The 288,358-nt window shown below is 42.9% G+C and overlaps 11 protein-coding genes across 14 annotated transcripts; 3 read left to right on the top strand and 8 right to left on the bottom strand.

Annotated features, from left to right (window-relative positions):
• Nucleotides 1-11,869: 11,869 nt before the first annotated feature.
• opn8b (opsin 8, group member b) lies at nt 11,870-29,413 on the top strand. The gene is made up of 4 exons (XM_076273194.1): nt 11,870-11,939; nt 20,932-21,225; nt 24,102-24,433; nt 29,027-29,413. Exons 1-4 carry the CDS (start codon nt 11,870-11,872, stop codon nt 29,411-29,413), a joined length of 1,083 nt encoding a protein of 360 aa, XP_076129309.1.
• Nucleotides 29,414-36,044: 6,631 nt separating this feature from the next.
• On the bottom strand, nt 36,045-96,209 carry mmut (methylmalonyl CoA mutase). The gene is made up of 13 exons (XM_076272117.1): nt 96,151-96,209; nt 95,103-95,526; nt 94,539-94,906; nt 94,081-94,238; nt 92,335-92,506; nt 87,074-87,322; nt 85,733-85,844; nt 79,162-79,277; nt 64,823-64,938; nt 62,803-62,934; nt 58,276-58,423; nt 44,380-44,547; nt 36,045-40,304 (listed from the first exon to the last, which is right to left on the bottom strand). Exons 2-13 carry the CDS (start codon nt 95,506-95,508, stop codon nt 40,176-40,178), a joined length of 2,274 nt encoding a protein of 757 aa, XP_076128232.1. The 5' UTR covers nt 95,509-95,526; nt 96,151-96,209; the 3' UTR covers nt 36,045-40,175.
• A 568-nt stretch (nt 96,210-96,777) lies between these two features.
• Nucleotides 96,778-99,168, bottom strand: LOC143109063 (heat shock protein HSP 90-alpha 1-like). The gene is made up of 3 exons (XM_076271640.1): nt 98,652-99,168; nt 97,319-98,526; nt 96,778-97,221 (listed from the first exon to the last, which is right to left on the bottom strand). Exons 1-3 carry the CDS (start codon nt 99,166-99,168, stop codon nt 96,778-96,780), a joined length of 2,169 nt encoding a protein of 722 aa, XP_076127755.1.
• Nucleotides 99,169-101,121: 1,953 nt separating this feature from the next.
• LOC143109059 (heat shock protein HSP 90-alpha 1-like) lies at nt 101,122-103,509 on the top strand. The gene is made up of 3 exons (XM_076271629.1): nt 101,122-101,629; nt 101,755-102,962; nt 103,066-103,509. The coding sequence occupies exons 1-3, from the start codon at nt 101,122-101,124 to the stop codon at nt 103,507-103,509; spliced, it is 2,160 nt and encodes a 719-aa protein (XP_076127744.1).
• A 1,701-nt stretch (nt 103,510-105,210) lies between these two features.
• fkbp1b (FKBP prolyl isomerase 1B) lies at nt 105,211-122,637 on the bottom strand. Its single transcript, XM_076272828.1, has 4 exons — nt 122,491-122,637; nt 120,679-120,726; nt 106,865-106,977; nt 105,211-106,093 (listed from the first exon to the last, which is right to left on the bottom strand). The coding sequence occupies exons 1-4, from the start codon at nt 122,525-122,527 to the stop codon at nt 105,965-105,967; spliced, it is 327 nt and encodes a 108-aa protein (XP_076128943.1). The 5' UTR covers nt 122,528-122,637; the 3' UTR covers nt 105,211-105,964.
• Nucleotides 122,638-123,503: 866 nt separating this feature from the next.
• Nucleotides 123,504-131,950, top strand: wdcp (WD repeat and coiled coil containing). Its single transcript, XM_076272669.1, has 4 exons — nt 123,504-123,756; nt 124,383-126,343; nt 127,569-127,689; nt 131,171-131,950. Exons 2-4 carry the CDS (start codon nt 124,427-124,429, stop codon nt 131,341-131,343), a joined length of 2,211 nt encoding a protein of 736 aa, XP_076128784.1. The 5' UTR covers nt 123,504-123,756; nt 124,383-124,426; the 3' UTR covers nt 131,344-131,950.
• A 1,119-nt stretch (nt 131,951-133,069) lies between these two features.
• Nucleotides 133,070-156,155, bottom strand: mfsd2b (MFSD2 lysolipid transporter B, sphingolipid). The gene is made up of 14 exons (XM_076271802.1): nt 156,080-156,155; nt 155,230-155,495; nt 148,463-148,588; nt 148,098-148,222; nt 144,167-144,290; nt 142,250-142,328; nt 141,762-141,943; nt 139,249-139,339; nt 138,613-138,734; nt 137,871-137,954; nt 135,685-135,768; nt 134,983-135,092; nt 134,223-134,366; nt 133,070-133,945 (listed from the first exon to the last, which is right to left on the bottom strand). Exons 2-14 carry the CDS (start codon nt 155,467-155,469, stop codon nt 133,753-133,755), a joined length of 1,704 nt encoding a protein of 567 aa, XP_076127917.1. The 5' UTR covers nt 155,470-155,495; nt 156,080-156,155; the 3' UTR covers nt 133,070-133,752.
• A 1,135-nt stretch (nt 156,156-157,290) lies between these two features.
• Nucleotides 157,291-165,302, bottom strand: ubxn2a (UBX domain protein 2A). The gene is made up of 7 exons (XM_076272703.1): nt 165,213-165,302; nt 164,464-164,526; nt 163,892-164,009; nt 163,259-163,368; nt 161,384-161,521; nt 159,389-159,550; nt 157,291-158,309 (listed from the first exon to the last, which is right to left on the bottom strand). The coding sequence occupies exons 2-7, from the start codon at nt 164,505-164,507 to the stop codon at nt 158,126-158,128; spliced, it is 756 nt and encodes a 251-aa protein (XP_076128818.1). The 5' UTR covers nt 164,508-164,526; nt 165,213-165,302; the 3' UTR covers nt 157,291-158,125.
• Nucleotides 165,303-179,128: 13,826 nt separating this feature from the next.
• Nucleotides 179,129-183,598, bottom strand: gpr132b (G protein-coupled receptor 132b). The gene is made up of 2 exons (XM_076272077.1): nt 183,433-183,598; nt 179,129-181,172 (listed from the first exon to the last, which is right to left on the bottom strand). Exon 2 carries the CDS (start codon nt 181,165-181,167, stop codon nt 180,022-180,024), a length of 1,146 nt encoding a protein of 381 aa, XP_076128192.1. The 5' UTR covers nt 181,168-181,172; nt 183,433-183,598; the 3' UTR covers nt 179,129-180,021.
• A 703-nt stretch (nt 183,599-184,301) lies between these two features.
• On the bottom strand, nt 184,302-196,054 carry vipas39 (VPS33B interacting protein, apical-basolateral polarity regulator, spe-39 homolog). Its single transcript, XM_076272548.1, has 19 exons — nt 195,973-196,054; nt 195,457-195,549; nt 195,140-195,245; nt 194,722-194,862; nt 191,334-191,372; nt 191,130-191,194; nt 190,686-190,742; nt 190,116-190,208; nt 189,761-189,794; nt 189,546-189,648; nt 189,220-189,247; nt 188,943-189,016; nt 188,374-188,449; nt 188,039-188,161; nt 187,740-187,781; nt 187,318-187,494; nt 186,657-186,746; nt 185,915-186,016; nt 184,302-184,708 (listed from the first exon to the last, which is right to left on the bottom strand). Exons 2-19 carry the CDS (start codon nt 195,547-195,549, stop codon nt 184,688-184,690), a joined length of 1,464 nt encoding a protein of 487 aa, XP_076128663.1. The 5' UTR covers nt 195,973-196,054; the 3' UTR covers nt 184,302-184,687.
• A 2,189-nt stretch (nt 196,055-198,243) lies between these two features.
• cdc42bpb (CDC42 binding protein kinase beta (DMPK-like)) lies at nt 198,244-284,594 on the bottom strand. Of its 4 annotated transcripts, none has more exons than XR_012984067.1 (37): nt 283,830-284,594; nt 256,913-257,004; nt 249,795-249,878; nt 248,360-248,455; nt 246,983-247,131; nt 244,429-244,522; nt 240,581-240,781; nt 238,459-238,707; nt 237,535-237,772; nt 236,431-236,538; nt 235,656-235,789; nt 233,422-233,664; nt 231,452-231,562; nt 230,143-230,390; nt 228,425-228,530; nt 227,117-227,241; nt 225,983-226,088; nt 222,839-222,987; nt 221,119-221,225; nt 220,853-220,932; nt 217,919-218,002; nt 217,368-217,445; nt 216,986-217,091; nt 216,372-216,508; nt 215,116-215,255; nt 214,677-214,758; nt 212,375-212,597; nt 212,034-212,096; nt 211,189-211,785; nt 210,152-210,249; nt 209,808-209,892; nt 207,434-207,554; nt 206,466-206,583; nt 203,641-203,749; nt 202,897-202,967; nt 200,021-200,479; nt 198,244-199,797 (listed from the first exon to the last, which is right to left on the bottom strand). XR_012984067.1 is itself a non-coding variant. In XM_076272960.1 (37 exons), the coding sequence occupies exons 1-37, from the start codon at nt 284,002-284,004 to the stop codon at nt 200,351-200,353; spliced, it is 5,319 nt and encodes a 1,772-aa protein (XP_076129075.1). In that variant the 5' UTR covers nt 284,005-284,594; the 3' UTR covers nt 198,244-200,350. The 4 variants fall into 4 exon arrangements, 3 of the variants coding, with proteins under 3 accessions (XP_076129075.1, XP_076129073.1, XP_076129074.1); XM_076272960.1 differs by adding an exon at nt 205,476-205,667 and having other exon boundaries at nt 198,244-200,479; nt 221,128-221,225; XM_076272958.1 differs by having other exon boundaries at nt 198,244-200,479.
• Between the last annotated feature and the right edge of the window lie 3,764 nt (nt 284,595-288,358).

Genomic DNA, 288,358 nt, shown 5'->3' with positions numbered 1-288,358 from the left:
GCCACCGCAGTAATGATTATTATTGAGTTCTATTTTGTCGGCACCGCTCAATAAAATCCATTGTTTATCCTCTGCTTGCCAGTTAAAAATTTCGCCACTGAAATGTGTGGCAAGTGACACTGCACTCATGTCGGCTCCTGATTGCGGAGTACTTTACTGTTACAGACCGCTAGGTCTTCGGCTTGTCTTCTGTCTGTTTGTCTGCATGTGTGTCAGGGAGGCTGGCTTCAGGTGCTAATTGCTCATGAGCTGCACCTGTGTGCATTATTACTGTCATCATTACATTCTAATTTCTTTACATTTTACTTTTTTGTAAATGGGAAACGTTATCCAATAGGATATTTGGAGCCAGAGAGTGCATTCTTCTTATCTTTAAGTTTATCACCAAATGTCAGCACTTTGTCAATAGTGTTTTGGTATGTTATCTCTGTCTATACACGTCTTGTGTTGATCAATCAATCAATCAAATATTTCTATTTTTATTACACGTAACCTTTCAGAAGATGCACCTGGAAATGTCACCCTCAGTGGCAACATGTTCAGAGGGAGCCAGAACTGAACGGTCTGTCTTGATTATTTTGACTTTTACCCCTCTCCTGGAGCCACACATCCGTCAAGCCGAAGATCTCCCTGTGTGTTTATACACTTGCAGCCAAGGTTGTGACCCCAAATACATACAAAGGCTCCTCTGTGGCTATGGTAATGTCTTCATACAGTATTTAATCTGAAGTGAAATCTGAAGCTGGTTAAATCACTATAGAGTCAAGCCTTCTGGTGGTGATGATCCCCTCACACTATGTGTTTATGGTGCTGATTGCAATCGGTTCAAGTTAATGATTCCCAGCAGAGGGCTTTGACACACAGCTGATTTTATGGGGTCTCAACTGAGAGAGAGAAAATAAAGAGACAACAAAAAAAAACAAGAGCTGGTTTTACTTTCAACTTTTTAAAGCTATTACATTAATTACTATAAATTAGTAATTACTAGCACTTACTAATTAATATAAATTCTAATATTGCTAAAGAGTTTGGTTGATGCACAAGTATAGTTAATTTTCCTTTACTTAAAGAGATCTCTATAGCGAGGATATCCAGCAGATATCCTCGAGATATCTTCAAAGTTTGTTTTCCTGTCCCACCTCAACTAATGTAACACTGCTGCTCTTTGTTTGATCTTAGATTAGCAGCGTTACCTCACTGTATGTGCACGTTAGGCTATTAAGAAGTCAGGTTAAATGGCTGCAGATGTTTTTAGATAATTGGATAAGATCATTTCAAAATGTTGGCACATAGAAGACGTGAGGTTCTCCTGTCAAAGGGATTAAGTCAGATTCTAATAAATACTTCATGTCCCACAGGTTTGTGATGGCTGACTGAATCTTGTTCAGCTACATTTGGAGCCCAAAGCACAGCACCTTTGTTGTCCTCTAAATCTGCACCCTAAAGCTCTGTGGACATCGGCGCCGACGTGAGTGTGGCGCACTCCGCATTCGACATTCGATTACTTTACCCCATTATTTTCAATACAACCCCGCACACCATCGGATGTGGCAGCAGAGTTCAACACTGGTGTGTCGGGCTGTATTGAGAATAATGGGGTCTAAGTAATCGAATGTCGAAAGCAGACTCATGTCGGCACCGGTGTCCGCAACCCTTCAGACTGATTTTCAATACACACTTAACTTCCCCATCAACATTTACATCAAATGAGTATGGTTCTCTTGGACTACTTTAGTATCAGACTGCTTTAGTGTGTGAGCCAGATCATGTGAGCGCCTGTGTGTGCTTTTTTAGATTAATGCTTAAACTTAAAGGAACCGTATGTAAGAAATGTAATTTAATTAATCATAAAATGGCCCTGATTTGTCACTAGACATTAGGAAATCATGCTAATTTAAAATACTTATATCACTGACAACAGTAGTCCGGCCAGGATATCGTCATTTAAAAAAGTTAAGTTGCAGCCCTCAACTGATGTTGATGTTTACATATTTGTGTTTTAGCCTGATCCGCCACCTTCCACCTATCTAGTAATTACAAAGTCAGTAATGTTTCGGCATCTGGGTTGCCAGCTCTGCTCTAGTTACCACATCTGCGGTGTACACCGCTCTACAGTATTTTGAAAGTGATTGTAGTACCAGTTTTGGCCAAAATCCTACATACGGTTCCTTTAAACCATCAGGAGACCACCGGTACACGTGTGGCTTGTTTTTAAAGGCCACACCTTCAGACACTCTCCACGCTGCCTGCTGTTGAAGGATTTACAAAAAATAACTGGACTACTTCAAGTGTGAAAAATGCAGTTTTCTGAGTATCAAAATTGCAGTTTTGGATAAATTATTTGCAGTTCATGTGCAGGAAAGGCAATATTTTGGACATGAAAATATTATTGTAATGGCATTTGTCCCATAACTGCAGCAAGGGACGGTTGCTTAGAGACATTGTTTTGTGTCCCTGAGGAGGACCATAGCAGGGCAACCGCATTCTAATCCGCGATCCAATGACACTTAAACATAGACAAGTTCCTAGTTCCATGAAGTGCATTTTAGTGAAGAATGTGCCACTTGAGTCTGGGAGCAGGTGTCATCAATTTCTTTTTTGAGCACATCACTTTCATGCCACTCTTATCCCCAGCGCGTCTCCGAAGAGGTCAGAAAACAACAGAGAGAGTTGAAACAACATGAAAATGTCACAGCTCAAAGTCAGCAGCGGAAGGCAAGCATCAATGGGTTTGGCAAAAGGCAGCAGGCAGAAATAAGCAAACAGAAAAAGTCTAGAACATTGGAAGAATAGGGGTCATGAATAGGGAATTCAGCCACCTAGCTCATCTTCAACATAAAAACGCCTCACCGGGTTCATGGTGTCTATTGCATTTGTCTCCTAAAGCAAACTTACACCAACGAGGGGACAGGTGAGTATGTACACTTCCTAGAAATCGAACCCCATGACTTTTTTTATCATTACCGCCTACGGCAACCAGTTGAGGTTCATGCACAGGACTGGACAAATGAAATAATCTGATTGGCAGATTGCGAGGGCCTCACAGATTCCACTTGTGTTTATTGCCTTGTGTTTCACAAGCGGACCTCTATGAGGGCCAGACGCAGACAGACACTTTCCATTTCCCACAGCTTTTTAATCCATGTGCAAAATGCAAATAATTCCTAGGGCTATAGCATAATGTGATCTATATCAGAGTTGCCAAATGGCTTTGTAGTGGTAATTAATTATATAATTAAGGCCTGTATACTGTAGTCTAATTTATGATGAGCTTAGCTCAGAAAAGCAATTGGTATAAAAGCGTGCAATTTTAATTGACTGGAACATACAAGGGCCTGTTGTTATGTGGAGGTTATCAGTCAAGGTCACAGAGAAATACATGTTTGTTTATAAATATTCTTTTTTTTTGTAGAAAATGTTGTTATGGATTACAAATCCAAATGCTGTCGCAGATTCATGGCTTGGCATGAAACTTGAATTTACACACTTGCCACTCCAGCAATAACATGACCGTGCAGTTCAACTACCAAATCATGCACCAAGGGCGGGTATTGCTTTGGCCGAAGTTGATAGCCATCTCACTCATCTGAGTGACAGTAGTGTGAACTACTTCAAGACCCCCCACTGTAGCAGAGAGACCTCCCAAAAGCCCTGCTTCTCCCCTACTGTCAAATTATCCATATTAGGAAGGCGAAGGACATCAATCAAACCAACTTTTCCTATCTTGTTTGGTCTGGGCTCTCATTCAAGTCTCTGACTCATTAAACACAAATTACCCCACTCATATACTGCAGTAGAATCAGGGCGCTGGTAGTGTAGTGTTTAAGGAGCTGGGCTAGCGTGCAGTAGCCTGAAAAGTGTCCCCCTGAGCAAGGCACTCAACCCCAAGTTGCTCCGGGAACAATGTAATCCCTTATAATATAGTTGGCATACGTATAAGTAATTTTGGACAACAGTGTCTGCTAAATGGGATAATAATAAATGTAGAGGGGAAAACTATGCAATGATCCACCAAAGCCCAATGCTTTTTAAATTCACAATATTTTGTACTCTAGGCACTCTTCTTAATCGTGTTGTATTTATAAATATTTAAATCATTTTGATGATTAATTACATTTGAAAGGAGAATTCATATGTTTAGAATGATAAGCAAAAAGCCACTTTTAAGATGGATCTAACACATACATTCTTTATCATCATCATCATCATCATCAGTTATTTATTGTCCTATCAAGCATTCCACAGGCCATCTGATGAAAAAGCCTGTAACTACTGTCTTTAAACAAAACCACTGACTTGACATTGATTTACAATTCTTCAACTGTTTCTTTGAAATAGCAGGCAATGACTGGGAATAAGAATATTTTTTTCTGAAGGGTTGGGCAAAATCCATATTCATCTGAATTCATGGAACTCATAACTCCATGTGGTCATTAGTGAACTAAGATTAAGGGAGTAGAACATGTCTAATCATTACTGATGGTCTCTCAGGGCTTAGTGTTACAAGGAGAACAGGCGTAAGGCATGGTGTAACAAAAGTGAACCGTGTTTTTCATTCTCTGAATTGTTCCAAGGCCTGTGTGGTTGATCAATACACCGACCAATGGTTTCATTTGACATGGGAGGCTTGAAAAAGATTTAAGACCAATAGTGGCAAAAAATTGGGCAATTTGTCTGCAACCCACCAGTGGACCGCCAGAGAGCAAAATGCCAGTGGACCGCCAGCTATGCCCCCAATGGACCGACAGTGGTCCGCCAGCCTCTTACAATCTGGTTGGCTTGTGGCATGTTGTACCCAAGATCTGTAAAGGCACTCCTTCACAGTATAACATAGGCTACCGCAGAGGCTAACCCAAATTACCCAAATTTAGTGTAATATCCAAACTAATTAGGCTACTGACTATTGATTGATTAATAACAACCAAAACAGTAGTAAACAAGTACATTATTATATCACTAATGTTACCCATTAAATAGAACATGATTGCCCTAACACGCACTTCCAACTCGCCTCTCCTTCTACCATTTTCTCCTCCTACTACACTTTGAGTAGTACTTACAATGTCTGCAATCTTATCCTCTAGCAATATTAATGACTGATGCAGTAGTAATTCAGGTCTCCTCTGCACTTAAATTCTTCTCTCTCTATAAGTCACTTTGGATAAAAGCGTCTGCCAAATGAATAGATGTAATTACCTAGGCAGATAATACAAAAATCATGCAAATAGTAATACAATCATCAAATTTGGCAGTTGTTTTCTAGGGCATACTTTAAAAAATTGCCCGTTAGGCCACTCAAAAATTCAAGATGGCGGCCATATTTCAAGATGGTCCCCAAAACTTGACCTGACTAAATGTTTTATCTCATAGAAATGGATGTACTGTACTGGCTAATTTCATCGACGGTAACAGACAGAGGAGGATCCAAGGACTACAACAGTACCTCATGTTTGAAAACTGGGCATACGAATCAAAAGTAAGCTACAGTATGCATTAACACAACATCCAACCAAAAGGGATGTTTGGTGAATGCAGTGCCTCCTAGAGGTCAAAGGGATCAAAATTGTGTGTGGATCCTCACAATAAATTCACCAGGCCACCTTTGGCTTTGATACATGAAAGTGTTGCTAAGATATGACCCCACTTCCTGTTTGGCTGCATTGCAGCCACCTTCTGACTCCAGCTTTTCACAGTTTTCTTTCACTCACACATACAGTTGTGTGGAATCACAGACGTGCACACACCTTCAAACAGACAAACTCACATGTACATACACATACACAAAACACATAGGCATACATACACACGTATGCGTACAACACGTACACATGTTGCGTTTTGTGGAAGTTCTTTGTTCAATAAATCTTTTGTGTTTGTTTAGAAGAAATACAATAGGCCTATGGAAATACATTTGTTCATCTTCCACTACATCACCGCCTCTCCCTCAGGCTGTTGAAAACATATGCTATACAGTGTAGTTAAAGCTGCAGTTGGCAAGTCTGTCAGATTGAGGGACTTAGCCAAAATGTTGAATGTTTTCAACTCTCATGACCCTCCCCCACTACCACTGAGCACCCTCTCATCGAGTTCATGCTCATCAGTGTGCACCAGACTGCACCAGACTGAGATCTCCCACAGCCCTTGGTTCACACCAAGAACGATAACTATAACTACAACGATAAAAGCATCCACACTGGCCAACGATAAGCAAAGTCTCTCCAAAATTTGATGGATTCTGATTGGCTGTTAGCTTTTTATCATTCTAAAATTCGATTTGAAAGTGATCCCCAGCGTAATTGTTCTTGATGTCTTTACCGTTATAGTTTATGTGTGAACGCCGTCATTCATATTGACTACCGTTATATATATATATATATATATATATGTTTATAGTTGTAATCATTATACTTATCGTTCTTGGTGCGAACGGCCCTTTAAGGGTGCTTTCCTACCTATTTTGTTTAGAATCACAAGCTGAATTCATTCTCCATTGTGCCTGAATTCATTCTCCATTGTGCCTGAATTTGTTCACATGGCAAAATTTTAATTGAAACAAATGATATAATAAACCAACTGAGATTAAATTTTTGTCTACAAACAACCCCACGCACAATTTAATTGTTGACCTGCTTGTTCACATTTCACTATTAAAGACACTGTACCGAAATCGCCTAACACTTCACCCACACATTTAACTTATTATAAGAGCTCCATGTATGTGTGGGTGTTTGTGTGTGTGTTGTGACATGCTGGCTCGATGCATGAAACATGAATGGGGAGGCCACATGCTGATTACATAATCAAGATAATTTATTAATTAAAGGTAAATTTAACAGAGACTAAATGATAACGTGGTGTAGTGCAAGTCAGTATAATGGAAGGAAACCAAAAGTGTCATGCAAAATCAGTCTACGGGTTTAACAACCGAAGGACAACGAAAGCCAAATGCCAGGAGGAGGAAGCCGGGCTGACTGTTATGGATGCAGGAGATTTATAGTCCTGCCAATCAGGCACACCAGAACACCAACACCTGCTCAACAGGAATAGAGAGAGAGAGCGGTAGAGAGCACAGGCACACCAAACAGGGCGGGGTCTAAGACCTGCCAATATCCGTCACAGTGTAACCTGCGTTGTGTTGAACCTGCACGGTTCAGCCCTGCACACGCCCGGACTCGAACCCGCAAAACAGCAGCATCTCGGATTGGGAGTCGAGCGTGCTGACAATCGAGCTAAAAGCCCAGGCTTTCATGCCAGCAGCACTGTTGAGGCGTCGGGGAGTGAAGTTTACCAACATTCCACACACACAGCTAAGCTAGCTGGCATCCGTTACACTCACCCCCCTAAACCTCACTCCCGATCCGGGTCACGGCACCAATGTAACCTGTGTTGTGTTGAACCTGCGCGATTCAGCCCTGCACACGCCCGGAATCGAACCCACAAAACAGCACCACCTGGATCGGGAGTCGAGCGTGCTGACAATCGAGCTAAATGCCCCAGGCTACTAGCTTTCCTGCCAGCAGGGGAGTGAGGTTTACCAACGTTCCACACACACAGCTAACCTAGCTGGCATCCATTACATGTTCATGTGTGTCCACAGTCTCTAGGCTAATCCCACCCTCTCCTCGCGCGTAACACCGGTAAAGTTAGCCTAAAAGACATTCGCTTAAAAGCAAGATCTCTACTCTGTGAAAAGTTGAATAAACTTGTAGCTTAATATGTAGGCCTACAAAAATGTAAGTACGAGCGAGTTGTTCCATTACACTGGGCCGATTGCTTTCTCACTGCAAACAAACCACTCTAGAGTTCGATTGGAAACGAGCCAAGACCACCTCCTCCAATTGAACCGATATTTGGGGGAAACACTCCACGTTCTGATTCAAAGAGCCAGGTGTGAAAGTGCGCTAAAATAGAGATTTTACTACGACAAACACATTTGTGATTTGTGTGTGTGTATGGGAGTGTGCGTCTGTGTGTGTGTATATGTCCGCTTATGTGTTTGTGTATCTGTATGTATGTATGCGTGTGTGTGAAGGTATGTGCATATATGTGTGTGTGTGTGTGTGGGGGGGGGGGTAGTATAAACTTTTCACGTGGACTGGTGGATTCATTGCGAAGAGGCACATACAATGTGGTGCCCTTTGACTTGTATATGCCCAATTTTCATAAATGAGGTACTCTTAGAATCCTTGGATCCTCCCCTGTCTGTTGAAATTGAGCCAATACATGCATTTCTATGAGAAAAAAAACATTTAGTCAGGTCAATTTTTGGTGGCCATCTTGAAATATGGCTGCCATCTTGGATTTTCCAGTGGTCAAGTAAGGTTGTCAACAGTCCCGAATTGTCCAGGACATCCCGTATTTTGGGTGATTTTGATTTGTCCCATCAGGGACTAGCCTGGCTAACTTCAGACCTCATCTCATTGAGATGGGGTCTGGGAACTACACGTTCATTTTCTCGTGTTTGAAACGTGGTTTACGAATGCCCAGAGCCGTTTATCGGGCGCTTACGAATGTCAATCAAATGCGTCTGTACATAGCTCAAAATGGCTTTGGTGTGTCGTCATCGTCTTGCTTTCCCCCCTCCGTTCTGTGATTGGTTCCTTCGTTGAGGTGAAAACGAAGTCCATGGAATCCAGGCCATAGATATTAGAAAGCTAGATACCGCATTGACTGTTGAGTTCTCTTAGGTGGCATCGTAAACGCGGCCGCCATGTTGGTGGGGGCAGCACCTTTATTGTCTATGGGCAACATTTGCAGGCAATCACAGACACCTTTCTGATTTCCAGTCAGAGGCACATGCTCCTCCATTGGCCTCCATTGATTGCTGCCCCCACCAAGATGGCGTCGCTATTTACGTACGTTCTGAGTCCAATGCGGTATCTAGCTTTCTAATATTTATAAATGATCCAGGCTGCCTAGCAGCGTTAATAAAATTGTGCGCAAGGCAGCATGCTAATCAGGGACAGCTCCAATCCCGAATTTTAATCACAGCCTCATCGGCCTTGTGAAGTTGTCAATGTAGGCTACTGTAAACGCACGTGGAACAAAGTGTCCAGTGCCACCGCTACCACCAAGCGCATCTCACACTGTGCGTAGGGCACCAAAGGACAGAGGGGGCACCACAATTTAGCCAGAGTAGCTTTACTGCAAACTTTTTAGAGAATGTTCACAATGTCAAAATGCACCAACAGCATCTTACATAAGGATGATACTTTTTGGGTCCTCTCTGTCTCCATTGTGCAGCAGATCTAACGTTATGCTACTCGTTTTAATTGGGACCGCGTCTGAACACGCACGAGAGGGAGATACTTGTCGACTTGTCATTGTTGATAATTGATTTATCCTTTTTAATATAAGAAAGTTAAGGGAATCAAGAGGACAACATTAAGAGTGGTCTTTGCCTTTGTGTAATGGAATTGGATAGTCTTAAAATCTTTCGTTTCCCTTTAAACTAAGCATTTACATGAAGCACATAATATGCCATTTGAAACACATTCCACTCAGATAGTTAGGTGGCTACCAGGTTCATAATTCACTTTTAATTGCAAACAGAAAATATCTAGCTAGAGTAGCATCATGTCATTACATGCTTCATATTCCAAAGGAATGAAGGTTGTTTATACCAACTTAATAGTATGCTTATCATTGTTAATATTGTGCTATAACGGGGCAGCCGTGGCCTACTGGTTAGCGCTTCGGACTTGTAACCGGAGGATTGCCGGTTCAAACCCCGACCAGTAGGAACGGCTGAAGTGCCCTTGAGCAAGGCACCTAACCCCTCACTGCTCCCCGAGCGCCGCTGTTGTTGCAGGCAACACATCACTGCGCCGGGATTAGTGTGTGCTTCACCTCACTGTGTGTTTACTGTGTGCTGAGTGTGTTTCACTAATTCATGGATTGGGATAAATGCAGAGACCAAATTTCCCTCACGGGATCAAAAGAGTGTATAAACTATACTATACTATACTATACTATAAATGTGGCAGATGTAATGGTAGAGTTTGTGGACTATAAAATAAGGCAAAATTTTATGAATATAATATTATTATATTAATATTCAAAATTCAATGCATAATATTCAAATATTATGAATACCGTGTAGACAATGCTCTTAAAACCACATAGTGTTCAGTGTCCCGCCGGCGGGACTGTTACCCCCCCCCCTCCCCCCAACATTCTAAATCAATTGTATGTACCATATTGCTATGTAGCATAGTAATGTTATACACCATTTGAAAGCTTTACTCTTGGGAATCCAAAAATGACATTTTTTATGTACAATCTGTATAGTGCTTTACATTATCAGATTAATCTTATTATGTCTCAATTAAATTTGATCCAAAATGCCCCCCTCCCCCTCCTCCGCTTTTGGTGCTACCCTGACCTCTGGCTGCGGTGTAGCTGCAGCACAATAAGTAGATGCAACATATTGGGTACTGAAATATTCACAAGAATCCATAGAAATTGAATCTTCATGTTGTATTATCCAATATTAGTTGTACAGATGTATAGTCTATCTTATACACACTCATTGAACCAACAAAGTAAATGCAAAAATAGAGACTTTTTTGTAATTATTCCATATTTTGTGTATATTCAGTCTATATCAGAACACCTGACATACAATCTAAATAGTCCACAAGAAACCTCAAAGTGTTACCTTTCATTTGAGACCAGGATTATGCTTCTACACAAAGGGGTTCATGTGCAGTAAGCAGTTGATTGTCAATTGGATAACCAAAAGTCCTATGGGGAGTTTCCATAGGCATTTTACAAAACGCATGAGCATACCTTGGCAAATAATGGTCTAAAGCACTCATATTTCCATTCTATATTGATCTACTTCTGCACACAGCTTCACAAGACCTGGTGCTAGGGCTCAGTTGTGTTTCTAAGGGATATCAAGAGGGCTGAAATGTGGTCAGTTCAGAAATGTTTGTAATCCGGCAGAAAGAAAAAAATATATTCTAGCCTCTGTAACTCTGTGTGAGTACATACATCACTGTTTGCTACCAAAACTACAGGTTCTCAGCTTTCTATAGAGGTCCAACATTTGATGGTAGGCCCCAAAAGAGATGGGAACAATGCCCTTGTAAATAGGCACAGTGCAATTTCAGGCAAAAACTTAACATTTGTATTGAGATTAAAGTTAAACAGCATCAAATCGGTAGTATTTCTATTTTAGAAATGCATTATTTTAAACCATTATACAAAAAATACGTTGTCATTATTATCATTTGTAGCCTATAGCCTAATATAAAACAGTGTTGTTGTTTTTTGGAGGGGGTGGGGGGGGGGGGCACTGAAAGTGCCCTCATTTGGGGTTGAGGAAATTTGACAACGCTACCAATCAGATACATTGTTTATGAGAGGATAGCTGTGCCCAATTTGGTGCTTGTATCACTATTTGGACGATTCCACTGAAAAAACTGCTATTAGCCGCCCTACTAAATGTAATGTATGATTGATGGTCTCCATTCCAAATTTACGCACTCATTGGGGAGGTTCTCCACTACACCAATAGGCTGGGCAGACCAGCATAGGCTACGTCAGTTTATGGTTAGTGGAGGGCGTTAAGTAGACCTAAAGATAAGCACGCGATGTGATCATCTGATGGCTTAGGGGAACTCTCTCACACGCACTCCAGCTGATCCTTCCTGCCGGCGCACTTGGTCAAGTCAGATGTTTCTGACAAAAGCTGTACGAGAGGTGCGCCTCGGAGCTTCTGTGCGCTTTGGTGTTTTGTATGTTTCTTCTCTCCGCTTCTGCTAATGTGACAAAGTCGACAGCCATTGGGAAACGACTTTTGCGAACTTCATCGTTGCGTTTGGATATTGTAGGAACTGTCCAATATAAGTTTTTTTTTCAAATGGATGTCTACTCGTCAAAACTGTCACATGCTGTGGATGTCGGAGTTGGGGCGTATCTACTTGTCATTGGTAAGTGCGATGCGAATTCAGTTAGTTATTAAAATATTGAGGCATAAAACAAAGTTGTAGCCTATAATTAGTGATTATATAGCGAGGTTACTTTTGAACACTGATGAGGCAAATTCCATGGTCAATTTGGCTGAGCTGAGATAGATGTAGGCTCATGCAGTGTTTCTTAATATGCTTGGTCTTTTATTTTGCGCTCTGATCTTTGCATCGGCTGAAATTGATAACATGTTATTAATTTGTGTTCATAGTTACATATTTAAGGTATTTGTCATGACCTGATTTTAGTTCAGTAGCCTACTCTGATTAGAGTTTACTGTAGGCCTATAGAATACAAATTAAGTAACAAATGTAGACAAACTACAAAGGGAGGGTGTGCTAAACCTTCATATGAGGGTGGTTAAACCTTCACACCTTCATATATCAGCAAAAAAAGTTCACCTTTCGTGGCAAGGTGACAGGCAAATTGTGTAAAATAGCTTTGACACGGTGGTGGCAGTCGTCCCACCAAAATGCAGCCTGCCTTTGCAATTATGTTATCAGGCTTTGACAAATATCGTCAGGCTATCGATGCGGCATTAGTTGTGGACAGAAAATGTGAATCATTAAGCTGAGAACTGTGTCCATTTAGTCGCAAATGACTCTAGGGTACCATGCCATATCGTCAAAGGCCAGTCCATGGAGCAGTGCGTAAAGTAATAACCAAAGGTGTCGTGTTTAGAGAACGATGGGACAGATGACATTTCCCTGAACGCAGAAGAGTGCAGTTACACATTTTTATGCGACTCAAACTGTCAAACATGACATTTTCAGGCTGTTTTGTGACCGTTTTTATTAATTTCACATCGTGCACCCTGTTACCTTGGATGTAAACTCTAACCTCTGCATCAACCTTAAAATAAATATAACTGACAGCGTGAGAGGAAACGCGCACAAACGTGTGTGTGTGTATGTGTGAGAGAGAGAGAGAGAGCGTGCCTAACTGTAATGACCTACGCACCTGTTTTCACCTTTACTACCAGTCAAACGAACACAGACAATGCTTTGCTACGGTATTATCATGCTATTCACAGTTACCTGCGTGTTCGTCCACATAGGCTATAGCCTACCTTATACAAGCCGCAGCGGCAAACCTCAGATTTAGCTAATTTTACCGGCATTGTTAATTCATCTAATAGTGGTTCTTAACTGGTCTGGTTTTGTGACCCACCATTTCCCATGTTCATAAAGTCGCGACCCATACATTATTAGTGTTCAAGCCAACGGATAGTGAGCTAGCCTACATAAGACACACAGAGCCTGAAGACCTAGCCTACGTGTTTGGAACATGCGGATGTTTGACATTACATTTTTTAAGTCTTCAACTCCTGATGTCAGGTTTGACTTTGACGAGAGTGCCAAATTGTTTCCACGTGGCATTTTAGTTTTGATGGTTTCATGCTCTCATGTGCCAGCAATTCACTGCACACCACACACAGGGGTTTCTGTCATATTTTTTCCTCAATTTAAGTGATATCCTACTTCAAATATTCAGGGTCGCAGCCGTGTTTAGCCTACCGCTAAAATTATGTCTAACATGACCTTTCACATAAACATTGTCTGTCTGACTGACATTGGCTATGATTAAAGTCTGTTAAAATACAGGTCCAATAGATCCCGACCCACCAGTTTATGTAAGGAGAGCTCTCAACCTCAAGAAGAACAACCCCATGTGTGTGTGCTTACCAAAAGGTGTGACAAGAAGACTGCTGTTTGTTTTGTTTGTCCCTTTAATTTGTACAAAAATTTTAGTCAAAGCTTCTTTTTTCTCTGGACCACAGTGATAGAGAGAAAAAAATCCAAACAATCGATCATGCCTCTTGTGATCGGCTCATGATGTCACTCTCTCAGTGATGTCATTTGTGTTGGCAGTTCTGCTAAATGCCCCACCTGTCAGTAAGAGCCATCATGAACAAGCGCTGGGCGCTGCGTTGAGTCGTGTGGACAGCCCAGGGCATCAGAGGATGTGGGCTCCCCTCCATTCATAGATGCATCAGTAAAGGCCGGAGAAGAATTACGTATTACCCCCATCACTCCAGCCACAGAGCATTTCAGCTGCTGCTGTCTGGCAAGCTGTATCAGTCTCAAGGCTACAGACTCAGTAACAGCTCTCATGCAGGGACTATGAAAGCCTGTTGTTTGATCACACACATGTGAACTCTTTCTCTCTCTCACACACACAAACACACACACACACACAACCCCCCCCCCCCCCCCCCCATGTGCAATGATAAAAATGCCCTCTGTGTTCTGTTCATCTGCTTGTTTGTAACTAAACAAGTCTTTGGCCTCCTATAATGTGTGTACAATAGAAAGGGACCGCCCAGAGGATATCGATCGATCGCAGGGCTCTCAAGTCTCACACATTTACCGTGAGACACACACAATTGACAGATGTCACGCTACCTTACATGCCTTTTCTCACGCTGACTTTTTGACTTTCTCTGATGTAACGTTATAATTTGATCTGTGGTTTGCAGGTTATGTATGCATGTAGCCAAACCTACAGTTTGCGTATCAATATTGCATTCAAGACGCAACAATGGGTCAAGAAAAGTAGAGAGTTTGGGGTCTTCTCAACTAAGAGACGGTGAAGTTGTGAGCCAGAAAGCAGAATCTGATAAAAGCTCTGCACCTTCATTTATAAATGTCTTAATGTCTTAATGATGATTTCACCACCACAGATGCATGATATCAATTACTCAAATCACATGTGTTTTTCACAACACTTTTCATACAAGCATATGTTTAGTAGTACTTTATATGAGTTTGTTATTGTTCATTTGTTTAATATTGATAAAACATATGATGTGACAACACATTCAGAAATGTTTATAATAAATCCAGGGCCTGAAATTCTCTGCTGCATCCAGGTTTTTCCATTATGTCATATCACACTATGTGGTAGCCACAAGGACTGGAACTACCACGTTTTAAAAGACTGAATTTCCCTTTTAGGAATGTCTGACGTGTGTTGATTACATGAAAAATGTCGACATTAAAAGCCAATTCAGACTAACATGACATAAGAGTAATTTATAAGTCATGCTGGGCGTTAACCAAATTGTGAAAGATCAGTGACTGACATTTGCCTGCATCAAGTACTCTTCAGTCTGTGTTTAAAACACATTCTGTGGGCATTGATGTAGGTTAAATGAAAATGTCACCACCAAGCTCTACAGTATATACAGTAAGGTATTAAGCGCTGGTTTTAGAAGGATCCATGTGAGGCATTCACCTGAGCCTCCTACTCACATACATATATACATATATACATACATACATACATACATACATATATACAGACATACATACATACATACATACATACATACATACATACATACATACATACATATATACATACATACATACATACATACATACATACATACATACATACATACATGTGACAGATTGTTCAGACAGCAGAGCAGCTTTTCCATGGGAGATTTTTAACTGTGTAGCAAGCTATACATTTAATATCTCTCTCTCTCTGAATCATGGTGTTATGCCTTTCAGTGGTGGCAAAATAGCAATGTGTGATCAAGGTGCCTGGCTACTCCTTGTCTTGACCACCCTGGTTGCACAAGTTGATTTGCTATTTAAACAATATGCGTACGTAGTGCATACCAGACGGGAAGATGAGCTTTGGACACAAACTACATGTTGCCTGGCGCCACAATGTGCCGGGGCATAAGATAAGATCCTCCGTGTCTGTCTGTATCTTTCTCTGATGGTGTCTTTCTCTGTCAAATTCAAATTCAACTTGCTTTATCACTGTGAATGTATACAGTATTACCAAAGGTTAAGATCATCACAGTAATAAAGTTAACAATAGTAATAAGAATAGGAGGAAGAAGATGTGTTCTGTCTCTCTCTCTCTCTCTCTTCTTGCATGAAACATCCCATACACCATAAAAAGATGGAAAGATGGTTTCGCAAAGTGTTTCACAATCAGACCCTTTGTTTGTACCCAAGTCAGCTGCATATACCTTTCTGACATTTGACCCACATCGAGGGAAAGCACTACCATATGACCCCAAAGTCTGGTAGTGTGTGTGGACTCGAAGGCTGGATATCTGTAGCTTAGCTGTGTCTGACAGTTTGATAATGGACAAAAGGCAAGAAGAGGCAGAGAGAAAAAGAGCAAACGGCTTATCTTATCAGAACACAAAATCTCTCTCCCTATATCATCACGGGACAGCCATACCTAGATGTTTCCTTTTTTCTCTTTCTGTCGTCAGCTTCTTATTTTTAGTGCTGCTTTTAGAAATGTTGGGCTCTGTAAAAGGATATTCAGGCTACTGGCTCTGCTATAGAACCTGCATCAACACAAGTGCTAAAAAAGCCTTGTTATTGCTCACAAAGGCTGCTTCATCACCTTCACCAGGAGGTCAAGCTTTCACTGTGGTTTGTCCGTCCGTCTCAGATTCATATCAAACTGATTAGGTGAAGTGCATCTTATGATTATTATTGGATGGTGTTTATGTCGACGTACAGTATAAAAGTCAATTACACACTGAGATCTCATGTTTGAATGGCAAAGTCCAGAGCTATAGTATATGACCTGGGCAGACGTCTGTCCACACTGTGTGCCCTTGATGTCTTTGCAGCTTTGGTTGGGTATTCAGGCTACTGGCTGCACGTGTTGAACTGTGAAGGAGAGCCTACCTATAGCACAAGGAATTTAACACCTTTCCTCTCTACATCTGAAAATACAGAAACCAATTGCATATTGGAATGTAGGATTTAAGTAAATTGGACCTGCATTTGATTAGAAATGAAGTGGAGAGGATTCCATTTCTTCATTTCACGTGGGGCTTAGACAGGAACCGTTATTTTTTTTCACCAGGAAAGCAGGCTGATGAACCATGGACAATGAGGGCCTGTCATCTGTCTGTCTGTGATCAAACACACAAGCTTAATCACACACACACTCTCTCATTCTCATGCACACACACTCTCTCTCTCTCTCACACACACTCACTCACACACACACACACACATACATACACATACAGTACATACACACAGATGTTACAACATCCACACAACATAAACAGCATTTACAATTATTATACCATGATTTTTAACTTTTCTTACACAAGTATAATAAAATGACTCTTGAAACTTGAAACGACTGTTCCGGAATACAAGTCTTGTCGGGTGGGTCTCAATGGGTCATCTGGTCAGATGTGCTAAAGACTCATTTTTTAAAAAGGCATCTTGGGTGATCCCATCACACATTGTCAGTTCTAAATATATGTGTAAACAATCACTAAGACGCTTATCGTTTGTAGTATAAATGCTAAATCATTTTGATGCGTCCCAGACAATGGGAGTTCAGCTATGTCTCTAGCTAAGCACCTTGAATACATTTTGTAAACCGTGATGTGTCTCGGCTGACCACTTGTGATAGGATCACCTACTGGCCACCTTACACCAAACAACTTTGACAAGATTTGGGAAAGATTCTTGAAAGATTGTAGTCTTGTAACTAATGCCCCCCATTCAAACTTTACTCGAAAGACTCCAATCTTTTAAGAATCCTTCCCAAATCTTGTCAAAGTTGTTTGGTGTAAGGAGGCCATTAGACACATTCTAAAAACAAATGTTAACAGGCCCAAAAACTGGTGACTGCCTAATGTGGTCACTTCATGGTCATGTGGTGTAAGTGAGCATCTCACATGCTCAAACAAAGTTGATTGAAAAAAAGTTGTGAAGAATGTAATATTACAAAATGTGATTAATTTGTTCTGTATTTGATCCTCACACTCGCAAAATTCTTCCCCTCTGCCAGTTCTGCCAATTGAATTTCATGTCCGGAAATTAAATTTCAGTTTACTGACTCACACTTCCAGTCCTACAGGAAAAGCAATAGACCTTTTTCACAGCAGACATTTTGACATAAAATATATAGCAGGCCCAGGTGTTGCTGATGACATTACTGTAATTAAGGTTCTGATTCTGTCACACTTCAATTGAATAGACTTCATTAATGTAATAACTAACATATTATGTGCTTGTCCTACTATTTCATGTCAAAATGGCTGCTGTGAAAAAGATCTGTTGAGTGCTGACCGGTTATAAAGCTCTCGGAACCAAGAGGCTACACCAGAGGTGTGGTCAAATTTGGCAAACAGTGCCGACTGTTCATGGTGAACATGTTTTCTCTGAACAGTTACATTTGAACAATTTGGTGTAAACATTCCATTGTAACTTTGTCCAGCTGACGTCCAGCTCCACTGTATGTTCGTGGAGAACTACCTTCTCAGACTGTTTGCGAGTGTTCACAAACATTCGCCAAAAACTCAAGGCAAACAGAAACCAGGTCTCCAACAGGTAGCCTAGCTTGTCACATTCAGCGAAAATCTCCTCATAATCTCCACAATCCACTCCATGATTACACTGTAAAAGAAAACCCGGTCTCTGTAGGCAGCCCAGGCTCCAAAAACTAGAAACAAAGTGAGGCCAAACAAAAACAAAACCGTGTGTGGAGTTTCTCTGGGAATACTGAGGTGAGCTACCTCTCTCGTGTGTTTTTTTTGTTTCTTTGTTGAAATATAATGTAGACTAAATTGTTTTGGACAAAATCGTCTGCTAAGAAGTTTTAATATAAACATAAACAAATGCAACATCATGCACAATTGCTTACCCCACCTTTAATGTGCTGTGTTGTTCTCTGTGTTATGGCAACACTGTACTCCCAGTGATTATCGGAAACCCAGAGGTCTCGCGAGAGCACAATTTGAATTTGCTCAGCGAGTCACTCTGGCAATCAGTAATGATGCTCATTACCTTCCTCAGAGGAGTAGAGAAGCACTCTGTATAAATCCATTGTAATTTCACTTTGCTCTGCTTGCTGTTCAGCCTGAGAGGGTTTTAAGATAGATGGTGTGACTTCAGAGCACCCATTTCAATCAGGCATTATTCATCCTGGGTACTTATCAGTGCTCCCCATCGTGTTCGGTTCGGTGTTTCCAAACCATGTGAGGGCTGTTTTCCCACCAGTCTGCCTGTCTGCTTCCGTCGCCCTCTTAAGTCCTTGTGCTCGTCTCAAGACTCCTGTGGAGTGGCCCCTCGTTTTTTTTGTGTGTGTGTTGTTTGTTTTTGCAGTCTGCCTTTGTTACCATTCAAAATGAATGTCCAGAGTTATATGAATGAAGGTCTTTCCTTAAAATGCTTATTCATCCATGGGATGAGCCCTTTCCACTTTTAATGTCAGACTGTAGACATGAGTGCCCCTAACTACATCTTTATATTCACATAACTTTCCATAATTAGAACAAGATGACTTGACTGGGTTATATTGCGCGCATTCTTCTTTTTTTGGTGCATTCGGTGGGTCATGTACCTCACATGCAACTCTGTGTGGCTATTGGCTAATTGTCATCATGTCACAGCTTTGGTCGTTACACTGCATACCCTGTAAAGTTCACCCAGTCACCTTGTTGATTTGACAGAGTTATGTGTAGCATAGTCAAGTTTATTACAAGTTAATTACACATAAACGCACATTGATTCTTCAGATCAGTGCTTTATTGAGAATGTAGCTGCACTCTGCCCCTTAGACCCCACAGAGGCTCACAACCAAGGCTATTTTGCATGATCTTTTAACTAATGACCACATCTTTGTGTGTCAGAAATTAGGTTCAGTGCATGACTGTCTGTTTCTTGCATGTCCACATTTGTTTGGATCAGATATTAAGCTCAGTAGCGTTCTGTAACGGGTTGTTGAGTTTGTCATCATGCACTTGCATAACAAGGACAATGGTAAACACACAAAAGGCATCTTTTAGGTTATTCCTGTAAGAAGTTTACTTAAGAAAAAGGGCTGTAGAAGTAGAGATGATATTTTTTAAGTAGTCAACCAGCAGTCCCTCTACACTTTTGTTTGTGTTTCATTCTTTTTATGAAGCTGTTCAGTAACAGCGACTAAACAAGTGAAAAAATGAAGGGAGGAGGAGTAGCTTACATAAACAAACATAAACACAGTTTATGCTCAAGTCATAAAAACGTCACCACTGAGAACCATGAGGACATAAAGAAATACATCGGATGTGAACACAGGAGGAAAAAAAGAATATCTTCAGCCGTGGAGGTCACCTCGGTTCTTTCCTCTCTTATTGTGGGCTTTTCTCAGCCCAGCTGTGGTTGGAATGTACAGTACAAGTCCAACATGGCTACAGACGTGTATGAACTGGCTTTTATTTGTATGTTGCCTGTAGAAAACTGAGGGTGCAGCGTTTTGTGCTGGTTAAAAATCTTCCCATCATTCAGCTAGACGCAAGGCTAAGTAGAGGTCAAACCTAACCAACAGTCTCCCTTCAAGTGAAATATTTACTTCTGAGATTTATTGTTCAAGGATGACAACATGATGACGAGAAGGCGTAAATATCTGCAAGCTCTGTTTTCATGATTATTCAAACTGTAAACAAGGGACAAACATTAACAGACAGCGTATTAATAATCGTCTCTTAGAGCTATAAAGTGTTGTATGTATGTTTCGCAGCCATTGGGTTTACTGTCATGTCTCTGTCCCATGCTCTCATTCAACATAACTGTGTTGTCCATCATAGGGAACCAGCTGGCTTGGCAAACTGAGAGTTTATGCTGATTAAGATTAAATGTTTTTGCATCACTAAACACAAACAAGGTGTTAGAGTATAACCTTACAGATGGCAGGGTTAAAGTCAAACCTAACAATCTGGCTTGCAGTAAAAGGAATGTTTACAACTAAAATTTGTGTTCAGGAGTCGTTCTAATGAAAGAAGACTTAAATTTGCAATTAGCTTTTCGTGACATGTTTAGCAACATGGGATGATATGGATAGGGCATAAATAAACAGTTCTTACCATGTGGAAAGGTGACTATTGAAAAACACAAACTGTGCCAGTAAGCTCTCCATCTCTCTTGTGTCCTTGTCTCCCTGTCCATCTGTTTTTGGCATTAGCTGTTCTGTCCATCATAGGGAACCTCCTGGTGCTCGTCATGGCCAGCAAGCGCTCCAAGCACATGAAGCCGGCAGAGCTGCTGAGCGTGAGCCTGGCTGTGACGGACCTTGGTGCGGCCGTGACGATGTATCCGCTGGCTGCAGCGTCGGCCTGGAACCATCACTGGATCGGCGGTGACGTCACATGCCGCTACTACGGCTTCATGGGGTTCTTCTTCGGAATAGCCAGCATGGCGACGCTGACAGTGATGGCCGTCGTCCGATTCATCGTGTCCACCAACCTGCAGTCACCCAGTGAGTAGGAAATCACAAGTGTACAAAATTTGAAGTGTTGAATTCCCCCAAAAAAACTCTTTCAGAGTTAATTTTAACACTGTAAGTGTTAAATTACCCCATTTTGATTTTAAGAGAATAACGAGGTATATATACTACACTCCTGTCCGAGTAGTCTTACCACTCGAGTTACACTCATACTAGGTGCGGTTCACTTGTACCATGCCAGAGCAAGATCCCATCGCTCTTCCTGTTGGCCTACACTCACACTACATTTATCGATCCATACCAGAGCACGGTTGAGATGAAGTGCTCTAGAATCTTTGCGTGAGAGCGTCTTTTATTCCAAGGTTATATGTACAACCTTGCACATCTTAATTGATTGAAGAACAATCAAATGAAAGACGGTGTGAAATGGAACAGTCATGTCTATCACGTCATAGTTCACGTTCTGTATTCAGGCACGTTTGCGATCATACTACTGTAGATACATCCAACTGCCCCGAGTCCACCTCTTCAAACAGGCCCAGGCATGGATCGGCGTACTCAAAACTACTTGGATTAATGTCATTTTGGTCTCCAACAAAATTGACATTCATTATCAACTAAAAATAGACCCAGGTGTTTTTTAGACCAGAGTTTTCCTTTAAGGACCTATTTGAGAACGCCCCTTTATTTAAAGACCTTTTTGAAAGGTCATGGTTATGCTATTTGACGTTCAAACTCTCTGTGTTATGCTATTTAACTACTGTATCATGATGTTTGGCAAGGTCTCTAGCCAGGGTCATGAACTGCTTTGCAGGGATTGTGCACAAGGCTACTATGCAAAAATTCATGCATACACCCCATGCTCATTTTTGCCAGTGGCCAGTGGCCTTTTAAATAATTTATAATGATTTAAATGAGGGGTTCTTTTAACCCCTGCAGATTTGGCTTATTGGTGTTTTTACATTTATGCATTTATGTTTTAGATGTTATTATGTATTTATTGTCCATCTTGGTGTGAAGTGCGATTTGACTTGTGTAAGCTCATGGGGCAAGGTTAAGCCTTTTGCATTACCACAAAAATTGCTGATGCTGATTTTTCATATGATATGTAGGGCAGTACTTTTGATTTTTCAGAGGAGAAATGCATGTTTCTCATATCACAGTGTTTCCCCTAGATTTTTTTCCAGCGGTGCTGTTGATCGTAGGAAGCCCCCCCCCCCCCCAAGAAAAGAGAACATTTTGAAAAAATGACTCCTTAAATTGTGACTTCTGGTGGATTTTGTGAAAGAAATGGACAGATTGAGTCACAAATTATGACATAACCATCAACACAAGCATTTACAAAGCATGATTATTGCAGTACTTGAACAGGATTATTCATGTTTTTCTTTCACCTTTTTCATTTACATTATTAGTATTAGCCACTTTACAACTGTACATTGTAGGCCACTGTAGGCTACAAACTATTACTATTTAGAATATACAGTAAGACATTTATATATAATAACATTTTTTAATTAAGGCATTAAGACAAAAGGCAAACATTTTTTTTTGTTCCTCCCTTTAGTCAATTTCAGCATGGGTGTCTTAACTTTTGCACAGCACTGTATAAACTATATAAACTTCTCTTTCATGTCATTACACTGTATTGGTGCTGTGCAAGTCGAATTGAGTGCCTGTCACTTTAATGCCGTGACGGCCCGTGACGCTTGCTTGATTCTCACGGTTTTAAGCTAACTTAGTAGGTTATTGTGCATGGTGCATAAGAATATGTGGATGAAATGAATTATGTTTCCCATGTCATTTGGTAAAATAAATGGTCAAAAACTCGAAGAAAATCTATCTTGGATTATAGCAGATAAGTGTCTAGTATCTAATCTATAATTATGGTGAGCTCTACAGGAATTACAAACTATCTCAGATGTAAATGGTTGCGTATCCTATTACTCAAATTCAATTAAACCCACCAATAGGCTAGCTAGACCTTAGTTTCACAGCCTAGGTATGTTAGCAACACAGGGCTTGAAAGCATTGCCTGTATCACAAACAAAAACGAAACAATGCATGGAATTTATCTGGGAATAGGCTACTGAAGGTAGGGGCGAGCTATCTCGCTGGCGTGTTTAATTTGGTTCCTTGGTTAACATACTGTAGCCTACGTTTTTTTGGCACAAAATTGCGTCTGCTAATAAACTTAAACATAAACACAAACAAGCGTGATCTCCTGTGGAATCCCCGACTGCGCCTTCAACGTTAGCATACTATTATTTGTTGACATGAAACCTGAACGAACGGCAGCTGTTCCTGAAGTTCACTTGCGTCTATTTTTTTTATTTTTTATTAGGCAACTTTTTTTGCAGTGGCGCTGGAATTCCAGGAGCGGCGCTGCGCCGCTGATGAATACATTGTAGGGGAAACACTGTATCAACTCATATTAATTTGCCTCGGCTTGCATAGTTATTATTATTTATGTGTTTTTCAAACATTTTGTGTCCCAGCTGCACAGCGGACTCTTCTGCCAATTTCTTGCCATTTGTCAAGAGATGCTTCCGTTGGGAATATCTATTTCCATCAACATCAGTACACTTCTGATTTTAATTGACTTGACAGAGGGGGTATAGATAAACATCTTAGATCTGTAAAGAAAAGTGACATTGTGTTTACTGTTGGTCTGTGTCCCAGCTCCTTCTCATTCAACATTACTGTTCTGTCCATCGTAGAGAACCAGCTGCTTGGTTTAGATTTAGATTTGAATTTAATTGAATTGTTCTCCCCAGAGGAGTGGGTGAGCTTGCAGCAATACTGCTTGGAAAAGAGTCCAATCTGACTTGCCAATCTAAATTGAATTGAGTTGAGTTGAATTGAGTTGAACTGAACTGAACTGAACTGAACTGAACTGTTCCCCCCAGAGGAGCGGGTGAGCATGCGGAATGCCAAGCTGCTGGTGGTGGGGGCATGGCTGTACGCGCTGCTCTGGGCCGTTTTCCCCTTCGCCGGCTGGGGCCAGTACGGTCCTGAGCCCTTTGGCCTGTCTTGCACACTGTCCTGGGCCAACATGCGCCACATCGACCACGGCTTCTCCTTCGTCATCAGCATGTTCTCCATGAACCTGGCCACACCCGCTGTGGTCATCATCACCTGCTACGCCGGCATCGCCTTGCGCCTGCGGGTCACCTTCAAGTCCATCAACAGCTTCAACCACCTGCCCAACGCCGTCAAGATGCAGAAAAGACTCGTACTGGTGAGAAACATCATCTTCCTTTATATATATCTACAACCCCAATTCCAAAAAAAGTTGGGATGTACATAAAAACAAAATGTGATCTAAAAATCTCGTAAATCCACATTTAGCTGCTAAAAGGACATAGACAACATATCAAATGTTGATAAATTTGACTATGCCAGCAACACGTCTCAAAAAAGTTGGGACGGGGGCAACAAAAGGCCTTAATTAAATGCCAATCAGTTCATATAGTGTTCATGTAAACAGTTCGGTTGAAATCTTTAGTCAGATTCATTTCAATCTGATTGAAAGAAAAAAGGTCCATGTAAACGCGGCTACTGAAAGTAATGTACCATGAACCAAAGTATGTTTCAGTTCAGACTGAAGTGCTAGATAGACACATGCACACACAGAAAGCTGTCTTCAATCTGCCTCCAGTTCCCTTGAAGGTACCACAGTTAAAACCAATGCATTGTTGCATCTTTCACCATAAAGCTCTCTCCTGGAAATGAATAGGGAGAGGTTAATTGACACAATGACACATGACGTAAACGTGAAGAGCGGAGTACTTGTTGCCTCCTGAGGCGGCCACCTCTCCAGACACATAGCCTACCCCAGTCCTACTGTTAGACATCCCACACCCTGCCTTTGTGCCCTGCCCCAGAAACAAAGGCAAAAGCAACTAGATGTACCGCAGACAGGGGTGTAGCCAGGATTATTTTATAGGGGGGGCCAGCTGGGTCCAGACTTTTTATTGGGGTGGCACTTGGGAATCAAAACTATTTGAAAACTACTCAAACTCAGGGATTCTCTGGGGCTGAGCAAATGTGAAAAATATGTGGTGTGTGCCTTACGGAAATAAATGCCATTTTTTTTTATTTAGCCCTATGAGCCCTACTCTATTTTTGGCCATTCTCACTACCTTTAGTTATAAGCATTTATCCTGGTCATTGTAAGTGCCATTTACACATGCTATATTTTTTCAGAACAGTCTAGACAACCCAGATCTGCCACCAATTCATATTAATACTTGCATTGATTTGGTTTTTATTTCTAAATAATACAAAGACAAAAAGCGTATTATACCATTCTTATCTCTGTAGCTGGACATGACTTTCATGTATGTGTTGGGCAGACTGTCCTGAAACTGGCAATATAAGTTATTATTTTGATGTCATTTCGTCTGTTTTTTAACCCAGAATTATGTACTTGGTATCAAATGATAGCTCTGTGTCTCCTCTTTCATCTGACATGCGTGGCATAGGCCTATCTATCCGATCGGATCACGGGTTCGTGAGTAGGGCCTTATTCAAACGAGAGTAATGTGTGCAGCGTTGGTTTTTGTACATGATGTTATTTTGCAGTCACGTTGTCTGTTTTTATAGCCAGGAAGCATCGATACTTGGTACCAATAGATAGCCCTGTGTCTCCTCTTTCTTCTGATATGCGATCATGGGTTCGCGAGTAATTCAAACGCGAGTAATGGGTGCGCAGGTGAACTGTAAATATGAATCAATTTGATTTAATTATTTATTTATTTTTCATACTTGATCGCACAGGCAAGTGTTTAGTCTCGTTGGAAAGCCCCACTTCTGCTCTGTCACGCAATTAAGGTTTCATCTCGCTGCGATGAACAGTTCTGGAGCAATGTAACAAAGAACTCAGGCAAAGCAGCAGCCTGCCTCTGCCTGACCAACTATGGCAAGAACCACGCAGTCAGCAAATTATGTTTTTTTAAAAAGTAGCCTAGCCTAGGCCCTATTAGCCTACTGTTATTGGAGCCATCCGGAGATATGTGCCTAATATGCTTGCATTTCACCCACATTTTATTGAAATATTTTTGTAACAGCGTTACCGCGGGCATCCGATTATTTCTGATCAGCCCCACAAGTCAATGTCAGAGCCTACCTAACAAGGACAGCCCAACGCAGCTCACTTGGCTATGATTCGTGACACATTCTAACATCTTATTAGCATTAATGTTCCAACTCATCATCAACTCACCTGTTGTTACTGAGGTTAAGTAGTAGTCTACTGTCAAGTGTTTTTTAACAGATGACTTGAATTGTCCCGCTACTGCTGCTGCTGCACTAGGCTACTCACGATTTGATCACAACCGTGGGCTACACTTCCTGACTGGGCCAATGGTCGTAGATAGAGTGCAGTAATTGGTTCAGTCCCCCCCCCTGGCCACCACGTAGCTCCGCCCCTGACCGCAGAGCGGTACAAAATATGACCGCCGCCCAGTCCAGCACATTTTTTCCACAAAAATAAATCACGCTGAAAGGCCTATATGATTCTAACTGTCTCACTAAATTGCATTAGCCACACTCAATTCCCACTGGTATCTGCTAGACAACAAGTACCAAAACATAATTAGTTCATAGATTCCACATGTAAAATTAATTTTATACAACCCCACCCCCATCTTGCCTGTTCATAATTCTAAGAAATTCTTGAATTGTGTGCATGTACACGTTTATGTTTATGTGTGTGGGTGTGTGTGTGTGTGTGTGTGTGCGTGCGTGCTTGTGTGTTTGTGCATGTGCATGCATGCATACATATGTCTACTGTGTGAGTATGTGTCATACGTATGATTACTGTGAATGTATGTGTGTGCGTGTGTATCTGTTTATGCACATGTGTGCACATGAAATGGGTTAACATGACCCCTGGAGGCAAACATACGGAAAAAATTGGTCATCCTAGGCCCTACGGTTCTCAAGATATTCACAGAAAACTGTGTCTGCCCTACCCTCCTTTCGGGGGGTCCAGTACTGCGGGGGGGCTACAGATCAAAACGAAAAATGATGGTTCCATGCTATCCATGTGGAGTTACATGCCCACCAAGTTTCGTGTACCCCGGTCTTTCAGTGTCCCGGGAATCCTTGGTGTACGGTCACTAAATGTACACATAAATTATTTTATTGTAAGGCCCCCCATGAACGAAAGTTCACAAAACTTGGCATGCATTCGGAGGGTGTCATAATGATCCTACACTTTCAATTTCGTGCAGTTTTGACCATGTCAGCCAGAGATATTGTGATGAAAACACCTAATTTTTTGCTTTTTAATTTTTAACTAGGTGGCACTATACTATATGCAGTTTTAACTATGTTAGGTCACAGATACCTGCGATTACAACACCTCATTTTTACTTTTTTGTGTTTAACTAGGTGGCGCTATACATGAAATGAGTGGTTATGGAATGGGTTGACATGGCCCCTTGAGATCAACATACAAAAAAAAAATGGTCCTCCTAAACCATAGGGCTACAGATCAAAACGAAAAACAATGGTTCCATGCTATCCATATGGGGTTACATGCCCACCAAGTTTCGTCTACCCCGGTCTTTCAGTGTCCCGGGAATCATTGACGGAAATTTGGACATGCGAAAAAGAAAAGAAAAAAAAGAAAGAAAAAAAAAGCTTCACTGCGCGGCGGTCATAATGATGTTCAGTGCTTTTAAATGTCATGGCATAAAGCAATAACACACACACGCACACCTGTCAGAATGCCTTTTATAAACCCAATGGCTTTGAACGCGATTCTGCCAATCATTATCAAAGACCGGAACAATCCGTTTTAGAAATTTCTCTTAATAATAGTAAGTCCTTTGTCACTGTTGGAATTGCATTTGTCTTGGTACAAAGAGCAGGATATTAATATTCATACAGCATGCTGACTTGAGCACTGCAATACAATTCTTGATGGAATTCATCACACTCATCTTTTTCTTATGTTGTCTCTGAGCAGAAATCTATGTATAACCCCCCCCCCCCCCCCCTTTCCATCAGACTATCAGAGACCATTAACAGACATGCTGTACCTGCATACTCTGCAGAAATAAGCTATGCTATTTCATCACAGCATTTGCATGGGGAAACTGTTACCTGCTTCAGACCAGGACATATTTTTGAACTGACATATACCGTACGGGTGACAAGGTATATACAGTGTGTACGTACGTACGTGTGTGTGTGTGCTCTGGTGCTTCATCCCTTTGGTATTTTGACCAAGGAATGACACAGATGTTTTATTAAGACCTTAAACTAATTGTGGAAACTTATTGTGGAAAAGAGGCCAAACATCCCCTCTTTAATTGTGTGTGTGTGTGTTTCTCCCCTACAAACCTTTAAATCCCCAGCACTTCAGTAGGCAAACCGCTGGACCATGTAATTTCTAAAAGTTAATTTCCTCTGTTTGACACCCAGTAAACAAAATAAAGTCCTGAGTTAATTTACTCTAAACGATTTCACGGTTGCAGACAAAATTTCCATGCACAAAAACTATGATTTTTGACAGACTTTGCACGTTGCCCATCATTTAAATTAGGGTCCCGATTGTCTTATATTTATATTTGACTACATCAAACAGATGCTCCAAAGCTACACACAGTATGACACAGCCATGGTTGCCAACATGGTGCCCCTGAGCAAGGCATTTAACCCTGAGATGCTCCACAGAGACGGCTCCTGTAGTAACTGCAGGTCACTGTAAGTCGCTCTTAGTAAGAACGCCTTGGTACAAGTCCCTGTAGTTCGTTCATTGCCAATCAGTGTGATGCAACGTGATGTAAGGTGATGTCTAATGGTGTTCCTTCTTTCACAGATCGCCATCTTCATCAGCATGGGTTTCCTGGGTAGCTGGACGCCCTACGGCATGGTGAGTCTGTGGTCAGTGTACAGTGACAGCACCTCCATCCCGCCGCTGGTGAGCATGTTGCCCTGCCTGTTCGCCAAGACCTCCACTGTCTACAACCCCCTCATCTATTACATCTTCAGCAAGACCTTCAAGACCCAAGTCAAACAGCTGTGTTGTCCGTACAGATGGCCCAATGTCTGCAACCCAGACATGGACAGCAACAAGGCCATCGAGAACACCGTCTACCTGGTGTGCAATGACGCCAAAACTCCACAGCCAAGGCCCCGCATGGACGACAAGGACCTCGGGACGACGGAGCAGATGGAGACGCGGCTGACTCTGGAATACCAATAGCGTTTATTTATTGAGGTGGGAGGGGGGGGGGGGGGGGCAGTATTACAGCTGGTGTCCCAGACGATAGATCATGACTAAAGCCCAGGGTTGGGGAGGCAGAGGTGGAGAATAGAGGAGAGGGTGACAAAAAAAAGTACTGCTATGGAAAGTTTTTTCCAAATGATCTTTTCCACAAGGGGAGTTTGTATTCTTTCTCTCAGTCCAGGTAAACATCTGAAAAGCTATAAAAAAAAAAAAGAGGTGCACAAACTCTTGAGCTCTTCAGCTTTCAAAGGCAACCATCCTTGCCACTTGTCACATCCTGACAGAGGCCTCGTTTGAATTCAAGGGGAAAAAATGAATGTCATGCCAATTCATCTCTCTGAAACTCGCAACCGTGACTATAATTTAGGGTGAGGTTGCTGTTGTGTGTCTGAGACTGAGTGCAATGAAAGACACTCACAAAGTTAGTGTAAGAATGTGGTTCCTGTCTGAGAGAGGATTAAAAAAAATGCTTAAAATGTTGACTGGAACAGATGTCCTGGATAATGTGGGTTCTTTATTTTTCAGGATATCTGTGAAAATAGTTTTTCACAGCTTTCAACAACAGACCAGGGGCTTAAGAGAGAGAGAAAGAGCAAGAGAGAGAGAGAGAGAAAGAGACAACAGTCAACACACAAAAGGAAAAGAAGAGAGACTTTTTGAGTAATGCTTGGCAGAATAAGCAAACATCATCATAGAAAATTATAGCTACTTTTTGTTTCGCTTCAGATCTTTGGTGACCTCTCTAAAAGAATCACAAAACGACTACATTTCTACTCTTATTTATCAGGTGGATGATATAATGTTTTTGATTATCCAATATGTAAAAAGTCAACAAAAAAAGTTGTAAAGTTTTTAAAATGCTCTACACTCGGTAACTCTAAACTACCTATTCAGATTAGCGCCAATTGAGGACTAGTGGCATCTCAAAGTAGAGACACTACTAATCACAAGGTTGTTGGGGCAAAAAGAAAAAAAAACAAAGCTAATCATTGAATATCACTGTGCTGCAATCTCAAATAAACAGGATATCATATTGATGCATGAAACTATTCTAACATGAATCAATAATACCACAGCAACAACAATGAATGACGACAAGCTTAGCTTTCAACAAGCAAATAATACTTTTTGTACTGTTCTTGTGTATTGTTGTTTGCAAGCATTCACTATATTCTGCTGAGTATCACCTTGAGTAGCTGCCTGACTCATATTGACAAAACTGGGTAAGACTTTCCTTGAACCCTGCTTCATGAAACTGACACAGCCATTATTGTGAATAGCGTTGCTCTTCCCGTCATTAGCAATCATGGTAGTTGATGTCCAGTGACAGTGTTGGGCTAACCTCATAGATAATTGTCACAGCCGTTACAAAGCAGTCATAGCACATAGTACCATATTGTCATCAAAATTACATGAATGTGACAGCAGACACATAATACTATGGTTAGGAGGAGCAGTGGGAGCTGCTACCTGATAAGTGGTTTGATTTAAAAAATAAATGTCAAAGCGGTGCACACATCACACAGCTGGACCCAAGGCAGTGCAATATGAAAAAGTTTATGGAAGTCTGCATATTCTGCTCATTTTACTTAATCATAACTTATAACCATTTATTGCAGTAACTGTAGAAGATACTGCATGTCTTAAAAGCTTTGTATTAGATTTTTATATTCCTATTCCCTTGGCAAGTCAATGCCAAGGGAATATTTCATCTTCAGTCATTGTCATCTGTCCTTGTTGGTAGTGCAAAATTAGTTATATATTTTTTTTTGGTTCCTTACTTTACAAAATCAGGTGAACTGCATGCTTAACAATTAAGCTACCTCCTAGTAAGATAAAAGAAAGGACAATAAACTTTCTGATCCATTCAAATCAAAAACCTCGACCACTATATTTATGACAAAGTACCACGTTGGGAACAGCAGGACTTCCAGCTGTTGTATGGTCGCCACATTTTACTTTAGGGATATCACTATGTGCATCCGTGCGGGTGTGTGTCTGTGTCGGTGCAGCTGGCGTTGAAGTTACTGTAGTGTCTTCAAATTTCTAAAAATGTAATTCTCTTAAACAGCGAAGGCATGAACATGAAGGATTTTTATTCCATCAGTATTATTTTATATCTGCACAATTCAGTGTCTACCACCAAAAACTCTACACCTTTTGCGTTCAACATACAGTATGAGTAAATATTTAGTAGTAGTAATAGTAGATATTTATTTTTTGTTCTTACTGATCTTTTTTTATACTGTTCTGCTCTTGAATAATAATTTACCTTATGTCTGTTTAACTGGGTTAGGCTATGAGCTAGGCTATATGAAAGGCTCTAAGGCATTCTCAGATAATGGTAAAAAGGGGATTTAAATTCAAAAGTGATGTTCGCAACTGTAATGCAATACACACAAGTGAAATGCAGCAGCATTTTTTATTCATAGTCCATTAGCTCTCTGAGACATGCCACGTGCACTAATCAACATGGTGCTTGGGCCACAGAATGTAGAGATGTAATTTGACTGGCTGGTCAGCCAAACTAACAATTGTTAATTGTACCTTTAATGGTGTTATGTGTAAAAGTATGGCTCACTCACTATTGACTTGAGCTGCATTGCATTGAGGTTATAGTGGTATTACAACAGAGTGTGGTCTGAACAGGGTCCAAAGCTAGCTGGGTTATATGCTAACATTGGTGAATATCTGGGCAACACAAAGCATAGGTGATTCTGGCATAATGTTATAATGGATATTTCTTCACATTTGGTTGCTATTTCAAGATAATGAGTGGATAAGTGAGTAATCTGTGATAAGTTGAAGTTCGATCCAAAACAGGCGTCAGAATGTAACATCCCTGTTAAAGAGAAAATCAGTTCATTTATTCGGAGCCCTCCTATGTGCCAAAACTCCCAAATTGATGATCTTTAGTCTAGATTGCTATTAGGGGTGAACGATTTTGGAAAAAAATCTAATTGCGATTTTTCTCACCAATATTGCGATTGCGATGCGATATGCGATTATTTTTAAGCTCTTTATCTTCGGTCTTATTCAACAAAGACAAGCAATATATTATTCTATAGTATGACCAACACAAAATTAGATAAGTTAAACATAAACTGTTCTTTCCTGGAGCCCAGGCCTATGTTATGATGGCATTAGGTCATTGAATAAGATTGATGAATTAAATAATTTTTATTTAACTATTTTAATCACATTAGTAGACCTATATTTGTTGAACTTCCAGCCTTGTAAACATTTAATGATTCTGATACGTTATTATTTTGTTTCTATTTCATGTAGATATGATCTTCTTTCGTTAGTTAAAAAATAGGTCTACATGTAGTGGCACTGACACGGCTTCTCCTTGTCCTGTGCTCTCCATACACGCGCGCGCGCGCGCGCACGCACGCACGCACGCACACACACACACACACACACACACACACACACACAGACCTGCTCCTCTCCTCTGTAGGCTACTTGCACGTGAATCGGAACAAACTACTGTAGATTGTTGTAGCGCAAATAAATGCGGCCGAAAGACCGTTCGGCTAGGTGTTAACTAAAGGTTAGCATCATCAACACCGCAGCGCAATACGCATGCATGCAAATTAACTAGTTTGTTCATATCACAACAAAGCCAATTGCGGAGACAAAACTCTTTAAACAGGCAAAGTTATCAGCAGTTAGCAGCATGTATGTAGCCTAGAGCCTTAGCTGGTAAGCTAATGTTAGAACAGCTGGGTTTTTGGTGGTTAGCTGTGTCAACTACTTGAACCTGTGAGATGAAATGTTTGTGCCGCAAATGCAAGTGCCCCCACTGTCACTGTACTCCAGTAAAAAAAAGTCCCCAGTGCACAGATGAGTGCAGTTTAAACAGTCGTGGAGTTTTAATCGTCAGCTGGACAAGTGAATGAAGTTACCAGCCAGAGTAGCAGCACAGGGTATTTATGAACTAGAACCAGGGGCATGGCAGGTTCGAGCAAAAGGTAATGAAGAGGTTTATTTTTTAACCAAAGTAGCTCTAGTGATCAGACCTTTCTTGACACTGTTAGCTGGTCCTCTTGTTTACATTTTTTGCTTCTTCAGTGGTCGGTGTTAACAGTCGGTGGCGCGTCGTCAAGCGTTTTGTTGACGTCACATATTATGAATCGCAGCCTTTGCGGTTTGAAAATCCCGTTTCATCATATCGCGATATTATCGCAAATGCAATAAATCGTTCAGCCCTAATTGCTATGAATAAACGGATCTAGCATCTGCACATTCCAATCACTGTATGTGTATGCCATGGTAATATTATTTATAAGTATTCAAGTTGTCCAAAGAATCACACAGAATGTGGATTGGGTATCACATGGTTGTTTAAGGAATAGAAAATACGCAGGTATATCCATAGCCCTGTCTCCTTTGAGAGTTTAACATGTTGTAAATTTAAGGTAAAACACCTAAAATGTGTGTGTATGTGATTCCCCATTTGTAATTGACTAAGATGGCATCAGACAAGTATAATCAGGGTTGTTGGCCTTTTACTAGGTAGGGCGTGGTATGAAGGCATATTCATGTGCTTTGAGAAAATGGTGTCGCATAAGAAACTGTCTTGGCTTCTTTGTTTTCCTTAGTAGGGGAGAACTGAGTTGAAAGGAACATGGGTAACACTTTACTTGACGGGTGAGTTCATAACACATTCATAGCAGCTTTCATAAACTGCACATAAAGCATTCATGACTGTTTCATGAGACATGACTCAACATTCATACCAAACCTTTCATGAATGTGGAAGACAGATTGACGACAACTGTGATGTGATCAGGTAAGAGGTTTGGAACAAAAACGGCAGTGCTGCTTTGCGATTGTTGTACTTTTATTTTGACAAGTTGTCGTCGTTCTGTCTTCCACATTCATGAAAGGTTTGGTATGAATGTTGAGTCATGTCTCATGAAACAGTCATGAATGCTTTATATGCAGTTTATGACAGCTGCTATGAATGTGTTATGAACTCACCCATCAAGTAAAGTGTTGCCAAAATAATATTCAGATAAGTGTCATTTTCATGGAGAACACAACTCATGTGTGTTCTCTGCTCTAACAGGTCCTAGCCTACAATGTTGAAATATTGAATGACTAAATGTCACCTAACTATAATCTATTCTAACTTGCACATTGTTTAATATGTTGCCTGCTGTCAGACACATCGGACTTGTATGGGTATGTTCTTTTGAACCCTATTCTTCCCTTCTGAATGTGTTCTTCTCAGAGCAGTGTGTCCGAAGAATTTGTAACACACTACGCTTTGAACCTTTCATTTTCTTTTTGAAAGAAAGCTCCAGTGCTTATTACATGGTGTGTCAAACAAATATGCGTTTGCAAAATGTCTCCAGTGTGATGTCTGCTGATCGACAAAGAAGTGAATGTATCATTTGCCGTGAACAAATAAAGAACGGTGGATAAACCACTTGGTTTCCCTGGTGACGTTTGTTTGGAATTATGTGGTCAAAGAAGTCATTTTAAAGGTGAGCACTTCAGAGCATCACCTTGTCTCCTGGTTCTCAGTAGCATGACAAACAAGGAGGTATACTGATATACTGATATACGACATTATCCAGAATTAAGTAAGTATAAGTATACTCTTTTGATCCCGTGAAGGAAATTTGGTGTCTGCATTTATCCCAATCCGTGAATTAGTTAAACACACTCAGCACACAGTGAACAGTGAGGTGAAGCACACACTAATCCCAGCGCAGTGAGCTGCCTGCAACAACAGCGGCGCTCGGGAGCAGTGAGGGGTTAGGTGCCTTGCTCAAGGGCACTTCGGCCGTGCCTCCTGGTCGGGGTTCGAACCGGCAATCCTCCGGTTACAAGTCCGAAGCGCTAACCAGTAGGCCACGGCTGCCCCCCAGGTTGCCGCCGAGCCAGCCAGGAGTAATTAACGTAATCTAGGAGTGTATTCCAAGACCATGGTTTAGTGCCTCTGGTTAAATTATCTCAGAGTAAACTTGCTAAGGAAGGAGCCCTCAAAACTGTCTTTTCTTTGTGTCACAAGAAAAAATAAATCAGCTCTTATTGAGATCTCACTTAATCACACATGGACTGAGACAACAGGAAGGCCGTTTCACAGCTGCAAAATAGCTCTACTTCTCAGCCCAAGTTCAATTTAAGATCTCAAAAGTCTTTTATTCTAATCTCGCCTTATTTCTCCTCTGGGAGATCACATATCAAACTGCTTTCCTATGGGTTGGACTGAGGAGACTTTTATGACTTTTATTACCTCAGATGCAGACATCAGTTGAAGACCAACTAGATTTGTCCAGACTGGAGGTCTTCTTTACCTAATGAGAGGTAATGCAGCAGACTTGCCGATCTGAGAGTCATGTTCGAGGAAATATTCAAAAAAAATATTCACATTCAAATACAGCCATCATTCGATCCCACAGTGATACATTTCAAATAACCAATAGGGTCCTGTTTTTTTTTCCTTATTTAAATATTTATTCAGTTAAGTTTTTTCTCACAATAAAAACAAGACACCTTTGAGATGTGTTCTTTGTACAATCTGCCCCAGTTTTTCTCACACCATTGGGATTGATATAATATTTCATATTATCAGTGAAATTGAAAGAAATCAGTTATGGAAATCTGTATTAATTTCTTCTGACAAAGTACAAAGCTTCAAACAATCAACAATCCAGTCATGTGGAGACATGAGGATGCATGTCAGATGATATTTCCCTCCAGCAAAGACATGAATTACCGATTAAAACCTACCAAATCAGTCTTTTTCCACATGCAATGCCTTAACATTGATTAACAGGCCTGACCAAATCTAATTATGTACACGCACGCAGGCACACACACACACCCCTCTCTCTCCCCGCTTCCAAAAAAAGACTGGCTGCACCCTCACTGTCCTCCACATCCATCACACACCAAACCAAAACAGAATCCTGGGGTCTTTGCTAAGAGCCAGGTCAAGGGCTGCCACCCGGCACTGTTCACAGACTCATCAATTTACACAAAATAGAGAGAGGACGGACACTCTGTAATTGGGACATTTAAGAAAATGAAGGTAATTAAAGAGGTTGTCATTCTCAAGACGGCATTGTTCTTCCACCATTAGAACAGTGTTTCCTCTATGTTGATTTGGTAGTGGCGGCCCGTCACGAATTAATTTTCTTCCCCCACGGTATCAGAAATGGGGCAGACGCACAATAGTCGCAGTTGCCTTTTAAATGATCCTGCCGACATTATGCACCCCCGTTGGCGGCCGCTAACATTGCAATTTAACAACAAGCAGAACTATTCAGAGGTTTGGGGCTGTCCAGTTTAACTCCACATAGTGTGTTGATGTGCTTATTGTCCAAACGTTTGCTTTCTTCTGAGTCACTATTACACAACAACTCCACCAAAAACGTCACCGCGGTGGGTCCGTTTTAATAAGACAACGTTCAACTTGTCAGTTCTGACAGCTCACGTCCTGATAAGCATCTGGAAACATTAAAACGATAAGTGAGTCACTAATATAATACAAATTGGAAATAGTCTATAGATGTAGTAATAGATGTAATGATGTTAAAGTAAATAGTGTTGTATGACACGGAAAAGTTTATTTTTTAATGATTTGGGCTACACAGACGCACAAAGGCCGCACGACCTAAACGTTTGTTAGCCTTGTTGCTAAATGTGAAAATAAATTAGCAAAAAGAAGTGCAACCATTTTTTTAATTTTCTAACGAATTAGGTTACAGAATGCTTTGCCTAGGCCAGGGGTCGGCAAACTGCGGCCCGCCGAGCATTTTCATCCGGCCCGCCGAGCATTTCATTTGGTTATCAGGCTGCTCGCTATTTTTTTCCTGCGATAGAGACGATGTTGGTTAGCCTTACTGCAAACTGCTTTTCATTCTCCTTAGAGAACGTTTGCAATGTCAATGTCAAAACATCATGTTAAATAGAGATAACATCATGTTAAACTAAGTTAACTCTTAGTTATCTCCTTTGCAGCAGATCTAACGTGAACATTATGCGATCCATTTAATTGGGAACGCGTCTGCACTCACGAGAGGGAGAGAGAGCCGCAGGTTCCAGCTGGCTTGCCATTGTTGATAACTGATATCTCCTTCTTATAAGAAACTTTTAAAAGGAAATCATGAAGGCAACCGTAGTTCCCACTACTGACCATTTAAAAACTGTGAGAGGGCCCAGCCATAGGCACAGCACTAGCCATAGCGGTGCAGGCAGAAGATCATTGAGAAATAAACGTGAATTAAAGCGACTGTCTTAAAGCGACAGTGCACAATTTATACATTTGTTAAACTGCATAAAATTAGCAGTATTTCAATTCAGCAATTCATATTTTAAAAGAAATACTTTTCATACTAAATTATAGGCTATAAAAACAATAGTTTTTTTATGTATGTGTCGTGGGGGGGGGGTTGTTGTGGGCAATTTTCAAAACCCAATGTGGCCCTTGAGCCAAAAAGTTTGCCCACCCCTGATCTAACAGCATGTATGCTACTCAGCATCAATGGACCACCTCTTTCTGAATTCCCCTATAACCGAGCCTTGGAGTTATTTTTCCAAAAGAAAAATTAAATGTGCACAGCAAGGCTTCTTTGAATTTTCTTCTTTCCCCACGAAGAATTTCTTGTAAAATTCATTTTGCAGACCTGTTGTAGATTCTCCAAAAATACAGTTCAATCACAACTGAAAATAATGCCTCATTGAATAGAGTGCGTGAATAGAGGTTAATAAATATAATTGTTTGTGTTGCAGCGAAGTGTCAGTTGTCAGTTCCGTGGTGCTGGGATGGGGGGGGGGGGGGGGGGGGGGGAGTGTTCGGACGGGCCTGCCCCCACTGCTTAAAAAAATCCTAGAGGAAACACTGTTAGAATATCAATGTTTTCTTTCTCTACTAGCTTGTCAATGTTTCATGCTCTTACAACAAGCAGTGGGAATCTTCCAGAAAACCTTGTCTGCACTGACACCTGTGGTTTTGTCATTCAATGACAAATCAATGCAATACAGTTTGCATGGGTAAGCCATGTCAATGGAGGTGGCTCTAAAAGCTTTTCAAAGACCGCACAGATTATTAGTGATATTGATGTTTTCAGAGGTTATTTGATTGATCTTTAAATCCCTAAGATTCCTTATTTTTTCCCCAACAATGCTAAACTGTCCATAGAGATCCACTAAATATGTGTCTCGATTAGATCAATGTGTCTGTGGAAGAGGAGGTGGCAGCTTGGGCAAAAGGCACAGGCAAACAGACAGTCCTGACAGCTTACTATTGCAAAGGCAGAATTAGTGCTCTCAGTTGCCAAAGTGACAACACAATGGAGAGTAGGGCTAATAAGTGGCCTTGACACATTACAGCCCCAGTCTTTAGCTGACCGATCATGGTCCTCTGCCAAAAAGCAGACGGAATGAGTCTGACTTGGATCCGGCCTGATGTGGATTACAACCCAACCCTTTATGGTTATAATCATAGTGGTCATGAGTTTTTTATTATTATTTTGAAGAAGAGATGAAAATAGATTGAAAAAAGAAAGAAGAATTGAAGAAAGCAAAAGCAAGAAATAGAAGAGGAAAAAAAGAACAGGGAGGGAAACATAGAGGGAAAGCATAACAACAACAACAACAACAACAACAACAACATCATCAACAACAACAACAACAGGGGAGTAATACTAAGTCAATTAATGTGTGTGACTGGGCCTGATATAAACACACACAAGAACATTTGCAGTGGACTCCACTGTGGTTTAGGATGCAAAAGGTTCCCAACTTCCCATCAATGGGGCGGGACACAGATAATAAAGTCTATGTGTGTGTGTATGTGTGTTTGAGAGAGAGAGAGAGAGAGAGAGAGAGAGAGAGAGAGCGATGGAGTGTGGTGAGATAGGAAGGGAAACAGTCAAACAGAAGGAAAGCAAGTGAGGGAGGGCGAGAGGGAGGGAGGAAGAGAGGAGTGAGGGAAGGACGAAATGGGAACAGGAAGAGCGAGAGAAGAATGGAGACAGACGGAGAGAGAAAATTGCCTCGCGCCATTACACTTTCATACGCCGAATGGACCTTAACCAGGGCAGGATCAGAGAACAGAAGGCTTTGATCCTGCCCTGGGGGTGGTGGTGTGTGTGTGTGTGTGTGTGTGTGTGTGGGGGGGGGGGGGGCAATCTCTGATCTGACGTTACACACAGATCATCATCATTTGTAACAATAAGTAGCCTACTTTTGAGTGTAATATTGAATAAGGATGGCCAAAATTAAATGTCAATGAGAAGTTGAAAATGAACCAACATTTTTGTATTTCAGAATGATGCCAAGATTCGGTTCAGTGGAAAGACAACAGGGCTACAGCAGCTTCATTGACATCACACATAGAAATTAGTCAAATGTCACAAAAATCATGTTCAACCCAAAAACTAAAATAAAGTCCTCATGTGTAAGTATTGAAAATATGTTTTACAAAAATGGCTGCCGAGTCAGAAATCGCTTCGATAGACAGAAGTACACATTAGCCTATGAATAAAATATCTTCCCCTGCTACTTCAAACAAACAGTCATTAAAGTGTTCAGAGTGATGGCAATGATGAGTATGAATTCAGAGCAGTTCAGACCAGTGGAAAGAGGCAAGTCTATTCTGGCTTCTGTATTAAATCTCAACCCCTGCTGCTACAAACATAAAAAAAAAATCTCTCTAAACACTTGTGTCAGAAGGCCACAGCAAATTCCAGCATTCTAAATATAGCTTGTGTGTTTACATGGCCTGCCGATTCTTCTCCAGACTTTTCTCAATGTTGTCGACGACCTCCACAGCTGCCTGTGGGATTCTGGTCCCTGGCCCGAAGATACAACACACCCCACTCTCGTACAGGAACTCATAGTCCTAATGAGAGAGAGAGAGATAGAGAGAGAGAGAGAATGATAGAGAGGGGGTAACGTTAGAACATGACCGCTACTAAAGCGCAGAGAAAGGGATTTGGAGATTTTAAAAGGTCTTACATCCCACAAATCTAAGCACTCTACTATTATTTTGACAATTCTACCTACATCAAGATGGGACTATGGGACTAGAAATTTGGTTGTGATACTGCTGCTTGCAACATGCCTTCCTCCAATGATATATTCCATGTCCAGGATGAAATTTATCATTTTAAAAGTCCATTTTAGGCCAAATGAAAGGAATTTGTGCTAGAAAAATTATTTTTGCCACTACTGCAGCACGATTCTATATAAACCGAGAATCACACTTTTCTTGCTTAGAATTGAGATCACGATCCTCTCACGATTTTATGCTATGTAGAATCCCATTAACTCCACTAAGCTGTAAGAAGGCAACCAGTAGCGGGGCGATGAGATTACTTTCCCTCCCTATTGTAACTATGTGTAGCTTATGCAACCCTGCAATCTGCCTTGCTTACCACTCTGCCTACCAGTCCGGTGGTAAACAAATAGTGATCTGATATTGTGACGTAGGTTCAAAACCTCAATAGGTGTGAATGAAGATAGTGACTTTACTATGAGCCATGCACGGTGCTAACATCTTCTGAAGCCTAATTGGCCTAATTTGTTTCGCCTGTAGCCATGGAAATTTGTGCATTCACATCACATGACTAAACAATGCCTACTACTGAATGACCTCTTCAATTCCACAGCAAGACTACACACACAGACACACACAACCTCAATAGGTGTGAAAGATTGTGACTTTACTATGAGCCGTGCACGGTGCTAACATCAGTGCCTCCACACATTCTGTCTTTCCAGCAAACACTCAATAATGACGACAAAGGCACGTACTCCAAGGGTCACAGGCTCAGCAGCTACTGTAGATCAGTAGCAGAGAGTCAAGGAAATGTGCAACCACGCACAAAGCATTTATACCCTGAACAGATAATGAGCAAATTACCACTCACAGGGCTGGCTCATAGATCAAAGGCATAGCCCTTTCAACTGGAAGCAGAATTGCAACTATGTGCATCTGTGTTGTCAGTGTGGGGCTTTTGTAGAAGGGTCATTGCGTGTCAAAGCAGATGAGGTTGTTGCTGCACTGTCTCCACTTTTAATCAAAGAAAAAGTGTAAGATCCGCACACTGGAGAGCTCCCATTCAAATAGTTTTAATAGTAACGTTTCAAGCCCTTACGGCCCTTCCTCAGACTTCCTACTTTCTCTGAACCGTATCTTCGATCCTGCACCTGTAGGATTTGGATGTGCGTGATTAAACCGTGCTTTTTCCACTTTTAATCAAACCTTGTGTACATCATGAATGGAACCCAAAACCAAGGCCTGTGAAATATTTCTGTTCAAATCCTATGTCTTTGTTGTCTATGTTTCTTGTGTATGTTTTCAGCCCTTGGCATTACTTAGTCTTTTTTGATGCCAGATAACACATCTGGAAAACTATGTTTGTAAAGTATTTTTGTTTACTTGAATGTTATGTTTGTCTGTGGACTTAATTGGTAAAATATGTCTCGTCTTCACCGTGGGATAGTGAGAAACGTAATTTCGATCTCTTTGTATGTCTGGGCATGTGAAGAAATTGACAATAAAGCAGACTTTGACTTTGACTTTGATTATTCATAGCCAGTCCAAACTTTGTAGGATGGAAGGAAAACATGCTCTCAGTATGAATAAACCATTACATGTTTGTTTGCTACTTGATTTTCCATAAGGTCCTAGATTTGCAAAAAGAGGGACAGAGAGTATTATAAACATGTTTTTGTACCCATTTGGTATCAATCATTATTCTTCACTTAAAATACACTATGTTGACAATATTCATGAGCAGGAATGTATTAAGGATAAAACAAGAGAAGGTTACGATTTTCAGTAAAAGTTTCACTAATAGGCTAATAGGCAAAAAGCGGCAACAGAAAAATAGATAATTGTTTAGAAGAAAATCATTGTTTTACCTCAACAATGGTAAAGAACACTGGTATACAGTGCAACTAAGTAAGTGTATTTTATCTATGAATGAAATATGGTACACTAAATAACTGCTATTCCCACATAGATTTTCGTGTTCCTCCTAGCTAACCCACATACCATTCTAGTCCTATGAAAATGCAAGCACACTTTGTTTTATCCTAAATATCTTCATGTGCTCCATTTGTTGCGGAGACCTCAAATATTAGCACAACAATAATAAAGTACTGCATTCGCAGACAAAATACTGATTGGGAAGTATATATATATATATATATATATATATATATATATATATATATATATATACTCTTTTGATCCCGTGAGGGAAATTTGGTCTCTGCATTTATCCCAATCCGTGAATTAGTGAAACACACACAGCACACAGTGTACACAGTGAGGTGAAGCACACACTAATCCCGGCGCAGTGAGCTGCCTGCATCAACAGCGGCACTCGGGGGGGAGCAGTGAGGGGTTAGGTGCCTTGCTCAAGGGCACTTCAGCCGTGCCTGGTCGGGGTTCGAATCACCAACCCTCCGGTTACAGGTCCGAAGTGCTAACCAGTAGGCCACGGCTGCCCCTAAGTAAGGGCCTTATGTAAAACCAATGGGCATACAGTACAAACTTGTAATGGTCCAGTCATACTGAGAACATGTTTTCCATCTTAAAATGTTTGGGCAGGCTAGGAATAATACATTTTAAGTAGGGCTGTGAAAATAACGTGTTAATTTCGATTAATTAATTACATAACAAATGATGCGTTAAACAGTAACGCTGATTAATCGCATTTTGTAGTGACATTTGACTCAGTGCAGTCTGGCTATAGTGCATACCTGTCAACATTTAGCTTTCCAAAAACGGGAAAAATTTTTCCGGGCGGGTGGGGGGGCTGGGATGCAGTGTTTATACCGGATCTGTGTTTACATATTTAATACGTTTCATACACGTGTTTCAAAACTGCATTTCGGTCGTTGCTTTTACCTTACCATTACCTTACGCATGCCAGTTATGTATCCAGCTGCCTGCCTGCAGCCTACTTCTAAAACTCCAAAGCTGCTTGCTGTCAGATTTGGTTCCGAGGGAACAAGTTCAGTGTATTAACAACACTCAATAACAGTTTATGTGATGTGTCAATCAATTAAATTCCCAACAATTTCACAACAGCTAGTTCTGGAGTAGGCCATTCAACTAGCCCGCTTGCTTACGACGAGACTCAGGCTGCGTAGTTGGCACCTGCTTCCTTATTTGGGTTTTGGGTTGCCAGGTTTTAGCCTATGACAAAACAGTTGAAATTGAAACTAAGTGATCGTGTATGTGTAGGGTGTATTTCATACACAACCTGGCAACCTGCATGGATCAATGATTTTAAAATGAAGTTTGATGGCCATGCAAATTACGGGAGTTTTCCGGGAGAAATAACAAAACGGGAGGGTGCTGGGAGATGACCTTGAAATACGGGAGAAACCCGGGAAAAACGGGAGTGTTGACAGGTATGCTATAGTGACTGAAGGAGGCAGACGAGACAGCACTGCTTGGGCTAGTGAATGGAACATTTAGCCTACGTTTAAAAAAACGCCCAGACCACTCCTGTTGACAGGAGCATCAAGTCTGAAGTATCACCTCTATGCAAAGGACTTTTTGATTATAATAATGCTAGCCGCCAGCCTTGTCAAAGTTAACTTTGCAAACGTATTGTTTACTTAGCCTACTCTATAACTCCACAACACGCACGGGGGTGGGGGGTGGGGACTGGTACAAATATGTGCATGTGCGATTGAAGTAAACTTAACTAGGAAGACTTGTGAGTGTGAGTGTCTGTGAGTGAATGTGTGTAATCAGATGCACTCTGTATCATTAATATCTTTTAATTATTCTATAGTCTATTATTTTTAAAGCTATTGTTCAACTCTTGCCCTTTTCTGCTTTTATTTACTATTACTGGTATTCTTTGCTTTTGTTGAATTACCCGTGTATGAAATGCAATATATAAATAAACTTGTGTGTGTGTTTGTGTCTTTGGGTGAGGGAGGGGCACCTGGGGTGGGATGACTCCGCCGCAGATGACCATGATGTCAGGACGGCCCATGTTCCTCAGCTCCTTGATGAGCTCGGGGACCAGCGTCTTGTGGCCGGCCGCCAGCGTGCTTACCCCGACGCAATGCACGTCCGCGTCTACCGCCTGCTGAGCCACCTCCAGGGGCGTCTGTTGCCATGGTAACGGTGCACGCACGCAGGCAGGCCAAGGCCAGCATCCATCCAGATGCCAGCGGTCAAGAGCACAGAACAGAACAACAGGCAGGAGGAGTACAAATGAGGTGAGCAGGAGAGGACGAGGAGAAAAGATGAGAGAGGGGTGGAGAGAGGGGGGTGATGGTGGTGGAGGAGAGGGGGGTGGAGAAAGATGTAGGGGGCAGAAGAGAAAGGTTGGAGGGGGAGGGAGAGGGCGTTATAGGAAGGGGGGTGGAGAGGGAGAAAGGGGGCAAGATGGTGGGAGAGAATTAGATAGAAGGAAGGAGGGAGGGAGATGGAGGGCAGGGATGAGAGAAATGTAGGAGAGAGATACAAGGAAAAACATAATGAGAGACAAAGAGAAAGAAATTGGATAGGAAAGAGACAGAGAGAGAGACGAAGAGAAGGATAAATATGGAGAAATAGAGGACAGAGAGGGGGAGAGAGAGAAGGGAGGAAGGAGGACATTGGTGAGATTGGCGGTCACATGTGATGTCAAGCTGCAAACAAACTGAAATGACTGTTTGATGTTGCTTATGGCTTGTTTCTTCCTGTTTATGACCAGTGTTGGTCAAGTTACTTGGAAAAAGTAATTAGTTACTGATTACTGATTACTTATCCAAGAAAGTAATCTAGTTACTTTACTGATTACTTATTTTCAAAAGTAATTAGTTACTTTACTATTTACTTTACTTAGTTACTTAACAAAAACACACTAGCTATACACAACCTGAATACGCTTTTTTAAAACGTGGTTTTATTAGTTTCAATCTTAACTTTTTGGTGTGTATACTCCTTCATTCGAATAGATGTAAATAAAATACAGCAATAAAATATTAAAACCAAAGTCTCTATTAACATTTACATCTTTTAACAGTTGCAGTGCAGAGAGGAGTAATGCATTTACCAAAACAGAAAATGATGTTGCATGCCACATTTAGGCTGTTCTAATGTCAAGAAGAGTATGTGTTTGAACTGTGTGTGTGGAGTGCCGCTGCTGGCTTTTTTGGTGCCCAAAGCAGAACTGTTAGTTTAAAATATTTCTTAAGAAATACTACTAATTTGATGCAGTTTAACTCATTTATAAATGGTGCACTGTCACTTTAAGAGCATCTATACAACTCTCATAATGATCAGCTCCATTCAAATATAAGCCTATGGCTAGTCCACAAACTCCACATTTGGCACTATATTAGCAATAATCATGATATTAAGTTGGTATAAACAGCTAGCTAGACATTTTCTGTTTGCAATTAAAAGTGATAGCCTATATGAGCCTGGTAGCACCTATCTGAGTGGAATGTTTTTCAATCGGCATAGGCTACTGTGCTTCATGTAAATGCTTAGTTTAAGGCAGTGGTTCTCAAACTTTTTCTTTCATTCCCCTCTTTGATCAAGGGGGCCTTTTCGAGCCCCACCTGTCCCTCATTGCTCTAAGAAAGTGGTAGGTCAAGCTTAAAATTGTCAAATGTATTGAAATAATGACAAGTTCTAAATATATCCTCTTCAGCAGAGTTAAAAGCAGCTGGTGCTGCAGATATAATAATAAATAAATACATAATGTGCCATTGTAAATTAAACACACATATTTCTGTTTTCCAGCAACATATTAGGAAGCATAAGCCAATATTTTACAGCATTGTACAATATATTCAATGAAATACCAACATGCTGCATTAAATGGATCCATAATCCAGTCATACTGAGCACTGCTGGTTGGGAAATATTTTTGAAATAAAATTTGCAGGGATGTGATGTAGGCCTACTGTTTAATACATGGGATCACAAGAGTGGCTCCCGAAGCAGACGTTTCAGCGATTTCACTCAGATTCTCAAAGGCATACTGTTGCGATCGAGGCGCCTGTCCCATACCTCAAGTTTTTTGGTGAATGCAGTAATCTTATCTGCTAGGTGAGGTAGGTGCTTGTCTTTGCCTTGTAACTGGATATTTAACTCATTGAGCTTTCCAAATATATCGCAAAGATAGGCCAGCTTCAAGAAATGTTCATTAGTGAACGTGCTTGCAGATTCAAACATGCGCTCACGCTGCCTTGACACGAGCGCTTCCCTATGAATAACACACGCGTCCATTGCGCATCGGTTGCTACCTGGGCCTAGGCTACAGATAAAAAAATAAAAAAATAAAAAAACTCCTGTTTTTCGCGCCCCACCTGGCATGTCTCCGCGAACCAGTAGAGAAACGCTGGTTTAAGGGAAACGAATTGAAGACTTCAACACTCACCAGCCCCATTACAAAAAGGCAAAGACCACATTATATTTTTGCCCATTTTCCAAACCACAGTGAATGCAACCAGAATATTATAATGCCCTGGCTCCTGTTATAACGGGCCAGTATAGGCTACAGGGAACCCGCGACGTCCTCTATTTTCACCTGTTGCTGCAGCCTTCATGTCGGGATCTGGGGGTGTCTCAATGAGTTTCACATTTCTGTGCCGGCTTGATAGGTGCTTGCTCAGATTTGAGGTGGAATTTTTCGCTGTAGACAACATGTTTCTTCCCATGAAGAGTGTACAGCGTTAATGTTTTTTTCGTAATGTCTGAACTGCAATGAATTAAATGCTCCATGTTCGCGCTCTCTCCCGCACTCCATGTCTTGCACACGTGTGTCTGTTGTTTACATCTATATCACGCAGCTATAGCCTACATCATTGTCACGAGTTAGTCTCACAAAATCCATATGGCAAAATCCCAAATTCTTTTACTGTCTATGGCAAAATCACGGTTTAGTAACGCAGTAACGCAGGCTTCTTGCAGGAAAGTAAAGTAATCTAATTACTGTTTTTGCAATTGTAATCCCTTACTTTACTCATTACTTGAAAAAAGTAATTGGATTACAGTACCGCGTTACTGCCCATCACTGTTTATGACTTATTTGATCCAGCTTATTTTAGATACTAGAATTCCCACACAGTGGGGATTCATCTGCATTCCCTTAGGGAAAATTATTCAAATGAAATGTGCCTACAAACAACCCACTATTCAACATATACTACACTGGTATAAATTGAATGGTATAGTATACTACAATTAAACATGGTATACTACCCTTTATTATAACACTTTACTTGACGGGTGAGTTCATAACACATTCATAGCAGCTGTCATAAACTGCACATAAAGCATTCATGACTGTTTGCTCTGACTGACTGTCATGACAAATTATTTGCTTGACCATGTTCTGTCTTTTTGGCACTGGAGTAGCCCATTGACTCAGATGTGACGTGATCAGGTAAGAGGTTTGGAACAAAAACGGCAATGCTGCTTTGCGATTGTTGGACTTTTATTTTGACAAGTTGTCGTCGTTCTGTCTTCCACATTCATGAAAGGTTTAGTATGAATGTTGAGTCATGTCTCATGAAACAGTCATGAATGCTTTATGTGCAGAGACCCCTTCGCTGGCGCGTCGGGGTCCGGTTCGCCCTGTCGGGACTTATTTTCCCAATAATGACCGGCGTTCTATACATTATCCCTTACGTAATGGTATACTACAATGGTATAATTATAATTAATTATTTCAGTTACAGTTCAAAACTTAAAGTGTTTAAAAAAAAAAAAAAAAAAAATCTTCATTGACTGAAGTTAGTGGTCCTGGACATGTAGGCTGATTCTCAGAGTTAAACTGAAATTTAAATGTTTGCTCATCCAATTCAGGCTGGGCCTCAGAAAAAAAGGGGGGGAAATCTGGCACACTGCTCCTCCCTGCAAAGGCTTTATTAATCTTCTCACCTGACAGACGAGAAGTTTAATAAAGTGCTTCAAGGGAGGATCAGCATACTAGATTCTCAGAGTTAGAAAAACACATTAAACACAGGGGCTTTGGGTCAGAGTCAGCAGCACTGATCAGCCTAAATCCAACCCTGTCCTGGTGAAGCTAAACCTGGCCATTTACATTTCAATCATCTGCATGTTTTTCTGCCAAAACACAGAGACAGTGAGCCCTAATTCGAATCGCGGGCAAAAGAATAAAGTCAAACACTGTTCGGGGATTATGCAAACTTTGTGTGAAAGAAATGGTCTGTGGTTGACCATCTCATACGATACTTCCATTCATCCCTACATAAACCTATTCCCTTTCCCGGCAGGTCATCAATCTTATCCCAACACATATTTGTGCGAAAATGTTCTAGCATGAACAATTGTTATGTAACCAGTATGGATATCCGTCATTGTCTTCTATGTTCCAAATAGACTCACACTTAATACTGGATTTGAACAGAGTTCTCAGCGTCAGTGCGACAGCACAAACGTGTACTCTTTATAATAAATGGCTTCTGCTAAACAGCACCCAGCAGCTCCATTCTCCTCTGCCCCCAGCCTGTCAACTCTGTCACATTCACATACTGCTTTTCATTTACAACCGATGTTCTTCTTCCATTATAAATGTGTGCTAACCCATACCAAGACAGGAAACACCTCTGCCATGGCCAGGTGACAAGTGTTTTTTCTTCTGCTTACAGTACAGACAGACAAAAAGATAAAACTGCAACACAAATATAATCTCCTTGGCGGGAGTAATAATCGGTCATCGGGTATAAAGTTGTTTTGGCATCCACCTCTTCTTCACTCCTACTATTTGAAATAGATCCCACATCTATGATGTGTTTGGGTGGTACTAACTACCCTAAGTGTATAGGAATGTATGAGTCTCAAGTATATCGTCATGTCCTACCAACAAAATCATGCATTTCCATTATCGATCAATCTGATTATTATTATGTATTTTGACATAGAGTAGTATGTCAGAAAATTACAGAGTTTAAGAATCTGGAATCAGAGAAATTTAAGAAATTACTCCAACACATTAATCTATCAACAAAATAGTTTTGTTTCGATTAATGTAATAATTGACAACTAATTGAATACCGGTAATTGATTAATTGTTGCATACCTAAAAACACTAGCCTGGTTAACACCACACTGCTTCTCAAATCTCATTTCATATTGAAAATGAGTCTGGGGACTGTTTATCCGCTTCCGATTCCCAAGGGAACAATTGGCAGTGAAATTAAATTGGTACATTTCACTCTAACCACATCTTTTTGGAAGCACAGCAAACACATCCTTCTTATAAACGAAGGTTTTAAATGCAGTTGTTTACTCAATTCCAAAGAAAATGCACATCCATGTTGTTTAACATGGCTGCCATCAGCACAGCCATTGGTTGAACAGCGCTAAATATGCTCCTCAGTCTGTCATGATATAAAGCCCACCCCATGCCTTACAGTATAAGTGTCTGTGATTAGTTCCTGTGTTTTTGGTGATTTGGAAATCTGCTTCAATGGGAATGTCACCAGACGGATCTGCAGAGCACATTCGTTAACAGGTTCGTCTGGGCTCACGCATGCTTTAAACCCCTTAACAACAAGAACTGAAAACAAGACCTCCCGTCAACTAAAACCATACTTAGGAATGCCTTACTGTTAAATCCTCAAGAAATAAACCACTGCACCTCCATGACCATTACCTGACGCTATCAACTCACAGTGGACTGCAAACAAGACCTCAACTACCGTAATAAATTCAGTCAGGAAATCATTAAAATGTAATCAATCAATCAATCAATCAATCAATCAATCAATCAATCTATCTATCTATCTATCTGTCAATCTATCAATCTATCTCCATCCAGCCACTCTATTACCACCTGAACCTTCTCCCTTTCTCTTGAGAATTGAGAATAATCACAATGTCATTTTTGCACTGCACTACCACAACCCTTCATGCCCTAGCCTATTTTTGACAAGGTGAATATTAGGGGTGTGAATCTCTCATGTAAAAGACGATACGATTCACATCTAGATCCATGGGCACGATTCGATACAAGAAAAGATACATGTTCATAAAAAACGATTCAGTAGGATTCGATGCGATGCGATTCGATGCAGTTCGATGCAGTTGAAGAATGAAAAGCATTCTGAAAGATTTTTTATCATTTGCTTAAGGTGCACATTAATTTTATATTATCAATTATCATGGTCATGTCAATTAGGCAAATACAAATGTGTGAATATGATTATCTAAACTGAGGTTTGTATCATATACTATATTGAAATGAAAAAAAAGAATAGTCATTTCAGCCAAACAAAGCAGCCAAATACAACATAAAAATACATTTTTATAGACTTTATAGATTTATATCTGATTGTTTTCAAGGAGCTGTAGCCTATTGTTGAGGTAAGACAATACCAAAATAAAATCAAGTCTGAGTGAATATGAGCAAAATAATAATAATTTGTAGCCTACATCGTTTTAGCAGCAAGGGTCAAATTATTCTTTAACTTTAAGGAAATCCCTTCATCAAACGTAAGGCTACTCTACAGACTATCGTTGCCGTTTAGGAATGCTATAGTAAGTGTTTAATTTCGCGCTAGATTTTGACAAACAAAAGAGTAAAAACTGTCAAACACCGACAGAGTGCGAGTTGTCACGTGCTTAAGTTGCAGTAGATGTATGGGTAATGAAGTTCTTTGACTACTTTGGGCAATGAGTGTAGCCCAAAACGAACTTCATTACCCACAAATCCGTGCCACGTGTAGTTTCAAAACAGGAAGTGGGATGAACGCGCTGCTTGCAACGTAAATCAGAGTCTAACGGCTCCCACACACAGCTGCGTGCATCGCGTTGCTGGAGACGCATCCCATTCACTTTAAATGGGCTCACGTGATCCGTTGCCGAACTGAATTGTGGGTCCGTCGCGTCGCGTTTCTCCCGCCGCTCGCGTTGAGGAGTTCAGCTGTTGCTGCACCGACAGACGGCACCGGCCAATCAAGCCAATCTACGGACGGCACCAACCAATCACATTACGGTTTTACTTCAAGTCATTTGCATAGCTACCGTCGGGAACACCCACTGGCATGCATTGACGGAACGCAGCTGTGTGTGGGAGCCGTAAGCGAGCAGAAAAGGTTATGAACCGATTTGTAACAAGTAAATCGATATAACGACCGGTTCATTTCAGTTTTATTCCGATACGGGGCTTCACATATCGATGTAGCCGTATCTTACACGTTAAAAACGGATACCGATACGTATCGGTTAACCTTTACACCCCTAGTGAATATATATGTTCTTTGGATTACACAGATCACACAGCAGCCAAATCACATGTTCGGGCCATTTGTCTGTGGTCAGTGCTCTGCTCGGTAGCATGAAGGAGAAATCATTAGAGGGCGAGCCGTATTTTGTAAACATCGGAGGGGGAAGTGAAGCTTAGCCCATCCAGATACATTTTAATCTGCACAACTATGGGAGGAATTTTTGGATTCATCTGGTCTCATGGTGTGCTGACAGCGAACAGCTACCAGCTTTATCTCCCTGGTTGTGTGTGTGTGTGTGTGTGTGTGAATGTGCCTGTAGATGGTAGATGTGTGTGTGTGGGTGGTGGGGGGGGAGGGGGGGGGGGTTGCAGGCTTGACCTCAGAAGATGAGCCTTGTGACAGACAAAGCACAAAAGAAAGGTTTAGAAAAGAAAATCATTCTTTTAGTGACAGAAAAATTAGGACATCTCTTAAAAAGAACTGGATGACTCATTTGGTCCACTGAAGCAAATAATGAGCTGAGAGGAAAAGATGACCTGAACAGGAAAGATGTTTTTTTTAATGTCACCCCATTAAACCATGTCTGAATTCCTGGAATCAGTCAGACCTCCAGGAATATGTGTTTAAAGTTAATGTATGGACACCCAATGTAAATGAAAATGTTAATGGAAACGGTAATGCTCAGCATAATTGAATCTTTAGCAGGTACTGTCAAGCTGGTGTTATGTGTGATGTATGGAATGTTGTAGAATCAACATTCTAAAGAATACTTGGAGAGTAACAGAGAGGATACAGAAGGACCATCTGTCCGTACTCTGCATTGATCCTGCCTGTACTTTTGTCAACTTCAATATATATTAAATGGATCAATGTATGAACATCCATTTAGGTATGAAAAGGAAGCATAAACTAGGCTTCACACTCCAAATCCCTACAGTGGTGCTCACAAAGAAAAAAAAAAACATCCACAGAAACATCGATGACACATTTTGTGAGACACTTACAGTGATGGCCAAAAGTGTTGACACCCATGCTAAAGTTGACTGAAAAGAGGAATATAAAATCATCTTTTGGAAATTTATCTTAATGCCTTAAGTGAAAAATGAGGAAATATCTAACCTTTAAGGACACCAATTTTCTTAGTGAATGAATAATGTTTATCATAAATAAATGTTCTTCCTTAAAATAGAGGGGTCATAAGTATTGACACCCCTATGTTAAATTTCCATAGAGACAGGCAGATTTTTTTTTTTAAAGGCCCGTTATTTCATGGATCCAGAATACTGTGCATAATAGTCCGGTGGACAGCCAGGCCCGGAGTGGGTAATCGGGAGAATCGGGAGAATTCCCGGTGGGCCGCTTCACTTTTGGGCCGGTCGAGGGATTGGAGAAAAATATTGGCATTTGTCACGTTAATCTATCTTCTCTTAAAGTTGGCTACACAGGTTTGCATTCTATGCCTAACACCGCAGCCTCTGCATGGGTTGTTCTCCCCTCCCAAGAAGAGTTAATTGGTTGGGTCCATATAGCCCGTCTTTCCTAAAAAGTTTTCTCAGATACCAGCCGGGCCGGCCCCCGTAGTGATAAGCGTCAAGGAGGATGGATGGTAGAAAGATGCCATGAAGGACTGAAAAGGCCAGGTAAAAAAGACGAAAAGTATTGGAGGGAAATGCTGCCAAATGTTAGCCAAATGTGCCATGCTTCCAATTTTTTTTGAAGAGGACAGACATAAGTGGCAACTGGTAAAGAGAGATAGCCATGATTATAACGGCGTCATTGGGCTAATAACCTACTGGACGTTGTAGCGTTGTCAACCTATTCGCAAGTAACATATTAAATTAATTAAAATATTAGCATTTTGATATCATCCAATATGGCTATTCATAGACTTTGCAAATATTATGCAAATATTGATAACAAAACTCAAGCTTGATCTGTGTATGCAGTAGCCTAGGCCTAAAAACAAAAGTAGCCTGAGCAGCAGATCAGCCAGTCCCCCGCTGAAAATGATGAGCCCGAAATTAACTATTACTATAGGGACAAGTAGAAAGGATAATAGAGTTAACCATATGAATTAAAGTTATTTTATGGAAGAAAGAACAGTAGGCTATGACAGCAGTAGACTACATGATCAACCTATATGGCTTGTTTGCTCAGAAGTGGGTGTAGTAAAGGAGCAAATCACCAAACAACAACATGATAGCTGACCCATGCAGAAAAAAAACATGTAAACAATACAGTAGTTCAATATGCCTCTTAGTGGAATTGTGGGATACATTTCAAATGCTTTATTTCTTCCTTCCTGTTTTTATGAACTTATCAACCTATCCTTGTGGAATAGTGGAATATTAGCCTATAATAAAAACTACAGGATAGTAAGAGCTGAAATGTTGCCTTATTTATCCAATTTCCACCACCACTAAAAAAATGGGCCGGTCTTGGGCCTGAAACTCCCGGGCTGAAAAGTGGCCCCACTCCGGCCCTGTGGACAGCCCATAGAGCCCCATTGTGGACCCGGAAATGTTTTGAACCACGGTTTGATACAAACCTCTTTTTTTGGAAGGGGGGGGGGGGTGGCTAGACTACAATTTAATATATCTGTATTATTTTATATCCTGATATAAAAAGAGAGAATACTGAATGTCTGATATTTATGACAGCACACTTTATGCAGATTAGCCTATAGCTTAGGCCTACTATTTCTATTATAACTCTACCACATTCAGCTGTCTGGTTGAAGCCTGGAAATATTGTAAACAAAGTAGCATAGTTGGCTAGCTTATCATAGTCTACTGATTGGACTGTTCAGTTTCCTCATGTGTGTTTAAGATAATATTGTTCTCCTTGTGACATGCCCTTTTGGGAAACATTGGTATTGAGATGATCATTCAACTTGAATGCAAGAGCTTTAACAAATATGTGCAGCATGCTAATGATGCTAAGCAGATTTAATAGTGTAACGATTGATGAGACAGCGTTGTCTAATCAAAAGCTTTATTAAAGGTCGGGAGCAGGGACATAGGCACAGAACATAGCACACGCTAGGGAAGTCAAGAACACTCGCACCTTACACACATAGGGTTGGACGCCACACCATAAAGGCACAAGAACACATATTAACAACCCCAAAGTTCTCCCAGAATCCCCAGCGCAAAACATTGTGGGAATTTCAAGCACAGTCCAGCACGCTACACAGTTCCCCCAACAAGCAATTGCCGTCCTCGGCACGGGCGTTCCCACATTCAGTCCAGGAAAGTCTCTGGCACTGCCACACAGCAGGTGGGGTGCACACACCACAAGAGCCCTACTCACCCCGAGGAACCACAACCACCAGCAGCCCAATGCGGGCGTGCTGGCAGTCACCTGGCCGTCGCCGCTCGTCCCCAGCGAACCCCCTCAGGTCGCACTTTCGCAGTGTGCACCACAGAAATGTTCCTCCAACACCTGGCAGGGCCTAGCCTCCACTGCCACAGACCCCCCCGGCACTGAGCACCGTAACCGGCACCACACCTCCGACGCTCCGCTCCTTCGTCTTGCCAGTCGGGGCAGCAAACTCCAGCTCCATCACAGCCGGACCACACTGCGCAATCAGGCTACAGCTACCGACGTTGGCGTCCCTCCTCTGCTGCCTTGTCGCAGAGCTGTCCTCCGCTGCTCCCGGCCGCTCCACTCCGCCACGATCGCGCCAAGGCCTAGACCTTCTCTCTGGCTCGTGCCATCGGATTTCACACAACAAACTTTTTTTTCCCCTTATTTTTCTAAAGAGCGCCAGCGAACAGGCCAACTCGAACAGGCGCCCGCACAGCATGGTGCCTCCCACACGCACCCAAAGGCTTACAGTTTAGTTTTTCAGAGGGCCCTTCCACCGACGCTGCCCAACCGTCGTGCCTCAAGCGGCTCCACCTCCTTGCCGCTCCACTTCTGCTCTGCTCCGCAGCCAGGGCCACCGCCAACTCCAGCCTAAAGCCGCCCGGCGGGGGCAGGGGCTCCAGGTCTTCTGGCTGTGAAGTCAGTTCCCAGGCCGGCGTCACCACCTCATCTTCCAAGGCTGCTTCCTCAGGCCGCTCTCCCGGTCGCGTTAAGTCTTTCTCCGCCGTGGCCACTGCATCGAGACCCTCTTCAGGCAAGCACTCCTCCCGTAGCCAGGCCCAGGTGACGGCTGGTCTCTACTGAAGGCCTCTGTAAGCTTTTTAGTACCCCTTGCAAGGGCTCTTTTTGGATCCTTTTGCTTGGGCCTCTACCTAGCGGTGAGCATGGACGGATTATGAACTTTCGGGCCCCTGGGCCCAGATGTATTAAGGGCCCCCCACTAATTGTCACATATGTGGAAGGGGGGTTTGGGGGTCCTCCCTCAGAAATGTTTTAATTTGTTTGATGTGATTTTCTGTATTCTGGTGCATTTTGGGGATGGCCAATACTAAATTCAATCAGATTCATAGCCTACATCCTGATAATGTGTTGATATTGAGGCAATGATTTCATGCAAAGGCTTGGGCTTCAGGGCCCCCTGACCCCTTGGGCCCCTTGGCCCGTGCAGTGATCCATCCCTGGCGGAGAGGTCTCCCACTCCCGGCTCCTCCAGCACTGAAGACACTGTCTCCTACAGAATGCAACTTGCTCCTCTATGGAAAACGTGCCCATCTACAGGTGCTGCTTTGGAAAGCACCAGACCGTTCTGATCCACCGGCTGTGGATATTACCACATTTGGATGGAGTAAGAAGACAGGTATGAAAAAAGGAGAAGAACTCGCCCACCCTCGATTCAAGTCCTGTTGCTCCTCCTGATTTTGTTAGATGTTATCAGCTGTAACTGCACAGCTGGGTTAAAACTGTGTATACATGTATCTGGAAAGTGCAACTGCAGGCCTGGCCTGTACTAATTATTGTTTCTGCAAAGGCAGTGATGTTACATGTTGCAATATATTAACACAGCAAAAAGAGCAGAAGGACAGGGATGAAGAATCTGGAGAAGATGACGACAGGACAACGGATGAGGACAGAGAGGAGTAGTAGAGGCTACTGTAGTTCTTCACTTTGTTTCTCAATTGTGAGTCACAGCAGAGGGCCAGTGAATAGCTATTTTCAAAATTATTGTGGAATTCAGAAAATACTTGAGGATCCAAATTATTCCTGAACACTGAACATTTTTATCCTCCAAAAATCTGTTTAAATCGGCCCCAAAAACTCAGCATGTGACCAAACCATGTTTAAATAGTGATTTTCAATCTTAAAAATGTCAGGTATGGACTCAGCATCTCCAGTAACCCCTAAAAACATACTAACATTGTCCAGTTTGCCCAAGCAGCTCCTATAATATGATCAATATAGGCGATTATGCTCATTTATGCTAATTAGCTGAATTACACAAATTGCCCAACATATGCAAATTAGCATCCGGCAGTTTCTGCATGCTGGGGACCCATACTATATATTTCTATCATAAAACTTTGGTGTACTCAACATTTCTGGGTTCACCTTTCTGTCCACCGAACTATAAAGTTACCTTGGCCTTTGGAATTAAAATAGCCCCACATCATCACATAGCTGGTTTGATGCTCATTGAGCTCAATGCAAATCAAACCAGCTAATAGGCTAACTGAAATAACACCCAACTGCCAATCTCTAGGTATGGTGAAGGGTATGTGATGATGTGGGGCTATTTTAATTCCAAAGGCGCAACATTGACCCTCCCGCTGGATGCTGCGTAGCGCAACATTGACCCTCCCGCTGGATGCTGCGTAGCGCAGCATGCTTTTTATTTCATGTTTCTAGGTGCTACAGAGGCTTAGATATTACATTTTGGTAGACGTTGAATTTTTAGTATGTTTTCAGAAAACCCTCAGGAAATAAGGTTATTTAGTCTAGAATGCAATAGGTGTTTTTAGCAGGCATTTTAGGAGTAAATGGGTTAAAAATAAAAATCTGCCTGTCTCTATGGGAATTTAACATAGGGGTGTCAATACTTATGATCCCTGTATTTTAAAGAAGAACATTTATTTATTTATGATACATTATTCATTCACTAAGAAAGTTGGTGTCCTTAAAGGTTAGATATTTCCTCATTTTTCACTTAAGGCATTAAGATCAATTTCCAAAAGATGATTTTATATTCCTCTTTTCAGTCAACTTTAGCATGGGTGCCAACACTTTTGGCCATCACTGTACGTCACCCACAACCTTTACAGAAATTCTAAGATGCCCTTGTGAAATGACAAGAGAATTGAATGTGTCCATAACAACAACAATCGACAGGTTTTCAAAAACAGTCGTAGGCAGGGATGTAGTGGAGGCTAAACGCTACTAAATGCAGTTTATCCACCTCTGACATTTCAGAAATAGAGTTTATCCACCTCTTTTTAGAGTTTATCCACCTCCCAAAAGAGTTTATTCACCAATTGCAACTTTTAGCAGTCAAAAATCACACTGCAATACACACAATAACCTCCACCATCATCAAAAATGTTCTGTATGCCTTTTTAAAAACTCCGATACCACATGGCATGGCACAGTCCACCTTACCGTGATCACAGAATTCATAGTTTATTCACCTCTTATTTTAACACTTCACCCCTGGTCGTAGGTTATATTAGATAAACTTGGTAGGTTGATATTCAAATGCTTTCATTCTTTGCTCAACTGTTCACCTGAAAGAGTGGTCCAATGTCAACGTCGAAGCCCAGATCAGCGAATCCTGTGGCGATGACCTTTGCCCCCCGGTCATGGCCGTCTTGCCCCATCTTGGCCACCAGGAGACGCGGGTTTCTTCCCTCATGACTTTTGAACTGCACCACCCTGAGGAGCAGGCACCACAATAGCATAAGAACAAACGAAACCCATAGAAAACAAACAAACAAACAAACAAAATCACTCATGACCACTCAATGCACAGATTGATGTAAAAATGCAGTAGTATTCAGTACTAGTTAAAATAAATGATAAAAACTTCAGTTACTAGTAGTCTTCAGTTCAAATCTCTACACATATGAAAAGCACTGTCACCAACTCACCATTGAAGTGACAATTTACATTTACATAAATTAATTTACCTAATTTAATTCATTCATTCATTCATTCGTTTGTCACCTTCACCCAAAGAGACTTTCAATTAAGTACAGATATACTGTGCCTTTTCTTAGTAAACAGATAATCTGCAATCAAACACCTGTGTATCTCACTCCATGAGTATCACTACACCAAACTCCGCTTCATGCCTGCCTAACAATGCCCCCTAGCAGTTCACTGTAGACCACGGCCTCTTGAGACCTTTTTTGCTAAATCAGCATGTCATCTACCTTGGCTTTGAACATCTAACCTTGGCGCCATTAGTACGTTCCTCTACCCGTTGAGTTACTGGAGGGTAGAAAACAAGGAGCTACATGACTGGCCCTGACTGACAGGCAGCTAAGACAGATAATTCACCACACTATAAAAGGACAATCCAGGCATACCTTACAGTAAATCTTTACACCCAAGAAAAGAAGCCTGTCGTGATGAGCAATCATCCCTTGAACATGGCCCATATGGCTAATATGAGCTAATATGACTGGCGTTTCATATAATTAATACTTAATTACAGGAAGAGGGGTGGAAAGGACTGGATTCGGCGTTAACTTAAGATCTCCCATCCCCATCGCTGTTCTTTAGCTGTTGACCCTATCATCACATATAGTCATGTTCAGGGGCAGGCACAAGGTTTTATGTTTTAAGAGCACATGTTCACCGGAGTAGGCAGGAGTGTCTGTGTCCTGTGTCGGCCTCTACCTACGGGCTTTTGGTGGGCAGGAACATGGCGATACATAATTCTGCATTAATTCTTTTTCATCTAGCTGTCCCCATCTCTGCTCTTGAGCTGTCAGCAGCACACGTGCACTCATGCCACCTTTCACGACAAATCCTGCAAACAGTCCTTGGCTCAAGGCTCAAGGTTTTTAGAATTTAATGCAGCGCACAAGAACAGGCAGGTGTAATACTGAAAAATAATGTGCAGATTTAATGATGCAAATCTAATGCTAAATACTAAATATTATGTTTACATCACATTATCTGTCATTTCACAGATGCCCTTATCCACAGGGAGTTGAGCTAATTACCGGGACAGTCCCCATGGAGGAATTTGGGATTAACTGTCTTACTAAGTCTGTAAACAATGCTAATTCTGGGTATGTGAGCACACAATTCGAGGAGATTCCTCAACATATTTACCTCACTGTTAGGCCCATCTGGTTTTCATTGGCCTTCATTAGCCAACGTTTTATCAACTTTTGATTTCCGTCACACCCTGCTGACTCTTAGTTGCTTTGGCTGTTTTGTTTTAGTTATGTTTTAGTTTTTTGGCGAGCAGGACAAAAGTACAGGTGAGGGTGGAACAAAATTGTACACAGTTTTGCAGGGACAGGGGACAGGGACAGCAGAGACATCTAGTGCCAATCTCTCGCAGTCATCTAGTTCCAATCTCTGTTCTTTAGTGTCCATCATCACCATCGCATACTCTTTCTCAGCGCATGTATTCTTCAATCTCGTTCCACAGCCGACCTTCAGTCTTGCATAAGCGCAAACCTCTCTGGACTTTACTTTCAATCCACCTCTGCCTTGGTAATCAAAACAGGCTCTTTGTGGCATGGATAGGATACAAAACGAGTCTTTCTCAGAAGCATGCCCTGGTTGGCTTAAAAGTGTTGCTACACAATAAGCATGAAGACACTTAAATTCTCATGCCAAAATAAATGGAAAAATTTGATCATACATTAGTTACTATGGAAACATCAGATCTATGTGTATTGCGTACTGTATGTGTCCACTCCAGATGCCCAAAATAAAGACTCAGACTCAATCTAGACTCAGTCACCTCTTGCCTAGACTCAGGCAAACTGCTTGATTCATTGCCAAACGGTATGTTTTTGTAGTTTTACTGAGCTGTGCTGCAAATGTTCAGCAGGCTATGTACATAATCTCTACATTAAACACTAAAGTGTTTTTCTTAACAGCCAAAGTCTAAAATTAACATTCCTGGAACCTGACTCGAATAGAGTAGATAATTAAATATCCTATGAACAAGCTGTTCAACAAATGTTTGTGAAATTCATTGTGTAATTTCCTAGTAAAGTAATAGTATGAGTAATTCCATTCATGCATTCATCTGTATATTTTGAACTCTCAGAAGTACCACACAGTACATGAATTTACTATTGCCATTTGTCATTTTTATGTAACCTCCCTCTACTATTGCCATTGGTCAGATTTATGTAACCTCCCAACGTTGAGAAGGCTTACTGATGCTAATGGAGCTTTCTGCAGCATACTGAAGAGCCGTATAATATTTAATTACCAAGCCACAGAAAAACATCTACAAAAAAGGACCACACTTGCATAAGCACCTTGCTTTCTTTGTTTTCTTTGTTGACTTGGCAACAAGCCACTCATGATGACACAATGGTTTCCGCTCGTAGGGTCGCTGCTCTCTTCCACTCACCTGTTTTTGTCATGTTTCCTTTCACTGTCCTTGAACCTCTCACTCTCTCTCACTCACTCTCTCTCACTCTCTCTCTCTCTCTCTCTCACTCTCTCACTCTCACTCTCACATTATTATGCAAACTGGATTTAAGTGTCATAAACATTTATTTTTTTGTTTTTCAATTAAACTCATGGGTGGTATTGTGTCTCAGGCAGGGCTTTGAAACGGTTCAAGGAACGAAAACGAAAACCGGGAACTTTTTGTAATTTACAGGGAACAGAAACGAAACCGGAAACGTTATTATTTTTTATGTTCTGGAACAGGAACACTTATTTAAAAATAATGGTAACCGGTTATTACCGGTTTTATTTCGTTCCTCAAAGTTTTCGTTGCCTAATTAACTAAAAAAAAAAAGTAATTATTTTCCTGCGCACGTTACCATGACGGCTGAGGTTCACTTCCTGTGTGACATCACATCAGACATTCGCTGACTGAGAAGCGGTGGATTACAAAGTCTCCACTCCACATCTTAAATAAGAGGTAAATTACGATCCATCGTTAATTAAAACGCTCATTCCAAACACAATAACAATAGCTATATTTGTCGACTCCACGTTAATGATGGACTAGCGAACATTTGGCTAAATGGCGCCAACACCTCTGTTTGCCTAATGCACAGATGGCTTGTTACGGTATGAGTAGGCCTACTGGATGGCCTTTCCCCCCGACAGTTGGAATTTGTTGTTGCCCGAGTGGCATAACCACGTGTCTTAATAATGTCGTTACGTTTGTGGAAATTTTCTCTTTTAACAATAAACTACACATTTGAAATAATTGTAGGCCTATTTAATTATTATTATTAATAATAATATAATTATTATGATTTAATAATGGTTGTAATATTATTACATTTGGTTTAAGCTGGATGAGAAAGATGTGACATAATTCTATAGCATTAAACAGCTGACAGGAACGAAATTAACCGTTCTGGGAACAGTATTTTTTTGTTCTAACCGGTTCGGGAACGTCAATTTATTGGTGGAACTCATAACCGGAAACGTTATAATTCCGTTTCTGTTCGGAACGAACCGATTGGGGGAAAAAATCGGTTCAAAGCCCTGGTCTCAGGGCTCTTTGGATCATTGAAATCAATCTCAGACACGTGATAATTAGTTTGCCAGGTGAGCCCAATCAAAGGAAAACTAATTATTAAGCATGCCACAGGTTTCAAGCAATATGGGAAAGAAAAAGGATCTCTCTGCTGCTGAAAAGCGTGAAAGGTATGAAAACACTGGATATTTCTCGAAAACAAGAAAAAAATCCTTGCTGATCCTTCTGATTAGCCTTCTGAATGCCATTTCACCTGTATTTATCCCTTTATCCTCTTACCATTTAAGGGCCAGGGCTCAGTATGGCATTCCATCAATAGCACTCACATGCATGCTTACCACAGTTTTACGAATAAAGGATGTCACATTATACTAGTGTTGTTAAAATGCTGGCCTATGCAATTGTGACTGTGAATGTGGAGACAACTATGAATGTGGAGAATGTGATGGATGTTTGAGGTGGTGAAGCAGTCAAATGTAAACTAAAGAATGTTTTACAACAGGAGATTCATCCAAGCCATGACATAAATAATAAATAAAAAATATCACGGTGCTGAACTCAATGTTTGCCAGTTTTCTTTACCAAGGTCAGCAACAAAGTGTTCTCTTACCGTTTGTGGACCAGGGAAATTTCCTCCAACTCGCCGAACTCACTGCGGTAAGCGCCGCTCACCATGCGCGTGCTTGCCTTGTGCTCTCCGAACACGGTCTTCATGGCATCAGTGATCTCACCCACAGAGCATCTATGGAATACACAGCAACCTTGCAGTTAATATATATACAGTACAATGCAACTGGAAAGTTTTTAGACCCTTTCAAGTTTTCCACATTTTGTTATTTTTCAGACTCATCTTAAAGTAACACCAAAGAGTTTTTTGTACCTTAAAATAATGTTTCCAAAATCGTTTCAGTGGTTCATCAACTTGTAACAGGGTGAACAGCACTTCTGCAGTCGCTTTGCGGCCCTCTATCGGCTATAACCGCACTATGTAAGTTTGCCAGATCGGGTAGCGGATCTGTAGTTCGATGGAATGAGACATAAGAAACTACAAATTTGACTTGCATCTGATGTCGCAATACATCGTACTTTCATAAATCATGCAACATATTCTACCTTGTCTGTGGACAAAGCCGGTGCTGGATAAACAAATAGCGTGCGTGCGACAGAGGGAAAGTTCTTTGGTGTTGCTTTAAAAGGGATTCCATTCTTTTTTTTTTCTCATCAATCTGCACACAATACTCCAACACTCCACCAAAAAGCAGGTGTTTGTTTTTTGTCCTTCTTTACGCTTCTCTCATCCTCTCAAAGGAACTCTGGATGTCATTCATAGTGACCATTGGGACCTGTCTGACCAAGGCCATCTGTTTCGGATTACTCAGTTTGGCTGAGCGGCCAGATCTAGGAAGACTGTTGGTTTTTCCAAACTTTTCCATTTGAGAATGATGGAGGCTACCGTGCTTTTGGGCACTTATAATGCTGCAGAAATGTTCTTGTATCCTTCACCAGATCTGTGTCTTCACACAACCCTGTCTCGCAGGTCTACAGACTACGGGCAATTCTCTCGACCCTTCACTCTCACATACACCATCAACTGTGAGCCATATATAAAGGGATGTTTGCCTCTCCTAATAAATTCCAGTGAATTCATTTAGGCACAGGTGGACTCCAATCAAGTTGTAGAAGCATCTCAAGGACCATTGATAGAAGTAGGAGGCACCAGAGCTCAATAGCAAGCGTCATAACAAAGGGTCTGAATACTTATGTAAATGAAACATTCAGTCTTTTATTTTTTATAAATTTACAAAACACTCCAAAAACCTGCTTTTTTGTGGAGTGTTGGAGTATTGTGTGTAGATTAACCCATTCACACTGGATGCTGCATGACGCAACATTCTTTCTCCCGCCTGATGCTGCGTAGCGCAGCATGCTTTTTATTTCATGTTTCTAGGTGCTACAGAGGCTTAGATATTACATTTTGGTAGACGTTGACAATTTTTAGTATGTTTTCAGAAAACCCTCAGGAAATAAGGTTATAGTGTCTAGAATGCCATAGGATTCTAGGCGTTTTTAGCAGGCATTTTAGGAGTAAATGGGTTAATGAGAAAAAAATGTTTTAATCCATTTTAACATGAGTCTGAAAACATAACAAAATGTGGAAAACTTGAAAGGGTCTGAAAACGTTCCGGTTGGTATATATATATAACAAATGAAATGGTCTCAGGACACTTCACCTAAATTATCTAAACAAATGTTTTGTTTATTTTATACTACAGCAAATTATAGCTCATTGGATTACCAGCAACTATTAAAAGGTAGGCAGCTATTTAGACAGATGACTAAACGGTTATGAAAGGGCAGAGAAGACTAGATTTAAACAAACCACCAGTCCTTGCTGTAGATGTACAGTATAGACATAGTGTACAGTATAAACACTGTGACTGAATTGAACCTATAATGCTGAGAGATGTATCCGTGGCAGTTAACTGAGTACAGTATGTGGCCATCAATTCCCATGACCTAGTCCTTGTAAAACCTTATGACCTCTGCTTCCTGCACCTCTCATTAATAACCTACCCTAAGACCTTGAGGTCCTCCAGCTTATTCTGTGACACTGGTGAACTCATACCAACCTTGCCCGCGATGCCTCCACGGCCAATGCCAAGAGGTTGCCTTCCCTGGTGCGAGAGCACTCTTCAATGGCCGTCAAGCATCTCTTCACAGCCTCAGGATCACGAGTCTCTCTTACCTGCATGCACACAAGGACACAAGCCATCAGTTGCATACTAATGCACCTAGAGCTTAGCTTTGGCTATTTTTCCTGGAATGAAGATGGACATACATTCCAACAGGAGGGTTAATGTCTTTCTGAAATAGATTAGGAAATTAATTTCAATTACGACCCAGACTAAATTCAATCCCTGTTGACGAAATCAGCTTGGTTGGGGCTCACAGCCTCAACCCATTGAGGGAACATCAGTAGACAGCAAAACACATAAGAAACTAGATGGTATACGGGTATGTGTGTGTGTGTGTGTGTGTGTGTGTGTGTGTGTGTGTGTGTGTGAATCAACACACTACACCTTGCCATCTGTTTCGATTAGAGGCTACTTAAACAGCAAGAAACAGCTGCAGTGTAATGGCCTCACACAGGATGGCCTGTGGGCATGGTGGGTCATTAGAAGGCAACGTGACGGCGCTCAAGGACTCGAGTGAGTCACTAAGGCTCTGTCAGTCACACAGAAGTCCAGTGCCTACAGAGACCGGTTTTTTTTTACATTGCACTCACGGAATGGGCAGCTAGCGGTCGTGAGATGATCGTTGAATGGGACAAAAATGTTATAAACTTGAAACCGCGTAAAATCCCTGACTGCACCTTTAAGTTAACGATCGCAAAAAACATACTAATCTACTGGTCTGTGGCATAGGCCTAATAGAGATTCATGAGTCATTTAACCCATGAATTTACACAATCTACTCAGTTAATTCATTCATTCATTCATTCATTCATTGGGAATACCATTTAATCAAAACCTTAAGTATTTGATCACAACTCCCCTCCCTTGATTATGAGAATTTTATGTTATTTCATGGATCTACTTCAACCTTCATGAATCTACTTAAAATATGTGAATGAGTTGAAAGGTAACCCAGCTTTTGCTGGGATCAGTGGGCCAGACAGACATGGCTCACACAAAATGAGTTTCATCACACTGTGAACCTTGCCACCTCATCACAGAATTAGCAGCCACCAAAACCACAGGTTTTCCTCATGTTTTCTCATGTTTTTCTTAAACAGAGCCAGACAGCTACCCCGTCTGTGACCTCAACTTAACTGCTTCAGTAAACCTATTGTCCACTCATTCACACTGGTGTGAATCACCCAATGGGCCAAAATAAGCCCAAATTCCACAAGGTATCTAGATATTTTGTTGCGAAAGAAGAGAAAAATGGGCGGGGGGGGGGGGTGCTTCCTTGTCACCAGCCACACTCAATATTTTTGGAAGACATTTTGACCATTGACCACAGCGACAACTATTTTATCAAGTACTATCACCAAGAGCTCACAAGTACACACATAAACACACACATACTTTGCAAATGTAATGCCAATACAAAACACATAGTATTAAACCCCGGAGTGAAATCTGAAGCATTCATTAATTAAAATGTACCTTCCATATTAACTACTATAATGTTTACACATGCCCTGGAAAAAAACCCACCAATCTCCCTTTCAATCCCTGCACTAGACTACACAGAGTTCCACGCATGCTTGTCCTCCCAAACACTCTGTCCCTTCTCTCTGTGCTACTGCTTCAAGCAACCTGAAAATACACCAAAAGTGTGTGTGTGTGTGTGTGTATGTGTGTGCACTTGTGAACTACTTGGTAATATCACTTGATAAAATACGGAGTATCTGGTTTGAAAAGAGCAGGGCAGTCAGGTTTTAGATTTACTGAACAAAGCCGCCAGCACAGCATAAAGCAATCTCAGTTTGGACTGACCTACAGTTCACTGGAGGAACTTAGGCAACGTAATAAGTAAAATATTCCACGTGACTGGTGCTTGCAGGGGAACTACATTTGTAGCATGGAAGTCAGGGAGAAGCCTACGGACTTTAAGCATTGCGTATGTATGCACATCATGGCAGCAACACATATCCGGTGTTCATTTGGTGTGCCAGTTGTGTACTCACACGTGTCCGTGAGATGCAACATTTACATGAACGCTAGGGGCGGTAGCGCAGTATGGGACCATATATTTAGAGACCCTTTCAACAAGGTAAACAAAAACAATGCTTGAACGTTCTATTTGGGCCCCAAACTACTTCCTCTGCATTAAGATAACATATGGAATGTTAAAAAGGAAGTCTTGTGGGGCCAACTATGATGCTGATAATGGAACTCTCTTGAAAGGGTCCATATTTATACACACCATCACAGGTCTTCCATGCACTTAACCCTCCTTAGTTTTGCTCATTAGCAGAAAGTGTGTGTGGCTGGATGCCATCCTTTACTTGCTGGATGCCATCTTTTTCTCTCTCTCTCTCTCTCTCTCTCTCTCTCTCTCTCTCTGACGGCCCAATGGGAGCTCATCCTCATAGATGAGCCATTATCCTCTGACCTTTTTTCTACCTGTACCCACTTTAAAGAGGCACCACTCACATGTAATGATGTCTGTCTCTCTCTCTCTCTCTCTCACTCACTCTAGAGAGAGAGAAAATAAAGAGTGATGGAGAGAGTAATGGGTAAATGAAAGAGCAAGATGGATGCATTAGAACTCACATGCATGAGCGACAGGGCTCAACATTAACAGTTGCCCTTGGCAACCAAATTGTGACAAGTGGCAACCTGCTCATCACCCCTGGCTGCCCCTGTGGCAACCACATATTGTAGCCCACTTTTTTCTTGTACTTTCAATATGATTTTATTACAATGAATAAATTGACGGTATTTGAGCATATATTATGCATTGCTGATGTTTAAATTTGCATTCTGATTTGTTTACTACGTTCCCACTCTCAGACATAATTGTTGTATTTCCCACATGCGCAGGGTTGTGATACAGAAATGCATTTTTCACTTCACTTTCACATGTCAAATTATTTGGATTTGGCATTAAAACTAATCAGACTTCATCTGTAAGCAACACTAACGTTAAAGTGCAAAATTAAATGAAAGTGACAAGCACTCGCTTTTTCTGCTCCCAAGAAAAAGCTTTGTGCAGGCATGGGAGCCTAAATAGCCTACTCCGGAATCTTCGATAGAGACAGAAAACTAAACTGACAACCGTGCACAACGTACCCAGCAATAAATGACAGAACAAGTTCTCTTGTCTTGGGAAATACTTCGTTCAGGATGTAAGGACTGGATAAACACTGGTGATTGAAGCAGCATAAAAGAGCTTCAAAGAGCTTTGCTAAGGTCGCGAGACAGTGCCATCTGGAAAATGAATGACGTCAAACATGCAATTCTTTGCAGCCTCACATACTGTACAACTTAGAAATTTCCATTCCACTTTATTATAGACAGAATACCAGCTGAGATCATTTGCATTGTTTTTATAATCAGGGCAGCAGTTTTCAGATTACATTACTATATGTGCTTATGTGCTGGAATTCTCTATAACAGAGTGGAATGGAAATATCTAATGTCTCCAAACTTTTGACTGGTAGTGTACATTGTATGAATCTTATGAAAAAGAACTATAGGAGTCTTCTAGTATTTTGAGACAAAATATTATAGGAATTGTATAGGAATACTATTCCTATAGTATACTTCTACAGTAGCATTTTGGGACATAGGCTACTGTAGAAGTATTAGCCTAGTATGCTGGGACACTAGATAGATAGATAGATAGATAGATAGAAGCTTTATTTGTCATTGCATAAAATACAGAGTATCGACAACGAAATTCAAGTTGCCACTCTTGGTCAGGGGGGGGTGCTTCCTTGTCACCAGCCACACTCAATATTTTTGGAAGACATTTTGACCATTGACCACAGCGACAACTATTTTATCAAGTACTATCACCAAGAGCTCACAAGTACACACATAAACACACACATACTTTGCAAATGTAATGCCAATACAAAACACATAGTATTAAACCCCGGAGTGAAATCTGAAGCATTCATTAATTAAAATGTACCTTCCATATTAACTACTATAATGTTTACACATGCCCTGGAAAAAAACCCACCAATCTCCCTTTCAATCCCTGCACTAGACTACACAGAGTTCCACGCATGCTTGTCCTCCCAAACACTCTGTCCCTTCTCTCTGTGCTACTGCTTCAAGCAACCTGAAAATACACCAAAAGTGTGTGTGTGTGTGTGTGTATGTGTGTGCACTTGTGAACTACTTGGTAATATCACTTGATAAAATACGGAGTATCTGGTTTGAAAAGAGCAGGGCAGTCAGGTTTTAGATTTACTGAACAAAGCCGCCAGCACAGCATAAAGCAATCTCAGTTTGGACTGACCTACAGTTCACTGGAGGAACTTAGGCAACGTAATAAGTAAAATATTCCACGTGACTGGTGCTTGCAGGGGAACTACATTTGTAGCATGGAAGTCAGGGAGAAGCCTACGGACTTTAAGCATTGCGTATGTATGCACATCATGGCAGCAACACATATCCGGTGTTCATTTGGTGTGCCAGTTGTGTACTCACACGTGTCCGTGAGATGCAACATTTACATGAACGCTAGGGGCGGTAGCGCAGTATGGGACCATATATTTAGAGACCCTTTCAACAAGGTAAACAAAAACAATGCTTGAACGTTCTATTTGGGCCCCAAACTACTTCCTCTGCATTAAGATAACATATGGAATGTTAAAAAGGAAGTCTTGTGGGGCCAACTATGATGCTGATAATGGAACTCTCTTGAAAGGGTCCATATTTATACACACCATCACAGGTCTTCCATGCACTTAACCCTCCTTAGTTTTGCTCATTAGCAGAAAGTGTGTGTGGCTGGATGCCATCCTTTACTTGCTGGATGCCATCTTTTTCTCTCTCTCTCTCTCTCTCTCTCTCTCTCTCTGACGGCCCAATGGGAGCTCATCCTCATAGATGAGCCATTATCCTCTGACCTTTTTTCTACCTGTACCCACTTTAAAGAGGCACCACTCACATGTAATGATGTCTGTCTCTCTCTCTCTCTCTCTCACTCACTCTAGAGAGAGAGAAAATAAAGAGTGATGGAGAGAGTAATGGGTAAATGAAAGAGCAAGATGGATGCATTAGAACTCACATGCATGAGCGACAGGGCTCAACATTAACAGTTGCCCTTGGCAACCAAATTGTGACAAGTGGCAACCTGCTCATCACCCCTGGCTGCCCCTGTGGCAACCACATATTGTAGCCCACTTTTTTCTTGTACTTTCAATATGATTTTATTACAATGAATAAATTGACGGTATTTGAGCATATATTATGCATTGCTGATGTTTAAATTTGCATTCTGATTTGTTTACTACGTTCCCACTCTCAGACATAATTGTTGTATTTCCCACATGCGCAGGGTTGTGATACAGAAATGCATTTTTCACTTCACTTTCACATGTCAAATTATTTGGATTTGGCATTAAAACTAATCAGACTTCATCTGTAAGCAACACTAACGTTAAAGTGCAAAATTAAATGAAAGTGACAAGCACTCGCTTTTTCTGCTCCCAAGAAAAAGCTTTGTGCAGGCATGGGAGCCTAAATAGCCTACTCCGGAATCTTCGATAGAGACAGAAAACTAAACTGACAACCGTGCACAACGTACCCAGCAATAAATGACAGAACAAGTTCTCTTGTCTTGGGAAATACTTCGTTCAGGATGTAAGGACTGGATAAACACTGGTGATTGAAGCAGCATAAAAGAGCTTCAAAGAGCTTTGCTAAGGTCGCGAGACAGTGCCATCTGGAAAATGAATGACGTCAAACATGCAATTCTTTGCAGCCTCACATACTGTACAACTTAGAAATTTCCATTCCACTTTATTATAGACAGAATACCAGCTGAGATCATTTGCATTGTTTTTATAATCAGGGCAGCAGTTTTCAGATTACATTACTATATGTGCTTATGTGCTGGAATTCTCTATAACAGAGTGGAATGGAAATATCTAATGTCTCCAAACTTTTGACTGGTAGTGTACATTGTATGAATCTTATGAAAAAGAACTATAGGAGTCTTCTAGTATTTTGAGACAAAATATTATAGGAATTGTATAGGAATACTATTCCTATAGTATACTTCTACAGTAGCATTTTGGGACATAGGCTACTGTAGAAGTATTAGCCTAGTATGCTGGGACACTAGATAGATAGATAGATAGATAGATAGAAGCTTTATTTGTCATTGCATAAAATACAGAGTATCGACAACGAAATTCAAGTTGCCACTCTTGGTCAGGGGGGGGTGCTTCCTTGTCACCAGCCACACTCAATATTTTTGGAAGACATTTTGACCATTGACCACAGCGACAACTATTTTATCAAGTACTATCACCAAGAGCTCACAAGTACACACATAAACACACACATACTTTGCAAATGTAATGCCAATACAAAACACATAGTATTAAACCCCGGAGTGAAATCTGAAGCATTCATTAATTAAAATGTACCTTCCATATTAACTACTATAATGTTTACACATGCCCTGGAAAAAAACCCACCAATCTCCCTTTCAATCCCTGCACTAGACTACACAGAGTTCCACGCATGCTTGTCCTCCCAAACACTCTGTCCCTTCTCTCTGTGCTACTGCTTCAAGCAACCTGAAAATACACCAAAAGTGTGTGTGTGTGTGTGTGTATGTGTGTGCACTTGTGAACTACTTGGTAATATCACTTGATAAAATACGGAGTATCTGGTTTGAAAAGAGCAGGGCAGTCAGGTTTTAGATTTACTGAACAAAGCCGCCAGCACAGCATAAAGCAATCTCAGTTTGGACTGACCTACAGTTCACTGGAGGAACTTAGGCAACGTAATAAGTAAAATATTCCACGTGACTGGTGCTTGCAGGGGAACTACATTTGTAGCATGGAAGTCAGGGAGAAGCCTACGGACTTTAAGCATTGCGTATGTATGCACATCATGGCAGCAACACATATCCGGTGTTCATTTGGTGTGCCAGTTGTGTACTCACACGTGTCCGTGAGATGCAACATTTACATGAACGCTAGGGGCGGTAGCGCAGTATGGGACCATATATTTAGAGACCCTTTCAACAAGGTAAACAAAAACAATGCTTGAACGTTCTATTTGGGCCCCAAACTACTTCCTCTGCATTAAGATAACATATGGAATGTTAAAAAGGAAGTCTTGTGGGGCCAACTATGATGCTGATAATGGAACTCTCTTGAAAGGGTCCATATTTATACACACCATCACAGGTCTTCCATGCACTTAACCCTCCTTAGTTTTGCTCATTAGCAGAAAGTGTGTGTGGCTGGATGCCATCCTTTACTTGCTGGATGCCATCTTTTTCTCTCTCTCTCTCTCTCTCTCTCTCTCTCTCTCTCTCTGACGGCCCAATGGGAGCTCATCCTCATAGATGAGCCATTATCCTCTGACCTTTTTTCTACCTGTACCCACTTTAAAGAGGCACCACTCACATGTAATGATGTCTGTCTCTCTCTCTCTCTCTCTCACTCACTCTAGAGAGAGAGAAAATAAAGAGTGATGGAGAGAGTAATGGGTAAATGAAAGAGCAAGATGGATGCATTAGAACTCACATGCATGAGCGACAGGGCTCAACATTAACAGTTGCCCTTGGCAACCAAATTGTGACAAGTGGCAACCTGCTCATCACCCCTGGCTGCCCCTGTGGCAACCACATATTGTAGCCCACTTTTTTCTTGTACTTTCAATATGATTTTATTACAATGAATAAATTGACGGTATTTGAGCATATATTATGCATTGCTGATGTTTAAATTTGCATTCTGATTTGTTTACTACGTTCCCACTCTCAGACATAATTGTTGTATTTCCCACATGCGCAGGGTTGTGATACAGAAATGCATTTTTCACTTCACTTTCACATGTCAAATTATTTGGATTTGGCATTAAAACTAATCAGACTTCATCTGTAAGCAACACTAACGTTAAAGTGCAAAATTAAATGAAAGTGACAAGCACTCGCTTTTTCTGCTCCCAAGAAAAAGCTTTGTGCAGGCATGGGAGCCTAAATAGCCTACTCCGGAATCTTCGATAGAGACAGAAAACTAAACTGACAACCGTGCACAACGTACCCAGCAATAAATGACAGAACAAGTTCTCTTGTCTTGGGAAATACTTCGTTCAGGATGTAAGGACTGGATAAACACTGGTGATTGAAGCAGCATAAAAGAGCTTCAAAGAGCTTTGCTAAGGTCGCGAGACAGTGCCATCTGGAAAATGAATGACGTCAAACATGCAATTCTTTGCAGCCTCACATACTGTACAACTTAGAAATTTCCATTCCACTTTATTATAGACAGAATACCAGCTGAGATCATTTGCATTGTTTTTATAATCAGGGCAGCAGTTTTCAGATTACATTACTATATGTGCTTATGTGCTGGAATTCTCTATAACAGAGTGGAATGGAAATATCTAATGTCTCCAAACTTTTGACTGGTAGTGTACATTGTATGAATCTTATGAAAAAGAACTATAGGAGTCTTCTAGTATTTTGAGACAAAATATTATAGGAATTGTATAGGAATACTATTCCTATAGTATACTTCTACAGTAGCATTTTGGGACATAGGCTACTGTAGAAGTATTAGCCTAGTATGCTGGGACACTAGATAGATAGATAGATAGATAGATAGAAGCTTTATTTGTCATTGCATAAAATACAGAGTATCGACAACGAAATTCAAGTTGCCACTCTTGGTCAGTGTTTTTGGTAAACACAGCAACTATCATAAACTGCACATAAAGCATTCATAACTGTTTCATTGCAATTGTTGGACTTTTATTTTAACAAGTTGTCGTTGTTCTGTCTTCCACATTCATGAAAGGTTTGGTATGAATGTTGAGTCATGTCTCATGAAACAGTCATGAATGCTTTATGTGCAGTTTATGACAGCTGCTATGAATGTGTTATGAACTCACCCGTCAAGTAAAGTGTTACCGTGTTTTTTTTAAAAGAGCAATATATAGTTCATAAATAAATAGGTAAATATACAGAAAAACATCCCCTATATGCTCCGCCCTCTCTCTTACTCTCACACACACTCTCATCCACCCAGCCCCAAATGCAGCACAACATTTACACACAAAAATACTCTCCAAACCCTCCCAGACAGAACACCCTCCAGCACACGAGTAAAATAGCCGCAGCCTAATAGCAAGAAAAGTGCTTAGTGCATAGGTGCACAGAATGCAATATTGTCCAGAGGAGTTAGAGGTTGATCATGGCAGGAGAGGGGAAGATTGGGGGGGTTGAGGGGTGGCCACAGTTTGCAGAGGGTTCTTTTTTTGGTTTAGTGAACGTATGGCCCAGGGGAAGAAACTGTTGGTTAGTCTGGCGGTGCGTGCATTTTTAGACCCGAAACGCCTGCCGGAGGAAAGCAGGTTGAACAGGTGGTGGGCAGGGTGGGCAGAGTCCTTGAAAATGGATCTGGACCTGTTGAGGCAGCGGGAGTCGGCGAGCTCTTCCAGGGAGGGCAGAGGGCAGCCTATGATCTTTTGGGCTGTGCCTATGATCCTCTGCTCTGCAGAGCCTTCCTGTCTGCTGCCGAGCAACCCGCATACCAAGCTGTGATGCAAAAGGTGAGTATGCTTTCAATGATAGACCGGTAGAAGGACACCAGCAGCTTCTGTTCGAGGTGGTTTTTCCTGAGAATTCTCAGGAAGTGTAGTCGCTGTTGGGCCTTCTTAGATATTGCTTTAGGGTAAGGATATGATGTTACAGAACCTCACAGAATACCTCACAGCATTAGGCTATACACTACCATAGAACTACTATAAAAATCTCATTATAATAGTTGCAAATTACTATAGTTAGTACTATAGTACTATACTATTGTGAGGGACATATTATATGTATTATCTCTTTTCCCTCTATTTCTGTCATGAAATAGGCCTAGGCTATGTGAAATACAAGTCAAATAAATTCAAATATGTGTCTAAAGACTAATTAGTGTCATCATTATTTCAGTATGCAAACAAATAGCAGGCTATTAATGATGGCAAATATTTGGTGGCTTTGCCAACCAATACCTCATGCCTGGTTACCAAGCTGGCAACCACTTTTAAAAGTTAATGTTGAGCCCTGATGAGCGAGGGTGCTCACTGACCCTACCTACTATAAAAAGGTGTCTTGTGGGGTTCAAGTGGAGGATTGTGGGTAAAAAGGAGGACTCGCCCAACTGGCTACTGGCGTAGAAAATACAGACGCTCATCAGAAAGTCAGTGGAATAGGGTGCACAACAGAAGTAGGTGTGCTTTTCCTCACTGTACATCAAAAGCAAAACAGGCAGAACTGAATAATATCCTAAAATAGCCATTTGACCAGATGAGGCTTTTTAAATGGATTACTGCATTCAATCTTATATGATCCAGCAGATCAAACATTTAGTCAAGGACTGAAACCTTCATATTTTTTACTGTCTTCAGTATTGAAATGGACTGGGGGAGGGCATCTCATAAAATAGGGTGACCATCATACCTTCATGCTTTAACAGGTCTTTCGGATCACACCACACATTCAAACTAATAACGTTGCGAAAACTTCAGCAAATCCCTGACTCAGGTTCGGGGCAGAAGTTCAGGCAAGAGCAGGATTTTGCAAAAACGACAAGGGCAGAGGCAATAAATGGCCTCGCAGGCAGCAACCCACAAGCTTTCATCGAACAGGAAATGAGGGTTGTTGCCATAGCATTGCTCAAAGCTTGGCAGCCAAAGGCAACACTCGAAGGAACCCCTTCTCTGGATGCATATGATGCAGATGTCTTATTCTTCACCAAGGTATTCACATTTATTCAATTTAATTCAATGGACTTTATGACAATTGAAAAGGAAATAGAACATTTAATTAACTCATTCTTTCATCATATTATTCATCTCAACAGATGCTTTTACCAAAAGACACTAATCCAAAAGACACTACGTTACTTACATTGCAGTGATGCCTTTTGTCCACTCAATGAATTGAGGCATTGACTTTAGTGCTATTACCACACTACCTTATTAGCTGAACTACAATGTTAAGCTTGTTGTCTAAAACACTGTATTATGTTTATTTTCTTTTAGCAGCTGCCTTTAACCTAGAGTGACCGTGCAATGCAATAATGTGTTGTGTCCTAGGTAGCAAACCCACGGCTAAATCTGTTCAGCCTTCTTGTACTAAAATGCTGGATGGATCTTCCTGGTGATAGGCTTCTAGTTCATAAACATTTTCTTTTTTACCATGCACCATCACCATTGAACATAAACACATTGGCTAAACCTAGGGTGAATGGAAAAAGTAAAGTTTTCAAAATAATAGTTCAGTGCATCTCAACACACACACACACACACACACACACACACACACACACACACACACACACACACACGCACACATGCACACACGCACGCACGCACACACACACACAGGGGGGGGGGGGGGTCAGACTAAAATCATTGTCTTCCTGTCACAAGAAACAAATGCATCAAGTTAGGGGCCACACTGACGTCAAACCATCTCAATGGCAAACATACTACATTGCTTTCCCACCGAGGCGGCGGGGAAGGAAGAAAATACACCTCGCTTGGTCTCAGTGGTGCCCTGCGGTCAGTAAGCGAGGTCCACCTCATGACACCAATGTCTGAATCAGCTCACACAAGAGTAAAGACCTTTTGCGTTCTGCTGTTGTGAGAGAAATCCAAACATCCTTGTAAAGGAAACAATGCCTTGCAAAGTTACCCAGCCTATTTCCAAGCTCAACCTCTGTGTTTCAAGCCCAGAGCGCAGTCTCTAACCCAGTGGTCTCCAACACGGTGCCCGCGGGCACCAGGTAGCCCGTGGGACGGCTATGAGGCGCCCCCAGCGCAGCTTCTAAAAATAGCCAACAGGTCGCCTGCAGATCACGCTCTAAAAACACGCTCTATTAGGACGTTTTCAATCGATATTTAAGTCTAGACCAGAACCATTTTAAGAATGTATGTAGCAATACATCTGTAACATTACATTGATATTGGTGATATCTTACAAATTGTAGCTGCGTTAAATTTTAGCCTTTGGCTCCAAATCCGTTTCCTATTCAGTCTTTAAACAACAACAGAAGCGGAGCGCATACACGCTGCTCGCACGCATACTGTAGACAGTAAAGGGGGAAAAACTAGCTCATCTGGTGTAGCCAATGGAAGCATATCTTTGCAAAAGTTCTGTGGCCATTCCATGTTCGTCAAATACGGTTCTTGCATGATTGTTCAAGAACTGAAAAACAATTGCTTTAGCTCACAGGCCTTTTCTCCTCCGTAGGCTACTGCCGTATAATAGCGCTGAAAATGTTGTGGCATGCATGACTGAGCAGGACTGTGCATTACCTTTTTTGTCAGATCATGGAGAGATTTCAGGTGTGCAATAACTTTAAAAGGAGTTTTCATATGTTAGGGTGGTGTGGGTGATTACTATTGAAATGTTAAAACTGAATTGTCCACTGAAATCAGAACTCAAACAAACCCTAAATTCATAATGGTGGGTGGGTATAAATTGGGTACAAATTTTAACCCAAATTATTAATTGCACAAAACGATTGTTTTTTTTTGTTAAAAAAAAAATAGATTAGATTCCCCATGCAAACTTTGAAATGAACAAACTGAACAAAAATGTTGGTAGTGTTGCATAGGCCTACACAATATTGATAATTTAAAAGTACAAATCTCATAGGCCTATTATTTAGGAGGACTACCCTCGCAAAAAAGGGGTGACGGTATGTTTGTTTCAAATGAGTAGCCCTCCATATGATTTCGGGTCTTCAGGTAGCCCTCATTCCCAAAAAAGGTTGGAGACCCCTGCTCTAACCTGTGTTGAACCTGGTCAGAGCCTGCTTGGGATAAAGCAAGCACTGTGTGCTGGGTAGCCCTGGGAACAAGAGGTGCGTCTGTCTGTGTGGGTTTGCGGTGGTGGGGGAGAGGAGCGGATCTCGATCATGTTTCATGTGGGGGCACTGAGCAGACTCGACAATATTTGGGTATAAAGGTCTTACTCACCATGTTAAATTAACAAACTGACTTTGCTTAGTTCTTAAATTGATTTTAGTTAGACTCAAGACTTTGTACTTAGCCCACCATTCAAATTAGGCCCCTAGATCACACACAGACGCACAGATAAATAACAACATCAAGTCTACTGAAGATGCTGACCAAATTCAACTATATCAAACCTGCCATGCTGAAAATGTTACATAGCCTGCAAAAAAGGAGATACATGTCTCTTTCTGTAGATTAAAGCCATCTCCTAGGCTACGTGGGTTGGCAAATCCAGTCCAGATAATATCAGGGTAGGGTGTGTGTGTGTGTGTGTGTGTGTGTGTGTGTGTGGTGGTAGTTGTATGATATCCAATCATGACTGCATAGATTGCTTAGGGGGGTGGGGAATGTTGTATAGAACATGTTTTTTTATTATTTTAAGTAACATAAGTTAATGCCCAGATAACACACAGAGCCTTGAGAAACCAGACACAGACAACACAGACTGAAAGAAGTTCCCCTCAGTGAGGGCATTGCACTATCAAAATATAAAGCACTAAAGGGTAGGCACACACGGTCAAGTTAAAGTAGATTGCTTGAATGGTCTTACAGTAAATAAATTGCTCAAAGAAGCCTAGGTCATTTCTGGAAGGAAGGGGGGGGGGGGCATTGCACACTTTGTGGGGTGTTGGATGATTTTGATATTTAGAGCTGTGAAATTGAACTCTCCTGTGATTGATCGCAATTCATTTCTTTAAAAATGGATATTAAAATGTAACATCATGGAATTAATATACTGTAAAATCATCAAGGAATTCATACTAACTTTAAACATAGATTCTACACAGAACAAGCTGACAGAGTTTCAATAAATCCATTAAGGAAATTGACTGTGAGCTTGAAAGGCAGATTTCAAATGCACTATAACAAACCCCAGATCAGTATATAGTATTAGTGAAAAAAAGTCAACAATAGTCCATGTGAAATTAAAATGAAGAGAGGAAGAGAGAGAGAAGCAAATAAACTCTCACATTGAAAAGAGAGAGAATTTCAAACAACTTTTCTAAAATTGCCATCCTAGTTTTTTCCTTCGCTGATGCTGACTAGATTAGGAGCACCAATTAGCCCATGACAAGCATATTTAGCATGTCCTATGGTTGTGTTAAGCCGTCTAGTTTAATTAAAAAATTAATGAAAAGCCTACACCTGTACCTTCTGGAAAGACACCCCCCCCCCCCCCAAACACACACACACACACACACACACATCTTTCGCACTGAGCCAGCGAAGCAACTGACCTTTTTAAGTTTGTCAATCTGCTTGTTGCGCACAATGGTGTTATCGATTGCCAACACCTCCACCGTCTCCTCTTTCTCCAGACGGTACTTGTTTACTCCAACAATGACCTCTGACCCTGAAAGGGATTATGAAACACAAGAGGAGACACTGTGACATCATCAATACTCAAAGAACAGCTGTTGATTTAGCTACAATTGAATCACCCTTGTTTAACATGTCTTTTCATCAATGCTAATCCCCAATAACAGCACCAAATTCAGCAACAATTTTCATCAAATTCAGCAAAATTCTTATGCCGATCATAGAGCTGTAAGTCCAGTGTGCACGTTTTAAAATAATAATAATAATAATAATAATAATAATAATACATTGTTTGTGCACAGTCTTGTGAAACAAAGCAACTCAGCCCAAGCAATGCACTATTACAAACAATCAGTGATAAGGGGCACATGCTCCAGTATTATTTCAGAAAGAAAGCAAGTTGAAAAAGTCACTTTTGTCACAGTTGAAGTGAAAAAGTCACTTTTGAGCTACAACACTAAAACAGAAAAAGATGAGACGTTGTGTAAAATGTGAATAAAAACAGAATGTGATAATCTGCAAATCTCTTAAACTCATATTTAATTGCAAAAAGGACATAGACAACATATCAAATGTTGAAAATTACAACTTTGACTATTTCATGGAAAATAGATGTTAATTTTGAATTTGATACCAGCAAAATGTTTTAAAAAAAAGTTGGGACGGGGGTAATAAAATGCTGGAAAAGTTGTGCAATGATAAGAAAACAAAAGGAGGAATGTTTCACAACTAATTAGGGTAACTGGTAACACGATTAGGTATGAAAAAGAGCATCCCAGAGAGGCAGGGTGTCTTAGAAGTAAAGATGTAAGGGTATTCATCACTCTGTGTAATCCTGTGTGCACAAATGATGAAACAATGTCCTTTTAATGGTTCTTAAAGGAGAATTCCGGTGTGATATTGACCTAAAGTGTGCGATGCTACCAACAGTTTTTCGATGGGGGTGCCTCGGGCATCATAAACAGCCATAATACCATATTAACTGTCCCTGTGTATTAACCTCATAGCTGAAGACATTTTGCAAAATCACATGAAACACAAAATACAATGGTAAAAGCTCCTGTGGTTAGACCAATTAAAATTTGCCATTCTTTTTGGAAATCATGGACTCATCTGGGCTAAAGAGGAGAAGGCCTATCTAATTATCCAACTTGTTTTAGTGCTCAGTTCAAAACCCAACATCTATGATGGATGGTGTGGAGGAGCATTAGAGCCTACAGCATAGGCATCTTGCACATTTGGCAAAGCATAATCAATTCTGAATGATGTATACAGGTTTTGAGTTTTGAGCAAACATATACTGCCATCCAGGCAATGTCTTTTCCAGGGAAGACATTGAATATTTCAGGAAAACAATGCCAAAATGAATTCTGCACATATTTAAACACTATTTTTCCATAGATGAAGAGTCCAGGTGCTAAAATGGCGAGCAACTGAAATCCTGTATCATGGAGTAATGGGACAACATTTAAATCTCAAAACTCTAAAACTTTAAACATGTTGCTGGCATCAAATTCAAAATTAACATATATTTTCCATGAAATAGTCAAAATTTTCAATTTAATTTAATTTTCATTGATATGTTGTCTGCCCTTTTTGCTGCTAAATATGGGATTACGAGATTTGTATATTATTACAATCTGTTTTTAATCTGCATTTTACACAACGTCCCAACTTTTTCTGTTCTGGGGTTGTAAAAACAATGTTTTGCCAGGATCAAGGATGCTCCTATTCCTGACACTTCCAACTTCCAAACAGTGCCACAGGATTTTAACTATTGTAAATTGGCAAGAAGAACCACTATGATCAGTTGTGCCTTTGTCCTTGAGTAAGCCTTGCTATCCAATTTGACATCATAAAAAAGTGTTATGCCTACTCCTTCCCAACTCTTTGAAACTACTTTATAGCCTGAGGTAACAGATGTACTGTATGGTATCCACTTCCTCTTTTTGGGGGTTTGATTCAACTACTGGAGGGGACAAGAAGATGAATGGTTTCTTCTTCTGTCAGTGGATTCACTCTTCCTGAGGAAAAAAAAAATCCTTTCCTTCTCATGAACTGTTCCCATTTTCCAAGAGCACCCAATACGAGGATAAAGTCTACGCTTTACAACCAAGAGCTACCAGCCTCTTTTGCTGAAGTAATTGAAAAGTGTTTGATTCAACATAAACAGTGCTGCGTTGAATGCTCTGTTGTTCACGCAAGCGCAGCTGAGAAAGCTTTTTTTTTTTCAATCTTTTTAAAAAAATCCTTGTTTGGTTCCGTTTTTTGTTTTTGTACTTTTGTACTGAACTATTTCTAATCCCTGCTTACTAGTGAAGCCTACTTACTGCGCACAGAGGCTGCTTTGATAGTGATTTTTGTGTTGGCTGCTTTGGTTCGTTGTCAGGATTTGTTGGTAAAGAACCCATCATGAGTGAGGAGGTGTCTGGGATGCCAGATACCACTAAGCCTAATTCAATGAAACACAAATGAAGGAAGGTGCCTGCTTAATAACTCCAGTAAAAGGCTCTTGAATGCTGTTCTGTTGGTGATGTTTTTTTTGCCCACAAAGGCTGATTGGTTAGTGATTTAGTTTTTGATGGTAAGTACGGTTGTTGATTGAATACTGTGTGAAATCCATTATCTATAGCACTAGGAATTTAACATCTGTCCTGTATATTTGCAATAGGTCATACAGTAGATTTGAATTTTTCTTAGTGACTTTTCATTCCTATCTTTTATCTGTAAATGACTTTAGGTGGATACATTGTGGACTACAGGATTTGCATACATGTTGATGATGATAGGATAGCGCCTCTGCACGCACCAAAACAGAAGGAAACCATCTCTCAAAGTCTGATGAAAATCGCTGCACACCGTTGCGACCAAACATGTTGTTCAAACCGGAATCCGTTGAAACGAGCTGAACATTTTGAGATTGAACTTGCTGTTTTGCCATTAACCTGTTCCCTCATTCCTTTCCTTATCGCAACAAAGTCCATGATATTTTCTTCCACCCAACAGTCAAACTTCCAACCAACCGGAAACACACCGTTGAAACCTTTGGTGCTGTTTACACGACGCCGGTTTTTGTGAAACCGGTGAGGTTTTGTTAACGGTTACGCCTTGCATGTACACGACGCCGGCAGTTTAGGAGACTGAAACCGATAGTTTTTGAAACCGGCTTCCGGAGTGGGAATTTTTGAAACCGCCGGCTAACTTTCGCCGTGTAGACGCCTGTAGGTGCAAAGCCTACATAGCCTACTGCATGTTAGTGTTTTCTCCAGTGGTGCTCAGACCTAATGCAATGCGTAGGCTAAGCATTTGAAATTCCACATAGCAGTCACATAAAATGAACTTTATTGAAAATGAACTTTATTAGTTTAACAGTTGAATTGAAAACCAAATTGTCTGTAGTCTTCTTATTTCATGCGACTGCTTAACAAACTGTTTCAACAATGTTTTCTTCTATGCAATTCACGCGAATTAAACATGAAGCTTCTGCACAGCGGCTACATCGACTGGTCTGGCATATGCACTACAGCACATTTAGCCGGTTACACCTCTGTGTGTGCACGCAAGTTTTTTCTTTACCGGTGTCGGTACAGGGACAGACACACTCTTCCTGAATACCAGGGCCATTGCTGTGCCTCAGATGTATGATAAGGGAGCATATCTGCAGGACCCAGAGGGAAATCAAATTCCCATCCTGGGTGAAATGTGTGTGTGTGCGTGCGTGTGTCTGTTTGTGTGTGTCTAATTGTGTTTCTGTGTTTGCCAAGCAGGATGACCAGTGTGTGTCTGTGTCCGAGTCTGTGCTCTTGTGTGTCTACAGACTAGGCATGTTGACTGATGCATTTGTGTGTGTGTGTGTGTGTGTGTGTGTGTGTGTGTGTGTGTGTGTGTGTGTGTGTGTGTGTGTGTGTGTGTGTGTGTGTGTGTGTGTGTGTGTGTGTGTGTGGTCTGTGTAGGAAGGGGGAAACAGACAAAATAATAACAAAAGAATAACGAGGTTAGGTGGTATGTGTGTGTATATGTGTGTGAGTGTGTGTGTGTGTGTGCAGAACATACAGACAATTAAATAAGGTGTGTGTGTGTGAGTAAGAGAGAGAGATGGAGTGTGAGAGATGTGAGGAGTGAGAAAGTGTGCAAGTCTGCGGTGTCTGTGCACTGAAGTATAAACTGACATCAAAGGCCGATACGCCTCAGTAAGTCTAACGCTCTAGCAGTTGTCCCTCTTTCCCTTTTTTATCAACATGATGGAGTCCTTTGTGGTCAACAGCCAGAGTGCATATGTGTGCCTTGTGTGTGTGTGTGTGTGTGTGTGTGTGTGTGTGTGTGACGTATTGTTAGGATTTGGGTGCTATGAGGCAGGAGGGTGACCCCATTTCGAAAGCAGTCCTTACATCACAAGTGCAGATTACCCTTCAATCTCATCATGTGCAGAATTTTATCCCATTATGCCTTTGGGTCTAGGTACATCTGATGTTCCTAACTCAGACTCAGCAATTCTCATTAATTGGGGGGGGGGGTCTACACAACGACACAGTCAATGTAACCGCAGTGTCACGCTGCTGTATACAGTTATATGTATGGAGGGAGCATGTTGGGACTGAGGAATAACTGTAGCAGACCCCCACACATGTATATATGCCCACCCACACATACAGTAAGCGACTGCATGAGTGCGGGGCATTCAACAGATAATGGTGAGGGACACTGAAGGACAAGTGACTTCACGGTGGACTGGTTCGTCTGTATGGAACTCAGACAGCTATTCATCTGTAAAACTGTGTGTAGGAACGCCCCCTCGATCTCTACTGCAAAAGCTGTCAGGAGTCTGGGTCCTGTGCACAACGCCTTTGTGACTCTTTGTCTGAGTAGAAGTGATTTTTGCCAGGCTGACAAAACTATAATGATCAAACAGACCTTTCTATGAGATTATGTGTTGAACAGCATCAAATGTCAACACATCAGATTATTCATTCACACATTCACACACAATTGAGACATTTTAGTTAGGGACAGACTAAAGGAATATTTCACAATTCAAATGTAAATGCCAGCCATCTTTCAAAATAAAAATATCAAAAAAATATCATCTTTCATAATGAATATGTCCACCAACTCTGCTAGAATTTCAGAATTAAAGGCTCTTGGTTCATTCGACAAATTGTGTCATTTCGTACTCCCCAAGTAGAGCATCCTGTGGCATTACCAATTCTACCTGACAGGAAAGGAATCTAAGGACTAAAATCTTAACTCAATTCAATTTTATTTACCGGTATATGGTGCCATAACTTGAATATGTCTCAAGAATATGCCTCAAGGTGCATTCTACAGGCTAACTTGAACTCAGGCACATTGGAGCACACAGCGGGACTAAATAAGCACTTAAATGACTGAGTGAATGTCCCGCTGGACCTAACTTTCAGATGCTTCGCTTCAATGCTTTCTACCGTACAGGCATAATCTAGCAAAGGGGAGTTTAGACTCCCAAACTATTTATCACCAGAAGAGCATTTCCAGGCAAGGTCAAATATAAGTATAAGTATATATACTCTTTTGATCCAGTGAGGGAAATTTGGTCTCTGCATTTATCCCAATCTGTGAATTAGTGAAACACACACAGCACACAGTGAGGTGAAGCACACGCTAATCCCGGCGCAGTGAGCTGCCTGCATCAACAGCGGCGCTCGGGGAGCAGTGAGGGGTTAGTTGCCTTGCTCGAGGGCACTTCAGCCGCGCCTACTGGTCGGGGTTCGAACCGGCAACCCTCCGGTTACAGGTCCGAGGTGCTAACCAGTAGGCCACGGCTGCCCCAAATGATGCATTACTGAAAGAAAAAAACTTCATCATCAAAATCAGGCTAATCGCTTTTACGCAATCAAACAGTTAAACCACATTGAAAATATTACCTCCTAGCCCTAGATGTTGAGAGTAAATAGCACAAGCAGGTCAATATGTTCTCTAACGTCTACATAATCTACTACACTCTTTCATGATATGTCTCTCGCTTGACTATGTGTGTGTGTGTGTGTGTGTGTGTGTGTGTGTGTGTGTGTGTGTCTATGTGTGTCTACGTATGTATGTGTGGATGGCACTGTAAATGTAAAGCATACCTTATATCCTATATTTCCTCTATATATTTATTTTCTCTCTATATATATTTTCTTATCTATGACTGTCATACAATGTTCTCTTCTTGCCTCCCTCACATACATTTTACATTATCACGTAACCAGACATCTATGCAGTCTGCAAAATCTCACAGCAATACTGCAGTACTGTCCATTAATGGCACATTAATAATCACATCTATACAATACCACTTATGGTGCCGAATGTTCTACCTTAGCTATATAAATTGAATGTGTGCGTGTGTGTGTGTGTGAGAGAGAGAAAAAGAGAGAGAGAGAGTGAGATCGAGAGAGAAATTGAGAGAGTGAGGTGTGTGAGTGTGTGTCTGTGTCTGTGGGAGTGAATGAGTGAACCCAGCCTCAGTACCTGAGTCGATGCGCGCCTGTCTTCGGGCAGCACACTCCTCAATGCGCAGTTTGGGGATACCCTCAGCCACTGCCCGCGCCATTCCCCCCATCTCCTCGATCTCATTGATGAACTGTCAGAAAAACCCAATAGAACCCACAGAGAGAATGTTGGTTAAAAAAGCATTTCTTCTAGAACTGCTAGAAACTGCACCGAAGTACATGCTTTTTCCCGTAACTGCTGTATCTGGCATAATCCAGTTAAGTGCATGTATGTTATTTCCTTTCATGTCCTGATATCTGAATGGAACTGATAACTACTCCTAAAATACCAGGGCCTTAGAGGCAATGGTTGAAACGCAAAACACATTATTGAATATTCCTGGTACAGCATCGATCGTCTTTTCAGAATTTTCTGCAGGTGTCAGAGGCAGCCACATGGAAAAGTGCAGGCTGACATGTTGGTAGTGTCGATAGGATACTGGCGATCTCTAAAGGTCTGGCTGGACATCTCTTCAATTCCTCTTCAACAGGATTACTCTTAAAATTTGATCTATCTTAAGACAACTTTTAGATTATTGCTGAAAGCAAATATAGACACTACGTACTGACGAGCCCAATTAGCCGTTGGTTATGTAAAGGATAACGCCACACATGGACTCATTTCTCAACTTACAGGACAAACTGCTGTTTGTTTAGTTCTAAATGAATGGTTACATTAGTTCCATCTCTCTCGTTACCAGCTAGCATATCCCAAAATATTGATATTAATTAATACAGTCAGGTTTTAATTGGATTCTATGTTAAATGATGAAGAGCACATACATATAGATTAGATTTCCACACTAAAAACAATTAAATAGTAAATGAATAAATCATGCTTGTCAATTTCTCTCAATCTCACACTTCATCCCTTTAGAACTGTACAAAGTAAACGTAATGATCTTAGCATTAATGAGCACAGAGCAAAATGGAACAATGAATCAAATTTTGAAACATTTTTTTTTTTCAGCATGATCTTTAGATGATGTGCACCACAGTTCATATCAAAGATTCTTTGGTTCATATGCTTCAGAGCCTTATAGATATCTATAAGGCTCTGATGTGCTTGAGATGTCAGCAGCTTCTCTGCTTGGACCCCTAATTATCATAACTTTATCATCCACTTGGCAAACCAGAGACATTGCCATGCCATAAATGTTGATGGTATAGTTTTAAAGTACGGTATTTAGCAGGTCATAATGCCCAGCAATAGCTACAGCTACATAGTCATCTTTGTTCACATGCCCCATGTAGCTGGTGCTGGCTAGATCTACAGAACATCTGTTTGTTGAGGTTTTAAACAGAGAGAGGTCCCGCTCACCTTCAGCGCAGCATCATAGACATCGTTAGTGAGCGCCTCCATCATGTGCGAGCCACCCCACGGGTCTGCCACCTTGGGGATGCCCGACTCCTCCTGGATGATGATCTGGGTGTTGCGGGCGATGCGGGCACTCTTGACGGTGGGTAGGCCTAGCGCCTCATCAAACGAGTTGGTGTGGAGGGACTGGGTGCCGCCGAACACAGCCGCCATGGCCTCGATGACCGTGCGGATCACGTTGTTGTATGGGTCCTGCGGAGGGACAAGGGGAGTTGTATTAAGGCAAGTTGTTTACAAGAGGTTTTTCTTTGCAGCTGTCACACTGTGCCTGGCCTCAGTGCCCTGGCTATTCAATGTTTAGGCTACAGTTTCTACAAATCAATAGTGCTATTTGAAAAATGAAAATCACATAGAATATGTGGAGGTGGTTAAGGAGCTGGGTTAGAATGCATTTGCCTGAAGGTTGTGGGTTCAATGCAATTCAATTTGGTGGCTGCCACCACTGTGCCCTTGAGCAAGGCACTTAACCTCAAGTTGCTCCGGGGACAATGAAGTACCTTGTAATAGAACTGACAAGTCACTTTAGATGAAAAGTGTTTGCTAAATTAATAAATGCAATTGTAAATGTCAGTTATCCTAAGGTTGCTGAATTATATGCAAGGGTGAGAGAGTGCTCATGTACAAGACATATGAGGAGTGTGTGTGTGTGTGTGTGTGTGTGTGTGTGTGTGTGTGTGTGTGTGTGTGTGTGTGTGTGTTTAAGTGGGTGTGTGCATACGTGTGAGTGTGTGCGTGCGTTTATGCATTTGTGCGTGTGCAAACGTATTTATGTGTGTGTGTGTGTGTGTGTGTGTGTGTGTGTGTGTGTGTGTGTGTGTGTGTGGATGTGTGTGCGTGTGTGTGTGAGTGTGCATTTGTGTGTGCGTGATTTTATTATTTTTTCGGCCAATCAGTTGCATGTTACAAGCGATACACATGGTTACTTAATATACAGCAGAGGAGCAGAGCATGAGATATCAGACGCTATGGACCAAGCAAGATGTATTGCAGAAGAGCTCAACCGTGGTTCTTACAGCACAACAAAATGTCTAAATGCAATATGTTTTAATCTGTTTACGTTAAGGTACCCAATTTATTTGAACTGTATTTAACCTGTAAGAGGCTTATGTTTGAAGGAATTTTGATTATTTCTGATATTTGACAAATATCTGACAAGATTATGATTTTTTTTAATGATTTAAAATTGTTAGAAAAATACTTAGGGTTTTAAAATCATCAGTTAACCCCTGTAAATATGTATTTGATAGAAAATGACAGTTTTTTGCTAAAATGACAGTTTTTACTGGAAATGTCCCCATAGCATAGGAAAAAGTGTGTAAAAATGTGCCATTTTGGAATATGGAGGCCATATTGGATTTTTGGACAAAATTCAACATGCCCCAAGTTTTAATCTGTTCCAATAGGGGTTCTGACCAGGAATCCATGGAGAAAACTTTGACCAAAAACTAGGCCTAATGTTTCCAGCAGATGACCTGTCTATATCCCACAGCTTGTTGGAACGGCAGATGGCAGAGTGTTAGTCAAGAACTTCGACTGGCAGAAGCATCCGAGTCCCTACATCAAAAGGCTTCCAAAGATCAAGAGTTATCAGCACTTCAGGTATTTATATTGAAACTTTCACATTGTGTTCATATTAAAAATAATTGTTTAATGATGGTGTTTTATGAGAAATAGTTAGCCATTTTTAAAATGTCCTGTTATTTGCTTACAGCTTTGATGCCAAGAGACCAGGTGTGGCGCTTGCAAAAAGTCACTGTGATGCAGAACCTGTGGAATTTCAGCTACTGCGCAACTCAGCGGTTCTGCCCCTTGTTGACAGTCTTCCTGTCCTGGTCCCACCTGGACTGAACATTGACAGGCAAAATCAGGCCTTTCTGTGCTGATGAGGCAAAAGACATCACATGCCCAGCACCAAGGGTCACAGCGCAGAAGAGTGCACAGAAGAATATGCAGTAGAGGATGCGGATGTGATCTCACCAAATAATTGGACTTCACAGCCTCTTGCTTGCTATGTTAGCCTTTATGCACAGTCTCTCCCTCCCTCTAACAGCCTGGACTAAATTCACTTAACTCTAGTTCTGACTTATAGTGTTGCCTTCAAAGTCTACTGACTTAAAACTGCACTGTCTTGCCTTACTTTTTTACACTTTACCAAATAATACCTGAACTCTCCTGTACAACAGGGTTAGTCCCTGCCCTGTCACCCTTATCACACTTATCACACAGCCTCAGCACATTCATGTGGACCTTGTTTGTTATTTAGTATCTTTTTCATAGTATCTATATTCTTATTGTCTAGTGTATAGGATCTTTATTCTTATTTTTCTATTGGATTCATATTGACATGTTATTGGGCCTTCTATTAGGAACTTCTAGATGTGGTTTATACCTTGGATTATGGGATTGTAACATCTTATCCTGTGTATTAATGCATGCTATTCAGGGCCTTTTGTAATAAAAGCATTTCCATTTCAATAAAGTACATTCTAATTCTGATTATTCTCCTCAAGTCCAGTGAAGTGTCTAATGAAAAAAACACTACATTAATATTAACAACACTACAATTCTTTCTGCCCTGCTGGCTAACAGATCCAGGTGTCACAGTGACACCTGTAGGGGGAAGGGCTACAGATACCAGATGTCACAGTGTGACATCTGTAGAGGAGGGCTTATCTCAATGAGATGCAAATGAGCACAATTGTCTTTCCTATGACTCAGGTGAGGTGACAATTTCCAAATCTATTAGGCCAGTTTTCTCAGTAAAAGGTTTTCAGAGGGGTATACATTCAAATGACCACAACTTATTCAAATATTATCAGATCTCCATGAGTGAGACATCATTGGATAGCTTTGAAACTACACAGAACAGAATCTGTTAATAACTCAAAATGTCTCTGGGAAGACATGTGGCTGGTTTTCATACGGCTGGTCACATATGTCTTTATGTGTGTGCATGGCTGCCTGTTTCTGTGTGTGGGCATGCGTGCATGTGTGTGTTTATGTATGTGTTTGTGTGTGTGTGCTTGTGGGGACCAAATTAAATTTTTCTGTGAAAGTATAGTGGGGCTACATGCCCACCAAGTTTCATGGGCCGTGGTCCTTTATGAGCGCTATGATATGATACGCTATGATAGCTGCGGTCAAAATTATCAGATGCACTTGTCTCACTTGATACCCCTGTGACCATTAGAGGTCACTAAAGGCACATATTCTAATGCCTCAATCAAACAGACTGAAAAGGACCTACTAAGACCTGATATCTCAGCATAAATCTGAAACCAACCTATTTTTCTCTGTCTTCTTCACAACACATATCCTAATGAGATAACTGAATTGAATGTCTGACGTATTATTTTTTTCTGATGTCTGACGTCTTTTCTTTACTACATACAACTGAATGAGATAACTGAAGGAAATGCTTGACATACTTATTTTTCTCTGTCCTTCCGTCACTACATATAATTCAATGAGATTACTGAATTAAATGTTTGACATAATATCGATGATTTACTTCCATTACACTGGTCTGATTCAGTATAGTTTTTATTCAAATAACTGAATGAACAATCCCCATCTATTCAACGTAATAGACTGAAATTAGACATTAATTAGAGCGTCCAACAAAAGTTCAGATCAAAAACAGAATGCTGTGTGACTCTGGGCCAGTTAGGATATTTCAACAGAAAACAATGCAATCAAATGGATTTTGTCACTGTTGCTCACTTTTGTCACAACTGGTTAAGACATTGTTTTACAGGGGAGAATATGGAGGCCCAGAATAAACCAATGCATCATGTGTGGTGGACCCAGTATGCTGTCTTTAGTCTACTCCCTGATAATGGCATGGCAGAGCATGTGTAGCAAGCCAAATTTAAGTCAGATCCACTCAAACCCAGAGTTATGTGGCTTATTTAGCTTCTTCTGATCATTTTGCTTTTAAAATGAGCTTATGTCTTTTACTGATGTGGTGTCAGGGGTATAAAAGTCTGATTTCAGAAAGTAAAAGTCCTACCACATATTAACCATTCACTAAACCAGTTGATTCTAACCAGAACCAGCTAATTTGTGAAATCACCTGTGTTAAGTTCACAGACCAATACTTCTGTCAACCCAATGTCTACCGACCCGTTGCTGAGCGGTCATGCTAGCTACCTAAACCAGCCCCTGACCAGTGCGGATGGAAATGTGATGGTTTTCACACTAGCGATAGAGGATCTGTTGCTTTTGGGGATTCACCGAGCTGCTGATCTACTGAATGGCTTCAATATTTACTCTGCCCGGAGCTCAGGCCTGGTGGTTGGATGTGCAAGAGCACCTGACCACATGTTGCAGCCGAATTTGCGATGGACAGTTCAAGAGCCCAATGTTGTAACTTAAGTTGTTCAATTGCCAGAAGAGTCACCAATGCCCATAATATAGCCTACTTTATTTAATTCTGTTTGTGTGTGTGTGTATTTAGTCTGTTTTGCTTTATTTATTTTTTATTATTATATTATATATTTATTAACATTCTACTATTATAGCTTAATTATTTCCAATAAGTGTGCTGGGTTACAGGTATCCTGGCAGATCATGCCACTTCGTCCAGCACCAGGATTTTTATTTTATTTTTACTGTTTATTAGGCCTATTTGTTCATTTGTTTGTGCATGTCTGTCTGTGCTATGTTTGGGTACACTGGCGAGTCACGCCTCTCCGTCCAGCACATAATTGTTTTTGTTTGATTCCCGTTGTTTGTAAACTCAGGGCATTGCCATAAAGAGCTTAATGTTAAGTCAATTTTCCCCTGAATAAACAATGGTTGATGATGATGAATACATGGTAGGACTAACGGCTCCTACACACAGTTGCGTGCGTTGCAGTGCTGGAGACGCATCCCATTCACTTTACATGGGCTCACGTCATCCGTTGCCAAACTGAATTGTGGGTCCGTTGCGTCACGTTTCTCCCGTCGCTCGCATTGAGAAGTTTAGCTGTTGCTGCACCGACAGACGGCACCGGCCAATCAAGCCAATCGACGGACGGCACCAACCAATCAAATTACGGTTATACTTCAAGTAATTTGCATAGCTACCGTCGGGAACACCCACTGGCATGCGTCGACGGAACGCAACTGTGTGTAGAAGCCGTTAAACTTTCTGCAGCTGGACCTTTACATCTCTCACTGGCGTTTAATGTAGACCAGGTGCTTGTGCTCATAGGTACCTGTTCAGTGAGGGACCACCCCGAGGTCTGGCAGTGGGTCCGTAGCAACAGGGACTTGGAGTTCTTGGGCTGGAAGTTCTCCTTGATCAGCGTGGCCCACAGGCGCCTGGCAGCCCGCAGCTTGGCAATCTCCATGTAGAAGTTCATGCCAATGCCCCAGAAAAAGGATAACCTGTATGGAAAAAAACAGAGGTAGACGTGTTATTCTTTTATGTTACTGTCACTGATCAGAAAACATTTCTTTAACGGTCAGTAGACCTTTTCACACAGAGATCACGCAAAATGTTCGTGAAGAGGAGCTGACAAATTACGCAGAAACATTTTCAACCGGAGCAAAACAATGCATGAATGTAGCTTCGGCACGTCATATTAAACACGATTGAGACAATAGATTGACCATATTGGACAACTGCAAAGCCTTATTATAGGCATGTTTCGTTTATGGCATGAACAGTGGAACTTATTGAACGAATTTAATCATAGGTGACAAATTATGCCGTCGCTAAACATTTTAAACTTGCACAAAACAGCATGAACATTGGCACGTCACATAAAACACAAATTGAAGCAATAGATTGACCATTGGACAATCCTACTGCAAAGCCTTTTCATAGGCATGCTACTGAGTGCTTTACTGAGTGCTGACTTGTGCGTCTTTTTTGGAGGGTGAACATAAACGTAAGCATGATTTTCTGAACTGGGGATTATCACTAATTTTACCCCCATAACTTTTGACAACTGAAAATAAAATGTGATACAGTGAACAGAAAACATTTTCAGTGTGCTTGATCGCCATGTAGCTAGTCAAATCAATTTAATGAAATTAATGTATAAAAATAAAGTTGTGCGTCATGTTATTGAAGGAGAGCAACGTTGCTATTCCCTGAAGATGAGTCAGCTATGTTGACCATTCATCTACAAATGCTTTTCTTATGGATGCCAGAAACTGCATACACTATGACAGTTTGTAAGGGTAAAGCCTGTTGTCGCAAGTTTTGCACATGGTCCATGGGCTACAACAAAGTCAGACTTGTGTGATAGAAGAATATGGCAAGGCTATATATCTATCTCTAACTAGCTCATATCGAGAAGATTGCATGACGGAAATAACAGTGGACTAACCATGGGTAACTGAGGATAACTTACCATAAAGGTAAGAGTTCATTGTCGTTCATTACGTGCCATCTCTGCTATTGCTGCTTTTGATCGGTCAGATTTTACATCTCCTATGGTGGGTTGGACATATGTAGTGTCAACAAAACGCCCGCCCACGTCCCCCCTTAACGTTTTCACACTGGTGCCGGAACTTATCGATTCGGCTAAATGTCTAGGGTGCTTGGTAGTCAATTTGGCGAGACACTTCGTCCCATAGTTCCGCCTCGGTCTATGTGAAAAGGACAGGTGTTCCGCGAATCTGGTAAATAATTTTGCGGGGATTTTGGCAGTGTGAACGGGCCTACTGTTTTACTCAAAATGTTTTTGGAGATGAGTATGCCAAGACACTCTTATGACAGTGTGTGACATAATTAAACACAATGAAAACAGATTAAACTGCCTTCCCTAGTTGTTTGAATTAAATATAATTATTTATCCTTTTTAATTATGATTACAATCATAATCAATCATAATTATGTTTTTTGTTCTTTTGTTAGCCTGTCTGTGCAGCAATTTAAGTGTTGATTTCACCATCTGACTTTTCTGCATTTCAATATTTGGGAGAATCTCTCTCTAACACATAACACTGACCTGGGTGCAAACTCATCAATGGTCAGGCCAGCTTTGAGCCCAGTTCTGCAGTACTCCAGTCCGTTGGCAATGGTGTAGGCCAGCTCCAGGATGGCGTCGGCTCCAGCCTCTTGCAAGTGGTAGCCACTGATCGAGATGGAGTTGAACTTGGGCATGTTCTATAGCCAGAGTTTTATACAAATTAATCACTATCTATGCCATGCAATATGATGCTACCAACACCAACAAATAGCTACTGTAACCTAAATGATCTATGATCATTTATTTAATTAAGTCAAGTTCTAAACAGTATTTGACAACAAAATACAGAACAACCCTTACTCCTATGATGGGGGAAAGTGAACAAAAGTTACTGAAACAGTACATCTACATGTGTCATTCATATCTAGTCATAGATCTACAGTAATAATATAATAATATATATGTCTAAAAGGGTATGGAACAAACAGTATGCGTACCTTAGAGGTGTAGGCAAATATGTCAGCGATGGCGTGCATGGAGGGTTCCGGAGGAAAGATATAGGTGTTGCGCACCATGAACTCCTTGAGGATGTCGTTCTGAATGGTGCCAGTCAACTTCTCCTTGCCCACACCCTGCTCCTCACCCGTCACAATGAACATAGCTAACACCGGGATGACTGCACCATTCATTGTCATGGAGACAGACATCTTCTCTAGGGGAATGCCGTCAAAGAGCAGTTTCATGTCCTCCACTGTATCAATGGCCACACCGGCCATGCCCACATCACCATGAACACGGGGGTTGTCAGAGTCGTATCCACGGTGAGTGGGCAGGTCAAAGGCCACGGAAAGACCCTGCTGGCCAGCTTAAGACAAGGAGAGGCAGAAGGAAAATTAAGTATTTAAGTGGAGACTTGAAATAAGGTGCATACAATTATCAAGGACATGGGTCTGATCAGGCGGTAAAGTGAAGAGAAAAATATCTGCATACTTATCATACATCAGTTCACCTAAAGATGGGCGCACCATCCTTTACAAATGAGCGTAAATGTGTGTGTATACCTTTAATGTTATCTCTGTAAAACTTGTTACTCTCTTCCACTGTGCTGAAGCCGGCATACTGTCTAATCGTCCAGGGCCTGAACGTGTACATAGTGGGGTAAGGACCCCGAGTGAAGGGGAACACGCCTGGAAGTTCATCAGCACCAGCTGCTGAGTCGACTTTAGTGTACACTGGCTTGATGGAGATGCCCTCCGGCGTGCGCCAGATCAGGTCCTCTGGGTTCTTCCCTTTCAGCTGTTTCTTGGCCAGGTTAGCCCAGCTTTCGTGCAGCTTGATCTCATCGCGCCGCGCTGTCGCGGTCCAGAAACGTCTGCCCTGATAAGTGTCTAGACAGGGAGCGGTGCGGGCAGCGACTAGTAACCGCTGGGCAGCCAAGGACGCACACGCTTTCTGTGCTGTCAACATGGCGCTGCGTTATCACACCTGTAAAAGCAAGACGCACAAGTCCAAGATTAGCTGCATTATTTATGTATGTGTAACCAGTAAAATATGCTAGGTACAACACGCAACCAGCAGAGATCATTTTTCAACTAGTGGGCACTATAATTTGAATTCAAGTTAAAAGTAGTCAACGTCACAGTAGTCCGTCCTGGCTGTTTTCGGTCACTACACTGATGGATAGTTTTGATCATTATTTAGGCCTATTTGAGTTACGACAGTTGACCTACAACACAATTAGGTTAGCCTATGAAGATAAGTTAGTTTCCACCCCTGATGACACGAAAGAAATTGTAAGCAGGTTCCCTTCTATGCTATTATATGACGGGAACAAAATTGCCCAGACACATACTTGGTGGGAAGCTTTACTAACAAACACTACTGCCCAAAATTACTTTTGTGAAGTGTTTTCTTAAATATGAATGCATGCGTTATCTAAGTTAGCCAACTAAGCAATGTTAGCTTTGCTATCTTGCAGTGTGCACATTAGCCAACCTCGACAGCGCTTTGGACATAGGAAGATACAACACGAATGGTGAAATCCTGCTAATTGTATGATTCACTATCTATGCAAAGCCATTTGGTTGATATAAAAGCAACAATTCTGACCTTGCGTTTGTTATGCTCCTGGTATGTGTTCTGAACAGGCGTGGAAAGATTTAACCAATCACAATTCATAACATAGGATACAGCCAATCATATTCGTCAATTTCTTCATCGTGAATTTCAGTGGTGTGGTGTGTGCGCAAGACTGACCTCGTCTGTAGTGGAGTTGTAAGTAGTGAAGAATTATGTCAGAGATCTCAATGCATTCGTCCTCTGACCTCTGTTAATCACAATAATGTCATGAAGCAATATTGAGACACTGAAAACGTGAGAAATGAAGACAACGAACTATCTTTCAAATTGTTTTATTTAGTTTCTTATAATTTACATATAAAATAAATAAAATAAAACAATAAAAAACACTTTTACGGAAATCAACCTTCAACTTAATAGTTTAAAACAACTACAAATTGTTTGCTCAATAAAATAGTGAAACATTTTAAGTCTCTATATCTCTGCCAGTAGCATATGTACACTAAAATGCTGTTTTTCGCATAATCATTTCTCAATGCTGACAAAACTAAAATTCAGTTTGAACAGATATAACATTTGTTATCTAAAACAAATTAGGGTGATAGATTACAGGTGAATAAAAATTTGAGTTCACTGTCAGCTTTACAAAAACAGATTTTAGTCAACTTCTTCCATTCTTGAAGTGTCGTCATCATCACCCTCAAGAACAGGCATGTCTTCCTCAGGCAGAGAGATGTCATCCTCAGGGGAGCCGTCATCATCAATGCCAAGGCCCAGCTTGATCATTCTGTAGATGCGGTTTGCGTGTGTCTGAGGGTCCTCCAGTGTGAAGCCAGACGAGAGCAGAGACGTCTCAAACAGCAGGATCACCAGGTCCTTCACTGCTTTGTCGTTCTTGTCAGCCTCTGCCTTTTCTCGGAGGGTTTCGATGATGGGGTGTACAGGGTTGATCTCCAGGTGCTTCTTTGCTGTCATGTAGCCCATGGTGGAGTGGTCCCTCAGGGCCTGGGACTTCATGATCCTCTCCATGTTGGCCGTCCACCCATATGTACTGGTAACAATGCAGCAGGGGGAGGCAACCAGGCGGTTGGATACAGCAACCTGTTAATGAGTGAAAAAGATATTAGTTACATCTGTACTTTCTATATATCACAATATCTTCAGCATCTGTACAGTTTTTTTTTCCTGCACTATTTACCTTCTCCACTTTTTTGTCCAGGATGTCTTTCATGATCTTGCACAGGTTTTCAAATTTTGTGTTGAGCTCCTCTTGTTTCTTCTTCTCTTCCTCATCCTCCGGAAGCTCCAAGCCTTCCTTGGTTACCGACACAAGATTCTTCCCATCATACTCCTTTAGCTGCTGGACACAGTACTCATCAATTGGCTCAATCATGTAGATGACCTCCAGGCCAGCCTTACGAAGACGCTCCACAAAGGCACAATTGGCCACCTGCTCCTTGGTCTCACCGGTGATGTAGTAAATGTGCTTCTGGTTTTCCTTCATGCGTGACACATAGTCCTTCAGAGACACCATCTCGTCTGCGGAGTTGGAGGTGTAGTAGCGCAGCAGCTCTGAGAGCTTCTTGCGGTTCTGGGCATCCTCGTGGATGCCCAACTTGATGTTCTTGGAGAACTGCTCATAGAACTTTTTGTAGTTCTCCTTGTCCTCAGAGATTTCGGTAAAGAGATCCAGGCACTTTTTGACCAGGTTTTTGCGGATGACCTTCAGGATCTTGCTCTGCTGCAACATCTCCCTAGAGATGTTCAGGGGAAGGTCCTCAGAGTCCACCACACCACGGATGAAGGTCAGGTACTCTGGAATCAGATCCTCACAGTTGTCCATGATAAAGACCCTGCGCACGTACAGTTTGATGTTGTTTCGCCTCTTCTTGCTCTCAAACAGGTCAAAGGCGGCTCTCCTAGGGGCGAAAAGCAGGGCTCTGAACTCCAGCTGACCCTCAACTGAGAAGTGTTTGACAGCCAGATGGTCCTCCCAATCGTTAGTGAGGCTTTTGTAGAACTCTCCGTACTCCTCGTCGGTGATATCGTCAGGGTTACGTGTCCAGATGGGTTTGGTCTTGTTCAGCTCCTGGACGTCGGTGTACTTCTCCTTCACCTTCTTCTTCCTCTTATTTTTACTTTCTTTGGTGTCCTCGTCTTCATCTGCTCCAATGTCCTCAATCTGAGGCTTGTCTTTGTCCTCTGCTGTGTCCACCTCCTCAATGTTCTCCCCCTCCTCAAGGTCGACCTCCTTCTCCCTTTGTTTCTGAACATAGAGTGTGATGGGATAGCCAATGAACTGGGAGTGCTTCTTCACAACCTCCTTGATTCTCTTCTCCTCTGTGTATTCTGACTGGTCCTCCTTCAGGTGGAGAATGACTTTGGTACCACGCCCAATGGATTCACCTAAGTTCACAAAACAATATGAAGCACTTAGTTGTAGGAACAATGTCGGACCGCAAAAAGATAATAAATTATTTTTAATAGTTTCAGATGTATTTTGAATCTATTTTCATAAGGCAATGACATACCCAAATCAGGTTTCACTGTAAAAGAGCCTCCAGCAGCAGACTCCCATATGTACTGCTCGTCATCGTTGTGTTTGGTGATCACGGTCACTTTCTCAGACACCAGGTAAGCGGAGTAGAAACCCACACCAAACTGCCCGATCATGGAGATGTCGGCTCCAGCCTGCAGAGCCTCCATGAAGGCCTTGGTACCAGACTTGGCGATGGTGCCCAGGTTGTTGATGAGGTCAGCTTTGGTCATGCCGATACCAGTGTCAGTGATGGTCAAAGTGCGAGCATGCTGGTCTGGAGTGATGTCAATTTTCAGATCTTTGCAGGATTCGAGTCGGCTGGGGTCTGTCAAACTCTCGTATCTGATCTTGTCCAAGGCATCAGATGAATTGGAGACCAGCTCTCTGAGGAAGATCTCTTTGTTGGAGTAGAAAGTGTTGATGATCAGGGACATCAACTGCGCAATTTCTGCCTGGAAAGCAAATGTCTCCACATCCTCCGTAGTGTTTGCTGTGTTTCTCTCAGGCATTTTGTATGTTAAATTTGTGCAATAAAATCACTTCAAAGAGTTTCCCTAATGTGATTTGCCTGTGTGGCCTATTGTGATATGTCCTTCCTATGGACTCTGCTGAACGTTTCACTTGGCTCAGTGTTTCTGCAGAGCTGCCAGCCTGCTGCAGCCTTATTAATACTTGGTTTAAGTTTCTAGAAGTTTCTCCCTCTGCACAGACACATCCAGACTGTGCTGTGCGCTTCGCTTCCTTCTCTATGGGAGGGGCAGCTACACACTGCCAGGGTGTGGGTTGGGGTGTGTGTGTGTGTGTGTGAGGGGGGTGGGGGGGTTCGCAGGGGTGTCTGATTTCTTATGTGCTTCCTCTGAGATAGCAGGGGGTGCATGTCACTCATGGGAAGTATCTCGAAAAGATTACAGGCACATGCAATGCAACAGATAGACGTACAAAGAACATAACAACAGATTTTGTGAATGAACAAAATTCATCGTGACTTGATCATTTATATTCCTGGATTTTAAAAAAAAATAATTGTTATAAAAAGTAATTGGTTATAAATAGCTCACCAATATCAATTATAAAATTTGATGTCTAAATAGCTCATACTGAACAATGGGGAGACTTAAAAAAAGGTTAAGCCTCCCATATATTAGAGATATAGCAAGCAGCACTGAACATGCCTTGGTGAGCTTTCTGTTTCCTAGTCTTTGTACTTTGTACAGAATAATAATGATTAATCAGAACCATATTACTATCTGATTGCTGTAGTAACACTGATTTAGAATCAAGACTAAAACAGGATTTTTCCATGAATATGAGTAATGAGTCTGCAAATGCTTTTGAGTCATGCGATTAAATGTGATTATGATGAAAAATGGCAGCGTTTGTTAATTGTGGTTAATGTCATTGTTGCACCTTTGAGTGTTTTGTCATTTGAAGTGATTTTATGACTAAAATATTAAATGCCTGCCCTTAAAGCATGTTTACTGCTCCGCCACTGTCATCCACAGATAGTGGACACATAGTAGTAGTTGCTATTATGTCTGAAGAGAAGCTTAACACAATGCAAGTAAATTCTATATTCTTTGCCTTAAGTGCTGATACAGGATTACATCTTTTTTTCTTTGCTCATCCCACAGTCAGCTCTTAAACCCGGTTTCTGTTTTTCAAATTAAATAACTAGCCCAAATGCATAGGTGTGCAGGCATTATTACATACATACCAGTTTCATTGGAGTTTACAAGCATACCACAGAGCAATATGGAGAGGCTTTTGCATGTTCTTTAGATAATTTCACTGGCAATCTCTAGGTATCTCTTTAATGCCTCCAATATATTGATGCTTACTCGTTCATTCATGTGTTATTTTTGAAGTGAAGAACATGTACTATATCTGACATTTCAAATTATGCTATCACCAAGTAGGCTAATATTTTGTTTAAACCACTCATTTTGAAATAAACTAGGATACACTAGGATATTTCACTTGTATTAACACAGCTATTGTTAAGTGTATCATTAAATTATGAATGGTACAAATAAATGGTTTAAAGAATGATCCCAAGCCTAATAGTCTGAAATGTGCTTAGGTATTGGAGCATATTGGGCATTTGGTGTAGGTCATCTGTGACATAGATATAGGCCCAGAGTACTCTCGTAGTATCTGGAAGGTTCTTAAGCAACTCTTGCCTGTGTGGTCTCACAGCCATAGAAGGAAGATGGTAATAGGACACCCGCACAACCCAGCTCTGTGAGATCTTTTCAAGGCACTGCATGTGCGAGTAAGAGCACTCCTTCTGAATGGGAGCTTCCAGAAAAGTCCACCAAGTATAAAAAGACAGTGTGTCTGCAGCATGTGGTGTGAGAAGATACCAAATCATAGAGAAGCTCACTGATTGGGAACAGCAGAGAAGTAGTAATATATTAAACAGTCTTTTTTTATTGTTTAGCATTTTATTCAGAATTTTCAAAATGCCAGCACAGAATGCAATGGAGGATGTGGAGACTTTTGCCTTTCAGGCAGAAATTGCACAGTTGATGTCCCTGATCATCAACACTTTCTACTCCAACAAAGAGATCTTCCTCAGAGAGCTGGTCTCAAATTCATCTGATGCCTTGGACAAGATCAGATACGAGAGTTTGACAGACCCCAGCCGACTCGAATCCTGCAAGGATCTGAAGATTGACATCACTCCAGACCAGCATGCTCGCACTTTGACCATCACTGACACTGGTATCGGTATGACCAAGGCTGACCTCATCAACAACCTGGGCACCATCGCCAAGTCTGGCACAAAGGCCTTTATGGAGGCTCTGCAGGCTGGAGCCGACATCTCCATGATCGGGCAGTTTGGTGTGGGTTTCTACTCCGCTTACCTGGTGTCTGAGAAAGTGACGGTCATCACCAAACACAACGATGACGAGCAGTACATATGGGAGTCTGCTGCTGGAGGCTCTTTTACAGTGAAACCTGATTTGGGTATGTCATCGCCTTGTGAAAATAGATTCAAAATACATTTGAAACGATTAAAAATCATTTAAAAGCTTTTTGCGGTAAGACATTGTTCCTACAACTAAGTGCTTCATATTGTTTTGTGAACTTAGGTGAATCCATTGGGCGTGGTACCAAAGTCATTCTCCACCTGAAGGAGGACCAGTCAGAATACACAGAGGAGAAGAGAATCAAGGAGGTTGTGAAGAAGCACTCCCAGTTCATTGGCTATCCCATCACACTCTATGTTCAGAAACAAAGGGAGAAGGAGGTCGACCTTGAGGAGGGGGAGAACATTGAGGAGGTGGACACAGCAGAGGACAAAGACAAGCCTCAGATTGAGGACATTGGAGCAGATGAAGACGAGGACACCAAAGAAAGTAAAAATAAGAGGAAGAAGAAGGTGAAGGAGAAGTACACCGACGTCCAGGAGCTGAACAAGACCAAACCCATCTGGACACGTAACCCTGACGATATCACCAACGAGGAGTACGGAGAGTTCTACAAAAGCCTCACTAACGATTGGGAGGACCATCTGGCTGTCAAACACTTCTCAGTTGAAGGTCAGCTGGAGTTCAGAGCCCTGCTTTTCGCCCCTAGGAGAGCCGCCTTTGACCTGTTTGAGAGCAAGAAGAGGCGAAGCAACATCAAACTGTATGTGCGCAGGGTATTCATCATGGACAACTGTGAGGATCTGATTCCAGAGTACCTGACCTTCATCCGTGGTGTGGTGGACTCTGAGGACCTGCCCCTGAACATCTCTAGGGAGATGCTGCAGCAGAGCAAGATCCTGAAGGTCATCCGCAAAAACCTGGTCAAAAAGTGCCTGGAGCTCTTCACCGAAATCTCTGAGGACAAGGAAAACTTCAAGAAGTTCTACGAGCAGTTCTCCAAGAACATCAAGTTGGGCATCCACGAGGATGCCCAGAACCGCAAGAAGCTCTCAGAACTGCTGCGCTACTACACCTCCAACTCCGCAGACGAGATGGTGTCTCTGAAGGACTATGTGTCACGCATGAAGGAAAACCAGAAGCACATTTACTACATCACTGGTGAGACCAAGGAGCAGGTGGCCAATTCAGCCTTTGTGGAGCGTCTTCGTAAGGCTGGCCTGGAGGTCATCTACATGATTGAGCCAATTGATGAGTACTGTGTCCAGCAGCTAAAGGAGTATGATGGGAAGAATCTTGTGTCGGTAACCAAGGAAGGCTTGGAGCTTCCGGAGGATGAGGACGAGAAGAAGAAACAAGAGGAGCTCAACACGAAATTTGAAAACCTGTGCAAGATCATGAAAGACATCCTGGACAAAAAAGTGGAGAAGGTAAATAGTGCAGAAAAAAAAAAACTGTACAGATGCTGAAGGTATTTTGATATATAGACATTATAGGAAGTACAATAATTCATATCTATTTTCATTCTAACAGGTTGCTGTATCCAACCGCCTGGTTGCCTCCCCCTGCTGCATTGTTACCAGTACATATGGGTGGACGGCCAACATGGAGAGGATCATGAAGTCCCAGGCCCTGAGGGACCACTCCACCATGGGCTACATGACAGCAAAGAAGCACCTGGAGATCAACCCCGTACACCCCATCATCGAAACCCTCCGAGAAAAGGCAGAGGCTGACAAGAACGACAAAGCAGTGAAGGACCTGGTGATCCTGCTGTTTGAGACGTCCCTGCTCTCGTCTGGCTTCACACTGGAGGACCCTCAGACACACGCAAACCGCATCTACAGAATGATCAAGCTGGGCCTTGGCATTGATGATGACGGCTCCCCTGAGGATGACATCCCTCTGCCTGAGGAAGACATGCCTGTTCTTGAGGGTGATGATGACGACACTTCAAGAATGGAGGAAGTAGATTAAGAGACTGCACCATTTAACGTTTAACAGTTTTATACTTGTCTCTTAAATTTGAGTACTGGTACACATAGCTTGTCTTTAGGTTTTAATGTTGGCTTCAATAAGTACTCACAATATTTTCTATCTCTTTTTTATTTGGTTAAATGAAGAATTTCATTTCTACTGAAAATATTTATTTATTGTATACCATTTTTTGCCATCCAGTGCTATTTTTGTATTATAATTTTGAATAAAATTAATCAAAATAAAGTCCATGTGTATTATTTGTATAGAATGCAAACCACCACTGAACCACAAAATGCACAGAGCAAACTGGTATGATTTCTTAACCCAACATTTCCACTGTCAGATCCATATTAAATGTCACATTTATGACATCTGACAATATGACCTTTTCTAGATCCAAAGTCAGCTTTTTTGTCACATATAAAATCTATTTAAACAGTTTTGGAAGGGTTTGTGATTGTTGACAAAAAAATCTGCCTAAAATAATAAAAATAATTCTAACCTTTAATAAATAAGTTCTGCCTTTCAGCCAAAATACTATTTGAATAGACTACAGAAGCGTTCTGAATTCATATTCTCAACAGTAGTACCAGCTGTGAAGAATGTAAATGGTTTCCTAGGATTCTGTAATCAGAGGCTAAAAGTTTTAGCCTGACATTGTCATACTACTCAAAATTCTAGTCAGAATATGAAACTTCCAGAACAGAACTTCCCGACCTCAAATGGTGTGGGCGGGGCTAAGTTTGGCTGGCATTCAGGCTATAAAAGTTTAACAACACAGATATGTAAGGCAACATCGGAAGAGACAGACATCCCTGTCTGTCATACATTTTGTACCATACTGTACATGATGTCTGTATGTGTTTTTGCTCCATATTGTACATTTTACACCATACCGTTCGAACATGTCCGACTTAATAAGATTAAGACTTGCCCATCACAAAGCTCAATGATTTCTTCCCCAAGTGATAATTCAATGAAACTGAATTTTATTTCAGTTATTTAATGTCACCACATTTACAGTATCAGCTATTACATCATTTTGCCATTGGTGCTGTATGACTCACTAACCACTAGATGGTGGTAAATTATTTCATTCCAGATGGGTCAAGCCAATCCCTCTTCAGTTTGAGTTGCTATTCACAGCTACCCCTAGGGAAAATTCTAGAAACATCTCATGCACCCCATATCTGGTGCGTCTGAATGAATGCAAAAATGAATTTATGCAATACAACATGCCCTTTGGTACTGATATTAGTACATTCTATCATGTCTCTATCATCCGTCCGGGTTTTACAGCACTTTGAAGCATTAGTATCATTATATTGTTATCATTATTATTGTATCCTATCAGGTCTAGATATACAAGAATCAACCCTTTGGAATAACCTACCACTCCACATAGTGCCCCCTCGCTGGATAGGTTCAAAAATCACCTAAGATATTATTATTATCATCATCATCATCATCATCATCATTATTATTATTATTATTATTATTATTATTATTATTATTATTATACCCATACCCCATATGGTGCAGCCAACATATTATGTATCCAACCACATATATGTATCCAACCACATTTAAATGTATTTAATAGTAAATTCTACCATACTCTGTTTATTCTATCAAGTTCAAGAATTAAAAAAAAATTAAAAATCAGAATTCATCAAAAAATGAACAGCAAGGCACACGTTTCAAAGTTCCAAGTATCTTTATTAAGAGTAGATCAATAAAACATAATTTAGCCAAAGCTTTCCATGTTGCAGTAAAGGACCTGTTCCTGGCATTAACTCATTATGCAATCCTATGTGCATTTGCAGTGAGAGTATGAGGGATGTATGTATATATATATATATATATAGAGAGAGAGATAGATATATAAAATATATAATAGGTCACATAGCAATATTATCATACTCTTTCAGCAGGACGTAGTGTTTTGCTTTTTTTTATATCAAAAGTGGCAATGCAAAGAGTGGTTGTTAATGCCCCCTACAAGACAGCATATTGGTTTATATTGTCATACCCTACGTTCACTTCAAATATGGTATGGAGATTTCTTTAAATAGATTATGGTGTTGATTATTTTCCTTATTAGGATAATTTGCATATTTTTAAAAAATACATAAAACTAAAATAAAACATTGATGTTGGCCAAACATATCATAAAAAAGAAGCTGAACTAGAATATTTGTGTGTACAAAGTTTAGGCAGCACCTACAGTATATGATGATGTTGGCAATAAAGCAGAATATCCTAATTTTAAAATGCTAGAGACCAACGTGTGTAATTCCTTGGTGGTTTTTGGTTGGGGGTAGATTGAGGATGAGAGGGAGGCTAGGGAGCCCTGGGCCCCCCCCCCGCCACAACCTTGACCTTGCAACGGCAGAAACAAACAAATAGGGGGGGGGGGGGGGGGGGGGGACGACGAAAAGACGAATGAACCTCACTCGAGCTTGAGGAGCTCCACGTCAAAGATGAGGGTGGCGTTGGGCGGGATGACACCTGGGTGACCTGTGGCGCCGTATGCCATGTCTGGGGTACAGGTGATCTTCGCTCTCTGACCCAAGCTCATCTGGAGCGAGACGGAGATCAGCGTGAAAAAAAACAACAACAAAACAAATTGTCAATCAAATAGTATAATAAATCCTACATATAGAATACAGTATAGTCTTGGCATAATCTCTACTAGTCTCTAGTCTAATCTACTACTGAGTTTAGCAACCTAATCATGACTTTTCTACAAATTATTCATAGCTCATAACTTGTACAATTAAAAGGTTTAATAGCCTTATCATTAATCTAATTTCAGATGACTAATCAGTTAAATGCCCAGTGATTCTTAGGTTCTCTCAAATGAAAATTCTGACTTTTTCCAATTCCGATTTTCTAGAACATGAGGTTGACAACATTCGTTGCATAATCCATTAACAGTGAGGTCCATAATTCTAATTCTAATTCTGTGAATGACTCAACATGCGTCTCTGGCTGTCCATTCAGGGCCTGTGTTTAAAAACTTCAGGTGTTTACACACAGTCTCGAGTCTGTAAATAGGAAATAAACATCGGCTTGGACCCATAAACAATCACAGCCCATCAATGTACTTCAAGAGCACAGAGGGGAGGGATGTAATTTGGTTGACCCTTGTACTCAAATATAAACAACCTTTAAACAAGCCAGAACTAAATTGTGGACCCCTAATCTGGAAGCTTGGTAAAAAAGAAAGGTATCCGATGACAAAATGACATTTCACACAAACAAGGAAAACATAACAACAGTGTCTGTTTGTGGTTTGAGTGGCAAGAGACTACAGATAGGGGCAGAAACAATGGAAAAACAGATAAACCTGCGCGACTCCTTCCTCCCAGCCTTTGATAACCTCCTGCCGGCCGATCTTGAACTTGAAGGGCTTGTTTCTGTCTCGGGAAGAGTCAAACTTCTTCCCATTCTGCAGCATACCTACCAAAAAAACAGAAAAATTCCACTGGTGTGAATGTTAAGAATACTACACATTGTCCTTCTCCTTAAGGCCATACATTTAGAGTCAGTTACAGTTTTTTGGATGTTTTTATCCAGTGATATGATGTAAAAAAATTGTTTAGAAAAACACAATTATAGCCATTAAATAATAAACACAAAACATAACATTGAAAAAAATAAACATATTTTGAATTGATGTAAGCTGTTTTTTTATTGCTACGATCTGGCTTGTTAATCAAGCTATTGTATAGTGGGTATAGCACTGTAATGGACTTTTATATCTTTACCTGCAACATTGTTCATTCATATCTTTACCTGCAACATGTTTTTTTCTTTAGTAAAAACTATAAGTAATTTCCTCTGTACCAAAGGAGCCTTTACAGTACATTGGTATTCAAATAGAAAACAGCAGACCACTGTTGGTACACTAGCAACAGCACAAACAAAGTTGTTCAGTCATAGGTTGTAGTAAGCTATGTTTAAGTAAGTTAAGCTAACGGTATGCTTCTAACTAAGACACAAAAGGCTGATACCGCATGCACAGAAATAATGACGGGGAAAAGTAAAACATTTTAATATGACAAACAAATGGTTTGGTTTGTTCTGACAAGCAGAATGTCAGGTTGAGTGTGGCATCATAATGAGTTAGAGGTCGTTATTGTAAGGTAAAATAACTGCATTGTGTTGCTTTGAACATAGAGACGTGTCTGACGTGTGTATGTGTAATTGTAAATTGTAAAATGCTCCTCATACTTTGCTTCTGATACATGTATGTGCATGTAGAACTTATGAAGGGGACTCAAGACACATACACACATTCAGCCTCTCGCTGGTGAGTACCCGACATGAGCACAATCGAGCATGTATGCTCTGAGCTACTCTCTCCATCTCTCCTCCAACATGGTGGCTATCCTGAGGAAAGTATTAGCATTTATGGACGACAGCATCCACACTTAGCCTATTGGTTGCCTATCCACAGACTATCTGTGGGAGGAGGATACCATGGTAGCTACATTATTTTGGTCCTCACATTATGTACCCACACACCAGTTTAAATGTGTTAAAACATGTTGCACAAAAATCCTTTTTAGTTTCTTTTTTAAATAGTTTTTTAGAGGTACAGGAAAACTGCTAAGTGCTTGCATCCTTTCACATGATTGACGAAGTAAGAGATTGCTAAAAATTCACACACACACACACACACATACACACACACACACACACACACACACATCGGATGACGTAACTTTACATGCCCTTTGGCTACACTGATCAGACTATTGTTCCCCTTTTCCCATTTCCCTCTCAAACTAGTCCAGGAAATTTACTTTCAAGTCTGACAGACCTTCAAACACCAGGAAGCAGACAGGACAGTACTAACAAGAGATCCAACTCCAGGCGGGCCTGGCTGAGGGGAGAACAACGGTCCGGGCCTGTTTTCTTTTTTTTTCAGAATCAGAATCGGTGGTTGCTTCTGAGCCTCCGTGACCCAAATGAACAAAAGGAATGTGAAACATGAAACATTGGCCTAATTCGCCGGATTATTCTGGAGGTTTTAACTAGGTCGCCTCTCGCCTCCATCAACACTACAGGGAGAAGGAGAGAAAAAGAGAGTGGGAGAGAAAGAGAAGGAGAAAGAGAGAGAGAGAGAGAGAGAGAGAGAGAGAGAGAGAGAGAGAGAGAGAGAGAGAGAGAGAGAGAGAGAGAGAGAGAGAGAGAGAGAGCGAGCGAGCATGGGGGGCAGTTTGGGACATCAACGAATGCCCACTTACAAAGTCTACTTAAGGATGCTGGGCTCACAAGCTTTGAATAAACAGGGCCGGCACTTGTACCTCCTGAGGTTGCCTAGAGGCTGGTCCCCTTTAGCTACCACTCTCACATCTTCAATCTGAGTCAGAGCATAAAAACTGCTCAAGGATTACCAGGCTTGAGCCAAATTCAGATTTTTAGAATTGGCCTCCATTCAATTCATGAATTGGAATTTGAATTAAGGAAGTTGAATTGGAATGGAATGACAGGAAGTGGAATTAAATTCATGGCAATTCAAAGAAATTCCAGTCACACAACAGAAAGAATGTGTATTGCTGGGGGAAAACACCTCCTGTTAATGTAATGTAATATGCACAAGTAGTTCAAATTAATTTTATTTATAGAATATGTAATGCAATCATATCTGACATACTGTAAAGCTTCATTGTTAACCACACTTAAATTATGCATATGAATTTCAATTCTACTTCCTTTAATTTAAATTCGACATTCTGTTTTTAACCTCAAATCAAATTAAATTCAAAAGCAAGAATTTAATTGGAATTTAGGAGTCATTCTCAATTCAATTCTGAATTCTGCACAACCCAGAAGGATACTAACATTTTGGTGCCCACTTCATAAGATACAATAATGGTTTCTTTAAGTAAGTTAGGCTACATGCAATAATGTCCAGTCAGTAACAAAACTGTAAACTACAGGCAGCTCAATCCCAGAATAGCATCATGTTATTCATCTGAATCATTATCACTTACAGTAGGGCTGAAACAATTACTCGAGTACATTGATTACAAAAAATTATTGAGGAAAATTCTCTGCTTGTTCTACTCTGCTCTGTCCGTAAAAGGCAGAGAATATCCAAAGTTTCAGGATCACTTCAAACTTAAAAAAGAAGACAAGCTGCAAAGCAGAAAAATGTCTTTGCAGTAGCATAGTAGCCTACTGTACTTTACTGTAAGGGTGGTTATTTGGTAAATGCTGCAGATGCACAAATATACATAAAACAGACATTAATTTACTTTGAAGTGACAAAGGCTAGTTTACAGAATGACATTTGTTGTGCATATTAATAAATTGCACTTCATAACGCAAAATATTTTTTTATCCGATTAATCAATTAATCGATGAAATAATTGCTAGGATACTCGATTCCAAAAAGATTCAATAGCTGGAGCCCTGTTAGCAGATTATTTGTAATTAATTTGATGTTCTTATCCAGAGTGACTAACCGTGCAGTATGCACAAACTACAGGGACATCTCTGCAAAGGTTAATCGCCACAGACGTTCAGTTGGGCGAATCAAAGGACTTTTTAAACTTCATCTTCAGGAAAAGCCTAAGCATTTTGTGATGCCATTTCTAATGCATAGCTCTCATCATCTGTTCTGACTGAAGTGTCCTTCTGAGCATTATACCACATGCAGGCATCAAAGACTGTTCAGCTTGTGTAAGAGATTTGAGGCGAGATGCAACATGGCCTCTGGGAGTCTATCAAAGAAACAGCAGAGGGGGTGGTTTTCGTTTTTACCATCAAGGCAGAATATTCAAGCCTCTTCTCTCAGGATTTTATAGCTATTATTCTGAATACCACATTTAATCCTATTTTGCACAGGGTTCACTAGTGCATGCTGTTTTTGGCATATTGCATATTGGGCTTTGTGGCGTCAACTAAGAACAGCTGGTAAACATGTTCTCTCAATTTGTCGAATCCACAATCCAAATTCCCTAGCAGAGTCCCTAAATTATCACATTTTCACAGGCCAAGTGTTACAATGCAGACATTGTAAAAAAAAATTGGTAAGGCCTTTAAAAAAAATGTTATATCCACACCGAGGAAATTGTCATCATGCTGACATTTAAACTACAAATCATTAGGCCTTTGTTTGAGAAGAGAGAGAACTAGCTTGCTAAAATGACTATATAACGGTTTTATGATCACAGGTTGTGTGTTTGTGTGGCCCTATCTTACACCCAGCGCAAAGTGCAACTCAAGGCTTGTTCTTATCTTACACCCAAAATTCAGTGATGAATTTTTCGCCATGCGCTCCTCTTTAATAAAACATTGCACCCAGGGGTGTGTCAATTAACGAAGCAGGTGTGGTCTGGCGCATGATTAAAAAATCGCTATCTTACGCCTCTAAAAATCCTTACATCACTGACCAAGGAGTCTGGAGGATAAATATCCTTAGGAATTTTTTTTAGTCGTTCAAACATTATTGGGGTATCAAAAGCCAGACGCATTGTTCAAAAGGATTGTTCTTGTCTGGTCTGGTTGTGGTCGCCGGCAACCTGGGTTCGATTCCCGCCCTATGGTCCTTTCCGAAACCCACCCCGACTCTCTCTCTGACTCGCTCCACTGTCTTGTCTCATTAAAGGTAAAAATATACTTAAAAAAAAAAAAAAACTTCTCTGACTAGGCGTTTTTATAACACCACTTTGCTCGCTTGCTCGAACATGGCCACTAGCTGAGAGAGCATCAGGGAAAAGAGTGATGATTCAAGAACTGTACTCCGATTCTCCCCTCTCTATACTTAGAAGGCCACAGGCTTCCAAGAAAGCACCCTCGCACTCATATGAGCCCAGTGGGATGCAGGCCAGTTAAACGAGCAGTTTGGTCATCCAGAGCAGAGATAACTGTCTGCTCTCTCTCTCTCTATTTCTTCTTTCCATCTCTCTCTGACCTCACAAGTCAAAGGGATGATTATGGTTTATGCGTATTAAGTAATTATATAAATGTGCTTATCAACTATTAATATTTCTCACAGGTGTACCTACATGAAAGGGGACTAGCACGGGGGAGAGGGACATGTTTTGGGGGTAGGGGGCAGAGGGGGCATCCTCACCCTAAAGGTGAAAAAGCCTGGGATTAGTAACTGAGAGGAGCATCAGCAAGTGATAAGCTATTGCGTGGCATACTACAGCCGACCCAGGGAGGATTACTAAAGAGACATTCCCAGACGGGGGGCATTATAGTGGCTCTGGGCCGCAGTTGTTGCATGCTGCACTCCAGATGACTGCACTGCCAACCGGTGCTAAACTCAGAACCACCCCCTCCCCCCGGCCACTCCACCAAAGTCACTGTGGACTTCTGAAAGGGCATAGTAGTGAGACTTTGATTACATGAAAACATAACGGTAAACTCATTAGCAACTCACAACACCAGTGCATTGTCAGCTGCACTGTTGCCCTGAAGTTAAGCAGGGAGTTAGTGATTCCAACTCAATATGCTTTTTTTCGTTCAGCTAATATATCCTCACAGTCCGCTGGCTATCCATCCAAATCCATAAATTCTGCTACATTTTTTTTTTTTTCAGTGCGAAACGAACGTACGTATCGTTTGTTACCCCTGCTGCTATGTGAAAATAAATAAGCAAAAAAGAAACAATTTTGGAGTGAGACCAATCCTTGATTTTTTTGTTTTTCAGAACAAGGCTTGAGGACAATGATCTGGCATGGTGTGCTGGTATGGTAGGGAGTAGTGTACGTTACAGGAGTCATCATTCATTTCGGGTGTTAGTCAGGAGCTGTGTTCTCACTTCCTCTCTTTTCACTGTGATTCTGTTTTGCAGAGCCATCGTGTGAGTCACCTATCCCTCCCTTGTGTTCTCTCTCTCCCCTTACTCTCTTTCTCTTTTTTTACTTTTCTTTCTGTCACTCTCTCATTCCATACTTCCCTCTTTTCACACACTCTCTTGCACGCTCTTGTTCCATAACTCAATTCTCTCACTCTCTCTTCTCCATACCTCTCTACCTCCTTTCACTGTCTCACACTCTCTTTCCAAACCTCCCTCCCTCTCTCGTTACCGCTCTCCCTCCTTTCAGTGTTTCTCTCTCACTGTCTCCTTGCTCATCTCTTTCTCGGCCCTCTTTATTCTCTCCCTTACACACTCGCTCGGGTCTAAATTAGTTCGACGTAAATAATTGAAGTCCAGTGCCTTCCTCCCGGCCATGGACCCCTATCTCTCTCTCTCTCTCTCTCTCTCTCTCTACCCCACTGCCCTCCCAGTTGAGCTCAAAGACGGGGCCGTCCACACCGTCACATCTGCGTCGGGAGCGTGAGTCGAGCCGAGGGCAGGCGGGACGCTATTTTTAACTTCTCGTTTACTGTATCTGTCTCGCAGGCCTGCCAATCCCGCCGGCCTGCCTTCACTGCCTGGACTTCCCTACCACCCAATGTAATCAGATAGCGCACGAACGCGATCTCTGCCCATGGCAGCCTCCCATAGACATGTTAGCACATTACAGTGCTTTTAATACGCGCTATGTGTGTGTGTGTGTGTTCCTGCCTGTCTTTCGAGTGTCTGAAAAAAAGAAGAAACGACTAAGGGCAGTCAGAGAGCATTGGCAAACAAACCATTACACAGACTAACCGACAAATAGTAACAAAAACATGAACTCCTTGGTGGAGTTAAAGATGAGGAAGTGGCCATCCGAGGCTTCAACAATTCAATAAGCCTTCAGTAAGTCCAGTCAAGTTGTTTAAATGTGGGGAAGAGAAAGCGCGTGGTGATCACGGCACAAGCACAAACAACTGACTTGGCCGCGGTGCTTTCCAAGTGCGGGTGCTGATTGCTGAGGCTGCAGCAGGATAATAGGATGACTGTTTGAGTAAGGACAAGGCTGATGTCAAAGGCTGCATACAGCGCAAAACACGCCAGATGGTTAATGATCATACTTGCATGTCTGGCCTCTAAAAATACATACTCTGACGGCCACTTAATTCCATTCATGCAATTAGTCCCTCTTCGCTAAATTTAACCTCGCTCAACTGCAGTCTGCTGCTGCAGTCCCCGAGCAGGGTCCCTGTGCAGGGCTGCACACACTTTTGAGCAAGTGGCTATCTCAACCCAAGTGCTAAAAGCTTTCAGAGAAGGCTGCACAGCCCTATCCCTTTCTTTCTTTTCTTCTCTATCTCTTCCCTCACTCCACTCGACCTTGTTCACTCATTGAGAGCATCTACTCGACGCAAGGAGGTTTTGACACACTTGTATAGCAAAATGTGTTGAGACTTTTTTTTTAGTGGCATACCATGTGCTTCAAGTAGAAGCACACAGTCCACGTAGCTTGCTTAGACTGAACCCTGTGATCGTTGCATTTACCACTGTTTCAACATAATTTCAAAATCTTTCCTTGACTTTTCAATGACTTTCCTTGGCCTGTAAGTACAAAATTGCTTATGTTACGCCTCAGGTTGGGGCCAAACATGAAATGTGACTTAAACAACAAGATTGTTTTCTCCCGCTTCATTCGATGTCTATTTGAAACAGCCCCAAGGGTCCCCTCACTACACTTCAATCTGTACTTACACCCCACAGTGATGCAAAGCCCCTCATCCAACTGCATGACAAATATGGCTACACTTCTACACAGCTGTCAGTCGGACACACACCAAGCATGTCTGGCAAGAAACACCCCATTTGGGAACCAAATGCCACAGAGAGTCAGTGGAACACATGATGTCAGCGTGATTAGATTTCGTCACTTATTTTAAATGAACAAGGGCAGAAGAATGGGGTGGTGGGTGGCTGACATCACCGGCATGACGCCAAATCCCCAGTTGTTGGGTGTCTGGAAACGTGAAGCCAAGCCGAGATGAGATGTGTCCTGGCACCCATAATGCCTTAGGAGCACTCTGCTGCGGTCAGTACCATCAATCACAAAGGGGTCTGGCTGTGCAAGAGAGGCTCTCACTTATTATTAGAGTTTACCATTGTTATTTATAGAGCTGACAGAAACAGAGGAGCACCAGAGGCTTCCTCCTAACACCACAAATAGGACTGGCGGGAAAGCGTGAGCTATCTGTCCATTGAGGGTTTAGGCTAGGTTGTGACTGTTGGGCACGTCGGTGCCGTTACTATTTAAAGGGCCCTATTATGCTTTTCCATTTCCCCCCTTTTTCCTATAGTGTTTTATATAGCTTTTTGTGTATGTGAATGATCCAGAGTGCCACTCTCTCAAAGAAGCCAATTTTACAAACATCGTCCAACATAAATTCTGCTCAAAACATTGCGCCGCATCACGCTGCACAACACTGTTTCACTCACATTCAGGAAATGTAAAGCACCATGGAGGTATACCACAGCAGTAGCGACTCAGAAAAGAGCTCAGCTCAGCTCATCTAGCTCGGTGGTGTTTTATTCCCCCAACGTCATCTTCCAGGCACCGCTGCCACCGCTGACTTAAAGGCACCTAATCCTAAACCTAACCCCAACCCTAACCATAACCCAGGCCTAACCCAGCCTTCCAGGCAGCGCTGCCTTGAAGACAATGTTGGGGGCATAAAACACCAAGAAACGCTCAGCTACTTGCTGTCTTGACACCTTGCCCTCAAGCTTCTTTATAAGCATCTTTGATTGTGTGGCATTTCAGCTTCTAAAGATTGTGAATGGCTCTCTTATTTCAGGCATTTTCCAAGCCTCTCTTAAGACTGCAGTTATCAAACCCCTCATAAAAAAAGACTACAACTAACAAGACTAACAACTACAGACCCATCTCAAACCTCCCCTTTATAGGCAAACTTATAGACCCTTTCAACAATAAAAACAAAAACAAAAACAATGCTTGAGCGTTCTATTTGGTTCCCAATCTACTTCCTCTGCATTAAGATAACATATGGAATGTTAAAACGGAAGCCTTGTGGGGCCAACTATGATGCTGATAATGGAACTCTCTTGAAAGGGTCTATTGAGAAGTTATTGATTGAAGTCAATAACTATTTAAATACAAATATTTGGTAAGAAAAATAAATTATTAAAAATAAATACCAACACCACAGTACCGAAACTGCACTGGTAAAGGTATTGGTAAATGATATCCGCCTGAATACAGACTCAGGTTAAACAACTGTCCTGGTAATGTTAGACCTTAGTGCAGCTTTCGATACGGTTGATCATGTATTACTTCTCAACCAACTAGAACGCTGTGTAGCGCTTTCTGATACTGTCCTTGGTCCGATGGTTTAAGTCTTATTTAGATCACAGAGAGTATTTTGTTTCTATTGGTACCTATGTATCTGAGAAACATACTATGCCATATGGGGTGCCACAGGGATCCATTCTTGGGCCACTCTTATTTAACTTGTACATGCTCCCCCTTGGTGAAATATTTCAAGAGTACAAGAGTGCATATCTAGCTATGCAGAGGACACACAGGTCTACCTTGCATTGTCCTTTTGACTTCTTATGTCTTTGTCTTGAAAAAGTAAATACCTGGACGCAGCAGAATTTTTTACAACTTAATCAGAGCAAGACTGAGATTATTTTATTTGGTAACAAAGATGCTAGAACACAAATAGGTGCTTACTTAGAATCTAAAGCACTTACAACTAGGACTCAAGTAAAAAACATGGGAGTCATCTTAGATGGGGACTTGACTATGAATGATCACATCAAAAGCATGACTAAATCAGCATTCTGGCATCTCAGAAACATAGCTAAAATCAAAGATTTTGTTTCTAGACAGGACTTAGAAAAGCTTATTTATGCTTTCATCCTGTAGGGTACATTATTGTAATAGTCTCCTAACTGGCCTCCCAAAGAAGTCCATTTGACAGATTCAATTAATTCAAAACGCTGCTGCTAGACTATTAACCAAGACTAAAAAGAGAGATCACATTACACCCATTCTTAAATCTTTACATTGGCTCCCAGTTAATTTCAGAATTGATTTCAAGGTTCTACTCCATATATGGACTTGGTCCCAAATATTTTTCTGAAATGCTTTCCCAATATACACCTGGTAGAGAGCTTTGATCTACTGAAACTTGCCACTTAATAGTCCCCAGAGCTAAAACCAAGCTAGGAGAAATAGCATTTAGCTATTATGCCACACAGCGCTGGAATCAGTCAAGTAAAGATAAAAGCATCCACACAATTATGGCATACCCATAATTGTGAGTCAGTTTCACATTACAAGAGATGATGAAGAGGTCTCAATCAGGATGTGAGGCGCCTCACTTCTTCATAATTTCCCGGTAATGCATCCACACACACCACTTGTCAGACAAAAGAGACAAAGAGGTCTCCTCCAGGAAAAGGATGCTTTTACAGTAATTCATACACATTTTGGCAAATACTTGGCAATCAGAATTCAATACATAAAACAGTGCAGCATTGCCAAATGAAATGCAACACAGAGCATCAAGCCAGCATCATGGAGAGCTGGTGAATGATAATCTACTCACCAGACTGCATGTGCTTTTCATTTAACCTCCACCCAGAGAGCTTTGCATTGCTTGGGATTATGGCTAATGCTAACCATAAGTTCACACAGAGGCCTCATTTTCTTATAAAATGCTTATAGACAACAGCTGTGTGGACAGAACTGCATGCTTCCTGGTGAGAGGTTGAACGCTAGCGCTAGCAGCATCTCAGCTAATAGGGTCAGCTCTGCCGCAGATCTCCACAGTCCAGCTCTGCAAAGCTCAATATAGTGCTGCGGAATTTTAACTTTGACTGGGGAGAAGCACAGTTGCAACACTCAGTAGTTAGAAGTTGGAATCAATCTGTACCTTACCTGAAGAAAGCCATGTTTTTTTTTTTTTTTTTTAAGATGTTGCAAGAGTGATATAAGGGGATTCACACTGTTCCAAAGACAACTAAGTCGAACTAATTTAGTCTAATGGCCATCTTAATTTATATTTTGACACATAGTGACACAAAGACAACTGGTGACAAAGCACAGCACCAGGAAGATTTCATCCATTCAGAGAGGGGACACCCTCACATCTGAGACCATCCTAATTATCTTCCACTAGAACAAAAACAGGAAGACCTGGTGCACATTTGCAGGCTCACTGTGCATTCAGTTGCTAATGCATCTTATCGGTTGGGTAGGTCACGCCCGCAAAAATAGGCAGCACGATCATGTTCAAACTACATAGATTTCAAACTATGTGCTTACAATCACAGACCTGCGTTCTAAAATGAAAAGACTATAGAACCAGGAGGGCACTGGGAGAGCGCAGGCATCCGCCAAGGCCAAATTCCCGATCTTGGAATGTGAATGACAGTGAAAAATAATTTGTGGATATGGCACGTGATTCTTACACTATGGGCCCTATCATGACATTCTAAAGTGCATCGTCACTCGTCAAAAGTCTATTCAAATTTAGTAGGATGTTCAGTTCACATTGGGAGGGGTTTCGTTCTCAAAAGTGGAGCGCATGGCGTAACAAGGTGTTCCTAGGTCTTTTAATCAGTCATATGGGTGTGTTTGGGGCGTAACATCATTTTAAACCAATGAGAATGACATCTGTCATTCCCTTTAACGGCGCAACGCGCGATATGTCAAATAAATGCATCGGTATTTTGGCATTCAATGGCGCATTTGAAGGAGGCTGCTTGCAAGACCGTATGGAATAGTCATTCTTAAACCATGCTTTACTAAAGCCTAGCATAGCCTTCACGCATTTGCACTCGTCTATTATTTGAACTCATTGGCAAAGTGAAACTAACTTCACCAAGGAGTCAGTCAACGACAAGACAGTTATATGCAGTTACTTTCACTATTGACTGACAATGGGTTACCATCGAAAACATAGGCTGGAAAAAGCAACACTTACCCTAATGTTGCTCAAATGACTGAATAAAACAACATTTATCCTGCAGAGGAGTTGCTTATATCTCGTGACAGTGGTCTTCAGCTGTGCTCCATACGTGTCTCTCGCCTCTCCCCTAATCACTTTTAACCGTCATTACCAATTTGCAAATGATGGTGAATAACTACTCATCATGAGATGTACAGTATTTCGTAATATCTTTATTCTAATTATGTTTACCATTGTAATCGTGCAATTTGTAATGCTTTGCATGGACGTGCGCTGGTGTGCATTCATGAATGATAGAGGAATGGTGCGTGCACCTGCCAATATGACTGTTGACATGCGCTCTTAAAATAGCATATGAACAACTCGCCATTGACTTCTGACCAGGTTTAGGTGGTGTATGATAGCGATTTTTAGACAATGCGCCAGGTCCCTCCCTAGGTTGTTAATTGCCACACCCCTGGGCGCAATGCTTAAAAAATAAAGGTGCAAAATAACGAATTCAACTTCGCGCTGGTGAATAACGAACTTTACGCCATGCGCTGGTGACCCAAAATACAGCCCTACGTCCCAACAGGATCTGAGCGATCTGATGTTATCTGACACTGAATCCATTAAATATGCCCTTCTATTGCATCACATTTCTCATTCCAATTAGTAGAGCAAAGCGAGCGACAGAAAGAAAATAGAAACCGGGCGTCCGACAAAAGTTCTCTTAAAACGTCACGTTGCATCGCACTGCTCGCGTCGCTTGCAGTCAAGACAGTCCAACTGAAAACAATGTAATTAAACTGATTTTTTCGCTAATGTTCGCTCGCATCACGTCCGGTTAGGACATGGTGTTTTAATGGAATGGATTCATGGAATGGATTCGTTATTGGCTCATGCTACACTCTTCCACAAAAGATGTATGTAAATTGTGAGAGAAATCATTGCTTAACCCTTCTGACAAAAGATCATGTGCACCCAAAAACATAACCTCCATGGTGGATGTAATGCAATGCTATCTCATGAGATTAATTATTGGTTTCAGAATGGAGTAAAGCAAGGGAACTTTTTGGTTCGAAAAGACCCCTAGTAAGGGAGAACATTTCCAAGTTGTGGCCCGGTTCACAATCCTGTATTTTCTGCCAGGTGTCAAGTTAATGGTAGTTAATGGTATTTCAATGCTGCACTGCAGATTATTCTTCCTGTTATACTTATGTTATACTATGTTATTTTGTATTATTTATTCATTTTGGTACATTTTTAAGATTATCTCTTGTATTTTATGCGACGTATATTCTTGTCTTTTTTGTTTTCTTTTTTGTCGATGGCAATGTCATTGACTGAGATTAGTCAAAACTAATCTAATCAAATCTATTAGGTCATATAAATCTCTGCACATTTGTTTCCATTAGATTATCCCTACGGAATATCTTTTGATAATTTCATCATAAGGTCCCACTGTGTTCACACCTTGCTTCCTTACAATAACAATACATTAAAGACATAGGGGGTACTTCAAACAGATCAGATCTAGGCATGGCAACAACAAACCATCAAAACACTCTGTTGGACTTCATGACAGTCAACTTGTCAGGTGTCCATCTGTTTTGGGATACACTGCCTGGATGTCTCTCATACCACGCTTGGCTGCAGGGACATTACATTTAGGGAGAAGACTGACTTACATTTAACAAGCTCTTGCACCTGTGAATTTCTATCCCTCACCTTCTCCGCCGAGGCCGTAAATAATGGCCATGCCAATTATAAATGCCTACTGGAACATTTATGTTCTGGAACATCTAGATTTATTTATCAAAACAAACTTAAAGCACGGAACCCACACTACATACATCTGTACTATACTTTACCTTATTTCCGTAGATTTGACTAATGCAATTTGCAGCAGCAAAAGCCTACTGCACATGTATGCACTATATATTCTATCCCTGAGCCTTGAACTTATGACCTCTTCTTGTTTTCAACTGAACCACAGATGTTGTGCAGTAAGCATCACAGAGAAACAAGTTACAGGACTGGTAATGTTATCATGGTGCAAAGGTGCAGCTCTATCGTAAGTCTGAACTATTTTGTGAGTACTTGTGTCCAATACGACTTTTGGAGAGAAAAAAACTAGGCACAACCCTCAAACACACTGGCAGTGCAAAGGGAGAGTGGGTGGGGTGGAGAGAGTATTAAACTGAGACGGAATGCTGGTATCCACATCCTGTTTCCTGTCTCCCTGCTCGGCTCTCTGGGAGACATAGAGGCTCCATGATAATGTCCATATGAGCAAGGGTGGGGAAAGCTCTCTCATCTCATCTAGCTTTTGCAAAAGAATCAGACTTTTTTATCGGAATCAGAACCACTCTGGTGTTAGCGTACCTATGTAATGGACGACACATGTCTGCCCCTTCTTTGGAAAGGTTCTTCCTGTAAAACAAAGGCAGAGGAGAAAGCAATGAGTCACAAAACATGGAAATATTAGAGGTCTGGTATAAGATGTTACTTCTGGTATGAAGTAACACCACAAGCAAATTCAGAGCTGGTCAGAAATGTGAACCTACAGTATCAAGGTATTGGTGTAGCTAGCATGTCCCTAATCATTCATAGGTTCACCATGGCAACATGGCTGATGCAACTGTTGTTGCAGGTCTAACTCCAGTACTGGGTCACAGAAATTGCAGCAAGGCTTTTAAACACTTGCTCAGACAGCAAAGCTCTCTGAAATGGTTGTCTGAAGGCTGGTATTTTAAACTGTTGAAGTTGCAAGGCAGCTTACACAGCTATGATAAGGACTGCCGTCTGAGTACATCACTTTAAATATAAAATCTCCCCCCTCTCTCTCTATCTCTGCTCACTGGAGTGAGAGTGCCCTGCTGCTCTTTCAATCATCTGCTCTGCTCACATCTTAAGGAATGTATGCTACACTATACAGTGGAGGGGGTGGGATAGAGTAACACTCAAGAAGCTGCAAGTTCATTAAGGAGACAGAGACATAACATGTTAACTATCTACTTTGACTTAAGCAATGCACATTGCATGATTTGAGGCTTGTAAAAATCTGACGCAATTTGGACAAGGTGCATAACACGTAAAAAAAAAAGGCTGTTACTGTGATTTTAACTGATGAATGCACTTGCAATTATACGGCCCTTACGCTGTTAATTCAGTGCCGTTAATTAGCTGACCTTAGAATGCAGTTTCTACTGCTTCGCTGAATTCTTGTAAAATGAATGCTAACGTTACATCATCATATCAAGTGTTCTGGGTCGCAGATTTGTTGTCTGGACCATGGCCTAGATGACCAAATAGCCCTTCCAATATACAGCAGGTTCCTTGTTATTCTGCATTATAATTTACCGGTAGTAGCCTACCAGATACTAACAAATTCAGCTTCTCATTGGTTTAACTACGCTAGCGTTAATTAATTAATAAACACAATGTTGCCACCTATGTTAGCCAGCTGTGCCAGGTCTGATGTTTTATCTATTTTAACTGTATATAGAAGAATAGTAAGACCATTAGTAACTCGTTAATAACTGTTGTATAACTGTTGATTGTAGTTCATGTGTTATCGCTAACGTTAAGTTATAGTAGCTAGCTACCAAACACAAATGAATGAAACAATCCTTGGTTGTGAGCTTACGTTACTAGCAGTTATCTAATGTTAACGTTACAGAAAGATACACATAATTGATATCCTTTCAACAGTGTGACATTTGGGGACTTTGTCGTAACAATGTAGTGCTGCGGTTACAGATGTGTGTTAATTAAATAACGGCGTTAGCTCTTGTTTGTAGACATAACGTTACATAGTGAGAGCCGTAACTTAACGGTTAAATTAACGTTAGTTACCGATAACTAGGAGCAATGTTAATGTTAACGACACCCCTTTTAGGAATATTAGGTTTATTTGGCTAGTTAGGTCAATGGAGTGGCAGACATTAATACAAATCTGTGAAGTACTTCAACCCAACCCAATTAGCCTAAAGTGGCTTGAAGCTCGCCGGTTTGCTAGCATGTTGGCTGGGCTCCGACTAGCCAAAAACTATGCAGCCAGGCAGCTATCGATTCTGGTCATAGACAATTTGGCTAGCTTGCAGTAAAATTGTACCCAACAGCGGTCTCCTCAGATTAAATGAATCACGTCTCCGGAAATTGCAGCGACAAACGCAGCTTCGCGCAGTTACTTACCATCTCCTGGAGATATTGTTTCAACTTCCACACCCATTATGGTAAAGCGTCGGTTCCTTGACCATAAAACAGTAGTAGGCTAGCTCCCACGCTAGTGATTTGGCCGGAGACCCCAGCTACAGTGGTACCGAACACTCCGCCCACACAGCTTTGTCTAATCACCCACTGGCCCAACAGAAGGGGGGGGGGGGGGGGGCACTTTACAGCTGACATTAGGAAACAAACCCTCCCTCCATTAACTGTCCAGCCAAGTAGCCAGGGGCTTCTCTCCTCAGCTAGGGTCTATCATTCTTTGTTTCTCATGGTCTATGGCTATTTCTTTTCAGAAGAAGGGTGGTCTTCAAACTGGGCAGATGATCAGAAAACTCTGATTTAAAAACACGCTCCGTTACGTTGATAATCCCAATTTATTACCACAGGTGCAGAGCATGTGCAGAGCCTACTGTCAGCATATGAATGCCGAAATGTTTATATCACAAATCACAATTTAATGCCTACGAACACAAAGAACAGGTTTTTTCGAGCAAAACAGGTTTTCTAGGAGAACACAAGGTATCCTCTAATATGCCTTCCTACATTAAAATTTTAAAATGTTTACTGATTTCTGAGCATGTTTGTGTCTCAATCTGTAGTATGTTTATATATATATATTGGTAGGCCTAATCTACTGGATCATCATGCAAGTAAAACATGGACAGTGCCCAAGTTAAGTGTTCTCTTTTATACCTGCCTTTGGGATAGACATACGTTTAACAATAATTCGAAAGCTAAATAATTGGAAAGCTAAAAGCTAAAAAATGTGTCTTACAGTAATGTTTAATATATCGCTCGTTTGACTAATTAGGTAATTCACTAGGTCTGTAGGAGATACACAAAACTGTCCACCACGCGGCACGCGCCACCACATGGTCGTTCTTTTTCCATCATGAGCAGTCGCATGGCAAGAGATGAACAACAATTCCCACAATGCACTTCAATGTTTACGTGTGTATTTCCTGTCCGTCGCTGGGAAATGTGAATGTGAATGCTCCCACGTTTTACTGATACCCCAGCGGGTTCAATGTTAGATAGGAAATTAAGTTAGACACGCTTAATGATTTAGACATTGCATCACGCTTTCACTTCATTTAAATTACTACGGTATAATCTCTGAAGCTTTTTTGTCTACTTATTAACGAGAACTGTCGTTAGCAAACTCCGGTCTCTCACAGCTCTGGTTGGTTGGGCTGGGCTGTGCTTGCTGCTAAGCATCCAACAAGCCACAGTGTGAGTTAAAATTATGTCACTTTCCGTCTAACGTGTTACCGTTAGATAATTTAAATCAAGGAGTTTCACGGACGCAAACAAACATGATGGTAGCCCATTTCCGTTAACTGACTAACTGAGGCTGTAGCTAACGTTATAATGTTTAAGGTTAATAGATTATGACCATGTTGTTACCATCCTCTGTGATTCGGTGACCGATAAAGTACGTGAATTTACTAGTTCATTATGTATTTGTCCGTTTGTGAAGCATTGTTGTTACGGTGTTCATACCAATGTTGTTCTTACCGTAACATTACCCTATTTTTGGGGTAATGTTATCCAGTCAATCTTGGAAGTGTGCCTGTAGTTTTTCAATTCAAGCAGTGTTTAAGGACAAACTTCCACATATAGCCAATCAGGGGAGGTGTCTGTAGGGTCATGTTATCCTAATCTGCTCAGAACGGAGTGCAGCCTCGTTTACAGCGATAGGATTAGGCATCCCGTGTCTCCAATGACAAGGAATAGGCTTTGCCTATTCTTAGAATGTGGTGGAAGTCATTTGGCTGTGCAGGTAGCAGCAGAGCGGTAGGTTAAGAGAAAAGTCACTTGTAGGCCACTTTTAAGCATTATTATAAATGTTACTGAAGTTTTTTCCAGACTCTCTTCATTCGAACAAGTTGGTTGAGTGAGTATGGAGCTTGGGAAAGCGAAACTCTTGAGGACTGGTTTAAACTCCCTGCATCAAGCCCTCCACCCTGTACATGGGATAGCGTGGACTGATGGGAAGCAGGTCTGTCTCACCTCTTTCTACTTTGTCAACGGGGAGCCGAAGTTTGGCGACACCAACGTCATCGGGCAGTTCGAGCACGTCTTCGGGCTCTTCTGGGGCCCGCTGTGCTGCTCAGACTCTCCGGCGCTGCTTGCCGTGCAGCACAAGAAGCATGTCACCGTGTGGCAGCTCCAGCTGAGCGCCCTGGAGCAGAATAAGCTCCTGTGTACACAGACCTGTGAGATGAGCGAGCCGTTCCCCTTGCTCTCTCAGGGCTGTGTGTGGCACCCCAAGCAGGACATTTTGGCCGTCTTGACCAAGCGGGACACTTCGGTTCTGTTCTCTGTGCGGGTGGACAACCGCAGGGTGAAGGCAGACATTAAGGGCAGTGGGCTCATTCATTGCGCCTGCTGGACCAAGGATGGGACAAGGTTAGTAGTAGCCATTGGCACTGGCCTGCATTCGTACATCTGGAATGATATTCAGAAGAGCTTGGTGGCATGCTCTTTCTGCCCCATCTTTGACGTTGGGGGTTACATTTGTGCTATTGAGTCTACAGATGATGCTCAGGTGGCTGTTGCCACTGAGCTGCCTCTGGACAAGATATGTGGCTTGAATGCAGGTATGGCTTTCGAAATGCCTTCAGACCCAGACCAGTTGCCTTCCCCTTCCCCCGTGGTGATGTTTGAGGACGATAACCTGGACTCTCGGAGGAGGTCTTTTGACTCTGACAGATCCTTGTCTTATGGCTACAACTCGCCTACCTCTGGTGGGCCCATGGATCTGACCCACCTATTGTCCAAGCACAGGAAATCAGACCCCAGCCCGCTTATTCATTTGAGACGACGGGACACTCTAACGGGGACCGGGCAGGACTCCTCGCATTTGATTCTGGTGACGTACGAGCGCAAGGTCACCACCACCCGCAAAGTCAGCATCCCTGGCATCCTGGTGCCTGACATCATAGCCTTTGACCCGCGGGGCGGCACAGTAGCCGTGGCGTCCAACACCTGCAACATGATCCTGGTGTACTGCGTGACGGCCTCCGGTATGCCCAACGTCCAGCAGATCCAGATGGAGAAGAACGAGCGGCCAAAGGGCGTGTGTTTCCTCAGCAACAAGCTCCTCATGCTCATGGTGGGCCGGCAGAAGTCCAACGACCCGGCCTTCCTCCCCTCCGCCAACACGGACAAGTTCATCCTCCGGCTGACGACCAAGGAGCTGCTGTTCGACGGGGAGACGATCCCTCCCTCGCCACAGGCGCCGGCCTCCCCCGTGAACTTCCCGGGGATTAGACGGCACTCGGAGCACTTCCCCAAAGACGACAGGCTGGGCGGCGGCGTGCGGGAGCTCATGCTGCCAGGTGGTGGCGTAATCCCCTCCCCAGGGAGCAGCAGGCGGAAGCTGGTGGAGGAGGTGGTGAACGCACAGAGCCCGGCAGGCGGCAGCCCAGGCGCCAGCTCCACGGACTTCTCCGACCGTGCCACCTCTAGCGCCTCGTCCGTCACCATTGAGCCCTTCGACATGGACCATATGAGTCGCATGGCCACTCTGGCCGTGGGCGGGCAGACGAGTCGGGAGTCCAGCCGGCCGAGCTCGCCGCGTTTTGATCTCTCCATGGAGAAGCTCCTATCGGAGCCGCCGCCGGCGAAGAACAACAACCTCCCCAGAGACAAAGCGGTGGATCAGCTGTCACAGGGCATGGAGAAGATTTTTGCCCGATTTTCTGAAGTGCAGCAGTCTCTGACAGAGATTCGGGACTATGCCCAAAATGGAAGGAAAGCAATAGTGAACTATCCGTGTTGTGCAGAACCTCCTTATATCAACCTTACATTTCAGGTTTGTTAAAACCCTATAATTGTTTTGTCAGTTATTACTTTTTTTGGTTGGATGAAATCATGATATATTTCTTAATTAATATTTTTTCTCTCTTTCTTTTTTATGTAAAAACATTGATTATGTAATGATAAATATTTTTTTGTTGGGATGTATAATTAGTTAATGACATGGATCATATTCATCAGATGTCAAGATTATTCCTAAAGAGGATTAGTGAAATCTGGTGTTGGTGGCAGCAACTTTTGCCTCCAGACTTGTTTATTGTTCTAAAACCACCCCTCATCGTTGTTTACTTACTTACTGGGCGTCAGCTGTGGGTGGACTCACTGTAAGGGGAAATCTCCTTTGTGAACGCACGCAGCCCTTGACGTACTTAAAGAACAGTGTCAGCATATGTCAGATTGGGGCGACATCACTGCCCTTGGCCGGGGCTTCGCCTGTAGGTGAAGGTGAGAGTGATGCGTAGGGCTAATCCCCCCTCCTGTGTCTCTGCGGTATGCTATGCAGCCTAATGCTGCTTTCCAGACAACTCGGACATCGGAGGTCAGACTTCAGTTCTGACTTCAAAGTTGAGGTAGATTAACTATCCCAAGTTTCCCAAGTAGTAAGTCCGACTTCAAGTGGCATTCCATTGTAAGGACACTCTCGAAAGGAGACTCTCTTCAGACGATAAGGAACAATAGTTGACAAACTACTGAGAGTGATTATGAGTTCAATATGATGTTTTTGCCCATTTTTTAGTTTTCAAAGATGAACACAATCGCTCACGTTTATGGTCTTCTGCCATTTTTGGAAATGCATTCCAAAAACTGTCCAAAAGTCCAAATTTCTAGCATATGGAAAACTTTCTGCTAGGAATTATTTTTAGAATGTGAATTCATGTAATTCAAGTCAGTCAACTTTTTTGATTTGTTTAGAGTCATGCAGCTGATGGGTAAAACCAACAGCCTGAATCATATAGAGGGAGGACTACCTTTAAACAGAGAAACCTTGAGCAGAACCCAATTCAAAAGAACAGGGCCTAATCGGCCTGTGGTAGATGCAAAAAAGGGATGAGAGAGAGAAGGGTGAGGGAACATCAGAACAGTGGAGAGAATGTTCATAATGTAGAAGTGAAGAAGTGTAGTATTTGTGTAGTAACACCGCCGTTTTGTTTATTGAGCAGATTAATTTAGACTGTGTTCCCATTTATCCTCCTCCTCCTCCTCCTCTTGGTCCTGTGCAGAAGCAGCTGTCGGAGAACGTGTTCATAGACGAGAGGAGGCCCGTGCTGCTGTGTGAGGGGAAACTGAGTCTGAAGATGATCCAGGAGCTTTTCAGCCTCACCGTGGTGGAGATGCTGCATGGTGAGTTTAAGCTGTGCATTGGGGGCAGCCGTGGCCTACTGGTTAGCACTTGTAACTGGAGGGTTGCCGGTCTGAACCCCGACCAGTAGGAAGCGGCTGAAGTGCCCTTGAAGACACCTAACCCCTCACTGCTCCCTGAGCGCCGCTGTTGTAGCAGGCAGCTCACTGCGTCGGGATTAGTGTGTGCTTCACTTCACTGTGTGTTCACTGTGTGTTCACTGTGTGCTGAGTGTGTTTCACTAATATATATATATGGTGAAGGTGAAGTAACCGTGGACCGACATAAGATGAAGGCTGTAGGGCTGGGACAACGCGTCGACGTAATCGATGACGTCGACGCAAAATATGAGCGTCGATTCGTCAAGCATAACGTGTGCTGCTAAATATTTTTAATTTTACACCTTCAGTGTTTTTCATACGTTGACTAATCTGTGGCTGGGCACCACGAAATCAAAACCGGCCACCACACATTGATGTTCTATGTTGTAGGCCTGCTATTTAAATTAAAAATAAGATAAAATAATTTCATTGAGCTGCACTTGCCACTTACTCACACAGCCTTTCCTCGCCCCGCCCGCTCTCTCTCGTAACGAGCCCGCTGCTCCTCCTCTGCATGTGCATTTAACAAAATATTCACAATTGTTGAAGGATTGTTGTTGCCACATAGAAGCACTGCATAGAACACAGTGGGCTACATTGCTATTAAATCCGCTTAGCATCTTATCACAACATAGTACATTGAGGAGACTAAACGAAGTTAAGTTACAGTATGCAATCAAGCAGTAACCTTATCTCAAAGCTAACGTTAGAATACTGTTTGGATGTCAAGTTTAGCATGCTTACTTGCAGCTGCTTGTATTACTCATGCAGGGCTCATTTTATTGACTCTGTTTGCAAAATCCAGATGGAAATGGAAAAGTGTTTTTCAAAAGTGCTTGTCCAAAGGAGAAGTACAAACTGTTATTTGAACTACGTTATGAATTGCATCCACACATGATTCCCACAAGAACGTCTTAAAATGACTAACTGAAACTTTATTGAATGCTACCTCTGACTAAGAATACATTACTTTGCACTTGTAGTTACTTGCACTTCAGTCTTTTATTTTGGAATCTTAAGAGCAATAAACATATATTGCAATGTTAAATAATTCATGTTTTTTCATTCAGATATGTAAATAAACATGTATAAGTTGCTATTAGTGAATTAATGGGGAGATAATCGATAATCGAATCGAATCGAAATCGAATCGGACTGAAAAAATGAAATGTTAGATTAATCGATGCATCGAAAAAATAATCGCTAGATTAATCGTTTAAAAAATAATCGTTTATCCCAGCCCTAGAAGGCTGACTTTTGAGGTGACCAGAGAATCTGGTCTATCTGACTGTGCATGTGGCTTCAGTACAGGCCAGGGGAGGTAGAGCAGACCCATTTCAGCACAGTAGGAAAAGCTGTGACTACTCACATTATTGTTTTACGGTACTTTCTTTGGTGGATCACCTGAATATATAGAAGGATGCATTTTGTGTTTTATTGTGTTGATTTTCTGTGTTGTATTTATAACACGGAATGTCTCTAGTCAGAGACTGAGACAGAGAGAGAGTCTGTTTCTTATGTCTCTCTCTCTCTCTCTCTCTCTCTCTGTGTGTGTGTGTGTGTGTGTGTGTGTGTGTGTGTGTGTGTGTGTGTGTGTGTGTGACGATTTTGTAAACAACAAAAGAGAATACACATAGCACGCACAGAAATCCATCTAGGAAAGCCTTGTCAGGTTATTTTGTGGTAACCAACTGCATGAGCAAACTATTACTTAGAATGAAAAATCAGTAGCTTGACTAATAAGAAATTAACCTTTTCCTTCATTCACTGAAGCCTGCCACACATTTTCAAAAGCCTTTCATGGGCTATTGCACTAGATCCTCATTTAGGTATTCAGCTTTTCATTAGCCTAATGCTAATAGCACACGCTGAATCATAGTGGCTTTAATAGAGCCACTTAAAGTCTGAGGAAGGCTACAGTTCTGATGGATGGATTCTCAGAAAGCCAATGGTTTCAATGTACCACAGACTTAGTTATTAGTATATTAATTGATAAATTAATTTGATTAATTGATCAGTGTCCACAGTGTGTTTAGTGGCTTGAATTTCCCCTTGGGGATCAATAAAGTATCTATCTATCTATCTATCTATCTATCTGAGGTCTGTGACTAAAAATGTCACCTTCACCTCTGTTTCACCTTCATGTTTCTTATGGAAAGTGAATTAATGGGTAAATTGACCCCTGGTTGGTTGACCTTTGCCCTAACATAAGTGTACACATTGTGTGTAAAGTGTTGTGTGCTTCAGTTAACAGTTTAGGGCAAAAATAGGAGGTGCGTAAAGATGTTGATTGGATTTGAGGATTTAAACAAAAGCAGCTTACTGCTTCATTCTCATGCTTTGCTATGGCACATGCAAGAAGAACAAAGGCCAGGTGAACACAATAGGTCTCGTTAATCTGAAAACAAATTATGAACATGCCTAAATTATCATCAGATTGAAGAAATATGAACTGAACTAAATGTGCATTTTCCACCTCAGCAAACGCCTTCTGCCTGACCATAGCAGATGATGCCATTTTGCAAGTATTTGTTTGGATGGTAACACTTTATGTGGCAAAATGTTCAAGAAAGTCAAGCAAAAAAATTGATTTGAGTTGGAATGACCCTTTTACAACATAAAAAATAATACACTAGTTGCTCCCACTGCCCTCTGGAACTTTTCCATATGGTTGTCCTCAGATGCATATAGTCATACTGTTCTCTGCCATTGATGGACTCTCCTCTCCAACTGGTCCTACCTAACTTTAGACCACAATCTCAATATGTACATTTATGTACTTTAGTTTTAAATTAGCTGGATCCTAACTAGGGATTGGGATCACCACATATCTTTCTACAATTTAAATTTTTTTTATGATTATTGGCTCCTGATTCTTCAATTAATCGTGATTCTGGAATACATTGCCATTTATTTTATTGTTTTAACTAGGGTGGACAGCCATACAATTATTAAAGTTATCTAAATCTATGATATCCAAGAAACTAAAATGGTATAACCCATATTTAGTGACTCACCATGTACACAGAAAGATCAGTTCATTTCTTCTGGAGATATTTTTAAATACTAGATAACAAGATAACAACTGTTAAAAAACAGGACTCACTGATGCACTTATTCTTACTGTACTCTACCGTTTTTAAATTGTCCTAAAATTGTTGAGAGAATTGTCGCTTTGGTTAAAAATGCGTCAACCAAATGTAATGTAATGTATAAGGGCAATTCCATGGAAAATTACGTTTTTTGTAACATCCATAACGCCAATAAAATGTGATGGTATGGTATGATGTGAATGATTACATGAAATTTGAGCATTTGCTATTTTTGGCTATAATACATTTAGACAGCCAATCCTGACCCCTTCTGTGTGTTTTTCTTTCAGGTCCTCTGTGGATAGTCCTTGTTGCCGACGCAGAGGGCTTCGTCCCCCTGACGTTCAAGCCTGGCGAGCATCTCACCATCAGGAATGGAAAAAGGAATTTCCCTCTGAAGGGACATGGAGGCCTGGATGCCTCAAGTACAGAGAGACAGTTTTCCAGCTGCGGAGATAACTGAGAACCAACATACAGAACCCTGCTCTCCTTAGAACTTCAGTCTATAGACCTCAGAAGTTCGCCTACAAAAAGAACCCAAACGCTGCCATCTTCGCTCATTAAGGAGATCCGGGTTCCATCTTTGCACATATAAGGAGATCTGGATCTTCTTATATGAGCAAAGATTGCAGCTTTGGGTCCTTTTTGTAGATAAATTTCAGAGGTTTATGGTGAAATGTTCCCACTTGTAATGTCTGATCAGAATGGGCATGTGGGAAGCACTTGGAAATTGAACTGTTCCTGCTGTCAGATGAAGTTTATTTTCTTATGCTCAAAGAAAAAAAAAGATATTTTTTGAAGGTCATGTGATTGAAAGTTTACATTAGATTGTTTTGCCTACAAAACTGTGATCGGTGTTTGGCTGAACATTTAATTCAACAAACAAGTTGTTTATTTGTTTGACTGTCTGTTTGCTTGTTTGTTTGTAATTGATGAATGAACAAACTGCAGTGCCTGCTGATAGGTTGTTGGCCAGTAGTGTACAGCGTAGGTTTTATCTGCAGGATGAACCTGTTATGTTACATGATTCCTCACTGAAATAATAAATTATATTTGTAATGACCACAAATCATTTTCGAACCCAACTGTATGTTCACATTGCTGGAAAAAAAACCATCCAATTCCTAATGAAAGTTAAGGCCCCTAGACCACAAAAAAGGATTATGTAAAAAGAAATTATTTATTAATGATGGCAGATTGTAATGTGTTAAAACTTACAAGCAAGCCTATGTTTTCATAGAAATGGTAGAAAATTCCAGATGATCCCACTTACCGTCTTGTCAACGGTGCGTTCAGGAATTAAGCATCAGACACTGGTATAAACAGGAGCAGTTCTTGATATTTTTCATTACAGGGTTTATGTGGGGTCTTAAAAACTCTAAAAAGGTATACAATTTAATAATATGAATTTTAGGCCTTGAAAAGTCTCAAATACATTAAAATATGCCCTACGATATGGCTAGGTTATCCACTAGGTCTTAAATGTGCTTAGGTAGGTCTTAATTCATGTTCATTCAACGTTACTTCAATAGTGGTCATTTCATTTTTTAGAAGCATAGATTGAAGTTGTTTAACATTGAAGTTCTTTCTCTCAACAGTACAGATACAGTATATTACAATGTAATACAATTATAGCAAGATTTATGTGGAACTGATCAAAACTTTGTAGCTTGTATAAAAGTTCAGAGAAGACAGATTTTCCTTTATATTTTTTTGCCAGTAAGGGTGTGAAATCAGTTTTAAGTTTTATTCATAATACTCTTGAAATGGTTTTAAAAAGTCTTAAATTGCCTACATTACTTAACTATGTAAAGTTACACTCATATTCATCGCCAATGGTTACTTCGCCTGTGATCACTGGATTCCATTAACAGTCCATGATCTCTTATTGCTGGTCTCTTCCTGTCTGAGTGGGGCTTTGGGTAAAGACAAGTTACCCATTCTCACCATCACAACCAGACAATCCCTCTCTCTCAGTGTTCTCCTGAGATCACATGAGACAGTTTTTTGATTGGTTGGCTGCCTTTTCCTCCTGACTAGCATTTCCTCCTGATGCTCCTTGATAGATGCTCCTAGATTTTCAAAGCTTTGACTGCTTCAAACAGATTTTTTCCCTCTCAGGCCATTGACCAGATCTGATCACTGGGTGAATGTGGGGTAGGTGTAAACTGGATGAATCATCATTGTTATTGGTTATATCTTTAATCCAAGATCACAATACAATCCTTATGTAATAATAACAATCAACCTTACAAGTTCTTGTGAAAATACAGAAACAAACTTAAATGTTTACATGAAAACATGATATATTTGTAGTATTTCTGTTCCACAGTGTAATATACACTAACACAACTCATCCCAGTGTAATACTGGAATGCAAAAATCCTGTGGCCTTTGTTCAGTTCTGTAGCTAATGCACACAGGTACTCTCCAAGGGACCTGAGAGATATGCTACGAAGTGAGGTTACTGGTTTACCCCGGTAACTTCAGGAGTAACTGTTGATCTCCAAAAGAATGCTTAACTGTATGTATTGCTTCTGTTATGAGATCAGCGTTAGCTCCCGAGGTTACCTGGATAACCTAGTAACCTCGCTTCGTAGTATACTCCTCTGGGATGGATGCCCTATTACTGTCTTAGAGAGCTTGCTTTTCCGAGAAACGGAACTTCAGAATAGAAGCACCTCTAGCAAAGGTCAACAGAAGGTCACTAACTTGGCTCGCTGACCAATGTCCCCCAAGGATTGTTCTCAAGCTTTGCTGACATTTACAGCAAGAGTTTTAAAAGTAATTTAAAAGTTGCAGTATGATGTTACATGGTTATACATAGGGGATTACACAAGTCCACAGTCCTGAGCCTTACAGCGGCCCCTTACTACACAGACTGCAACCTGAGGTCTTCTAGGGCTAGCTTATTCCGCAGTCGCACGTCCTCACTGATTGGGTACAGGAGAAGAATCATCAGCCCTGTCACAATGAAAGCCACAGGTGCTGCACCAATCAGAAGCTTCAGTGTGTACGCCACTGGAGGGGGTTGCCGACATGCTCCTGTGTCATAGCCTGCAAACCTGTTATCGTGGTGACAAAGCCTTTGGTCAAATGTAATCAAAATAGTCCAAATTATCTTTGTGAAAAAAAAAGACTAGGCAACACATGCACGGAGATGTGCAATGTATTAAGGCAATCAATTTTGCATGTCTATACAAAATACCGTGTAATGAATATGTGATAGTATAGAATCATTTGATATGGATGAATTTTCAGTATCACCACAGGGCACAATTCATTGTACTATTTGATTTTTTTAAGCCGTATGAGCTTAGAAGGCGAAAATGACTGACTCACTCCAAACAAAGTGTTGAGACTCCCAGTGATATCCCGGCAGCAAACTTGGTGAAGAACACATAGAAGGAGTAGAAGATGGCCTCATGTCCCTTGGAGAAAGGGTTGGCCAGCCGAAAGTCGTCTACCACATCAGGGAGCATGGACCTGGACCACCACAAAGAGCACAGACCACAAAACAAGACACACTTTCATCATCTCATCACTCACAACGTTAGCCATGGCAACAGTCAACACAGTCCAGAACGCTCTCTTAAACACTGGTTGCGCCCATAACATGAATCAAATCATACCTAAGTCATTTGCCTAATGTATATAATAGTCAGCCCCCCCAGTCCAACAGGGGAACCCCCCCCTTCCATCCCAAAATAAATACCCCACATCCTTTTCCCCCTGTCATTTGTAAAGCAGGGGAGTGATTAGTGTTGTGGTTGGGGAGTAAAGACAGCGGTGTGTTAGGCCAGATAAAACACAGAGAGACGGAGGTCCCTGCAGAGCCCTGCGCAGTGATTCCCCTTCATCTGCATGACATCATTGGCACGAGCAATGCTAATGACAATGTTACTACAGCCGTTACACGCATGGCTGGCAGCATGGACGGTAGCTAACCAGCAGGAGGCTACCTACACGCTTGATGCAAATTACAGTTTCCTCTCACTTGGCCTTTGACTTCTGCCATTAAACTATAAAGTTTTGAGTGGGTGGGGGTGTTGAAGAGGAATGGGGGGGGGGGTTGTATTTTGGGCAGGTGTTTGGCGGTTACCATGGCAGCAGCAGCGAGGCAGCGACGCTGAGGCCGGACGAGACGGCCACCACATACGCCACAACCAGGTTTGGGATGAAGACCAGCATGACGGTGAAGGGCATGATCCACTGTGAAAAAGAGACCACTGCACGTTAGGAGAGGGTTGGCAATTGCAGGCTATGGCTGTCTCAATGATTTAGGGCCTTCAAGGAAGACAAATCTCTCCAAGAGGAATGTCATTCAGAGAGTGTAATAACAGAGATGTCCACTGCAGGGCGCCACAGCCCAAGCAATGTTGTTTTCCTGCAATGTTGCAGCGTTGCTTTGGGACCTAACAGGAGTCTGCAGCTCTGGAGATGACAAGCTCACTCATAACCAAGAATAGAAATATAACTTAATATATGAGCCTAATTGGAATTGAGTTACATAATACAAAATATGATATCACATTCAGTAACATTCTTTTTACATCCTGGTGGTAAATATGGTAAATATTCCAAATTTAATCTACTATTTCTACCAGGCCCTAAATTGTTATGCCAGTTGTGCAAACTCTGTATCTGCCTGTAGATGTTACTAGTGTCTCTTTCCCAAACTGATATGTGATGCAGTCCTATTAAACGTTGCATGTTTATGCTGTGATAAGCCTTAGGCTAATGCAGGGCAGGGCTGAGACCAGCCTGTGGGTCTCCCACAGTCAACACCAGGTGTGGAACTTACCGTGATACCACAGAACGCTGCCGTCTTCTTGCCAAACCTCTCAAGGAACCACTGCCAAAATGGGATGCTCACCACGGCTGAGATCTGAGGAAGGCAAAGACAGATAGCTCTTTTTTTAGCGGCAAAAAATAAATACCAGAGATTTTGTGAGGTTCCTGTTTGTTTTGTTCGGTTCTATCCCTCAGCATCTTGAAAGCAGTGTTCTGTAGTGTAACATAAGACGGGTCGACCAGCACCACTCTCTCCCATCAACCCAGGGCCTCAGCAGGTCAACGTCCCGTAATAGCGGATCAATACACTTGTTAAGGCCACAACGATAAGTAGAAGGCTAGCTGGGCACATTTGTATAGAATTGTTTCTTAAGATAGAGTACACACTATGAACTGCTATATCTTGAGTGTTTTGAGGATTAATTCTGTACAAATGCTTTTGTGCATATATGCACTGCTGCCCCTTTTATCTTTATGAATTGAACAGTTATATTGACCTCTAGTTGAGTAACCGTATTAAAATTCATTAACCTTTCATCATTCATTAATCATTCACTCACTGATATTTTTAATTATGGTTAGGCCTATGGTATTTAGCAGATGCTTTTGTCCAAAGTGACATAAATAACAGCAATGCAATAGTTACATTTAATAGTAAACATTTTAAAACGCTGGTAAGACTACACCAAGGAGTTACCCCGCTGCTCATCCAGCTACACTGGCTACCTATGGCGGCCCGCATCAAATTCAAGGCTCTAACGCTTGCCTACAAAGTAGTCTCCGGTTCTGCTCCCACCTACTTGAATGCCTTCATACAGACTTACACTACCTCCAGACCGCTGCGCTCCTCTGACGAACGACGTCTAGCTCTACCACCGGTACGCTCAAGCCAATCCAAACTTTTCTCATCTGTTGTCCCTCGTTGGTGGAACACACTGCCAGTTCCTACAAGGGCAGGGACATCCTTCTCCATTTTCAAAAAACTCCTGAAGACCCAGCTCTTTAGAGAACATCTCCTCTCATAGCAACACTTACAACAAGTCTTACTGATCCTAGCACTCACCAGCTGTCTTAAACTGACAAGTAACTGTTAAAAACAGCACTCACTGATGCACTTATTCTTACTGTACTCTAATGTTTTTAAATTGTCCTAAAATTGTTGAGAATTGCTCTAAAACTTAAACTGTTTACCATGTTGTTAGTCGCTTTGGCTAAAAAAGCGTCAGCCAAATGTAATGTAATGTAATGTAAAAGGAGAACAGCAATAATAAACCATGTCAATTCAATCAATAGCCTAATGAAAATAAATAAATACTATTATAAACAAACCATAACGCGTAAAAAACGCCTAATAAACTAAGTGCATATTGAACAGATATGCCTTTAGACCCCTCTTAAAAGACCCAAAACTATCACAGGAACGGCGAGCACTGGGCAACTCATTCCACCAACATGGAACCACTGAGGAAAAGAGTCCTCAGTCTATGACCTAACGTTTATGACTGGTCAACACAACAGCCCCTCATCAAAAGACCGCGGTGGGAGGTTGGGGATAAAATCTTGATCATTGAATTAAGATAGCAGGGAGCACAGATCCAGTCAGTCAATTATAAAAAGCATACTTTGTGCAGTCAGAGATGTGGCCTACTATAGGCCTACCTATGTATGGATTTGATACATTTGCATTTGGTGATATTGTTACAGTTACAGTACTTAAGACACTTTTGTTCAAAGCAACTTTAGATAAAAAAACAAAAATTAAGTATAAGTTAAGTATAAGTATAAGTAAGTATATATACTCTTTTGATCCCGTGAGGGAAATTTGGTCTCTGCATTTATCCCAATCCGTGAATTAGTGAAACACACACAGCACACAGTGTACACACAGTGAGGTGAAGCACACACTAATCCCGGCGCAGTGAGCTTCCTGCATCAACAGCGGCGCTCGGGGAGCAGTGAGGGGTTAGGTGCCTTGCTCAAGGGCACTTCAGCCGTGCCTACTGATCGGGGTTCAAACAGGCAACCCTCCGGTTATAGGTCCGAAGTAACCAGTAGGCCACGGCTGCCCCGAAGCTTAAAGCTTAAATCCCTGAGAAATCTAGCAAACGTTACAAATCTATTGAGCAAAAACTATGTATATATAGTATACTGTGCATACAGTATGGCTAGGTATACTGTATAGGGTGTAGTTCTCACCAGAATGGTCAAAACGATGTTCTGGAAGTGATCTCGCAGGTCCACGGCGTAAGTGCAGAAGAGGACAAAATTACTCTGCACCAGCTGCAAATGAGACAAATGATCAGAAACACAGACACTAATGAACACGTGTTATGGTCGTCCTGCCACAGTGAGAACTTCATGGGAATAATAATCCCTTTGAGGTGTCAGGATAGATGTCAGCTGGAAAAGTGAGGCAGGGAGATTTTTTTTTTTTTTTTTTTTTGTTTTGCTCTGAAATGTAGATGTCTTTGTGGGTTGGAAAAAAGGTTTGGGGTTTTGAGAAAAGCTACTTTCAAGCATGTTCAAAAATAGAAATGTTTCTCCCACTGATCAAATATCACAGTTACTCTGGTGTTCAGCAGAGAGGGAGAAGGAGAGAGAGAGAGAGAAAGAGAGGTGTGACAGATGACAGAGATGAGGAAAGAATGACATGACAGAGACACCAAGAGAAAGGAGCAGATTAACACAAACAGGCAAAAGGATTTAAAGAAAGACAGAATATGACAAACATTAAACACCGAAAGACGTGCAGACAGACAGACAGACGTGCAGACAGACAGACAGACAGACAGACAGACGTGCAGACAGACAGACAGACAGACAGACAGACAGACAGAGAGAGAGAGAGAGAGAGAGAAAGCGAGATATGGGGGGGGGGTGAGAGAGAGACAAACAGAGAGAGAGGGACAGAGATATGCTGACAGATGTTCTATCTCACCTGGATGGCCACCGATATGAAGAGGAAGGCTGCTGTGAGCGTGATGTAGGGCCCATGCCGCATCACCAGCACAAAACCCTGATGGAAAGAAATCTGCTTCTCCGCCTTTGGTACGTAGGGATCTACAGGAACAGTGCAGAGAGGATGCTGCTCAGTGGTTGAACAATTTACTTTGGAAATTAATCCATTGGACACATTCAATGGACTGAGAATATGCCTACGACACCCCTTAGACCAGATTACTTGTCCTAATACAGAGTGATGTTAATTCAATTTGGAATTAATCTGTAGAGTAAATGGAAAGTTAAATGATATACTCAAAGTTATGAATAATGCTATGTGTGTGTGTGTGTGTGTGTGTGTGTGTGTGTGTGTGTGTGTGTGTGTGTGTGTGTGTGTGTGTGTGTGTGTGTGTGTGTGTGTGCTTGTGTGTGTATGGACCTTGCAGAAGACGTGAGTGTCCTTGGAAGCTACTGTTTCTTGTGTAATGGGATTATTCTGAAACATGAGTATGCAGTTAAGCTAAACACACACACACACTCACACACACACACACACACACACACACACACACACACACAGACACATACACATAGACACACACACACACACACACACACACACACACAGACTCACCGTCTTTCTCTTTAACTCCCAAGAACATCACCACAGTGCAGATCAGAAATATCCCACCGATCACCCCTGCTGCGATCATGTAGACCTCTCTCTATAAAAGAGGAAAATGACCAACGCTCAGCTGCCAATCATTTAGACAGAGAGGGCCCAAAGGAAGCTCATTTCTTTATTTATACCAGAATATGATCCATTACTCAATCTTATTTTCCCTCTAATTTCCCCTCACTCCACACAGCAGTATTCAGATTGCTCTGTTTGGCTTGGGACTACCCGTCTGCACAGTGCATTCTTGTAAACATCCTGATGCCATGTCTTTTGATGGGGAGGAGGGGGTGCCAAAATTGGAACTGTCCCTACAGAAAGAGGAACCTTTCACTTGATTTAACATTACACCAAATATGCACACACACACACACACACACACACACACACATACACACACAAACACACACACACACACACACACCCTGCACCCCCCTGGAGTCCCCATAACAGGAACTGCACTGCCCTAAACAACCTCAGACTTGTTTGCTGTTATTTCCACGGGCCTGTAGCTAAAGACTCCTGGTTATTTATCCAGATCAAACGTTCACCCGACCAACGTTTCCGACAGGGGTTCCGTCGCCTACAGGGCGCACCCAAACAGTCCCCCCCCACCACACACACAGACACACACACACACACACACACACCCTCTAGCTCCGGCGGTCGGGCCGCAGCGGAATGTGGCAGTGCCCGGGCGCAGTGCTCGCGGGCGGGCGGCGGAGTGACCGTGGCCTGCAGCGGCAGTCAGGGGTGGAGGTGGAGGTGGACGCTGGCTCCAAATAGCTGTGGCTGGTGGCACGGCTCCCACGGCCGCGTTTCATCTGTTGCAACTTCCTCTCGACTGCTTTCACATACAGTACACATCACACAGACGCGCAAACACACACACACACACACACACACACACACACACACACACACACACACACACACACACACACACACACACACACACACACAACTCACATGCATACGTACAAACAAATGCACTCACACACAGATGCACACACACAAGCAGACAAACTCGCAAATATCCGCACACACTCTTGCTTGCTTGCACGCACGTACAAGCACACACACACACACACACACACACACACACTGTGGGATCAGGGCTGAGGCTTTTAGCTTCCCATGCAACAGGAACAGGGAGTTCTTTTGGGGCCTTTTTTGGGAGCCGAAACATCAACCCCCAAAACCCCAGCAGTCTCTGATGTGTTCGGGCACGCTGGTGTAAGGTGCACATGTGGATCCAACCCTCCCTGCTCTGCCTCGTACCGGAACTTCCACATGAATTATGTGTGGCCTCTAGTTTATATGGCTAGACTGTGTGTAAACAAGCAGTGGACTTTCCCACAGTCTTTTAACGCTAACAAGCCATGAAAATAGGCACACAGGTGTCAGTACACAGTGTCAAAAGGACAGAGAAACTATTAACTATACAGCAAGCAGCCAAGGATGTTTAAAATACTTTCACATAACATCATATTAATCGCATTCATTAAAGGTACAGTCTGCAACTCTGGTGAAAAGTTGTTGACATTGAGCTCAACAGCCATTTAAATTGCACCACCTCTCTTTCATGCTACTGAAATACTTGAACTTGATTTGCTGGAATTGTGTATGTCTTAGTCCGAGCCGCAATGTTTGTTTCTGATGTACAGAGCCAGCACTGTGTACACTGAAGATTTGACCATACATAAACAACGGACAGCTAGGGAACAATAAGGAGTTTGACACAAAAAAAATATTGAATTAGAATCTCAGACTGGACCTTCAACAAGATAAGGCAGCGTATTCTGATGCTAAAATGTTTTTTTTTTTTTTTTCAATTCTGAAAACCTAAACTGAAAGCTGAAAGCAAAAAAAAAAGGTTGAGCATAGGGTCATTAACAGGATTCCCATGGAACCACTTTTCTAAGGGGACTCAAACAGAGGAACAATTTTCTCTGAGCACTTAAAGCCTTTCACAGGCTCAAAGTGACCTTGTCACTCAGTATACCCCAGAGAATAGAGGTTTCTGAATGTAAAAGGATGAGCAGATAATGGCTGACTTCCAGCCTGAATGTGGGCCACATCTGGCTTGGCTCTGCACCAGATCAGTATCAGCACTGCTGTAACTGTGAATTTACCCAGAGCCGTTTTCGAAGCGTTTTTCAGTCGCCTGTCTGACGTCCGTCTATTGTTAGCAATAGAATTCCATTAGAATTAGTCTATTAAATTACACCACTTGCACTTTACGCATGTATTACAGCCATTAAAAGTAAAGGAAAGAGTATTTTTACGCTTGACATCTATTTCAAGAGGGTATGTGAAGCGGACACCTAGAAAAAAACACATGGATAAACACATTGTTGTGTCCCCTTTGAGATGGAGGCAGTGTAAATTGATTAGTTTACTTCTCACTCTTGCTCGTGTCTGGCTTGTGGTGTACATTCCCAGCAAGTGGTAGTGACAGTGACACGTACCGCATGAGATAGGAAGTCCTGCGATAGCGCCAGACTCTTGACGACCTCGGAGCCGCTACTGTTGCCCAGGTGACTGGTGGACAGGTTGTGATGTAGGCAGTGCTTCATTGTGTGGGCACTCGCCACGATCTGACCCTGGATGGCAGCACCAACGAGCGTGCCCAGAACCTCTGCCGTCATACCTGGAGTCAAACACAAACATAAAATTATCAGTCATATCTACTGATAACGAGTGCACTTACAACATCCAGTGCAGTGGAATTACTAATAAAGATACTATATTCTGTTTTAGGTTGTGTCCATTACAATGATCTAAAACAAAACAATAAATCAGCAACAATTAATTTCAGTAAACAAAAAGTAGTCGACTGTTCTCGACTGTTTACGCTTTGTGCAAATGACACCAAACCCACTCATTGCTCTGACGCAGTAAATCTGCATCTCATGTGTGTGTGGTATTAACGATGCTGTGTGGGTGGAAGACGTACGGTAGGCCGTGGCAGAGTCCCTCTCCCTCTGGTCCGTACTGAGGAACATGGTGAGGGCTGAGTAAGGCACGTGGAAGCACTGTGTGCGAGAACAGGAGAAAGTAGAAAATCACCTCTACTGCATTAGAACATAACTGTATTAATGTCTAAAAAGTCTAAAAACAATAACACTGAAACATAATGGTGAATAGGGAAATAAGTAAATGACGAGATGGTCTTTAGACTAAGATGGACCATAGATAATTACTTTGGTTTGATTACTAAGTTAACCATATCAACTTTATGGGTTGACAGTAATTTGTTGACGATCTTAGCACCAACAGCGTTGAGCCATGTGGGACCTGGGATCATATCTTTCAAGCTATAGATTTAAAAGGCTGTAAGATGTTAGTGGAAAAAGCAGAGGCAGTTGGGGCAGGAAAAAAAGGGAACCAAGAAGACCAAATAAACGTGGCAATAAATAAGCAGACATGGTTTACAACTTATGGGCGTTGTTCTCTCATATGCCTGCCCAGCATGTAGGCCTACATTTTTTCCCCCTTCTCTCTCCTTCTTCATAAACATTTTATTTTTGTACCACTTCTGAAGCGTCATCAATATTAATCACCTCGGGTTCTGTTCCGGCCAATGAGCAATCGCCTCATTTGGCCTCCGAGCGCCACCTTGCCCTGCGCGCTAGCACGTCGATCTCCTTCTTTCGCCACTTTGTTATTTATACAACGGCCGACTCAGCTTTGCGGCCGGCCCGTCATGCCAGAGAACTACAAAAATAAATGGCCGCGGGGAAAGCCGTGCCCAGTCTTTCCTTTGTGCCATAATGCGAAGGCATGTCATTTGCAAGGGCCTCGTCGGGACGCTATTTCTGTTGGTGTGTTCATGAGTTTCGCGAGTGGGTGATGTTGCTATACGTCAAAGGAAACAGTCTTTCCTGAGACGTGACGAGTGGGCATCGTTATCCCGCCGTTTATTCCCTCCTCTTGTGTTTTTATTGACTGAAGTCTACAGCATTAAAATGGGCTGACGGCTGTTTGTTTCCCAACCCTCGCTGTTAAAAGACAATGGCTTGGGCTAAAACAGGCAACTAGCATTTAGCCAATCTGCTGGCGAGGCGCACCATATACTTATCAAGCAGTTGCAGTGACTTATCATTACAGTGAAGCACATTGTGGCCTGCATTGGGGCTCTTTTCTGCCTCTCACATGCGAGAAGGGTGGTGAGAGCTCTGGTAGTCAGGGAGAAACTCCAGCCAGACCTAAGTGACGGCGCAAAAACAAAGATAAATCTCAGCCCCAACCGCATCAAAAGAGGACCATATTTAAGGTATTTTGATTCGCTGACGTAACTTTATGTACACTGTAGAGTTTGCTGTAGCCCAAAAAACTGTCCTATCCTATCCCCCTGGGGATCTGACTGTGGCTGCTGCATGTAGGCTCGATGGGATCCCTTACTAAAGGAGCCTTTATCTACTAAGAGCAAAGTGCTGCTCCTGAGGGGCTGTTGGTAACTTGTTTTTATTGGTTGTTTGAGAGAATTGAGGAAGAGTCAGGAAACACAGCAGACAAGTGGCAAGGATAGCCAGGTTAGAAGGGGATCCAGAGCAGACTTGCTCAGATCTCCAGGGGAATCAGACGGGACAGATAAAGTCCTCTATCTCAGAGAAAACAAAGAGAAACTCTGTTATTTTACCAGTTAGAAAAAGCTTTGCTGTAACAGAAGGTGATATTGCAGTGAACCCAGCCTCAATAATAGATAATAAATTGCTATCTGATTGACTTAAAGGCTGAACTAGATGCATTACTTCAAAACCTCTGAAATATAAGCTGTGAAGTGCGGAAATCGAAAGGGGGAGGAAAACATCTGGTAATACAACAGAGAGAGAAAAGGTGGTCATTAACCCCTGACAGAGGGTCATCTTACCGTGATGAGGGTCTGGTATAGGCAATAGAAGCCCAGATACCACATGAACTTGCCGTTTGCGAAGGGCGGGACGAACCAGAGATAAAAGTAGGCCACCACCACAAAGGGAGTGCACCCCACCATCCTAAAACAGGAGAGGGAACACCATGTTACAGCCCACAGACATGTTCCACCTTCTCACATCTGCATCACATTTAAAGTAAGATGTGATTATGTTGTTTTGTTGTCATTTGTTGTTATTGTTATTTTTCTGTTTCTGCTTCCCTTTTTTCCTTCTTAATTTATTTACATGACCGTATGTGTGTTTACATGTTTTGATTTATTTTGTTTCTCATCATCATATATTTTTTCTTGTTGTGCCGGCTTCTGTGTTTAAGCTCTTTGGTTAAATTGTCATAATGGGCAAAATAGGCCAAATAAACAACATGAATTGAACCGAAGTGACTGGTCAATTCTCCCAAATATTTTTCTCCATGGTAGCATTCCCAAACAGAGTCAAATGGCTTAAAGTGCATATCTATGCATCTGACATGAAAAGAGACAGCAAATTTGGCCTTTTTGAATGCCAGAGACGTGTGCAGTGTATGTGAAGAGCATCTATCCTGGGGTTTCTGTGGACATGACAGCGAACCATGACGGCGTAATCCCCCAGACCACAGGATCGCTCTAAACACCATTGGCCTTCAGACACACAGGGATGCGGTGCATGCCTCCATTGGGTGGATTTCTGCTGCTTTTTGCATCTTAAGGATGTGGGAGAGGATGCTGCTCCCATGTATAATGCAGCCAAATGCTGCTGATACAACAGTGTGTGTGTGTGTGTGTGTGTGTGTGTGTGTGTGTGTGTGTGTGTGTGTGTGTGTGTGTGTGTGTGAGAGAGAGAGAGTCTGGAAGTGTATATAATGCAGCTACAACTGGAAGTGTGTGTGTGTGTGTGTGTGTGTGTGTGTGTGAGAGAGAGTCTGGAAGTGTATATAATGCAGCTACAACTGGAAGTGTATATAATGCAGCCCAATGCTGCTGATACAACAGTGTGTGTGTTTGTGTTTGTGTGTGTGTGTGTGTGTGTGCAGCTTTGTGTGTGTGAGTGTGTGTGTGTGCGTGTGTGTGTGTGTGTGTGTGTGTGTGCATGTATATGTCCCTGCCTTATGGAGGAGTGAGGCATCAGCATGGCTGATGTGTAGTGGAGGAGGTTTGTCATGGTGATGGTGGGAAGGCCACTGGTGAGGCTGACTATGTGAGGAGGAGACAATCCACAATGACTAATTTATCACCACTCCAAAGCTTGTCGGCCAGTGACTTTAGGCATGTTGCCACACGCACACACACACACACAAACGTGCGCGCACACATGCACACACACATTTACTCACTCACTCACTCACTCACTCGCTCACTCACTCACAAACACATGCATGCACACATGCACACACACACTCACATACACAAATACACACACTCACACCTACACAGACACACACACACACACTGTACCACTGAATTCCAGAAAGGCTGTTGCGGAAGGCTCGCCTCATGCATGAATCAGAGAAATTTCCCAGAAATGAACCTCTATAAGGCATGGTGGTTCACGGTGTACGTCATTCACTTCACACACTTTATTTTTGTTTGTGTTTTTCCAACCTAAAAGGCATCATCAGCTATTATAGCCCTGTTGCCATTCAGTGATATTTTCCCATAAAGCAACACTACTGCTGTTCATCAAACACCGACGCAGGACTGAAAAAAACAAGTCATGTGGGGAATCAGCAGTCCTCTTTCAAAGGCATGAAGAGATGGTGACATTTGGTCAGAGTCTAAATTCATTTGTCTCCTGCCCAGATCACCTGTCTAATGAAAGAAAAGGCTGAAGAGATCTGCTCAGAAGGTCACTCTTTACCATCTGACCTCATCCAGCTTGAAAGGTCCTGCAGCCGCCCAGGCTGAGCCCCACTGCTGTCATTCATTTCCCTTAGGGTCATGTGTGTGTGTGTGTGTGCGTGCGTGCGTGTGTGTGTGTGTGTGTGTGTGTGTGTGTGTGCGTGCGTGCGTGCGTACGTGTGTGTGTGTGTGTGTGCGTGCGTGCGTGCGTGCGTGCGTACGTGTGTGTGTGTGTGCGTGCGTGCGTGCGTGCGTGCGTGCGTGTGTGTGTGTGTGTGTGCGTGTGTGAGTGTGATTTTTTTTGGGGGGGGGAGGGAGGGTTAGATAAACAACAGAGGGAAGCAAAGGACAAAGGCAGAAAGGGAAAGAGAAAGGAAACGAGAGAAAGGGAGAGGTAGCGGCCAATTCTGGCACTGTCCAGGTCCCCCTGATTGTTCATCCATACAAAAGGTACTGATGTGGAGAGGGTGACCGACAGAGAGAGAGAGAGAGAGAAAGTGAGTGAGAGATATAGAGTGAGTGAGTGTCAGAGAGAGAGATAGAGAGAGAGAAAGAGTGAGTGTCAGAGATGGTGGTGTGGTGCGGGGGCTGTTTGAATGGACTGGTTCGAATGTTCTGTAAGATGGCTAACAGGATGTGATGCAATTGCCTATAAAAAGAGACCAAAGCCCCCACCTCACTGACTCCCCCAACCACACACACACACACACACACACACACACACACACACACACACACACACACACAAACACAAACACACATCACCCCCCCTCCCTCCGACCCATTCTACCCACCCACCCATCCAACACCAACCTTCCATCAAGAGGTTCTAGAATTGAACCTATTTATTTGGAGTTCTACCCTGTCAGCAAATCACTAATAAAAAAAACAAGTCTATGCATAATGCTACCTTCTGCTTTTGTCATGTAAAATCCATTGACGAGACAATTGAAAAAGGTAGCATTGACTCTGACAAATGGAAAACACCAAACCAGTCCGGCTGAGCATTTAAACTCACTGTTTTTTGTTTTTTTTTTAAACAGAGTAAATTTAACTTAATTCATTAAAAGTCATTAAACGTAGCTTCTAATTAACTTTTTATATGTGAAAACTGTTTAGACTTAAGATTTATACTGCTATACAATTTACACACATAATTACACACAGTCTACTAAAAATATCAGCCTGTCATTTGAAATGTTTTAAACCTAACATTGTAAAAACCTAGAATGCTACTTTGTTTGCCATAAATAAATAGTATAAATTACACAGTTGGGACTTCTCCCCTAATAGAGGGGATTGAGAGCTGCCCTCCATGAAATAGATTAGTCTGCTGTGTTATCTGCACCTTCCTGAGATGGTGCAGTGGGACTCTGTGACAACAAACCCAGGGCAGCACCCTGCATTCCCACAGGGACAAGACCCAGATGATCAAACGAGATGCCCAGGACATAAACCGCTTAACAACTTCCTCTCTCTCTCTCTCTGTGAGTGTGATGATGTAATACCCTATCAGAATGTAAATTCTTGCGGGGCCAGACTCTATTCCAGAACATATGAAGTATTCTTTTGTGTTACAATGCTAGTGCTGAAACATAATTCTATGGTCATTCTATGGTCATTGCATGCTAAACCTTTTGGGTGGGTTGTATGCAGTTTTATGAAAGTAACTGTGCATTGTATATTTACATTCTGGATGAGATGACATATGATCACATGAGTTATGTTTGCTGCAACTTGGAGTGGTTCAGTTGTCAGATGGACTGAAGAAAGTGATTGTGAAAGCGAAAGAAATGTTAAAAAAGCAGAAGAAACTTTAAGAATGCGATTGTGTCTTTGTGTGAAGTTTTGGTTCTTCTTCTGAGTGGGTTTTGTATATGCAATTTACCAAATACATTATTTGTTCATCTTTGCATATACTGTTTTAAAATATGTGTAAGCATTGATTCATCCTCCAAGTGGTATTTATGTGTTTTTACTAAATATTCTGTATGGTATTGTAAATTGCATCCAGTATTGAGATCTAAAGGTCTTAAGGTGGGACTCTACTAACCATGGCATCAACCGTCCAATTTTCGTCCATTTGCTTTTGGTGATGAAGAAGCCAACGACGGGATCGGTGATGGCACCCCAGGCCTTACCAATGAAGAGGACCATGGAGGCCTGGAAAGGGTTTATCTGCAAGGAACAGATGGTTAGTCAGCAACCCCAAGAGTAAACCATCATTGCACAGATAACAGACCCCCCCCCCCCCCCAGGAAGATTCAACTGACAATTCATACAAGAATACATTTCTATCCGATCAATTCTAAAAACCTCAACTGGTAATTAGGTTCGTAAATAAATGCCTGAGGATAAGTGGATGATGTGCACAGAACTGGTGAAGTGGTGAAGGAATTCTGGGGAATTCTGAGTTACCTGGGCAACATCAAGCAGGAAGATCTGCAGGAAGAAAGCAGTGGCACTTCCTGCAACCTGATTGGGTGCTCCTCCGATGGCGAAACATAACTTACTGCTCACTGACAGCTTCTGTTCCACTATGGTCTAAGAACACAGAACCAATAATGCCATTTGTTAGTGTGACTACAGGCCAGTAGGCTGGCATTCAATATACACATTTATCAGACTATATATTTACCGGTACATCTTATAGATTCATATTAAAGACCTCCATGAATACTCTCAAAAGCAGGAAGAGGGTTTGTTAAAGCTGTCAAAGATGTTGGATGGGGGTTGCAGTTTTGAAAGGTTACAAAATGATAAGACTTTGGTGTTAATTAGCCACTGAAAATATAATTACAGATCTGGGAAAAAAAGAAGAAATAATTGAGATTCCTTGTACGCTTTTGATCATGGGAGGACGTGCTACGAAGACGACTGAAGAAGATAAGGTTTCACTTTGGCCTTTAAGATCAAGCTTGAGGGAGACCTCTGCACAGTCGCTCAAAACCACAAACGACTCAAAGATGAAGACGAGGGGTTTGGCGAACCGTTTGCCGAGACGCCACAGCTCCCGCCGGCTCCGTTAACTCGGCGACAATAAATCACCAGGGTTACATCAAAGGCCGCTACTTCACAGGCATCCTTCGAGAACTCCCCAGGCATGTTAATGATAGCCCGTGGGTGTTCTTAAGATGATATGAATATCATCTGTCTTTGTGCTTTGTGAAACTTGCCGTTAACCCACCAACAATCCCACTCCCCGCCCACTTAAGACGAACCCCCGCCCCTCCAAATGAGTGACCACATCGATGGCAATGGCTTATCATCAGACCCCCTTCCCCTGCCCCACGGCCAGACTGAAATGGGCTGGTCACCAGGTGGGGTGGGCAGTGGGGTTGTTAATGTGTAAGATAGACCAGAGGATCAGAGAGATGGGGGGGGGAGAGAAGCCTCTGGCTGCACTGGGTTTAGGCTATGGTTATCAAGGAGACACTGCTACACACACACACACGCACGCACACACACACACAGAGACACACACACACACACACACACACCCACAGAGAGAGAGACACTCGCCAAATATACACCCACACACACCCAAATCTTGGCCTCACCCACCACAGGAATAATCCTGGCTGGAGAGAGAGAGAGAGAGAGAGAGTTGGGGCTTTCTAGGATTCCCATTCTCAGCTCAAGTCAGCTATGCCCTATGTGCCATCTTACATGCTTTTAGAAATAAAGTGCATGTGCTGGGGGATGTTTTCAATAATATAAACACGTCATACATTAAAGAGGTGTCAAACCTATACATCTGGGAAGAAAGTACATTTGGATGTGTTTTTGTATATGTGTGTGTGTTTGTGTGAGAGAAAGAGAGAGTGTGCGTGTGTGTGCAAGTGTGCATATGTGTAAACAGAAGAGGACAAGAGAAAGTGTTTCTATGAGGGGTGGGGGTAGTCACTACACATTAAAGGACACCGTAACCACCCCTAAGGAGTCCCCTCTACTTATGAGAGGCCACGAACGCCTCTCCTCAGACAGATAGAGACAGACGTGCACTATAACAACACACACACACACACCACACACACAGGCATACAGGCACACAAACACACGAAATGCACACACACACACACACACACACACACACACACACACACACACACACACACACACACACACACACACACACACACACAGAACACATGCACACATACCACATCTATGTGGGTGGGGTATGTGGTAACAGGGTGGTGGGTGAAGAACCGTAACTGTGTGTATCTATGTATTTCATGTCTGTGAGGCTTGTATGGTAGGTGAAAACAAATTTCCTATGTAAGGACAAATAAACTAACTAACTAACACACACAAACACACACAAACACACACACACACACACACACACACACACACACACGCACACACACGCACACACACGCACACACAGGCATGCTAAACCTCCCCTCATCTCCCAATAAATAAGCACATGCTCTCCTTCATTTGCATAGCATTGAGAGGTTCTAGCCTTTCTCTTTCCCCATCCTCTTCCCTCCTCTTCCTCTCCGAAGACCTCCATTCCCTCACCCACCCTCAGGGCTTGTCAATCACGGCCCTCAGAACTCCACAGCTAACCACCACTAAGGCCAGAGTGTACTGCTCCATCCCATTCTTCAAAAGAAACTGTAATTAACTGGTTGACTTTCTTTTTTCTTTTTTCATTTCCTCCTTTCTTTTTTCTTTTTTCTTTCCCTCCTTATCCAGCTGTAAAAAAAAATGAATGGCTTTCACATTTCACACAATTACCAGGAGGTTTTCCATGTAATCATTTCAAATGTGGGGATTGCCTTTTTCGCTGCCAGTTCAAAGACCAAGAAACGGAGTCAGACAGAGAAAGACAGAGAGAAAGAGACAAAAAAAGAGAGAGAAAAAGGGAGAGAGGGCAAGAGAGTAAAATATGGCAAAAGAGAGCAAATGAGAAAAGATGGTGAACAAAAGGAAGAGAAAGAGAGAGAGAGAGAGAGAGAGAGAGAGAGAGAGAGAGAGAGAGAGTGTGTTGCACACCCCAAGTCAGGTTGTTATTCCTCACCACTCTTGAGTGCTAAAACGATTCTCTGGCCGAGGATAAACAGGACACTGCTTTCATTGGGAAGCTGAAAGGGCTGTCCAAGCTCCATGGCCGCCTTGCCTGAGTCTCTGGACTGTTGGAATGATTCTGTTGTTTTTGCCTCCATGCTTCACTCACACAGGTGCACTCACTGGGAATTCTTTGTTTGCTGTAGATACAGCATGTACAAACTAAGATTTGAGAGATGAGAAACATCAGTGAAAGACCATTTCATTTGTTGTTTGGCATTATTGTCTAAAGATGGTTCACTGAAAACAAATGCCTCTGATGATGATATGAGGTGTTTGGATATTCTAACATTACTCTGATTTTGGTGACATTACAATGTTGGACTCTTCCTATTGCCTGGCAAGTAATAACCATATTCTAGAGTGACACCACACTGTGCAGGTCTCTACAAGCTTATACGGTTATTTGTGTTTTCTACTACCTTTGCCATGGAAACCTGAGATGCCATGGAAACCTGTCACAATGACATCAGCATTGTTTTGAAATGGTACAGGCTGATACTAAGGTATTGCAATTGTCTGCCCCAGAGTGATGTAAGAGATGCTAAATAGAGCCAAGTCTCTCTGAACTGTCCCATAGCACTTCTGCAGTACTTGGCAGATTACACAGGCATGCCTGTATCAGTGCAATTCAAGAACAAGGAGTGCACTTCCTTTCGCACCAGATAAGTGTTTACCAGACTCTTATCACAGGAGACATAAACAGGATATCCTCTGGTGTCTGGGCAGCCATCATTGAGTCCCCTTTGCTACATGGTGACCAGTGGGGACAAGCTGGCCTCCCAGCATGATGGTGGTTTATGAGATGGTATACAAGTTCCATTCCATTTGAAATGGACACAAAACAAGCATCCTGACTCTGTAAATGTGGGAATTCCGATGAAATCCAAAACAGCAAGCATGTGAATACATTGAGGTCCACATCAGCATCTTTGCAGTGATACTTTGAATTGAACTCTGCTGAGTGCTATAACTTTTTCTTTGCCATGGTCTCTCTCAACAGATTGCTATGTGCACACACAGGCTGGGGGATAAATCTGGTTAGATAAAAATGATAAGCAGTTTAAGGGTTTATCATAAGCGGGATTTGTCCTTGCTGTTTTTTGATTTGATGTGACAGAATGACTTCATCCAGCACTGTTATGTAAATGCATTCATGCTATAATGTTTCCACTGAAAAGCACCCCAGTCAAGATCATAAATTGAACATTTGAATAACAATGAACATTTTACGCTATTAATGACAAGGCTTAAACTGTATGTGTTGTGAATAGGTGCAGAAATAAAAGAAAGCAGCACTTGCATTAACAGATGTTTCCACTTAGTCCGACATACACTGAAACAGATTATGAAACAGAGGTCTAATGGAGTCTTAAGAGATTAAAATCCGTGCCAACGTGGTCGTGCCAACACGCACCAGCGCGGCTCACCAGGCATCATACCAGAGCAGCGACTGGAAAACCACAGCAGCTCACACAGGGGGCCGACTGGACAGAAATCTCTCAAAAGCCGTTTAGCTTTCACACTCGGAGAGAAAACAACCCTGAAATAGACACACGCTTCCTTGTTATAACTAATACGTCCATCACCATCACCACCATGCCCCAGAAACAGCCATCAACTCATCCCTCCTGGTCAGCCTCCTGGTCAGCCTCCCTAACACTGGCTGACATGTGCCCCTAAACTCACTCATTGGGACCTCCACCCTGTCTTATTGGTAAATACTATTAGGAATAAACACCATTAGGAATATTACAAATATCCTTTATGTCATCACTGCTGCAGCATCTACCAGCTTATCATAATATGATATCAGCTATTTAATTACTACACAGACTAAATCATCCACTATTTAAATATATCCACCATTTCATTAATGTTAGAAACATTAGAAATATCCATTGCATTATCTGAAGTACTGAAGCCTCTACCACTCTATTACGTCAAATCCTCAATTAGGCCCACTACCAAAACATTCACTACCTCAGTACTATTGAAATGTCTGCCACCTCATTAGTATTGGAAACATTACAAATATCCATTACATAACCTTTACTGCAAAATCTACCACTTTATTGTTATTCATCATATATTACTCTAAACATTACATAAACCACTATTTAATTACCACTAACATCCACTGCTTCATCACTGAAATGTGCACCATCTCATTAACATTACAAACAAATACCATCAGTTACATTACATCACCACTACCATAGCATTTTACAACTATTTATAACATCAACTATTTCATTTCCATTAAAGCACCCACTTTGATTCTACTAATATATACAGTATATATTGTGTTGTGAGTGTCCTATAAGCAAACACATACACTCTCTTCATTAAGCAATGGTATTTCAGTGGTTTGGGGTGTCCTCATTTTTCCGATTTGTGCAAACCCACCGCACCCCCCATGGAGGCTGGCACCCTTAGCAACAGCTTATGTCATCTACAGCAAGCACGTCCATTGCCTCTCATCCCATTCTACAAAGCAAAGATTCTACCAAGCAAAGATTCTAGAGCGGAGCATAGCGCTCTAGAATCTTTGCTACCAAACATCTGGTTTATTATCACTGAAAAAAGCACTATGTCACCAGTAGACATTACCGTGGTGGTGATACTCATCTGAAACACCTCTACCCTCATGAGAACCAAGGGGTTCAGGGGATCAGGAGAGGACACACAATGACAGCTGGGCCATTAATGCTCTCTCCATGCATAATTGACATACACACATACATACACACACACACACACACACACACACACACACACACTGGCAATGTATTCCTCTAAAGGCTGAGCTCCTCTTGTTTTCTCAAGGCGCCCTGATGGGACTTATGGCTGACAGTCCCAGTGCAGGGATGAGATTTTTTGATGAGATGTATTCAGAAAGACAAATATGTATCTCATCACTGTTGCAATCACGTGTCTGCTCACGTTTTTTTATTTCTCTTTGTGTGTGTGTGTGTGTGTGTGTGTGTGTGTGTGTGTGTGTGTGTGTATTTCATCAGTTCAGGAGTTTTATCTGCAGCTAAACACACACACTAACACACAAAATACAAAACACACACACACATGCGAGCAGACAAAGACTCTTTGATCTCTTCATAATGATTAATGCCATGAGGCGGAGTGGCAGGTGGGATGCAGACTGTGATTCTCCCATCTTCATTATAATCTGACACATCAGACAACCACAGCTGAACCTTTAACAAATCATTCACATTACCCATTCCTGACCATTCCCACTGAAATCATCTGTCTGGGGTCAGACTATTGATGATGACACATGTGAATTCAATCAGCAAGAGCTAATCTTCTGAATGTCACTGACATCTTCTTTCAAATCCCAAATCTCACAAATGTCACAAGGGTTAATTGAGTTTCGACCCACCGTCTCAATTCTACCGATGACAACCCCTGACTCAAAATAGACTTAACCTATGAGGTTCAATCTCTCACAACATTTAAGTCACCTACAGTCACACAGTATTATATTCCAGGAAGGCAAATCCAGCACATCTTTTTAATCACACACACTCCACCCTTGCCCTGTTCAGGTTAATCTTGTTTATTCTTATTACCGATACACCTCAGTGAATGTCATTGTTCAGTATCGAAAGCCCCTGGGGAGTCCCAGTGGAGAGGCATCAGTAAAAAGGCATTCCATTTATTCATTAAAACATACCGTTCCACATATTTTCATAGGCAAACTTCCATCTGCCGTGCCACAAGCAGACAGGCTCTCATCTCACACATATACTGCAGCATACCTGTGGTTGAGCTTTGTCATCTTTATCTTAGACAGGATTCTTGTTGGGTTTATTTTCCAAAAGCTGTCTTTGTCTCACAAAAATACTCCTCTAAAGTTTATGTTCAGTTTTCAAATAAATCATCATGAAGATGATTTGATCCAACCCAACGATCATATTCACATTTACGACTAACAGAAATCTATCCAAAAGTGCGCCTTCCAACAACATCTATTCACCAATGCCATCTCCAACAGTGACAAAATCTTCACCGTTACACACCAAAAAAAAACCATCTATCACTCACTCGGGCACACTGACTGGACCGGGCGGCTGGACACTTACCTGGTGTGTGACTTTGGCAAAGATGGGCTTGGGGTGCTTCACGACGAGCTTGTCGGCCGGTGAGCCCTCTGCGGCTGCTCTCTCTCCCTTGGCCATGGCTCTGAGAGTGACGGGAGGCAGGCGGACGGCGGCGGTGGTGACTCTGCCCTCTTTCTCAGCTACGGCAGCGGCAGCGGCAGCAGCAGCAGCAGTAGCAGGACCAGCACCAGCAACGACAGAAGCAGACTTCTCCACCTCCATTCACATGCTGCCCTCAGGGCTCTGGCCTGGAGCCAGGGAAAGGGGAGGGCAGAGTCACACACACATACACACAGATAAACACATGCTCACACACAGACAGAGAGAAAGAGGCGGAGAGAGAGAGACAGAGAGGGAAAGAGAGAAAGAGAAAGAGAGAGAGATACACAGACACACACAAACACAAACACACTTCTGTCACTCTCAAACATCTGCCACAAACCCTCTCCCTCCTCCTCTAGCAGATCGCAGAGGCTATTACAGTGATGCTTTTAGTTTGCAGCTTACCACACTCGCAAACACTAGAAGGATGCATCGCTTTGAGTTAAGGGTAAATCTCATTGAAATGTCATGCACAAGGTCAAAAGAGCACAATGTCAAAAGATCTACCAGACATCTGCAATAATGGCAAAAACACCAACAATATTGAGACATTTCGTGTTTATAGTGATGCTTATCTGTTTAACGCAGAGTGCATATTTTTCCTAAAATACGCATAGACATTTGCAAGCAAAATATTGTACACTATGATATATTTACTTTTATTTATTGTAAATTTCGCGTGATAAGCTGAAAAACGCCGTGCGTAATGTGGCGCACACGGGGCACTAACCTGGGTGATGGGAGAGGCTCAGTGCCAGCGAACTGGGAGTTTGTCAGTCGGCGCGCTGCGGGCTCATTCCAGAAGAGCAAAAGGAGACTGCGGAGGCTGACGGTGCACATCCAATTGATTTTTTTATTTACACAGAAAATGGGGAAGTGCTCCTCCTAGAGGAACATCGGCGGAACCCACAAAAGGGACATGGGAACATTTACCTGACTACACAGCTCACACTGCACACACGAAAGGATGTAGCCTACCTACTCCTGCGATTTTTCAGGGTTTTTTACAGACTTGTCTAAGAAAACATTGAAATGACCAAAGTCTTTTTTATTTAGACAACCCCTCAAGAGTAAATTCAGTGCGCGTACCCATGACATTAAAGATTGGTCCTACAACTAAATAGTTTATCCCTTTATAAAGTACATAAAGTTAAATTGAATTTGATATTTATATATAATGATGAAGAAAACAACCAGTCACAAAACAACACGAAACACTGTACGTCCTCCCCACAAACCAGCACCGGGTCTCAGTACCTCACCTGGGCAAATCGCCGTTATTACTTCAGAATAACCAGGCATCTGAAAGGCCGCAATAGCCATATGGCTCGCATTGCGCGTACCTCTAGTAGGCTATTGGTAAATAATGCGTGAAAATGAACTGCAACATACGCGGGTGGAGCACGTTCGTTAGGCTCACGTTTCCAAAGAGACCGGCAGGAACATCTGGGAAGGGACAATTCCATTCGTGCCATATCTTATTAACCGTGAGGCCAAGGAAATGTGTTCTGTGTGTCTAGGAACATGTTCAAAATGGCATAAAGCTATAGCAAGCCACCGCTGGTGAGCTATGTGGGGTGGATTGTATTCCCTGTCTTTTGTAACTATAAAGTGATAAATGGCTTATTCAGTCTACTCGGAGACATGAAGCTATTTCGGCACGGGCATTCATCACCTCTCGAGAGCTTCTCAAGCGTTTAAACGACCGAATATGTCCCCAAAAGTTTAAAATATTGAAGATGCTTAATGGTGTTCGTTGCCTCTGCAGCAAGATATAAAATGTGCCGCGTGCATATGGTTATTTAATGAACCCACGCTACATTGTGTCAAGACACGGAGCGCATATTCAGTTTTGTAAGGACCTTTTGGTAATGTGTAATTGGACACAAAACTTAATGCACTCGAGGCATGTCATAAAGTTCATACAGCAATTGATTTTGTTTAATATTTCTTTATTATTGCAGGCATTGGTCATCCATGTATCTCCAGAAGAACGCAAAAAAGTGCATGATTTCTTTGTCTGACACAGCAGACCCCCATAACATTCAAAATAAAACGCTCAGCAAGCAACTGAACAATCAAACACATTCCAAGATAACAGCATAATTTCACATATTTCCATTCGCTTTGCTTTGATATACATAACTAGTCTCGCATTGCAGACTGGACGCTTACTTAAAGATACAACATTCCTTGCTGTGTGACTGAAGCAGGCTCAGCCACCATGCCCAGAGCTGACTGTATCTGTTTCACATTAAGGTTCTGTACACAGTGATATACAAAGCCGTGGCGAGGTGCAAACGCTCCACCACATCAAGGGAAGCCCTGTCGATGACCTGCACTTTACAGTCTTCCGACTTGAGTCGAGTCCTTGTGTAGCATTTAAGGTTAGGCAGGGGATGGCGTGAATCAAGACAGGGCAAAAGCACTACTAGAATGGACGCTGGCGTTGGTGGTAGAAGGTATGGCCTGGATTTTTCCTTGTGTGTTTGTGTTTGTGTTTGTTCCCGTGAACAGCAAGTCCATGACGAATAATGAATAGAACAGACAAAGAGAGAGAAAGAGAGAGAGAGTAAAAGAGAGTCAAGTGATTTTGGAGTCTCTGTGCGTCATCCCTTTGTCTAGGGAGGCAGGGATGTGCGGGGTGCAAGAGTGGGGGGAGGGCTAGTTAGGGGTGCCTGTGTGTGTGTGCACATGTGCATATGTGTGTGTGTGTGTGGGTGTGTGTGTGTGTGTGTGTGTGTGCAGGTGAGGGAGGGCTCTGGTTGCCTTGGAGTCAGGAATGTCCGAAGGGGGCGTGTGTGTTGAGGGGCCTCTGCACGATGACGGCGTTGCTCAGGTCAGCCTCGGCCAGGCTGAGGCCTCCCTCCGTCAGCTCCCTGAAGGGCAGAGACGTGGTCAGGATGAAGGGCGCCTCCGTCGCCTGGGTCTGGCCCACAAAGTCCTGCACGTCGCTGATCCTGTGGACACCAGGGGCTTGTTAGAAGCGGCATTATGCAGAATTTCACCACTATTTTGGGGTATGTTTTGGACATCATTATCAACTTTGTTTTGATGCCACTTTTCAAAGTGACTTTGGAAGAATTTACACATTGAATAACCACACACACACAGTCACACAGACACTTCTTTGCACACAAGAACTTCCAGACTCTCTTTATGATATTGAAGACTACAAAGCCACAGAACTTTTTTGTAACGCACGCTCCTCCAAAGGCACAACAATAACATCTGCAGTTGGTAGAAGACAATTCTCTTGTGTTTTGTGTCAGTAAGCCACCCTTTCAGATTACGCCGTTATATAAATGCTGCACGATCATTACGCAATAGCTCTTAAGCCCAGCTTCAGCACGGCACCTCGGCCTATATAGCGCCATGGTTCTCGCCGAGCCTGATGTATAATATATGCTGCGATGTATTACTGCACTGGGTTGCATAATGCTCCACCATATGGACTACTGTACTTCTGAGAAGAGAAGAAGAGATGGAATTCAGTACAAGAGGCTCACCACCAGTAACGCAACGTCCATTAGGACAAAACATGGACATGGGCAGAGAAGGGTCCTTTTAGTTCTCATGTCAGTGGATAAGACGCTGACAGGGTCGACACACACAGTATAACAGGGTCAAAGAGAGTGAAGGAGATCAAAGTCATAGCTGCATTGCCCCCATCCCCCCACCACAAACTGGAATAGCTGTTCTCTGATGAGAGTATGATGAGAGTATTCTTATACAGCTGTGACTTTTGTCTTGTTTTCTTCATCAACATATTCTTCTTTTCCCCCATATTACACCATACAATTACAAATATGACTACAATTTTAAACCTTACTACCGTAACTGGGCCATTTGAGAGCAACTCCTTTAAAGCATGCACGCAGGTGATGGTGGCAAAAAATGTAGGTATGAAGACACCTACGAAAGCTACTGTGATGAAGGTCTGACTAACGTCAGCTCATCAATAGACTGGTTGCCGTTCATTAAGTGAGCTGTGTTGCGCTATTCTTTTCCGTTACCGGAAGATACTTAAAGTACGTACCGGTGAGAGAGGTTGAACCTCTGGACCAGGCGCCGCCCGTCAGCCAGCCAGATCTGCAGCGAGGTGACCGGCTGGTCGTCCTTTAGCTCCACGACGGGCAGCGGAGGGTTGCTGGCGTCCTCGTGCACTGACCGGGATCTGGCCACCACCCTCGGTGCCACACTGACAGGACACACATGAAACATCAAGGTCAATGAGAAGGTCAAGGGCAATCAAGTATGTGTGTTTATGTATAAAACATCTGACTGCATCAGTGATGCGGTAATCAATGTATTTTGTGTTCTGTACAGAGAAGTAGGTTATTCATGGTATATCGAGGATCACAGAAGCATGCACACAGATTCATTTGTTGTGACTCTAAATTGAGAAAATCCTCTTTACGCTTAAACTGAAACACGGAAATGTTTAAATCCATATAGCAACTGCACATGGCAATTTTATATAAAATAATTTTATCCTCTATGTAAGTTACAAGCTTATATTAGATAAACATGACATACAATAGTTATGATTTGATGACATACATAACCTCAGATTAAATGCATACAGGCATGCCAATGTACACCTAAAAAAAAAAATCATATGATATACTATGTCTAATAAATATTCAATAATAATTTTCCAAGGCATCTCACAATCATAGAGTTTAGGAGACACCTAGTGGCTTCCTCTGGAACAATATGAACCAATATGTTTTATTGTGATATATTCTACCAGTCTACCTCAGGGGTGGGATAAAATATAGAATATCAAAATATCGTATTGGTGACATATTTACTAGAACATACAGGTTCACTACTTCATGACTTTGTGACTATAAGGGTTCCATAAAGACTGTTCTATCACAGGGGTCTGAAAAGAACATTTATGAATTCGAGTTATTTTACAGAGTTATTTTACTTTCACTGGCATTTTTCTTCAGAGAAGTGACAAAACCGACCAAAATCTTCACAGTGTTCCTCTTTTAGTCATTTTCTATAAAAATCTAAAAACTATAAATATAAGGGACTAAACTAATTAAGATTACAGTTAAGCCAGATCAGTTAAGTCAGTCCACTGTTGACTGAGAAAAGGAGCAACTTCAATATTCAGGTTTCCGTATATTTCAGTATGTGCTGTCCAGTTTGATGAGCTTTAGCCACTCTCTTCTGTCAGTGCTGGAGCTTGTATCGCATAAGCTAACGGAGTGATTCATTTGGTTGACTCCTCATTATTGTGGAGGATGCTGGCAAAGTATGAGTCAGCCTGCATGACAAAAACAACATGTGGCAGCTGAGAAGAAAACTGCAAAAACTGACATCTGCTAAACAATAATTTTATCCTGCTCAAGGATATAACTTTTACACATTTCGTGGGCATGTAAGTGGGATTCTTAGGGAGAGAAGTATATATATTCTTGGGAAACATTTTAGCAACTGTGAGTGACCTATTAGGGCAGGGGTGTCAAACTCATATCAGGCAGTGGGCCGGATTTGTTGGAATGAGCCCTCACGGGGGCCGCCATTGTCGTGGTCATTTTCATTTCTCTGCATTGGTAACAGAGTGTTGTTTGATTATACTCCTTTACTACACCCACTCATGAGCAAACAAGTACAAATCATTTACTCATCATATTCTGCTCTTTCTCTCTTGAAACACACCATTTCTGTCAGTTTTTTGGCCTCTTCCTTCCTGAGGATGATTTGAAGTGCTAGGTTTAATCCGTTTATCACAGAAATTGCTTATTAAGAATTGTGGATGTGAATATTTTTCTTTCTAATTTTCCCTTCCCACCCAAAACTTCTTGGGGGCCGTATGAAACCTGCTGGTGGGCCTGATCTGGCCCCCGGGCCTTATGTTTGACACCCCTGTATTAGAGGGTAAAACTGCCTACTGCACTGTGGTTATCAAACAGTAGTGGTGCTTGACCCAAATCAAAACCAGTTTCAGAAACTGAGAAACAAATAAAAAATAAACTAAATGATTAAATAAAATGAATGATAATGTGACCCTTACCTTCCCAGTCTGTACCCCCTCCCTGAGAATGGGTGGAAGATCTTTTTCCTGGGGACGTACATATCATCTTTCATGTCCTCGACGTTCACCTCCAACTCCTCCTCCTCTGCTCGGCTCTCCAGCTCCAGAGGCAGCTCCCTTCAAAACATTATGTTTGTTATGAAGGATATGCTACTACGTGTGTGTGTGTGTGTGTGTGTGTGTGTGTGTTTGTGTTACCAACTAATACACTACTATCTACCTGGTAGACTTGAGACGTCATCTCTGGGTACTCAGAACAAACATTGTGGAGATTTACAACATCAGAAGTATTGGCATCCTAGGTACTAAACAGGGGCCGGTTCCTCAAAACGTTCTTAGCGCTAAGTAGTTGTTAACCTATTCCTTAACCTCTCTCTTAACGTTATGGCATGATTCCCGACACGTTGTACGCTAAGTATGTCTTCTATAAGTCACACGTTCGTAAGGTTGGTCTGGACCATTCGTAAGCTCTCTCTTAGCGTTGTTTGAGCTCAAGACGCTAGTCGCCGCCACTGTGCAGCAGTCTTTAGAAATCAGCGCAGCGCAGTACAAGTCAAACTATGGTACAGTATGTTGACAATGTTGTGGCTTTTATGTTATGGACATTTTAAGACTAATAATAAAATATGTATGCAATGGATACAGGCCTATTTATGAAGTTTACTTTATTTAGTATCAGCACTAATAGGCTATTTCGTAATGTCATTAAAGCGTTCAAATTGGCAATCACTTTTGATAATTAAAAGCTGGCAGAGAATTTGCCTCTAAATGGCTAAGATCTATATATGGGTAAGCATGGTGGTGTCCATAGCTCTTTTTTGTGGCTGTTGCACAAGTTATTCCGAAAGCTGGAAAACAGTGTCACCTTGTGCAAGCTCACCTCGTCCAGCAAAACTTCAAGTTCCTCTGACGAGAAGCTTGGTGCCCTTTTTTTACGTTGCTTCCCCACCATATTCTGTATCTAACTCTCTCTGTTCATTGTAGATAGGTTGCTTTTTATTGAAAACATTAACCAATGGCAATCAATACCGCATTAAACAGAAGTAACTGCAGCTGCTTGCCAATCAATTCTAATTGTAAGGTACCTTACCATTAACATAAAAGTGTATTACATCATTTTTAGAAGTCGTTAAATCCATGTCAAGAAGCAGCACAAGTGGCACAACGGGATAAGGAGGGTGGATGATTAGCGAGGGATAGGCCTACCCGGTTAGTCTACCCGTCACAACATATCGTGTGAACATGTTACTGACAATTTGATAATTTAATTAATAGTTTATATTTTACTGATAACTTAAACTATGTTAAAATAAAAGTTACTGGAATAATTTGAGGAATGTTTCATTTCCATAGAACGTGTTGTCTTTCTTAACGCCGTCATGCACCTTCGCGTGAAGTGACAAAATCTATTCCTAAGCAAACGATGCCAACTAATTCAGCACCTTCACTTGGGACAGCGCCTTTGTAACGTCGAACGTAAAAGGCAGCGTGTTAAGAAGCTTCCTAAGGGACACTTCGGGGAACACACTTAGGAACATAATAAACTTTGGTAAGATATTTCTTTTGAGTCTTCTTAGCGCGCTAAGAGTAAGCGTTATCGGGGAACCGGCCCCAGATTCTTATTAAGTTAAAAGCTTGTGCTATAAGATCATCCAATAACAATCTTATCTAAATGAAAAATGAATCAGTTAACTTCTGATGGTTTCATTCTCCAAACATCAAGTCTCCACCAGTTATACTGATCCAACTGTATTGGTCCTGAACATTTCTGTGCTGAACATGCATAGTATTTAAAGCCTAAATTGCACTTTAAATGATGGATACTCCAAATTCATCTTATAACATGCCAATTACCCTCTTTTGATGGCCTCAAGGAACTCCTGGTTCTCCTCTGAAGTGTAACTTCGGAGCTCCTCGTCATTAAGAGTGAAGCCATCTTTCCACAGCCTCACCACTATTTCAACCTGCAGGCAGAGTAGCAGAGGAAACCAATATATTTGAGTAGCTAGGCTACTGTATATACTGTATATAACTAAATAACTAAACTAACTAAATCAATGGTGTTGTGTGTGGGACCATTGACCCAACCATGGTTTCTCTTCTCTGGATCTTATTTTATTCGCTTATCTATCTTATTTTGTCTTATTTGGTTATTAAATTAGCTTTGGTTCATTTTTGCTCACTGCCCCCTCGTTTTCACATAGATCACCGGGTACTGTTGGTACGGAAAAAAAAACGAAATATGGGAGCTGCCCCCAGAGTGTAGCGCTGTAGCTCGAGCTAAGTAAAACCGATTGTTTTCATTTTTCGACCTTGAGAAACGGAGATCTATGTGTGGAAAACTCAGTGGATTTGTCCTTTAAGGGCCCCGACACATAATCTAAATCTAAACAGTGGATCTGACTACATTTCCCAGTTCCACCAAATGTTCCAAATGACTTATTATGTAAGTAAATGAGGTGAGGCCAGCAGTGTGGCTGACAGGACCTTCTGGTTCCCCGAGGCAGCGCTGCTTATCTTCTCCACCTCGTCCAGAAGGTCCTCCACCGAGAAGCTGTGCTTCATGGGAGGCTCCTCATCTTCCTCATTCTCTGCCCCTTCACACCTGATGGAGGAAAGAGTTATTATACACCTCAGTCAAAGCACTGGACCACTGACTGCACTTTTGCTAGATAATTAGGCCAACATTTACATTTGTTCACACTTTTATCCAGAGCGACTTACAAAATGAGGAATAACATTCAAGCTACAATGCAGAGGAGACAAGACAGTAAGAATAACAATTAGGTAACAATAAATACCACCATTCAGAGGAAAATACTAGACAAAGAAGGGTTGGTCATATGTCCAGTAGCTCAAGCAAGCTATACATCAAGTTACTAGTAACAAGGTTCCCAGTGATCCCAAGTGTTCAAGAACCCCCACAGACCACAAATGTGGATGGAAAATAATATTTATTTTTTACTAAACTGCCAACAGCTCTACATTTAAATATCTGCCTAATTAGCATGCCTCCTATTAATTATATGCCCACCAATTAGAACTATTGTCAAACTTACCACAAGTCATCTTTGACCCCTTCTATCGTATCAATGTCTTTCATTATGTTTTCTACTGTCCATCTGCGGAAAAAAACATGGGAATATGTCAAACGTCACTGTCAATTAGCCTTGAGCCAACACCAGGTGGTAAAAGGCAGGTCTGTAGCAAGTAGGCTACTGCCATAAGTTACTAAATGCAACATCTCAAAATATACCTAATTTTCAACCATGTAGCCTAAACTTATTGAAATAGTAACAATTTAGGAACAAGAAAAAGGTCTAAACATACTTGTTGCCTTTTTTCCCTAGGAAAACAGTGGCAAAAAAAAAAGAATGACCTATTCTTGAAATGTTAAGAAACGTTAGACCTATAGGCTACTCGAAATAGATCTGAGTTGATGATGGGCCACCAGCAAAACATCCAATATAATAAATTATTTAGCTACTGTTAATGTCATTACCCATAACACGAACAGGAAGGAAGGCCACTAAAAACCATGATATCAAAACACAACTGTAAAACCAGCAAATTCGTGATAATTATAACCCAAAATGAACAAAATTACGGTGCGACAAAATTACATAAGGTGCGTTTACAGGACCACGCAAGCGCAGCTGGAAATATTTTCGCTAATGTTAGCTAATGCTAGTTTGGAAGCTAGCACACTACCGCCCACTTTGTGAGAAGGTCTAGGCTATTATCTCCCCCCCTGGTACGCTTCTTCAAGAAAGAAATGTAATTATAATTTAAACAGCAACAACTTTACCTGACAGGGTTTTTTCTCGCAAATCACTCAGCTGTTAAGCTCATGAAGTTTCTGGCACTGGCCTGTTTTTTCATCACGGCTGCTGGCGCGGACGCGGTACGTCAATCTGTATGACGTAGGTGCACCGTCTCGCCAACTATGGTAAGCAGAAGGGCCCGAAATGTGTGTGGAAATTAGAGGTGCAAGTTAGCACATGCACACCTCTAAAGAGTACCCTTGTCCCTGGGCAAGGTATATTTTTTGTATTAATTTGTAGCAATCATAAGGAAATGTTGCATGTGTTTGATATAAACTCACATAGGCTGTAAGCCTGCACTTTTCAGGGTGAAATATGAGAAATGACCAACATAGTTAAAAGCCTATTTTAAAAGCTACACATTTCATTGCAGTTGACCTACACCTGGTAGGAATCAAGGAGACCAATTCCAGCAACAAGTTTTACATGGTTGGCTAGTTTCAGTTGAGTTAAGCTGGATTATAGATCACTTATTAAGAGGACACGTTTAGATAACTATTAATCTTTTAGAGCCTGGTGTAACCTGTGTGTCAGAGCATGAAATGAACATTCCAGTCTATTCCGCTGCACTTCACACTCAATAATCGGTTAATAAACAGTTCATTGGGAACATATTTCTCCACTAGGGGGCAGCAACAAGCCTTCCAATGCAGAGCCATATAGATCTATTTACTGTAATACGGCTCTGTTCCAATGCCCTGACTGGGCCAGTCAGCTACACGGTACTCAAATAGTCTAGGTGTCTATTATGCTCAACATGTTTTGTTTTTGTTTTAGAGAATAACAAAGAAACACACCGAAATTAATGCAATAAATGCTACTCTTATACAGAGAGAATATTACAGCATAGCTTACAGGCTTGCCCAGTATGCTGACACTCAAGGCAAAGTGTGTTTATACAGTGCATTTCATTATCAGAAAGCATCTGAGAACAGTTTGGACTTAAGTCTAGATTTGAAACTTTCACACACATTTTTTTTTTTAATTGGCTCCAGAGCAGAACCACACAGCAGATTAAAGCGGCTTCACCATGTTTAGTTATCATGGGCTGGCAAACAGGGCATTATTTAGAAATTGGAAGTGAAATGCTGAAGTACAGTCACTATCAAACTTTCAAAGAAATGAAGAAGGCTGATAAAAGTCTTCTGCAGAACTTTCACAACATACCAAGAACAAGGACCATTATTTTCATGAACATATGTGTTAAATATTTTGAATCATATAAGATCTAATTTTGCATAATCATATTCTAGCCCTATAGTACCTACCTATTTGAAAAGACCTCAGAACAATATTTATTAATTCTACATGAGAGTGAACAGTAAGAAATATTCAAATATTGGGACCCTATAATGTCTCTGCTATTCACATGTCATAATATCACATTGCACTGTGAGCATCACTGTAAAGCAGAATTAAGCCTATCAGTCAGCAGGGCCATTAAAAATAACATGTTTCACCTGCCGAGGGAACCATTAGCTTATTGCAAAAAACCCAGACAGGCTGGTTTTGACTGTAAGAGCAAAGAAATAGTGCAAGTGCAGAAACATTGGAAAGACTCCATGCTGTGCTAGGAATGAGTGTTGCTGTCATACGCAAATGTGAATAACGCCTTTATTGAAGATGCTCCTGATCACACGGATCCCTTCTGAGTTATCTTAACAGACTGGAGGCTGATGCACAAGAGAAAAATAGGGAGTGAGTGAGTCAGTGAGTGAGTGAGTGAGTGTGTGTGTGTGTGTGTGTGTGTGTTGTTCTGATCACAAGGCTCCCTGCCTTTATCTCGTCACACTGGAGGCTGATGCCCAGGAGAGAAACCCAGGCAACCTCCACTGGCAGTGTGGAGGGATGTAATACTACTGTGTATGTGTGGGTCTGTGTGTGTTTGTATGCATGTGTGTGTGTGTGTGTGTGTGTGTGTGTGTGTGTGTGTGTGTGTGTGTGTGTGTGTGTGTGTGTGTGTGTGTGTGTGTGTGTGTGTGTGTGTGTGTGTGTGTGCGTGCGTGCATGCGTGCATGTCTGTGTGTGTGCCTGTGTGTGTATGAGAGAGAGAAAGAGAAAGAGAGAGGAGAGAGAGCGAAGGACTGTGTTTCTCGAGGCCAGAGACAGTGGGAGATTACTTGTTTATGCATAATTAATAATTTACACTTTTCATGATAAGTTCAAAAGCAGAAAATCGGGAGAGAAAAAGCTGGAAAAATAGAACAAAAGAACAAATGATGATGAGTGAGAGAAAAGAACTTGAGGATGGACAGAAAGAAAAAAAATTAAAGAGATAACGATTGAAAAGGGAAAATAAATTAATGCAGAAAATAAAAGGCGACAGTTCGCTGTTGATTAAGGAACAGTTGGCAGCACTGTAGGATACATCTGATTGTTAACAGTCTTTTGATGGTTAAAAAGTGTTTCATGTGGAATAAGCTCTAAAGTTTTAGAACAGCAACACCCTCTCTAAATTAAGATTTATTTTCCTCCAGCCATTTCCTTATTAAGGCATGGTTAGGGCCTTGAATGTTTGGATGAAGTCAAGCATGTGCGTGGCCACAAGCCACTTACTTTAAATAGAAATGAGTCGTGTTGACTGAAATGCAAAATGGCATTTCATGTGACACCAATGAATATGCCTATTTCCTCAAAAAATTGACAGATAAATGTTTGTTTTTAAAGTGCACTGATTAAAAAAAAAAATACTTTTTTCAGTTCTGAACATCCCTGCAAGTAATTTTGCAGATCATTTATGAGAGTTTGTTTAATAAGGTCCCTATATAAATATTAGTCTGTGCAACTTGCAGGTTGGCACGTCTTATCAGACATGAAGACACTGACTAAATTTGCCAGCTAAATAGATAAATTATACATAAACACATTTACAACAGTAAAGGTCCCCAAGTGATTCCATACTGAAGACTCGCCAGAACAGAATGTCAAAACAGAGCCAACTCGCAGAAAAACATTCAAAAAAACAACACGCCCTTTTCTTCCTCCTGTCGCTACGCACTGCCCGGAGAGAAACCCCCTGATTGGTCGAGGGCGTCCACTGTGAAGTCAGGTGGATGATGTGTAAATGGCCACCAGCTGCGAAGGAACGCTGGTCAGCTGTCAGACGTCAGACAGTGCCGCCATTAGGACATCCAGACAGGACCGCTGCGCTGCAGTCTGGCAGCTAGCTATCACAACAACAGCGGACAGACACCAGGATAGGTCTCGGACAGGACAGGGGACGGGGGCGGCGTTGTGGGGATCTGATTGGTGGGGCGGGCGTGTGACTTTGATTGGGTGGAGAGCAGGTGGGGGTGGGGTCTTCATTGGCTGTTGCCAGGTGTTGGCACTTAATGATTCATTGGTGGCCTATTAAGAGGCCAGGCAGGTCATCAGAACTGACTTAATTAATTATTCAGTTGGGAGGGGGCAAGGGGGCGGGGTAGAGATAGGAAAGGGCAGACATACCAGATGACCTCTCTGACTGTTAAGGGAATCAAAGTGTTGGCTCCGAACAGATGCTTCAGCCTCTTTGTCTTTTTCGGCAGTCTTTGTTTTATACTCAAAAGATCATATCAACTGTCACTTGGTGCGGTTTCCTGTTCTGTCTCCAGTTGGGTGTCTCAGAAACAGTTGAGTTTCATACTATGGCTAGTTATCACTGTGGAGATCTCAAATCAGCAGTGAGCTGTGCTGTGCAGCTATGCTTTGTCTTTTTCCATTCAGATCAGCATCAGATGAGCTCAGGTTTTCACCTGTATATATATATATATACACGGCCCCTTTCAATCTAGAGGGTTTCCAGTTCAAACATTGAGGCCATTAGCACAGGAAACCACACCAAGGTGAATCTGTTAAAATTGGGTGTGTTTTCATTTATTTCATGTGTTCCAGATAACAAGCTTTTGTTTTTCTCTCTCTCTCTCTTTCCCTCTCGTTCCAGCAAACAAGGTTTTTGAGGCATAGTGTTTATTCATGAAGGATGTTCTGAGGTCGTCTTGCAGGAATCAGTTCGATGGGCCGAAAAAGGTTGTGCTAGCTGGCTCCTCAGATGCCAGAGCAGAATAATTGAATTTAATAAGCCGTCAGAGTCTCTCAGAGTCCTGCTCTCTGTGTGGCCAGGGGAGACAGAAATAGAAAACAAGCACCATAAAAACAAGCACACTTAAATGCACACAGATGCACAGATGCATAAGATGCCCAAGTTCACACAGACACACACAGACACAGGCAGGCGCGCACACACACATATGCATAGACATAGACACACACACTCACACACACACACATGCTCACACACACACACACACACACACACACACACACAATACAGCATATTGCACTAACTATACATATTGTACAGTTTGTAAAATTTAAATTAAAATTCTAATTAAAGACAATAACTCACAGCAAGGAACCTTGAAAACATTGACAATGCCATCTCAATGGGTGGCATGATTAGCCAGCGTCTTCTTTTCATGCCATAAGAGATAACATGCTATTTATTCACAGCAGGAGGTTTTCAAAATCTCCTCTGAATTAATTATATGAATGGGGGGGTGGGGGCTCATTTCTGATGCATGAAATGACAGTCAGTGACTGACAGGTGATGGGAATAGTCTGCCATGCAAGTAGACACCAGGCATGTTTTTTTTACTGAAGAAATTGGGAAGAAATCAACGGCTGCAATATTTCAGACAGTAACTTGAATAAAAGCACGCTGTGATACTGTGGTACAAATATTCCACATTGAACTGTAGATGCTCTTACCCAAGGGCGAGGCTATCTGATGTTCAAAAGTATTATCTATGGCAATTTAAATCTGGGTCTCCACTGATTATCCACACCCTCTCCATGGGACAGTGGTGAAAATGCCGACACTATTTGTGAGCTTAATGTAGTCTTGGTATGGTTTGCATAGGGGTATCACAAGAATTATTTTAAAATAAATTTGTTATATTTTTTTTCCTTTAAAGGTGAAAGTCACATCTCTCATGTGTGCCTTTGTGTACCAGTAGGAAGATATATACATGGCAATTTCTAGTCAGAATAACAGTATAGAGAACTGGATCAAATGTTTGAGATGAAATAGGCTGCATAACAGGACCTACACTGCAGCTCAGTGGGATAGGTTATACCTATGCAGCATTGAAAGATAGAAATAAAGCACCTCCAGTTGTTTTTTAGACCTCAGCCTCTTCACATTTCCTTCACTCAACAAATGTCATATATCTCTGTGTCAACAAGCTCAAGAAATGGCAAAGGGAAATTATTTGTTATGTGCAATATCGGATAAAGAAACTAGTCACTTTTTATCTCTCAAAATACTGTTCAACTTTACATTCTTTTTATTGCTGAGCACTGTCTCATTTAGCAGTTGAGTTTTGTTTGTTCGCCCAGGCATTGTTGTATTTCGTGCCTGTAGGGGTGTGGTGGTGTCTTGTCTAGTCTCGATCTGTCTAGTAAAAGAGATCTAGGAACAGTTCGCTCTGTGTGGTCGTGTTTCTTTGTTTGAGATTCGCTCTACCCCTCCTCATTATCTTCTTCTCTTGCCTGTCCCTATTTTTTCCAGTTTTGCTGAAAGGACCTTGGTATATTATTATTATTATTACCTTCCTTCTTCAAAAATGTCTTTACTGTTTCTTTAAGGTTGCAATACCCATCGACTCTTTACTAAATTCTTCAATTTACGTGGTTTCACAAAATTGCTTTCCAATTCAACTGGCTTGTAGGCCTAACTGTCTCAGAGACAATACAAAGACATTACAGTGTTAATGTGTTGACAGAGTAGGCTATTATATTATTTGAGTTGAATTCATGTTTTTAGTCTTTGTTTAAAAATGATTTCAAGTTTGTGCTTTAAAAATGAGATATTGTCTCATGTACCAATTGAAGAATATTCCTTTTTTTGTATTAAGAGTTTGTTTGTATATGGGTCTTAACCAGGGAATTATGGGAAGAGCGCCAACAGCGCTATTGCTAAACCAGTTAGGCCTACGGACTCATAACTTTTCAAAGAAAGATGGACTCTGCATTTGGTTTATGGCGCTAACGTCACTGTGTTTTTTGACTATTCACGTTTACAGTTTATCATATATATATATATATACTCTTTTGATCCTGTGAGGGAAATTTGGTCTCTGCATTTATCCCAATCCGTAAATTAGTGAAACACACACAGCACACAGTGTACACACAGTGAGGTGAAGCACACACTAATCCGGCGCAGTGAGCTGCCTGCATCAACAGCGGCGCTCGGGGAGCAGTGAGGGGTTAGGTGCCTTGCTCAAGGGCACTTCAGCCGTGCCTACTGGTCGGGGTTCGAACCGGCAACCCTCCGGTTACAGGTCCGAAGTGCTAACCAGTAGGCCACAGCTGCCCCATTTATTTCCTCTTTCTCTATCAGAGACAGAGAAAGAGGAAATAAATATTCAAAAAAGTATCAGTATGAAGTGTGGATGTTTATTAAACCGATGCAACTATGCCTAATAAAATAAATTCTTCCACAGTACTTCCATGTGGTAACAGACTAACTTCTCACTACCCTCGCATCGCACTCTCCTGCCCACAAACCCACTCTTCACACGGGCTGACCGCCATCAGAGTTTATCCCCCACCCCATCCTTTGCCCCGGTCACCCCTGATCGTCCACTTCTGCTCTGCCCCTCTCCACAGGGGCTCCTCTGAAGTACAGAGTGACTCACTCCGCTGTTGCCGGGAGTTACTCATTCTCCTCTGCCCGATGCTGACCACGGCCTTAGTGCAGAGAAGACCTGGAGCTCTTTCCTCCCTCCGGCACGGCACACTCAGTTGGTTTTAAATTAATCGCATACTGCCTTACAACAAAGAGGTCACAAAGTCATGTGTGTGTATTTGTGGACGCGTAGGCATTTCAGATCATTTGGAGGAGTTTTTGTTGGTGGTGGTTGGTGTTGTTGTTGTTGTTGGTGGTGGTGTTACAGGGCAAATCCGCGCAAAACTGTCACATCCATAACGCCAACACAATGCCATGGTATTTAGTTGGCGTTATGGATGTGACAGTTTTGCATGGAACTGCCCTACACTTAATTTACTTTATTTTACAAACTACAGTACATCAAAGATGCTGTCAATCTTGAAACTTCACATTCAAATTCAATGTGAAACTTCACATTCAAATTCAGTTTGAAACTTCACATTCAAATTTAGTTATTTGCTTCACAGCTCTTCATCCAAAACCTCATACACAGTCAAAAATAAAGGCTCACATTGATATTATCGTCAATCAACACCTTGCTTCAGAAACTCGGAAGGGAGGGCAATGTTCATTGTTTGCTGAGTTCAAACATCCATCTGGGAATAGTCAAGTCAAGTCAAGTCATTTTATTTGTATAGCAAATTTAAACAACAGTTGACCCAAAGTGCTTTACAGGTTAGAGCAGGGAAGGCAGCATCAATATGCCTTGAAGATACATAGACATGTGTGCAAGACTCCATGAATATAGTTACATAATGTAAAATAGAATAAAACAAATTTAAAAAGATAAAGTTTAAAATTACTTACAATTGGTATGATAACACAGCAACTCATTTTTTGCATACCGTAATTTCATTCATCAATACTGTATTCATAGTACCCTCATTAGATAACAACATCATCCATGTACATCAGATGTCTGCCGGTAAACTTTGAAAGTTATTGTGTCTGTGTACACTCGACGCAATGCATTAATACAACCTAGAATAAGTGAAACCAACCAAATAAAAGGAAATACTGCATTCACCAAATGAATGGTTGAAGGGTGATAGGAGATCATGAAACCCCCCTCTGATGCCCCTCTGATAAAATGGCCCTGATATGTCACTAGACATTAAGAAATCATGTTCATTTCAAATACTTATATCACTGCAAAGTGAAGTTGCAGCCCTCAACTGATGTTGATGTTGTGTTTTGTCATGTCATGTTGTGTTTTGGCCTGATGCGCCTCCACCTATCTACTAATCACAAAGTCAGTAGTGTTTTGGCATCCGGGTTGGTAACCTCGAGTCAGGGGGGAGGGGGAGGGCATACACCGCGCTACAGTAATTTGAAAGTGATTGCAGTACCAGTTTTGGCCACAATCTTACATATGGTCCCTTTAAAAGTGATAGATAGATAGATAAATACTTTATTGATCCCCAAGGGGAAATTCAAGGTCTCAGTAGCATACAGACATCAGACATCACACACAACATTCACTAACAGCAGAAAAGTAACTAAAAGTATATAATATAAAAAAAACACAACTAGTAATGACAGTAGAAGATAAAGAATATACTAAAATACAAATTATACTAGAAAAAAAACTAAATCTAAATCAAGTCTAAAAAAGTAACCACATAGTGGGTGATTAAGCATGAGACATTGAAACTTAACTTACAATCTTAGTAAGAGATGGAGTGGGAACATATGTTCATGCATCTCCTTTCCCAGAAACATGATTCATATCATCTTCTCAGGCACATAACAGGAAGGACTAAACGGCACTTCCCTGTGCCCTGTGCATTATGCTGACGCTGGCAAGGGGTTCAGGGGGTTTCTGTGGCGGGTTCAAGTGGATTATCATCAAGTAGCCTACTGCACCTTTAAGTGAACTAGTCCCAGTGGCTGAGGTAACAATCTTGACAGTGTTCACAGTAATGAAAGGTGCTAACAACAGTATGAAGTATTGATATGATAGTTCATTTGTACCCATTGGTGAAGTGATGGAAACGCTTTATCTGCACAATGTTGGATGTTTCTTGGCTGCAAAATTAATAAATGTGAATATAATGGATGGCAAGCTGGCACAGTTCAACTGCAGGTCAGTAGCAGGCCCCACACATGTATGGCTGGAATGACACACATTGTGGTTATTCTGGAAGTGACACATCTTTCCTGTCCAATGACCATTTCCTGTACCGCTATCTATAAGTAAATGCCTACTTCAGTGGGTTAGTCGAGCTGCATGTTTATGGTTCCTCTGATCAAGACGAGCGACGTACTTAACACATTATCAGATGGATCATGGGTTTCATACAGTAGTTTGTCAATACAGTACTAGGGCAAACATGCCCATCATCGTCATTAACTGAAATAAATGCAAAGAGAAAGTTCCGCACACAAATTCACATTGGTCGCCATATGGGTCATCAAATGTGGTGGGATGTATTGAATGATTTCCTATATGAACTGTGAATAATTGTGATGATAATATTATACATTTTATAATGCATTTAATAAAAAAGATGTCTTTGTTGTGTTTATAGATGTCACATACATTTCTACAGCATGAAAGCTGTAGTACTAAAATAGCGTTACAGGTGAAGTGTTTACAGTGATTATATGCTTATCTCTGTCCATATAGTGTTAAATGTTGTATTATTTGTTCGATTTGACTGCTTCGTCCACACACTGTTCTGAGAGAAGTCAGTGTTAGAACTGATAAGCCTTCACTTACTGCTGTATATTTTACACACATTATTGGGGCCTATTGCTGTTTCTAAGTACTGTGTTTCAGTCTTGATGCTGCGGTGAGACCAACAGGTCTCTGACCACTGTGATAGACCACTGGAAAGAATAATTTTTGGGACTCTTCTGTACAGACATACTCAGGCACACAGAAGGTGACACACACTGTCTAAGCACACTTGTGGAAGGTTTCTTTTCCGTTGTCACACCTTCCAACCTCTGAAACCAACCTTTTATGCATGGTCCCCAAACTATAGCCCGTGGGTTTGATACGGCCAGTCACCTCATTTTGGTATATAGCAGGGGTTTTCAAACGGCCCACTTGTGGTCCGTGACCATGGATTCAGTCATGTAGGCTAGTTGCAATGTGGGAATCAGTATTTTTATTCAGTGGTGGTCCTGGGTTTGTGCAATTAGTCACAATGGTGGTCCCTGGTTCACAATCAGTTGAACACCCCTGGTATATAGCATCCGGCCCGCGCAGGAGTACGACACCGTCAAACTATAATCTCCATAATTTCCCCATTCATTATGGTAGATAGCAATAGATGATTAAATGTAATGGATTATTATTCAACTGAATTAGTATCACTGTGCTTCCTGTATGCTATTTCTGAGTGCTGTATTTTCACAGCAGCTATGGTGATCGACAGTATCTACTCACACATGATGGTGACTGAGGCAGGGCCATTGCGGGAGGGGGGGGGGGGGCAAGGCCCTGTGCGAACTTGACGGATGCGAGGCCCTTGTCACTTAGGTGCATGAAATCATGCAATAGCCTACTTTACATGTAGCCTACTGTCGGTGCATGTTTAATAGGCTGATAGGCTACACCAGCTGGTCTTTAAGAGGGGAAATTGTGCAATAAGAGTCACATAAATATTTGGCCATAAGTCGTTTCGTTTTATCACAAAATCGCATGAATCATTGCACTGAACGCCAAGGACGTCATTGGTTGAAAGACAAGGGGGGCTTAGCCCCCAGGGTTGTAGGAAGGCCTAATGTGCGTGCATAGAGCATATTTCACACCTCAAAAGGGCTTCAGGGACATCATGCCATTAATTTTCACTCTCGCAATATTGCTGATTATATTGCTAATTATAAAAACAGTCTGCGGGGACTGATATTGTAGGCGTTGCTTGTCAGTGGCGCCCCCAGAAAATGTTAACAGGCCATTGCTAGTTCCGCTTCAAAGTGGGTGCCACTGAATCCTGAAAATCAGTCTCAGACTCAATCAGTTGGCTTGGCCGAAGACTCAACAAAATGCCTTGTGTTGCCAAGATGATTTGGTGAAATTGTACTTCAGAATTGGGTTTAGCAACAACTATAGGCTACTAACTAGTTTTGAATGTCGAGAATAAAGGTGAAATGTCGACATTAAAGTCGACATGATATTTCTATTTTATTCTTGAAATTTTGAGTTTAATGTCGACATGTCGAGTTTATTCTCGTCATGGCAAAAATATATGTTTTTTCGTCGCACATATCTGACAGAGAAAGGGTGTGCAAAGGTGATATGACCTCAGTATGATCTCAGAAGGTAAGCCTGAGAACACAGTCTTGACTTGCACAACAATCCCCTCTTGCACCATCGCTTACTGGAAGTTGCAGAACACCACAGGATTCTAAAAGCAAATGTAGCCTATAGATTGAGAAATTACTCTGCCTTCTCTCTCCGCCCTTCCTCTCCTAGCATTTGATCAGTGCTCTTAAGTTGAACTAGGGTACTTAACTAGCTACTAAATACTGTTAACTTTTGATCATTCAATAATCAAACAAACAATCATCAATTAGTAGACCTATTCAAACCAAAACAATTGCACCCTTGACTAAGCTATGACACGTTTTAACCAGATAAGTCAGACATTAGTCCTTTGAAGCTACATTAAGCTTTGGGTTTACAATAGGTGTTAATGAAGAATAAACGCTTAATGTCATCTTTGGCCAGGTGCAAGGCCCATAAGACGCGAGGCCCTGGGCAACGGCCCTGGACTGAGGCCAACATTTTTTGAAGAAATTACCTTTAAAATGGCTGTGCCCTTAGTAATCTTGGTTATATTATTTTGATTTTGAGAAGTAGGCCTACATTAGAAAGAGGAACATAAGCGTACCAGATAGCTGCACTGAGAGAACTGAAACACTCCCACAGGGAGAGCACATGAACTCACGTGATGGAGTTCTGAGGGAACACTCCTGTTCTGAAAATTCTCAACATGACTATAGAAAACTGGCAGCATGGTGTTATGCACTTCAGTGAAGCCAGAGTCTATGGCAATCTGTGGTTCTTGGTGCCAGAACATCCTATGTCCTTCCAGTGGCTTTGGCCCTTGACTGAGCACACTTTTTTCACTGTTTACAGTTATTGTCAGTAGAAGGTTTATGGGTTAATGCTCTGGTGCAGTGTTTTTCAACCACTGTGCCGGGGCACACTAGTGTGCTGTGAGAGATCATCAGGTGTGCCGCAGAAAATTACCCAAATGTCACTCACTGGTCCAGAAAAGCAACTGTTGCATCAAAGAATTTATAACCACATGCTCTCATTGATTGTATGATTGCACTATTTGTGGTATGCAGGCATTGTACAACGGGGGCCCCATATCCAGTATTTACAGAATCATCACATATCCAGTTCATAACAACAATTAAATTAGATATAGTCACCTACAAATGAAACAGAGGGTGCTTGTTTTATTGAGCAGGTCTTGCATAGAAGCCATAATAAGGCCATATCTGTGTATTATTTGAAATTTTAGGCTATGGTATGTTTATTTTTTTTCACACAGGATGTTAGTGTCAAAAGTGTGCCGTGGCACAAAAAAGGTTGAAAAACATTGCTCTGGTGGACAAACAAAAAAACTTGATCCTTTAGAATATACTGTACATCTTGTAGCTATTAGTAATAAATCAGAAATAAATAAATCAGTTTATTTCAGGTTCACTCCTAGTCAATTCTTCAACATTCAAGTTGGATACTATAAGGCTGGTTGGTGGGGTCATCTAAAACACACACACACACACACACACACACACACACACCTTGCAGTGATCATAGCTCCTATATGGTGAAACTACAAAGTGCCCTTGCACTAAATTCTACACTATTTAATGGTTACTGTTACTGTGTACTGTTACAGAATAATCAGACACCTTCACCCTCCTCTATTCAACTTCAAACCTGCAGGCACATCTATCTACTGCTAGTTTTGGACTGAATGTATAATGTGCACCTTGGCCCTGTCTGTACTAACCGTATAGTAGTCACACACTGACCCCTCAGTGACCAAAAGATGCCTCAGTGTGATATTGTAGAGCATAGGTTCTCAAAGTGCGGCCCGGGGGCCAATGGCGGCCCGCGGAAACATTTCTGGCAGCCCGCGATAACATCTGTAAAACTGTTAAAACTGTACAATTGTACTGTGTGCTTTGAAAAGAATGAATCTTCGTTTAGTGGTGTTTAGTGGCCGTCAGGTTTTCCTGTGGTGCTTTGGTAGCTGGAACTGGCCCTGAATAAGGCCTATGCTGATAAGAAGCAAGGCACACTGAGACTGTTTGTTCTAAATACTGGTAAGCTTGTACTTGAAATGGACTGCACACAGGACTGTTATAACCCACATTAGTCTGTTGAGGGTAGAGAACCCCAGGGATTGTGTGTGCATTGCAATTTTTCTTAAGATTTTCACAAGTTTTGCCAGGTTTAGCCTCAGTTATGAATTAAAATGTGTTTAATGCAATAAATATAAACTGTAGAGATGCAACCTGGTCATTAAAATGATTACAAATAGGATTTATTTTCCAGGGTTTTTTTTCTCCCCCCGCCCCTTTGGCGGCCCTCAGTTCAATGTTGGGTTCCTGAATTGGCCCTCACCAATCAAAACTTTGAGAACCCCTGTTGTAGAGAATGATGTATGTGTGTGAAACCAGATATGTCAGATGGAAGCTTGGATTGAGAGATTATCTATTATACTATTTACGGTCTTTGAGGTGTTTGTATTTTCTAAGTGAAATACCACCAGGCATTCACTGTGAGACGACTTAATAGCAGATTGAATTTTATGTTCCATTCAGTTTCTCTTTCTCTCTGGTCTTAACAGCTCCATCTCAGACTACATCTCAACTGTGAGCTCTGGGTAAGAGATCTCTCACCTACAGTATGGGGAATGCATCCATTACCCACAAGACATAACATAGTGTGGGGGTAGTGCAGTGGCTAAGGAACGTGGCTAAATTGTAGTAGCCATAAAAGTTGTGGGGGTCGATGCCCAGTTGTCACCGTTGTGCCCTTGAGCAAGGCACTTGACCCTGAGTTGCCCAGGGAGACTGGCACCGGCTATGGAATTGGTATAAGTGGCTTTTGATAAAAGCATCAGCTTACACACATAAATCCACACATAAATAACTAATACATAAATAAATACAATGTTTAACTACACACATGCCAGGACAACCGTGATATTATTTAACACAGTAACTTTATTACAAAAAACAAACAACATATTTAACTTCAATTGCTGGTGCAGTTTGTTTTTACTTGTAAAACCTACCTGGTGACAGCTAACGGTGTGAGGTATGAAAAGCTATGCGAGCATGCATCTGAAAAACTTGTTTCACCTATCCACACACTATAACACAATATCAACAATAATATCATAATATACAAAAAGATATAAAATGACAAATATACAAACCTATTACAAAATGTCTGCACAAACCATCAGTTATAATATTCAGTATTAGTCATTTGGTCTACTAATACGAGTAATTGTCCATTAATGCACATACTGTAACATCTGCTCACTGTGCATTATTTAGGCTACATATGTTGCAGAATAACCCAATTAATGCACATAATCCCTTTATTGCCTTTTCATATCATGGTATGTTGAGAACAAATTGTGCTTATTACAATTACATTTCAATACAGGCAGTTTTCTCTACAACTGTTTTGCATTTCCTTCATCGTGTGAACAAAGAAGAGAATAAAACAGACGTGACACAAAATGTGCGCTTTTGATTTTAGGCAATGAAGGCCTATTAGCATATTTAGCCTCTCAGCAAGAACCCCTTAAAAGCCACTCAACACAATAACTGTGAACTGGACCTTGTCTAGATGAGAGGGGTAAAAAAAACATTGAGTCCAAACATAGAAAAGATGCATTTTGGCTTGAGGCAATGAAAAACAGCCCCCTGATTGTGTATTTGAAACAGCAGAGTGATCGTTAAGAGTTCCGTCACCCTGATTTTGGTAAGCCTTAACAGCCAGTCATGAAATGAGTATTTTCCATAACAGTCAGCCATACAGTAAGGGTCTTTTTTTATAGCACCAACACCGTGATTCAGCAAGGCTGTTAAATCTGTCGGCTCATCCCCTTTTGGTCTGTCATCAGGGTGGCGCTGAATGTTCGCTCTGAGCCACAGTGGCCGAGCGGTGGAGTGCAGGGCTTGCTGGCGCCATCTTGGGCGGCGATGATGACCGCGTCCGAGGAGTTCATCTTGTGCTGGCAGCTGTCGGTGGAGCGCTGTCGGAAGACGGTGCGGTCGCGCAGGCTGGCCAGGCCGCGGGCGATCTCGCGGCGTATGTTGTCGCTGGACAGCACGTAGAGGATGGGGTTGACGGCGCTGTTGACGGTGGACAGGCCCAGCGAGATGGTGTAGGGCGTGTAGACGCGGTTCTCGAAGTGACACGTCTCCTGATGCGGGAAGTGGTAGGTGATGGCGCGCATCAGCAGGATGATGTGGTACGGCCCAAAGCAGACCAGGAAGAGGAGCACCACGGCGACCGCCAGGTAGCGTACCTTCTCCTTCTGGCATTGGTGCAGGCCCGTGCTGGCCTGCACGTTGACCAGGATGGCGCGGTTGGTGCCGGCGAGCACGGCGAGCGGCGCGGCAAAGCCCACGCCAAAGCGGGCAAAGTTGAAGCCTGTGACGCTGGCCGTGCTCTGGCCCGGCTCGAAGCAGTGGTGCTCGCCTCTGCCTGCATCGCCCTCGCGCATGGTGAAGACGGGCATGTGGCCCAGTGCCACGACCAGCCACACGGCCACGCACACAGCTGCCGCCAGCCGTTGCCGTCGCAGGCCCCGGGACTCCACGGCGTAGACCACGGCCACGTAGCGGTCAGCTGAGATGCAGCAGAGCAGGAAGATGCTGATGTACATGTTGTTGAAGAAGACGTAGCCGGTCACCTTGCACGCCAGCGAGCTGAAGGGCCACTGGTGACCGCTGTTGACGTACACGGTCCACAGCGGCAGCGTCAGCAGGTAGGTGAGGTCGCACAGCGACAGGCTCAGCAGGTAGATGCCCAGCACGTTCTTGCGGCGCACCTGCAGGAAGGTGAGGTAGACGGTGGCCAGGTTGGCCGGCAGGCCCACCACCAGGACCGCGCTGTAGAGCGCCACCAGGGGGATGCGATCCTGGGAGTATGGCGCCTTGCACAACGGCCCGGCACTCTCATTGAAGCCGGCCGTCACAGCCTGGGTCACTGTGGACAAATGCATGATACCTATCCAGGACAAGAGAGAGAGAGAGAAAGAGAATAGATCAAAAAATACGACCACATGGAGGCATATGAATAAAAATAATAATAAAAAAGTGATATTACATGTGATATTGGCATTTATTATGGTTTAAAGTATGTCTATTTCTAATAATAAAAACTTCAGCTTCTACCAGGGATACAGAAAGTAATCAAGGTTGTGATGGATGGCCTGGAGAGGGTACGGCAAGGTCATGTGCTACTTGCACGACTGGTAAAGTAAAAGCATAAAACAGCAAGGTTATGGTGATCAGATTCCCAAAAAGCACCTGTGCTGAAATAGTAAGGTCAGCTAAATGGCATGGTCTTGCTGAACAGCCATGTGATTCTCTCTACTCTGCATATTCTGCCCTGTTGTGTGGTAAATCATGGTGTTGTTACATTCATGTGAAGAGTACCCAGTTTGACTTACTCGAGCTTTAATGACTGTATACCGTTCAATGACGGTAGCATTATGAACAGAAATGGTTGTAATTTCCAGACCGTTGTATGAGGTAGTTTAACCAAACCACTTCCTCTTTTAGCTCAGCACTTAAGTGTGTGTGTTATTTTTACCTTTTGTGTTAAGCCACAAAATGTTTGGTACTTTCTTCTGATACCTCTTTACTCACTCTACAACAGCAGTTACGCATTGTACTTTTTACAGTTCCCTCTCTTCTCTCTTTGCAAATTAACAAATTAAGTCAGTTCCAAGACGAGGTGTGATTCATATAGTAGTGTCAACCCAGGACAGTCCCTTTTAGTGGTTGCAAAAGAAACATACCTCCTACTCAGAAGCCACAGTGAGTCCCCCCCCCCCCCCCCAGCCAGCCCTCTAGTTCAACTAGACATCTCCTGAAATATTCAGCACCCATCCCCTAAGAGTCAGGGCAAAGCAAGGAGCAAGGGAAAAACAACCACACCATTTAGCAATCTGAGCATAATGACGTGTGCAGGGCAAGAAAAAAATAACTTGACCCCTGAAGCAGATTTGTCATGGGTGAAGAAACAACACTGATTCATCCATTTGCCCACATTTGCAGTTGGGTGACCAAGACGCCGGTTCAAGAAATTAGGAGTCTGTTGCTGTGGGCTACTTGTGACGGTTTTTGTCAGATTCTTAGCAAATGGGATGCGACTGCCCCGCTCTCTAATTTCGTGTCACACACGGCGTTGTAGAACATGTGATAAGGGAACCGAGCAAAACCTTATCAAGCACTGGATGACTGGGTAAATGTCGTTACAGGCACACACAAGGAGTCCAAACCACTCATGCTTCAAGGGGTGCTATTGTCTTCATTGTCTGCCGTGTCCTCCTTCCGGACACAGACGCACACTGGCTGTGATAACCGAGACAAGATGACTTTCAGATCAAATAAAAACCTTTTCACAACTTGTCGCCTCTCATTTGGGTCAATGACGATACCCGCTCAAGACCCATTTTCACACCACTGCTCTTGCCGCTCCAGGCAATCCCGAGACCCAAAGGGCTTCTCTGTGGGCTAAACACTCTGCGCTCTCCCTATATAGGCTATGGTATAATATAGTAGTATAATATATAGCCTAACTTGAACTATAAATGCCTAAAGTAGGCCTACCTAATTTAGTTAAATGTTGTATAACTATTTCATACACAGTATATTATAGGCCTATATTATTTTATACACTGTTATTTTATATACATTGTTATCCTATATTATTTTATGAACTTTTCTTTAAAAATTTAAAACATCTTTACACTGAGTAATTTATAGATGATTGCGCTGACTATCCCCACATCGGACACGGTAGGAGGCTGCAGCTAGCTTTGTTGTTTAAATATTAATTATTTATTGTTTTCCCAATATTTCAGTCACTTCCAAAACAATGCGACCAGTCTGTCATTCCAGTCTGTGAGATTTTCAATAACATTTACAAAGAGTGAAATGTTGAGCTGTAGTAGCCTACTTTGAAGATGTTTTTGTGTAGCCTACGCTTACATGCTCTGACCAAGTGCAGTCACCATTATCGCAAAACCGCAAAGCAAACTCACCATCCTATCTAACTCATGTTTCATCCAGAAACATGCATAAAAGAACGTGTAATGTACAATGTAGTAGCCTGTAATAATATGAGATGAAGTAGCATAACAACAATATAGCTAAAAGGCTACTGAAATCCAATCACTAGAGAAAATCAGCACACACAAGTTTAAGTAGCCGAGAAGTACAGAGACGTTATCAGAGTGTAAAGAATGCAGGTTACTCACCAAAAAAAACCCCTCAGCTAATCTATGTCCTTGTGAGATATCCGTTCATTCTGGTTGTTGTGACTGTCCATGCTTCCTCCACGCGTACTGTACGGCGAATAATTTCATAAAGCACTGAGATTGTAAATGATTTTCACCGCTGTCACGTGGTCGAAGTGTCAGGGGGACAGAAGCATTCTAACCGGAGGGATGAATGAACAGAGTGCAAGTGTGCACGCCCATTATTTCTTGTAGCCTACGCCAGTGATTCTGTGAATAATTCAGATCCATAATGTATCGTGGTATTTTCGGGTGCCATAGACCATTATGTGAACTTAAGACAGGGTGTTAATGCTTAAGGTTACTAGAATTATCAAGCTAGGGCTACTTTGAAGATAACTCTTTCTTTGATCAAAGGCAACATTGAGGGACATTTGGAATCAAATGGTACAGAAACATTTAAATTTACATTTGATTTACAAAAAGAGGTTGTTCACTCACAATATAACAGATAAAGGCAACATAAATGTCATGTTTTCCTTTTGTGCCTCTTCATACAAAAGGCAGGGTGGAGGACTATGACTTCAGAGATTAATTATAGTAAATGTAGGTAGAGCGTACTCAAAAATGCATTACTATTATGCTTCTCCCAAAATGATCCCATTCCCAGCTATGAAAGCATGGCTGAGGCTTGGACTGCAATCTATATTGCCGACTCCCAACAAAAGATACAGACAGCTCATTGCTTCCTATCGGTCCAGGTGTAAAATGTTATTTGAATATTTCAGTTGACTATGCTTCATGAATATTCCTCCTCTCTCCTCCTTGGTAATGATTAACCACAGTTCTAGTGAATATGGTGAGTGCAGAGAGCAAGGACCAACCCACCATTGTCCACTGAATCATTATTATTTTTTATTTATATACAGTAAAAAAAAGCAGACAGACCAGGAAGAGGGAAAAAGGGTTTGATTGTGAGGAATGACAACAGTTAGCACCTCCTGCTCACACTGCAGATTGGCCAGAAGCCATGCTGATTACACATGATAGAAGCAGCCAAACAAATAAACATCAGAAAATGTTCAAAATGAAAATAAATACAAAAAATAAAGCATTTGGCTCATACACAGCATGGACATAAAGGCTGAACTCAATTTGCACGCGCCGACTGGAATTGGTCACTGCCTTGGCTTCCCCTGCAAGAGGGAACTCTAGATGCAGTCTTTTTGAAATGAACCCTCTGTACACTAGTGTCTCAGGACTTCCCCCAAGGGCCTCAGTTTTTCCACCGAATTTGCTGAAGAAAAAATAAATAAATAAATAAATAAATAACACATTATACAGTGGTACAATACAAACATTTCAACCCCCTTCTCATTCAGTTTAAAGTCAATTATTCATGGTAGTCATGGTAGATGGATGCTTTTATCCAAGGTGGTGATAAAACACATAGTTCTACTAGAACAATACAAATACTCATTATATTAACCAAATCCTCACTTCCTGAATATGATCCAACATTGTAAATATTGCACTGCATGTAATAACAGATGTAAACCAAGGAGACCACTGCAGTTTTGTGGCTATTCACCACCACTTAGTTTAGCAGACTGTCCTCACTTGATCCAGTTTATTTTTAGCAACTTATTTAACCGACTGACCAACTGACTTTCTCTTCCCCAGAGTAGACTGTGGGAACTTTATGACAGAGCCAGTGGGCCTGAATGGTGAGGTGTACATTAAACAGTCTCACGGCCTCCACACGCCTTGACATGAGTGCCGTGCCGTTCGATTACATTATATTCCATTGTTTCCAATACATCCCCGGCCGTGCATCTTGGTTTCAGTGCGCCTCATCACTAGAGACGGGCCATATCGTATCGCTATTGATATACCTTCCCATGATGAGAAAGTCAAATCGTGATATTAATGATATAGTTGATAACATGGACAAGGAAGAGGAGTCAACTGCTGACGATAGTTTTTTGCGTTTGCACGGCCCTGAAGACTATGAGCTGACATGACTTGTGACTGAGAATAGTGGTGAATAGTACTATTTTCATATCGTCATTCACAGTATATGGTTATCGGCAAGAATACCATGAAATATTGTGAATTCTAGAACTCCATTATTTTTAACAGAGCAAAGCCCACTGGCGGCGTCTGATGCATGTCGACGGCAAAGTTTAGAAAAGTGTTCTAATCAAATCCATAAACGCGATTGTCGTCACCGGCGGCCAGTTGGCTTTAAGTCTACAACATGGCCCATTCCTACATTGTTACACTAAACTAAACTCCATTCACCTGCTCCTGTCCACGTTCTTCTGTCTTGTCTGGACCATCTCATATCCGACCCCATCCCTCCTCTACCTTCAGAACTCTCTCCTCATTCTCATCCCAGCCCTCCATTCACTTCCCTCTTTCCCTCTTTCTCTTATCCTCCCGTTTCCCCTCTTTCAGTCCTCCCATCCTCCCGTCCCAGAGCCCTTCCTCTCCTCCTTACCGAGTTGAGGAGCTCCTCGATGAGGCGGTCTTCTGGGGAGCCTCTCTCCACCTTCCCCCTGTACGCAATCAGCTGCTGACGGTCCTTCAGATCCTTATACGTCTGTGGGAAAGACAGACACACACACACACAGACACAAGCATAATTTCACCTATTTCTAATATTTTTTAAGTAAAGCAATACAGGTCTCAAGTACGTAAAATAATAGAAAAACGTCAAGTAATACAATAGCACTTAGCGTTTTTCTTCAGTGGACTGCTTTAAGATAACTAATGCATTTAGTTAATTAGAGGACAAGATGACTAACTATCCAACTCTATTGAATTAGGGCCACATGTGCACACGCTGCTGTGAACTACCAGTGTTTCCCATACATTGACTTATTTGTGGCGGCCCACCACAATATCAACATTGACCACCACACAATGATTTTCCAGGTTGTACTAAATTGTGCTTAAATCTGGTTAGCATCATAACCACGCTGTGCTAATTTGTTAAAAACTGTTGTATTCAAGTTAATTCTGCAAACCAACCACCACAAATGGAATTCAATTCTGTGGGAAACACTGAACTACTGAAACAATTAAGCAGGCCAGAGAAACTAAAACACCATCAACTATCACCACACAGTGTGTGTATTAACGCCTGTGTGCTGTTATGTTTGTCTGACTGTTATAAATAGTGCAGCATGGCAAGCATTTTCTATTAGGCGAAAATAAAAAGATTCTGCGGCTGGACATACGTTGATGATGACGTTGTGGCACTTGTACTTCTGAGCGAGGCTGATCTTCTGCTCGGTGTCATCGACCAGACACAGATAGTCCTGCAGGACCTATGACACACAGAGAGACACGCTGAAAACACAGACGCGAGAGTCTCACACTCACAGACGCGAGAGTCTCACACTCACATCGACACTCAGCATGAGACGACTGAGCCTCCTAATTTTAATTACAGCCGCGTTATCGTCCCACTTCATCCAAGTCGTCACACTAAAATTCATTAACAAACAAAACTCTAAATACGCTTACTATCAACTCTCAATAACTTCATGGCATAAATTTCATTGCCAGTACTGGGGTACTGTTGAAAATCATGACCAGGTTGCACCAGCTGGTGTTTAACAAGCCTGGTCCACCTGACTGCTGAGGTGATCTTTGTCAATAAAACTAATCTTTAGAATGGACTCAGAATGACTTCGCTGCAGACAGACATAAGCCCTGTTGGTGCAACACAACCGGCCCCAGGGCAGTAAGAGTACATTTTGTGGTAATGGCATGAATAATTAGCTATGGCTTCAGATTAGCTTTAGCTCTGATATTGGTGTTTGTAGTGTGAGATATGAATACAGAGCATAGGGCAGATGGAGTGATGCTAGCCTAGCGGCACGTTGGCTAAGGTACCTGTACTGGCGCATTGTTCTTGTGTAAGATGTCCACCACTCTGTGAAAGCCGATGGGAGACCTTTTCTTGGTGTAGCCGAGCCAGTTTTTGGAGTTAAACAAACTGTCAACGTCGAGCCACGACTTAAGTTTTGCCCGGGCACCAAGTGCAGTTAGGATGTACTGCTTGTCAGAGATCTGGAAGACATCAATGCAGAATTACTACACAGACTACTTTCACATTCTGATACCACTTGAGTACACATACACATAGACCTACATATTATAGTGCTTAAATGAGGGAAGAAGTGGGACACAGTCTTCATTATCTTACTGGGGCAACGCAAACCTACATTGAACCTATTTAATATTATATGGAGCAATATGAACACACATATGTGAAGGTGTAAATTATGTAAGGGACTGGTATGTTGACACGTTACCCTGAATGTCTTCCTAATGTTGGCTGGACTGCTGTAGGTGCCCTAGGAATGAAACAGAGGAAGTATTGTTACTGTATGCCGGTGGTCTCGAGGTCATAGCAATGCCACATGTTCCACAGTAGAAATATGGCACAAAAACAGACATGTTTGGGACAAAGGAAGCCAGGAAGTGAGTTCAGGAGCAAGAACTCCCCCTAGTGGTAATATAAATGTAGTACATTGAATAGATGTAATGAAATACAGTAAAGCTGTATGTGTGTCTGGATTTTGCGGGTGTTTGTTTATGTAATGTGACTTACCTCCGATTCTCCGTAGTGATAAAAACAGGAATAGTACAATGTGGTAATGATGGGCATATTCAAAATGGAGGCTTTTCTGGGGTACTTCCTAAAAATATCAGAATCTCCCTTTTTGTCATTTGCCTGAGGGAAAAAAACAAATTAAGTATGTCACATATGAAGTGTCAAACCATTATTGTTAACCACTTCAACTATTGTTAACCCTCCTAGGCAAATCCAGCATTGCCATGAATTTCCAAGTTGCTAGCAAACCTATATGACTATATTCAGAGCATCCTTTTTCATGATCAGGAATGAAAACTGGCATCCTGTGACATGAAGGGATCATATCTCACCTCTATAATGATCTGCCTCTCCAGGAGAGTGTAGTGGTCTTGTACATGAGTGGAATCGTCTGGAGAGAAAGGAAGACTGTTCACAGAGGGAATTAAACAAAGTTAGAGGGGAGAGTAAGCAGCATCGTCACACTACCAAGATACATTAAAGGTATGGACGCCGATCACCACACACACACACACACACACACACACACACACACACACACACACACACACACACACACACACACACACACACACACACACAGAGAAATCTCCACTGTTGTGAAAACCTTTGAATGTATGTACAGTGTCTTAGAGACTATGGGTCAGGTTAGTATGACTTTACTAGTAAAAAAAGGTAAGATAGCATGTTCTCAGTTGCCTTACCTAAGGCAGGTTAGTATGACTTTACTAGTAAGAGAAGGTGAGACAGCATATTCTCAGTAGCCTTACCTAAGGCAGGTTAGTATGACTTTACTAGTAAAAGAAGGTAAGTAGCATATTCTCAGTAGCCTTACCTAAGGCAGGTTAGTATGACTTGACTAGTAAGAGAAGGTGAGACAGCATGTTCTCAGTTGCCTTACCTAAGGCAGTTTTTCAGGAAGTCTCTCCGCCGGTTCTCATCTTTGATGTTGAGGTGTTCCTTGTATTGCATAAGCTGGGGACAAACCATAAACACAGTAAGTGAAACTACAACACAAATCAATAAATACAAAAGTAAAAATCACATAAAGTGATAAAGTGTTTTCTTGTGAATTTAAACCCTGAAGTGGGAGAAGCATGCTAAAATCGAAATGTAAAAACATAGACAGCCTATAACTGTAATGTGATTAAAGCGTGATATGACTGGTGAGAACTTACAGCCATGTCTTCTGTTCTGCCAAGGGACCTTGAGGAAGAGCAGACACCAGACCAGGACATTAGTTTTCTTGACCATATTAAACATTAAATATTTCCATCCTCATTTAACAACTGAATATCTGATATTAACAAAACCACATCTAGGGATAACACATCATATTTTTGGTCCAATGAATTGTAAATGCATCCAAACTAATGTTTTAACCTGTTCATAACAACACAGAGTGCATCCTTGTACAACACATGTCAATTATTAGTAACGGATGTTTTTATCAGTAATTATTAATCTATTAATTAGCATTAATCACAGCAATGAAATGACCTACTTGAGTAGATCAACCAGCAGTCGTTGCTCGCCCATCTCTTTCAGGTAGTGCACGTAGTGCCTCAACGCTATCTCCCTGTCCGTTAACTCACGGAAGAGAATCTCTGTAAAGGTAGCAGCAAATCTGCTGGTTATTTACGACACTTCAAGATTGTATGCCTGCGATCAAGAAAGGTGGGTGTGCAAACCAGTGATAACAAGCTTCAAAGAACTGACCTTTACTTAATGACCGTTTCAAGAATATTAAGACCTGTAAAAGCAAACACTCTACGTGAGGAAAAATACACAAGCACCACATCGCACACAGACTGATAACTGACATGAAATGATGTAAATGAGAGGAATTAATCGAAAAGTGATGCACACCAAGGATCATTGTGAGGTGATGATCACTGGACAAAATATGCAAAAAGTGCCTTAGACATAGGATACATCAACGGCGCCACTGCGCTCTGAAACTCATTATTTTCAATGGCTTGCGCGACACATGAACAGGCAGATGTCCTATCAGACATCCCACAAGTGTGCAGCACTTTTTTCCCCAATTCTGTAAATGAGTGGGATGACATACGGCTGTTATAACGTTGCCATCATGGGCGCTCACAGCCTCATCAAGCAGCAGCATTTTGTCCTGGAGGGAACGGAATCTCTCGAGTGAGTAGACCTGAAAGAGAGACGCAACATTTCCACATTACTTTCAGCTTCTTTCTAGACCTCTCTCTTGTGCCCACAAAAATCCACCTCCATCTTTGTCTCCCACAGAAGCAATGCAATGACTTTTTCAAAACTTGCTTAATATCACTGTCAGCAACTGCTCACTTCATCTTCTCATTACATTATTTTCTCGGCTAACTATGAAACAATGACATACAAAATTGTGAGGATAAATTACCCGCTTACAAAAGAATATTCTAGAAGGATGTTCTATATGGACAGAGCATCTGATTGTTTTTTTTTTTATGTGCCTTTGACTGAAGGTGGGTTAGACCAGTTAGCCTACAGCTAAAAGAGAGCTGTACCCAGTTAGCCTACAGCTAAAAGAGAGCTGTAGGCTAACTGGTCTAACTCACTTCCAGTGAATTCCGCTAAGCTAGAGTAATGGTGTCGGAGTGGACAGAGGCTGTTTTCTGATGGGCCTTACCTTCCCTCGCTGCATCCTCCGCACAGTCTCCTCGGGGTTCCAGTCACTGACATAGTCCTGTGAGCACAACAAGAACAGGAAATCCGTCAACAGCACAAAACAAGAGCAATCGGGTCAATTCAAACTCCTGCCCCTGTTAGGTCATTTGAACCAATGTGAAAGTACATTCCACCATCTGCATTCTGAGCTGTACATAGGTACATAAGTACATAGGACCAATAGCAGACGCACACAGACGGACAGACCCCATTACAATATGTTCTTCCTCCATACTGGGGGTCAAGGGTAAATCCATACACCAGGTATTACCCTTAACCTTGGTCCATTTGAGTATTTATTTGTGACCATAAAGCAGTTTAGAGATCATATTCAAATGAATTCAACTGTAACTGTAAGCTACAGTAAACACCACCTTATTTATCATATAAGTCTTGTTTTACATACCTTATACTCTGCCTTGGGCTTTCTTAGCTCTGGGGCATAGACCCTTGTGGATGTTTCAGAGACAGCTAGGATGAAATAACACATACATCATACAATACACATCGTGTTATTGTAGTTATTTACCATGCCTTGCAACTTTTAAAAGTCACTGTGGACTATCCTTGTTCAAGCAAACTCATAGGGACAAAAGGACATAAGACTCACATTCTGAGAACGATGAGAATCCAGCAGTCCGGCTCTTTGCTGAAGACAAGATATACCAAGGATAAATTACATCAGGTTCTGATAAAAAGATTTCTTCCAACCAAAAAATAGATAGAGAAAACGGCTACATGCATTACTGCATTTAAGCTTTTCACCAATAGAGCACCAATAAAATGCCAATTTCAAATACAAGCAGCTATCAACAACAACAGGACAAAAAATGAAAACATCCTAAGTCCCTCTCATCTCCAGGTTGGGTCCGTGTAAGCTTTGCAGTGCTTTGTTCTATTTGGTTCCATCCATCTGATCCAAATAAAAAATGTGTTCAATAATCCAATTTTCAATTTTTTTAACTGCTCAGCAAATAGATAATTGCTGCTATTTTCTAAATGTGTCATTAGTCACGGAAGATAAAGAAAACAGAAACTGGATTGGAAAAAAAAGTAAAATTCAGTTAATATTGTATTTTTGCCCCCCCCCCCCTTTTTTAGGGGGTGGGTGACCTGATACATATTGGCGCGCGGTGTTGGTGATCACATTTTATCAGCGGATGTAGAGCATAGATTGTAAAAAATAGATGTAGAGATGGAGGGCTATCAAACACAGTTCAGCTTGCATCAAGGTGCCAAGCGATTGATAATGTCAGCTCGAGATCAGAACTTCAGATGCAGAGGAGACATTGCTGCGTCCTGACCAGGTCCTGACACTTAGGCCTACGTGTTCTAGCCTACTCATGTTCTGGGAGGCTTTGAAGACCTACATGAGCATTACCGATGGACTTGAGCCCTAGTAGCCTACAGGCCAATGTAGGCTATTTGCTGTTGAAATTAATAAATGGATAAACGGATAAATTAGGCTCACCATTGTGTCTTCGTTTAGCCTAATAAAACCTAGTCTAGCGTAAAGCGTTAAATAAGCAAAAATACCATGTCAAACAGTGCTCGGGGTAGCCTGTATAGCCCGGAATAGCCAAGACTGACGTCGATGGCAAAGCATTCTGCTTTGGGGAATTATTTGCTATGGCATGGCCATGGTATTCAAATATAGGCTACTGTAGATATGTTCAACATAGGCTGAAAGTTATGTTTAACGTCCCTTCTCCCAAAATGTTTTAGTCATTAATCTCTAAAGTAATGAGTCAAAATCAAACAACTTCAGGCGGCGCTCCCTTCCACCATCTAGCCTGGCCCAGCTGGTGTTCTCCCCCCGGTGCTCGTGGTTCAGTCCAACCACAAGGGCAAAAAAGGAAAATTAGAAAATTGACGCATCATTTCAATTTTTAACTTCTGAACAGAAAACTACGGAGCCCCCCTGGGGACAGTGTGGGCAATATTTTTAGACCGCACTTTTTGCGTTCCCAAGCGTTCCCTCGCAATAATTTTGGTGTTAAAAAAAACTTTTTCTTCCTCTGGTATGTTGGGGGCTCTGTACGCTGATCCCATTCACGTAAGAGGCGCGCTGTCATAGGCTTGGCTAGGCTACTGGTCCAGGCTGGCCCCGGATAAAGCGCACGGCATCTTCTAGGCTATTTGAGTTTCTTAAAGCTGAGCTGTGCTACATTTAAATTGTTCAATACATGATTTCATAGCAGGCCAAATATAAAATAAATTTTATATATAGCCTAGATATCTGTTTTTGTAATGTTTCATACAGTGATGCAGATCTACTGCAGTGAATAGGCTAAATACAACTTTGATCATTTTTATAGCCTACTACTGTATAGTTAACTTTGGCCTTGGTGCCCTGACACCTGGCCTTTGTGCCCCCCACCAAATATGCCCAACTGAAGGCCAAGTGGCCTTGCCCCCAGAATGGTGAAATTTCAAGCCTGTGAGGCATATAGCCCTAGGCTTCACGTGGATTGGGAGACAGACTGCCCAAAGCCACAGTGCGTGGTCTGCAGTGAGATGCTATCTAACCATTCTAATGTGGTTCTCCACACTGTTTTTTTTTTTTTTTTTAGCGTGAGAGCTCATAGACCAGTTGCACATTTTGATTTTGTTATCATGTAGGGTGGCTAATTAAACACGATGCCTGGAATGCGTCAATAGAATGTGTTACTTTTTTATGTGTTGGATGGTGGGGGTACGCGAGCCTGTTCTAGTGCATCATATCTCCGCCGAAACAGACCGTTTTTCTTTAAAATACGCTTCAGAGTCTTCAAGCACATAACCACATTGTGTCTCACCGCCAAAGCCTCCAGCATATTTTTGTATGTGAGCCCCATGTTAAAGTAAAACTTAATCAAGTTGAGGTTATCCATGATGTGCGAACCAACGGACCTGTGAGACTGGGAATACAGAGCCCTGCAATAGCCCACTCCAAACTATTGCGAGGGAACGCAAAAACTATTGTGAGGGAACACAAAAGTATTGCGTGGGAACGCAAAAGTATTGTGAGGGAACGTAAAAACTATTGTGAGGGAACGCAAAAGTATTGCGAGGGAACGCAAAAAGAATTGCGTGGGAACGCAAAAGTGCGGTCTAAAAATATTGCCCACCCTGTCCCCAGGGGGGCTCCGTAGGCTCCATACATTTCAGTCCCCATTCACGCAGCGCTGTCAGCACGTTAGTTCGGGTCAGTGTCATATCAGAGCGCACAGTGAGTGAGTGGGATCTAGTGGGGGAAGAGGTGGGGAGAGGGTAGGCTAACTCAATGCACACACACACACACACATACACACACACACACAGCAGACGGCAACATGGATTCACGAGAGAACTGGATCCGTGAGAGGAGAAATAGTTGCTGCAACTTGCCCAGCTGAGAGGCTCCTTATGAACTGGCATAACTATAGTTGCCAGCCTCACACAGTAACATTAAAGTGAGGATTTTAAAGTATCGTTTGTCCAATTCGACATGGGATGTGGCACGGCTCACTGAGGAAGCAGCAGCATAGAGTTATTGTGAGGGAACACAAATTATTGCGAGGTAACTCAAAAATTATTGCGAGGGAATGCAAAAAGTATTGCGAGGGAACGCAAAAGTATTTCATGGGAACGCAAAACTATTGCGAAGGAACGCAATAGTGCAGTCTAAAAATATTTACCAACGTGACCTAAAAATATTTACCAATGTGACCCTTCCCGGGCTCCATAGGAGCCCAAGTTGAAACTGCAAAGCAACAAAACAAAAATGATCCTGAGGAACTCAAAAAGGTATTGCGAAGGAACGCAAAACTACTGCGTGGGAACGCAAAACTATTGCGAGGGAACGCAATAGTGTGGTCTAAAAATATTTACCAACGTGACCCTTCCCGGGCTTTTTAACGGATTTTTAAGCCTATTTTTATATTTTTTCATGTGAATTCTGCAAATAGAACATAGCACTGCAAAGCGTTACACAGACCCAGGTTGACTCCATGCCTGGTACAGACAGCTCACACTACCTTTGAATAATGAGCTCAGGGAGTAGCTAGAGCCCTGTTTTGGAAGCGAAGGGGCTGTGTCGATCTTTGGGAATCCTTGGTCCCGCACCTCCCCTGTGGAACGGATGCTGGATGCCGTCTCTTTGACGGACCATGATATGCCTGAAAGTCATAACCACGCAAAGAAACCCATCAACAAAAAACTATAAAGACCAATCATATTGCATGTTTTAGAGCTCTCTTTGCTTTGCCTCTATGGTACGCATAGTATACAATGAGTCACAGACAGGAATAATCATTCAGATGTTTACAGCAAGCATACAAACAATATCTGTATACAACAGACTAAAAAGCAGTGTTAATATCTACTTTCAAAATGTAATGGTTTTACACAGAATGACAATCAAACAACTGTGGATGGCTCACAATGGTGACGTACTTCCAATAGGTTCTCCGCTCCAGCTAACCTTTTCTACATCATCATCGTCATCATCATCTTCATCTAGCAGGCGGATGCTATTCACAGCCTTTTTGGATTCCTTTAGCTGTGACCAAAAATAACAAGTAGCCTTATCACATCCGGCAACAGCATGAAGTCCAACTATGTTCCAAGAATACAAATAAGTTAGCGCATGTAACGGTATAGGTGAAGGGAGTTTTGAGTTCCACAAAGTTAGCCTACATCATCACGGATATATGCAACATACATGTTCCCACCCCTTTTGAATGAAATGTAATTTACGCTACGATGTTTACCTTCGTAAAGTCATCATCTTCATCGTCAAATGTAAATGCTTTGAATTTCGAACTGTTCCAGTAGTCGTCTTCATCTGGTTTGCCTCTGCTCATCTAAAACGTCATTATTATGTAGCAGCTAGCTCAGATTTGACACATTCAAGCTAATGAACACATACAGGAACATGGTGACAGCTGCTCATACCTTCACTAACAAAATACCGAGATCCATATTTTACCAATCACATTACTGCTCTTTAAACAAAAGATCAATTTCTTACCATGCTGTCAACCCAACGGTAATTTATTAACGTGATGAAGCTGTTCTGACTGCTAACTTGCTCCTTTGCTATGCTGACGTGCATTAGCTTGCTAGCAGAGACTTTACTACCAATCACCACAAAACCTGGCTGAATTGTTGGAATCTCCAAATTTTAAGGATGGATTCAATTGGCAGTTGGTACTAACAACAACTGGTGACTACCACACAAAAGCAATTACAGCCTAAAATCAAATGTTTGCAAGCAATCTCGTTACCTTTCGAAATCTTTTATGGTCGGAGACAGGGACGAACCCAACACAACATAGCTGCGTAAGGGTTGCTGGGAGATGTAGTCCCTTTTTCCACCACTACCTTGTTCCAATGATAGGCTACTTTAGTTTATTAACCGTCTCTGCTTGTTCTCAAGAGGAGATAGAGGAAAGTACAGTTTCTTAAAAAACGTATAAAAAGGCTACTCGGAATGTTGTCCCATTCTCTCGTGAATGATATCTGTGCCTACACAAATCCAATTGGAGAAACAAATGTAGGCCTAGGCTATAAGATGATTCTGAAATAAGATGATTCTGAAAATACGGGGAATAAAGGAGATTACATTCAACCCAGCTATTTTAGGTGATGTGAGGCCTAGTTTTCATTCTTCCGTTTATTTAAACATGTGCAGCTCCACACAGTGGATATCACTTTATTATTTATATTTCACATAATCGCTAATATATATATAATATATCTAAAAGTGAAAAAGTCTATCTAAAAGTGGTAGGCCTAGGCCTAGGTTATTTTCTCGGAGTATCAACACAAACACGCGACCGCTCTTTGAAAATGACGTAATGGCGCCGTACATTCTATTACGTCACAATGGGGTAGCGGTATAAATAGGTTAATCTGACTGAGAGTGAACACATTTTTCCCTAACGGTACGGTGCTAGGCTAAGGCCTAGGGTTTTTTATTTTTTATTTTCAAACACCATCAAGAACTCTATTAAGTCTTCACAAAAAGGGTAAGTCTTCATGTCCAAAAAATAACCACACTACTAGAGCAAGGTAACCTCTTAAAAATGAATATGCTCTGATTGTATGTCCCCAATAATGGTGGTGGTGGTGGGGGGGGGGGGCGACTTATGGAGTACATAAGATAACATAAATGCTCTATACACTCTTGTAGACTTTGGCACCTTGCTGATATGAGTAAGCCACCTTATGGCCAGGCAACTAGGCCCAAGATGTTGCCACGCCGGGAAAGACGACCATGCCCGTCCTCCATGCCCGGGATGGTTGTAATTGAGGAAAAGAGTAATACCATCCGCTGGCCAGTAGTCCATTCCCCTGAGCCCATCAAGTGCCCCCTGCTGAATAGAAAGCCTGGACCACTGGTGCCTATCCAGCGAAACAAACCACGTTTGTGTCCAAACACGATGACCATCCTCCCTCCGCTGAGGGACCCGGAGACAATCCACATCATCCCTGACGACCTTGACACGGACGAGATTTACGATATGACCCTGAACAGGAATCCTAAGCCTCCATCCACTCCACCTGTGAGGAACTTCCACAAGTGGTCGGCAAGCCGCGTCAGCCCTGACGACCTTGACATGGAAGAGATTGAGGATTTGACCGTGACAAAGAGCAATCTCAAGCGTCCGTTCCTTAAGAGGAAGTCGGTGAGGTACATCCTGGCCACTGAGGCAAGCCACAGACTGCCCACGCCTTCTGGCCTTCCGACCGTCATCAGCCCAGACCCCCCTTGCAATATGACCAAGAGGAACAAGGATCCCAAGCCTCCGTCCACTCCACCTGCGAGGAAGACTGTTGGTCAGCATCGCAGGATCAAAAAACGAACATAAAAGGGCGCCAGTGCCCTAAATAGCCCCGGTCCGGATGGCGAGTGTACTGCAGGCGCGGACCTTTCTGGAGATCTGCTGCCCCATTACTAGGCCACCATGGAGGACAACCTGGCCCTGACGGCGAGCGCGGACCGCTCTGACGATCTGCTGCCCCGTCAAGTGGCCACCATGGATGAGGTGACACCATGGCCAAGGTCCTGATGGCGAGCGCTGGCCTTCTCTTTGAGTGGCCTGCTGCCCCATCAGGCATCCGCCATCCAGGCCCAGTCGGGTTAATACATCTAACTATTTTTTCCCCCCCAATAAAGGCTGCCTTCCCATCTTAATGCCTTTATACCTTTCCCAATAAAGACATGCATTTGAAAATTACCCATTGCAGTCTTTTATCCATTGTATTACACACATGAAGATAAGTATTTATGGGTGTAATCCAGACAAAGATTGTTAAGGGTAGTCGTCAGAGGTCAGACAGATGAGCAGGTTCCTGTCCAGGGCTGGTTATAGGTGGGCTGGTAGAAATCAGGTCATAAAATATGAAGTGGTTCACACACAGTGAGGGTACAGTGTGTTACTTATACTGTATACTTATCGGCACTAAAAAGTAAGTGGCAACACCTCCAAATGTGGGCAACAGCTATGCTGAGACAAGGTCATAAACCAGCAGTAAGTCAGCCCACACACCAGAAGCACAACAGATACTCTTTATTGTTTGTTCAAATTTATGAGGCTAACAATTCAATAATTACAAAGATTCCAACTTGTGATTTTTTTTTTAAAGGAAAAAAAAGCAGTAGTGTACGGAGGAAGTCAGTCCTGTTCTCTTGGGTAAGAACAGCTGGGTTGAGTAGGGTAGGGCATTAAGTACACTCACTCACACTCACACACACACTCACACAAACGCCAATACACACACAAAAAAAAAAAAACAATCAAGAGAATTTCCTTGGACTAAAACATGTGCAAGTTTCATACAGTGTTTCTGAAAGTCTGGGGAGGAGAGGGGGAATGAACGATAACTCAACTGAAAAACATTGCCATCAGTCATACAAAGACAACTTGAAATGCTTAAGGGGACAGTCTGTTTGCAGTCTGTAACGTGGTAGGGCCGTGAAGGCACACAATAACGTGAATGTGGGTATGTGTGTGTGTGACTTAAAAAAAAAAAAAGAAGAAACCCAACATATTAGAAATATTGTCATTTTTTTCTCTTCTTAAATTCAAAAGCAAAGTGAACATCAGACAATGTAGGTAAGGGTGGGTGGTTTGTGTAGTGGGTTAAGTGTATATTCATATATATATATATATATACGTATAGAGGTGAGAGTCCATCCCATGTTGCCTCTACATTATTGGACGCCATGTGAAGTTCATGGAGCTCAACGAAGTTGGTAGTGAGCAGGTGCTGAGAGGGTTGGGCGGGGCGGTGTGTGTGTGTGTGTGTGGGGGGGGGGGGTGGTGGTCGCACCAGCCTTAAATGTAGCACATAGATTTAAGCAGCAGCAGCAGCAGCAGCTGAAGAGTGTAGCAGTTTAATCCTATGGGTTTTTTTTTGTGTGTGTGTGTTCCATTCTCTCTTTATTCTTTTTTTTTCTTAAAACAAGTTGCATCATCTATTAAGTCCGGCTTCAATTAATTCAAAAGTCTTTTTTTCTGTAATTTCTTTTACCCCCATTTTTTTCCTCTCTCGTTCACATGATGCGGCTTGATATATTGTGGCAAATTTACCTAAGGTTAAAACATGAATGTTAGAAAGGCTGTGTGAAACTGTATAATTGAGAGAGAACAAAAATGCAATAAAAGTGCCCACTGGGTTTGGCTAAAAACCTCCAGTCTGGTGAATGAACGCCACAGACTCCCAGAGTCTGGTAAACATCGATCATTTAGCTGTTCATTCTCTTCAGTACTCCTTTCACTCCAGAGTCCAGATTTACGGAAGAAAGATCCTGAAACAGATTCCAGAACCGCTGATGCAGGCCCGGCTTCCGTAGTTCTGTGACGGACCACTGTCTCCTTTCCTCACCATCGGAGAAGTTCACCGCCGCAGGAGAAAAGTTTAAAAACAAACTCAAGTCTCTCATTCCCCATCTCTCCCTCTTTTTTTCTGTTTTCTTTGAGCTGCTGCTGTGATCAGGCAGTGGTAGGGACAGACCAGGACTTCTCTCTCTGGGAGTCTCCAACCTCAACATCCTGATGCATATACAGCTCTCTGCAGTATTTCTCTAAATATTTGCAATTTTACTGAATAAAAAAAAAAAGAAAAGAAAAACAAAATGTCACAGGAAAATGGCATGGAATTATTTTCTCTTTTAAAAGTCTAACATCAGTTATTTGACCCTGTAGGCTAAAATACAACCTGCTCCTTAGCAAATGAAGGACAGTCTTTTTTTTCTGCTGACAATTCCAAAATGGCTGCCTTAAGTTTGCAGCACGGTAAAATATATCATTACACATATATACCCACCCTGCACTCAAGCCCAATCACCAGCATTAATATCATCATTGGATCCAAGTGACAGACAGGACTACAGGACTTCTATGTTTTGTCGTTTTTCTTTCAGCCTTTCTGATGTGGTGGTGAGGTCCTCAAACAAATAAAAATAAAATAAAACAATGCATGTTTGTGTGTGTGTGTTTTCTTTTTTGTTTTATAGTTTTGTGGTAGCGTGGGAGTCTGAGTCTGCTCTTGGCACTTGTAATGTTCCTAGTTGCATGGGATAGGTTTGAGCGTGTGACTGCGTGTGTGTGTGTGAGTGATTGCGTGTTTCTGTGAGTGTGTGTGGGCCAGAGATCCTCAGCCATCCAGGGCGTGGTCGAGCCCGTCGAGGGTGAGCTGACTGCGGTGGGGTGAGTTGGGGCTCGGGGGGCTGCTGGGGTTCGAGGAGTTGGAAGGGGTGGAGTGTTTGGTGGAGTCCGAGTCAGGCTGTCGAGAGAGAGAGTCTTCATCATTCACATGAATGTATTTTCTTTTTTAGCCTTGGACCTGACTGTGGTATGGACACTGCAGCAGTTTGCACCACAGCGCCCCCTATCTTAATACCTACACTACGGCAAATATTTTTATGTTCTATACTTTGTTGCATTGTATACACATCACATTTCTTTGGCAATATTGTTAACAGTCATGGCAATAAAGCCACCGAATTTGAAAATTCGCAAAAGGGAGACCAAGAGAAGTATGTGAGAGAGAGCGAGCCAAGGAGAAGAAGAGAATGATAGAGAGACAGACAGAGAATGCGAAAGAAAACATGAGAGGGGGAGACAAAGAGGGGATGAAGAAGAATGGGAGCCAGGGAACGACAATGATGGACAGAAAAAAGAAGAGCAATATACAGACACACAGACAGAGAGAAACTACCGTAAAACTCCAAATAATATCCCGGGCTTTTATTTTCCCAAATCGCCAAACTGCACCGGCTAGTATTAGAGACAGGCGTCTATATGAGACAGGCCTTTAATTCCCTTTACATAAAACTTTTCCTCTGCAAAGATGGAAAATATTATCGAATTAATTATTTCAAACACACTGAATGTCTACCTATATGACTAGGCTATCTGATGACAATTAAGGATCATCATTCATTTAGTGTTGAGATGTTGTTCATTGAGTGAGATACAGTAAGATCCAAATAGCGGGGATAGCCAGAAGAGATGAAACACGTTTTAATTAAACCTACAAAGAGATTGTATCACACTGAAAGCTCATATTTTGTCACTAGCAAATAGCCTATATCGGTCCTTTGTCAAATACGGTTGCATTATCAGCCCTGACCAAAACCGTTTAGGAATTATTTATGCAAAAGTGGAACGTGCTTAATGTTCAATTCTCCCTCCTTTTCGGCACGAATGAAACAGCATGAGAGAGCATGAACCATAATGTTTCTCCCGTCTACATTCAAATCATAGCCTACTTCCAGGCGCGCGGGAACATATTTTTGACCAGGGGTGCTGAATAACAAAATAATCATGGATGTCCGACGATTTCTCCCCCAGCATATGATTCGAATTTAGACAGCTAAATACGCCATTTCACCGCCGTGTATGAGTAGGTCTAAGAGTGAGAAGTTTTATAATGCCCTGGGCAGCCACATTCCACTGCAACTATGCACAGCACTTGCCATTCCGACTCATCAATAAAAACTGTGCACACAAGTCCCATAGAAGCGCACTTGACTTTACATCATTAACCTATTTCAATAGGTTATATAGCCAGAGAATGTATGTAGACGGGCTCTAATATAGCCTAGTCTAAGGTATATTCCTTTTCTGACTTCTTTCTCTTTATCGCCATGGCATTTAGAATAAAGAATAACGTTCGCGAACCGTTCTGGTTTTGTTGCCAGCATAAAAACAAGCTTACCATCGGCCTATCCGCAAATTTTAAACACAAGGGATAAATTGAACAATGACGAAGTCGGACATATAGGCATAGTTCATATTGGAAAAAAAGTTATACAATTTGGAACTCTAGCTTTTCCCCACCGCAGTCTTTTAATGCCATCTAATCATGACGTGCGCAGTCTGCGCCATACTTAAGCCCAAATCACACCCAAGATTCGCAACGAGATGAGCAGCAACTTGATGCAACATTCTAAAACCTTGCAACTGTGACCAGACATGTGAATGCTTTGCGACGGCTTGTAACGACATGCAACATCTAATTCACACTGCTGTAACCTCCTTTCTGTAACGGTTTCGTGTCATTGCGAATCTTTAAACAGACGATCTGACGGGTTTTAGAAGATTAAATACAACCCGAAACTAAAAAACAGACCAGGCCTCTACTGGAGACCGGCCTTTAACCCAAACCTGTAGCCACGCCAGGCGTTTAAAAGAGACAGGCGTCTCTTAGGTACTCGGCGATTATTTGAAGTTTTACGGTATATGGGGAAGGCGACAGAACAGGAGGAAAAGTTAAAGCAGACGCAAAAGGTTTCAGGAGGAAATGAGAAGGAAAAAAAAAAAACTTGTCACTTTTAGGGCATTTAAAATTGATAAAACTCCCTGCTCCTGCTGAATCACTTGGGGCCCACTGACATGACTAGGCCACTCTGTGTACTGGCTCTCACTCTTAGAAGTGGGACAAAATCTCTCCTCTGCCCAAACCTCTCTGAGCTCTGTTTGTCCTACCTGAGTTCCTGTAGCTGGTCATGGGTTTGTTACACATTAGGAATGAATATTCAGACAGGCAATTACTAAGTTGCCTTAGATAAAAGTATCTGCTAAATGACTACAGGCAACAATGCTCTCAAACGAGGGAGTGGGTGTTTTGATGGCGTATATACAAACACTGGCTGAGACAGTGCCACCCAGTGGGACTGGGGAGAATTACACACTCACCTCTCTATCAAAGTCAGCGTCTGGGTCAGATATATTACGGGACGAGCCAGCGCCTACAAAGTCACCTCCTCCTGCAGAGCAATCACAAAAACACACACACATATACACATTTGATATATTCTCAAATGCACGCACGCGCACACACACACACACACACAAATCATATAGTCACACTTACACCTTAAATATATTCTCAAATGCAGTCTTTTAGGTTTCAAGGTTTGAGAATGTGGATGTGTGTGTGCTGAGCGTCTGTGAGTGTCTCACCAAAGGCAGTGTGTGTGGTGCGTGTGTGTGTGGTGCATGTGAGAGTGTGTGGTGTGAGTGTGTGGTGTGTGTGTGTGTGTGGAGTGTGGTGTGGTGCGAGTGTGTGTATGTCTTAGCAGAAGTGGTCTTTTAAGGCTTGAGTTCTGAACACTCTACATGTGTACACTTGAATGTCTGTGTGTGTCTGTGTGTGTCTGTGTGTGTCTGTGTGTGTCTGCATCTCACCAGAGGATGTGAGTGTGGTGTGTGTCTGAGTGTCTCACCAAAGGCACTGTGTGTGTGTGTGTGTGTGTGTGTGTGTGTGCGCGTGCGGGTGCGGGTGCGCGTGCGTGCGTGCGTGCGTGCGTGCGTGTGTGTGGGTGTGTGTGTGTGTGTGTGTGTGTGTGTGTGTGTGTGTGTGTGTGTGGGTGTGTGTGTGTGTGTGTGTGTGTGTGGGTGTGTGTGGGTGTGTGCGCGTGTTGTGCGTGTTTGTCTCACCAGAAGCGGTGCGTGTGATGTGGCTCTTGCTCCTCTGCTGTCGGGAGATGGTGGAGAGTGGACGAGGCTTATCCTTGGCTGCGTCGTCCTGGGAAGAGTGCATCACACTCTGTACCGATACACAGATATACGCAACAGTATAGTAAGTGAGACACAGACACACACACAGCAGCACAGTGTGATCCGTACAGTACTCATGCTATTTACAAACATTTGAAAGACAACATAAACATAGACAAACAAATAGCAAATTGGCCCACAGAGGATGTAACAACACATGACTGGACATTTACTCTTGCTGCTCTCTCTTGTTGACTGGACAGCGCTGCAGATTTGGCAGGGTTGTGCTGGATCCCCCTAAAGCTGGCTGAAACCCACCTGGTCCTCCCCAGCACCGATGTATTGGAGCTATGCTACCACACATGATGGAGAAATCTGTATCATGGTTCCCACTTTAAGTCAAATGTAAAATTCCATGACTTTTCCCTGACAAAAAAAATAATTTCCATGACCTACAATATAATGAATGGTATAATATATAGACCAAATATTTCAGGAGTCGCATAGCGTTCAAGAATCTTTTACTTTTTTAGAGCGGGAGATGAATAAAGTCGAGCTAACCACATCTACTCAAGCAAGCAGTAATAACCAGATATACACCAATTCTGCATGAAAATATATTTGTATTAATGTATGTTGGCAAGTACAGGCCATTTTAAACTGCCACAACAAAATTCCCTGATAGTCCAAGACTTAGCCCCAAAAAAGCTAAAATTCCCTGACTTTCCATGTCTGGAATAGACTTCCATGATAATCCATGACCAGTGGGAACCCTGCTCTATAGAAGAATCAGGAAGACTGAGAGCATGTTCATACTCTTGTTTAAAATGCACCTGTGGCGATTTGATCTCAAATTGACAGTCGAGACACATCAAGGTTTACACATGTATCCAAGGTGTATAGTCAGAGATGTTACTGCCAAGCTTGCGTTTAGATTTCATTACTGGCTACGCATATTCATTAGCGTTATTGGAGATGCATCAGTACATATTAGTGTTACATGTTTCAAAAGATATGTGGTCAATAGTGGACCAGACCACCTCAGCAAATGGTTTGAGTGATCAAATCACATTGCGTCTTGGTGGTCGCTTATACTTGTACTGTATTTAGTGCTGTCCAGTTGTGGTCAGATTATCCAAGAAGCATTTTCAAGTATAAACACTCCCATTATTAGACTCATGAAGTCCACCTGTTGTAATTGTTAATCTATGGGCACAAACAGACAATTTAAACCGAGACACGCTGCGTCCATGGGAGGTGTATGATTGCTTAACACAGAGCATAAGCTGAGCAGCAATAACCAAACACTCTGGGGGGAGACACAGATCACCTACCGACAACCCACACACATAGGGAAAGCTGTAATGGTATGACAAAGAGGGTGGGACTGGTGGGAAGGAGAGATAGAAGAGACTTGAGACTGATGGGGAAAAAGTGACAGATAGAAAGGGAAGTAAAGAGGTAGGCCTATAGGCAGTAGTGTAGAGGCCCTTTCAGATACAAAGCAGCTTGGGCTGCAACTAACGATTATTTTCAAAGTCGAATTAATCTGTTGATTGATTTTCTCGACTAATCATTTAGCTGTTTGATTGATGACATATCAATGTTATCGTTTTGTCCATTCACTGAAGATATTTCGTTTTGGAAATAATGGTCATCAGAGCCCAGTTGTGCTGTTGAGGCGTTGTATCTGAGGGCCCCATTGAGGGGAGGGGAGATGTTGAGGTTTGAGGGTTCAAGTGGGGCGCTTTGGGGTGGAGGGTATGCGGGCCTACCCTTCCCAGGGAGGAGGTGGAGGGAGAGGAGGAAGAGGAGGAGAGTTGCGGCAGGCTCGTCTGCGAGGACGGCTCCTTCTGCAGGTAGAGCCCGGCCGAGGCACAGCTCAGGTGGTAGACGTGCTCAAAGTTGGTCGGCGGGGAGATCAGGGCGTGGTGGCGGGAGGAGGAGGGGGAGGGAGACTCACTCGGCTGCTGCAGCCCCAGAGAGAGAGAGAGAGAGAGGCGAAGAGCCGGACGGACGGAGAGAAGAAAGTGTGTGTGGGGGGGCGGGGGTGGGGGGGCAGAGAAGAAAAGGAGTGTAGGAGAGGTTAGAGGCACAGAGAGGAGGAGGATGAGGAGTGAGAAAGGAGAGAAAAAGGGAAGAGCAAAAAAGAGGTAGAGGCACAGAGAGGAAGAGGGGGAGAGAAATATGGTGTACAATAGGAAAGAGGGCAGAGAGAAGGGAAGGAGGAAAGGAAGAGAGAGAGAGGAAGAGGAGGAGGAAGAGAAAAAGAAGAGAGGGCAGAGAGAAAGAGAAGGATATAAAGAAAAGGAGGAAGAGAAAGAAGAGGGGGAAGAGAGAAAGAAGAGAGAAAGACAGAAAAAGGAGGAGGAAGACACGGAAGGTGGAGGGAAAGGGAAATGGAGAAGAGAAAGGGGTTGAAGAGGAGAAAAGGAGAGATTGTGGGAGGAGAGAGTGAGGAAAGAAGGTCTGTGTGTCTTGCAGGAGAGGTGGGAGAAGGGTAATAATCAAAGGGAGTGGGAAAATGGCATCCAAAAAAAGGAGGAAAGTCATGCTGAGAAGGTTCAAAGGAGGTGAGGGTGGAGGTCTATGTGTATACCATTACAACCCAGCTGAGTGCATCATTTTTCAGAGGGGTGCAGCTGTCAGCCATTTTGGCTCTTGCTTGGGGGTTGTCATTTGAAGTGGCCATTATGGCTCAAAGCAACAGCACCTGGCTGGTGCCAGTTTCTCAACAGGGAATAGGAATAAGAGGAATCCATTACCAGAGGCAGGTCCATGAGGGCCTGCATGCCGTCCCCTGGTCCCATGTGCGCCACGTGGTTGAAGTTGGTCGGGTTGGAGATCATCTTGGACCTCAGCTCGGGGTCTCGGAGCATCTCTCTGAAATACAAAGCAAAACAAACACAACCAATTAAAACTGCTATTAGGAGGTGGAAGTGCCAGTGGTCAAGGATCTTATCTTACACATAGAACACGAGATGGTTGTGAGCCCAGTGGAACTGTCCTTTCAAGCTCTGTCCTTAGCTCCTTTCAAGCAGAGCCTTATAAATAGATAAAGCATGGTCAAAAGTTATTTTTTTATTCCAATTATTTTGGAGGTACTACAAGCACTGTTTTTGCCTATGTACGATATTCTCCAGTGAACAATGGGCGTCCCCAAAACAACTCTATTCAGAAATACGGTTTTCTATTTTCGGCCGAAGCTGCGTTGTATTGACTTTAATGTGGCGGTAGACAGTGCTTGACATATCCTAAGCCATATAAAAGCAAACTTTTATATTTTTCTGTCTGCCTGCTGAGACTGCACTTACAATGTAAATAAAACGGACACAACATAAAAACCAGACGGATTTCCAGTTTAAGGAATAATGGCATTTTCCATTTCACTCGTAAATCTCGTACGCCCACCCGTACAACAGCTACGAATTAGTTGCTAGCGCGAACGCTGGGGTTTGTAGTCTTTTTGGGAAGAACATGGATGCCACCAGGGCAGCAGCTGTCTCGTTAGTGCTGGACATTGGTCTAGAACACGTCCCTCATTCTCCCTTGTTGGGTATGGTCAATGTGAATTAATAATAAAAACTTTTTTTTAAATATATAAAAACTTATTTTTATTATTTAAAATAATAATAAAAAAAAATGTAGCAACTCAATTTCGCAAAGAACTACACTGTGTTGCTTTGTGACCCTCCGGGGGAGGCGTGGTGTTGCCGCGGCGACGCCCTCTCACCTCCTCTGCTGCAGCCGCTCCTCCTCGGGCACCTTGAAGAGGAACTTCCTCTTGCTGCGCGTGCGCACCATCAGCTTCTTGCTGTTCTCCGACGTCTCGGGGATGGACAGCTCACAGCCCTCTGCGCCCCGGGAGGGGAAAGAGAAGGAGGGATGAGTAGGAGGACGAGTGGGAATGAGAGAGTGGAAAAGGCGGAGAGAGAAAAGTGAGCGGAAGAAAGAGAGAGAGATATGGTGAGATGCACAGAAGAAAGAAGAGGAGCAACAGTGGGAAGGAACAGAGAAAAAGAGAAAGAGTAAGAGCGGAGTAAGAGAGGAGTAAGAGAGGAGTAAGAGAGGAGTAAGAGAAGAGTAAGAGAAAGAGTAAGAGAAAGAGTAAGAGAGGAGTAAGAGAGGAGTAAGAGAGGAGTAAGAGAAGAGTAAGAGAAAGAGTAAGAGAGGAGTAAGAGAGGAGTAAGAGAGGAGTAAGAGAGGAGTAAGAGAAGAGTAAGAGAAAGAGTAAGAGAGGAGTAAGAGAGGAGTAAGAGAGGAGTAAGAGAGGAGTAAGAGAGGAGTAAGAGAAGAGTAAGAGAAAGAGTAAGAGAGGAGTAAGAGAGGAGTAAGAGAGGAGTAAGAGAAGAGTAAGAGAAAGAGTAAGAGCGGAGTAAGAGAGGAGTAAGAGAGGAGTAAGAGAAGAGTAAGAGAAAGAGTAAGAGAGGAGTAAGAGAGGAGTAAGAGAGGAGTAAGAGAAGAGTAAGAGAAAGAGTAAGAGCGGAGTAAGAGAGGAGTAAGAGAGGAGTAAGAGAGGAGTAAGAGAAAGAGTAAGAGAGGAGTAAGAGAAGAGTAAGAGAAAGAGTAAGAGAGGAGTAAGAGAGGAGTAAGAGAAGAGTAAGAGAAAGAGTAAGAGCGGAGTAAGAGAGGAGTAAGAGAGGAGTAAGAGAAGAGTAAGAGAAAGAGTAAGAGAGGAGTAAGAGAGGAGTAAGAGAGGAGTAAGAGAGGAGTAAGAGAAGAGTAAGAGAAAGAGTAAGAGAGGAGTAAGAGAGGAGTAAGAGAGGAGTAAGAGAGGAGTAAGAGAAAGAGTAAGAGAGGAGTAAGAGAGGAGTAAGAGGAGTAAGAGAAGGAGTAAGAGAAGGAGTAAGAGAGGAGTAAGAGAAAGAGTAAGAGAGGAGTAAGAGAGGAGTAAGAGAGGAGTAAGAGAAAGAGTAAGAGAGGAGTAAGAGAGGAGTAAGAGAGGAGTAAGAGAGGAGTAAGAGAAAGAGTAAGAGAGGAGTAAGAGAGGAGTAAGAGAGGAGTAAGAGAGGAGTAAGAGAAGGAGTAAGAGAAGGAGTAAGAGAGGAGTAAGAGAGGAGTAAGAGAAAGAGTAAGAGAGGAGTAAGAGAAAGAGAGGAGTAAGAGAGGAGTAAAGAAAGACAGAGAAAGGGGAGACGAGCAGGAAAGAGAGCGGGAAACACAACGAAAAAATAAAGATCAGTCCAGAATGTACAGTGGTCTAATTCAACTCATTCTGTGTGAGTATGTGTATGTCTGTGTGGTTGTGTAGGTGTCACTTGTGTGTTTTTTACGTGTGTGTGTGTGTCTGTGTGTACGCACACTCCTAGACCCTTCTTGGCTACGCACACACACCACAAACACACACACACAGTTGATGAATGAGGTCACTTGGGTTTAAACCAAACAGAGGCACCTTTATCTGCAGGGCCATCGGCCAAGAGCTTAGAGGAAATGTGTTGGGTAAGGATGAGGAGGAGGAGGAGAGACAGCCAGCCAGCGAAAACAGCCAGCCAGCCACCAGTCAGGAGAGAGAGAGAGGGAGGGGGAGAGAGGGAGAGAGAGAGGGAGAGAGGAAGAGGGAGAGGTAGAGAGAGAGAGAGAGAGAGAGGCTACCGTGTGTGTCTGAAGGGCCAAACCAGAGATCTGGACCAGACTACACTGCAGCCATAGTGAAGCGGGGTGGGTGGGGTGGGGTGGGGTGGAGAGGAGAGGAGAGGCGAGGCCGTCTCGAGTGCTTACTAATGGCAGAGTGGGGATTTGAGTAGGACACAATAAAAAGGGAAGGCTGGCTGGGTTGGCTGGATTTGTGCATTGGGGATGTTGGCTTAAATATGGACTGGATGAGAATACAAACAGGCAATAGAACTGAGACCGATTATGCCCATTAAGACCACATGTGTGCAGCTGGTGCGCTTCTGGTATAGAGAGTACAACACTACTGAGGAGTGTGTGACTGTGGCTGATCAGGGACTTCCTTTTTTACTAAAACGCTGTATAATGCCAGGGTATGTGTGCTATGTGAATACTGTATGCATGTATGACGGGAGTACAAGTGAGCAAAGCCAGCATGCGAATGGTGTCGGAGTATGTGTGTGTGTGTGTGTGTGTGTGTGTGTGTACTGTACCTGGTGAGTTGTTGCTGAAGTAGATGAGGTGTGGTTGCTCAGTGCCAAGCAGGTTCAGACTGCCCTCCACATTCAGAGGTCGGATCTAGAGAGAGACACCACCGTCAGTATACCCATCAGTAGACCCACACACACACACACACACACACACACACACACACACACACACACACACACACACACACACACACACACACACACACACACACACACACACACACACACACACACACCCACGATGACAATAATGCCAGTGTTAGACTGATGCTTATGACAAGTTAAAAAACAAGATTTTTTACACCCAAACTCTTGAAAGACCACAGGCATTGTTGGCTGATGCTCACCTTCCTCAGGGAGATGGTCTGGACCCACTCCATGGTGTGGACATCAAACACGTCCACTCCGTAGTCACTGTACACGGTCAGGTAGGTGGAGTTGGAACCTGGAACAGGGAGAACAGGCAGTCAGGGAACCGCACAAAAACATTCTGGTTCTCAGCAGGGCGCACAGAAAGACACACACACACACACATGACTGATAGTCACTTCAATTACAAGGCATAGCACACATCTCAACCTGGCATTTTACATTCTTGTGTGCATCTTCTAAGAATAAAGCACTTTGAACACTATGGGCCAGTGTCCTCAGTACATGGATTAAGTTTAGCCCTGGACTAAAACAGAACTTTAGTGGCCATCTCCAATGAGAAAAAGCGTTTAGTCTGGGACTAGGACTAGGCTTAATCCCTGTATGGGAAGCCGGCTCTTGAGCTCTCGCTACTTCCTGACTGTGCCCCTCTCTCACTATTCTCTCTCTCCATTCTGCCTTTCTTCACATCCCTCCATCTTTCCTCCATTCTGCCTCTCTGCACATCCCTCCATCTTTCCTCCATTCTGCCTTTCTTCACATCCCTCCATCATTCCTCCATTCTGCCTTTCTTCAAATCCCTCCATCTTTTCTCAGTCTTCACCAGTGAAGACCAACATGGGTCTCTTCAAGCTTCACCTGGGCAAATTAAAACAATGGAGAGGACCTCCCCACTAACCGTTGCACAAAACACACACACACACTTGAGTACTATAACACACAGGTACAAAACATGTATCGCTACATAGACATAGAGTATGTGTATTTGTTCATGTGTGTGTGTGGTGTGTACTGCACTGCATGTGTGGGTGCCTGTGTGTGGCGGGTGACATAAGCTCTTCCTGTGTGTAAGTAGGTTGTGTGTGAATTAGTGTGTGTGCAAGAGTGCACACACTGCAGGCTGTGTGTGTGTGTGTGTGTGTGTGTACTTACTGCAGGCTAGTGTACAAGTGTAAACGGTCTGCGTAAGTGCTTGTCTGTGTGTGTGTGTGTGTGTGTGTGTGTGTGTACTTACTGCAGGCTAGCGGTGTGGCGGGCCACATGAGCTCCTGCGTGCGCGAGCGCCGGCCCTGCGCGTCCACGTAGATGCCCAGCTGGCTGAAGCAGAGCAGCAGCTCGTTGGCGCCCACCTCCATGGCGTGGAGCGCGTCCAGCGGCTGCTGCGCCAGGAAGGCCAGCGACGGGTCGCCGGGGCTCACCAGGCTGACGGGCGACGACTCGCCCTGCAGCGCCAGCAGCGCGAAGCCCGACGGGTAGCCCACGCACAGCCGCTCGCGCACCATGCCCAGCCACTGGACGGTGCCGGGCGCCTGCACCTCCCACAGCTTGCGGTGGTGCGGCTTGGCGCGCGTGATCTCGTAGCACAGCACCTGGCGCTTGACCGCCGCCAGCAGGCAGGCGGGGCCGCCGGGGCGGAGAGTGCCGGTCACCAGCGCCTGGCAGCCCTTGGTCTCGGTCAGCTTGATGTCGAAGGTGCCCTCGGTGCCCTCCAGCGCCCCCCACGGGTGCAGGTGCACGTGGCGGTTGCGGCCGCACAGGAGCGCCACCATCTTCTCTTTGGGGATGAGCTCGATCTGCTGGACCCTCTTACAGTCGGCCGCGCGCACGATCACTGCAGACCAGGAGGAAGAGGAGGATTGCGAGGAGGAGAAAATGACGGAGGAGTAGAAAGAGGAAAAGGAGGGAGAAATAGAGGAAGAAGAGGAGAAGGGTAGGGGTTAGAGATTTAGCCTTCGTACTTACTATAGACAAGTTTTATATATGTTTTTATATATGTTTTAGTGTTTAGTAACCAAGAACATGTACTAATATATGAAAGCTTATGAGGCATTAGCAAGGGCATAAACATGATGTACACACCATCTCTGGTCACCTCCACCACAACCAGGCCTTCCTCTGTGCCCAGGGCAATGCGCTCTCGATCTGAGGAGGTGAAAGAGGGGTGAGGGGCGACACTCTTTCATTTGCGCGCGCACATACATAATTATGTCTGTAGGTGAAGTAGGGTTGTAATAAACACATCTATCAGTGTCTGCAAGAGCACACAAACAAACACGCTGTGCTGTGCAGTCGCTAGAGTATAAACACCTATTCATACGCCCCTGACAGAAATGCTGCTATGCTGACAGTTCCTTTTAATGTTTATTGTTGTTCTGTGACATATACAACGCACTGCGCTGTGCGGTGTGGTCACTGCGTACCGACAACGGCGGCGGAAAGCATGGTCTTGATGGCGGGCAGGTTGCTGTCGTAGGCCTCGAGCAGCTCGTGCACCACGCGGTTGCGCAGGCGGTTCTTGGCCAGGATGCTCTGCAGGCCCTCCAGGATGCCCACCCACTTCCTCTTCTCCGCCTCGCTCTCAGCCAGCACCAGCAGCGACACGGCCCGCACCCCCACCGGGGAACTCAGCAGAGACGACGTCACCTGGAGGAGGGGGGAGGAGGAGGAAGAGAGAGGAGGAGAGGGAGGAAGAGAGGGAGGGAGGAGGAGAGGGAGGAAGAGATGAAGGGAGAAAGGAAGAGAGGGAGGGAGAGGAGGAATAATGATGGGTGGGTGAAGGAGAGGAGGGAGGTAGGGAGAGGAGAGGAGAGTGAGTGGAGGGGGGGTTAGGAGGAGGGAGGCAGGGAGAGGAGAGGAGAGAGAGTGGAGGGGGGGGTTAGGAGGAAAGAGGGAGGGGGGGGTTAGGAGGAGGGAGGTAGGGAGAGGAGAGGAGAGAGAGTGGAGGGGGGGGTTAGGAGGAAAGAGGGAGGGGGGGGTTAGGAGGAGGGAGGTAGGGAGAGGAGAGGAGAGAGAGTGGAGGGGGGGTTAGGAGGAAAGAGGGAGGGGGGGTTAGGAGGAGGGAGGTAGGGAGAGGAGAGGAGAGAGAGTGGAGGGGGGGTTAGGAGGAGGGAGGCAGGGAGAGGAGAGGAGAGAGAGGAGGGATGGTACAGATTGAAGGTGGGAAAGGAGTGAAAGATGGTGAGGTAGATAGGTGGAGGGAGGGGGTAGAGAGAGAAGTGAGAGGAATACAGAGTGAAGGAGTGAAGGACGGAGAGGGGGAGGAGGAGGAGGAGGAAAAAGGGGTAGAAGGAGAAAAAAAAGGAGGGAAGGGAGTAAAGGTGATGACGGAGAGAGAGAGTGGAAGAAATGGAGGGAGGGAGAAGAGAGAAATATGAAAATAATGAACAAAAGGGAGGGAGGTAAGGAATGAGAGAATGTGAAAGGAGGGAAACAGGAAGCAGAAGGAAAGATATATATAGAGACAGAGTGAGTGAGAGAGAAAGAGAGAGAGAAGGGGGGTTAGAGGGAGAGCAAAGAAGAAAGAGAAGGAGGCATGTATGAAGCCAGAGTGAGATGAAGAGCAGGAGGAAAGGGGGAGAGGGAATGAGATGAAGAGCAGGAGGAAAGGGGGAGAGAGAAGGTGACGAGGGGGAGAGAGAGAGAATGAGATGAGGAGCAGGAGGAAAGGGGGAGAGAGAGGGAATGAGATGAAGAGCAGGAGGAAAGGGGGAGAGAGAATGAGATGAAGAGCAGGAGGAAAGGGGGAGAGAGAATGAGATGAAGAGCAGGAGGAAAGGGGGAGAGAGAAGGTGACGAGGGGGAGAGAGAGAGAATGAGATGAGGAGCAGGAGGAAAGGGGGAGAGAGAGGGAATGAGATGAAGAGCAGGAGGAAAGGGGGAGAGAGAATGAGATGAAGAGCAGGAGGAAAGGGGGAGAGAGAGGGTGACAAGGTGAGCGAGGGGAAGAGAGAGGGAATGAGACGAGGGGAAGAGAGAGAGAATGAGACGAGGGGAAGAGTGAGTGAATGAGATGAAGAGCAGGAGGAAAGGGGGAGAGAGAATGAGATGAAGAGCAGGAGGAAAGGGGGAGAGAGAAGGTGACAAGGTGAGCGAGGGGAAGAGAGAGGGAATGAGATGAGGGGAAGAGAGAGAGAATGAGACGAGGGGAAGAGTGAGTGAATGAGATGAGGAGCAGGAGGAAAGGGGGAGAGAGAATGAGATGAAGAGCAGGAGGAAAGGGGGAGAGAGAGGGTGACAAGGTGAGCGAGGGGAAGCGAGAGGGAATGAGACGAGGGGAAGAGAGAGAGAATGAGACGAGGGGAAGAGTGAGTGAATGAGATGAAGAGCAGGAGGAAAGGGGGAGAGAGAAGGTGACAAGGTGAGCGAGGGGAAGAGAGAGGGAATGAGACGAGGGGGAGAGAGAGAGAATGAGACGAGGGGGAGAGAAGGGGACGAGAGGGAGAAGAAGTGGGGGAAGGGATGGGGGAGAAAGGGTGAGCAAAAGGAAAGGAGGGAGGGAATGAAAGGATGTGAAAGGAGGGAAAACAGGAAACAGAGGGCAAAAAGATAGAGAGATAGAGAGAATGGGTAAGAGAGATGGGGGTGAGAGGGGGGAAATGTGGGGGAAGAAAGGAAGAGAGAGAGAGGGGAGGGAGGGAGAGAGAGATTGCCATTTTTAGGTCATGTGAGGTCTTGGTAGTCACAGACGAGCTCTGTCGAGACAGGAAATGCTTGAGAGCTTACCCGAAATATGCAGGGGACATCTTTGCGTGTGGCATGAATCACATCAGAGGCCAGGACTGAGCTCACAGAGAACTCCTCATCTCTGGTAAACAAAGACAGACACAAAAACAATTAGCACACAGTGACTGAGACCAAGACTTGGCACGTGGATACCCACTATGGTGTTTTCCAAGTCACCAAACATATTAGACTAAACAACAGCTGCATTTGTACAATGTGCATTGTGTGCAGGTTTGTGTGTGAATGTGTTTGAGTGTGAATGTAAGTATGAGTGTGGCTGCACTGTTCGTATGTGTCAGATTGAGTATGTTAGTAAGTGTGTTAGAAAGTGTGACTGTGAGTGTGTGTACAGTATGTGGTGGGTGGGTGAGTGTGTAATTGTGAGCATGTGTGCGTGTGTGGAGTGAGTGAGCGCGAGTGTGCCATGTCCTGAGCTGACCTCAGGTCGAGGACCTGGCTGGCCATCACGCCGGGTTGGGTGGACTTTCCCTCGGGCACCTCGTACAGGAAGAGCTTGCAATCACACACCACGGCGTAGGCCCGCTGCCAACCCTTCTTCACTCCAGTGGGTTTGGGGATCTGGGGAACACACGCACGCACACACACACTTAAATTAAACAGACACACACACACACATAAGACTCCGTCATCTGACAAACGGTCCAGAGTCCTACGCAAAAGAGGTGCACTCTCTTATTCACATGTGTGGACACTGCAACTGAATCATTTGGCAAACATGATTGCCTTCAGTCGTTCTCAGTATAGATGATCAGACCTTTTCAGTATAGATCATCCTTTACAGTATAGACCATCAGGTCAGGTTAGGTGTGTGAATATTAGCATGTACTTATCTAGCGAACACGTCCATTAGCAAACATGTCCTTTGTAAATTTCAGTACATGTTTATCAGGTTGTAAAAGTCCAAGTTCATTCTCTCTTAGAAGGAGAGTTCCTCAATTAAACCCATGACCTTTGCTCTACCTGTTGACCCTGAGCCAGTGAATCATACTTGACCAGTATCATTTTGAGTGCCCTGATATGACCTTCAGGGTGTAGTTACCGTCCTTCAACACTCAATTTCACTTTGGTGTCACATGGCAAGGTTCAGTGACCAATCGATAGCACTTTTCCTTAGTGGACGGACCCAGCTGAGAAGACCAGAAAACCAGACTGGTTTTCTGCAACAGGGGCTAGAATCAATAAGCACGTCAATAACCATGATGTGTGGTTCTACTATACACATGGTTCTCTTTCCATGATGTGTGGTTCTACCATACACATGGTTCTCTTTCCATGATGTGTGGTTCTACCATACACACGGTTCTCTTTCCATGATGTGTGGTTCTACCATACACACGGTTCTCTTTCCATGATGTGTGGTTCTACTATACACACGGTTCTCTTTCCATCTACATCATTTAAGGAATCTGCATCAGGAATCAGAAACACAATCCAACTAGGGTCTTATTATGTGCTTCAACCAGAACATAGAGTTATACTTCTATTCCACTGCCTAGACAACCAAGAGGAAAAATTACTTTTAAAATTAGGTTTTACAATATAAGAACCGCAAAAACACACCACCAAACTAAGATTAACTAATCAATTATACACTAAGATAAAAGATACATGAAGGAAAGCCTATTTTAGGAGTGCAATGACATTTTCTTCCTGCCAACGTGATGTCTCTCTTACCCTGACGAAGCCCTTGTAGGCTGTTCCAATGCCCCTCTGGACATCGATGCCCAGGGGCCTCTTGGCCTGCTCTGGGGGTATGGGGCACACCAGCGGGGCGTTATCCTTACACGACACATGGCAGATGAAGGAGCACACTGCAGAACAGAGAGATGGATGCATTATATGGTGAATTGGTGATGGGTTATATATATATATATATATATGTGTATATATATATATATATATATATATATATACACACACACTGTGTGTGTGTGTGTGTGTGTATGTATGTATATGTGTATGTATGTGTATATATACACACACACACACACACACACACACCGGTATATATATCTCCAGAATATCTACACCTAAGCTGCAGCTACAGAGAGGAGTTACAAATCTGGCTCTTTCAGGCAATCTCTCAATTTGTTTCCTCTCTGTAGCTTATATGTCATGGTGGAGCAGCAGCATCACCACTGCCTAACAATTAGCCCACCCTTTGTTTCCCGAATCCACCATTGCGAGGCTGTGTCGCTCTGGATAAAAGTGTCTGCTAAATACCAGTCAACTTTCACTGTATATTAAAGCAGATTAGCTGTAGCCAGAAACTCAGCCGCGGTACTCACCCTCACAGGCATAGCCCTGTCGGATCAGGCCCACCATCAGGGAGGTGCAGTGGGTACACTGGGTGGGGCTGGAGAAGGTCTTGATGCTCAGCTGGTGAGCTTTGGGCTGAGGAGATGGAAGACACAGCTCGGTGGGTTAGCAGTAGCACACATGCTAACAGACAACAAACCAATACATCACACATTTATAGTGCTAACATCATGTCCGAATATTACACAGTCTGACAACAGAACACATTTATTTGCAGTGCAACAGACAAATGTAACACATGGCAACAGTACAAGAAATCCTGATCAAATCAAGATATATTAAATATTGAACATGTACTATAATTACAGTATAACACCAACTTGATTCTGTATGTGGTGTGTGTGGTCATACCTTTGGTGTGGTCAGCAGAGAGGACTGATAAGCGGGAGACGGAGCAGGGGGGGTGGCGGCCGGGAGCTTGGGAGGCTCCTGAAAGGGACACACCTGATTTTTAGCACAAATTAGGAAAAAAACACACACACACACGCACAACGAATGCAACATGTCCGGTCAGTGATCAAAACATCAAATCATTAACTGCGTGAAAACAAGTATGGCTCTGGGTTAGGTTCAATTCACTGGGAGTAGTAAATATTGTGAAAGCTTGTCTTACGTTCTAGACCCTTAAGGGGAGGATGTGATTTGGTTCTAAGGTATGTTCTCCTCTCTATTGAAGATGTGATTGTGCAAGCTTTCATTCATCCCCAGGAAGCAGGCCACATTTCTACTCGGGAGCAGGGATGTACAGTATACAACCGCTAAGTGAGTTGACACTTCCCAAAGCCATCCTTGGAACCCAAAGAATGTGATGTGGAAATAGCACGATGGGGGAGAGGGGGGAGGTTGGGGGAGAAACAGGAAGTATTGAATGGAGGGCAGGAAGGTTGATGGCGGACACTCACTTCCTGCTCCGAGGAGACCGAAGGGGAGGAGGAGGGAACGTCCGACTTCTGGGGCGTGGCGTCGACCTCGCTGACTGAGCTGGTCTGGAGGGAGGGTTAGGGGAAAGAGTATGAAACCAGCACAGCACAGGAACACAGACTGATTGAGCGCTGGCTGAGAGTGTGTGTGGGTGGGTGGATGGATGGATGGATGGATAGATGGATCAAGGTTGTTACCAATAATCCTTCAGCTAGCACCAACCACACAATGTCTCCAAGATGTGGTACATCAAGTGTGACTACATACCAGCAGATGGCGCTAGAAACCAACATGAAACCATATGACACTCTTGACAATCACACACACGTTTAAAACACACACTTCACACACGTCAGATGTAGGAGAAAGAAATTGGGGTCTGTTGGTGAGCTTGAAATTCTACTGCAATATACTTACCAAAATCAAATCCAACCCAGTTTACAACTTTCAGAGTCGGATCTCTCATTAATGTACAAGATGTTGCCAATACATGAACCCACATGAGCTGAAAATCTTTTACTAATCTTGTGAAAACGACTGTATTTCTTCATCCCCTGCATCTTTGAAACACATTCCAGCAATATCCATTCAATCATCCATTTATCCATTCATTCATCCATCAATTAATTAATTAATTCATTCATTCATTCAATATAGAGACTCTGATTATGACTCTTATGATCACTTGAAGCCAATGAAACAAACACGTTTAAATAAAGCATCTAATAGCAGCTCTCTTGCAGCTGAATCAGAAGTGCTTTTTAGTAGGAGGCAAAGTTGCTTTGGCTTCAACCCTACTGATTATAAGTAATAATTGGTACACATCCCCTGTGATGGAACCTACCATCACTTTTCAATCAGAAAAGGGGAAAAAAGTATGGTAAGTTAGCACACATAAAGAATATTTTTTGGACGTTAAATCCAAAAGGCTTATTCATGACCGAACTGTGAAATGTCAAACTATGCTAATCATCTCTGTTGGGGCGCCTGCTGCATATTCATCGCTGAGCCACTTTCTGGTTTAGCAGTCGAGGTCATCAATATTCTGATCGACTCTGTCGGTTTTTCATAATCCCTAATTCATTGACTGACTGCATAGCTCTCTCAATTAATTAGTCATTAGCGACAAGTGCTTTCCAGCTAATCTCTAAAAGCTAGCATGACTTGGTGCGTCGCTGGTCTAGACGATTAAGGCATGACATGATTGACGTTAGCTTTTTTTTTTTTTGTCGTGGGGGGTTAGCAAGGCAGAGCTGGCAGTTAATTGTATGCTAATCCTGAGAGCACGACTCTAGCGGATGGTACGAGGGGCCTACACTAACTCTTGAGCACATACCATTAGCGGTGCAGGAATCGGGAGAGGATAGGGTGTATTAAAAACGAAAAAGGCAGCAAGCAGACAAAAAGGTTCGGGGAGCTTAAGAAGGGTCCCTCAAGAGTGGAAGTGAACAATCAAATACTGCAATATCTTTGATGTAAAAAGCACTGTGTCTATTTTGGAGCAGCTACCGTAAAGCAACTAAGGTTCAAAATTGCCAATTTTGGGGCTAAATAAAATCAGACACGGCAGGTCTGTTTATTTGGCCTTGAGGCTACATCTGGAAAAAAAAAAGCCAAGGAAAAATGAGAGCAAGGATGAACTTTTGAGGGAAACGGCAAGGGAGTCATCTGGCGGGCCTTTTTGTCTGCTTAGACCAGCCTCTTTCAGGGTTAAAGGGAGAGAGTCAGGGAAGGGGACTCTTGGAACAGCAGAACTTACTTCTTCCCAAAATGCTAGCAGAGAGGACGCAGATGAGGACGAGACTGAATCCTTTTTTTGGATGACAGATGGGAGGACAAAAATAAATAAGCATCACACTTTCTCAAATGTTTTCCCCTTTTTTGGCTCTCAAGCTCCCTGATTCTAAAGTTCTTTAAACCCTATGTTTGCTTCTACAACTCTAACAGAAGAAAAAGAGGGTCAATCAAAGTCTCAAAGCATCTAAGGAGACTTTCAGCAGATTGACATCAGCTTCAGACTTCACCAAACTTTAACTCCTCCTCCAGCCTTTTCACCTGTTCACTATAGTTCAACAAGAGGTAAACACCTTATTAGGTCACGGTCGAGTGTCATTCCTCTCCCTTGTTGCCGGAGGGGATTCAATTCAATCCGAGGTTATTACCCACAGATCCTGGCTGTGACTAAGCCCGCGATATCGTGTTACCAAGAGGCTGGGGGTAACCCGAGCCAGATTTATTCGGACGGGGAGGGCAGGAAGGCTCTCGTCACTCCCATCCAGTCTGATGGCTTTGAAGTCTCAGTGGCAGTAAGGTGACGGAGAGAGGATCAGTGACCTTGCGGGCTTATCCTTGTGCAGTTTGATCCCTCTGTGACATGGAGCAAGCATTCTTCTCTGAGCGGGCACAGATTTGTATATTGCTCTGGCTGTAGGGACCTTTGGGGCTTAACCTCATGCAGTTTGATACATCGGAGACGTTCAGCCTCCATTCTTTGATTTGGCACTTGCTTTGTCTATGGCTCTGACTGTACAGGCCTCAGGGACCTTTCGGACTTAACCTCTTGTATTTTGATCCCTGACACAAACTGAGAGTTCATTATTTGAGAGGGTATTTGTTTTTGTATACAGCATTAACTGCAGATGAATTAGTATTGCTTACACTCAGTGTCAATGAGCACGCATTCTCTGTATTCAGAGCTCACTGTAAGGTTCACGATCGCAAAAGATTGCTAATGACCTTATATTATCGAATGGGTTTTTTCCCTGTGGCATTGGCTCTCTCTTGTCTGACTAAACAGTTGTGAAGATGTCAGCCTTGGCATAGCTGCTTTAAGTGTGAGCAATGGATTCCCGTATTAAACAAAGCTGGTTAGCTCTGAATGAGATATGAGAAGCTAAGGAGAGAGGCACGCTTACCCTGAAGGTCAAGTCATGGGCCAGAGGGGAAGTGTTGAAGTACTCAAAGATGGAGTCCTGGAAGTCAGGCAGCTTTAAGCCTAAGAGTCATGGTGTATAAGAGTATTACATATAGATTTGGCCCAAAGAAGCAGTTTCATGTAAAGCTAATATATTGATACTGGAGTAGACACTATCCATAATTCCAACAAGTGAAAAGAACCAGACAAAAAAAAAAAAAAACGAGGTAATGTAATTCTTCCAGTTGTTGCAAGCAAGTTGAATACCTAAGTCACCTTTGTCGGATCGTGAGCGGCTCTCCTCTAAGTCTTTTTTCAGGTTGTCCAACTGCTCCTCCATTTCCTTGATCTTGGCCTCCAGATCCTTCTGCTTGCTGTGAGACAAGACAAAGGTTCAAAGGTCACCAGAGACCTTTCTCAGACTATCCTGCATGTCTTGTAGTATAAAAACGGAATCAAGGAGACTAGAACAGACATTTTACCATTTACACATATTCATTTAACCTAGAGCAAAGCAGAGTGCAATCTAGACATACAGTTCTTATTAGTATGTGAACCTGAGGATTGTTATTAGCACTCTTGTGCTACCAGTCAGGACACAGGATCAACTTGATTGCTTTTGTAGTTTTGTAAGAAAATAATATTGTATTTTTGTTGTGAATTTGATCTTGAGGCTTTTGTTTAGGGCTGCAGCTATCGATTATTTTTGTAATCGATTAATCTAGCACTTTATCGATCGATTAATCGGATAATTTTTCTTTTGCATTTTTAAACAACCAAAACACATAATGCATAACGAAAAAGACATAGCTGTAAAATGATCAAGCAATTGGCACAGAGGTATTTATTCTAACTCCAATATTAGGCTACAAAACTAAGCCCATTTATTGCAATTTACCCATTTAGTGTTTTTAAGTGCCAGTGCCATCAATTAAATAATGTTCAAAATGCTCTCTGTAAAATTGCAGCCTCTTGTGCATGACTTAGCTGGGCGAACAAAGCTGTCCATACTATGTTGTGAAGTGCTGGGAGGGAGAAGAGGGAAAGCTATTTAATGTATTAATATGTAGCCTACAACAAGTTTCATGCTGTAATCTAGACCTGACATCAACATAAATATCTGTTTTATGTAGATTTCTACACCTGCAGCATTTACCATTAGGCTACTAACAAATAATTTTACCATTAGGCTACTAAAACATAGCCTACCATTAGGCTACTAACAAATAATTTTACCATTAGGCTACTAAAAAATAATTTCTGGGGTGAGCCTATTTGCTATGGTAACCTAGCAACCTGTGTGTGTGTGTGTGTGTGTGTGTGTGTGTGTGTGTGTGTGCACGCGTGCGGTGCGTGAGGAAAGATGAGGGTGCATGCATGTGTGTGAGGGGTTCTTTTTTAGGCATACTGTCTTGCAATTGAACGTGAATTAGTTTACTTACTTAAAAACATCAAAGCTAAACAAGCCATCACGACATCGCTACAAATACAGTATGTGATTAAAATCAGCCAACATCAATGTAGGCTATAGGCTACATAGATATATGATAGATAGGCTAGATAGATTGATAAATAGCCTAGCCTACTTTATTGACGCTTGGTGAAACAGCATGGAGTGGATATTTAGGTTCAGATGCTTGTTCTTTTCCTTTTTGAGTATGTAATGATCCCAAAACTTTACTTGAAAACTTTAGACATTCTCTGCCATTTATGGATATCTTGACTCCGCCATCGCGCCAGCTAAATTCAGAATGTATCACAATTCACGCGCTAGTGGTGTGCTTCCTGAACAACGGTCCGTGTGGAACAATCAGATCCCTGCGCGTATAGTGCGCGTCATAGGAATTTAACGAGGCTTCGAGGCAGGGTTTTTGCCTCGAGTAATTTTTGTAATCGAGTTATTCGAGTAACTCGATGAATCGTTTCAGCCCTACTTTTGTTAGTTTAAAAATCTGAAATTTCGACTGTTTGTGGGTCGCCTCCTGACCTCTCCAGGGCGATGTTGGACGCCTTGACTTTGCGGAGCTCCTCCTGGACCAGCTGCTTGGCCCGGATCTCTGCGTCCAGCGCCGACTGCAGCTCCAGACGGGCCGACATGTCCAGCTTCTGACTGCGACGCACCTTCCACAAGGGGTCCTGCGCCAATAACAACGGGGAGTTATGGGATGGCAGAGATACTCTCAACATCTCCGCAGAGACCACCATAGAGATGCTCAATGGTTGACAAGTCTCATTAGTTGAAAATAGAATCTGCTATTTGCACCTTACAAGCCATCTGCTCCAGGCAACTATTTGTAGATTATAGCTGTGGTTCGGACTGAATGACAATTAGCATCATAAAAATTATACCAGCAAGCAATATTTAAGATAGAGGTTTCATTTCACATGAAGACAGTTACACTGACTTACCTGAATCATCAATGCACCCATTACATCTTTATGTGCACAGGACCACACACATCTACAGGTGACACTGTACACAGGTCAAGCTTACAGTGACACATGTCAACCATGATGCACAGACAATTGGTTGAAGGACTGTTAGAACCCGTGCTCGAACATTGACTTTGCATTCCGGGGGTTAGTCTTCAGGATTGCTTTGAGAGCTGTGAGGATAATGCAATTAGCTAAGGGGGTGGATGGATGGAGAGAGAGGTCGTAAAAACCAGAGAGGACAGAGAGAGAGAGAGAGAGTAGAAACAAGAGAAAGGTGAGAGAGAAAATTACAGAGGGCGAGAGAGGGTGAGAGAGAGAGGAGAGGAGAGGGAGTGACATTACGCATGCAGGCTGTACCGGATAGCATGACATCACATCCCCATGTCCAGGAAATGATGAAGCAGTGGACTCAGCTTTACTGACAGATTTACTCTGCCTCGGATTACAGGAAAGGAGACAGTTCCTATAGGGCTCGTCCTCTCTCATAGTGAAGATATACCCCAGAGGTAAAGCCAGTCATGCAAAACCATCAAAATCCGTCTCTCCTCAACAAGAGTCTTGTGATTAGCAATGGGACAAACCGGGACATTCCTTATTGTGTTCATAAATCTTTGCCACCTTCCAAGAAATTTCACAAAGTGTGACTCAACATTTAATGCCTCAGTTTCCCAGATATGGATAAAGTCTAGCTTATTCTTCTTTTTTTTTTTGAGTAAAGGTCCTCACAGACTGAGTCAAGTAACACTTAACACCAAATTAATATGTCAATGATCAGGAAGAGTGGGCAAAGATGAATGACAAGATGATGAGCCAATCGCTGTGAAAACCCCCTTCTGATGTCCCGCCCATGGCGCAGAGGCTCTGATTGGAGGTCGCCAGGGCGGCACTTACCCGCTTGGTGCCCCTGAGGACGACCAAGGGCTTCTGGGTAGGACTGGGGGTGGGAGTGGTGCCTCCAGACGCAGGCTGAGGCAGCAGTGGAGAGAGCAGCACTTCACACACATGTACGTACCACACACACTTATCACGCTTAGCAAGGAAGCTGGCACTCCCATTTTGTCTGGTATAAAGTTCCATTATCCAATTTCAGACACGTCTGGTTTCAAACACTCTAACCCTCATTCAGGTACAATCCTGCGTTGTACACCCTAAACACAGGTTGCAGATAACTGTTCTACTTCTCACTTTGAAAACTTCACCATAGAACTAGAATCCTGTGTTATGCATGTCAAGCACCTTACATGAAATAGATTATAGATAACTGCAGTCCAAGACAGTTAAAATTGTAAAAAATACATGTTTATGGGCGAACAAAATTTTCAAGAGAATATTTAGCTTACTTCTGCAATCACTTGGATCATCATTTTTTAATTCATCAAGGTATATATGTAACATTAATCCTGAAGTCCTGAGCGCTTCACACACTTTCTGAACCACTCTCTTTCTTTCCCTACCGTGAGATAACTGGACAGTAAATCTCTCTCTCCCTTTCTCTCTCTCCCTTTCTCTCTCTCTCTCTCTCCCTTTCTCTCTCTCCCTTTCTCTCTCTCCCTTTCTCTCTCTCCATTTCTCTCTCTCTCTTTCTCTCTCTCCCTTTCTCTCTCTCTTTTTTTCTCTCTCTCTCTCCCTTTCTCTCTCTCTCTCTTTTTCTCTCTCTCTCTCTTTTTCTCTCTCTCTCTCTTTTTCTCTCTCTCTCTCTCTCTCTGGTAACTGCCAGGCTGGCTCTTGTCTCCGGCCTAATCCCGATTTCACGGGCAGGATATCAAATCAAAAGTGACCTCCTTGCTCACCTCGGCCGATGGCCATGTCACTCCTCCTCAATCAGCTTTCAATAGGTCAGCTATTTTAGGGGCGGCAGGCGGAACGTACTTAATGCGCTCTTAATGACATCAGTGGCCACGACGTGGCCGTCGGTGTGCTACGGCTCGGACAACTAGCAGCGGATGACTGAGTTAGACCCTCTCTCACAGTGTGTGTGTCTGTCTGTGTGTGTGTGTGTGTGTGTGCACGCGCATGTCTTTGTGAAAGTGTGTCTGCGCGTACGGATGTGTGTGTGTGTGTGTGTTTCTGAGGTGCGTGTGTGTTTATGACAGCATATGTGTGCATGCATGCTTCTGTGTAAAGTTATGTGTATATGTACATACGCATATGTGTGTGTGTGTGTGTGTGTATTCATGTTTATGTGTGATTCATGTGTATGAATATGTGCAAGTGTGTGTGTGAGAATGGGGGGGGCCTTTATCGTTTGGCCTTTATCTGCACATGTAAGCAGGTCAGAGGGTCCGTGTCCACAAACAAACACAAGCAGCACAAGCTCAGCAGTCACACCACAAGTGCTGAGACGCCAGTAGGTGGGAGGGCACGCTGCCCTCTGTAACATCTGTGAAAGGCTCTGTAACATGCACACACAGTGTTTTTCATTTAGGAGAGAAGGCAAATATACGTATGGGATGTTGACACTGTTGGTGGTTCAACACTAAAGTAACCGCTGTTGTGGTTCTTACTAGAGAAGACAGAAAACTGATTTGACAGAAAAAGACCACAAACTGAAGGTACAGGCCTCTTCTGAGGGAGAGAGGGCAGGTTATGGAGGGACGTGAAGGTGTGTGTGTGTGTGTGTGTGTGTGTGTGTGTGTGTATGTTTGGAGGTGAGGAGGGAGGAGTGTGTGTGTGTTTGCAGGTGAAGGGGTCTCACCAGAGGTCGGGATCCGAGGCTGGAGCTGCGTAGAGACTCCAGCTCCTCGGTCATCTTGGAGGCCAAGGCCTGCAGGTAACCACGAGCGTCCTTCTCATCACTCACCCTTTGGGTACACAGTACACACACACACACACACACCACGATCAGTCTTGTCTTTCAGTTGAGGACCAAAATATATATAAATATATATTTCACAGTCACATCCTAGCTCACAGGATCTGAGGCACCAAGCACACGGTAAGTACCCTGGAGTGAAAGGTTGTTCCTGAGTGTGTGGAATGTGATAGCCAGTGCGTTTGGGAGCGGCCGACTCAGCAATAAAAAAGAAGAGGAGGGGGGACGAGACACACACACACACACACACACACACACACACGAACACACACACACAGAGGGGCTGGGGTGTGGTATGTTGCACGGGGCCACCTCTTCCTGCCTTGGACATGTGGTATTCAGCATTAAATGTGCCATAGGCAATATAGTGGGTGGGGTGCACCGAGGGTCCAGCCCTGAGTCAAAGCTACACTGGTGCCAATAGCGCAGTTAGCCACAGCCAGAGCTGTGGTGGACACACAGTGTTATTACGCGTGGACCACACTGCTGTTGCTGTGGGAAGGGCAGCAGGGGCATAATGCTTTGTGTAGTAATACATTTTGCCCTACTGGTTTTAAGGTTTTCTTATCGCCACAAGTGTAGTGAGATGAAGTCTGAACTTTATGGAAGTATGACTGCCAGGGGAAATACTGTCATGATAATACGGTGTGGCTGTTTGTTGGAGATGCTTCTTAACAAAGAGGCCTAGTGTGTGTGTGTGTGTACACTTTAATATGAGTGTGTGTGTGTGTGTGTACACTTTAATGTGAGTGTGTGTGTGTGTGTGTGTGTGTGTGTGTGTGTACACTTTAATGTGAGTGTGTGTGTGTGCGTGTGTGTGAGTACACTTTAATGTGAGTGTGTGTGTGTACACTTTAATGTGAGTGTGTGTGTGTGTGCGCGTGTGTGAGTACACTTTAATGTGAGTGTGTGTGAGTACACTTTAATGTGAGTGTGTGTGTGTACACTTTAATGTGAGTGTGTGTGTGTGTGTGCGCGTGTGTCAAAGAGTGTGTGAGTTGTGTGTTGTCCTCTCACCACTGGATGATCTCAGCAATCTGAGCTTCCCAGTGGGCAACGCTCTCCTTCTTGGAGGCCAGGTCCTGCAGCTCATCCTCCAGCTGACGGTTCTGGGTAGTCAGCTTGTCCACAAACGTGCACAGCTGCAGGGGAGAACACACACACACCATGTAAAGACACACAAACACGTGTGCACAAGGAACACACACACACAAGAGAGATACATAAGTAGTGCACAAACGAAAGTAGTACACACAGAAACCATTCTCTCTCTCTCTCGCTCACACTTACACACACACACTAACACACACAGCCAAAGACAGGCAGCCACATATACAAACACACACAGCTTGAAGAAACGCTCAGGTAAAAACCACAAGTAGAAACCACAAGTACATGAACATACATAGACACTCAGAGCCGGACAGTAACGGAGTACATTTACTTGAGTAGTTTTGAGGGATCTGTACTTTACTCGAGTATCATTTTTGGGGAGTACTCATGACTTTACTCAAGTACATTTGAGAGGCAAATATTGTACTCTTTACTCCACTACATTTCTATCCATAACCGTGAGTACCTGTTACTTCCTCTAAAAAAAAAGGAAAAAAGAAAAATCTCGGAAACCCTCAATTTGTTGTTTCCCTCTCTCTTTTCGCTTCAAGTGTTTCAATTACAAAATAGTATTTTGTATTTGAAATACGTATTTTAAATACATGTATTAGAAATACTGCCCATCCCTGGCAACATGGTAAAAAGATGAAATTGACTTGATTTTACTTTCATTTCCTTTTACATTCTCCAAGGTCTTAACATTAACATTTTTTATAACTCCATGTAGGATGTTTCTGTACATAAATGTAAGCACTGTGGCAGTAGTAATGCAATATTTAGAAAATGTACTCTTGATACTCAAGTACTTTTAAAAACAAGTACTTGAGTACTTTTACTTAAGTAGACATCTGACTGTATTTTTACTTGTACTTGAGTAAAATTTAGCAAAGGGTATCTGTACTTTTACTTAAGTAATGAAGCTGTGTACTCTGTCCGCCTCTGGACACACTCTCACTAAGTACATACAAAACCACAAACAGGCAGCCACAAAGACACACACACACACACACACACACACACACAACATTAACAGACGCTCATATACATGTAAAATCCACATATGCAGAAAATTCACACACACACAGGTATAAATTCTCACATATGTAGAACCCACACACATACCCACACACACACAATGAGAGAAAGAGGGTCAGTCACCGTGGGCCTGTGGTTCCTAAAACAACCGGCCGGCACTCTGGGGGGCTAACTCACCCTGTCGTTCTCGGACGTCAGCTTGCGGTTCTCCTCGGTCAGCAGGTTGCGGTCGCGCTCGCCCTTCACCTTCAGTGCGCCCACTGTCTCGTCCATCTCGGTTTGCCTGAACAGCAGGTGTAGAGAGAGAGGGGGGGGGACATGAGGGGAACGGTAAAGGGGGAACGTCTGAGCTACATGGAGGCCAGACTGACGCCCAAAAAAACACTACTCCTGTAACTCTACTCCTGTGTTTTGGCCTGAACGGAAATCTGGTGGACTCATAGGCATGTTAAGATCTCCACCACTTTTCCTGACATTCACAACAGACTATGAGGCCTGTCTACTTGGGTGGCAACCAACTTGTGCTTTCAATTTGGCATAACCACCCTAAATATGCAGAACAATAACAAAACATCACCTGTGTTTGTTCGTAGGCTTCTTCCAAGTTCTACTGTCAAGTGCACCAAGCCAGAAACATGTGTGTATATGTTTAGGGCTGTATGCATGTGTGTTCATGTGTATGTGCATATATATGTGTGTGTGTGTACATATATGTGCATCCGTGTGTGTGTGTGTCAGGGTTTCCGTTGTCCGGTAATTACCGGACATTGGCCGGAAAAAAAATGAAATGTCCGACAAAATTAAATCTCTCCGGTGAAATTGGCTAATAATCCCGTCCCCTAACGCAATCTGAATTTGAGAATAAGCCTTAATATGTAGGCCTATATTATAGCCTATATTATACGTCCTCTGGCTATGTTTTTAAATGAACAGGCTCTACCGTTTGAAAGTTATTAAACAACACGCATAACCTATGCTGCATTTCAAATAGGACGCGCACGCTTAAAACGTCCATGTTAAACAACGAACAAATGAGAGGCGGTTCAAACATGGCCAGGCCCAGGCAGACTAGCCTTAAACGTTTTTTAGAGGCCAGACGCGATGGATGATGATAAATTGGTAACCTCAGATGTCCGGTCAACTCCACCACCACCAGATAAAAAGCAGAAGTGTCGGGCGTATCTGTCGGAATCAGTGACATTGGAAGTGGAGTTGCGGGGGGTGCGGCCGCTCCAAGACACTGTCATTATCCGTGTACATTGGACATGCAAAGTGTTCTTTACCCAAAGCATACAGTAGGTTTATGCGTTCTCTGTCTATGATCTGCAGGGTTAGGGACTCCTCGACGAGGCGATTACTGGTCCGCGGATCATTTCTGGCACAATTAAACGGTATCATTGAACCGCGGCCGAAAGAAAAAGAAACTAAACATTTCCCAGAATAGGAAACATTTCTTAATTTATTGTTATCAAATAAAGAGGCATAGCATTAGGGGGTAGTGGTGTGAGCGCTCATTCTTGTGCACATCTGTGCAAGTTAAACGGTCACCACTGAGATAACGTGGGTAGCAGCAACAAACAACGTAGCCTTTTTAAAATAACGAACGAAGCGGACTCTTGCTGTCCATGAAAAGATACTGGCTAGATCTTGTTAGGCATGTTTAAGTTAGGCTAATGAACATGTTGCATTCTATACAGATTATGTAATTCTTTAAGCTACATAGCCTGTCTCCAGTTTTCCTCTAGTTTGACTAATTAAGAAGGGATAATAGGATATTTGACCGGCATATCATCAAAATGTCCGGAAAACGAAACCTCTGCCGGTTACTTTGACCGGCACCATTTTTTTCTAGCGGAAACACTGGTGTGTGTGTGTGTGTGTGTGTGTGTGCGTACCTCTCGCGCTTGGCCTTCTCCAGCTTGTCCTTGAGCATGAGCAGCTCCTTGTGCAGCGACAGCTGCTGTCCCTCGGAGTCGTGCAGCTCCTTGCGCAGGTTCTTCATCTCGCTGGTGTGCGAGGCCTCGCGCCGGACCAGCTCCTCCTCGTAGAACAGCACCTTCTTGTCCAGCTCCGACTTCAGCTTGGACAGCTCCTGTTGCGCGTCTGCGCTCAGGCCCGAGGCACGGCCAGTGCCCTGCTTCATCTGGGGGAAGACAGCAAGTAGTGGGGGGTGACTTTATGAACTTCATGACTATTTCTTATGCAAAAGTAGCAGCCTGTCAATTCAAGGATTTAGGGGGCTGTGGAGAGCAGAATGGTGGTGCTCTCTGGTCACACTACTGCTACTACTACCACCATTACTACAACAACTACTACCACCATTGCTGCTGCTACCACTGCTACCACCACCACCACTACTACCAAAAACAAATACTACTGCTACAATTACAAAATACTGCTACTGCTGCTACTACTACTACTACTACTACTACATTTATTATTATGATCTTAACATGAATACTGTGCTTGTTACTATTACTACTATTATTCATAGAATGAAGTAATGAGGCCTGGAAGGGGAAGCACCAGGCTTAATGATGGGGGGGGGGGGGGGTTCTGTGGGGGGGTGGGGAGGATGGAGGGGTTCTGTGGAGGGCGATAAAGAGGGGTTCTGTGGGGGGGGATGGGGAGGATGGAGGTCTCTGGGCCAGCTGTTCTCCCTGTGCCATGCCAACGGCAACAACACGTATCAAAACAGGCAGAGCGCAGGGGCTAAAAATACACATAGGACATCCCGCCGGAGTCTGGAGCCGCCGTGTGTGTGTGTGTGTGTGTGTGTGTGTAAAGGAAGACGGTGAGAATAAGTAGTCAAAACTGATGACTAACAGGAGCAAAGGGTGAAGAATGGAGTAAAGTTTGGGGCCAGGGCTAGTGGGACGTACAAATCCTTTTTGTGTGTTATTGTGTCTTATCTGAAAAAAAGTCACATTGTGAGTGAACGCGCTATAAAGAAATAGGTCTATGTAGTATAGGCTAGGCTAGTCTAGTCATAATTGATGCCTAGATGACCATTAGCCTATTTGTGTAAAGATAATTATGAATGTAGATGACCAATAGCCTATGTGTGTAGAGATAATTATGAATACAGATGACAAGTACAAAGCCAATATAATGGAGTGGGAGGCAAGGAGAGGTAAGATGAGAGGACAGATGATGACCGATGACCAGAGTAGGAAGGGGGGTCCACCAAGCGTGACCTCTGACCTTTAGGCTCTCCAGCTCACTCTCCAGCTGTTTGGAGTAGACCTCGCTATGCTCACGCAGCTTGCGCTCCTTGGAGGCTTCCGCCTTGGCATCCTCCAGCTGACCCTCCAGCTAATGGGAGAGAGCACAGAGATTAGCGCATGCAATTACCCACACACACTTACCCTCACACACACACACACACACACAATTACCCTCACAGACACACTTATCCCCTCTCTCTCTCTCTCTCTCTCTCACACACACACAATATTACCATCTCTCTCTCTCACACACACACACACACAAATGCAGTCATCCTCTTTCTCACTCATGCCTACAGGAGGTTGAACTCACATAAGCACACCTATGGCCATTCTCACACACAAACACACACAGCCAGCCATTGCAGGCTTCACACATAAGCCTGCAGGCATACACACACACCGAAATGTAAACATATGCTTTGTCCTAATCACCATCACCATCATATGCATGCGTGCACACACTTCCTCTAACATGTGCTGACACACAAGTCCTGCTGGTCGCCGCGCCGATGGGCTGGGTGTGGAAACCTGACCCGTCCGAGGGCCTCTGCCCTGTCTGCTGGGTATTGATCCCATGGAGGCCACGGAGCACTTTAAAAAGGGAGCTCACGTCCGTCATTCAGCCAGCCGAGCGTGCCTGACTGCAGACTAAACACTGAGTAAGCTCACACCCAGGAATGGCCTCCCCCACCCAACACACACACACACAGGCATACACACAGCAACACATGCACACACACATGCATACACACATGCATATACACACACACCCTCCACCTTTTTAATCCATGGGATTGCCTGTATTCTGTTAGACATAAATACCAGGACACAGTGCATCTACATCAGTATGTGTGTCTACTGGACAGCCTGCTCATGAGTTGTAATGGAGCTGCTACAGAACGTTCCAGAAGCAGGTTGGGCTTCGCTGCTCAACAAAAGGGCCCAGTGCGCTGGTGCATTCACCCCAGCCACCAGCCCCAGCAGTCGGGGGGGGGGGGCCTCCGGGGGTCCGTGCTGTCCATCTGTCCCGTTAGCTCCAGGCCTCCAGAGGGTGGGGGGTGTGGGCGGGAGGTGTGGCTGTCCCCAGGGAACACATTCCTGCTGTCAGCCGTGGAGACTCAGGCCCCATTCAAGCTGTGGCTAAGCAAGCGCTCAGCAAGGCATGCCAACTCCCTATGGCTGTCTCCATACCGCACACCCTAACAGTCATAGGGGAAATATGTGGTGTGTGTGTGTGTGTGTGTGGTGGATAGACAAGTGTTGCCGTGAGCATGGGTGGCCAATGGCATTGTGGGTAATGATTCTGACGGGTGGCGGTAATAAAGCCAACACGTGCCAAGAGAAAGGTTACTACGGTGACAGGAATGCCAGAGTTAACAAAGGATTCTCCAGCTTCTCTCTAACAAACACAGACAGCCAGTCAGGTAGTTTCCATAATGAGCCTCAACATCTTTTGACAGTTATCAGCTACACCAGGCAGCTAGATTTCCAAAAAGACCCCACACACACACACACACCTATCTCTCCCTGCAAGCATTGTCTCACACCTGTCAATTTGATTTCCATTACAACACAGAAACACACCCACACACACACCGCCCTCTTTGTCACCATCATGAAGCAGATCAGTTTTAACACCCTCTCACACACACACTTTCATTTTCACAATGACACACCAGTGCATGCACACACACACCAAAGGCCTCCTCCCACCCTCTGAGCATTATCTACCATGCAGTGTCATTTTCACTATGACACACCAAAGCGCACACACACACACACACACACACACACACACACACACACACACACACACACACACACACACACACACACACACACACACACACACACACACACACACACACACACACACACACACACACACACACACACACACACACACACACACACACACACACACAGGTTCCCCCCACCCCTCACCTCCTTGCGGGCCTTGTCGGTCTTGCGGATGTCCTGGCGCATGGTGTCCAGCTTCTGCATGACCACGTCCATCTCCTCCTCCTTGTCGCGGAGCTGGCGCGAGAGCCGCTGCTTCTGCGAGCGCAGCTCGGCCATGCGCTCGTTCAGATCGGAGAACTCCTGCATGGCCAGCTTGCGCTGCTGGTGCGCGTCCTTCAGCTCCTTCGTCTGGGACTTCAGGCGCTCCAGAGACTCCACCAGTTGCTGGGAGGACAGAAAGAAAGGGGGGAGGGGGGGGTGGAGGGAGAGAGCAAGGAAGAAAGAGATGGAGGGGGAGATATAGAAAGAGGGAGAGAAAGAAAGCACACAAAATATTAACGGGCTTGTATGCACCTATAAGCAGGAGAAGAGAGACAGGGAGAAGGAAGAATGAAGGAAGAGGTAGAATATGCACATAGCCTACATGTCAATCACAAGAGAACAAGAGAGAGGGAGAGGGAGAGAGAGGGAGAGCGCACCAGAAAGATATAGATCGTTTTGACAGAGATAAAGAAACAGAAGGAGGTCATTACGCAGAGAGAGAGAGTGAGAGAGAAAGAGAGTATGGACCCTTTCAACAATAAAAACAAAAACAATGCTTGAACGTTCTATTTGGGCCCCAATCTACTTCCTTTGCATTAAGATAACATATGGAATGTTAAAAAGGAAGTCTTGTGGGGCCAACTATGATGCTGATAATGGAACTCTCTTGAAAGGGTCCATAGAGGAAGACGACAAAAATGACAGATGTGAACGAGGGAGAAACAGAGGCAGCGAGAAATGCTAGAGGTTTCTGTAGAAAAACACAAGACCATTATGGCTGACCAGTATTGGAGGAAATAAACTAGAGGACAGTGGCTATCCACAGGCAGCACACTCATTTCTTCATTTGCTGGAATCTATTTTCGCTTATGCACCAAATCAGTCCAGCCATTCCTCAGGCATTTTATACTGTCTGTCCAAAAGCATTACAACAACTAACCAAGTAACCAATTAACTAACCAACCAACTAATCAATCAACCAACCAAACAAAACTCTACATGTATCCTCCTCTAGCGCAGCCATGTAGTCAACAGTCCTCTTCTGGACAAAACAGAGAAACAAACAAACAACAAACAAATAAACAAATAACTGAATATTTATCCCAATAAGACAGATAGTGACCAGTCTATCTTTAGCACTGCCATTCCGCCAACATTCCTTTTCTGGACATCTATGCGGCTCCAACACAGTGGGGACAGAATGCCAGGCTGAATCAGATTAGGGGAAGGCACAGTAGAGGGGTTTGACCCTGGCCTGAGTAACAGAATGATGACATTCATCAGGAGAGAGGAGGCCTAGTGTTTATGAAGTCCACATAATCAAGTACAGCCCAAGGATATTGAGTTAAGAGGGGGGTGGGGCAGAGCGGAGAGGGGATGTGTTTGGTGGGACTGGTTACTCAAACCAAATCACTGTGTGTGTGTGTGTGTGTGTGTGTGTGTGTGTGTGTGTGTGTGTCTGAGACAGCGCACGACAGAGAGCGTGTATAAGTGTGTGTGTTAGAACATGGATGTATGAGAACCTTTGTGCGTGTGTGTGTGTGTTCGGCAGCTGCACAGCGGTCATCAAGCCATTTGCGTCAAACAGTGCTGCTAATGGCTACTCCATCCACATAATGCCCAGTAATGGCTTCTCAGCAGGCATCAAAAACTCACAATGACACTGCAATGGATGAGCTGAACGTCCTCCTCAAAAACATATTTACTATCCGCCCTATGTCCACAGCCCGTATCCTTACTTACACACACACACTTCCTGTTCACGGACACTATCAGACACTACATCAAGGGTTTGTTTGCTGAATGACTATTCAGAAAGACAAATGTCTCATGGACAGATATGGGACTACTGATCTGCTGGGTTATATTTGTAGTGTCATTACCCAGGGATTACAAAGAGCATTATTCATTCATGTGATGCAAGTCTTCTTTGTGATCATGTGTTTCTTGCCAGGAAAGAATCAAAGCCTCACCTACTCATTCACACTTTGAGTCACAGACCTCAAGGATATCCATGTCCACCGTCTTTAACAGGGACGGAATCAAATCTCCACACTTTACATGGCGTCATTAGTGGCATCGCTTTGACCAACCATGGAGCCCAGGGGGCACTGGCCTAAGCCCGCTGCCCAGCAGACAGCCACTTTTCTGGGCCACGAGGGCCAGCATCGTACCTTGTGAATCTCCTCCTTCTCCTGCCGCAGGGCCTTGACCTGCTTGTCCAGGGCCTTGAGCTTGGTGGAGGAGCTCTCGTAGTCCTGGCGCAGGGTCACCGCCTCCTCCAGCTGGTGCTCCAGCCTGTCAGAGTCTGAAGAAAAGACAACCACTACAGTGAGCGTAAAATTCATCAATTCATCCATCCATCCATCCATCCATCTATTTATTCATTCATTTATGTGCCATTGGGTGTTTGCAGAAGCCTAGTTACTTTCTAAGAAGCTGCAAGAACACCACATCTTTTCCGTGCTAATATTTTCTCTTTTCTGATACCTGGTTGTTCATTTCAAAATATAACAATTATTATCACATTTAGCACCTGCTACATGATTAAAACTCATCAAAAAGCCTAAAAATTAGCTGTGGTTACTTTGAGGCATACTAGCTGTTTCTTTACATGAAAGGCACTGATGCTATGACCCATATCTGATTTGCTTTTCTGCATGCTGGTTGCACTTTACACTAGAACAAATGTCTGGAAACTATTTCATGCCAAAGCAAACATGATTGAGTCTAAAATGGAGACTAATTATAGGCCATGCTGGCCTTCAGACACTGTCCTCTAACATGAAAGGGCAAAGTAACTCATGAAAGTTCAATTCTATTAAATTAATCATAAACCACATCTGTGGAGTCTGCTGACTGGTGTAGATATAACGGTTCATGTGACCGTTACAGTTCATGGACTCAGTCCTTAATGGAACCCAGAAGTGTGTGTGTGTGCCACCTCACCGGCTAGTTTCTTCTTCAGACGGTCAATCTCCTCGTTGAGCTTCTTGATCTCCTTGTCTCGGCCCAAGGTGCTGGTCCCGCGACCTGACCCGCCAGCCTGCGCTGATTCTGAGAGAGAGAGAGAGAGAGAGAGAGAGAGAGAGAGAGAGAGAGAGAGAGAGAGAGAGAGAGAGAGAGAGAGAGCGCAGACTAAACCAGGATGTTGGTCAGAAAACCCAACACGCGAGGTGAAGTGAGTACAGGCCCTACTGTGATCAAAGTGATCAAGGCCCTACTGCAGAGATATAAGTGGCCAACACACACAAACACACACATGAAAATTGTGTATGACCAATGTTGACTGATATTGATCAAGTCCTCCATCCATGTCATGATCAATATGAAAAGGTCTGGTTGAAATTTGGATGTCTAGACACTATTGTTAGCCTCCAGATAACCTTGACAAAAAATCCTATTTCCTATTCTGAGAAAGCGCAGGAAATAAGGAAGTTAGACAGAATTTCCCACACCAGAAGGACACGCTAGCGTGAGTCACCGGAGACTGAGGGGAGACGATCCTCTGTGTGTGTGTGTGTGTGTGTGTGTGTGTGTGTGTGTGTGTGTGTGTGTGTGTGTGTGTGTGTGTGTGTGTGTGCATCTGTGATGTATAAAATCCCTCATTAAACATTAAACCCAGAGAAAGGTAGGTGTGTATCATCATGAAAAAAAGTAAATAAAAAGACACTGCTTGAGACAGGCAGAGGTAAAAGTACAAACTCAAAGGCTGAACAATCTATGCAGACTGGGGGTTAGGTTTGCTTTGTGTCTGAAGGCCATGTTTTCAGAGCGCCAACAGCTGATTGTGGTAAAATCTGTGTACACCCGTAGACAGACAGACACAGACACTGTGTGTGTGTGTGTGTGTGTGTGTGTGTGTGTGTGTGTGTGTGTGTGTGTGTGTGTGTGTGTTTATGTGCATTTCTGTCCCTACCCTGTTGATGTATGTGTATGCATGTACCGTTATGTGTGAGTGTGTTTCTGTCCCTCCCCTGTTATGTGCATGCGTGTGTGTGTAAGCATGCATGTATGTGTTTATGTGTGTGTTCTGTGTGTTCGGGTTCCTACCCTGCAGCTTGCGGTTCAGCTCCTGGTTCTCCTTCTCCAGGCTGCGGATCCTCCTCTCGAAGGCCTCCACCTGCAGGCCACCGTCCGCCTCCACTGTCGCCGAGCCCCCTGTACCGGGCAGCGCAGACAGGCGCACGGTGCCGCAGTCCGAGAAGCAGCTGTCTGTGGTGTAGGTGAAGCCCACAAAGGGCAGGTGCTGACCGGTGAAGCCCGTGTGGGACATGGGCGGCGCAATGTCCTACGAGAGGGAGGGAGGGAGAGAGAGAGAGAGAAAGAGAGAGAGAGAAAGAGAGAGAGAGAAAGAGACAGAGACACAGAGAGAGGCATGGAGATTTAAAACACCAATCACTGCAGGCATATATAGCTACTGAAATTAGCCTGAAGATGCTCAAGCTCAAAATTACTTATATTATTAAATAATTAATTATTTATGATATTAGTTCCTATAGTACAACTTGTAGATTAAAGGAGAATTCCGGCAATTTTTCACATAGATCTCCGTTTCTCGAGGTCACAGAGCACTGTCATTTTTATCGTACTGATAGTACTCGGGGACCTTGAGAAACAGAAGTAGGAGTTTTTCTTTAAGGGGCAACCAAAAATATGGTAAATGGGTCATGGGGTTCAGTTTCTAGGCTCTGCTAAAGAGTTTCCACTGAAATTAATTGAATTCATTGGTGAAGGGATATGTTTGACAGTTAAGGAGTGCATGAGCTAATAAACTATATAAAAAATAAATAAACACTATTTGTTTTTTTACCGATTAAAAAAAAACTACTGCTGTAAATCATTATCTCTGTGAAAAGAGTTATTACACTATCTTTATGTTCTAGTTATGAATTCTTTCATCATTCTCATCTGACCGACCATCCCAGACATCCCCAAAGCGAGCAGGGCGGGACAAGAGGTGACCCGTGAACTTACAGGGTTTTTCAGGACGTCGTCGTCTACGTCGAAGTTGGATGTGTCAGAGGGCGAGCTGACGTCGGGGATGTACGGCGCCTCGGTGTTGCGGATGTTCTCCCAGTCTATGCCAGCGAAGAAGGGGTGCCGACGGAATTCCTCGATGCCGTTCTGGCCCAGGCGGCGCTCTCGACTGCAGATGAGCCGCTGGATCAGGTCCTTGGCGTCCTCCGACACGTCCGTGATGTGGGAGGGGAACTGGAAACGCTCCTACAGACCAGAGAGAGAGAGACAGAAGGTTCCAGAAGGGTGAGAATGGGGATCAAGTAGTGTCAGAATTAACATTTTTAATCATATTTAAAATGAGTTTTAGCCAATCTCCCAAAGACAGAGAGCGAGAGAGAGAGAGAGACAGACAGACAGAAAGATAAAGAAGGATCTAGAAGGGTGATAGGGAGAGCCATCAGATATTTAATTTGTAATCATTTTTACTTTCACAACGGACAAGGATTTTTAGCAGCTTTCATCAAGCATGACTGTTTTGATTTCATCAAACATGATATGTCTGTGTGTGTTTGTTTTTCCTGAAAAATGGAAATAAGGGCCAGCTTCTATGAATCACATTTCCTAAACACAGCACAGGCACACGCACGCACACAAGCAGACAGAGTGAGACCCAAACAAGTAAGGAGGAGATGATGGGGTGTGAAATAAATCCAATTTCTGTCCTCGTTTTGAAGGACTGAGACGTCGGTGGCTTTTCTCTAGCGTGGCTTTACATTAAATGATTTCCATGTGACGTTCCTACGCAGACTGAACCACGTTCCATCTTGTATTAATCACGCTGGATTGGATCTGGAGACAGTCAGCAATATCTTAAAGCTCGACAGAACTGCTTTTCTCTGGTTTTATAATGATTTTTAATAAACAAAATTAAACTGTGTTTTCCTACTACTGAGGTGGGGGGCCAACACACACAGACAAATCATCTGTGAGCAATATAACAACTAGACCTCCATCCAAGTCATGATCAATATCTGACAAGGTCTGTTTTGAAAATCTGGCAGCAACACAGGCCCCTAGACACTGTGGATAGCCCCGAGATATATTCCTTCTTTCTCGTAAATGTAGACTAGCCTTGAAATATCATCTGCGCTGCATCACTAAGGGGTCTACTGTAAGGAGAAAATGCAGTGTGTGTGTGGAATCCATTGGTCGTGGAGTGGTTATATCCTCAACCTAAGTCGCCCAGACAGACACATGCACGCACACACAGACACATACACGCACGCACAGACAGACACAAGCACGCGCACATGCACAGACACGGCCCCTCCTTGCCTTAGCGGTGCAGAGGACGCCACTGGGATGCCTCTTTGATGTGTCGGCGGCGCTCCACACTCATGCAAATTCCATACAAGTAGTGTCAAGCACGCGCACATACACAGACACGGCCCCTCGTTGCCTTAGCGGTGCAGAGGAGCGCTCCACACTCGTGCAAATTCCATACAAATCCGTAACCCTTCCTCTACACACAAACACACACCTCTCTCAAAGGCCTCCACAGACAACCTGCACACACACCACCCTTGACTGCTGCATACGCTTTACCCTATTTCCTGAGTCACAGAGCCGGTTAATCGCAGGGCAGCGACAAGGGTGGGGGATGACAGGGTACAGGGTGGGGAGATGAGAAGAGGAGAGGTGGGGAGAGGAAAGAGGAGAGGTGTGGAGAGGAGAGAGGAGAGGTGTGGAGAAAGGTGAGAGGAGAGGTGGAGAAAGGAGAGAGGAGAGGTGAGGATTAGAGAGGAGAGGTGAGGAGAAGAGAGAGGGAGAGGAGAGGTGGAGGAGAGAGGAGAGGTGGGAAAAGGAGAGGAGAGGAGGTGGAGTGTGGATGCTTCTGAGAACAGGAATAAGGTAATTGTGCCCAACGGTTCCAGTCTACATTTCAAGCCTGAATATGTCATGAATGAGGTTCAGTTTGTTGCCTTCATGCAAATAAAATAGGCTAAATGAATGTAGCCTAGACCACAACATCCAAATGAGCCTGATTTGGCAAGGGTTCCACAGACAGACAGACAGACAGACAGACAGACAGAGAGACAGACGTAAATGATGACACCAGATGGCTAACTGCTCTCACCTCGTGGTTCATGATCTTGCCGTAGGTCTCCACAAGTGACTCTGCGTAGAAGGGTGTCTCTCCGTAGAGCATCTCGTACATGCAGACGCCCAGGGACCACCAGTCGCACTCTGGCCCGTACTTCCCCATTCCGTCCTCCATTGCCTGCAGGATCTCCGGAGAGATGTAGTCCGGGGTTCCCACGGCAACCGACGACTGGACCTGGGAAACGGGCAAAGGGGCCAATAGAATTATGGCGTTGACCAGCAAATGTTCTTAGCAGCCACTTCTCTCAGGCAGTTTTCACCACACCGTTTTCACATTTAAAGCTCACAAAAACAGGCCGTGGTGTTTCGAGAGTAAAGTTCGAGATATCAGCCCTGAGGCCGAGGCCTAGATCTGTCCCCGCATGCCCCGATTCCCACAATGACAGACATAAATTGAATGGCTCACACTACGCATGCACCCATTCCAAAACTGTCGGACATAAATTTCATGGCTCACCAAAATGGCAATTGCATGCAGATGGCAGGAACACTCACAGACAGACACACCCATAAATACACACAACATCCAAAGCTGAGGATGTGGCATGGTGTTAATGAGAGAACACACTTTCAGCCCCCCCCCTGCCCCCTCCATTCTGAGATAGAACATTAAAACGGTTCACAAAGCCTTTAGCCTCAGAGCCGGGGAAAACGGGGGAGACCTCTGGGGAATTCTAAACACACTGCATGCGAAAAAGAACACACTCTGTCAATAGCTTCAAAGGAAAAATAGCACAAAGACTCGCTCTCTCATATCGGCGTCTTCTTAACCTGAGGTTATTAATTCCTCCGTGCGCTGAGGAGGGAGACTGGAAACTGGATGAAGACGCGTCCCACAGCTCAGGCAATAAAATTAGCATGAAAGAACAGAACATTAACCCAGACCCATAAATTAGCCTGAATGCAGCTTGCCCCTGAGCTAGTCGAGCTCGTTCAGATTTAGACTTCCAGCGCAGAGACTGGGAACAGCGAGAGAGACCAGCTGATTACAGAGCAGTTAGAGCTGTATGGTTTTGTACAGGATCTAAACACAACCATCTGTACCATTTGAAACATCATTTAGAATATGTCTGTACTGTACATCAATCTTTGTACAGTTCTCTACTTGGTTTAAATAGAACCTCTATGCAGTTCTATGCCTGATCTATGCACAACTGCTGAATGGTTCCATCAATGATCTATTCAAAACCTCTATAGACTTAAGAGTGCACAGTGACCTCCAAATCACTTACTACAGCTTTTGGTCTGATGGGGCTGTGTGACAACAGAGTCTACATCAAGATGACAGGACCGCTAGTATGTCCACACCATCTGTGTGTAGATGTGTGTCTGACTATATAGCAGGTGTAGGCCCTGTCAGGTGTAGGTCACTGGGGCAGAGCTGAGATGAGCTGACCATAGCACCGCTCCTCGACATGACTTCACAATGTGCTGTGTCTTAATCGAGTGTGTATGTCTTGAGAGAGATATGGAGAGACTGAATACGTGTCTGTGTGAGAGTGTGTGTGTGTGAGAGTGTGTGTAAGTGCTCGCATTGTGTGCTGCTTGGCCAGTGGACCGGTCAGGTCCCATTTCGCTGCCTAGAAGACAAGCTTGAAGACTTGTCACCAGCCCCAGTATTATGTAAGTCACGCTACTAACCAAGGCAGTGTTGAACAGAGCGAACAAGCACGAGAGTGCGTGCACTCACACACACCTCCCTTACCTCTTGCCCAACACACACCTCCCTTACCTCTTGCCCAACACACACCTCCCTCCTGCCTGCCCAACACACACCTCCCTCCTGCCTGCCCAACACACACACACACACACACACACACACACACACACACACACACACACACACACACACACACACACACACACACACACACACACACACACACACACACACACACACACACACACACACACACACACACACACACACACACACACACACACACACACACACACACACACACACACACACACACACACACAGACACACACACAAAGAGGAGAGCAACATGCAGAATCACACACGTACCCACTGACTGCCATCCCTCCCTCCCCAACCACACATTCTCTCCTTGTGACTGCCATGGGGTTTCACTGCCCAGCGAATGCTTGACAGGATCCTCTTAAACACTCGTCATTGACAAACTCACATGAGGCACTGCACAGAGGCTACTTTTAGCCATTAAGGGAACGACATCATTGTGCTGGGATGAGACTGCAGACTAGTGACTCATGGACAGTCTGAGTCAGTGACAGGGACTACTCAAACAAACAGAGCAGAGTCCGATAAACATGATCTAATCCCTGCTTTGGACTAAAGGACCTGAGTCAACCCTGGCTGACGGGAGGGTCCGTGATCTCGGTCTAAACAGTAATGCTGACTGAGGTGGCAGGCATACGCTATTCTTGAAAAAAAGAAATCTAAATAATTCTAAAATAATTAAAAAAGACAGTTATATGAGTCTGTAGATTTTGTAGATCATTTACTAGCAATTCCATCGTCGCTACTGCAGTGAAAATAACCGTTGTCCTGTTAACTTTCTAACTATGACACCACTGACATCACTACATAAAGTATTTGAGGCTATTTTTATTTTATTGTAAATATGCTCAGAGGCATCTTAACAAGCTCAAATATTTTGTGTAATCTCTGAAACCAGCTGGCTTCCAGAGCATATGCTAACTGTGTGTGTAAAACTGTGTATTTTCATATACGGTATGTTTTTTTTATGTGTAGTACTGTGCAGTGTGAGCCTTGCATCAGCCTGCCTTGTGAGGAACCAGGCCGGAACTAACAGACGCATCTGCGCTCTTGGTCGACTTACCACCCAAACCCCCCCCCCCCCTTAAACGTCACAGTGTGCCCACTTGGCACAAGCACACATACGCCACTTTCTAATTACCCAATCAGCCAGCGCGATCCCCTCCCATTACCAACTACAACCACTTCCAGTGCCCAGTGCGTCGTACCCAGCTGGGTTCGTCTGGGCTGGACCTGGCTGGTGGTGAAACATTAGCCAGATGTGGCCTTGACCCGTAAGAATCAGCCATCACAATGACCACGGACGACATCAGGAGAGGAGGTGCAATTTTGCTATTGTTTCCCATGTGTCTGGGCAGCGGAAGGGGTGGCATTGTGCCTCTGGTATGCCATCCTGTGAGTTTTGTTATCCCTAGCAGACACCTTCTTCACAGCACATCATTACAGGCAATGTACAAGTACAGGCATACATTGTCTTCTTGGATCAGCCTGTGTGCACCATGGGCATGGAACCTTAGACCTTTGTTACAGTTGTTCGTACCTTGATCTACCAGTTCACCTGCGGCTATCCCAAATCTTCATTATTTAATTAATTTTTGGTGTTTTCAGCTGATGATACAACTTTTGACATAACTTTTTGAGCGATGTCGGTAAGAAATGTTCAAGTACTTTTTCCTGGGGTACATTAACCATCAATAGGTAGATTTTCATGGGCATCCAATCAGAACGCATGGAACAGGTCATGTGGTTGGCCCCCTACATTGCCACCTTACGGCAGGGATCACATAGGCCAGCGGCAAGCGTAACACAGCGCTCTGACCATAATAAGTTCTCTCTCGTTCTTAAGTAACACAAACGGTGTGCCTAAACTGACACCTGAATACGCTCGCGTTGCGCTTTGAAAGTTGAACCAAGTTCAACGCTCAGCTTGTTTAGTGCTAGCGTTACGCCAGCACTGCCACTGTTCCGCTGCCGAACCAAAGAGTATAATAGGAAACCTGCCGCTTGCCGCTGGTCAGTGTGATCCCCGCACAATAGCCTGGCGAGGGGAGAAGTCTTACCGTGCCATCGGGCATCATTCTAAGACAGGAACCGAAGTCAGCCAGGCGGATGTGTCCATTCATGTCCAGCAGAACATTGTCTGGCTTGATGTCCCTGATAACCATTAGAAAGAGAGAAATAAAATAAAATAAAAACATACAGTGAAAGAGAGAAAGAGAGAGAGAGAATGAGAGACTATGTTGAGAACATGCACCAAAACACAACATGAAATGCAAGATTCTTTCTAGCAAATCACTCGATAGAATGATTCACAAACACCTTTCGTGGCAAATCTTCCTCACGTCTTTCTATCTTTTTTTTATCAAGCGCTCTCTCTTTCGGTTTCCATCATACTTGCTCTCTCTCTCTCCTTTTTCCATCATTCGCTCTCCCTCTATGTCTCTCTCTCTCTCTCCTTTTTCCATCATTCTCTCTCCCTCTATGTCTCTCTCTCTCTCTCCTTTTTCCATCATTCTCTCTCCCTCTATGTCTCTCTCTCTCTCTCTCCTTTTTCCATCATTCTCTCTCCCTCTATGTCTCTCTCTCTCTCCTTTTTCCATCATTCTCTCTCTCTCTCTGATCTGTATGTCTCTGTGTCACTGGTCTCGGAGTGGCGGGTAAGGGCTCTGCCCGGCTGGCCTTGCAATGGCCACACACAGAGTGGCCTCTGTTCCACAGGGTTGGCACCACGCTGGGCACCACAGGCACGAAGTAAACACAGCAGGCAGGACTCATCGCTCCGTCACACTCACACAGGAACACACACACACTCACATACACAGGAAAATACACAGAAACACTCACTCACACACACACACAGAAACACTCACTCTCTCTCGCTTCCTCTCACACACACACAAACCCACACATGCAAGGAGGCACACACGCACAATCAGGCCCATTCACACCTACAAACACACAAACACACACAAGCAAGCCGGCCCATTAAGTGCCCTCTCGCTCGGTTGCACTCCTGCTCTCCCAGGCTGCCTACAGTGGGGGGTGGGGGGGTCATGGGCGATGAGGAGTGGGACTCACCAACATGAATGGCCCAAACACATGTTTTTAACGCTGGACAGTCAGGGGGATAATATGGCCTCGGACACCACTGCCGTGGCCTCTATTTGATCATGAGGAGAAGGGGGCACCGAAGGGGAATGGGGAGAGTGCCCTCTACATGAATGTGTGGATGACTATGAATGAACTATGAACTGTGGTGGTAGTGTCCTGGCTGAGAAACAGTAGCAAGCAGTAGCAACAAAAGGTGTAGGTTAGACTCCCTGCTGCCACTGTAATTGGTCTCTGTAAGTCTCTTTGGATATAATGCATAAATGAAAATTAAATAAATGAACGACAAATGCTTACACATACAGTTTAGAGACTTATGCCCACTGGGGGGGCTGAGACTTGCTGGGGAGATCTCTTCAATCAGATATCCTGTGTGTGTGTGTGTGTGTGTGTGTGTGTGTGTGTGTGTGTGCGTGTGTGTGTGCGTGTTGAAAGTACTGAAACATTGAATTGTTGGACATGCACATTCAAAAGTTTAGAGAAGGTCGCATTAAGTTTACCTGTAAAGGTTATAGTGGATTTTAGGTTCATCCTAAAATTTCACCCAAAAGCCAAATATCCCTGAATTTTTGTGAGTAGTGTATTTGTTTATAGTTTTTAAGTATGTTTATTCTTAATATTTCAGGGGGTGCTATGTCATTTCATTGTAGTGTTGTCCTCAGCGGTGCAATAACAATAAAGAATCTAATCTAATCTAAGAAATAGATGGCAAGAGAGGTGTACAGGACACAGACAGACAGACAGAGAGAGAGATAGAGAGAGAGACAAGAATAGTGTGTGTGCGCATGTAAGTGTGTGTGTGTGTGTGTGTGTGGTTTTTGTCACCCGAGGGAAGCAGCAGTGAGCAGGCTTCCTGGATGCATAGCAGGCAGGAAGAGAGGCCCAGCTGTGCCGGATGGCTCCCCAGGACATGCTCTCCCTGCTGGGCAGAGGGTCCAGGAAGAGGCCCCTTCTACAGGCAGCCACACTACTGGGACCATCTTAGCCACATCTTAGTCATCTGTCAACACATCTGACCAGGCTATACTTACTCATGGCCAGACGACTACGGCAACACACCTACGTGTGCTTCTTATCTGTCTCTCTTGCTTTATCACACACACACACACATACAATCAGTGGCAGTGCCCCTCAATGTAAATGTTCACACAGCTCACAGTAAAGCTCTACACTTAGGCCAAAGTGACTTCCCATAAGGATAAGAAATAGATAAGGCACAATGAATAATGTTATGCTGAATGGAGGTTTTAGCCCTTTTATCAAATGACAAATGCCTGAACTTGGAGATTAGAAGGCAGATTACTAGGGGGCACCTGAATTATCGTAATTGTGGCTATTTTCACAGCATAAACGTCAAAGGTCATGCCTGAATTCCCGCACATTGCCTGAGAACTTTCAACCCTGCTAATAGTAGCCTCCTACCCTGGCACCTTGTGTCTAACCTGTGCTGCTTATTGGCCAGGTGTATTACTAGGAGCCTGGTTACCATGGTGCAGTGTGTCTCACCTGTGCACGTAGTTCTGCTGGTGGATAGAGTGGATGGCGAGCACCATCTCTGACACGTAGAACTTGGACATGTCCTCCGGGAGGCGGTCCTCAAACTTACTCAGCAGGGTCAGCAAGTCACCCCCAACGTAGTAGTCCATGACCAGGTACTGGGGGTGGAGAGAGGGGTGAACATTAAGGTAACGTTTGGCATTATACCACCGCTTGGTTGAGCTTCATATTGTGATGTGCTCCATAGAACATCAATTTAACGGTAACCTTTCGTCCAGCTCACACACTGTATGTGTTTGAGTGTTTGTAAAATGTTTGCAGAGAACTCGAAGGCAGACAGAGAACCGCTTGCAAATGTTCGCCTATGTTTGCGAATTTGAATGCACCTCAGGGTGTACTATCAGTAGTACATGTTCACCAGGGTGTACCATCAGTAGCATGTATTAGTCCATCAACAGACACTAGGGAGTGAGAAAGAGGTCAATCTGAAAAAAAAAAAGGTTGTTGGTGTGCTCTAAATCGAAAAGCTTTGGGTGGTCTTTGGCATCAAGTCACAAGAGTCAACTGAGGATACCACAACATGTCTTCCAAGAATTAAAGAAATCAGCACAAAAGAGTACAAAAAAGAATCAATTGAGGAAGAGGAGAGCACAGATATCTGGCAGCAAAGGCACTCCTTTCCGTAAAATAATTTTTATCTTTATGACGTCTTAACAGGACTGATAAAAACACCCACGCGTAGTGGCTCGTGCCTTCAGCGGGGGCATAGTACAAATGAAAGTAGTGTAACTGTAATATTACTTTACACTGAAATAATGTTGGGGAGAGCGTGCTACTATGATAAATGGGATATGTTCACCAGAATTTCCCTATTAGTAGCATGCCATTGTCCATCAGAAGGCACTAGGGGTGGGGAGTAGAGAGAGAGTTAAAGCTGTGGCACCGTGTTCTCTAAAAAGGGAAAACCTATGGATCTAAGAATGTGGTGTACATGGGCTATGACAACAGATGTTTGTTAACGCTCGAGCTTTAAACTTAAGTAACCCTATTTGTTTCATCACAACCGGCAGACACAGCCAAAATCACTGATGTATTAACTTCTTAAACCAGGCATGTTGTGGCACTTGCAGCTTGGCTGTGTCCGTTCTCTACAGGAAAGCGCTGTTATTTCTTGCACATTTGTTTCCTGCATGTTGTCTTTGCGAAAGAAATAAAAATCAGGCATGTAGAAGTGTTTGTATTTTGGCAGGGACAGCCTACGTTCGTTTCAGGAAAGTACTGGTATTCTTCTGTAATTATTTCATGTGTGTTTTGTTTAAAAAATGTTTTTTTAAAAATCAGGCAAAATGGGTTGTTTGCAGTGTTTGGCTGTGTGTCTGTTCTTACCAGGTAATTGTCATCCTGGAAGGCGTAGTGTAGGGTGGTAATCCACTGGCAGTCTCCGTTAACCAGGACGTCCCTCTCCTCCCGGAAACAGGCCGTCTACAGGGGAACAAGGGTGGGGTTGGGGGACCAGGAAGTGAGTGACACAGTCTTTTTCCCCACACTGGCTGCATCCTGCTCTGGTGTGGCATATGCACCACACTTCCAATTTAATGTTGAGCAAAACATACATTATGAGTTTCAGACTTTCGGTATTCTCAAAAGCAGCACTGCAGCCAACTTAATTCAAATAGGTTTTAGTAAGTAAATATTACATTCCTAGTATCTACAACATTGTATGCTGTGCATAGTTTTAGCATAGCTTGTTTTTCCCCAGTATATGTGTATAGTTTCTGACCTGGGGTAATCTCAAGAATAGCACTATAACCAACCTTCATTGAATTATTGATAATATTTATCATTGTATTTACTATGAAATAATATATTTATTTATATATATTAATTTCCTAATATTACCAATCTTGTAAGCTGTGCATGGTTTTTTAACGAACTTGCCTCTGCTTTTCGTCTTAACCTACAACAACACTTCAGAAGAATATAGCATGTCTTATGAAGACGCGCAGGAGGATCTGGGGGCCTTGCTATGTTCAAAGTGGGATTGAGGGATTACTGACCAGCCCTGGCTGACAAAAGCTCGCCTGACACAGCACTGAGAGGCCTAGGGGCACTGTCAGAAGTGATTGTACGGAAAGTAGGTCAAGAACATGGGAGGCGAGCATAAGAGGGGGGAGAAAATGGCCTCCCCTCTTTACTCCATTTGCCTCCTGCAGAGGAAAGCTACAGCCTCCTGAGAACTGGCTTGGGTAGTAAAGGGGTTTTGGGGTGCAAGAGAGGCTTATTGGTGTTACCTGGGCGAACATGGAGAAGTGGAGTGCCACTAGGCTCAGTGCAAGGTACCTACTGAATGTATACTCGTCTTGGTAATGAAATAGATTCACATTTAGCCTGGGCGGTATTGATTTACATTACATGTATTAAATTAACATACATCTTTGTGTGCTATACACATATACAGTCGGCAGGCTTCCTGGGTAACAACCAGTTGGTTAATCAGTTCAGCCACTGGAACACAATGTCAGTGGGAGTCTATGGTGAGACAGATATGAGGCAGTATGTGCTGCTGAGACTAGGGGTGTGCACAGATAACAGTTAACTGTTCAAGAAATACTCCACGAATATTAACATTAACCGAATACCACTGTCAGTTGTTTAAATATTTAAAATTATTTGTATGCGCACCCCTACTGAGACAGGTCTGAGGGGGTTGTACTAAAGTGACACAACGGGTGTGTTGGTGACACGGACCATAGGAGGAATCAAGGTGAGGCAGACAGGTGTGCAGGAATGACACTGGTCTGAAAGTTCAGCAGGTCTTTACCTCAGCTCTTTTCAGCATCTCCCACTTGTTGAGGATTTTCATAGCGTAGACCCGTTCCGTGTTTTTCATCTTCACCACAGCAACCTAGAAAAAAAAAGCAAACGGATTGGCGAGGCCCGGTGGTGAGAGAGGTTTGAAGAATGCATTTTTAAACAGGCAACTGCAAATCCAGCTAATTAGAGGGATTTGAGAAATGCCGTTTCTACTAGGTTCTTATTCATTCAGTCATTCATTCTTTCATTTATTTATTGATCTTGTTTACTCTTGCCCTACTTTGAATCATTTCCCCCAGGAGGGAAAGTCTCTCACTAATTCATCATTTTGATCTTTGATGTCTCTCCACAAAATCAAAAGAGGGCAAAGGAGATGGTTAAAATGTTTCCCAAATTGACCAAAAAAAAACATACAAATTTAACTACTTGGAATAGTAAAGAAAGAGTGAGTGGGAGATGCCTAAGGAGTCAAAGCAGGCTTGAGATGGATCAAATCTTTCCTTAGTGAAGACTATAAAAACAAACAGTCCTTGGATTAGTCACAAAATATCAGTCATTTGCTCTGTGTTTGTGTGTGTGTGTGTGTGTGTGTGTGTGTGTGTGTGTGTGTGTAGGGGGGACCTGAGGAAGCAATGAGTCAGTAGACAGTGGAAATAAGGGCAGCAGGAATAATGCTGGCTGCTTCTCACGCACACAAACACACACAGTCTATGTAGCCTATGAGACTGTATAGGCACACCCATGTGACAAGTATTGGGAGGTGGGTGGTGGGGTGTGTACGTGTGTGTGTGTGTGTGGGGGGGGGTGGGGGGGGTGCTGCATTGTGACAGCAGCACATTCCCTTCCCTATATGTCTGGTTACAAGGAACTTGGTGATCTCTGGGTTAATCATTGCAGCAATAAAAAGTAAAAGGAAGAAGCCACTTAAGCCCTATAGCAAAGAGGAGTAATAGATGTCACTGTTACCAGAAATGATGGCTAGAATGGAGAGAACTATTGTTTCTTCTTCTTCTTCTATCGCTTCACAAGTTCCTCATTTGCTAAGATCCTCAATGATGATGACTACTACAACTGTTATTCAGGGCACAAATGCAGGATGGGTATGTAAATTATTTAACAGTCATCATGGCGGCATTGCTGAATAGGGATATAATACCAGTCACTAACACCCGCAGTAAATGTAGTTCCTTTTCCAAATTTGACACACAAAAAACATTCTGTTCAAATAGGTTGCTGCAAAAACAAAAAATATATATTAAATAAAATCAAATAAAAAAATCCTTTAGAATGAAGTCACAGCATGCCAAGTAGACTTTAACACTGAGACTGATTTTGTCTTACAACATCTGGCATATAGGGTAGCAGTGGAGGCTCTGGGATGTTTAGCTATTCAAACCATTTCATTAACATTTCACAAACACAATGGCCTAGCCAGCAGGCAAAACGTCTGGAGTGCTTTTGCAATAGTCTCATATGGTAGAATGCTAAGCGGGCCCTTGAGCAGTGTGCGTGCTTTTGTTTGAGAGACGTCTGGCTTGTTGCGGTGCTTATTGACTTAGCACAGTGAAGCGTCTCCAGTGTTGGCTGCACTGTTGGCTACTGCACTTTGGGCAGTCTGCTCTTTGCTCTGCTCACCAGACGTCACATAATGTGCGTTTACCCAAAGCAACCATCAGCAGCACAGGCCCGCATCCCCCATCTTACCCTAGCCTACTTGACCACACACACACACCAGTGTAAGCAACAAACCACACACAACGACACAAACACACCTGGCTGGTGCCTTATGTGCCGTCTCGGCAAACAACGTTATGCCAGCAAGGGACATGACTTGCTCACCTGGCATGTAAAAATAAAACACAGAAACACACAGGCACGTGCAAGCGTGCGCACGCACACACACACACACACTAACAAGTGCAAAAGGGCACTATTGCAAGTCAAGCCTGTCTTAAATACACATTTAGAACAAGTTGAAACAGGGCTCACACAGACACAAACACACATGCTCCCCTTATCAGGCAGGCTTCTAACCACACCAGATAACTGACCTCATTACAAAAACAAACCAAGCCCAAAATCTTCTGAATTCTCCCTCCCTGTGTGTGTGTGTGTGTGTGTCGTCCTCTTTTCCCTCCTCTCCTTTTTTAGACACGGATTTCGCCAGCCAGTCACAGTCAGCCTGACCTGATTCTGAGGCGGGAGGTACATGGACAGCGGCGACTAGCCCCCCCCACCCCCCACCCACCCACACACACACACACGCACACACACGCACATACACACAAAAAAATGCATGTCTACAGACATATACACAAAACATCTAAACACACCTAAGCACGCACACGCACTAATGTATATATAGCAATATAACAAACAGACACCCACACACAGATAAGCACATACACGTGCAAAGACACACATTCAATCCTGCCGTGATTGCAAAAGTGCGAGCTAGCAGCCAGCGTCTAACAGAGAGATGAAAGGCCAGCTCCACACTCTCACCACCAGCACTGACAGGTCCAAGAGCAAAGTGCATCTGCTGCCCCCGACTGAGAGCCTCTCATTCAGAAACACGCAGGAATCGCACCAGAGGGAAAAGGTCAATGTAACTGCTAGTATAAATAATGTTAAACAGCAACTGTCAAAAGGTGTTGCAAAACAAGGATGGGCCGGAAGCAATTAATTTGAGGTAAGCACCGAGGGCTTACAGAGACTATGGCAAACAGATGTGGGGAGGAGGGATGAGCTAGTGAAGTCCAGTGAAATTATCTTCATGCACATGAGCAGCAATGCAATGATGCGATTAACCACAAGCCAGAGAAGCAGGTGGAGCTCAAGCTACCAAGTCATGACTGGTCTTTGGTCTGAGTGATGTGACGTCTGGTGCAGAAGAAGCACAGCGCTCCTGATTGGTGAGCTTCTGTCACACAAGGAGTCATAGATGTACCAAGATTGTCTATGATTGAGGTGTGATTGCTGTTTTGAGTAGAAATGGATCACTTGTGCAGCCCTAATGACAGGGTTTAAGGCCAATTTATAGTTTAGTGTCACTTCATAAAATGTAGGCTTAGTCCAGTCATGCTCCTGCAGCAGAGACAGAGGCAGACTAATCGCTAATCGCTTAGCAACAACCCTCTGGTGCTTCACTCACCATGGCAACAGACATCTACACTGCAATGAGAGAGATCAGACCCTTTTTCTGTTCCTTCATCTCTGTGCCACATCACTACTACCGCTGGAGCTAATGTGATGCGTGAACCCCACCCCATCCCCACCCCGACACACACACCTAACAATGTTATATTTGCTTTATCTGATGAATTCGGTAAGCCTGGCTGCAGGTGAGGCATTAAACTCCACAATCTTCCCAAGCACCTCCACCACACACACCATTCTGTGTCTCTTCCTCTGTCTATCTGCTCCAAGACCCCCCCCCCCCCCCCCACACACACACACACCCCTTTATTATCTCTCATATCCCAGGGCGGTCAGTACCAGGCGTCAGGAGATGCTTGTCACAGAAGGAACACTGCTCCCTGTTTTTTTTTCCTTCTTTTTGTACAGTAGCAGGTGACTGTTCCACTCCTCCACCCATTAGCCCCACACCCTCCCACTTCCCTAACCTTTTTTTCCTCACATATCCCTCTCTCTCTCTCTCTCTCTCTTCCCTCACATCTCTCTCTCTGCCCTTCAGTCCTTCACCTCCATCTCACTCTTTCCCTCTCATTCTGCATCAGTGGATGTGGTGTGACTGGTTGCATTTAAAAAAAACAACGGTTTCCCCCTTAACTCTAAATGATTAAGGGCTTATTTCTCCATCGCCAAAGAAAATAGGCCTATATATAATTTCTATATATAAAAATAATCATAAACACATACACCACTTAATACAAAACATAATACAATTCAAAGCACTAGCCTATTCATCCCATTCAAAACACTCTGACAATACTATATCCACGACCTGGGTGACTTAAAAACATTAACAATAGAGACGGATGCGGCACTGTTGTATCGCTCCACCTCTGGAAGGGCCGGTGCCAAAGAGCCCTTGCTGATCCTCCTCCCAATCCCTCCTCTCTCTGCCCCTTTCCCCCAATAGGTCTACAACATGGTGGCTGCCATCACTCATAAACAGGAAATGCACAGAGTGCACTTATCTGGAAACGCATCCTGTAACGTTAGAGCCACAGGAAAAGGCCAGTAGACGGAGGAGGAGGAGGAGACATGGCGGCCGCCAAAAGCCGGCAACAGGACAAACCCTTCTGAAAGGGGGGGGGTCAAAGAACAACTTGCAAATGTGCACGTCTAGAAACACACGCACAAATACACAAGTACAGACACAAGCACAAGCACAAGCACACACACATACACATACACACACAGACACACAGACACACAATCCCCTGTGCGGAAGCTGTGCTAAATAAATATGAGTCAACACCGTTTTGGACGGCAGTACCACCAGCAGCAGCACAACCACCACCACCACCACCACCACCACCACCAGCAGCAGCACCAACAGCTCTGTGTAAAAGTCAGCAGATCACTCCAAACAGTACAGGAGGGCCAGGGGGAAAACACTCTCTGTGGTGCAGGGAATGTGCTACATGGTGCATTACTTTATAGAGGGGAGTGAGGGAGGGAGTGTGTGTGTGTGTGTGTGTGTGTGTGTATATACTATATGGTGTGTGTGTTTGGGATGTGATGTACTGTATGGGAAGTGTGTGTGAGTCTCTGGGAAGGTAGAGGTAAGTGTGTGTTTGTGCGTGTGTGTCTAACATGGTTGGTGTGTGTGTGTGTGTGTGTGTCTGGGATGGTGGGTGTGTGTGTGTGTGTGTGTGTGTGTGTGTGTGTGTGTGTAGGGAGGAGGATGATGGGACACTATTTTCGTCACGGTTGCTCCTCAGAGATGCTGCTCATTTCCTGAGCACTTTCCTGGAAGCTGCTCTGTCCGTCCTGACCTCCTTCCTGTATGCAGGAACAGCCACAGCCACGGGTTTCACCATTACTCATTTTTACTAGTAGACACATTTTCCATGATAGCTGTCGACTAGTCGTTATGTACTGGTACAGTGCTGGTGCCAACACTGCTGCTAGTAGGGCTAGGACGGTATGGCTTTTTTCTTACCGCGGTTGAAAAGCAAGAAATAACCAGGATATACCGCTTTAACACCCCCCCCCCAAAAAAAAAAGTTCTGATTGCGAGTTATGGATTATACATTTTGTGCCGCGATCACAGCCAATTAAACTTTAGACAGCCACAGCTACTTAAGACTCAGAGTCTAAGCTACAATCTGAAATACCTGCCGGTCAAGTTAACGCTAGCTAATGTTAAAACCTTAGTGTGATATTCTCCCTCCTTCACACTCATTCACTGACTTTGAATTTGTCCACAAACTGTTGAAGACTGAGGTTCAATGGGGTTCACCAAACTCAAGATCTCCGAGACTTGTTGAAGGAAAGTTATGAGTGCTCATTTCCATATTAACCAATGTTTTTGAGTATAAAATAAGAATGGCAGTAAAAACAATAACAAAAGAGAGATATTGTGTCTTTAAGCAAACAAGCACACAAACATAGAGAAAATGAGAAGCTAGTGTAAACAGTGTTCTTGACTTTGGAAAGTCACTTTGATGATCTGACATGTGCGGTGAAACACTGCTGCCAGATAAACGTCTGTGGCTTTCCGATAGGACTGACTACACTGACAACAGAAAGAGTACTGGAGAGAATTTGGCTCTCACGGTCAAGAGTCCCTACACACACACTGCATGACACAGCAACACTGCTGAACAATCCAGAGTGTTGCTCTAACCTTGCAATTGGGATTATCAGACATTTGATAATCTGGCCTCTCCATTAACATCTGGAGTTTAAAGAGGGATCACGTTGAAAGCATATAAAGGCCCGCGGGGGAAAAACACTAGGTTTTTCTAGGAAAGGCCCATTACAAGGATGTGTGTGTGTGTGTGTCTGTGTGTCTGTGTGTGTGTGTGGGGGGGGGTCTCTTTAGGGTTAGTTTGGATGAGAGATTCGACTAACAGCCAAAGCAAATCCAAAATCTAATTGGAAAAATACATCCAAGAGGGCGTGTGGCATAGAAAACATTTCTAATTGTGGTGGGAACCTTTTGCTGTGGGTGCAAGTGAGTTCAAGGTGAACCTGATAGTGCGAGAGTGGTGGGAGTGCAGGAAGGGAGTATGCCGGAGAAAAAGGAGGTGTGTGATGTACATGTGTCAGAGAGAGAGAGAGAGAGAGAGAGAGAGAGAGACCAATGTAATGTGTGTGAGCAGTGTCGCACATGATGTGTGTCTGTGTGTGTCTGTGTCTGTGTGTGTGTTTGGTGCGTCTGTGTGAGACAGAGAAAAAGAGAGAGAGAGAGAGAATAAGAGAGAACAAGAGTGTAAGAGAGAATGAGAAGGGGGGGGGAGGGAGAGAGAATGAGATTGTGATTGTGTGGGCTGAGCAGGTCATAAGTAAAAGGGACTGGACCAGCACATTCCTCAGTTAAACAAATGATCCATCTTAGCCGCCCAGATCTGCCCCTGTACAACAGCACCATGTCAGCTGGGGAGGCTCAGGCCTAGGGGCAACTGGCAGGGAGAGAAAGAAGGAGTGAGTGTGAGAGTGTGTGTGTGTGTGTGTGTGTGTGTGTGTGTGTGTGTGTGTGTGTGTGTGTGTGTGTGTGTGTGTGTGTGTGTGTGTGTGTGTGTGTGTGTGTGTGTGTGTGTGTGTGTGTGTGTGTGTGTGTGTGTGTGTGTGTGTGTGTGTGTGTGTGTGTGTGTAAATGTGAGAGAGAGAGAAAAAGTAGGAAAAAGAAAGGAAAAACAAACTGTATTGTGGTGGTGGATAAGGCTCCTGGGGAGGGCAGAGGGGGATTGATGGGAACTGCGATGGGAGCCGGTTCCCCCTCCAAAGTTTTCCTTGGGTTTGACTGACGCACTTCGGCAGACATTCAAAACGGCGGATAGTTTTCACAGTGATAATGGAACTCTGGGAGTTCCCCCATTTGAACAAGATGAGGCAGCAGGCAGGAGCTGTGTCATTGTTTGGGGTAGATACAGGCGAGGTGGTGTGTGTGTGTGTGTGTGTGTGTGTGTGTGTGTGTGTGTTTCTCACCTCTCCGAAGGCTCCACGTCCAATAACCTTCAGCATCTCGAAGTCGTCTCGATGGAGACGCATCTCCTTCACTGTGGTGGTGAACGGCTTCACTGGAGGATGGAAAGAACAGGAGAGAGAAAACAGGAAAGAGGGAAGGAATAATGGAAAAGAAAGAAAGCAGAAGAAAGGCACAGAGACCAGAGACAGAGAGAAGGAGAGGGAGGGAAAGGGGGAGAAGGGGAGGGAGAGAGAGACCGTTATCATGGCTGATCTGTAAACAAATCTCACATGCTGCTTGAGAGTTTGTTTTTCTGAGGCCTAACATGAAGGACACTCGTGCTCTTCCTGATGGCCTGCTTACACTACCATTATCTATGCATTCATGGCAACAGTTCCACCTCAGAAAAAGATCTTAACAGAACTTCTCAAGGTTCTGATAGCATAATCCAACAGAAACATTAAGACAGGCTAGATAACAGTCTGATAGTATGTTTCTTCATTTTTTAAGCAGTGCAGACTTGGCAGTTTTATTTACTAAAACAAAGCGGCAACTACACACACACACAGAGTTATGGCTTAATGCCTCCAGCTTGGCCTCAGTACAGTCATTGAGATACTCAAAGAATGCCCTCTATGAAAGAGTCCAGGGCACAGAACTGCTGCTGGGGGGGGGGGGGGGGGCACAAGCTGCAGCACTCCCAGGCCAGCCGAGGCCGAGGAGCACGAGCCGCCCCGCCGGCCCAACAAAAGCAACTCCCACCTCCCCTTTGCGAGGCACTGCAGGGGGTCCTGGACCGGTCCCAGACCGCAGCCTTGTTCTGCGAACAACACCATATGAGGACATGCTGTCTCAGGGGGGCCAGTGTGTAAACACACACACACACACACACACACACACACACACACACACACACACACAAAGAAAGAATGAGAGCGTTTATCACTAGAGGGTGTCCAGCTCTTTAAACAAGATCGGCAAACCTGCTCCACTGCGGGGAGTATGAGAAGGAGAGAAAGAGAGAGAGGGAGAGATGGAGGGAGAGAGAGAAGAGAGGGGAGAGATGGAGAAAGAGATGGAGGGAGAGAGAGAGAGGGGGAGAGATGAAGGGGGAGGGAGAGAGAGAGAGAAGAGAGGGGAGAGATGGGGAGAGACAGAGATGGATGGAGAGAGAGAAAAAGAGATGGAGGGATGGAGAGAGAGAGGGGGAGAGACAGAGATGGATGGAGAGAGAGAAAAAGAGATGGAGGGATGGAGAGAGAGAGAAAAAGAGATGGAGGGAGGGAGAGAGATGAAGGTAGACAGAGAGAGACAGATAGAGGAAGATGAGAAGAAAGAGAGAGAGATGGAGTCAACAGAGGTAAGAGAAAGGAGAGAGTGCGTGAGACGAACAGAGTGATTTATGGGGGCGCACACACACACACACACACACACACACACACACACACACACACACACACACACACACACACACACACACACACACACACACACACACACACACACACACACACACACACACACACACACACACACACACACAGTGCCTACATCATGTCTGACAGGCTTTATAGCCAGCAACCCGCGCTGCTTTGCTGGGGGCCACGCGAGGGTAGCCTGGTGGGGGGCCCGTGATGCTCACATGACAGCATGACAGTGCACAGGCCCCAAGCGCTAACCAGTGCTAAGGTTAACCGCTAACGTTTACGAGAGTATTTACAGTTATCTCTCTGGTTTTACGTCAGGGCCACCTGGGGAGGTCAGCGGGCTAATGGCGGGTACTGGGTGGTGTGCGCAGCAGTTTACGGGTGGTTTATGGGTGGTGTACACAGCAGTTTATGGGTGATGTACGGCTGTAGTTGTATGCGGGACGGGCTGGTGTGTGTGTGTGTGTGTGTGTGTGTGTGTGTGTGTGTGTGTGTGTGTGTGTGTACAGGAGTAGCCAAGGGAGGATGATGAGGGTGGACAAGGGGCTCATGCCGTGCAAAGGAGTGACCACCCAGGGACAGGACCAACTATAGGCTTCTCATGTCGGCCATCACACACACAAATCCTGGATCGTCTCCCTCTTCTGCTTCTCCTAACAACATTTCAAGGTGACCTTTTAGAGAAACAGCACATGCCGTCTCTGTGCATCGTTCACTCGCGCTGCATTGCCAGTGCCAGTGCATTCTGGTCAGCATCACACCTGATCAAAGCCTGCCGGTCCAGCAGCCATCGCCTTTAAGGTCTCAATCTTATCCCCAGACTCAGGCTGACACAATTCTAATTCCAATCTCCCTCAAGACAAAGGCAAAGTCTATTCCCCTGAGATGCATTGTAGTGTGTGTGTGTGTGTGTGTGTGTTGGGGGGAGGTTTAAACGCATGTAATCTGGTAATCCTCTCAGCCCTGCATTACATGGGCATTTCTCTGATTCATACGTGGCCTTGTCTTCCCAATTACTACAAACTCTCATCACAGGGGCCAAAATCATTCGACTGATTCATGTGTGTACGTGTGTGCGTGTGTGCGTGTGTGTGTGTGTGTGTGTGTGTGTACGTGTGTGTGTGTGTGTGTGTGTGTGTGTGTGTGTGTGTGTGTGCATGTGTTTAGAAGGGGCCTGAAATTAGAACACCAGCTGTGTCTGCTTTGTCTGGAAAATGATCAACCATCTTTTCTATTAACACGCCGGCTGGAACAAAGGTCTAACATGAAGCCAACTAACGCTCATAAAAAAGGAGAGGAAAAAAAGAGAGAGAGAGAAAAAGGCCAACTTAAAATAGCCAGGCCTACATTTTATCCTATTAGTTGGGACATGGGGGTAGGCCTACAGGGCAAGACTGTAATCTAAACATGTACAGCATTTCAAACATACATAACATTGACTTAAAGCAGCTAGGCTATACAGCATAAACATAGAAAACCTTAATGAATCAAGTGTTAAAGGGAAAACTCCGCTCTAAAATCAACCTCGGGCCTATTTTCGGATGATAATAAGATAAGTTTTCCATTAACGTTTTTTCCATTTCCATTAAGCCTCTGAATGCAATAACTATTTCCTACAAACCAACAGATGACGTTTGGGTGATCGGTGATTTCTGAATGGAACCAATTCACATTGTGTAATTAGACAGAATCCTCAAACACCTCCTGGCCATGTCATACAAGTACACATTCAAACCCATCACACATTTGCATTAACTATCATCCTTATAACTTAAGCATTAACTTCAGTCCATATCACGTATATTACATAGCCTACAGCTCACATAAAATAACTAGGTCATTAACATATCACATAGCCACTGACTTGAGCCCATTATCGCGTGGGCTCACTCTCTGACGCGGTTCCATATCATGTAATTAGACAACTAACTCAAGCTTGGACATGTGCTGAACTATGACAGAGCTGAACAACACTCCCTCATAAGCAAAGCCTCCAGTAACCCAAGATGGGCGCTGAATGAATGAATGAATGAATGAATGAATGAATGAATAAATGCCCACTGCTCTGGCAGATGGTTCCGAGCTCCCCGTAAAGGCCTGGCCCACCCATGCTGGGGCCCAGTTGGCGCAACTGCGGTGTGCCAACTGGACCGTGGAGATCTTAGTGACAGAAGAATCAGCTGCTCCTGTTCACGGGGCAAAACTGCCCCTTTGGTCACCCGGAACAGTGAGCATGTCTGCCTTCTGATTCCACTCCACTGCTTGTTGTAAGTAACGAGGTAAGTTTGATTATGTAGTGAAGTCACCCATTAATTACACGGTTACATTAAGCACAATATAAAATGCCACTTATCAGTGTGCAACAGCACTCTGTACATAAAGGACCCCGACTACAAATCTAAACCTAACCCAAACCCTGGGCATAGCTTTATGTACAAAGTATCTAAGTACACTGTTCTTTACACAGTATGTTACAATGACACTTAGTCACACTGTAACAGAGGGTAGGCAGTCCATGAATTACAAAATGTGGCCAAGAATCGAAATGCTTAAGAAGCATCTACAACGGTTCAACGGTTTCAGGGAATAACTGACATGCTGACACGCCTGACATGATAACCGTAATCGAATCGGGAGATCAGTGAAGATTCATACTTCTAACATTTACATTACATTTATTCATTTAGCAGGCGGTTTTATCCCAAGCAACTTACAAAAATTAGGAAAAAACATTAAAGTGGCTCGTGTCACTACAGAGGCTCGACATTCTTTACAACACAAACCACAAATTGCTTTAGAGAACTGCCGAGTCCCAGAGTCAATTCCACTGATCAGAGCTGGAAACTCTGACCTTACCCCACTTTACTCCTAAACAGATGACATCAGGCAGCACAAGGCGATGAGGCTGAGTGATGACTGATAAGCAAGCTGAACTGAATCTAACCATCTTAGGCAAGCAGGCCAACTCCTCTTCCATCCTCCTACACAAGCAGCCATTCGTCATAATGATTGGTAGCAGATATGAACCATAAATTACATAAATAGTTCCACACAATAGCTTGTGAGAGCAGTTTTCTTTCTTTTGTGTGTGTGTGTGTGTGTGTGTGTGTCTGTGGAAGGACTGCCTCCTTGAACAAACCACAGGGTTCTGACTCAAGGTCTTGGAAGAGATGTATTGCTGCCATTTGCGGAAGGCCAGATGTCATTGAGGGACATCTTCAAATCAATAGCTACTACTGAAATATTTAACACTAATAGTGAGGGGCATGAATTAAGAAGCAATCCAGTTCAATAATTTGAGAAACTTCATCGACGAGTAATCGTTGGACTCAGATAAAATGTCCCATCCCAATATTCCAAATGGGTTTAATTTACTTGGATGTAGACTTCTGTCTACAGAAATACTAAAAATATAAACATTTCTCAAGTTAATGAGCCTTATTACTCCCCTCCCTCTAAGAAAAGGAATTTTTTGATTAGTTGAAAAAAAAAAGTCCAAGTCCAAACAGTGAGGTTAAAAATAAACCCTCCTACTAAAACTGTACTGGCCATGGCAGAGAGGACACATGGAAAAGTCCTGCAGCAGGCTATCCATAAACAAACAGCTGACAACATATAACAATTAACATTTTTTCATGACTGGTTATTCTGCTTTTCCTAAGTAAACTAAAATGGGAAATGTCTGGCTGTAGCATTGTTGGTGCCACAATGGCTGCAAGTATTAATTGATAAAAAGCATAAACTAGGGATGCACGATATATCGGCGGCCGATATATTATTGGCCGATAAGTGAAAAAATGAAAATATTATTATCGGTCCGATAACAGAATTCTGGCCGATAATTTGCGCCGATATTTTTTAAAGTCCTAATTTAGGCCTACGTAAGGTACGTCTGGCTACACTGAGCTACTTGAGCTTGGTTGGCTATATTTTTTCCTCAATATTATGTCAGCGGTGTGAATGTATTTCACCACTCTAACAAAATATGTGGATATGCGTTCATTTGGGAATCTGTGCATCTCAAAATCCTCTCGTGAATGATCCGCCATTTAACCTTACCAGAGCGGAGCTCAGCCCTATCTAGAGTCGTCTTGTGCTGATGTGTTTGCACTTTACCGCGCTGGTCGGGGAAACAAATAAACAAACTCGTTAGTGGGACGAGTACATAAGTAGGCCTAGTTCTAAGTTGTGTTTTAGTATTATATTTGCATTACTTTAGCTTGGGTTTTGTATTATTACCTAGAAATATGCTAACCATTCCTGCTTCAGTTCCAGACAGGTCATCATCATAATAAGTTATTAAAACCTTCGGGGCTAACCACTTTTATTTCTGCTGCAGCAGGTTGTGCGCAACAGAGTAGACGGACATAAGATACAGTCTGAGGAGTTGCAGCTTTATTCAGTTACCCGCAGTTGAAACTAAACCTAAGTTTCCCTCACAAACTCTGATTTGGTCGCTATACTGTAGCTTATTCCCAGCTGAGCCGTTTATGAGTGTTTAGTCCTAAATGAAAATGATTCATACTCTCTAGCCACTCACTCGCAATTCACTGACGTCAGGTTCACTTAAAGGAGCCACACATAGGCCTACTGTAGGGCTAGGCTACTGTTATGTTGACTGCTGTACTATTGAGGACTATTATGAGTTCTGTCCGTCATTTGGTGGTAGGTAAAATTACTGCAATAAAATTGCTTATTAAATGCTTTCCCCAAATCACTTTTCACAATTTTTTCTCAAGAGTAATATTATCGGTTATCGTATCGGTATCGGGCAAAACAAACCAATAAATATCGGTTATCGTTATCGGCCCTAAAATTCCATATCGGTGCATCTGTAGCATAAACCCATAAATCCACCCCTCTGATTCTCGGGTTGTTGTCCACAAGCCCTCATCTCCAGTCCAGAGTGTCCCTGTTGCCACTTCTCTCTTTGAAACGCCTTGGTTATGAAAATGTGTTGCTATGACAGCCGTTTCCCAGGGCCTTGGAGCTGGACGCTGAGATAGGACAGGCTCAGAGATGTAAGTGTGTGGGGTACTAGGGTGGGGTGTCTTGGGGACTATAGCAGCAGGCAGAATAAGCCATGCTGTTTAACAGACGCCATTTGAAGAGGGGGAAAAAAGAAAAAAAATGCCCCTAATGCCCAGTCTGAATAGGGTAAAGGCATACATTCACAAGTAGCTGAATATCTTTCCCCATGGATGAGATGAGAAAAGAAGCCTTTTGTCTCGACTTCGACAGTAGTAGAAGGCCACCAGTTGTTCGCGCTCCGGCCAACACTGTTCGCACTGTTCCGATGGTCCCATTAGGTCACCGCCACAAGCAAGTGGAACAAAAGCCAAGGCAAAGAGGCCGGAACTGTGTTTTTAACCTGGCAAATTGCTGACAGTCTGCAGCACACCACGAGACCCAAAAAAGAAACATGAGCAAATAAAGACTGGGGAAAATGAGTAAACGAAAAGTGAGTACTATCTGGTACCATGTCAACATTCATTGCCTCTTAGAGGGGACTGTTGAAATACGGAGAAGCAAAATGCCTGAAATAGCCCAAAACCCAGTTTATGGGGGACAACCCATCCCCACAAAGCGCCGCTGACATACCAGGCGGAGATCATTGCACAACGGTGGTCGCCACACGAGACGAAACGAAACGAGACTGCAAGTGGCTTTCTTACCCGCTGCCCGCTGCCATTTAACCACCTTTCATTTTTCAACACAGCAGCGGGCAGCTGCCGCAAATGCAAAGGCCTTGCTTTTAACTAAATGGAAACTTACTAAGAGCCCAACACCCTTTCGGGGATCTTTCTTTCTTCTCTCCACACACAGATCCAGGCAGAGCGCACAAAGCCTTAGAAAGACGAATCTGGCAAAAATGTCGGAAAGGAAACAAGGCTGCAGTAAGCAGGCCGCTCAGGCTGCCGATACTCCGCAGTAATGGGGCTGCCTGCGACTAATCTTTTATTTATTAGTTAGCTTGGCAGGAAGCATTACAAGGGCCATTTGCAGTGCTTAACATTTCACACAGCATGACTTTATTGCAACATCCCTTATATGCCGAGATGCAAAGTAAAGCAAAGGCAAAGCAAAGCTCGTGGAAATCAAATAGGCGATTGTCCGTCAAAATACAACAAAAATAACAGCCTTATAAATATCCTCTAGCTGCTGTGCAATTTTATTTTATTGTGTTTATCCCAACATTTTCAATTCATATGAACAATGCGTTTCCCTATCCCACCGTGTCTCTCTCTCTCTCTCCCTGCTGCTTCTTGTCACTCTCTTTATTGTCCTGTCTGATGTCGAAAAAAAAAAAGCAAAAAATATACTTTAACATAACAAGAAAACACAGGGGTCAAGAGCATTTACTTGTCATTTGGACAATTATGAGTCCTATGTTCCTATGTGCTATGTGATCTTTATCACTCACGCACTTCAGTTGTAGTTCCCCTACCTCTAAGAAAAGGAACTTTTCAATCAGAAGCAAAAAAACTAGCACAGGAGACATACAGTGGGGTTAAAAATACACCCTTCTACTAAAACCATGCTGGTCATGGCGGACAGGGCACATGGAAAAGTCCTGCAGCAGGCTATCCGTAAACAAACATAAACAAATTATCAGCCGCGGGTTGGGAATGTCATCAGCCCCCAATTGTTGGGTTTGGAATGGGAATCCTCGGAGTGAGTAGGTGATTGGCAGGGCGTCCAGCTTCTTGCGGAGCGCAAGGGAAGAATGCCAGCACTGTGAGTGATGGAGCGAGGACTTCATAGAGGGGGGGGGGGGGGGTTTGAACCAGACAGTGGGTAAAAGGGGATCAACATTACAAACACAAGAGCTGAGAGAGAGCGAGAAAGTGAGTGAGTAGTGAGAGAGAGTGAGAGAAAGCGAGAGAGAGAGAGAAGACCAGACAGTTGGATGAAAGGAGGCTCACCTTTACAAACCCAAGAGTAGGGCTGCAACAAATTATTATTTTCATAGTCGATTAATCTGTTGATTATTTCCCAGGAGCTGTGGAAGACTTGGAGCATCAACACATGCCTTCCTTAGGATGTAGGAGATATCTCTACACTAGCCTTTCAATCATGTTAATGGTTTACTCTAAAGAGGAATGCAGTCCCCCTCAAAGTATTTGGAGGGGATCACCGGGCTTTAGGATACCCAAATAGCAACAGCAAAGCACAACTGTTCCTTCTATCCTTCTAGTCATGTAGTTTATTTTCATGACAGCTGAAAGGGAAATGGAGATAGAGATTGTTGGAATTCAAGAGAGGTTTGACTCCACGCATCATCCCACGCTTCCATTAAAGGTTCTGATCCAAAGCAGTACCTGAGGCCAATATCAACTGGAATCTCCCACTCTATAGGCAAAAGCCAAAATATGTGCTCAAGCAACAGACAAGACTGAATGTAGTTCACTGAGCCGTAGGCGTGTTCTATTTTCCTGGAAGCTTTGGTCATAAAACATTCAGAACACCAAGCTTAACCACAGGACAGTCGATTCAGTGACAGAAAATTGCACATTTTCTTTCCAGAACAGTGGTCATTATGCCACCAAATGAAGAGGGACTACTGATAGGTCAATGAAACACTAATCACAATCACTACTTCAAGTCTTGGGGAGCTCACAAGGTTTTCATGGGATTTACATTCAAACGCCTTCTTTCAACACAATAGGGAAGACACAAAGACACAGCTCTAGGCCGCCAGAGGTCCTTTAAGGTCTTCTCAAAGGAAGAGTGGGTCGCATCTGTGCTGCCAGCCTCCTGCAGGGAAAAAAACGCCCAGAGCAGAAGTTGGCAGAGTGCCCCTACCCTCCGACACTCCTTCCTGTGCCAGGGAAACAGCCAGCCCGAGGTGATGTCGGCAGACGATCCAAGACTGAGCAAAGGGCTCAGATAAGCGGATGAAGGACAATGTGCCACAAACCTTCCACTGCCCGTGCAGTTACACATATTACACATTAAATGTCTGCCTGCACACTTTAACTTTGATGCTCCTCAGATTTACAGTACATGCTCCACAGATGTATCCAAGGGACTTGTTGTACAGATGTAGCCTAGATTTATATGTATGCTTGCAGGGCATCAATGATGGTGCAGTATTGCTAGCATGGCGACGGGCTCCTCTTCAGTTTTTCAGTATTTCGGGTGGCTTTTTCTGTTTTTAAATATAAGCTAATAATCTTGAAGGCTAACACACCTCTAGTAGCCTTCGCCACTAGCCTAGAAATCTAGACGCACCCTATCGGCAGCAAATTACATTTGCTTCCAGGGCTAGTCTAGCAACTCTCCGTTGGCTTGTGAGCTCGAAAAATTAAACTTCTATCAGGCCAATCAAATCGTGTATAGAGTCGTTAGGCGGGCTTAACATAATGATTGATGGCAGAGTTGCAACGGTTTGGCTTGAATTCCCTGCTACTTGAAAACAAAGAAGATGGATGTTGCTGTTGGCCAACAGTGTGACATGAGTTAAGCTTGTTTTAAGATGGCAAAAGATTGAACTAGCCAACTAGCTCCGCTGGTGGGAAAACGCATGGGACTCAGCGCTGTCCTATTGCGTGCAGAGGGAATTTAAAAGACAACCGATTATTGAGCGGTGAGTGTCCAGACCCTACATTTTAATGTGGGTCTGGCTCGTCAGGCTACTTCTCCACAAGGCGGGTGGTCTATACAGTCAAAACAAACAAACAATTGGCCTATGAACGCCACTTGCCACAGTCAGTTTACTGTCTGCCACAGCCACAGAAACCACCATCAGCTCAGGGAACCTGCAAACTAATTTAATTCCAATTTGGAACCAGGCCTATCTATGACACTCAGCAGACTGTTCTTAGGTCCAATGAACAAAACCCAAAGGAACGAAGAATATCGAGCGAGAAATAACCTGATAACCGACAAGACGAATTGGCAGAGGAAGAAGTTAGTCTGAGAAATCAGGTAACCTTGCATTTAAGCATGACTTCAAACAGCCACTTTCTATTTCCAAGATTACTTTGATGACTGATGCGACCCTGACCAATATCCTCCACCTCTTACTTCACAAATGGGCCTGACAGGCACAAAGTGGCCAATTAAACATTGATGAGGGACCCAGAGGTCTGGGCTGGGACTAGCAGGCAGCTGAGCCTTGAGTGTGTGCGTCCATGTGTGTGTGTGTGTGTGTGTGCGTGCTCGGTTAGGACAGTGGCAGAGGCGATGCTGGGAAAAGTGTACATGTCTGTGTGGAAGATAGTGAGAGTGTGTGTGTGACCATGTGTATATGAGAAAAGATATACTACAGGTCAAATTTTCTTTACTTTATATTTTTCATTTTGTGCATTGCATACACATCATACTGCTTTGGCAATATTATAACTAATACAGTCATGCCAATAAAACTCATTGAATGAGAGCGATACTATGGTGCTGGTAGAAGGGGGAGGGGTGGGTTGTAGTGGCTAGCTGACTGGTAGCAGGAGCTAAAAGCATCTAGAGCCCCGCCCAGGGTTAATCTATTATCCTGCACCAGCTGCCACGCATCTCCCACCGTCCGTCCATTTCTCTCTTTCCCTCCCTCACCCTGCCCATCTCTCTCTCTCCATCTCTCTGTCTCTGTCGATCCATCTCTCTCTCTGTCCATCCACAACCCCCCCCCCCCTCCACTCAAACCAACCAGCATCTCCCAGCAGCCCAAGCTTCCCTGTGGAGGCGGCTGCTCTCTGAACAGTTGTCTGAGGCAGGCGACACACGGCACATCATGGACAAACATATGTGGGCACTAGTGCACGAAGCAACACGAAACCTGTACCTCTTCACTGTCTATCCACTACATCAGGCAATCTGTGCTGAACTTCTCACTGTTCACACTCTTTGAAGCCTATGCAAGTGAGTTTAGCACATGCACCCTGGATGTGAGATGTTAGCAGCCCTGCTAGGTAGGATGCCTGTGTGCCAGAATGGTCAGTTCACTTCAGCTCTGTTCTGCTCTGGCAATCTGTGAATATGTGTTTTGGCTTAAGGCTTGCTTGCTCGCTCATCTCTCATTGACAGAACACCAACAACTTCCCTTTACATAGCGCTTTGCACTTTATCAAGGCACTCAAAGCACTTTACAATGAAGGAGGAAGCTCACTAGCCACTACCAATGTGTGGCACGGCTGCCATTATGCACCAGAATGCTCACCACATACCAGGTGCACCACATACCACGAGGTGGTGAGTGAGTGAATGAGTGAATGAATGAGTGAATGAATGAATCACACCAGTAGTCCCCTCTCAGAGACCAAGGGAAACCATGTGATGAACCCTCTTCCATGTAAGGGAGTCAAGACAGGTGAGCGCTGTGCTCACAGCTGTCTGGACCATGGCTCAGAGACGGCTCCAAAAAAGGGCCTCCTCTGGGAGCCTCGGTCGCTCATCCCAGGAGGGTAAAGAGGATGATATTCCGTGCGTAATGTCCTAGTCCCAGGCAGACAGACACACAGCCAGGTTAAAAGGCACCGTAGAAGGAGAATGGGGGAGGAGGTTACGCCTGGTTGGGTCACTGTCTCCCCCTCCTTCAGGTAATAACCCAATAAGAGACTCATGACTCATGACCGTTGTCTTTCCCAGGAATATTGTACAAACTGGAGTTAAACTCGACCTCCCGATCCTCGTACAGCCTACAGCAGTGTTTCTCAAAGTGTGGTCCGGGGACCACTGGTGGTCCGCAAGCTATCCCAAGTGGTCCGCGAGCAGATGTGCTAAAATATAATATAGATGAGTTGTTTGCAATATTGAACCAACTTCTATGTAAATCCAAACAGTTCTGCAACACTGCCTACGTAAGCTACGCCAGTTTAAATCGTATGAATCTTCTGACACAATAAGCAAGGTGCAAAGACAATATAAGCAAGGTTGTTCAGTGAGTAGACCTATTGTGCAATAGTTGAAGTAGGTCTACTGTTGTTTTTTTAGCTAGGTGGTCCGTGAGGTATTTTTTTAATTGGTTAAGTGGTCCTTGGTTTGAAAAAGATTGAGAAACACTGGCGTACAGCCTGAAAAGTACTATATACACAAAAATGATCCTTATTATATTATTACAAATACTGTTGAATCTCAGAGTAGACTGTTGGTCTCATAAGCCTATAACTCCTATAGAGCATGTCAAATGCTTAATCTCCATGACAATCCCTGAAGACCCACATTTAGTCTCCTGTCTAATTATGCAATGCTGGTTAATTAATGGGGTGATTAATTCAATAATCAGTGACACCATGGCTATTAAATAATTAATATAATGAGCCATTACCTTATCGTGAACCATGACCTGACCAATTTGCTGACTAACAACTCTTAAAGTCTGACACTGCAACTGATTAGGGGTCATTCCGTGTCAAATCACCCAGTGGCTGGCAGGTGACCCTCTCCCAAAAAATCTGAAAAAAATCACAGGTGTTTGAAGACCAAACCTATGCATAAATCTTAAATAGTATATCTGTATCACTAATGGTTCCAAAACTACAGCCCTTTCAAGTTTCAAGTCATTTTAAGCATCGTGGTGAACAATCCTTTTTGTTCAACTTCCAACATTATTGGCTCTTTTGGTATTTCACACACATTAGTGAAACTATGTGAATAGAAGTACATTTTCCTGTTGAATTAAAAAATCCAATCAAATCAGGTGTATCTTGTGTAATTCCCCCTCTGCAAAGCTCTGAAAATGGCTATAAATTCATAATGTAAAAAACATCACCACCTTTGAGGGCTTCTCATTCAAAAAGTATGTGATACAAATTCATCAGATTTTTTTCCCACTCATGTATGGATTATAAAGTCATGTCCATGCATTAACTTTGGTTGTTAACATTATCATATTGTCAGAGCATTTTTATTAAATTGGGCTTGATTTTCAAAAAGCCCGTCTTCATCTTCTCATTTCATCACGTGGACAGTTAACAGGATTTTTTTTAATTTTACCATATATCATTCTGAATGTGAGGATCATCTGCCCAAAATTTGGGCTTGTTCCTGAGTTTCTTCATTGAGATAAGATTTTTTACAAATATTGTCTATAAATCCACTGAATTTGTACTTTATCTGCAGTACCACTTTGCACCACACGTGGTGCTCTTTTAATACAATGGAAGTCAATGGAAGAGTAAGAGAGTCACTTGTTTGCTGCATATATCCAATCTAAACACACAGTTTATGGTTCATAGTTGAACTTCTCCAAATAATTATTGCAACATTAACAACATACTACTCATACATAAATCTTATCTAGAGAAAATAAACTGATCAAGTAAATTATACACACATAAGACTGACTGGTCATCATACATGCAGCAAGAGGATTTAGCATAATTACCATCTTTGTAATGAGTTTTCTACACCAGCTTCAACCTATCAGTGCCTATGTGAGCACTTTAATAATTACTAGCCAGCTGGTTAGGCAAAGTCTATATCCATCGTCATATGCATGGGATGCAGTCCTCTGTGATACACAGACAAAGAGCATCAAGATGGAGATCAGTGCTTTGTCTCCATGTGATCTAGGAAAGAAGTTGGAGAATGAATGTAATAAAGGAACATATTCAAGTAAAAAAGGGGTTTCTAAAATTCAGTGCATTGTCAGATGCAGAAAAATCAATACTAAAGAGTTATCATCTTTTTACGAATGCCTCTTGGATCCACGAGTCCTCAAACCTTGTTATGAATACTTGTGATGGAAACACACATGGTCATCTTCATCAAGTGAAATACCTTGATGAACTGAATTTTAGAAAACCATTGTTTCTTGAATATGTTCCTTTATGACATTCATTTTCCAACTCCCAGATCACATGGAGACAAAGCACTGATCTCCATCTTAATGCTCTTTGTCTGTGTATCACAGAGGACTGCATCCCATGCATATGACGATGGATATAGACTTTGCCTAACCAGCTGGCTAGTAATTATTAAAGTACTCGCATAGGCACTGATAGGTTGAAGCTGGTGTAGAAAACCCGTTACAAAGATGGTAATTATGCTAAATCCTCTTGCTGCATGTATGATGACCAGTCAGTCTTAGTGTATAATTTACTTGATCAGTTTATTTTCTCTAAATAAAATGTATGTATGAGTAGTATGTTGTTCATGTTGCAATAATTATTTGGAGCAATTTAACTATGAACCATAAACTGTGTGTTTAGATTGGATATGTGCAGCAAACAAGTGACTCTCTTACTCTTCCATTGACTTCCATTGTATTAAAAGAGCACCACGTGTGGTGCAAAGTGGTACTGCAGATAAAGTACAAATTCAGTGGATTTATAGTCAATATTTGTAAAAAATCTTATCTCAATGAAGAAACTCAGCAACAAGCCCACATTTTGGGCAGATGATCCTCACATTCAGAATGATATATGGGAAAATTAAAAAAAATCATGTTAACTGTCCACGTGGTGAAATGAGAAGATGAAAACAGGCTTTTTGAAAATCAAGCCCAATTTTAAAGAAATGCTCTGAAAATATGATAATGATAACAACCAAAGTTAATGCATGGACAGGACCTTATAATACATACATGAGTAGGAAAAAAATCTGATGAATTTGTGTCACATACTTATTGAATGAGAAGCCCTCAAAGATGATGATGTCTTTTCACATTATGAATTTATAGCCATTTTCAGAGCTTTGCAGAGGGGAAAGTACACAAGATACGTCTGATCCGATTGGATTTTTTAATTCAACAGGAAAATGTACTTCTATTCACATAGTTTCACTAATGTGTGTGAAATACCAAAAGAGCCAATAAGGTTGGAAGTTGAACAAAAAGGATTGTTCACCACAATGCTTAAAATGACTTGAAGTTTCAAAGGGCTGTAGTTTTGCAACGATTAGTTATACAGATATACTATTTTAGATCTATGCATGTATTTGGTCTACAAACACCTGTGATTTTTTTCAGATTTTTTCGAAGAGGGTCACCTGCCAAATTGTGCTGAAATTGGGTGATTTCACACGGAATGACCCTTAGACAGATAGATGGCAGAGAAATTGCACCACCACCACTACTACCTACAACTACAACTACTACTAGATAATAAAATATAATATTCGACATTATGTTAAATGCCCTGTAGGACATCATGATCTAGTAGCTTATTTGTGCAGCTTTGCGTAAACAAGCCAGACATGCTGCATCCTGCTGAAGCAAATGTCAAAGGCATTAAATAGACTCGCAGGGATTTCAAATCTGCGTGTGTGTGTGTGTGTTTTAGCATTTGGAAACTCTATATTCACTTGGCTGTCTCAATTGACACAGACAAGCTCCAAACAAATCCTCTTCTAAAAAAAAAAAAAAAAAAACTCAACTTCATTTCGAAGAACTTCCTTAAACTGGTTTCAGTTTCTTGTCTTGTGTGTTAAAGTGTGGTTTGCGGTTAGCGTGAAGTGAAATTTCACAACCTTCCTTGGGTCTGAACATGACCATGAAGTCGTTCCTTAACAGCAGTAGAACCTGAGACACAGACATGAGACATTGCACTGTGGGTATAAGCTTTATGATAATAAGCAAGATGATCATTAAAATGCACTGGACTGGTCTTGGGGAGCATGGGGAGCATGATGGTAAAGTCTTACTGAGAAATTACCTGAACTCGTTCAAGTTGCTGTCCTGATGTTCATGTGCTCTACATGAGTGTGGTGTTCTTCGTAGAGAACTGCACAGTGGCCTAATTTAGATGATCTGTGACATTTTGATGCCTCTCAGTCTCACAACCAGCAATTTCAACAATGTGTGGGCAGAAATAAGAAAATGGCATTAGGACTGTGACACATCTGTTTAAAGAATGTTCACATATTACTTCTGACGAATGCATTCCGTTTCCAGGGAAGGGGGTGGGTGTGAAATTTGACAGATAGCCTCTGTTTCTTAAGGTTCTGAGGAAAAATTGTGTTGATTGTCAAGTCTATTTTCACTTGGGCCCACCATGGACTAAGTTAAATACCTGAGCAACTAAGCACCATAACAGGCAGTCAAAGAAAGAAAAGGCCTAGAAGGCGCTTTGATGATGTGTTTTAGCCTTTATCCTGGCCTAGTTCAGCAAAAATAATACAAGGTGTTCATCAAAATATTGCTTACACAATGATATGACGTTACTACTTCATCTTTCACACATTGGTTATTTGCAAATGCAAATAATACAGTTGCTGAGGGTTAACAATGCATCATTGTAATCGCTCTTTACTCAATCAATACTCCTATTAAAATGTTTTTCTCTTATCTATATTTATGGATAACCCTCACTGGTCAGCCACGCTGACCATTCAAGACAGAAACACAAACCCAGACCCTTGGGGAAACATGGCTGAGTGTTGAAATTCCTCTCTGGCCAGATTGATAGTGTCCTGTTCAACAGGCCTTGTCAAGGTCACATTCTCGGATCACTCGTCATTCCACCAAATGACACTTACAATATAGATAGCCAGCTGGAAAACTCCCTAGGCCAGACAGGGGCATGGTTGTTTGGTGGTTGACCATTTAGAGTGACCCAGGTTACATGTTGCAAGCAGCAACACAAACATTTAAACCACAAAGGTGGCTTCTAGTCAAACTTCCAACTTATTCCGGGGTGGGGGTGGCTAAACTGATATGAATCAGACAAAAAACATAACAAATATGCAGCTATACAGCTATTACAGTCCACTTAAAAGGCTTAACAGGGAAGAGAAAACATAAGTGGGGTGGGGTCCACCCAGTACTTAACTAAGAACCACCACAAGACTGTATAAACTTGACATTGTCAAAGTGAGAGCACACCTTAAATAACCCTAAAACATTGAGCAGGACATTTTTTTTAAGTATGTGTGGTCCATGATTGGAGTATCCATCCAATCACCTTTAGGTGCAGTTATAAGCACATGGGCAGAAGAATCGACTATCGTATATCACGATAATTCCTCCCCACGCTAAGAATTTCAACTATATTGTCATATCATGATATTAGTGTGTTTCATAATTATGTTTTTGCATATGCAGTTATCAAAAGTCTGCTTTAATGATAACAATATATATATATATATATAGCTATTGGGTCATGACATTATCTTTGTTGTGCTATGAAATGTTTGGTCATATGGCACAGCCCAAATAGGAAGGAATTTCATTTCTGCCACAGGACCGCAACCATACAATGCCACGGGGGCACAAGGTACGACAAAGATCCACACTCACAGGCGCAAAGCCCGTGCCATTGCTCATGGTCACACACCCGCTGCCAGAGTGGTGGTGGCACTTGTGAGGAAAGCCACGAGGAGAACGCCAGAGGCCCAAACAGCTAATCTGTGTCATGCCTGCGGCCTAGCGCCTATGAGTGGAGGAGAGGACGGGGGTGGGGGGGGTAGAGGGAGGGGTGGGGTGGCCAGAGGACCGCCCACACATGCCTGCAGTTGAGGTGGGGGTGGTGGTGGGGGGGGGGGGGTTTGCAGGGGTGGATAGTGAATCGGGTTGGGTTGTAGAGAAGGAGGAGAGGGAGGGAGAGGGAGGATAGAGGATATTAGCAGGAATGGCTGGAATTTTTTTCTGGCCGTGCCGTTGCTGTGAGTCAGGTGACTCCGACTCCCAGGGGGACCTCGGAACACAATGAGTCATCCCTCGACGGCCAAAAAAATAAAAACAAAAATAAAACTTGGTCCACATCCCAGATTGTTAACACTGAACGCCATTTTCGTAAATAAAGCCCATGATATCCACACAAAAGGCTGGAGGGGAAGGCAAGGCACTTTTGACATGGAGGCAGGCTAGCATCACACATTTCACAAGAGCGATGTTGATAGAAGCCATTCGTTTAGTAAAAGGCATACCAAGCACAAGCCCTGTCCTGACTATCTGCTCTGTGTGTGCATGTTCTTCCTGAAAGTGTATGTGTGTGTGTGTGTGTTCTTGGAGTATGCCGTGATCCTGGGAGGTGGGGGTGGGCATGATGCCCACATCACGCCATTAACACGGTGAGCACAAACACCAGTGAGAGAGTGTGTGTGTGTGTGTGTGTGTGTGTGTGTGTGAGAGAGAGAGTGTGTGTGAGTGTGCTAGAGAGGGAGTGTGTGAGTGTGTGTGTGTGCACACGAGTGTGCTAGAGAGAGTGTGTGTGGCGGGGGGATGATAACTGGAGGGGCATGCCAGACATCTCCCGTGTAATGTGAGAGGCTGAGTGTGTAAACCGTTACACAGCAACTCAGGAAAGGGACAACTACTCAACGATCTCTCGGTTCGTTTTAACCCGTAGCAGCCCAAGGACATATTTTTTTCCTAAAAACAAATTATGGGAGATATAGGGGTAAAAAATACATTCCAGAGAAATCTCCAGGGCACTGAATTAGCTTGTGACACTCGTGTCGCTGTGGGTCCTTAGGTGTGGCCTTGAGAAAGAGGCGAGCCTGCTGCTGGTCCATTGCTGGCATTCTTCACCCATTCCGTGTAACAAAACTGAGCGCTTTCGCTCTCTCTTGCCGACTGTGCGGTTTGTTTACACAAAACATATGCAAACAGCGCGTGTTGTACCAGTATTCCATGTACTCTCGCCCTGGATCGTGGCCGAAGTGGATCACACCAAACAAATATAAACATTTCCAACAGGGCATTTCTGGGTATGGGCTGACACTAACACTCCGCTGGCCTACCAATGACAGTAGTGCAGTGTGCACTCTTGAACGTTTGATCATTAGGCTAGAATATCAATATGAATATAATGTACTTCATGTTCAAGAACTTAATGTTGTGCGCTTTCTAATAAAGTGCAAGCAATACAAAAGCATCACAGTCAAATTCTTTGCCGTATTTGTCAGGATATGCAGATTTTCGGTCAGCAACTGAAAAGAACAGACCTCAATACTGATAAGAGAGGAAGGGAAAGGAGCATTCTGGCTGCATCATTTACCTGTCAAATTATAAGAGAACACACACACAGTCTCGAACACACACACAAACACACAGATCTACAGTAAGTATGTACTTTTAGTCATTTATGTTGAAGAAAGTGTCATTCATTACCTCCAGAATGGACAGACAAGAAACCCAAGACATAACATCACTGTTAGCAGTGATTAGCTTTGCAGACAATACACACAACAAGACAACAGTTGGTTTTCGATAAGTCTATTCATAAATGCTCCCAAAAATGTAAAAAAAAAAAAAAAGTTCAGATGAATAACTGTATACTGCCGTGGGGTGCATTTTCCAAAACCATAGTTGCTAACCTGTTAGCAACTTAGTTGGTTGGCAACTATGGTTTTGGGAAACACACCTCTGGTTTGTGGAGAACAGAAGTAACTCCATCCATGTGAGAGATGTATCCATTTTTTTCTCTGAGTCCTGATGTTTATAGCCTGAAGCAGTCAAGACATTTTATCAGCCTAATCATTTTCCACTGCGTAACATATGTCTGGGTGAACATGGTGTGTCGAATTCAAAACAGCCCCTCTAATTATCAGTTTATTCTACTGGTATACTGGTACACTATGCTATGCTGTGCTATGCCTGTGCTTTCTGCCTCCCTACAGATGTACCACATGGAAACTGTGCTTCTGCAGAAAACTCGGAAGCGGGGTTCAAAATGAACTTTTTGACAAAGGTAAATTTCTATCAGCCACAGACAAAAAAATGATGACGTCATTATTTCAACGGTTTAGTCATTATTTTATGTCTGAAATCTACCAGCCACTTTTTTCATATTTCACCAGAAACTGCCTGGTAGCTGGTGCTAATTTTGGTCCCTGCACTAGAGGCATTCTTTCACAACACAATGGAGCTTTGCCGCGGTGTCGTTTCAGTACTGCCATCAAGGTATGGCATGGCATCGCATCAAATTCATAATTTTGTTTATTGTGACAACACTATTGTATGCTACGCTACAATAACACCTAATTTTGGTTATCATGACAACGCTCTGTATGCTACACTACGCTGTGCTAAGCCAGAGCTTCCCCAAACTTTTCTGTTCCTGTGCAGATGTGGTACGTGGTGTGCTGTTGCCATGCAGAGAACAATGGTGGCATTCCTTTCACACAGCACAATAGAGCATTCTGAAGAGTAAGCAACCTTCTCAAAAAAGTTACGTTTTAATAGCGTCTCCTCTCCCCTGGATCTCTCCGTTAATGAGGATGGTAGCAATATGCAGCGTGTTATTATAGGGCGGGGAACAGGCTTGAGCAGGCTGTTAAAACAGCATGTGATAAGATCTCAACACATAAGCACACAAAGCCCAGGCCGATAAAGGGGATATTGTGATACAATTAATGACTCCATGTATCAAAAGTAAATATATAAACATTAAATAAATAAATGAATTAATAAATAACTAAGATAATATAAGCTTGACCTACATTATAATAAGCTTGGGTATGTTTCATTACAACTTAAACAGAAATTGCTTGAGCTTCCTAGTAGCACTAGAGAACATGCTCAAACTGTGGTGTGTGTAAACCCACGTTGGTCCAGCTGTTTGAGAAAGAAGGGAATTCCAAGAGAACACCAACTTGTTTGCGTATGGTTGTGCTGTGTATTTAGACTACATAAACAACATATTTTTTTCTGCTCTGCTAAGCAAGATGGAGCAAATAAAGGAGCAACAAACCTTTTGTTAAGTCTGTGTGTGTCTGTGTGTGTGTGTGTGTGTGTGTGTGTGTGTGTGGTAGAGAGGTAATGTGTAGATGCACATGCATGAAAACATGAAAACTGCAGGAGAGCGAGATTCATTATTTTATGTGCAAATCCAAGAATGCTAAGTATGGACTTTGGGTGGGGACAGAGGTTAAAACAGAGGCGAGTGACCTACCATCTATTGGTTCTACTTGTGCACTAAACACGGGTGATTTCACCAATTAACTGATCCACTACTATTATTAGTAAAATAGTAAATCAGCTGGTTCAGTGAGTGGTTTGAAAAAACATGTGGCAGGACTTTTTTTACATTCTAAAGACGGGCTTCAGTGAATGGCGCTGGGCGTGGAGTGGGGGTTTGGTGGGGTCGGGGTCCTAGTAGAGCCACTCAGCGGTGGCTGGCTTGCTAGCACTGGGGCTTTGATGTGGGTGAGACTGGCACAGATAAACAAGCTCTGATCCCGAGGGCACACGCCTGGCGGAGAGGAGAGGAGAGGAGGGCAGAGCAGAGAGCTGCTGTTCTACTTACCAAAGCCCCCCCGCCGCCGCCACCACACCAAAGAGAGACAACTAGCGCTTCCCGCTCCCACTGCCTCTTTAGCGTTGTCCTTCCTTTGCAACATCCTGCATGCCTACAACTCCACTCTCTCATCCTGCATGCCTACAACTTCACTCTCTCATCCTGCATGCCTACAACTTCACTCTCTCATCCTGCGTGCTCTCTTTTCTTTCTCTGCAACATCCATTTTTCCCTACATCCCTCTATCCTACTCTCTCTCTTTCTCTCTCTCTAAGCCTTTCCCTTCTTTCCTCCCTCCCCCTTCTCTCTCACTCTTTTGCTCCTGATCCCTCTCTCTCTCTCTTTCTCTCTCTCTCACACACACATGCACACACACACACACACACACACACACACACACTCACTCTCTCTTTCCTTCCCTAGCAACATCTACACTCTCCTCCTTCCCTTTTTTGACAGGTCAGGGTGGGGTTATAGAGACAGGAACATATTCCCTTTCTCCCTTTCTCTCTTTCTCACCCTCTACCCCTGTCTCTCTATCTACCTCTCCCTCTCTCTTGGGCCATGTAAGGTCCTGTTGATGGGTAAACAATCACAACCTAGACCATGTTTTAAACTGGTGTAGCAGCAGGCTCTCTCCTTCTATACACACACACACACACACACACACACAGGAGAGGGAGCATAACACTAGGCTGCTTACCTTTGTTGTGAACCACACAAACAGTCAGCACAATGCGACAGGGAGCGACAAGGAAGGAGACCCTGGCAAGCACCACACAGCCTGGGTGGTTTGCCTGGCTGATGACATGCACTATACTACACTGCACTGCGCAGCATAGTAGAGTAGAGCAGAGCAGAACAGAGCCAAGCTGAGCTGAGCTAGAGGGCTAAAGCTCCGTGTAGCCATTGAATTAATCTACTCGAGCATCGACAACGTGACCTCGTGCAGCTTTAACACCAGAAAGGCCTCCAGCCAATGCCATCTGAACAGGAAGATGATGGTGGTGGAGGAGGAGGACAGAGAGGGTGGGGGTGTGCTGGCTGGGGAGTGGGCGCCATGTGGGGGATAGATGTAGCAAGTCAGTAACATAGTCGAAACACACCTCTTCTTACGGGAGCGTCAGCGTAGGGCCTGCCTAATCCCTTATGTGAGGTCTATTGCCACACCGTTATGTCGAGGTGGACACACACACACACACACACACACACACACACGGCCATCTAATGCCTGGCAACAAAACATACCCTGGGGCCGAATTTTACTGCTTGGGGCCTGTAGGAATCTGCTCTCTCCTGGTGTTGAGCAATATAACAGCGGATCAAAGCTGAATCCAAGAGGGACGTGGGCCGAATCAGACCAGGATAAACTACACATTCTGTGAAATTTAAAGATAGCATCGCCGATTCTAAGCGATTTCTAACCCACAACACTTTTTGTCACAATCAGTGAACATCTTCTCATGATCCGTTAGCTCACCATTCTCCATTACAGTACGCTGTTAAAGGCGTACCGTCACGTTGGAAAATTATCGTTCTAAAGAATATCTGGGTTCATTGAATTCAACATAAACTTTTAGAACCTTCAATTTTTGCAGAATGGAATCTTATAAGTTAGAATGTTCAAAAACCCACACCTATATGGGTTAAAAAAAAACGGTCTTAGTACCCTGGCTCCATGAACCGGAAATAAACAAAAGTGGAGCAAGCCTGTCCCCCAAAATATAACGGGAGATTGAAGACATGGAAAGGCATTGGAGAGTTCTGGTGTTTTGTTGGTGTTTAGTTCAAATATCAACGGATGTGACATCACCTAGAATCGCTGATGGTACCTTTAATGAGCTAATGGTCTAAAATCCGGTGCAGGGAAGGGACAGCATTGCCTCAACACTACAAGATTCTCTTACTTTGCCTTTTTATTTCCTGAAGCTTTCAATACTGCGGTTACCCTGGTTTATTGGGGTTGGCAGTGTAGGGCTGTCACTTTACGTTCGAAAATCGATTGCACAATCGATTGGACCAAACAACACAAGTTTCGAAAACTAAAATAGGGAATCGATTTTAATCAAATAATGTACACTATTAATTTTAAACGAATTAAACAAATAAAAAAAATAGATGTAACAAAATTCACAAACAAGAATATAAGAATATAAAAGAATTCCAAAGTGCGGTAAATTCCCACCAATTTTACACACCAGAAACATCTGTTTCAATCAGCTACTGTGCTGCTCGTGTTTTGCCAAAAATGGAGGACAACGCGATCAACCTGTGCGACATGAGAGAGACTAGTGATAGGCCCTAATAACTTGAGGAGTTCGATGTGGAAGTACTTCGGATTTTTGGGTATATCAAACTATGGAGAAGAACAAAGCGGTAGGCTATGCAAACTGTGCAATCGAGCTCTACGTAGGCGAAATTTGTTTGACATTTCTAATCGTAAACACAGCTACGTTGAAACCTGCAGTAATGTTTGTCACTGATGTAATGGCAGTATACTCTGCTTATTGTTTTTCGAGAATGTTGCACTCCTGTTTGTCATTGTGCACGAATCTTCACGCCAATAAATCATCAAAAATATTGCTGGCTTGCGTCTACAAGCGCCCTCTTTACGTTCGTCCTAATGCCTGTTATTTTTTTGTGGATTGGCCTATATTTGGCGTTGAAAATGGAAACGTCTTTTAACATGAAAAATCGATTTTACAATTGATTCAATGAACACTAATGTCTCAAAAATCAAACAGGATTTTTTCCACAAAAGTGAAAGCCCTAGTTGGCAGCTGTCAGAGCCAGCATGCCAACCCATAAGATTCCTCCCATTTTGCTTGTTCGTTTTCTAATGTTTCAAACAATGAGTAAACACTTAGGGTTGTTTCACAGTCTAGTGTATAGTTGTGCGTGTTCTTGCTTAGGTAGAATGCGTTTTCCAATGCAATGTGCATGCCAGATCATGCATTTCCAATGGGGGCACATCATTCACATAGCTTGAGTAGACGACAAGATGGGCTCTTCAATATGTGTGTGAGCCTGGTGTTGTCAACTGTGTCCGACTATGATCGTAGACTATGAACCAGCCCTAAGGTTGAAACCTTAGACGTTTCACAAACTGCAGTGTCTTCAAAAAGTTGATGCGAGTCAGGGGTAACCCATGTAATTACAGGACATAGAGGCATGCAAGCATGGAGTGATTGACTGAACTTGCTGAACTATTCAATACCGGAGAGCGAGACTCTGTCAATATGTCTGTCAAAGATAATGAGGAGAGATTTACTGCTGGGTTTTTTTTTTCATAGCGCACGAGCACCAACTGACACATACACACGCTCACACAGCTCAGAAAGTGTAGAATGACATTTGCTGTGATCGCTTTAACGGATGTGGGTGGTGTGCCGTTCCCGGCTTCATTACCTACTAGTGAGAAAAAAGTAACGATACCTCTCCAGATGGTGATGGAAGAGTTGTGAAGAGACTCCACCACTCTGACCTAATCTTTATGGCATGAAGGAAGCTCATCTTCTCACATTATTCTCACATTATTCTCACCTTAGCCATTTTGGGTGACAAGTTTTGCAACACGTCTGGCTACATCTCCTTCACCAAATGACGGTGTGGTTATATTGAGCAATTTATGTCAATGCCTGACAATGTTATATAAGTTACATCGTTGTTGTGCATACACTACTCACAAAAAGTTAAGGATATCTGGCTTCCGGGTGAAATTTAATGTTTCAGTACAGAAAGTGCTGCAACATTTAACTGTTTGACTTGCACATTCAAAAGTTTAGAGGTGGTCACATTAAGTTCACCTGTAAAGGTTATAGTGGATTTTAGGTTCATCCTAATATTTCACCCAAAAGCCAAAATCCCTGACTTTTTGTGCCTATAACATAATAGTGAAAACTGCAAACAAAAACATAAACACAGTCAAATGCTACTAGTAAAAAGATTTAATGTCCATGATTCAATTACCAACAAAACAAGTTAATGAGCTGGCAGCATACTCTGTATTTTTTCTCATCTGAGGGAAAGGGAAAAAATCCTCAGGTCATATCCATCGTGTGTGTGTGTGTGTGTGTGTGTGAGAGAGAGGGGGGGGGGGTAATCGAAATGAAGACGCAGGTTATGAGAGAGCCGGATAGACCGACCGCCTTTAAGGCGGCACCTGCTTACGACGGGTCCCTTGAGGACAGGGACGCTCTTTTCGGTTGCAGACACACAGGGTTGTAATCTCATTACTGACGTCAAAGAAACAGCCAGGCAAGAGAATCCTCTCATTATGTTGTGTGAGTGTGGCCAAAACACTCAGGGGCGAGACCAAATGAAAATGTTAGAGTGTGAGGGTAGCTGTCAATTCCTCTCACTTCAAGAACAGGGATGTGGTTGTTGGGACATTCCATTCCACCCGTCCTGCCCACGTTCGACCGTGTTGCCAGAATGGCAAGGAGTGCCTTCGGGGAAAAAGGACTTGGCTGTCCTTTTTTATTTTTTTAGCAGTGCACTTCAACATCCAACCTTTCCTACGTGCCGCCAGTACTAAAGATGTGTGTAAAGTAGACTCAAGCGTGTGTTAATCATTTACCATTTGAGCACAAGAACAATCTATGTATGTGTTCAGACGTAGTCTTATTCAAACAAGGCCACTTCCCCCACCTCACCACTTGAAGATAGAGGGAACATTTAAGCTTCTAGGACACTAGGGCTGTTGGTTGAGTGACGGGCAAATGCATTCTCCGCACACTTAATCACCCAAAACGTATCATCATGAACATATCTGTCCACATTCCTGCATCTTATCGGACACCCATATGTGAAACACTCGCAAAGTAGTGACGTTAATGCTGGAACAGGGAACTGAACGTTGACCTGGCAAACAAAACCTCAGGGTTCGTGATCTTATCCCGCTGCACTGACTAAACCACACACACATCTTGCATTCTCAAGGAAATAGTTTCAAGGACAGCAATGTATACGTTTTTGAAAGCTACTCGGCAACGTATTCCATAACAGTCATAGGCTACCACTACCAACAATACTTTATTCTAAGAAATCAACATCTTGATTGGAGTAAAAGGACATTCACAAAATCTATTACACTCGACTTCACCAAAGCAGGCCTTGTGTTTGAGATTAAATGGTTAATGTGTGCCAACACATTGAATAAAGTATCAAGTGGACCACCTAACTTGATTGCTTTGCTCAATTGTTGTATGCCAGCTCTATTCAACGCACGCTAGCGTGAGCGTGAGTTAGCTCCCTTCGATTAGCTTACTGGCTATGCTAGATTTCCCATGATAAGAGGATAACTGGCTAGCACAGGGATGGAAATGACTTGCGAATAAGTGTGTCATCAGAGGATAATGGCAAATAAAAGCTGGAGTTGTTCATAAACTTACCCCATTCCAAGAATTCCGTCACGTGCTTCTCCCGTTTTAATGGGGAATTGGTGCATTCGTTGTACAAACATATTAAAATATCCAGAAGGGTTTCGACGCTGAGTGAACTTGCATTCTTTTGGTGACCATCCAACAGCAACTGCTCCAACTTCTTCAGGCGCACCTTCGCAGACATTTTCTTAACAATTAGCTAGCACGTTGGCTACCTCTCCCTGCGTCCGAAAAATGCTCCCCGTGTTGGTAATAGAGGAGATTAATGTTTCCCTGCACCCCTTCGGCGCAGCCAAAAAATAAAGAGTAATTTGGCAGATGTGGAGCACTGAAGTTCCAGACTCCAACTTGCTAGCTAGCCTAAAGCTAGCTAGCTAGCAAAATAACCCCAACATTATATTTTTCTTATGTTAGTGGACTATTTAATCTCGGCCCGTGGTTGCTGTCGTCGCCACTTTGCTCCCGTCTCTCAGATTCGAGGCCCAGTCGGTCCCATTTGCTTTAATCCTGACAAATCTGTACTTTCCACTTAACGTTAGAAAACGGGATGTCGTTTTCCCCCGTCGAATCTCAGGTTGACCGGCCGCCCATTCTCCCCATCAACCTCCTCGCATGCCAGGGATAAGTCTAGAAATAGTCTAAAACTAAGGAAATGAGTCCACGAAAAATTTGGGAGTGGCAGTTTTTTCGTAGGTGAACCCCTCTGTGCTAGTTTGAACTAGCCGGTGTGGTTCTCTCTGAAGCCGAATATGGCTGAAATCGTGTCCAGCCTTGTCTCGTTCGCTGCAAAGAATCCCAGACCTGGAACGACGGAGCACCGCCCACCAACACCGGAAACGCTATGGATTGGTGACGTCATCGCTTGATTGACAGATACTGGGAGCAAGCTGGCACTGACCTCACCAGTGGACTGACACACTCATCGCCACTCGTCACATTCTCGGCCCTCCTCTGGGAATGTAATTGTTTACATTCCCGATTCCGTTTACATCTGAAAAGCCAGTCCTGAAAGCTCCAACTGTTAGCCTACTTGTTATGAAAAGACCATTGCTTTCTTTAGCCTAAAGTCTCACCAGTTCCCAAATTGAGTGATGATTTATGACTAACTGATAGGTCTAAACAAAATATGCCACCCTAGACCTAAACAACTTCCAGCATGATGCAAACTCTGTTGCCGTAGCCTGTGGAATTCTAATATTCACTACAAAGAAAATAGAGAAAGATGCTTGGGTCCCCCAACCCATCCACTCTTATGGAAGGGGGAAATTATAATTTAATCAAGTGGGAAAGTTGTGTCAGAAAGCTCTTATCCAAGCAGATTAGCAGATGTAGGCACTCAAGTGGACTGAAATGATAACATAGAAACATTGGTAACATTTTCTTCACAGTATAGAGACAAAGCAACAGAGTAATTAGGCCTGCAGTTGCTTCTACAATTAAATAATGGCTTTTTACTATTTTAATCCGCTTGAGCTGTAGAGACATGTGGTCTTTCAAGATCATATGGTATCAAATGCTAAGATGAATCAGCCAAGTTCCCTATAGCAGGGGTTCCCAAACTTGTCCATGACAAGGCCCCCAAATACCACTAGGTTCTGGCCAAGGACCCCCTTGATGTGTTATTAAACCCATCGACAATACTACGGCAAATGTAAAAATATATTAAGCTAATCCTAATAATTATTTTAGCCACAAGCACTTTGCGATGGAGCATACAGTGTCTAAAAATTGCATTTGGGGCTTTCTGCTATATGAGGGTTATGCACTCTACAATTATACCCAGTTATTATCATGGGAAATATAAAGTTCAGATATGTGACAAATTATTATAATGTTATTATACGGCTCTTCACAATGCAAGTAGAATGCTCCATTGACTTGAATGGGATTTCCGAAAGTTCTAGCGGTCATTATTTCTTGGGAAAGGACCTCTGAAAATAAGAATGACCGCTGTCAATGGCAACGGAGTTTGCGCTTGGAACTTCATTCAAAAGTGAAAGCAGACGTTTGATCAGCTGTGTTCTAAAGAATGTTTGATTCAAGTTCAGCGTGTGTTGCGAACTATTTGTTTCTCAGCAAAAGCCACGACGAAACGGTAACAAATAAGTGTAAAGAGACATATCATGGAGTTTATTTTTTCGTTTTGGCAAGTAGCCGTATAATAAGCGGGATAATGTATAGAACGCCGGTCATTATGGGAAAATAAGCCCCTTCAGGGCGAAACAAGACCCCTCCGCTGGCGCGTCGGGGTCCGGTTCGCCCTGTCGGGACTTATTTTCCCCATAATGACCGGCGTTCTATACATTATCCCTTACGCATTGTATAACAACCATTTTTCTTTCCAACTTGCTCCGGCCCCCCTGGCATTCCCTCGTGGGCCCCCACTTTGAAAACCACTGCCCTATAGAATAAGGAAATCATAAAAGCATTCATATAATCTGACAAAACAAATGCCTGCATTCTTCATCAATGCCGCCAGTAATAAACAGTGTGGTAAGCCTGCAGTGCACACACATTGATTTGTCTTTCAATCTTATTGCTTGTTATTTTTAGTATTTCTGTTTTTTTAGTATTAAGGGTTTCAACTAATTTCTTTTGGCATTTACCTTTTATATCAGACAGAGTAATTCTATTCTTGCACTGGTAACGTCTTTGCACTGTTCACTTTTTGTACTATAAGTCCATGGTACCCACTCTCATAACATCACATCACTTCCACTTATGCATACTGCATCACAGTGTCAGTTCCCTTTCTGGAATCTAACATTGTATTTCCAGTGTTGTGAGTGTTTTTCGTGTTCTGCATGTGTGCATGTGTGTGTCAAGCTGCTGGATTTCCTTTCAGATAAACTAAATATCTGACTGTCAATCTATTTATCTAGCTTTCTATCTATCTAAGCCAAATGTTTGAAAACAGCAACCTCTGCTGGTGAATGTGAAACATTGTTTTATTTATTCATTTATTAGGCCGCGTGGTACAGGAATGGGGGATGGCACCCCACCCAACCCCGTTGTCTGGAGGCTGCGGATGGTTAGCAGACAGCTGGTATGAGGAGGAAGTGTGTCAGTGGCTCCTTCATTCTTCATGAGGCTGGGATGTCTGGTCCCTGTGGAGGACTATCGTCTGGACTGAAGCTGTGGAAGGAAGGCTTAAAAGGAGAGAGATCACATTTTCTTAATCACCCCATCTACCATATTAATCTATACTGTAGATATATATTAGCCTGGCGGGCCATCCTATATCATTGAAATGTATAGTCTGGAATCGAACCATTCACCTCGCTTAATCCAAGTAGCGGGCAGAGTATTGTCTTTCAAACTGCCTAGGCATGCAATAGGCCAGCGCTACGACCATATCCGTATCCGGTCGGCAAAACGGCAAATACATCCTTCTTCAAAAGGAATGACTTAAGTGCATTGTGTTGCTCAACTTTCAAAGAAAAGCTCAAGTCCAACTCCTCCAAAGTTGACGCCAACGCCGATTCAAACAACCGCTCTTCGTTCGCCATAGCCTTCCTTGTTGTTCACCGTCGCAGGACTGTCGTTATCCTGTTAAGCCCGCCTTAAGACTCTAACAAAATAAAGCGCTGTGATTGGATGACATCCACGGCGTCAGCCAATAGAAATCCCTATGGTTTGGTACTAGACGTACAGGCTAGGCTAGATATATATCATTCCTTTATTAATTCATATATTGATTCATCTGTAATTTCCATGTTTGGGCTGCCTGGCCTGTGTCAGTCTGAGAGGAGAGGAAGGGTGAGAGACAGCATTACTCTGGAGGAGGCCTGGCATGAACCCCCTTTGCATAAATAAATGATTGACAGGTTGGAGAGGTGGAATGGTTGGGCGGGTGTGTGTGGAGGACTTTGTGCCTTTTTTTTCTAGATGCTGCATGGCATGAGGCATGCCTCACCCACCCCCGTCTCCTCCAATGAGGTGCTGGCATTCCCTCTGTTGCCAAGTGATAAGAAATCAGGTTGCTGTTCAAACGGTATAAGGAAGGAGGCTTTTGTTGGGCTAGAGAAGACATCCTGCAGGATTTAAATGTTTCATGTGAGAAATTCAAAAGCAGAATGGAAATGATTCCCAAGTCAAATGGATGATTTATGTAACAATAATACACCTAATATCACATTGTTTAAGAATTACAGTTTTACAGTTTGCACTTTGGTACATTTCTCAGATCAGAGTTGAAATTCTCAAAACTAGTGGTTCAACCTGCACATCATCTAGTCACTTGTGCACATAAACCCAATTTCGTATTACTTCAAACAAACAGCAAATCATGTAATTGATTGTGTACAAACAGCAAATCATGTAATTGATTGTGTACATAAATCATGTAATTGATTGACTCCCACATAATACTGTTTACTGTTGAAATTGAAACATGCATGCCAAACACAAAAAACTGTAGCCTTGTGCATTTACAAAAGAGATGTTTGCAGATTAAACCATTATATTGACAACATGCATAGCATTTTGACTATCTTGTCAAAACCTAGGAACCTTTCACTCTGATGGCATTGCATGTG

Source organism: Alosa pseudoharengus, unplaced genomic scaffold (assembly GCF_046254945.1).
Source record: "Alosa pseudoharengus isolate Yale_2024_CS ecotype anadromous, Long Island Sound unplaced genomic scaffold, YU_APseudo_1.1 YU_APseudo_1.1_scf_7, whole genome shotgun sequence".
Lineage (NCBI taxonomy): Eukaryota > Metazoa > Chordata > Actinopteri > Clupeiformes > Clupeidae > Alosa > Alosa pseudoharengus.
The sequence above is the reverse complement of the archived record's forward strand: the minus strand, read 5'-3'. Positions and strand labels throughout refer to the sequence as shown.

Bases quoted from the DNA above. Each gene is read 5' to 3' on its own strand.
- LOC143109059 (XM_076271629.1), top strand. From the start codon at position 101,122: ATGCCAGCACAGAATGCAATGGAGGATGTGGAGACTTTTGCCTTTCAG. The intron at 101,630-101,754 runs GTATGTCATCGC...TTGTGAACTTAG, and splicing joins TACAGTGAAACCTGATTTGG to GTGAATCCATTGGGCGTGGT. The intron at 102,963-103,065 runs GTAAATAGTGCA...TCATTCTAACAG, and splicing joins TGGACAAAAAAGTGGAGAAG to GTTGCTGTATCCAACCGCCT.
- opn8b (XM_076273194.1), top strand. From the start codon at position 11,870: ATGGATGTCTACTCGTCAAAACTGTCACATGCTGTGGATGTCGGAGTT. The intron at 11,940-20,931 runs GTAAGTGCGATG...TTTTGGCATTAG, and splicing joins GGCGTATCTACTTGTCATTG to CTGTTCTGTCCATCATAGGG. The intron at 24,434-29,026 runs GTGAGAAACATC...CTTCTTTCACAG, and splicing joins TGCAGAAAAGACTCGTACTG to ATCGCCATCTTCATCAGCAT.
- mfsd2b (XM_076271802.1), bottom strand. From the start codon at position 155,469: ATGGAGGTGGAGAAGTCTGCTTCTGTCGTTGCTGGTGCTGGTCCTGCT. The intron at 138,735-139,248 runs GTGAGTCTGTGT...CTGTTCCTGTAG, and splicing joins GGGAGTTAAAGAGAAAGACG to ATCCCTACGTACCAAAGGCG. The intron at 137,955-138,612 runs GTGAGATAGAAC...TCTCATTTGCAG, and splicing joins TCATATCGGTGGCCATCCAG to CTGGTGCAGAGTAATTTTGT.
- ubxn2a (XM_076272703.1), bottom strand. From the start codon at position 164,507: ATGAAAGACATTGATACGATAGAAGGGGTCAAAGATGACTTGTG. The intron at 164,010-164,463 runs GTAAGTTTGACA...TTCCTCCATCAG, and splicing joins GGGGTCAAAGATGACTTGTG to GTGTGAAGGGGCAGAGAATG. The intron at 159,551-161,383 runs GTAAGGGTCACA...GTGTCCTGTCAG, and splicing joins AGGGGGTACAGACTGGGAAG to TGTGGCACCGAGGGTGGTGG.
- vipas39 (XM_076272548.1), bottom strand. From the start codon at position 195,549: ATGAGCAGAGGCAAACCAGATGAAGACGACTACTGGAACAGTTCGAAA. The intron at 187,495-187,739 runs GTAACGTGTCAA...GATGTCTTCCAG, and splicing joins ACATTAGGAAGACATTCAGG to ATCTCTGACAAGCAGTACAT. The intron at 186,017-186,656 runs GTATGTCCAGCC...TCTTTCCCACAG, and splicing joins GCCACAACGTCATCATCAAC to ACGTATAAGGATCTGAAGGA.
- cdc42bpb (XM_076272960.1), bottom strand. From the start codon at position 284,004: ATGTCTGCGAAGGTGCGCCTGAAGAAGTTGGAGCAGTTGCTGTTGGAT. The intron at 257,005-283,829 runs GTAAGTTTATGA...TCCATCCTCCAG, and splicing joins GACGGAATTCTTGGAATGGG to TGAAGCCGTTCACCACCACA. The intron at 221,226-222,838 runs GTCAGGAGGCGA...CTTGTCTCACAG, and splicing joins TCCAACATCGCCCTGGAGAG to CAAGCAGAAGGATCTGGAGG.
- gpr132b (XM_076272077.1), bottom strand. From the start codon at position 181,167: ATGCATTTGTCCACAGTGACCCAGGCTGTGACGGCCGGCTTCAATGAG.
- fkbp1b (XM_076272828.1), bottom strand. From the start codon at position 122,527: ATGGGTGTGGAAGTTGAAACAATATCTCCAGGAGATG. The intron at 120,727-122,490 runs GTAAGTAACTGC...TTTGTTTTACAG, and splicing joins AACAATATCTCCAGGAGATG to GAAGAACCTTTCCAAAGAAG. The intron at 106,978-120,678 runs GTACGCTAACAC...TTTTTTTGGTAG, and splicing joins ATGTGTCGTCCATTACATAG to GTATGCTGCAGAATGGGAAG.
- LOC143109063 (XM_076271640.1), bottom strand. From the start codon at position 99,168: ATGCCTGAGAGAAACACAGCAAACACTACGGAGGATGTGGAGACATTT. The intron at 98,527-98,651 runs GTATGTCATTGC...TTGTGAACTTAG, and splicing joins TACAGTGAAACCTGATTTGG to GTGAATCCATTGGGCGTGGT. The intron at 97,222-97,318 runs GTAAATAGTGCA...ACTCATTAACAG, and splicing joins TGGACAAAAAAGTGGAGAAG to GTTGCTGTATCCAACCGCCT.
- mmut (XM_076272117.1), bottom strand. From the start codon at position 95,508: ATGTTGACAGCACAGAAAGCGTGTGCGTCCTTGGCTGCCCAGCGGTTA. The intron at 79,278-85,732 runs GTACTGAGGCTG...AATCCCTTTCAG, and splicing joins ACAGGCGCGCATCGACTCAG to GGTCAGAGGTCATTGTTGGA. The intron at 64,939-79,161 runs GTCAGTTGCTTC...GTGTGCATGCAG, and splicing joins AGATTGACAAACTTAAAAAG to GTAAGAGAGACTCGTGATCC.
- wdcp (XM_076272669.1), top strand. From the start codon at position 124,427: ATGGAGCTTGGGAAAGCGAAACTCTTGAGGACTGGTTTAAACTCCCTG. The intron at 126,344-127,568 runs GTTTGTTAAAAC...GGTCCTGTGCAG, and splicing joins ATATCAACCTTACATTTCAG to AAGCAGCTGTCGGAGAACGT. The intron at 127,690-131,170 runs GTGAGTTTAAGC...TTTTTCTTTCAG, and splicing joins CGTGGTGGAGATGCTGCATG to GTCCTCTGTGGATAGTCCTT.